General features: G+C 38.6%; 9 protein-coding genes and 2 long non-coding RNA genes across 12 annotated transcripts; 5 read left to right on the forward strand and 6 right to left on the reverse strand.

The window, feature by feature from the left end:
• Positions 1–2,796: 2,796 nt before the first annotated feature.
• Positions 2,797–12,508, reverse strand: LOC134680367 (uncharacterized). The gene is made up of 19 exons (XM_063539493.1): positions 12,326–12,508; positions 11,767–11,888; positions 10,892–10,997; positions 10,291–10,452; positions 9,557–9,781; positions 9,031–9,231; positions 8,423–8,582; positions 8,032–8,181; positions 7,381–7,508; positions 7,053–7,154; positions 6,637–6,758; positions 6,268–6,397; positions 5,626–5,791; positions 5,078–5,195; positions 4,556–4,609; positions 4,226–4,373; positions 3,970–4,047; positions 3,550–3,642; positions 2,797–3,013 (listed from the first exon to the last, which is right to left on the reverse strand). Exons 1-19 carry the CDS (start codon positions 12,467–12,469, stop codon positions 2,807–2,809), a joined length of 2,616 nt encoding a protein of 871 aa, XP_063395563.1. The 5' UTR covers positions 12,470–12,508; the 3' UTR covers positions 2,797–2,806.
• Positions 12,509–12,610: 102 nt separating this feature from the next.
• Positions 12,611–23,717, forward strand: LOC134680568 (epidermal retinol dehydrogenase 2-like). The gene is made up of 6 exons (XM_063539679.1): positions 12,611–12,904; positions 13,274–13,411; positions 14,038–14,229; positions 14,710–14,839; positions 15,392–15,568; positions 23,466–23,717. The coding sequence occupies exons 1-6, from the start codon at positions 12,656–12,658 to the stop codon at positions 23,609–23,611; spliced, it is 1,032 nt and encodes a 343-aa protein (XP_063395749.1). The 5' UTR covers positions 12,611–12,655; the 3' UTR covers positions 23,612–23,717.
• A 551-nt stretch (positions 23,718–24,268) lies between these two features.
• LOC134680321 (zinc finger protein 80-like) lies at positions 24,269–26,161 on the reverse strand. Its single transcript, XM_063539435.1, has 2 exons — positions 25,024–26,161; positions 24,269–24,719 (listed from the first exon to the last, which is right to left on the reverse strand). The coding sequence occupies exons 1-2, from the start codon at positions 26,076–26,078 to the stop codon at positions 24,410–24,412; spliced, it is 1,365 nt and encodes a 454-aa protein (XP_063395505.1). The 5' UTR covers positions 26,079–26,161; the 3' UTR covers positions 24,269–24,409.
• Positions 26,162–26,421: 260 nt separating this feature from the next.
• LOC134680322 (oxysterol-binding protein-related protein 1-like) lies at positions 26,422–50,563 on the forward strand. The gene is made up of 14 exons (XM_063539436.1): positions 26,422–26,458; positions 26,608–26,944; positions 28,737–28,897; positions 29,785–29,982; positions 31,449–31,593; positions 33,939–34,084; positions 34,992–35,207; positions 46,069–46,189; positions 46,849–46,988; positions 47,304–47,414; positions 48,306–48,398; positions 48,658–48,724; positions 49,682–49,801; positions 50,066–50,563. The coding sequence occupies exons 2-14, from the start codon at positions 26,800–26,802 to the stop codon at positions 50,293–50,295; spliced, it is 1,893 nt and encodes a 630-aa protein (XP_063395506.1). The 5' UTR covers positions 26,422–26,458; positions 26,608–26,799; the 3' UTR covers positions 50,296–50,563.
• Positions 50,564–57,145: 6,582 nt separating this feature from the next.
• LOC134680350 (oxysterol-binding protein-related protein 1) lies at positions 57,146–142,495 on the forward strand. Of its 2 annotated transcripts, none has more exons than XM_063539475.1 (10): positions 57,146–57,822; positions 88,267–88,421; positions 132,007–132,227; positions 132,929–133,044; positions 133,714–133,856; positions 134,355–134,555; positions 134,995–135,181; positions 135,435–135,548; positions 135,871–136,085; positions 136,826–142,495. In XM_063539475.1, exons 2-10 carry the CDS (start codon positions 88,387–88,389, stop codon positions 136,932–136,934), a joined length of 1,341 nt encoding a protein of 446 aa, XP_063395545.1. In that variant the 5' UTR covers positions 57,146–57,822; positions 88,267–88,386; the 3' UTR covers positions 136,935–142,495. The 2 variants fall into 2 exon arrangements, with proteins under 2 accessions (XP_063395545.1, XP_063395544.1); XM_063539474.1 differs by having other exon boundaries at positions 57,534–57,617.
• Positions 89,425–91,491, forward strand: LOC134680570 (uncharacterized). The gene is made up of 3 exons (XR_010100474.1): positions 89,425–89,924; positions 90,310–90,437; positions 91,377–91,491. It is a non-coding gene; the product is annotated as an uncharacterized LOC134680570 (long non-coding RNA).
• LOC134680569 (uncharacterized) lies at positions 91,306–92,988 on the reverse strand. Its single transcript, XR_010100473.1, has 3 exons — positions 92,690–92,988; positions 92,368–92,592; positions 91,306–91,528 (listed from the first exon to the last, which is right to left on the reverse strand). It is a non-coding gene; the product is annotated as an uncharacterized LOC134680569 (long non-coding RNA).
• Positions 142,496–142,826: 331 nt separating the features above from the next.
• LOC134680355 (17-beta-hydroxysteroid dehydrogenase 13-like) lies at positions 142,827–175,852 on the reverse strand. Its single transcript, XM_063539480.1, has 8 exons — positions 175,755–175,852; positions 171,467–171,536; positions 152,291–152,450; positions 150,822–150,975; positions 148,111–148,286; positions 147,232–147,417; positions 146,063–146,245; positions 142,827–145,511 (listed from the first exon to the last, which is right to left on the reverse strand). Exons 1-8 carry the CDS (start codon positions 175,810–175,812, stop codon positions 145,437–145,439), a joined length of 1,062 nt encoding a protein of 353 aa, XP_063395550.1. The 5' UTR covers positions 175,813–175,852; the 3' UTR covers positions 142,827–145,436.
• Positions 175,853–181,036: 5,184 nt separating this feature from the next.
• LOC134680571 (calaxin) lies at positions 181,037–194,527 on the forward strand. The gene is made up of 6 exons (XM_063539681.1): positions 181,037–181,234; positions 186,685–186,893; positions 188,584–188,683; positions 192,760–193,019; positions 193,405–193,527; positions 194,415–194,527. Exons 2-6 carry the CDS (start codon positions 186,688–186,690, stop codon positions 194,515–194,517), a joined length of 792 nt encoding a protein of 263 aa, XP_063395751.1. The 5' UTR covers positions 181,037–181,234; positions 186,685–186,687; the 3' UTR covers positions 194,518–194,527.
• Positions 194,528–194,967: 440 nt separating this feature from the next.
• LOC134680572 (17-beta-hydroxysteroid dehydrogenase 13-like) lies at positions 194,968–202,061 on the reverse strand. The gene is made up of 6 exons (XM_063539682.1): positions 201,916–202,061; positions 200,939–201,090; positions 200,435–200,612; positions 198,535–198,720; positions 195,851–196,033; positions 194,968–195,116 (listed from the first exon to the last, which is right to left on the reverse strand). The coding sequence occupies exons 1-6, from the start codon at positions 202,030–202,032 to the stop codon at positions 195,036–195,038; spliced, it is 897 nt and encodes a 298-aa protein (XP_063395752.1). The 5' UTR covers positions 202,033–202,061; the 3' UTR covers positions 194,968–195,035.
• An 8,650-nt stretch (positions 202,062–210,711) lies between these two features.
• Positions 210,712–220,431, reverse strand: LOC134680340 (17-beta-hydroxysteroid dehydrogenase 13-like). Its single transcript, XM_063539456.1, has 7 exons — positions 220,423–220,431; positions 217,638–217,802; positions 215,928–216,079; positions 215,299–215,476; positions 212,751–212,936; positions 211,290–211,472; positions 210,712–210,800 (listed from the first exon to the last, which is right to left on the reverse strand). The coding sequence occupies exons 1-7, from the start codon at positions 220,429–220,431 to the stop codon at positions 210,720–210,722; spliced, it is 954 nt and encodes a 317-aa protein (XP_063395526.1). The 3' UTR covers positions 210,712–210,719.
• Positions 220,432–259,587: the final 39,156 nt, after the last annotated feature.

A 259,587-nucleotide genomic window follows, 5' to 3' on the forward strand; every position in this document is an offset into this window, starting at 1 on the left:
CGTCGATTTTATGTCGATTTAGCTACTAATTTTAGGTAAATGTTACGACCATATAGTTAAAATCACTTGTAAAGTACTATCAATACCATAAGGTTGTGCCGCCATTTTCTTTCATTATAACGAGATGCTAAATATGAAATTGCATAATTTAAGTTGTTATATCTTGAATGGTGCCATCGCACGGTACTTCATTGTGCTAATATTCAAAATAAAACAATATTTTTGATCAAGTCAATACACTCACACACACAAATATTCAATTACAACACTCAATTACAAGCAAATATATGCATTTTGATTTTATAAAATGTTGAAAACTTAAATATTTCAAAAGCCCATCGATAGTTTAGTATGTAAACCTAACATACTGCACGAAAAAATTTTCTGTGCACTAGATTTCATCGTTCTTCATCAGTGTAATCGGCCTAAATTATTTTACATGACTTAGTGGCCGCCATTATCATTGCACAACTTAAAGTTGTTTTCTTGTTAGACATTTTGTTTCTGAGTGAAAATAATATGTAAGCGTAATGTTTGTCTCTTTTTCTCTTCATCGCGTCTCATCTAAATATTGCCTCGCAGAGTAAGTAATTATATGGATAAAAATATGTCGCCATCACGTCTAAAGGTGGTAAAGAATACCAAATTAGTACATTTTCACTACGCGGCACGTCGTGGCGACGTCGAATCCACGTCGGAAACATGACCTAGTGTTGACCTAATGGTTGTAATCACTAATTTACCGTCAATAAATACGTCGCCGGCACGTGCGTTTTTTCCCCATTTATGTCGACTCGACGTGCCCACGACGTCGATTCGACGTGCCTCATTTTGGTCTCCTAAATTGTGCGGCCTAAAATAGGTGCCTTTTTCGGAATATCGACCAAAAATGTTTGCTGGGATCTTTGTCGGAAGCCGGTATTGCTCGAAGTATGACATCTATTTCAATTCATGCTACTTCAGTCAACCTCAGTACTTTTTGTACAAGGACTGACTGAAACAGTATGACACGTTTCCGTGAAAAAAAACGATGGAAATTAATTAGAATTTTCTATGCACTACATCTGTACCTATATCGTATAAATATTGTCACTTTATTCAGCCACACAGAAAAGGACCCCGCAGCAAACATAAGGAAAAAGTGGTTTCAGTTAAATCTCACGAAATTTTAGTATGATGTTTATTTGGCTCTCTATATTATATTTTTCTATGGGCACAACTCTCTCAGAAGTGTACTTTCAGAAATAATCAAGTATATAATTTTCTGTTTACGCGACATGTTTTCTACAATCGATATATTGTTATGACACGCACTGACAGTTATTTACTGACATTATAAGTGTTATAAGGTGCAGCCACCAACTGTCAGGAGGAAAAATTATGTACGTAAAAATGGTTAACAAACACATATTTTGTTAAAAACAATTACATTGATTATTTCTGAAAGTATACTTCTGAGAGAGTTGTGCCCATAAAAAAAATTATCAGGAGAGCCAAAGTAACATCATACAAAAATTTCGTGAGATTTAACTGAAACCACTTTTTCCCTTATGTTTCCCTATGTTTATATTATCATCTCATTCGGAGATACTTAACACGTTTGGGTGATGTAAAACGAATACAATTATAAGACAATTCAATACCTAAAAATAAGTTAGGTAAGTACTTTATTTACATAAGACGAGTACACAAAGAAAAACAATACTTAAACAAGTTAATTAAAAACAAATTAGAACTTGCATGAAAAAACCCAAAAACCTTATAGTCAAATAAAATAATTAACCCAACGCGAATCATTCTCGGTGCACAAGTATACCCAATACGGTCGCAGCTAGGGTTGCCATATGGAAAAATTAAATGTCCTGATAAAAATCCGGATATCACCCTAAAAATCCGGACATTTCTTGTAGCAGTGATTTGGCGTAGGTAGCTTGAACGACGCCCCGGCGGCGCGCTGCTCTCTGTTGACTCGCAGCGTTTCCTCGTTGAATTACGATTAGGGCATGCTCCCGGGAATTCCCGGTTCTCATATTCCCGGGAATTCCCGGGAATTTTATGGTATCAAAAGAACCGGTACTGAAGACTCGGTACCGGTACTTCCCGGTTCTCATCATATGACTAATTATTCCCATTTCAATAGTAGTAATGTTTTAGTACTTTAGCTCGGGACATTATATAACATTTAATAATGGTGCTATGAAAGGGGGACCCATATAACCCGACTAACTAACCTAGTAAAGTAGGCATTCGTGCAGGCAGGCCGTGCCGTCATATAGTGCTGAGTGCATCGACTACGCTACGGCCGTGTGGCTCGGCCCAGGCGGAGGCAATGTGTGCCGGTTAATTTCGTAAAATAGGTTGAAACGCCAATTAAGTCTTTGTTTATAATAAAATAAGTCATTTATTAATTCTTATGCAATTATTATTTATATGAAAATAAGTCATTCATAAAGATTGTACGCTAACAGAAACAATTTCTTAAAAGTAATCAAAAGTTGCCTTGAGAACCGGGAAGAACCGGGAATCCCGGTTCCGGCCATGCCCAGAACCGGGAAATGAAATTCTTGGTACCGGGACCGGTACTGCATGCCCTAATTACGATGTATAACTTTGCACCGCACCAGGAATGACCTGAAGCGGGGATCAAGTCCCCTCTCTTGCAACCGACTCCCGAGCTTTAGGCAGCAATGTGCCTCCAAGCACCAACACCCGGTGGTCTCCACAACGAGTGGAACAAACAAATAGCTACCCAAGCTAGCATAATTTTGGGACATTCAGTTACATCAAGTGGTTTTCCGTTAACATTTTAGCGTCTTTTTAGCGTCTCCGGCTTGCAGAAGCATCCCGTAGCCGCACGCGACGTATAACGGGGCTGCGAGGGATCACACCCGCACACACGTCTCGCGTCCTCCCCCCCTAGCGGCAGCAGCCGTCCCGGTTTCACCATCAGGTCCACCACGTAGTTAGCGCGGAGTAAGCCTGCAGGGTAGTTTCCTTCCTCCATCTTATTTGCCTGAAACATTTATTTGTTAGCCTTCGGTAAATATACATTTATGTCTAGTTGTAGTTTTAAGCATAGGATAGTTTATGTATTGAAGGAATAACAGTGGCTCTATTATACCTCCTTGCGGTACACCCGTAGGATAAATTTAATGTAGACTGACATTTTACTTTATTTGTTATTTAAATAGTTCGGTTCTTTTACAGTACTTATTATATTCCTACTTATATGATTAACACATTCATTACCACTAAGTGCTACGGGTTACGCTCGTATCGCGTAGCCACGGTTTCGCCGTATGTAGCGCGTAGTCGCTACGAACAGTGTACCCGACAGTCGGGTTCTTGGTGTTGAATGTGTTAAATACAACTTAAAAGCAACTGTACTGATGTCTATTACCTCTTCACGCTTAAGTCACTGTACCGAACTACCGAATAAGATTAAATTTGGCAAGCAATTACCTACAGACCTGTAAGTAATTGCTTGCATAGTTCTGGCGGAGACAATGATAGTTTTTATAATCAGAAGTAGCTACTATTGGTAATTACCGGGCCCAGCTCAGGAACAGCGACTTCGCACCAAGCATGCGCGCTGCTTCGCCTGTGTAGCGCACACGGCAAGCCGACGCGGTCAGCCAATACCTGAAATATAACAATATCTTTATTTTAGTACTTGGGTAAAACAACTTTTGTCACTCGTCATAGTTACGGTTGCCTGGGTCACTCTGTATATTCTGGTTTTATGGCACTTAAATTCAAAATCACTTGTCCTCGTACTTTTTAAACGTCAAACCAAATTGCACCCGTCAAAACGGGGTAAGTTAAGTATGCTCATTATCGTAGGCCAAACACGTTTGTCATGACATTACAGTGTAGGCATAAATTAATGCACCATGAAAGTTAGTTACATTTAACTAACATTATACCGAATACAATTATACGACAGTATTGGGTACCGCCTTTACTCACCTTGTATAAAACTGCTCTCTCCAACGCGCCACCGCAGCGGACCCATCCCAGGCCTATCACACAAGAATCCAGTTCATTCTGAAACATAAAACGGCCCTAGAACATAGACAATAATTATATACCCAAGTTACTAAACGGAACAAACGCGCACTTAACACGATTATGTAAACAGGCGAAGGCGCCATGACATTGCTTCTGGCTTGTTCCTTGTTCCATCTCGCATGTACTCCATACAAATATCGTCTTTACCACCTACCATTAAGTCTGATAGGTGCAGGGCCACGGAGGGCATGGTACAGTCCTTCTCTTGGGTTGTTCCACACATCTGCTCCACCACAAATTCGGCTAGCAACTGCGCTCTTTCCTTTAGCGACGTGGAAACATTGTCACATTTTTCTGTATATCTGTATATAAATGATTAAAATAAAAATTGTAAAATACCCTACGCAATATAATGGAAACAGTGCTACGTTGGTGCCACAGACAGACATACACATAGAGCAGTCAAAAATACAGTATACTCCTCATTAAAAGCTTAATTAGGCTTTTAAGCAGTTGGAAAGTAAAAAAAAGATGAGCTTCATACCTCACTTTCTGTGCGTCTTCTATGTTTGTGTCGATATAACGTAGAGATTTTGTTCTGAAATGAAATAGAAACAAAATAAATTATAATTGCATTAGGTATAAAGGATGTTGTGTATGATGGATACCCTACCCAACTGGATTGTACTTGCGAAACACCGGCGCCGGTCCGATCGCTCTATCAAACCAAGCTACGGAAACTTGCCAAACAAGTGCGATTTATTCCATTCCGTCCTTTTGCGAAGTATTTGAGAAGAAGAAGAATGCGAGTAGTACCGCATTACGCCTTATAGAAGGGGTCAATTTTTCCATTGATTTATAAATTTGTAATTAGTGAGTGTGTTAACACCAGTCCATATTTCTGAACTCACGGATCGCCAAACCAGAGCCGCTGCTGCGGAACGTATGATATCATCAGGAAGCGGAGTCCACCGCATTCTCATCGACGTGGTATTCATCATAGACAATAGACTCTATCTTATTGTATTGGAATAACAGAGACGAAGACAATAATTTAAGGACTCACGGATCGCCAAACCAAAGTCGCTGCTGAAGCAGATATTCTCGTAAGTTGATATCATCGGGGGGCGGCAGCCGCATTCTCATCGAGGGGGAAGTCGTAAGAAATAACGATTTACCGCGGGCTGAAAGAATGATGTACCTTATACAATTTATAAATTTAAAAAACATTTATTATCAGGCATATATAAGGATAAGGCACAAAGTCGTTACGATTCTAGATATCGTCAAGTGGGTTAACTGGGGACAGAGGGTTAATTTTGGATATTTTATTGACTATGAACTAATCCAGCTAGTTCATCAGGATTCAAGGATTGTAAAAAGTACACTGCTATCAGCAACGTTCGTATAATTGACGAATTGTCTAGTGTTACCTCGTGTTCTCTAGGAAATATAATTATATTAATTATGGTGGGTATCACTCACTCTAAACGGATTGCCGCGGCATTATGCAGAGAGGAGATCCTGTTTTAGCGTCCAGTGTTTTTATGTCTGCATTATGTTATTTTCAAATAAATGTTTTTCTTTCCATGTTTTACTCAAGTTTGCACTTACACGGATTCCGATGTCCGACATCGATGCCAGAAACGGCCCCGGATTCGGGGACTGGGGGTTGGAACAGGGATATGAACACTGGGTCCTCGTGGGGCGGTGGTTTGTCCTTCAACTGCTGGATGGTGGGAAACGGAGTGGACAGCCGCTTTTGAACGTAGAAGCCTTCCTGCAATTATAATGATCGGTAATTTTTTGTGGTCCTCGTTAGCTGATAGTCTAGTATACGTACAACAGTAGAAATAGGTACCTAAGGGATTTAGGTTCAAATTATAGTACCTATCTCCCTATTATACGCTTTTCTCGTCTTCTGGTCATTTTGAACACCTTGCAGATAACGTGTGTTCAATTGTATTGACAAAACTAGTAAGCCGATTTTAATGAATGACAATCGATTCTACAGTATATTTTATCGCTTTCTAAAAACAGAACAATTCATCGAAGGAACCCTAGTTTTTACGTATCAAAAAGGTACAAAATGAACCCTTACTTAAATAGAAATCAACAAGGATGTCGTATTGTACGTAGTCGTTTATATCAAGCCGTCCAGTATAGGCCAGCTTCTTTCAGCAAAATATCCTATCTACGATATTTAAGGTACTTTCCCTTGATGTTCCATAGTCTTGGGACAGCTTGTATACAGACCTGAGTAAAGTCGTTTATATCCAGTTGTCCAGTATAAGCCAGCTTAGCGGAGGGATGGTGCCGGAAGATTGCCTCCAGGGCGGGCTCCCAGGCACCCACCACGTATCTTGCTAAACGGTTTTCAACCATACTGTAAAGCGAACAGACATTGCTTTTCCGTGTAGGTAATCCTGGAACGACCGACCCTGATATTGACGAGAAGTGCGTTGAAATTTGTAACTATGAAATGTAGCATTGATTAGGCCGTTTCACAAGTCAAAATATCCTACTCGAAGCATTTTCCATGTAAATAATGCAAAATAAAATTAGACGGCCGGCCGCACAGGCTTTACGTTAGTTAGGCACAAAAATGTATATTGGGCAACTTACAAATGCACAGTGCCAAGACGTAGATACACATCCGCTCCTTCATCCGTCACGCTGGCTGTGATGAGAATGCACAACGCGGTGTTAAACCCGACGTGTTTGATGTGCAGATTCGTTGACACCATCTTAGTGCAGTGCTCAGTGTTAGTTGGTACAGTGTAAACTCCGTATAAAGTCACTCAATATAACGATTAACTTCATATAACGTCTACATTTTGTTGGCAATTTCATTACTTTAATATTAAATTTTCTCTTTATAGCGTCAAAAAACGTCAATTCCCTTCAGTGTCACTAATATTGAGTTTGATCATCAGCATCATCATTGATTGTTAATGTCGACAAGCTAAATAATTAGTCCAAATGGTGGCAGACGTTTCAACGGGGCAGATCCCTATCCTATTGAACATATTCAACTGTACCTCCTCGCCCTTGCAGCGGGTGAACAAATCTTTTGCGACTGGCTCGACCATGAGACCAGTTAGCACGTTGCAAGCATTCTTCTTTAAACTGATATCAATGCGCTGAAATAATAAATGGTTATTATACGTTACCTATAGATACTTAACCCATGTGTTTTACATGAAAAGAATGCGTTTTGATCTTCTTGTAAACAAATAAGAGTTCTCTGAAAGTCTAAAAAGTATATGGGTCTGAAAAACTGAGTCGAATCTTAAAGCAAAGGACTCGAGCCTAAACCAATACCTACTCCCTCAGATAAATGAGGATTCGACATGGAATAACGTGTACCTGCAAGATGTTAATCATCTCTTGAAAGAAGTCGACATTGAGCATGGCTTTAATGGCAACGTTGTAAGTCTGGAGATTAATGTAGCACTGCACGACCAGACGCTGTGCTTCTATTGGGTTGTCTTTAACTGAAATACCAGAATATATATAAGCACGTATAATTACTGACATTAAAAATTTAATATAGGCATAATAGGTATTCCTTTCTCATTCGATGCAGGTACCTAGGTATTATGAACAGACGTGAAAGTTACAGAAAGTTCCCATAAACACACAATTCTGACACTTCTGTTAAAGTTCAAAAAAATATAAATTATTTCTGCTTTTGTGAGATGAGAATTATTCATTTTCAAACCGATTAATTTCATTTCTCAATCAAAATGATACTATAAAAATTTATAGAATAGAATATAATTTCATTTAATCAAGCAGGACTTTACAATCTCTTTTGCAACGTCAAAGTGTAGGTACTTTATAAATAATTTAAAATTAAATTATAAAATAAATAAGTAACAGCTTACAATTACAATACTACAAGTATACATATTAACGCTAAAGAGCGTGAGCGTGCGTTTAATTTTATTCTATTTTATAAATCCAAGTCATTTGTATGTCCCATGCACTTGGGTTTGGGGCAGTCTTTGAACTTACACTTTTTGTTAATATTCCTCAGAGCTGCAAACATCTTCGGCTCCACGAGACTGTGTGCCGCTTTCGGGATCTTCAAACAGAGAGCGGCCAGTGCCAGTAGCGCGTTCATTTTGGTGTAGAACCACACCGCTGCGTCGTCGCTTAGTATCGCTGTTGAGGACGAATGTCAACAAAAAGACCAGCTACTAAATTGTAAAATTTATAGTTGAATTATAGTAATAAATTGGAAGCGGTGGTGGCTCAGCCGATCTGACGTCCTACTTTCGATCCGTAGGTCGCGGGTTGAAATCCTGGCTCATTACCAATGAGTTTATTATGATATTTAAAGTACCTACTCAAAGCTAACAAAGACGTTCTTAGTCACTCGAACATTATAAAATTCATGTTTTACCACAAAGGGCCTCGATAATCTGGGTGTCGGCCATGCGCACTGCAGAGTCCCACAGCTTGGTCATGTTGGCGACACCCATCGCCGCATCAGCCAGCAGAGCCACGTTGGATCCGGCGAGTTGTTGGCAGAAGATCAGGTCTGTTCCCGTCTCGTATAGAGCCTGGAGGAGACATACCAGGAGCACTCATTAAGCAAACACGTTAGGTACTAGGCAAACTACGATGTAAGCGCACTTTTTTTCATCTAGCCTAGAACTGCTTATTCTAAAGTTTAAAACTGGTTCCAGAAACATCTGATAAAGAATTCTCAAGCATGAATATTTTCCCAATAGATACCAAGTAATAGGTGAGCAGCAGCTGACGTTAATAAGATTTCATGATACATAACATAGGAAATATCTCATATGGAAATATAATTCTGGAATAAATTAATTTCATTCATTCATTTCATACGCCTCCGGCCTAATACCTATACCTAAGCATTATTAATTGCAAATGACACCGATAGGTTCATAATATCTACGTTTCGTTCTTAGCTTAGATGAAAATTTTGTGGATATTACCTACTGGTTAGACAGGTACGCGTATATTGTAAAGCACGCTACATACGTCTCTGCCGCTAGAAGAGAAGGATATCTTGGTGAGCACAGCCAAGCAGTAGGGCTTCATCGTCAGCGGCGCCGACTCCAAGTATGACAGCAGCCGCAGAACACACCCAGACTGGTATACATGAGACGCGTTCTCTTCGGTTTCGACATAGTTCTTGAGAACGTTTAACACCACCGTGTGAACGTCTTGGAACTCGTGCGACTATTAAAATTATAATTTTCAAGTTTAGTTGGGGTTACTGATGTGCCAGTGGAAGGTTTCTAAGGTTGCGAAATTTCTACATTATGTAGGTACATTTCGGAAGCTTCTTGCTTCTTGAAGCTTATGTTTTTATATGGAGTTTGAAACTTTACGTTTCCAAAATATATTTTTTATGAAATTTTCCAAAAAAATCTGAGAACATTTCCAACTTTTAGGAAAATTACCACAATTTGTAGTAAGCGTAATTTTTTTATAGCTGTGCAAACAAATTATTAATTAGCACAGTTAACAGGGGAAAAATTAAATTTACTTTCGGTTTACTGACCTCTAAAATATCACAAAGATCCAACACCCCCGTGGAAGATCTAAAAGTCTTCTGGACTGCCTCATCATTGTACCGACAGATCAGCTGATCCACCGTCCTAAATGCTACTTTTTGTATGGCCAGGTATTTGCTTTGCATATGTGGTAGGATTGAGGGCCAACTGAATAGGTGGCTCTTGGTTACTTCCGTAGCACAGACCGGGTCGTCTAGTAAGTGGCTGAGAATCTACGAAAAAGTAAGTAACTATATTGAAATGTCACCCTATGCCTATATGAAAATAATAGCGCCCTCTTGACAATGATCATATATTGCCGGTTAGGCTTTAGATAGGAGTGAAGTGTGACTTTTATAACGGATATACCTATAAGGGTTAGCATGATCGAGTTACCATGTTCTGACCTGATAAATAGGTAAGTATGTAAATGTGAGATTGTCAGATGTCATGCCATGCTATATACATGACTAAGGTACCTATAGACTAGTCCCAGGCGTCCCAGCCCTAAGTATACTGTTTTTTCAAGGTAGATTTTATAAATAAATGTATTCTATCTACATTATTTAAGTTTTGTTACCAACACTTATATCTGGGTTACCTATGCCTGATTATTAAACTTAGATTTATTTAACATCACAAGTACGTATCTGCAAGAAATATGATCCTCACACTAACCTCTAAAATTCGAACTTTTCTTGTTATACCTCCCTGAATAATTAGAATTAAATTGAACATACACCTGCAGGCAATTCTTCTGCACATCAGGGTCAAGACTGTTCTTCATCCTCGAGAAAAGGCTGTTCAGGATATTGGCTGACACCAGTTGTTCGCAACCGAGAGGTTCTCTGGTCAGCTCTGATAGAACTAGTGATGCAAATTCTAGGACGAATACATCTTCTATCTGTAAGTTTAGTTAAAAAGAAACGGACTCAATTTTACCTACACAAAAAAAAAATGTCTGCAACAACCTTTGACCAAAATGACCAAATGCCTACCATTAAAGTAATTTTTAGTCTAGCCCACCCACAGCCGATTCAAAGTTCCTATATCCGTATATACGGGCGGCATACCAAGCTGAATAATAATGGAAACTTGATGGACCAGTCAAAACCCGGAGCGAGAATCACTCTCCTTCTCCCTCAAGCACCTGCCTAACTCCAAAAAAGCCTCAGTTTTTGAACATAATTAAGTATAAGGCATGATAACGAGATAATATGTTTCTTCTTCGTTGGTAAAAGGCGGTCGCGTCTGCGCGATAACAAACATGCATAGGTACGAGTGTAAGTAAATACGTTTTGGATCATGCTGAGAATCTGGCTTAGGTTTTTATTGATAGTTACCTTCACCAACATGTATGCAATCTTCCTCAAGTTCTGCGGGTCTACCAGCACTTGTTCCGGGCCGCGCGGCAGTTGGCAGAGCTGCGCTAGAGCTTTTAGTGCGAACCTGGCGCAAACATAGATTCAGAACTTAAGTAATTTATAGGTATTCTGCCAATTTCTAATTTGTATAAATATTAAAATTAAATAAAAATATTAAGTACAGTCAAGGAATTTAAATTCCGACCCATTTCGTACTTTGTCACAGTGACAATCAATATGAAAGCCGCTAGAGACCTCATACGGTTGTCACTGTGACAAAGTACGAAATGGGTCGGAATTTAAATTCCTTGACTGTACCTACCTATATAGGACATTATTACACAAATTGACTAAATCCCACAGTAAGCTCATTAAGCTCAATAAGACTTGTGGTGTGGGTATTTTAACAACGAAATATTAACTAATAGTTATTTATTACTACTAATACATATTGTATTTACTTATTTGTTTAGTGACTTGTTAATTTACTATATTTCTTGTCTCAAATGTAAGAATCTTGTATATTTATAAATCTACCTTTAATGTAAGTAGTTTAGTCATGTAAGCCTGACCTGTCATTTATATTATCAATAAAATATGAGTAGGTATTTATAAATACTTAAATACATAGAATGTAATCGAAAGATTTTTTCCATGTGTGTGGTGACCTTAAGGGTATCTTACGTGGATCTAATTATGAGAAAATTATAGTGGCCACGGCACTCAATAATGAAGAAAATATAGGTAAGAGAAAGTTGTGTGTAAAGATGTAGAACGTAGAAGTTTTACGTATCTTAAAATCATAACTACGTGTTTGGTGGAAGGGTGTGTAGACTAGGAAGAATAAAACGAACCTGCGAATATTTAGCTCACTGTGTTCTACGTGTGGTAAGATGTAGTGGATCGCGTTCAGATTGAATAGCATGTTGCGGTTCTGAATATCTTGAGCAGAGAACTTTGTTATCGCTCGAAGTGTCTGTAAGAAAGAAAATGTAGTTCTGGGATGTTTTAAATTAGATAATGTACCTACAGAAAGACTTTATGTGTTGGTAGGTATTTATTATCATTTTGAAAACTTGAGATGGAGACGGTATTTCCTCGTCTTTTCAAAATGGTCGTTACCAGTTTAAAAATTTCCTATACAATTTATAGTAAAATGTTCGACTTCCGAGAATATTACAAAATTTTTGAAAACACTTCGCAACATGTTACTGCTTGGTTGGTGTTTAGTATACCTAATTAAACCCTGATTGGTTGCCAATATTAGGTAAATAGGTACCTATAGGTATTGTAACATCTGAATGTAGCAATACGGTTGTTAGGTGGATTTTGATCAGAGTGGAAAAACGGATTTCAGTCAAAAAAACTATGAAGATACAGGTAAGCAACTAGGTAACTTAAATTATATATTACCTGACATAGTATCTCCGGTTCAGTAGACTCCAAAAGCAGTATCGAAGTGTGAGCACTCTCCGGTGTTATCGTATACGCATGGAAAGTTGGGTCTTTCTTCTCCGCCGACCGATTTTCTCTTTCCTTTTGCAAAGGCTTTGCCATATCTTTTTTTTGCAAAAATCCGCCTTTAATAAACACAAATTGAATCAGTTGTGTGTCAAAGAGAATATAAACACTATGCTGTGTGTCAAAAGTGACATGGGTTTAAAAAGGTTGCAATTGTATCCGTAATTTTTGAAAAGAAAAATAACTGTCATTATATTCAGTATGCTCACTGTATTTGTTTAGATGTATTTTATCTTTATGGGAAGGAAGAATTTATTAGTGCGTTGCGTAGGCACTGCGGCTAGAAAGTTCAGGGCATTACAGGAGGTCTGGATCCTGCCTTGGTGGGGGAGTAGCAAGTTGGCTTTAGCGCCTCTATGGGCGTTGGATACGTTGGTGTTGGTCGTTAAGTTGTGCTCGACTTGTGCTATGGCGGTGTTTCGGGTATTGGTGCCGCCGGTTATGAAGAGTTTGCACGGGGAAACTATACTGGTTAGTAGACTATACAGTAAGAGCCAAAGCTGCAATGCGTTCATGTACAAAGAGTATTCATATTTCGAGATGGACCAAATGAAAAAAGAAATACCGCTTCTCCCAAGTATCTAAACTTGGTTGGTCTGTGGTAAAAACATAGATAGGGTTCCTATTATGCAAAAATATGCGAAAATAAACATGTTGCGTAAAATTTACATGCTAAGTAAATAACAGCAGTTCATTACTTATGTTCCTCAGAGTTCTTAGAAAATACTGTTAGATTATTCATCGCTTCTTCAACTCATTTTGGGTGAACCTGTGGAAAAACTTCGCCTAGAGTATGTGTTGATGCTCTGCATAAAACCGGCAATGTTTTTAAATTTTTAGATAACAGGCGCCGGTAATGGCCTAGGCAGAGAGCTAGCGATGCAATTCGCTGAACTGGGCGCGACAGTTGTCTGCTGGGATAAGGACGCGAGGCGGAACGACGCTGTGGTCAACGAAATAAGGAGCAAGGATGGCGAGGTAAACTCCGTACCTATACTACCTATCTGAAGGGCTGACCTAACTGAAGGAGTGAACGTGTAGTGTTCTACTCGCGTATATTCAGTCACTACACATGACATTCGGACGGAGCGCAACCACCTCGTGTCGTCTCAACACTTTCTTCTTCCTGTCGTTATTCCGGCAGTTTGCCACGGCTCATGGGAGCCTAATAGGGTCGACTTGATAACTAATCCTAAGAATTGGCGTAGGCACTAGTTATTATTACGAAACCGACAGCCATCTGACATTCCAACCCAGGGGAGAAATAGGCCTCAGGTAATATTAGGTGTCATTCTCAACACTATCAGACTCTTGAATGAATAAGTAATAAGAAAGAAGGGCCTCTGAGTTCTCCGAATCTTATCGCGTGTACTAAAATATGTAGTACCGTACCGATTCGATTGATTTTAGATTTATCCAGAAGCATCCCCAGGTGTAGAATCTATCTACGACCACATTCAGCAAATACAGTCATGTACGAGTAGGTATGGCAGCATTAAATTATCACTGGTCACAATGAGTCACAAGACGGTGCAGAATACTATTGTTTATTTGCTAAAGGTTTTATTAACCTTCATTTAACTTTTGCCTATTTAACCCTCCAGTGCTTCGGCTACACGGTGGATGTGACAGTCCGCGAGCAAGTATTCGCGCTTGCGACCCTGATGCGACGGCAGCTGACCGAGGTATCAATGGTGGTCAGCAACGCCGGTGCCGTGACCGCTGCACCGCTGACTTGTCTCCGGCCTGAGGCTGTGGCCAAGATAGTTGAAGTCAACTTGTTGGCGCATTTCTGGGTAATTATGCTCATACAACAGTAACTATTGTGTAATGCATAGGAACTCGAGATAATAGACACTTAAAAAAGTAAGTAGTCAACTCTTTTGCCCGCGACTTCGTCTACGTAGGTATAGCGCCCGGATAATGCTAATAGCAATTATTCAATTCGCGCATTGCTTACTATAATTATTAGGCAATTCCACCCCACTTTGCACTCTCTTCAGGGATGATTTTAGACATAAAAACTATCCTATGTCCTTCCCCGGGACTCAAACTATCTATACCAAATTTAAACTGAATCGGTTCAGCGGCGAGGTAACAGACAGACACACTTTCGCCTTTATAATATTTGGATTAATCAAGCGTCAGACGCAGGGAACTAAATAGGTAACTAAATACTAGTACCAACTCACGGCATCTGACGGAGGGTTTCGACGGTTATGAGTTATGTTATAAATAAGACACAGTTTAATTTTAGCGAAGTGGTTTCCATGTAGGTGTTCCAAGCTTTCCTGCCGACCATGATCGAGAGACGGCGCGGCCACATCGTAGCGATCAACTCGAGCGCAGGACTCATGCCTTGCGCTGACATGGCGCCGTACTGCGCAGCCAAATTCGGTCTTAGAGGTAACATCGACATAGGCTTAACTTACCACTAGCAATTTTAAATGAAGGTAACTACTTGTCATCGGATAGGGCAGTAGTAGTAGTAAAACATTTTATTGTACAAAAATCATAACAAATTAGGGCTTATGCCATGTGCCGGTATGGCGCCGTAAAAGCCATAGGTATAGATTCATATGAGCCGTACTCTGGGCTTATTCTGTGCTCCAGGTTAACATTGAATTCGATATTATCCATTGTCTTTTGTAGGACTAAAAAATAGACCAGCGAGAATAGCTGGCGCAATATAGCAATAACCACAAGAAGCCTAAGGAATTTTTCAATAGTTTCATCAGTATTTAATCCGACAGCTCTTTGCAAATTTTGTACTTAAATAAAAAGATAATAGAATTTCCCAAAGTCAAACATGGAAACTCGTTTTGTTTCCAGTGAGCTATTAATAAAGCTTCCAAGGAATTTTCCAACTTAGTTTCACAGGCATATAAAGTGGCTAATATATGTGAAAGGTAATATAAGTTCAAATTTAAATACAAACCTAAATACCTACTTCCTCAGGTCTAATGGACTCTATATCGGAAGAGCTCCGCCTGGACGCGTGGACGAAGAATATCCACACCACATCCGTGTATGTGGCGACCATGGCTACAGGAATGTATCCTACCCCTACGCACAGATTCGCCTTTTACTGCCCCGAACTCGCGCCTAAAGACGCGGCTAGAATGATCATTGAAGGTCAGGTTAATCTCAAGTCTGATACTACGTACCTACTATTTTAGAATAGAATAGAATAGAATGTTTTTATTTTAGTGTCACATGTTACATATATATTACAAGCGGTCAAGAATTTAGAAATCATGTCTATAGAACGTCTACCTTGTTCGATATAAGGGCCCCCCCACATCTGGCGTCTTTCGAGCGTCGGCGTCTACAATTCTATGGCCGACGTCGACGCAACGTCGACGCAGCGTCGACGCAACTGCGCAGCGACGTCATTTTCCATAGCGCTGGACCGACGCCGATAGACGCCGACGCTAAAAAACGCCAGATGTGGGGGGGCCCTAAGTTGCATGGAAGATCCCACTGACTGCGCCAGAGAGGTAAGAGTCTGACCAGAGAGTCGTGGCACAAAAAAACGCAGATTTTCAGGATAAGCCGCACCTGGCAATAAAATTACTATGAAATTAAATGACAGCTTGAAACTAACAGCTTATTTGATAGGAAAAAAAGTTGCCATATAAAGTGTAACACTTTAGGGTAGGCACCCAGTGTTATAAACGTCTGAATGTTATTGTAGATAGACACTTTATAGGTTAGAAAAGTAGATGTTTGTTTGGTAAGAATTTGGTGGTTGATATACGTTCTACACGGGTATTAGAGTAGATAGGTCAAGGTCGGAGACCAGTAATGTTGTTTTTAATCTTCACATATACGCTTTTGGCTATATTTAGAGGATAAAACTTACCGGAATGGTAGGTCATCAATCATATATAAATCGTCGCATTTAGCGCATCCATTGTTCGTTCCTGCATTGTGCTGGGACATAAATACCTTGTTTTCTTTGGAGTTTACACATTTCACAATTGAAATACATTTGTAACATGGTTATACTACGTATAAATGGCTTTAACTTGGTAAAACGGGTTGAAACAGTGTTGTTTTCTGTCGTCATAAACATTGACGTCCGTCAATGACAGTTGGTTTGTTGTCTGTGGTTTGGCACAAACAATCAGTCATACATAAAGAGTATTTATGAATAAACATTTAGTATGTGTTCTTTTATATTTTGCAATTCGTAGTTATAAATAATGTCCTTATTTTTAGCTTTCGAAATTAGTAATTCTTTTTATTTTTGGTGACTTCGGTTTTCTGTAAATTGGATCCGGTCAGTTGCGATGTCATTGAATGGGAGGTTTTCCATTCACCACTTTGTCTGTGGCTTTGCTATTTCAATTTCGCTTCATCACTACTATCTTGCGTGACAAGATGTAAGACGTAATTTGTACATCAGGTCGGCAATTAATTCATGGGGTATGTATTTTATTTAAAGATTATATTTCCTAAAACTCGGTTAAATTCGGTGTTCAATGTTTTAATCGTTGATATATTTTGTTCCAGCTTGGCCCAAAATATGATTAACCTAGCTTCCTATGCGCCGGTAATGGCGGCATAACCTTTTCACCTCTTTCAAACCAACTTGGTGAGTTGTCCACACTTTCTAAATATACGGAAGGAAAAGCGAAGTGGTTTATTGTCAATTGCAATTAGCTAATGTCGTGTTTTGGTGTGAATTTCCAGCAATTCCTTGACAAAGATGAGACATCATCTTGTTTCACCGCGTGGGCCTACGTCGCCACGTCTGGTGTCTAATATAAGGGACTCGGCTTAGAAACCGGTAAGGATTTTTTAATCTCATTATTTCCGCAAGCTAAATCGCGCGTTGTCCCAATTAAATATAAATATAACTTTTTATAACATAACCTCTCTAAAACCTAGAACATTCTCTTTGTTTCTAGGGTCCTTTTGGCTAGGCCTGTCCTTTTGGCTAGGCCTGTCCTTTTGGCTAGGCCTGTCCTTTTGGCTAGGCCTGTCCTTTTGGCTAGGCCTACTTCTTGCCTTGGCTTGGCCCTTGGCTTGCCTTCTTGGCTCTTGGCCCTATGGCTTTTGGAAGATCTAGGGTGGTGTCGCACCATGCTAGAGGGGAAGCCGTCTTCTCCACTTAATTTTTGGACTCGAGGTGAAGTGTTCATTCGATAAAACTGTGAGTTAAAAACTTATATTTACATTAGTGACTGTGTTCCTTTGCTGGAAAGGATAAACAATATTTAAGTCTGAATTTCTTTTTAACGTGAACTTTCTACATGGTAAATTCTATTATTAATATGAAACCTGTAATTCTTATGTAGGATTTTGTGTGTATTACAGGCCCAAATATGCCTGAGATGTACTTAAGTTAAATTTAATTAGTAATAGTTACGGTACGTAATTTAAATGTTAAGTCTCGAGGCCGCAGCAGGTCTTATAGTGATGTAAAGTGAATAAAAGTATTTAGTAAATAAATTTGTATTTTCATTTGGATATGTCATACGTTTGATGAGTATAGTATCCTGGCGTCCTACTTTAAATATTTGGATATCTATTCTCACTCCATAGTGGCAGAAACCACGACCCTATCTATGCTCGTAGTTAGCCGTAAGCATTTTTGAATTTTTAAGTAGGTAGATCTTGGGGGTTCTGGACCACTTACCCAGAGCTCACCCTCCCCTATTACAGTGGCGTGCCCAACGTATGGCCTATGGAGTATGACATTTCCAAGTGAAACATTTTAGAAATATTTTAGTATTAAGGTTTTTATATGTAAAGGGAATTGCAAATTGTTGTTTGAAAGTGTTGTTTGTGTTGGAGGTTAAACTTATAAATTTAACCAATTTATAAATAAAGCTATACTTTATACGCTAAATAATTAGCTATACTTAAAGAGATTTTCTCAATATTTTAAAATACTTTAAAAGGGTTAAAATCTAATAAAATTTTAACTTATCTTTAAAATATTATAACTCTATACCTGAAACTGACTTACTTCTGATATTACATATCAATCTCGAAAAATGGATTTCATAAAAGCTGGTTGTAAAATCACCCATTTACATAAAGACGAAATGTCACATGAATTAGCGATTCGCAGACTTCCGGTTAATCCCATCTCACGTAGATCCAGTCTGTGTCAAGCTTTGAAACAGACTGCAGATTTAGCCAAAAAGGGTAGTTTAAAGTTCCCGGACTTGGTAATAAGTAATGAAGCTTCCGAATTAGAACTCTGTCAGCATAAGGTAGAGGAGATAGAGTTAGAAGCAAAAGGAGAATTATCAGCAGCGGCGATCGACAGGCTATCCTCGCGTTGCAAATATCTATTGTGTCGTATTTCACGGTTGCCTCAGGAGACCGAAGCGGTACTTCTGTTGAAAACGTTAATTACTTCTTTATTGGATCGGTTGAATGAGCAAGGCTCTTCTGCGTCGTCTGGTTCGAATGATGATTGTCAATCTCCTAACGAATCTCGTATTGTTAGGGAGATTATTTATGAAACGGTTAAGACTTTTAATATAAATTCTTTAACTTTGAAATTATTCATCGAAAGGGCAAAGAACATGTCATACCTGACTGTCTTTCTCGTATTCATGTCAGTTCTATAAATTCTGTTACTATTCAAGACCCTTGGTATCTTGATATATATAAAAAGGTATCTGAAAAACCTTCTCTCTTTCCCAACTTTAAAATTGAAAATGATAAACTTTTCCGTTACTCTAAGAATATGTATCGTCTGACAGCTCAATTTGACTGGAAGCTGGTACTCCCTTATGAGCACCGAAATGAAATCTTAAATAAGTATCATGATGATCCTACTGCCGGTCATTTTGGCGTGGCTAAAACCCATTCCAAAATAGCGGACTTATATTATTGGCCTACGTTGTTTCAAGACGTGAAAGAATACGTCGAATCTTGTGAAATTTGTAAAACTTATAAACCTGTTAATTTAGCTCGTCCTGGCTTGATGGGTAATCCCCGACGTATATCGTCACCAGGCGAAGCCATATCTTGTGATATTCTTGGTCCCTTTCCTCCGTCTTATTTGAGAAATCAGTATCTTTTTGTATGTGCTGATTATTTCAGTAAGTATGTGACTTTGTTTCCATTACGCAACATAACTGCGAAAGCTATAGTTAAGTGTATGGAAAAAGGGATATTTCTTATACATGGGGTTCCTAAATATATATTCTGCGACAATGGTGTTCAATTTACTTCAAAAGACTTTCGAGACTTAATGTCCAAATATAATGTCCCTCATATTTTCTATAACCCTAGATATCATCCTCAGACGAATCAAACGGAACGAGTGAACCGTGAACTTGTCAGAACTATTGCTTCATACGTGCGTTCTGATCACCGTAACTGGGATAAGAACATATCGGAAATACAATGTGCATTAAATACAGCTCGTCACGAAGTAACTAAAGATACACCGTATTTTCTAACACATGGTCGTCAGATGATTCTAGATGGTTCTCTTTATAATAGTGAAGGTCCTATAGATCAAAACGCGCTCGAATTAGATACCAGCGGTGAGTTTTCTGAAAAACTTAAAGAGCTTAAAACTATATATCAAAAAGTGCGTAACTCGTTGATCGCCTCCCATGAACGTAACGCTAGGTATTACAACATGAGGAAGCGTCACGTAGAACTAGAAGAAGGACAAATCGTTTATAAAAGATGTTTCCCATTGTCAAATGCAGCAAAACATTTCTCCGCTAAATTAGCGCCCCGTTATGACAAGTGTGTCATTCATAAAAAATTAAGTCCTCTTGTATACTCTTTAAAATCCTTAGAAGGAAAACTTCTAGGTAACTTTCATATAAAAGATATTGTACGTCCTGGTGAAGCCGAGCCGTCTTCGTAGCGGTACTCGTCTTTTCACTTGTTGGCTCAATATTTAAATTTGAAATATCCTATATGATACAAAATACTGAACTTACCTACTGAACTGAATGCAGCCTGGCGCAAGCTTGTTTTCATCAGACCGGGTAAGTGTTCCATGTATTTGATTCTATATATATTGGTACCGGATGCATACGGACCAATCTTAATCTTTGATATGTCCTTATAAAGACATAAAACAATAAATAATCTGAATAAACTACAGAAACTTACTTTACTTATAAACCCTTAAGTGGGACTACCCTATAAAACGTTATTAAATCGTGAAACGAGACTACGTTCTCAATAAACTCTGTACTGTGACTAAACTTTTGTTTGTCGTTATAGGAATTGTGTATTGGCTAGATGATGCAGCTCTTTACTTAGTTCCACCTTTGTCGGTGATAGGCAATTTCTTTAATAAAGGGAAAGTTATTTTTCGGGTTGCCGTCTTTGACATCCTCTTCTAGATTTAGGTAAGTATTCACTAGTAATAAGTAGACCCGGATCAAAATTAGTTGTTAGATTTCCTTGGTTGAATTGGCCATTCACCAAGTCATAGATATAAGTTTTGTCATAAGGTTTGTTTTCTTTACAGATTATCTGTGTTCTCGTGGTTAAGTTTGGTAGGTTAAGGTGTAACTTCATATTAGACGTATAAGTTAAAAAAAAAAAAAATTTTATAAAAAAAAATTTTTTTTAACCCAACTAAAGATGAACTGTAACACTTTAGGGTAGGCACCCAGTGTTATAAACGTCTGAATGTTATTGTAGATAGACACTTTATAGGTTAGAAAAGTAGATGTTTGTTTGGTAAGAATTTGGTGGTTGATATACGTTCTACACGGGTATTAGAGTAGATAGGTCAAGGTCGGAGACCAGTAATGTTGTTTTTAATCTTCACATATACGCTTTTGGCTATATTTAGAGGATAAAACTTACCGGAATGGTAGGTCATCAATCATATATAAATCGTCGCATTTAGCGCATCCATTGTTCGTTCCTGCATTGTGCTGGGACATAAATACCTTGTTTTCTTTGGAGTTTACACATTTCACAATTGAAATACATTTGTAACATGGTTATACTACGTATAAATGGCTTTAACTTGGTAAAACGGGTTGAAACAGTGTTGTTTTCTGTCGTCATAAACATTGACGTCCGTCAATGACAGTTGGTTTGTTGTCTGTGGTTTGGCACAAACAATCAGTCATACATAAAGAGTATTTATGAATAAACATTTAGTATGTGTTCTTTTATATTTTGCAATTCGTAGTTATAAATAATGTCCTTATTTTTAGCTTTCGAAATTAGTAATTCTTTTTATTTTTGGTGACTTCGGTTTTCTGTAAATTGGATCCGGTCAGTTGCGATGTCATTGAATGGGAGGTTTTCCATTCACCACTTTGTCTGTGGCTTTGCTATTTCAATTTCGCTTCATCACTACTATCTTGCGTGACAAGATGTAAGACGTAATTTGTACATCAGGTCGGCAATTAATTCATGGGGTATGTATTTTATTTAAAGATTATATTTCCTAAAACTCGGTTAAATTCGGTGTTCAATGTTTTAATCGTTGATATATTTTGTTCCAGCTTGGCCCAAAATATGATTAACCTAGCTTCCTATGCGCCGGTAATGGCGGCATAACCTTTTCACCTCTTTCAAACCAACTTGGTGAGTTGTCCACACTTTCTAAATATACGGAAGGAAAAGCGAAGTGGTTTATTGTCAATTGCAATTAGCTAATGTCGTGTTTTGGTGTGAATTTCCAGCAATTCCTTGACAAAGATGAGACATCATCTTGTTTCACCGCGTGGGCCTACGTCGCCACGTCTGGTGTCTAATATAAGGGACTCGGCTTAGAAACCGGTAAGGATTTTTTAATCTCATTATTTCCGCAAGCTAAATCGCGCGTTGTCCCAATTAAATATAAATATAACTTTTTATAACATAACCTCTCTAAAACCTAGAACATTCTCTTTGTTTCTAGGGTCCTTTTGGCTAGGCCTGTCCTTTTGGCTAGGCCTGTCCTTTTGGCTAGGCCTGTCCTTTTGGCTAGGCCTGTCCTTTTGGCTAGGCCTACTTCTTGCCTTGGCTTGGCCCTTGGCTTGCCTTCTTGGCTCTTGGCCCTATGGCTTTTGGAAGATCTAGGGTGGTGTCGCACCATGCTAGAGGGGAAGCCGTCTTCTCCACTTAATTTTTGGACTCGAGGTGAAGTGTTCATTCGATAAAACTGTGAGTTAAAAACTTATATTTACATTAGTGACTGTGTTCCTTTGCTGGAAAGGATAAACAATATTTAAGTCTGAATTTCTTTTTAACGTGAACTTTCTACATGGTAAATTCTATTATTAATATGAAACCTGTAATTCTTATGTAGGATTTTGTGTGTATTACAGGCCCAAATATGCCTGAGATGTACTTAAGTTAAATTTAATTAGTAATAGTTACGGTACGTAATTTAAATGTTAAGTCTCGAGGCCGCAGCAGGTCTTATAGTGATGTAAAGTGAATAAAAGTATTTAGTAAATAAATTTGTATTTTCATTTGGATATGTCATACGTTTGATGAGTATAGTATCCTGGCGTCCTACTTTAAATATTTGGATATCTATTCTCACTCCATAGTGGCAGAAACCACGACCCTATCTATGCTCGTAGTTAGCCGTAAGCATTTTTGAATTTTTAAGTAGGTAGATCTTGGGGGTTCTGGACCACTTACCCAGAGCTCACCCTCCCCTATTACAAAAGAATTTAAAAAAATAGCTTGTGACACGACGCGCTGGTCAGACTCTAACGCTAACAAATACGAACATAGCTATTTGCTGCAAAATCTATGAAGTCCATATCATCCTAATGTCTGAATCTACTTTCTTACTATAGATATCTATTTCTATGGTTCCTACTAATGTGCGTTTCGGAAAGTTAAAATTTTGGAAAAGAGAAGTTTTAATTTCCGAACATAATTATGAGAAGTTTCCGAAATTTTCTCGCGTAGGTATTCCCAATTTTGGAAATATTTGTATTTGATACCAGGCAGGCATCTTCGCAATAATTAAATCTGGGGCATGTAAGGCCTCGGTGGTTGTGAAACCAATGCCGCTGTATGCGACTATCTACAGAGGTTCAACTGTATCTTAAGCTATTCTGTTTTACAGGGATACGGCAGAACAATCGCATCGTGTGCATACCATCATTCATGAAGACACTGATTGACTTTAACAACCTTATGCCGTACAGGATAAGGATCATTTTCACAGACTTCTTCAACTTTGGCCACAGAGGGTGGTTCTGCTTCTGTTGAATGAGATCTAACCTTACGGGTTTGGACTAAAGTTGTTTTTCCTGTCCGCAGGACGTTAGTGCCGTTTTGCTCTGCGAAAGGTCTCCCCAGATATATCGACGCGGAATCGGCAGCGAAAAAGTCGTCGTTCATCTCGGCTCGCATCGGCCGACGCCTGCTGTTTCGCTCTTATTGCGCAGACATAAAGGTTTTTCCAAACGGCTTTTCCCGATTTCATGCTGATATATCTGGGGAGACCCTAATGGAGCTTCTGGTATATCTGTACTTTAAAAACAATAGCTTTCTATTTAACTCTTTGGCACACAAACCTGTGGATTTACAAACAAAAGACAGGAAGGTCACTATTAATATTAAAGTTGACACCTTTAATATGCTAGCAATAATCACCTATAACACCTCTATAAGTGTTTCTAATTGCATATAAGTTTAGTTACCCTATTAGATGATAGCTATGGTACATGGTAAAAACCTAAATTCACAGTGGAGTTAATGTTTTTATAGATGTGTATATTTAACTAGGCGTTATAGTTAATTTTAATAGGTAATTATTGGTTTATGATTGAATTTAAACAATTAAATATTGTTTTAGGTATTTCAATCTGTTTTATTTATAAACAGTAGTAATTTTTCATAAACTTTTCACGTATTTCATAGCTTGACTTAAAAGGTGCTTACATCACAAGTGAAACTGTCCAGAGGCATTGAGACAATGTGAGAATATTGCATGGACCATCTCCAGATGGATTTCTATACTAAGAGAAATTTGTTTACACAAGAAAACTAGGCATAGATCTGTAATCAAAAGCATAAATGCTTCTCCAACTCACAGCAATAAACATTTTGTCCACATCTCTCACACATTGCCATTTCCCTATGCTGTAATACATGCTCATCCCTCAAACGCACACATGTAAACGTCTCCCCACACAAAGTGCAACTGTAAGTATTTTTATGTAGAATAGCGTGTCGGGCTAAAGATGTATGAGTGCTGAAGCTGCGGCCACAGGATTCACACAGGTGACGGGTGGGTTCTAATTTGGCTGTGTGGCCTAATATGTGTGTGTAGATCTCTTTACGGTTTGATGAGGTGATTCCACAGACTTTGCATCTAAAAAACAAAAAAAAATATAGATGGAGAATTTGAAATTTATTACATTATATAGAATGTAAAATATAAGAAGGGACACCCAGAAAAGTGTCCAAAATGTGACAAATCTAAAATCTAAAATGCTGGTGTATACCAGCACATTGTGTGTTAACTTAGCTTTAAATTCAATGATATATAATATAGATTTCTGCAGGTTATTAAGGTAGCTTTCATACACATACATCCCAGACAAAATAGACCTTTCTGTGGGATAGGGCATCCCATCAAATCAATTATAAATGATAATTCAAGAAAAAATAATAACCTGTACAGAGTTTTATCACTTTTATTATGTTCTTCCAGCTTATGTTTTGATAGTGCATCATCTCCAACAAAGCTGTGCCCACAAACATCACAAGCCCTTTCCTGAGCCTTCATAATATGCGCCCTTGCATGGCGGTACAACTGAAACCTCTCCTTAAAACACTCGCCACATTGCTTACAACGAAAATTACAACCAAGCAATGCCATGTAATCAATATGACAGACTCGGAAATGGTCTGTTAGCAACTCTTCACTTTGGAACCGTTTACCACAAGCACAAGTCAGTGGCATTAAAGTGTTGTGGGTCATTCTATGCTGCAGCATTTTCCTTCTAGAATCACAGAGAAGACCACATTCCAGGCAAGTTCTAATGGCGTTATCACAAATACTTATGTGTTGGGATAGCTTTTGTATTGTATCAAACTTCATTCTACAAGCAAAGCATACATTTCCTTCTATTTTTGTTTCAATTTTCTTTGGACTTTCCTTCATTAATATTTCCTGTACTATTTCTATATCAGAGTCTAGTACATCTACCTCCATGCTTAAGCCAGTTTTAATCTTATCTTTCTTTTTAGGACTAGTGTTTTTCATTGATTTAGCATGTAAGATTTTACTGACTCCATCCATTGAATTTTCATTATTCCTATCCAACATATTCACTATAGATGGTATATCTTCCTTTCCTAAGTTGTGTAAGTACTCCTCTATGTTAGCAGTATTATTTAAAAACTCTAGGAGCGAATCCGAGTTGTATTCAGAGTCAGGTAATGGCTGAATAGGCGTCTTGGTCTCGGTCGATTTTTTTGACTGTTCTTCAGCAGAAGATTCCAACCAGTCTTGTGAGCAGCGTGCATTCAGTTGGAAATTGTAGAATTCACTTAATTGTGAGACACAGGAACCACAAATTTCTTTTGGAAGCGTATCTGTTGCCGAAATAGTCATTGCAAGGCAAGACTTCACGTGGAGATGGATAATAGGATCTTGAAGAATGGATACGTGCTCGGAATCTACATCTAGACATATTCGACAACAATTTTGAAAGTTTTCACTCATTATAAAGCAAAATATGCTACTTAAAAAAAGATAAAATAGGATTTTCAATATTTTTGAATACCAAAACAAAGTTTACAGGTACGAGTAGTCAAATGAAATGTCAAAACATGAAGTTATTGGTATTGCAAGTTCAAAAAAAACATCTTTTATGCGTAACCCGTAACTGACATGACCTTGACCTGTTTTTAGCCCACATATTCATTATGTCTCTTTCTGTAGCACCGCTAGACGTAGAGATAGAAGCAACGGCGAGTTGCCAGCCTTTAGTGTTAATTCACTATAAATTTACGCACTGCAGCATAGAACTGCAGTTTGATAACTAAACGCAAAAATTTCAAATATGTTTCAAATCTGTCAGTTAACTGTCAAATAAATTTAAAGTTGCTAACACACTATCGCACCGCACCAAGGTCATTGTGGGACGCACCCATAAGTAAAAGGGAGAAAGCGATATCTCTTTCTCCCTCTTACTTATGGGTGCGTCCCACAATGACCTTGGTGCGGTGCGATAGTGTGTTAGCAACTTAAGGACGGGCGATCGCACTGCGACGTTATTGCTAATCGAAGTATAAATAAATCTCCACACGGCACACAAACTTAACGCGGCGTTAATAATTAATTTGAGTTGAAAGGCCAGAGTCGTTCAACAGGCTAGGATCGATGGCGTACGCCTTGTTTACTAAATAAACGCGTATTTGCGTCACCTTAGAAAACATCTACCATGGCTACTTCAGATAATAGTGACCCTAAATTGGAAGTGGAGGAGTCTCTGCTGTATTCTGCGAGACATGGTGAGCTGAAGGTAGTCAAGGCATTGCTGGAAGCGAGAAAGGAAGGGAAACTGACCTTGGATATAAATTGCAAAGGTAAGTTTTGTGACATGCATTTTAGCATAACAATGTTTGTGTTTATGGTAAGCGGCTGTGTTGTTTAGGAGTTAGGTACCTTCTCTGGATTGATTAAGATTGAATGAGAGGTAGGGAATGTTTTTGGTGGGAAAGTATGTATTTTTTTTAGACTTGATAAAAGTTGTCATGCATGAATATTTGTAAGATTGTCTGCAAATGAGTTATTTTAAATTTTGCAGGAAAATATGTACGAAAATATGCTTAGATTTTCTATAATTATAGATAACACTAAAAGTTTAGGTAAGATTTTACAAAACAGACGATAACTTAGAAAACAACTTTACTGTATTTATTAGAACTAGTATAAATATTTAAAACTTTCGGTTTTTGAACACATATTAACTGTGTCGAAACATTAGTAGATAAAGGTATGGTAACAAAATAAATTTGGGATCGACCTGTAGTCTGTGAAACAAAAAAACTAGTGTAATATGTTTGACTAGTATGACTAATTTGACAAATATTCAACAACATGACATAACTGTACCATTTAAAAATTTAAGGTCGATATAAAGACCCGTCTTAGTTGCATCACTCAAAAGGCTTACAACAACACAATAATAAATAAAATAAGTTTAAAGAAATCTTTTGACTTCACTTAAGAATAATAACTTACACCTTTTTAATGATACCATACTAGGATAATTCATCAATTACTGCCCACTAGTAACATAATTCGTTTTAAGGTGGGTATAATTAGTGAAACCTTTAATATAGGTGGGTCAGTTTTTAACCAGTGGCCAGTAATTGACGATTTTCCCTACATACATGTGTTTCCGTACATATAATTCATATTATATGTATAAGATTACTGGTTTCTTAGAACAACCTTAGCTTGATGAGTCATTGTGTTTGTATGAACAGAAACGCTCAAAACTTACTCATCTTGAACCTTATGTGTGTGGTATTAAGGTTTAAGGTTCAGTCATCAGTGTGGACTATGGTATGTGTCACAACATTGTTCAGTGACCTAGTATGCAGTATATAATGAATATAATGATCATATTTGCTCATATGGCTTATGGACTGTATCTCATTGACTCTAGTAAAATAAGTACAACTAAATATTTACCTCCTTATTCATAAACATTTACTAAAGTTAGCAAGCCGATAATAATCGTTTGTGACTTTCCATCATACAAATACGTCTGAAAGGGACAAACAATTATTATTATCGGCTTGTCAACTTTAGTAAATGTTTATGAATAAGGGGGTTAGTTTTTATTGAACAATTTCTTCTACTGTTTTCCTTATATCAGTCATTCACCTTTGACTTGACTTTTTTATTTAGATAAGAAAACGTTAGTTGACAATAAACATTAATTGTGTATATTATACAATTATTTTGTAAACAAACATCTGAAACATCCCAGATAATAATAAACAGTATTAAACTATTTCAGCTCATCATATCATAACAAAAGAACAACTACACTCGCAAGCAAAGTAACGGAACTAGTTAACTTGTATCTATTCTTAGAAAACATATATTTTTTCAGTTTTCAACCTGAAACAAAAAAAATGCTCATGCTACAATTTATACTATGTTCTGCATGAAAATAAGAAAAGTTATTGAGCAGAGAAACCGAACATGTTTAATAGACCCAGCACCTACTTTTTGGATTATCCCATTGGTTAACTGGTTGAGAATGCCTTACGGCATTAAATCCGCCATTTGTAACTCCCGTAACCACCCCGCGGGCGCCTCTCCGCTTGCGTCTCGCATGAGTCTCGAACTTTTTTTTTTCAGGCAAAACAAAAAGCAACCTAGGATGGACGCCGCTCATATTGGCGTCATATTTCGCGCACGTGGATGTGGTGGAAGCGTTGCTGGAGGCAGGCGCGGACGTGGACGACGTAAACGAGGCTGGAGACACCGCGCTGCACAAGGCTTCTTTCATAGGGAATGAGGTACCTAAAGTATTTGATGTTGGTTACAACGTGTTGATTCTTCCCAAGAAAGTAATGGACTACCAATAGTGAAGCCCTTTAAGGCTCAGTAGAAAACGCAAAACTTACTGGCTTACCTGCGAGTATTGCTATCATCTTAAAATAGGCATGCAGATGGGGACATTGGGGACCGAATCCCCTGTACGCCACGCTCCTGGTTTCTACAGAAGTTTACCTATAAGATAATAGATTGAAAAAGAATTCACGTTTTTCACGAAAAAATCGAGTGCTCGATATTTTGGGCGAACCAAGTCGTCGCAGACCGAGATTTCCTAGCTAGACGACTGGTTCTAATTGGTATTTTATATTTTTATGAGTAAGTGTTGAAACTTAATTTAATTCTTTAAGTACTTCCACTTATTTTTGTCACTTGTCTTCTTGGTCCCTCTTTCTAGGGCACTCTTTACAACCATGGTTTTGAGTTAAGCCCGCTCATTTCATTATTGACCATCTGCAGAGTAGGTATGTTAAGGCCTGATCGTGTTAGCTCGCGAGCCAACCCGGTATCCATTGCGCGCGGCTGCCTCGCGAGCCAATGTTCGATAGTTTGTCGCGCAATATGGAGACAGGCCTTTACACATTACCTTTACTAATGCTTCAATTTCTTAACAGTCAGAATAACAACAATAAATAGTTGATCGAATCAACGATGTCCAGTATCACATCTTACTCATTCTTTTTACTAGCCTATTAGCCTATTGTGTCCCACAGCTAGGCAAAGGCGTCTCCCCTTGTCTTCCGATGATTCCCGTGGTGCCTTCTCTGGCCAGTTGTTGTTGAGAAAGGTTTCTCATTAAAAGTGGTAAATATAAATAAATATCTTCTCTTCTGTCTTGTCTTCTGTACAGGAACTAGTGATCCTCCTCCTAAAACACAAAGCGGATGTGAACGTCATGAACGGCGAGGGGCGTACGGCCTGTGACGTCTGCAAGACGAGAGACGTTCAGAGACTTTTAGAGGCGGCCCAGCGCTCCGAGCGGCATGAGCGAGAGAGAAAACTCCTGAACGCTGCGAAAGCGGGACAGATAGAGGACATACAAGCGCTGGTAAGATATATTTTTAACTTTTCATGTGACGTCTGCAAGACGAGAGACGTTCAGAGACTTTTAGAGGCGGCCCAGCGCTCTGAGCGGCATGAGCGAGAGAGGAAGCTTCTGAACGCTGCGAAAGCGGGACAGATAGAGGACATACAAGCGCTGGTGAGACATTTTTAACTTTTCATGTGACGTCTGCAAGACGAGAGACGTTCAGAGACTTTTAGAGGCGGCCCAGCGCTCTGACCGGCATGAGCGAGAGAGAAAACTCCTGAACGCTGCGAAAGCGGGACAGATAGAGGACATACAGGCGCTGGTAAGACATATTAAACTTTTCATGTGACGTCTGCGAGACGAGAGACGTTCAGAGACTTTTAGAGGCGGCCCAGCGCTCCGAGCGGCATGAGCGAGAGAGAAAACTCCTGAACGCTGCGAAAGCGGGACAGATAGACGACATTCAAGAGCTGGTAAGATATATTTTTAACTTTTCATGTGACGTCTGCAAGATGAGAGACGTTCAGAGACTTTTAGAGGCGGCCCAGCGCTCTGAGCGGCATGAGCGAGAGAGGAAGCTTCTGAACGCTGCGAAAGCGGGACAGATAGAGGACATACAAGCGCTGGTAAAATATATTTTTAACTTTTCATGTGACGTCTGCAAGACGAGAGACGTTCAGAGACTTTTAGAGGCGTCCCAGCGCTCTGAGCGACATGAGCGAGAGAGGAAGCTTCTGAACGCGGCAAAAGCGGGACAGATAGAGGATATACAAGCGCTGGTAACACATATTTTTAAATTTTCATGTGATGTTTGTATGTATAGACTTTTAGAGGCGGCTCAGCGCTCTGAGCGGCATGAGCAAAAGAGGAAACTCCTGAATGCTGCGAAAGCGGGACAGATAGATGACATACAGGCGCTGCCGGCCTAGCTAAGGTCACAATCGCTATCGCTTCGACAACGAAAACCATTATGTCTCTCTATCACACTTCCATATTAGTGCGACAGTGACAGTTGCGTTTCGATCGCTACATCGGCATCTTGGCTACGCGGCCTGGTAAGATATATTTATAACATTTCATCTGATAATGACGGCCAAGCGATCTGAGCCCAGTTCCGTACCCAAAGGGTAAAACGGGACCCTATTACTAAGACTTCGCTGTCCGTCCGTGCGTTCGTCTGTCCGTCTATCTGTCACCAGGCTGTATCTCACGAACCGTGATACCTAGACAGTTGAAATTTTCACAGATGTATTTCTGTTGCCGCTATAACAACAAATACTAAAAACAGAATAAAATAAAGATTTAAGTGGGGCCCCCATACAGCAAACGTGATTTTTGACCAAAGTTAAGCAACGTCGGGCGTGGTCAGTACTTGGATGGGTGACCGTTTTCTTTTTGCATTTGTTTCCGTTTCTTTTTTCTTTATGGTACGGAACCCTTCGTGCACGAGTCCGACTCGCACTTGCCCGGTTTTTTTTTTGCAGCTAAGCAGTTCCAACCCACCCAACATCAACTGCGTGGACGCACAGGGCAACACCTGCCTGCACTGCGCAGCGTACCGCGGACACGCGCGCCTCGCCGTGCTACTGCTCCAGAATGGGGTGGATACTACTCTCAAAAATAATAGCGGTAAGTTTTCAGGAGCACAAAATACGCTTGTCAACAGTGAACGCATATATTTAGTATGGAAACCGCCTTTAGGAACATTACCGTTCAAATTCTCGGGCCAAATTAGCACACATACAAAATTACGCCTACATTTAAATAAGACGACGCGTTTACAGAGCTTGTAATCAAAGCTGGTAAACAAAATAATAGTCATCTTTTGACACTAATGGTACATATAGCTAAGTGTAGATGAAATGCATATAATGTCAATAACTACCAATCAGCGACATTAATCCGCTAATAACCTTCTTGCTATACGTACTGGCCGCTGAGAGTTTGCGGTTCATATTTGATTAGAATATGACTTGGACAGGGATAGGTTTATGCCATACATTGAAGAACCAGTCAAATAATACACGTATAATAATTTAATGCAGATTAAAAGATAACTAGTTAAAATGTTGTTGTGAAATGACAGACTACCTCAACATAAGTAAATAAATCATTGTTGTATAAATGTATTCCGCTATAATAAGTATTTTGTATAATAAGTATTTTATTATCAATTTGTATGGCAGTGCGAAGTCACATTCAGGTATAGTCTGTCCGTTTTTCTAAGATCGAGTACGCCATTGTAAATGTATGGTAAACTTGATCTTAGAATTCGGACTGGCTATACAGCCTGCAAAATTTACATGGGTAGGTACACGAATCGGGTCAAAAATATTGAATAGGCGGAGTCACAATAAATCCCCACTTTCAGTTCCAATGGAAATATTTTATATGTATATATCCGCTCAAGCAAGTTTGTCAGTAGAAAAAGGTGCAAAATTAAAATTTTGTATGGGACCACACCCGTTCGCGCGCTTACATTTTTTAAATTTGCAGCTCTTTTCTACTGATGGAAATGGCTTGAGAGAGAACCTACATATATGTGACGGTAGAGGGTGGATTCGAATGATCAACATTTTCAGATAATGTGTGTATTTGTACAATTAATTCAGTGGAAGTGTATCTACATATAGAAGACCGGCTATGATTATCTCACGAATTATATCTCATGAATAGAACATATTCTAGATATCTTTCCAGGCATCCACTTAATTTCATGTCTCTCTAATTGGACAGCTTTTTTCCATAATTCTCTGCGAATAGCATCTTGTGAAAATCTGAATGGAAAGTAATGTAAAATGATAATATCAAATTTGATTATTAATTTGAAATAATTAGGTAGTTTTTTACAGCTCCATTTCATGAATTAAAAAAGGAAAATACAAATCTGTAAGAAAGAATTCATTACTACATTTATAATTATATAGAAAATACCTAAACCAAGCACAAGTTAATAAAATAGTCTACTTCATTTGGCATAACACCATCCCTATTATCCTCGCAATTTAAAAAGTCGTATGTTGTTATGAAAGTCGTATGCAGTTATTACGTTTTAGCTTAGCACGGTAGTATTGAAAACAAATCGTTATGTTTATTCCAAATTTTACTGAAGTTATCTGTTTACTACAAGTGAAAAGTGATTCCACTATCCTTGGTATGAACTAAAATAACTTCTGCACCACTTCACGACACATGAAGACATTTTTAATTACAAAAAAACGTTGATTTTATAAATCAATTTAGCCATCCGTCACTGACTGTCATCTCGGACGAACTGAAGTTGCGAATCGAATAGTTTGTAAGCACCGCCTACAATCGAATAGTTTACGTTGGGTCATAACTGAGTGGACAGAATACTTCCATGTATATCAGTTCGCTGCTTGTCAATCATCAATCATCTTTCCAATTGGGAGACGTCCGGTCGGAAGGCCTAGGTACCGATGGACCGACGAGGTCCAGAATGACCTGTGTATAATGAATGAATGGCGTCAGATCGCACAGAAAAGGACCGAAAAGCGAAATCTAGTGTCGGAGGCCAAGATCCACTTCGGGTCGCTGCGCCAGCGATGTATATCATCTTCCTCGCGTTGTCATAGCTCATGGTAGCTGCTTCGCTTGACAACTAAAGCGCTTAGTAGTACTTTATTGATCAAGTTTTGCTTAGTTTGGGCACGGAATAAGTAAAAGTACTTCCGTACAGCAAAGAAACATACAAAACCGAAGTTTGACAGTGATTCACTAACCCTCTCGGCTATTTAGGGTTGTCAAAATTCAAGTCGATATCTTGTTTGTGGTCGTGTTGTACGCGAAGCCGTCAAGTTATGTCAACCACAATAATTGCTCGGAGCAATGCTGAACTGAACGGAGCCGAGAATGCCCAAAAGGATCAGTTTCGCCCCTCTGGTTTGGAGCAAGGTGATCTGTATATGATGGTCCAAAATGATTTATACTTATTTATTTAATTTGTTGTCCAGGTCAACTAGCGATAGACATGGCGAAAGACCAGGAAATGCGTGACGTTCTCAGTGTGCGGCCAGTGCAGAGGTTACAGCGGACCGCAGCGCGATTCGAAGGCCCTTTGCTCAAGAGGTCGCGGTTTCTCGGCTGGAGACCGGTTTGGGTAAGTTATGTTTATTATATTTTGTACTGTATACCACTTAAATGTTCTGCGCTTGCTTAGCTTCTATTTCTTTGCGGTTTGCTTTTCAGGCATCTGAAACTACTACCTAACGAATCTGACCTAACTATATATTGACTTAGTGTGACTATCGAAAATACATTAAATTTTGGGCATAAAAAGCAACTAGGACTTGTTACGGTGTTATAGAACTTATAGTACCTACTAGTATTTTATACAATCGTGATATACCTAATAGAGAGTTTTTCAGTCGAGTACCGTATTTAGGAGACGAAGCTTGCTGAGTTGCCTAAGTAAGGTACGCGATTGAAAAGCTTGATTATATCACTATTGTGTACAATACTTTTTTTACGAGTCAACAAAAATAAAATACTTAGGGTCGGTTGCACCAAACTGTTCGTATCGTTAAAAGAGTTCGCAAAATTTTTATGTATGGGTTTCATAGTAAAGCGCCGGGGCACGCCGGCTGACGTTGTCAGTCTGTCAAATGTGGTTGGTGCAACTGGCCCTTAAACTAGTAGAATAGATACGAGAGCAGCCGCGATACCTTCATACTGGTACGCGCCCCGGCCGCCAGATTGGTCAATGACACCTCGTAACTCATGAGGCCCTGGTACTTGCTCCGCGCTAAATTCAATTTTTAGACAGTTGTTTTCTCGATTTTGGCCACCGTAGCCTATGGAGACTAAAAAGCAACACTAAGTGGTTTTTGTGGTCTATGGATGTTGCTATATTAAGGGTACTACACCTTCCCCGCCGCCCTTAGTCGTGCCACCCCGTCGCCCCCGTACCGCGAAGGCGAGGACTCATTTAAGCGGTCGGTCTATAGGAATTTCATGATCTGGCTGATTTTCAAACGACGACATTTTCAACCTAGTTTCTTTGCAAGGCGGTGCTCCAACGCGGCGTGCTGCTGTACTACGGGTCGCGCGCGGAGGCGGCGCGGGACACGGGGCGGTGGCGCGCGCGCAAGTACCTGGACGGCGCCACCGTCGCCGCGCCCGCCGCCGAGCCCGCGCTGCTGCTGCCCGCCTTCAGCGACGGCGACCAGCACCGCCTCGCCGTGCCGCGCCAGCCCAACCAGGACGTCGCCGCCACCAGGCAGGTCAGCTACACTACCGGGGTGCAAGTACCTGGACGGCGCCACCGTCGCCGCGCCCGCCGCCGAGCCCGCGCTGCTGCTGCCCGCCTTCAGCGACGGCGACCAGCACCGCCTCGCCGTGCCGCGCCAGCCCAACCAGGACGTCGCCGCCACCAGGCAGGTCAGCTACACTACCGGGGTGCAAGTACCTGGACGGCGCCACCGTCGCCGCGCCCGCCGCCGAGCCCGCGCTGCTGCTGCCCGCCTTCAGCGACGGCGACCAGCACCGCCTCGCCGTGCCGCGCCAGCCCAACCAGGACGTCGCCGCCACCAGGCAGGTCAGCTACACTACCGGGGTGCAAGTACCTGGACGGCGCCACCGTCGCCGCGCCCGCCGCCGAGCCCGCGCTGCTGCTGCCCGCCTTCAGCGACGGCGACCAGCACCGCCTCGCCGTGCCGCGCCAGCCCAACCAGGACGTCGCCGCCACCAGGCAGGTCAGCTACACTACCGGGGTGCAAGTACCTGGACGGCGCCACCGTCGCCGCGCCCGCCGCCGAGCCCGCGCTGCTGCTGCCCGCCTTCAGCGACGGCGACCAGCACCGCCTCGCCGTGCCGCGCCAGCCCAACCAGGACGTCGCCGCCACCAGGCAGGTCAGCTACACTACCGGGGTGCAAGTACCTGAATAGAATAGAATAGAATAAAACTTTATTTTATATAATTTAAGTTACAGAGTTATGGCCCGCCAAGTGCAAGCAGTATTATTTTACATATATGTCTTAGGTATTAAAAGATCTAATGTAAAGTAAATGGGGCTCAGTTCAGACATGAACTGGCTCACGCGAAAGCTATGTATACATTTAAATGACAGGGATACGAGGTGGGGCCATTCGCTTGGAGAGTGGTTTTCCTCTTTCGTGTCTACACACATAGTCAATTTCACCAGTACGCAGACCAGGCAACATAGGATTATGGTGGTTCGGCTTATCATATCTGTCCCCGGGTTGCGTAAGACCCGGAATTTGCTGATCCTTTAACTTACGGAGCATGTCTTCATGGAGGTCTCTAGCACGTATGTACCATGGGTCTTCATCAAGCATCTCCCAAATGATTTCTGAACTCGTGTTACGGGGAAAATTAGCAGCTGTTTTCAATGCCATGCGGTATTGTCTCTCTAATTCAGTCAACCTAGATTTACTCACCCTAGGATAGAGTTGAACTATGCCATAATCTATTATTGGTAACAGAGTCGCTTTTATTACTTTTATTTTTGTTTCCAGCGAGACCTTACTATACCATCCTATAATTGGCGCCAGCATACCGCGAACCTGTTTAACCTTTTTAACTGTATTTTTTACATGTTCTTTCATGACTAATCTTTGGTCAAGGTGTACTCCAAGATATTTAATACTCGATTTGATTGGCAAGTTCTCATGTTGGAGGCGTATGGCCCGACTGTATTTTCGTTTGTTAGTAAACATGGCGCAGTCCGTTTTACTGACGTTGCACTTCAAACCCCATTCCTTATAATAGTTGATCACCGTTTTGGCAGCCCATGCTGCACGTCGCGATGCAGTATCTGGACGACAAGCTTCATTGAGAATACATAAATCATCAGCATACTGTGATAACGTTAAGCCAGCTATGTTATTCTTGGGTATATCGCTCACATATAGATTAAATAAGATTGGTCCCAGAATGGAGCCTTGTGGAACCCCATGCGGAACTGGTATTGTTCTTCCGTACAACGTGCGAAGTTTACCACGCACTTCTCGGCCAGAAAGGTAATTCTCAATTAATTTTATTACATTATTTGCCATTCCAGCCTCAAACAGTTTCTTACTTAGCCCCGCGTGATTAATCGAATCAAACGCTTTACTAAGATCAGTCGAGACCATGGCTACGCTGTTTCCCTGAGCCAGAGCGTCGGTAATGACTTTGCCAGTCCGTAAGATTTGGGTACCCGTTCCTTTATTTTTTGTGAAACCATGTTGATATTCTGGAACGAGTTCTAGTCGATTAACTTCAGACAGAATTCGCCTGTACATGATCCTCTCACAGAGTTTACCCATGATACTTAGTAACGTAATCGGACGATACGAAGCAGCCTCGGTATGGGACTTGCCCGGTTTATGCAGAAAAATACAGTCACCTAGCTTCCATCTCTTTGGATAATAGCCCGTGTGTAAAGTATAGTTTATAATGCATGCCAAGCCGTTATGGTACGCTGGACCAGCAAGTTTCAATGCATCTGCCCTTAATTGATCAGGACCTGGCGCTTTCTTGTTTTTGAAGAGGCGAAGAGCTCGTACTACCTCCTCCACGTCAGTACGCGGTAGTGGTTGGTATGGTGTAAATATTTCAGAGTTCTTGTGATCATTATCTATATTCGCTTCCTTAACAACTGCTGTATCGACCAACGTGTTAACTGTATCTTCTTCTGTCAACATTCCTGGCAGGTCAGGAAGACGCTGTGGCTTAACTTTAAGTGAGCGTTGAATTTTCCACATTTTAGAGAAGTTATCAACGGGGCTTTCAATGACGGTATTCCATTGAAGCTCTCGATATTCTTGTAGTGCTCTTTTCAGAATGTTTTTAGCAGTATTGTATATACGACGTAAAATATGTCCTGGTGGTGCATTTTTTGCTTTTAGTTTACTGCGGTTGCGATGTAGTATCATATACTGGATGTTCATCGGTAGTTCTTCTTTCCGGTTTGTCTCTCGCAGAGGTGCCATTTCATCTAATGCCCCAGTCAGTATTTCTTCCATTTTATTGACATATGAGTCAGCTTCAGCATCAGTACTTGGTTCTGGAAGCGGCAGATTAGCTTCAATAATGCTTTGAAATTTGATTCGAGACTCTTTAGATTCAGTAATATTCCGCATGGTTCGTCTAAGTTGGATATGTTCGGACGTTTCTATGTCTACCTCTAATTGCCATGGATAATGATCCGATGAGATAGAATCAAGTTGTTTAGTTCGATAAGTTAATTCCATAGCCTCCTGTGTAACTAGTGCAACATCGAGTATTCCGTCTCCTCGGTGACATGGACGCGATGGTAAGTTGGTATGGACTAGCTTTGCTTCTCTATTGTTAATGGCATGTCGTACTAAGTTGCCAGCCCCCTGTGTTTGAGTATGTCCAAGTTCCTGCATCCTTAAATTCAAATCTCCAACATTAATTGAAGTAGTGTTATCTTCCAGTAATGCGTCCCAATCTGCTCGGATTTGATTAAAGCGTAGATGTGGATTATACAGACCACGTATAATTATACCGCCATTTAATGTTTCCAACCTAATGGCCACACCCTCTATACACCTGTCTACGTCTTCCACTCCTGGGATTACTGTAGTAAGATTCCAGCGAAGACCTTGTTTTATATACATAGCCGTAACAAGATGAGCTGCCCTGGCATCAATGATCTTATTGAAACCCAGTATATTATATTTGCTTTTAGTGAAGTCAATTTTACACTCATTTAATATTAAAATATCCGGTTTATGTTTTAGCGCCAACTGTTTAAGTTCAATATATTTGTTTCGAAGGCCTTGAATATTACAGTGCACAATTCTCAAGCACTGTATTCTTTTTCGAAGCACGTTGGGCAACTTATCCATTAATGAGTTCCAACACAAAATCAAGAATCGTTTCTGCGGGATATCCCTTTGCTTGTAAACTCTTCATGAGATCTTTAGCCTTGGAGAGTAAATCAGATGAAGTATTGACTTTACTTTCTTCCTTTTCGCCAGATTTACTCATGGTATCAGGGTTGTTTGTTATTCCTGCTGTGACTGCTACGTAACTAGCGCCATTCTTTATAACCTTAGAATTGTTTACATAATCACGTTTACGTGGTTGCTGTTTCGTCTGTTGGATATTTTTAGCGAATGCCTGACGCCTGTCCTTTTGTTTTTGGACTTCTAGCTGAAACAATGGGCATTTTGCTTGTCTAGCTGTATGCCCGATTTCGTGACAGTTATAGCAAACATGCCAAACTTCTCCATTTTCTTGTTGTTCTATAGACTCTGGTTGTTGAGGTCTACGGCAGTGAGATTGTACATGGCCAAATTGCCAGCACCTTTTGCACTGAGTTACCGCTGTATCTCGAACTTTATATTTTTCTAATGTTGCCCGTTGACATAAGATATACTTTATGTCTCGAGCCACCCTCATGTCAGTCTCCCCGGGAAAAATGAGAATTAAAGTCGAATTTTTCATAACAATTACTCTTTCTAATTTAAGGCCGTATCTTGTAAGAATATCTGCTTTGATCTCATCCTCTGTATAGCCATCTGCATGGATGCCCTTGGCTACAAGTTTCTTTGCTGGGCGGCGATCGTCCTTGCAGCCGTGCGAGTAATAATTATATTTAATTGGGTTTTCCTGCAGCTTAGAGTCTATCGCCTGATATGCTTCTCTGTTTTTCGGAAAATACGTAATTTTCTTACTCCTTGGGTCTGCTCGTATTTCACAGTTGGTACTTCGAGCCATTTCATTCGCTGACTTCCACTCATTCTTATCAGTGATCCAGTCCTCATATTCACACACAAAGGGAGGGTAACGTTTCGTGCTTTTTTCCTTATCAGTAGTTTGAACAGGCTCAGTCATTTTCGGTGGAGCTGCGGTAGGCACATCATTGTTACTCCACGGATCATCTTTAGGTAGGTTAGTTACAGGACTAGCCAGAGGTAACATACGAGGTTTTCGAACACGGCGTCGCTTGACCGCTCCATTATCACTCAGGACTGAGATAGTATCGTCTAATTCGTAATCGTGTTCATCTTCCGTCAACGGCAGTATAGAGAAAGGGTTACTCGTTTCTAAATTAGCCTTCGGTATAGTGCTCAATCCAGTATTTTTATAAGTCTTTGATTGCGTTTTGTTTTTGTGCGCAATCCTATTGCTAGGCAGTATAGCATCCTTTGTTGTCATATTGGTTTCCATGGTTACCGTCTTAGTAATACCTCTAGAATCATTATATTTTTTCAGATTTTCTTCAGATAATTTCTGTTTTGCATTTTTAAATCTAGCTGATGATGTCCATGGTCCCTCAACTAGATTTTTCGCCATAGGTTTTATGCTGTCGCATCTGAATTCGACGCGGCTCAGTTTTTTACAATAGGTACATGTTATTCTCTCGCGAATAATGAATTCATTTTGTGGAATTACTTGCACAAATAATGGTCCTGAGCACTCACACAGAGGACCCTTGCCTTGTTTAAGTTTATTTATATTGGTTAGGTAGTGTACATACCTAGTTTTCAATACTACGGAGCCGTCCGAGGTTCTTTCCAATTCGCTATGAATAAATATTTTCACAGCACTAACTTGTCCACATACACATTTGTGGTTTTTACACATAGATTGATCGCCAATCCAGTCATAAAAGTTTGATTCTTCAGATGAATTATCACAATAGTAGCACTGCACTACGTCTTGTCCATTTTTGGCACTTATTGGGGCATTGTTTGCCTCAATTCTTTTCATAGGTAGCTTATCGCCCGCTTTACAATCCTTATCGACCTCCATCTTACACTTTTAACAAAAATCTCGCACAGAACCGCAACAATACGCGGCACACGCGATGCACATAGACCTGGCGCTGCCTCACGCAGCCCCGCACGCAGCGGGGCATCAATTGAGTAGCAGCCTCGTATACGCACGTGCGTTCGCCTCGACTGTCAGTGCGCGACTTCAAGTACCTGGACGGCGCCACCGTCGCCGCGCCCGCCGCCGAGCCCGCGCTGCTGCTGCCCGCCTTCAGCGACGGCGACCAGCACCGCCTCGCCGTGCCGCGCCAGCCCAACCAGGACGTCGCCGCCACCAGGCAGGTCAGCTACACTACCGGGGTGCAAGTACCTGGACGGCGCCACCGTCGCCGCGCCCGCCGCCGAGCCCGCGCTGCTGCTGCCCGCCTTCAGCGACGGCGACCAGCACCGCCTCGCCGTGCCGCGCCAGCCCAACCAGGACGTCGCCGCCACCAGGCAGGTCAGCTACACTACCGGGGTGCAAGTACCTGGACGGCGCCACCGTCGCCGCGCCCGCCGCCGAGCCCGCGCTGCTGCTGCCCGCCTTCAGCGACGGCGACCAGCACCGCCTCGCCGTGCCGCGCCAGCCCAACCAGGACGTCGCCGCCACCAGGCAGGTCAGCTACACTACCGGGGTGCAAGTACCTGGACGGCGCCACCGTCGCCGCGCCCGCCGCCGAGCCCGCGCTGCTGCTGCCCGCCTTCAGCGACGGCGACCAGCACCGCCTCGCCGTGCCGCGCCAGCCCAACCAGGACGTCGCCGCCACCAGGCAGGTCAGCTACACTACCGGGGTGCAAGTACCTGGACGGCGCCACCGTCGCCGCGCCCGCCGCCGAGCCCGCGCTGCTGCTGCCCGCCTTCAGCGACGGCGACCAGCACCGCCTCGCCGTGCCGCGCCAGCCCAACCAGGACGTCGCCGCCACCAGGCAGGTCAGCTACACTACCGGGGTGCAAGTACCTGGACGGCGCCACCGTCGCCGCGCCCGCCGCCGAGCCCGCGCTGCTGCTGCCCGCCTTCAGCGACGGCGACCAGCACCGCCTCGCCGTGCCGCGCCAGCCCAACCAGGACGTCGCCGCCACCAGGCAGGTCAGCTACACTACCGGGGTGCAAGTACCTGGACGGCGCCACCGTCGCCGCGCCCGCCGCCGAGCCCGCGCTGCTGCTGCCCGCCTTCAGCGACGGCGACCAGCACCGCCTCGCCGTGCCGCGCCAGCCCAACCAGGACGTCGCCGCCACCAGGCAGGTCAGCTACACTACCGGGGTGCAAGTACCTGGACGGCGCCACCGTCGCCGCGCCCGCCGCCGAGCCCGCGCTGCTGCTGCCCGCCTTCAGCGACGGCGACCAGCACCGCCTCGCCGTGCCGCGCCAGCCCAACCAGGACGTCGCCGCCACCAGGCAGGTCAGCTACACTACCGGGGTGCAAGTACCTGGACGGCGCCACCGTCGCCGCGCCCGCCGCCGAGCCCGCGCTGCTGCTGCCCGCCTTCAGCGACGGCGACCAGCACCGCCTCGCCGTGCCGCGCCAGCCCAACCAGGACGTCGCCGCCACCAGGCAGGTCAGCTACACTACCGGGGTGCAAGTACCTGGACGGCGCCACCGTCGCCGCGCCCGCCGCCGAGCCCGCGCTGCTGCTGCCCGCCTTCAGCGACGGCGACCAGCACCGCCTCGCCGTGCCGCGCCAGCCCAACCAGGACGTCGCCGCCACCAGGCAGGTCAGCTACACTACCGGGGTGCAAGTACCTGGACGGCGCCACCGTCGCCGCGCCCGCCGCCGAGCCCGCGCTGCTGCTGCCCGCCTTCAGCGACGGCGACCAGCACCGCCTCGCCGTGCCGCGCCAGCCCAACCAGGACGTCGCCGCCACCAGGCAGGTCAGCTACACTACCGGGGTGCAAGTACCTGGACGGCGCCACCGTCGCCGCGCCCGCCGCCGAGCCCGCGCTGCTGCTGCCCGCCTTCAGCGACGGCGACCAGCACCGCCTCGCCGTGCCGCGCCAGCCCAACCAGGACGTCGCCGCCACCAGGCAGGTCAGCTACACTACCGGGGTGCAAGTACCTGGACGGCGCCACCGTCGCCGCGCCCGCCGCCGAGCCCGCGCTGCTGCTGCCCGCCTTCAGCGACGGCGACCAGCACCGCCTCGCCGTGCCGCGCCAGCCCAACCAGGACGTCGCCGCCACCAGGCAGGTCAGCTACACTACCGGGGTGCAAGTACCTGGACGGCGCCACCGTCGCCGCGCCCGCCGCCGAGCCCGCGCTGCTGCTGCCCGCCTTCAGCGACGGCGACCAGCACCGCCTCGCCGTGCCGCGCCAGCCCAACCAGGACGTCGCCGCCACCAGGCAGGTCAGCTACACTACCGGGGTGCAAGTACCTGGACGGCGCCACCGTCGCCGCGCCCGCCGCCGAGCCCGCGCTGCTGCTGCCCGCCTTCAGCGACGGCGACCAGCACCGCCTCGCCGTGCCGCGCCAGCCCAACCAGGACGTCGCCGCCACCAGGCAGGTCAGCTACACTACCGGGGTGCAAGTACCTGGACGGCGCCACCGTCGCCGCGCCCGCCGCCGAGCCCGCGCTGCTGCTGCCCGCCTTCAGCGACGGCGACCAGCACCGCCTCGCCGTGCCGCGCCAGCCCAACCAGGACGTCGCCGCCACCAGGCAGGTCAGCTACACTACCGGGGTGCAAGTACCTGGACGGCGCCACCGTCGCCGCGCCCGGGAAAAGTGCGGGAAAATAGGACCATATGTACTGTAAAAGAAATTTCCAGCAGTGTTAAAAAAATAGGCGAACATATTTAAAAAAAACCGGGCAAGTGCGAGTCGGACTCGCGCACGAAGGGTTCCGTAACATAAAGCAAAAAAAAACGGAAAAAATGCAAAAAGAAAACGGTCACCCATCCAAGTACTGACCGCACCCGACGTTGCTTAACTTTGGTCAAAAATCACGTTTGCTGTATGGGAGCCCCACTTAAATCTTTATTTTATTCTGTTTTTAGTATTTGTTGTTATAGCGGCAACAGAAATACATCATCTGTGAAAATTTCAACTGTCTAGCTATCACGGTTCGTGAGATACAGCCTGATGATAGACAGACGGACAGACGGAGGGACGGACAGCGAAGTCTTAGTAATAGGGTCCCGATTTACCCTTTGGGTATGGAACCCTAAAAAAGATCCTGACGAATTGAGAATCTCTTTACTTAATATCTTGATGTCAGGAATTTCAGGTCTATCCTATAATTGTGTAAAGTTCTAGTAATCATCATAATTATTATATTGCAAGAATGAGTCTTTGATCTACCCGCACTGTCAAGCGTTTATTAATGTATTTGTACAGTCAGCAGCAGAAGTCGCTATACACTCGAGGTGCTCAAAGAGAGGTAAACGTTTAAACTGTCAAAGAGTTGTTGACTGTCATGGTAGCATTTACTTGTGAGCGTTCAACATGTCACAAATATCTTAACAGTCGCTATTCATTAATTTCTACACTTACAACAAATCATTAATACCTTAGCTGTCAAAAAACCACTGGTATTTAAGCGCTCAACGTGTCAAATATATCTGAACAATATGGAAAATTAGACGTTTAAAGCATACATGTATGGTCGTATATTGAATGAATAATAGCTATGCTAATTTCAGGTAAAGCGTTTTGACAATCATCGAAAGCAGTACAGTCTTGTCATCACATACATCTATCTCACGTTTTGCCCTTCAACCATTTGACAGGGGCCTGTCAGTCAACTTACTGCAAACTATTTCTTTTATTGAATAGAATCATCAAAACGAATGAGTGACACATAGCGAAAACTAACTGAAGCCGAATTTAGAGCCAATTGTCAAAGCACGTTGTGGTCTTGTTACTAAGGCGTTTGCTTTTCAAAGCAGAGACCGCGGGTTCAAATCTCAGTCGGACGCACCTAGAGATTACAGCTTTTTTTTGGGTTTCATTTCTATTATTAATTTGTGGTTTTATATTAATTTCGCATAACTTTATATGTTTTTTGAAGATATGTCACATGTAGCGTATGTACGACTTTCTAACAGAACGTTGTAGGTTTGAACCCGCAGTGGGCGTTCCTTAGATTACTCCTGTGCGGAATGCCATTTGATGTTTACTGCTAGGTTATACTAACAATAAGTTCAAAGATATACAGTATGTATCAGAACGAAAGGCCAAGAAAGAGACCCATTAATGTTTAGGTCATACTGAACAACTTTTACTATTGGACCAACCCCGAAAATGCGGAAAAATAATTGGAAGTTTCATACATTTTGCTGGTCTGATATTGAAGTTTTCTATGGGAGAGTAATTTTTTTTCCGGGTCCCATAGTAAAAGTTGCTCAGTATGACCTAACAATTAATGGGGTCTCTTTCTTGGCCTTTCGTTCTGATATCTACTGTATATAACTCCGTATACTCTATCCTCTCTGCTAAGTTGTAAAAACTTCGTCATTCCTATGGTCAACAGTTAGCATGTTGCGTAGGTATATGCATGGCAGTGATGGTTTTATCGCATAGGTACATCTATAAAAGAGGAGGCACCGTTCTTGCGGATCATGAGAGTCATAGTTGGATATGCTTAACACCTTTACTGCCCGTGCTCCTCACGTGGGGCCACGGCTAGCCTCTATTACAAAGCCATAAGGTTTATATGTCAGATTGGGACAGTGAACGTGTTAAGTTCCAATTCTATTATTTTCTCCTTCGTTCTTTGATCGATTCGGAGCATCGTATTTTAGTACTATATAGTATATTTTAGTACAATAAGCGGGCTAAATAAATATATTAACATATAATATGCTCTACGATTTGGAAGAACGGCCGCCTATGACAGTTAAAATAAAAAACCGATCATTCTCGTAGAACCTAAATACTTATTTACTGTCTAAGTTTGACACTTGACGATAAAATACTTCTTTAAGAAAGGAGGTGTCAATTCGTAGTAACTACAGTATTTTTTTTAAAGTTAAACAGATAAAATGTTGATGCTTAGTTACCATTGAAATAACAATTGCTTAGGAACTGGTGGCACCCTGGCTGCTGACTTACGTGATTGGCAGTGCGTGTAGGTATTAATGACAGCAGCTTGAATTTGAGTGCTTAGTTACCACTGACTTTGTAACCGTTATTGACATTGTGATTAAATAAGGGTGTATGTGTTAAAGAAAAACTCAGAAGTTAAGATATATGTGACGAACTGAAAGCCTACGCTAAAATGACAACTTAGATGTCCTTATTTTTGTGACGATTAAAGTGTATATGTTTTCTTGGACACCTTGCCCGCTCAGGTATATCTGCTGCTGACTGTATATACCTACATTACAAATAGGTACGTAACTTTTGAATTTTTTTTCAGTCATGGATAACAGCGTTTAACGAGCATATAGCGTATTCCGGGCACTATCTTTGGGCGGGGGCGTCGCCCGACACCGCTAAAGAGGCCACCGAGGATATGGAGGATGAATGCAAACCGTTAGGTTAGTAAACCACATGGTTAGAGGCGCTTAAAAGGTTTTCCTTTATTGTGGAATGTCTTATATCAATAAGCGCCACTTCCACCATGTTACTAACCCGGGGTTAAGCGGTTAAACCGTTAACCCACTGTCAAATTGTACTGGTAACCATGGTAACGCCAGATTTAATCGGTTAACCCCGGGTTAGTGGAATGGTGCAAGTGCGACTAAGTAAATTAATGTAGGTAGCTAAATGTTTATTACTATATAGTTCGTTTTTTTAGCATTAGAAAGAACTCCACAGAAGCAAGCGTACTGTTTTTATCAGGCTCTTTAATTGTTAATAATGATTGAATTATCTAATGTAGCACGGTCAATACATATAATTTACTTCAAATTATTACCGCTAAAAGTGCCGGGTTTGGAACCACAAGCTTACTTCTGCGAAGTTCTTTTTAATGCTAAAAAAACGAACTATAGCCCCTGCCCAGAATTTTGTACAAAAGTGTTAGACACATAAAAAGTATCCTTTGGCCATTAAGAAATTATAAAATTATCTGTGTGCCAAATAATACTCAAATAAATTTAGCAGTTTTGACGTAATAAAGCATTCGAACTATAAAGTTTACGATTTAATAAAGCAGTCGAGATAAATTGTGTTTTACATACGCTACCTTTCCCAGGTTCTATGCAGGACGCCCTGACCGCCGCGACCAATAGCCTCGCCCTACTCGACACGCAACTCCGAGAGTGTGGTGCTATAGTCGCAGCTCTCGATAAATCCGTCAACGTTGGGAATTCGCTGCACCACTCCGCTTACATGGTTAGTTAGATAATAATTTAATAATTATAATTCAGTTTACTGCTGGGCACAGGCCTCCTTTCATGCGCGAGAGGGCTTGGGTAGTTAGATTTTGATGAAATGCCTTTACGGCACACAGTGGCGTAGTGTGAACTAATCTAGCCGTGGGCGAAGTCGCATCTGCGAGGCCCTTTCACTGTGCCCGAAGGGGCCTCGCGCGAGGCCGTTGGCGACGGCCCACTTCGCCCATGCCTAGCTAGGCCACTGACGGTACAGGTCACGTCCATTTTATATAAGGATTATTTTGATTTAAGTAATCGTAATATTTCCCAACAGAGGTTCCAGCACGCGTGCGGCACGGGCGCTGAGGCGCTTAGCTCCTTACGTCACTGCGCTGCGCTCGTCGCTCAAGCGAGAGACGCTGATTCCGCGCGGCTCAATCGAGAGGTAAGAGGTAGCGTCTACCAGGTGTGGCCTGGCTCACTCCGCGATTTCGTCGCTTTGCTACAGGTAGCTAAAAGTACATCCGTTCCGCCCCAATTTTGGGGAAAGCCATAAGCCGCGCGTGGCGCTGTCGCCACCTAGTGGCGATATCTGTGCTGATCGTAACAGACGCGTTTTGTTAGAGTGAGGCTTCTGTACCTAGTATTATTATTTATTCTGTGCGTCTACACAAGAAAAGGCAGGTTTCTCCACTAGATGTTGCTGTGCTGTCTGCTGTGGACGATTTGGACAGTCAAGGTCAAAATATCGATCTGGATCATAGCAGTCCCATGTTTTTATCGCCTATCATCATACCTGTCACGTCCTAAAAGTGACGCATGCTACCGCTTATATGAATAAATCATGAGAAAGATTAATTTTTTCCTCTAGGAGAAGAGCTTTTGTGTTGTTGTGTCCTAGTTTCCCCTCTGGGTTGGAAGCCTAGTTTCCCCTCTGGGTTGGAAGGTCAGATGGCAGTCGCTTTCGTAAAAACTAGTGCCTACGTCAAATCATGGGATTAGTTGTCAAGCGGACCCCAGGCTCCTATGTGAGCTGTGGCAAGATGCCGGGATAAGACGAGGAAGAAGAAGAGAAACTTTGCCCCTCCCGCCCTTGAATTTACTTTCAAATAATGATTTGTTTGTGTGGACCCGGGTATGTCCTTAAACTACGTCCAAGACCACCGGTGGACGGGCAGCAGCGTCCCTCAAATTCGGTGTACTCGACTGCGATCGCCAACCCGCCTGCCAAGCGTGGCGATTATGGCATTCACCCCCCATAACAAGGGGGAGGCCTATGTTTAGCAGTGGACGTCTTATGGCTGAGATGATGATGATGATGAATGATTTGTTGCAGATTGAACGGAACAGGGTATTAGAGGAAGCTCTAGCAGCGTTGGCGAGGACGCACCACGCTCTAGAAATGTCTGTTGCCGAGGAACTCACTAAGGTAAGTACTTACCCCCTTATTCATAAAACTTTACAGGCCTGATTTAGTTAAATTATGTTTTATCCCTTTCTTACAAATACATAAGTCAAAATTACAGATAAAGACAAACTATTCATAGCTAATTCAGGACAAAACCTAACTCGTTTATGAATAACGTCATTAAAATTTACCTTCTTATTTATTAGTTCACGTACTGCTTTTAATTAAAAATATAAGAATACCATTAAAATCCTTCATCTGATATTTTGTTTTGTTGTAGAGCAAACGAAAGAAGAAAACGCCGTCTCAGAATGATTCGAAGGAGAATTTCTTCGACGTCTTTGAAGGTAAGAATCATTTTTAAATATAATGTACGAACCCTCAAATACCTTTGCTAAATGAATAAAATCATATAGATAACAATTTCATCAAAAAATACAGCGTTTTAATCTCCATCTACACCGTATATACACGGTGTAACATGAGCAAACCGAATAATTTAAACCACGCATTTCTGAGATCAAAAGAAGTAAAAAATGTAATATGACTTTAGGTCAATTTCGCCAAAAAAAAAATTTTTTTTTTGTTTTGTTTTTTCAATTTTCGAACGTATTTGTACATAAAAAATAAATGTTATTGGTAAACTTGTCACTTAAAATTGATTTTTAATTTTTTTTTTCGTAGAATCTACTTTTTGCAAAGTGTTACTTGTCACTTTTGACATCTATCAATAAGGATATTTAGACTACGTCCCATAGCAGCAACATCACCATCAAAAAGGCCTTTTACACTATGTAACATTAAAAACTTGTTTTTTTTTTTTAATTAATAATATCTCTGAAACTAGGCGAATATCAAAAAAGTTTATAGGACATTTTTGTCTCTAAATATGATCAGGAATACGCTGTTAAAATTATTCGGTTTACTCATGTTACACCGTGTATTTTGACATGGAACCCAAAAAAGCCTGTTTGGGAATAAGGAAATATCCTTATTATTATTTCGAGTCTGTCTTGTCTCATTGTTGGGAAAGGGCCCAATTTCTCCGCTGACTTCGGTCCAGTGCTGTCTGGCTATTAACCTTTTAATAGCCGTAGACTGATATTGTAAGACTTACAAAATCGGGCTCATTTCGCCTCGGTCTGATAAATAAGCCAAAACTTCGTGTAACTTCGTACCGCCGTAGACACGAGCACGCTTGATGAAAAAATCTATAGCGGTTAAAAGGTTAAATTCAGTCCCTAGTTATCCCTGACGGGGTCTGTCATCCGAGTTCCTTGTTTATAGTGTTTATATTTCTACAGATACGGACGATGATGATGACACCCTAGTGACAGCGGGGCTGTCCAGCCCTCTCGGGGCTTTGAGTCCGTGGAACAGCAGCCCTGATCTCTTGCGACGGACCCCTATAGGTAGTCTTGACGGTAAGCATGTGACAAAATTTAAGAGAACTATTGTGCTTTAGAAAAGATGTATTTTTGGTGATTATTTTTTGACAATTGTTATCTTAGGGCGGTATTCCACCTATCCCGTTTTTTTGTCCAATGTCATTGCGTCTCACTCTCTCATTAAGCAAAATGTGCGACGCAATACACATTGGATAAAGAAATTAGTTAGGTGGAATACCACCCTTAAAAACCGTCGTGGATTTTCGATGTCATTTCTTCATCAAACCCCATTATTCGCAGGAGACGTAACTCCCACAAACGAACAAAATGGCGGCTCGCCTCTATCCAGCTCTCCCACCTCTCTACACACCGCTCTAAGCCCCGCGTCTTCCCGTGGAACCCTCGTCTCCCAGGGTGGCCATGTGTACAGGAACGCGAGGTATCGCAGGAACAAGAATCCCAGGTTAGTACACAGATGTAACCCCACAGGCAAGATGGCAGCACTCTCACCTCTCTATACACCGCTCTAAGCCCCGCGTCGTCCCGTGGAACCCTCGTCTCCCAGGGTGGCCATGTGTACAGGAACGCGAGGTATCGCAGGAACAAGAATCCCAGGTTAGTACACAGATGTAACCCCACAGGCAAGATGGCAGCACTCTCACCTCTCTACACACCGCTCTAAGCCCCGCGTCTTCCCGTGGAACCCTCGTCTCCCAGGGTGGCCATGTGTACAGGAACGCGAGGTATCGCAGGAACAAGAATCCCAGGTTAGTACACAGATGTAACCCCACAGGCAAGATGGCAGCACTCTCACCTCTCTATACACCGCTCTAAGCCCCGCGTCGTCCCGTGGAACCCTCGTCTCCCAGGGTGGCCATGTGTACAGGAACGCGAGGTATCGCAGGAACAAGAATCCCAGGTTAGTACACAGATGTAACCCCACAGGCAAGATGGCAGCACTCTCACCTCTCTATACACCGCTCTAAGCCCCGCGTCTTCCCGTGGAACCCTCGTCTCCCAGGGTGGCCATGTGTACAGGAACGCGAGGTATCGCAGGAACAAGAATCCCAGGTTAGTACACAGATGTAACCCCACAGGCAAGATGGCAGCACTCTCACCTCTCTATACACCGCTCTAAGCCCCGCGTCGTCCCGTGGAACCCTCGTCTCCCAGGGTGGCCATGTGTACAGGAACGCGAGGTATCGCAGGAACAAGAATCCCAGGTTAGTACACAGATGTAACCCCACAGGCAAGATGGCAGCACTCTCACCTCTCTACACACCGCTCTAAGCCCCGCGTCTTCCCGTGGAACCCTCGTCTCCCAGGGTGGCCATGTGTACAGGAACGCGAGGTATCGCAGGAACAAGAATCCCAGGTTAGTACACAGATGTAACCCCACAGGCAAGATGGCAGCACTCTCACCTCTCTATACACCGCTCTAAGCCCCGCGTCGTCCCGTGGAACCCTCGTCTCCCAGGGTGGCCATGTGTACAGGAACGCGAGGTATCGCAGGAACAAGAATCCCAGGTTAGTACACAGATGTAACCCCACAGGCAAGATGGCAGCACTCTCACCTCTCTATACACCGCTCTAAGCCCCGCGTCTTCCCGTGGAACCCTCGTCTCCCAGGGTGGCCATGTGTACAGGAACGCGAGGTATCGCAGGAACAAGAATCCCAGGTTAGTACACAGATGTAACCCCATACTCAAAATGGCGGCACTCACTTCTCTACACCGCGAACCATAGACTAGGAATCCTCTAGACGGACTTTCATGAAACCGATGCTGCCAAAAATACAGAGGTGCGGGGGACGAGGTGAGCCAGTCCCGTGCAGTGATTGGTCCGTCCAAAGACACGGGCGTCACACAAAGACACTTGACACGAAAATGGAGTAAAACTACCGTATATTTATGGCAGAGGAGGGGGTAGCGCTACTATGCTCAGTCTGGACGATGTCTTGTCTGTGCCGCGAACTAATCCCCGCCTCATCTTCTGGTACAGATGTAGTACATAATTGTTTTCCATCATACTTTCTCGGAAACGTTCGTATTTGTCATGCTACTTCAGTCAACCTCAGTATTTTTTGTACCGAGACTGACTGAAATAACAAGACACCTTCGTACGCTTCCGTGAAAATACAATGGAAAATAATTATGCACTACAACTGTACCCTCTTGTGCCAAGGCGGAACGCGAGGTATCACAAAAAAAACCCAAGGTACGTTTTAACCAATGAAAATAGCCGTAAAACTATTTGTGACACTCCACGGGAAAAGGTACCTTATGAGGGTTTCTAGTTTCGGAGATATGAAATGTTTTGTAAAGAGGTGAAAAAATGCTCAATTTTTTTTTATTGTGTGATCTGAAACCTTAATGCGTAACGTTTGTTTACCTGTTTTTGTTTTTGTTATAAGTTAGTTATAAGCCTAGTAATGTCGTCTCAGAGTTTAGTCGAAAAGGTACCTTATGGAAAAAAGATTGAAAATTCCCAAAAAAAACTAGTCAATACGGGAAAAGAAGTTTCGTAGAGAACTGTATTAGCATTCTGCAAAACTAATTTGATAATTTCAGTTCTGGTTGGGGCGCCTAGAAAATATTATAACCGTACATCGACCGACATTACAAATCCAAGTAGCCTGCTATTATACCAAAGTTACTCTCGTCAAGTCTTTCTTAACTAGTATAATCTTCATTTGGTTTGGTCGCATGCAATAAATCAGCCATTGGTTTGCTGAAAAATGCCAATACCCGACGCATTACCCTATGGAATATCTGAGGTCATTGAACCTCAATGCCGCTTGTCTTCAATGGCAACCAAAATATATTATTGATAAGAAATAGACGATTTATACCATCTTTACCCCAAAATATTATTAGTTTATCCTAACTGTTCCATCATCATCATGCCTCATCATGTAACTTAACCACAAGGTACCTTTTCATTACATACAAATTATTGGTCTATTTTAAGATTATTATGACGAAGAACTAATTAAATTTGTGGCAGTTTAATGTAAATTAATATTTTCTATTCATAAAAAATAAACTTCAATGTGATTGATGTTTTGTAGTGATGTATTATTAGATTTATTTCCATAAGGTACCTTTTCGTAAATGTATGGAGCAAATACTGTAATTGTTATGTAAGTTTAAAGTGGCATAAGGGGTTAAATATAGTATTTAGTTGGGGTTTTAGGATTTATTTCATTTGAATGATAGAATTTCTTTCATATGTGCTCAGAAAAATTGATTGTGTGTTACATTAAAAGTAAAAATATTCAATTTTCTGATTTTATATGAAAAAGTCAGAAAATACATTTTCACCTCTAAATCGGTATTGTTTTTTGCTTAAACTGTCTCTCAGTGTCGTTTTCTAATAGATACAATTTAAATCTTGAGAGCTCATTGCAATCAATCGTGAAAATGAAATAAAACTTTATTTTCAAGAGATTGGTTAGTATACACATAAATCAGTCGATATCAAAGGTTTCTATTTGCATTACAGAACAAGTCGCAACATTTTTTTAATCTCAGATATATAAGGTATTATTATTTGTAGTCAACTATGTAACTTACTTCAGGAACATAGTTTTTTAGGCGGCTAAACTTAAAACTTCTCTATCGTAAAGTTGCTCATTTCACAACATTATTTGCAAAAAATCATATCTCTGTAACTACGCAACTTAGAAGGTTGATCTTTTGTGTTATCGATAGCTTATTTATTGTAGATTACTGGGGTATGCATAACTCCATACCCGCCATAAGGTACCTTTGCCCGTGGGACGTCACATTTTTACTTTACGTGACTTCGGGCGAGTCAATGTCGCACTTAACCCGTTTGTTACTTATTGATTCCCCTGATCTGAGACCTGATAGGAAGAAACATATTTTATATAAAAATAGATAATAAACGGACCATGCTCGTTGCCCGTGATCTTGTGGCCTAAATTCAGCTTCGCAAATGAGGAGGTGCTTCCTGCAGGAAGCAAATGAATTGCAGTTCACGCACGATACCGTCGGTGAGTTGTATGTCACGCTGTGGCATAAACGAAAGCTTGAGATTGACACTATGGGTCAATGTCAATAAACAGATAAATACTGCCGTCGGATACTAAAAGGCAGTCTTCTTAAAAACTACCTTAAGACTGCCGTTTAAAAACCGACGGCAGCACTACAGAGCGCTTCCTGTACGCACACACGTTGATGTCGTTAATATCGAACGATGGACACTATTTTTAATCGTCGTTGGCTTGCCGGACAAAATGTATTAGTATTTTCTTGGCATCCTCATACATTATATAATTTATGATATTTTCCCTTCCTGATTTAATTTATTTCTGTGATTATAGTTGTATTAATTTAATTTCTTTAATTTTTGTTTCAGTTCTGATTCTGATTGGTCCCTTTAGTCAGTAATTGAAGGTGTGTAAAAATATAATGGCGTACGGAAGTTTCATTATTCTAGTTTATAGCAGTATAATGGTAAAAAATGCTTTCTAAATATTGAATTCTTTTATGTAGTTATGTACCTACGTAATTATTACTTAGGAACCTGTTTCACTAACTGCTGAATCAATTTCATAACTTTTTACGTTTTAAAACTGGTTTTGATACGACCATGACGATCGTCTTGGTGATTGGCGTCTCTCGCACGACTTTCACTTCATTTGGATGAACCAATCAGAGTGAGCGATGTTCAAGGTCATATCAAAACAATACAATCTTTTTTTGGGCAGTCGTGTAATAAGATTAAAACCCGTACAGATGTAGTGCATAATTATTTTCCTTCATATTTTCACGGAAACGTACGAACGTGTCTTGCTATTTCAATCAGTCTCGGTACAAAACGTGCTGACGTTTTCTGAAGTAGCATGACAAATACGAACGTTTCCGAGAATATACGTAGGAAAACAATTTATGCACTACATTTGTAACAAGTTGTTTAATTCTGATTATGGCTGTAGGTGGCACGTAGGTTTACTGCTAAAATTTATAATTTGTTATTGTTTCGGTTATTTGTTGCAGAGGTTAAGTTAATTTTACTGGTTAATTCACATGTTTTTTGTCATTCTCGCGACAATTTTTGAAAAGTCTAGGTCTCCTTTTTCAAGCACTAACAGTGCGAGTAGCATTTACGACGGTGTCTAAATACAGTGACTAAAAACACTTGAGTTAAACCGTAAAATTAGCTTAATGTTAAGGGACCCACAGATTGCCAATTCGCCGGACGACATCAGCCTGTCAGTTTATCGCAAAAGGTGTCAGTTCCGAACAACTGACAGGCTGATGTCGTCCGTCGAATTGGTAATCTGTGGGCCCCTTTAGTATATCTCACGACAGTTTCAATTCGATTATTTGAGATCTGAATACGTCATCTCAATAAACTTAGATAGTGAAACTTCTTAGCGCTGTCTTAGATAACACAAATACAAAGTATTGTAGTGCACAGTATGTCGAAACACAAATAAACCCAGTATCAGGTTTCTTACAGCAAAAAAGGCATTGATAAATTCTTCTGAACCATTTCTGTTCTTAAAATTGTGAATACGGACTATTAAAATACTATTTTTTTTTATATGTATGAATTATTTTATTGATCCATAATGCTTTAATGTTTTGTCTGTAGTTTATATTATTAAAGGTATTTAATATATCGATAGAATACTTTTAATTTTAGTATTATAAATATTTCAATCTTTCAATCGCGTTTTTGCTGTGAGAAAATATAGTTCCTCGAATTATTCTTAAGTTGACTACAATTTTATTCTATGAAACATTAATTTTCTATTATTAAATCATAATAATTATTTTTATTTATATTCTAATTTTAAAACTTTGTTGTAATTATTTCCTATTTTTTCTGTATTTATCTTGCTTTCAAGATTTGGTTGATGTGTGATGTGTGATGATGCATATGTGATTTGAACAAAATTGTATACGAATGTAGGTAGGTACTATTTTATTTCCAATTTCATATTAACTTATTTTTTTATATTCATTCTATTATAATATCACTAAATTACCAAACAGAACTACAACTATAACAAATACTCGCAAATAAATAGAAACAACTGTACAAACTAGGTAATTTGGAGCGCTGTTTGCGTTAAGTTAGGCGAGCCACGGCCGCCTGTGGTCTACTATACATGATGGTATGTCCAACATTCTGTGTGGTTTAGTATTACACAGCTTTTTTAACCTTTTCACAAGGAAAAGGGGGATAATTGAACGGCATAATAAGCTATGCTCCATTTTTATTTCACAGAAACTAAAATAAAAGTGCCTGACTAATTAAATACTCAATTATCCAGCTTTTGTGCCAATTTTGTTCTGAAATGACTGATTGGTTGTGTTTAATGGGGCAATACTAGCATTTTAGTGTCTGGGATGTAAAAACATGGTTTAAGAAAGCGTAATTATAGTTAATGTATTTTGTTTTGTGATACCTTATATAAAATATCGGAATTTTGGTGAAGTGATCTTGTATTCGAGATGCAGTGATTATCTTTGAAATTTGTATTTATTTGCATTTAATTTTTGATTATACTTTGTAATAACTTTAAAATTTTATTTTATTGAGTTACAAACTGTTTTATTTTGTATTATGTAATTTAAATTTCTCTTAGAATTAAAATGAGTTGCGTAGTCCAGAATTTAAGATTGAAAATTGTGATATTCAGCGATATTGTTTTGGCAACATTTTATTTGATATTGATAATTTAAATAAAAGAAAATCCTATTTAGAAAAAATTGGGACCAAAGGATGAAAATAAAATATATATATAAAATTAGAAAAAAATATGAACAAATACAAAAAATAATATAGAAAGCTACTTGTGATAACTTTATTTGATAATTTACATTGCTTATTGTAAGTACAATTATTGACGCGTATTTAATGATATATTAAATAAATTTCTATTCAATCATTTACTTATTTTAATTTACCTCTATTTACTAACTTGAATTATTTTGAAGTCCTATTTTGTCCTATGTTCCGCGTTCGTCCTTTCGTGATAACACGAAGGGCAAAATAATTTTCTACAGAAAACCAATATACCTCGTCAACGTCCAAGTTCATATTTCTTAATGCGGCCTTTATCACCACGACTAAGTAAACATCTCAATAAAAACTACGCATCAATAGCTAACAATGGACGATTACTACACAGCAATATCGTTAACATCAATACTATTTCATACAATGACTGGTTCAATAGCCCCATAATACCACCGCCGCACATAAAACAGCGATGTATGCTAAACGTAATAAAGTACCGCAATATTAGTTGTCCCACGTTGGGCGCCAATGCCAAGATACAAACAAGCTTTCACATGCCAAGGACTTTAAGTATCTGTAATAAGGTTTCGTCCAATATACCTCGTCAACGTCCAAGTTCATATTTCTTAATGCGGCCTTTATCACCACGACTAAGTAAACATCTCAATAAAAACTACGCATCAATAGCTAACAATGGACGATTACTACACAGCAATATCGTTAACATCAATACTATTTCATACAATGACTGGTTCAATAGCCCCATAATACCACCGCCGCACATAAAACAGCGATGTATGCTAAACGTAATAAAGTACCGCAATATTAGTTGTCCCACGTTGGGCGCCAATGCCAAGATACAAACAAGCTTTCACATGCCAAGGACTTTAAGTATCTGTAATAAGGTTTCGCCTGATCTGTGCGAAAATGTTTTTCATTAGAGCAGTTCGATGCGGCGGGGTTGGGGGGCGTCGCTGAGTCTGCCCGAGCCCGAGCCAGTCAGTTGCGCCGCAGCTTCTGCCGAGAGCGCACGCGTTGACGCGGGGACATTACACATGACATAAGACGGATTGTGAGTGTAGCGGTTACATAATTTGTTTTTGTATCTTTTGATTGGCTGCTTATAATAAGTTCATTCAAATTTCTATTCAATCTATGCTAGAATTAGTAAATGCGATGTATACCACTGGGTATTCTCATACGTATTACGTACTTATCTAGTACCCAGCGGATTGGGATTTTTAGGTTATACCTACCGACCGCTTAGAAACAAATAGGTAATAACTAAGCTAGTGGGCAAAACGCGTCGCGTTAATTGTATTAGTTACTTCTAGAAATTACGATTTTCTAATTATTTCCATGATTAAGGGTAGTATTTTCTGCGCCATATTGTCTTGCGTGTAATACCTATATACTATCTGCCGTATCCTTATTTTGTAAATACCTTCAACTGATATATTTTATTGAATATAACAATGTACTTACCTACAAAAAACAATAAATTTATTTAACATGTGCATTATTTTTACCTAATTAAGTACTTGTTACGTTATTTTGTTATTCCAAATAGTATTTGCTCGTACTTTTAGTTATTTGTAATATGGATTTAGATATCAACCAACTTGAAAAAGGAGGTTTTCGATTCGTCAAGGTGTTTTTTATATTTATGTTATGTTATAATTGTTAAAAAGGAAAGAAAATTTTAACAGAAATTCGCAACTGTAGCCGTGTTTTTTGTTTGTTTTTGACCATTACATGTTATGTTCTACAATATAATAGGTACGAGTATAAATTATTTTCTGGTGTGTTAGTCCATGTAAGCAACTGGGTATATCAATTTCTTCTGTGATCAATGAGACATCAAAGAACACAGAAATGATGTCTACCTATACACGGTGTAACATGAGCAAACCGAATAATTTTAACCACGCAGTTCTGAGATCAAAAGAAGTAAAAAATGTAATATGAGTTTAGGTCAATTTCGCTAAAAAAAAAATTTTTTGTTTTGTTTTTTCAATTTTTTGAACGTATTTGTATTTATTGGTAAACTTGTCAATTAAAATTGATTTTTACATTTTTTTTTTCGTAGAACCTACTTTTTGCAAAGTGTTACTTGTCACTTTTTGACATCTACCAAGAAGGATATTTAGACTACGTCCCATAGCAGCAACATCACCATCAAAAAGGCCTTTTACACTATGTAACAATAAAAACTTGTTTTTTTTTAAAATTAATAATATCTCTGAAACTAGGCGAATATCAAAAAAGTTTATAGGACATTTTTGTCTCTAAATATGATCAGGAATACGCTGTTAAAATTATTCGGTTTACTCATGTTACACCGTGTATATTAGTCTGGAAACTCTCTTTATCAATACACTGATTTAAACGAAACGTCGGAGGTAAATCTTAAAACTTAAATACGCGATTAAGTCCCGTTGTGCAGTTTGATAATCTCTTTATCAATGTCGAGAAAACGTCAGAATCTCCAACTTTTCTTTTCCAAGGCTAGTAACAAATTAGCTTTCAACACCATATCATTCTAAATGCCAAACAACAAAACCTAACGTTCACAACAGAAACTTACCTACAAAAAACAAACTTCCTAAAGGTATTACCTATCATTACTTTCCTCGATGAAATCCCAGAGCTATAAAAGGTAACCAATGAAAGCAGTCTCAACAGGATCCTTCGGTTTCTTTGCTCGTAAAGTTTTACTGCTAACGTGACCGAATGGTCTTAACCATCGCTTTGAGGGTCCTAACGATGTTCGAAATACTGTTTCTTATTTGTTGTTGAAAATTTTTGAATTCAGAGCCCCTATTCGGTATCTATAAAGTTTTCCCGTATATTATACCTCTCTCTTGCTAATTTGCTGTACCTACTTTCCATATTCACGAATTCGAGCGTCTGGCAGTTGTTCATCGGTGTATACTAGAGTAACATTAACTAAAATACCACATATCCATTCGCTTCTGTACTTCGAACGCTTGCGCTTTTTGCCTTTGAAGTTTCCCGGTTCCAGAAAGTGTCAATGGCTAATATACGGGCACAGTAGCGAGCATCCAGCGGCATGCTTGGTAGGACCAAAGACATGTAACTTCGTATAAGATGAATAAAGTCTAAGGAAAAAACGTGTCTCGGAAATCAAGAAAAAGTCATTCTCGGATAGATGCCGCACACACCTTTAGCCTATCCTCGGCTAGATGGCGTGACGACACCGTTTCATATTTAACAATTTTAACACATAGATATTATGAGTGAATGAACATGGATCAAAATGATATAAAAATAATAAAATCATTTATTCATATATATTATAATTTTATACGTTTTCATTTTGAATTTTAGTCGTGTGTCGATAGATGGCAGTAAATGTACTGTGACTACAAAATTTACAATGACAGGACCCCTCTATACTATCTATTCTTTTTGGTAGGACTAAGACATATTATGTGGTACATACTTCGAGCAACACGGAAGGGAGGCGGCATTCGCACTATTTCCCCTCTGCCGAGGTACAAGATTAGCGCGTCAATAAAATCTAGCGCGGGTAATAAAACTAGTTGCACTTGGATTTTTCACTAGACTGAGTCCAGACGCGCGCGTGAACACTGCTGCACAAAAATGCCTGTTTGCTCGGTTTTTTCTTATAAAAAGAGGTCGGGGACATCAAATTTACAAAAAGAAAGTGTTACATTTCACATGTAATATTTTTTTTTACATATCATACGTTTAATTACATTTAAATACAATTATTATATTTTAGTCTCAAGTAATTGTTGGATTTATCGATTTTGCTCGCTCAGTACAAATTGCGGATCGGTCGAGCGACAAATCCGACTTCTCATCTCTCAGAATACAATGACATACTTCAAAGAAAATGTGTTAGTGTGCGTGTTGTGACACTAGTCACTCGTCCGTACACAAAAAGAGATCGAGGTTTGCAAGATTTGTCTTTGACGTGTGTCATTTTCTATGTATTTGTGTCGTCATTACAGAGGGCCTACCGCAAACCACGTTCGACGTGTTGCCTCCCTGTCACACTTACGTATGAATTTACAAGTGCCATAGAGAGGCAACACGTCGAACGTGGTTCGCGGTAGGGCCTTTGATTGGATTTTGTATGTAAGTGTGTGAGAAGTGCGACTGTGTGCACCTTCCCCCCGCGAAAAATGGCAGAATGATTTGTACGGTGAGATATCGCTTGGGCCCCTCCCTTCCGACGTGTCGGAAGCCGGTGTTGCTCGAAGGGTACATATATGTATGAACATCACAAGCCTCTAGTGTCATAGTCAGTTGTTTTGTTGGGTATACACCCACTTGCCAGAATTTCATTTGCCATAATTTCATTTGCCATAATATTCAACAGCCATTATATTGTTTCCCATAATTACATATGCAATACTTATTGTTTACTATATTAGTCACGTGCCAGAAACTTTGTTTCCCATAAAATCAATTTCAATAATATCATTTGTCATCATCATTGTATGCCATAATTATCACTAGCCATAACATATTTTTTTTACAGAAACCAAATGCTACTAGAAAAATGGGTTAGGTTAGGTTTGAACTGCGACCCTTACAGAAAAGTAATGCTACTGGAAAAGTGGGTTAGGTTGGGTTTGAACTGCGACCCTTACAGAAAAGAAATGCTACTGGAAAAGTGGGTTAGGTTAGGTTTGAACTGCGACCCATACAGAAAATAAAAGCTACTAGAAAAGTAGGTTAGGTTAGGTTTGAACTGCGACCCTTACAGAAAAGAAATGCTATCAGAAAAGTGGGTTAGGTTAGGTTTGAATTGCGACCCTTACAGAAACCAAATGCTACTAGAAAAATGGGTTAGGTTAGGTTTGAACTGCGACCCTTACAGAAAAGAAATGCTACTGGAAAAGTGGGTTAGGTTAGGTTAGGTTTGAACTGCGACCCATACAGAAAATAAAAGCTACTAGAAAAGTAGGTTAGGTTAGGTTTGAACTGCGACCCTTACAGAAAAGAAATGCTATCAGAAAAGTGGGTTAGGTTAGGTTTGAATTGCGACCCTTACAGAAAAGAAATACTACTGGAAAAGTGGGTTAGGTGAGGTTAAATATTCTATTAAATAGTATTATTACAATTAATAATATGGACAACAACACGTATGGCACTCGTACGTTCTGGAATCTTATAATCGGGTAAACAAAGAGTATGTCACATGATTTTTATGGTAAACAAACAATTCGGGCAAATGAAATTCGGGCAAATAAAATTCGGTCATATGAGTATTATTTTATATAATTTTCGGTCAAACAATAGACAACCGTTTTGTTGTACCATTCCCTTACCGTCTCTGACTTATTGGTCAACGTGTGCCTTTGATGTCCTTCCATCTCATTTGCGGTCTAAACCCCGCTTTCGTCTGGTTCTCGCTTAAACAAGTCTCAAACAAGATTTATCTGTAGGCAGTGGACAAAAAGTAATCTCATAATGTAAATTGACTGCCACTTTGTAAGGTAGAAATGAGAAAAAATAGGGTGTTTTACGAATAAAATATTAAGAGGGAAACTAATGACGAAATCAAATGGATTCGCAAAATTACTATGTTAAAATGAGGGTACAGAAATGTTGGCGTAACAGAACTTTTAAATTTATGCTGATAAATTATTCGGCACTAAATTGGCCTTACTTTTTTTCAATATTGGCAGCGTAAATTACCCTATCGTTGACACTCCACCAATGGTTCGCCAACCTTATTTTAAGATAGCAGTGTCTAGTGACTTTTTTGCAAATTTATCTCAAATTAGGTGCCAATGATGATTACTTTTCCATGTCAATCAATGGTTGGTTTGTCATAAGTTTGTAGTTTCACAGTGCCTTTTTACTGTAATGCTGTGTCACTCGTCGTCTGAGTAATAAATAGAAATAAGGCTTTGTTTCGTCCGGCTCCATTGATGAGACTGAGAAGGGGGTAAAGTCACTAGAAAATGCGATTGCGACGTAATATAGTGCCATCGAGCGGGTTTTGATATAATTATAGGTACTTCAATTACTCTGAAAATATATTAGGTACATACTACCATCTAATATTTTACATGAGACATGTTTTCGTGTTTTTTTTTTCTAACGAGTCAACTTTACCTTTAAATGATTTAATGATTTTGGCGGTACCTAGTGTGCCCTTTCAAATACATAGTCTAGATACTTGTGAATTTTTAGTGGCGTTTACCCTAGATTGAAACATTATTCTCACAAAATTACTCAATATTAGATAAACTCAAAAAAGGTCCATTACTTTTTCCGCATCAAATACTTATTGAATAGAAGGGATTCGATATGAATTTGAATAATCTCTGGGCTTGGGGTAAATCCGGGTCAGTCCGAAATGTCACGCACCTCATTCCGGCTGTTTCCTGCCTTAAGTATAGAACTGAGAAAATAATGAAGTAGCCTGTATAGGTATCTAACGTTATAAAACACTGTAAACATGACATTAATTGTTGTTTTACAACTGCTATGTGGGATAGAACACCCTCGCAATCCTCTTAAATTTGCCTTAGCTAATTATTTTCCTCATTACACTGACTTACTTGTACTGCCCACGGCTATCGTCGAGCGTGGGCGAGCTAATATGACTGATACTCGTTTCTCGAACGAGATTCTTCAGAACTCGTAAATTATTTAATGTCTTACATTATGTTCGTCGGATTTTATTCTCCATGAAAATACAAGTTCAATCCTGGCCTAACTTGACTGATCGGATGATGTAAACGATTATTATTTATTATTCCCACTGTGTCACAGCTGGGCAAAGACCTCGCCCCTCTTTTTGCACTCATCTCTGTTTAGTGCTATATCTGGGCAGGTTCTCAAAAACGGAGTCCAAGTTATCCCGTCATCGCCGACGAGGTCTGCCGGATCCCCGGTTAGACTCGTGGGGCTCCCACTTTGTGGTTAACTTGGTCCACAATTCGTCCAAATGTATGAACTCGCACTAAACACTAATCAATCTGTAACTGGCCCCAGTAAGGCCAGTTATTTACACTTACCCCGCAGCCAGAATTGCCTGTATTTACCTTATTAAAAACTTTCGGCAATCCAGCAGTCTGATATTTTTGCACGGTTCGTCGTGAGATATAATTGCAGTCGACTGCAGTCTATTAACGAAGTCGATTAAGCGGTTGAAACTGCTCAGTTCACCTCAACTCAACCCGGAGGTTCGCAACTGTTGCTCGCCGCAGCTCGGTTAGTTTACTCTGGCGATTAATCGCTCTGATTGGCTGAGGCAAAGAGAATATTGTCTTTGGCTGTTTACTTAACACTGCTGTTTGATGCATAACTGACTTCTATCTGGAGCTGAACCTATACAAACTTTAGAAACATGATTTCTACTAGCTCCCGTGAGCACAGAAAAAGTAATAGTACATATTATCATACGAGTACAGAATGGCCACCGCCCCGCCCCGACTCGCATTGCCTCGCCCCGCGACTGGCCGCGACATGAATCTGGCGGACTTAATAAGGCATGTCCAGACGTGCCGCGCACACATATAAACGCAAATGAATTTCGATGTATGGCGTGTCCGCCCTGTGCCGTGAGATAAACTTAATTGCTAACTGCTGTCCATTAATCAAGCGGTTGAAACTCCTCTCCTCACAGTTCACTTCAAATTACCCCTGAGAAAGTTCGCTACCTACTGGGGCTCGCGATCAGTTCACATGGCCGATGGCCAAAGGGAGGGGGAGAGGCATAGGTACATTTCGTTAGAAAATTTGTTATCTTGCCTTGGCGACGCCCATGAGTCTATAAAGGAGTCCGCTTTCTGATTTTCTCTTCCACATTTTGCACTTCGGCATCCCTTTTAATGTCCAATGCGTTGCGTCTTCAACGACGTCTACTTTAAGACAGTTAAAAGAGTATACTGCTGAGTGTATTATAACGACAATATTATTTCAAACATCGCTTATACCTTAACCTAACTTTCTTTACATCTTTCTCCGTTACGTGTCGAAAGGTCAAAGTTAAGCGTACGGTTAAAGTGTAATGACTCGATTGCAGCAAACTTAAGTCAGGCGAAGGAAGTTCATTCTGCATTGCAGACATGAAATAAGTAAGTTGCTATCTGAAGCTTTGTAAGCAGTTTGCATTTAAGAGATACTTGCTACAGATGCAAGTTTTCAACTTAGGGGTTGTGCACAAATCACGCGAGGTATTTTCGGCTACTTTTTGACCCCCCCTCCCCGTTGGTGATATTTGGTGAGGTTTTTGGCTACCCCCCCTTTCCCCACGCAACCTCACGTGAATTTTTATGATTTTTTTCATTCGACCTAAGTTTAAGATAAATAGTGTTGTATTTAGAAAATATTGTTTATTTTTCTATTTTCGTTAAATACACTCGTATTTCGAAGTGCAGAGTGAAGATTTATGTTTAACGAAACCGAGAAAAGGTATTTTACTCATGTGGTTCGTTTTTTTTTCTTAGTTTCGTTCACTGTAGAAATACACGTGAGGTTTCCTTATACCCCCCTCCCCCAACGTGATCTATCGTGAGTTTTTCGTGACCCCCCTCCCCCCATCGAACCTCGCGTGATTTGTGCACAAGCCCTTAGTCGAAGTCGCTTGCATCTTCAATCCCTAGAAATTTTCTCGGTACCTACTACAACTTTATTATATTGGCAAATATCTTGTTTTGTGGAATTTCATGTCAATATTTTTTCGAAAGTCACTCGATGGAGATTTCAGTTAAAATTCGTTTTAAAAACGTTTTTTAGTTTACGTAAGTATGTTTATCATTTCATTTTAATCATATTCGTAAAGTGTTCATAATGTTAATTTTATAGTAGTCACACAAACTACTATATAAGATGTATGTACTTATAAGGATAAGGATTATAGATCCCCTTACGGTTTATTTCCAGCTTCGTCAGCAATTGCGCTTAACACTGTTTTGTCAACTCTGCTAAATCAGATACCTACTTATTTAAGTAAATCCTATTTTACGCTAGTGAATGCGAAGCGGTTACGTGGGCTGCTTTGCTAAATGGAATTTACCACAAGTTTAATCATTAATAACTGGTAGACCGAGTTTTGTCTGGAATACATAAAAAATCAAAAATGCGCATTTTCCCAGAGATTTGTTTAGCATGTTAAATACGTACGTACTCTATTGTTTGACAAATTGAATGTTGTTGTATGGTATAGTTATTTGTGTCCATTTTTAATAATAAATATGACATTTTCCACTTTGTACCTATACCATAAAAAACGCACAGAATAAATGTGGCTAATTGGATTTTTTCCTCGGTTGAGAGGACTTGTAGTTAAATGAGTTACGCTACAACTTTCTTAATTTATCACTAATGACCCTTATCTCGTTATATTAAGGTTTACTTTGGACTGTCACCTGATTCATTCGACTCCACAAGCGAATAACAGTTACCTAATTACTAATTATTTTCATACAGTTTCATTTTTGGCACTGTTTGCCTCACTAACAAAATCCTTTCACCGCGGAATGACGGAGCAGTTTGGAACATTGCTAGGGTAGATCGATATAGCTTGTTGACGTGTGGTCACTTTTGTATCGTTTTTTACCCGACTACGGCAACGCAAAAGGAGGGTTATGATTTTGACCGGTATGTATGTGGGTATGTATGTATGTATGTATGTATGTATGTTCATCTGTTCCCTCATAACTTCTAAAGTACTTATTATAATTTAACAAACGATATGTCATTCGAATCGTCTTAATCGTCCGCTGGTTATAGGCTATATGGCGTCACAAAAAAATTAACACTGCGCCCTCTAGAGGTCATAAAGTCACGAACCAAAAAACTAAAATTAAGTAATGATGATGTGTTATACATCATTGGAAAGAGCTCGATTAGCACATTTCAAATATATAAATATTGTTAGCTTTTGCACCCGGCTTTGCTTGCATACGCCAGATAAAACATTAATTTATCGGTTAGGTGATTCGAACTATGAATCTACAAACGCTCTGGATTATATCCGCGTGTTACGCGACTACGGCGATACAAGAAGGTTTTTTTAATGACCTGCAATATTTTTTTTATAACGTGAATAGGTATAGAAGTCTAGATCAGCTAAAAGGTATGAAACAGTCATACAAGAGACGGACGAGGCACGCTGAAGCTGTCCGTACGAAGCTGGCTGTACGCGTTCCAAAGCCGGGCGCCTTCGGCGCCCTCATACTAAAAGTGTCGGGCGTAGCCCGACGTACGCGTTCTAAAGCCGGGCGTCTTCGGCGTCCTCATACTAAAAGAGTCGGGCGTAGCCCGACGTACGCGTTCCAAAGACGGCCGCCATCGGCGCCCTCATACTAAAAGAGTCGGTCGGAGCCCGACGTACGCGTTCCAAAGCCGGGCGCCTTCGGCGCCCTCATACTAAATGTGTCCGGTGTAGCCCGACGTACGCGTTCCAAAGCCGGGCGCCTTCGGCGCCCTCATACTAAAAGAGTCAGGCGGAGTCCGAGGTACGCGTTCCAAGCCGGGCGCCTTCGGCGCCCTCATACTAAAAGTGTCGGGCGTAGCCCGACGTACGCGTTCCAAAGCCGAGCGCCTTCGGCGTCCTCAAACTAAAAGAGTCGGGCGTAGCCCGACGTACGCGTTCGAAAGCCCTCATACTAAAAGAGTCGGGCGTAGCCCGACGTACGCGTTCGAAAGCCGGGCGCCTTCGGCGCCCTCATACTAAAAGAGTCGGGCGTAGCCCGACATACGCGTTCTAAAGCCGGGCGCCTTCGGCGCCCTCATACTAAAAGTGTCGGGCATAGCCCGATGTACGCGTTCCAAAGCCGGGCGCCTTCGGCGCCTTCATAGTAAAAGAGTCAGGCGGAGCCCGACGTACGCGTTCGAAAGCCGGGCGCCTTCGGCGCCCTCATACTAAAAGAGTCGGGCGTAGCCCGACGTACGCGTTCGAAAGCCGGGCGCCTTCGGCGCCCTCATACTAAAAGAGTCGGGCATAGCCCGACATACGCGTTCCAAAGCCGGGCGCCTTCGGCGCCCTCATACTAAAAGTGTCGGGCGTAGCCCGACGTACGCGTTCCAAAGCCGGGCGCCGAAGGCGCCCTCATACTAAAAGAGTCGGGCGGAGCCCGACGTACGCGTTGCAAGGCCGGGCGCCTTCGGCGCCCTCATACTAAAAGTGTCGGGCGTAGCCCGACGTACGCGTTAGGCGCCCTCATACTAAAAGTGTCAAGCTTTGCTGAGCGCCCGACACTTTTAGTATGAGGGCGCCGAAGCGCAAGCGAAGCGAAGCGAAGTAGCCCGACGTACGCGTTAGGCGCCCTCATACTAAAAGTGTCGGGCGCCTTCGGCGCCCTCATACTAAAAGTGTCGGGCGTAGCCCGACGTACGCGTTCTAAAGCCGGGCGTCTTCGGCGTCCTCATACTAAAAGAGTCGGGCGTAGCCCGACGTACGCGTTCCAAAGACGGCCGCCATCGGCGCCCTCATACTAAAAGAGTCGGTCGGAGCCCGACGTACGCGTTCCAAAGCCGGGCGCCTTCGGCGCCCTCATACTAAATGTGTCCGGTGTAGCCCGACGTACGCGTTCCAAAGCCGGGCGCCTTCGGCGCCCTCATACTAAAAGAGTCAGGCGGAGTCCGAGGTACGCGTTCCAAAGCCGGGCGCCTTCGGCGCCCTCATACTAAAAGTGTCGGGCGTAGCCCGACGTACGCGTTCCAAAGCCGAGCGCCTTCGGCGTCCTCATACTAAAAGAGTCGGGCGTAGCCCGACGTACGCGTTCGAAAGCCGGGCGCCTTCGGCGCCCTCATACTAAAAGAGTCGGGCGTAGCCCGACGTACGCGTTCGAAAGCCGGGCGCCTTCGGCGCCCTCATACTAAAAGAGTCGGGCGTAGCCCGACATACGCGTTCTAAAGCCGGGCGCCTTCGGCGCCCTCATACTAAAAGTGTCGGGCGTAGCCCGATGTACGCGTTGCAAGGCCGGGCGCCTTCGGCGCCCTCATACTAAAAGTGTCGGGCGTAGCCCGACGTACGCGTTAGGCGCCCTCATACTAAAAGTGTCGAGCGTAACCCGACGTACGCGTTAGGCGCCCTCATACTAAAAGTGTCGAGCGTAACCCGACGTACGCGTTCCAAAGCCAGGGCGCCGAATCGGTGCCCTCATACTAAAAGTGTCGAGCGTAACCCGACGTACGCGTTCCAAAGACGGCCGCCATCGGCGCCCTCATAGGCACTAAAGGAGTCGGGCGTAGCCCGATATAGGCGGCGCTCTGCGTGTATTTCTGTACTGAGGACGCCCTCGCAAAAGTAATATAAAGTGACTTCAAAAAGTTAGTAACGAAATCATGACCCCAAAATTAATTAAATAAAAAATAAGTTCAAAAACTAAAACCCAACTACTGCAAATCGCGCTCTAAAAAGTATGAAACAAGATAGAATTCTTATCTAAAATTATCAAGCAGGAAATATTATAAATTTAACAATTTTTTATATAAAAATACAACGTAATATAATTTACTATTTTTTTTATATTTACAGAGATTCAGAGGATCGCCGTGGTCGTATGCCACGATTATAAAATTAAGAGTAATGTGGCATACGACCACGGCTATCCTCTGAATCTCTGTAAATATATAAAAAAAATCAGTAAATTATATTACGTTGTATTTTTATATAAAAAAATGGTAAAATTTATAATATTTCCTGCTTGATAATTTTAGATAAGAATTCTATCTTGTTTCATACTTTTTAGAGCGCGATTTGCAGTAGTTGGGTTTTAGTTTTTGAACTTATTTTTTATTTCATAATAGGGTCCCGTTTTACCCTTTGGGTACGGTTATCCGTGGCGCTATCAGTGGCATTCCAGAAAAGTGTTGGGTACATGACATCTTGACATCTTTTAAAGCTATGAAGTCTATGTGTGGTGGTACTAGTGTTCGACATGCTAATGCCCAATAGATGACACCCTGCTGTCACCTCTATTGACAATGACAAGTTTCAAGATGATATGTACTGGGACCGCGTCGAACACCAGTACCACCACCTTATTTGGCATGATACTTAACGCGTGATAATGATAACTTACCTTTAAATTCAACGGTGTTCTGCTAGTAGTGAGGTTCCCGACAAGTAGAGTTTTGTGGAATGCCCTCAGATCTATCGGAGCGGCCACGGTGCTTATAAATATCTGAACATTCACTTTTACGTTTATAATAGAGGCTTTGTTCCGATATTATACTGTACTTTCAGTTTACAAGTCCACAATGTATACGAATAATATATGTATTTTGTAAATGTTAGCGTGTAGATCCTGACATCCTTTAGGCAAATTTAATATCTGTGGTAAACTGCGCGAGTTGGCGCAGTGCCAAGGGATCGATACAGCTTGTTGCAGCCTTATAGAATCCACGTGTTCGGCCTTTCATAAAACTTTTTAAGGAGAAACTAGTACGTTTATTCCTTATTCAAATGGAACTTACTTAAAAATTTATACATGAGACGTTGAGAGATGAAACTTCGCTCTCTCGCTAGTGATGTTGGTTGCATTTGTGTGCAAATAGTTACTTGTAAATGTCAAACGAAACACACTCTCAATAGGTATACATTAACTTAATATAAAATATAGGTAGTTCCATCACGTCTTCTGATTTTATTTGCCGCTTGTAACTTCTTGCCTGGACATAAGTAATTTTCTTAACAAGTCTTGAGGTTTTGTATAACTGCAATATACATAACCTGAATTTTTTATGCTGTATACGTGTATTGCCGAATTTAATATTCGTTATGACTGTGAATCACGTACCGATACGAGTATCTCGCCTACGCCATTTGACACTTACCTATGCAACTCTAAATAGATACCTACCTACATGCTTACGTCACGGTATAACTTCAGTTTAACTCACGTATTTTTAGTCATTGTAAGTGCTAGAAAATCTTAATAATACTGACCCAGTCGCACGAGTGACACTTTTTCTCCGTTAATACACTTTTTCGCTTAAGACATGTTTTATTGTAATTTCATTGAACTGGCAATCAACCCTCGACATCATGTACCTACAGTCGACATCATAGTTTCAAACGAAATCCAGCTCCAATCTCGTTAACTAGGTAAATTGGTTTTCCACCCGAATGCTATTTTTAGCCGCCATATTGTATTCAACGTTTCCCGTCCCGTGATGGCTGTCGGCTGCGTCCGGTGTCAGCAGTCGGCATACCTATACAAATCTGCTCTAGTGGCAATAATACAAGATGTAGTGCATTAGTAGATTGTTAACCAATGGTGGAAAGTGAGCCATTTCACCCGAGATATTTTTAGTTCGAGGGTGAGGTGGTTACTTTTACCCGAGTTAAACACTCTACTTTTCATTTCGACTATGAGGAAAGTCAAACACGAGAAATGTACGTTTATTATTGGTAAGTATATTTCTTTAGAACAAATTAATAACAGATATATAGGTAAACCACATAACTATAAGACACTCGAATCACTTGAAAATGTACACGGCGCCGATTTCAGTCATGCGGAAGCTAAAATGAGAGCTTATAATAAGGCGTATATTGCTGTTAGCCGTTGCTCGAAGTAAAAATAAAAAAATAAATTACTTTCCACCCTAGGGTGGGAAATGCAGTTTTCCACCCGGTTATCAGCTTATGAAAGGTAAACTTTTCGAACAGGAGAGATGAAATAGTACATTGTGTATTAAGGGCGGGAAATAAGAAATTACGAACGAGTGTCAATTTTAAGCCCGACGCGAAGCGAGGGCTTAAAATGTTCACGAGTTCGGAATTTCTTTACCGCCCGTGGCACACACAATGTTTTTCATCACACTTGTAAGGAAAAAAAGGAGAATTAATAAAAACAAACTTCTGTATAAAACACTTTTCCGCCCTAGGGCCCGCAAGCCCTACGTGTAAATAAGTGTTTTTCATCACACTTGCTCGGAAAAGATTTTTTCCGCCCTAGGGCGAAAATTTCAATTTCCCGCCCGCAAGCCCTACGTGTAAATACATCTTTTCCGAGCAAGTGTGATGAAAAATTATTTTCCATCGAATTTTCACGGAAACGTACGAACGTGTCTTGCTATTTCAGTCAATCTCGGTACAAAAAGTACTGAGGTAGACTGTAGTAGCATGACAAAAATATGAGGAAAATACGAAAAGCATGAAAAAGGAAGTACAGTGAGTGGTTAATTGGTTATATCTTGTATTGTAATACACTGATACAAAAGCAAATAGTTTATACAATACAGTAGTATAATACATTGAGATATATCTAATTTCTTTCGCGATAGCCGTACGCCGCGTACTGCTGCACGCCCCTTTAATTGTATTTCAATATTGTGTGTAACCCCATAAAAGATATATAAATAGCTGGTTATAGTCCTGCAGCGCTGGCTATATTTTGAGCCCTAACTTAAAGTAATATTAAAGTCAAATTTTTTTTCGCTTACGAATGCTGTTTTAAGATGTTAATCTTACATTTTGTTTTGTGTCACAGATATTATTTGCTTTTTAAGTTATTTAATAATTTGTGGTAATTATTTTTATTTTGAATTATTTTGGAGAAAAGAATATTCGAGAGAAAACATGTAACTGTGTTGCATTTAGGATACTTTTTTTAATGTGAAAACATAGTTTGTGTCAATTACGTCCATTGCAATCGGATACTATGTCATATTATTCAAAATTACCCAAAAAATAATTAAAGTTAAAAATAATAATTTGGCCAAGCCCGAGATAGCTCGAGGCATTTAGTGTTCCGTACGGCTACCATCAGTTTGGCATTGACATAAACGATATCGTGAACGTAATTTACTTCCTATAGGTATATCTCTTTTGCACTAATATGTCAGTACGAGCGAGATGCATAGAAAGTAAATTACGTTCACGCCCACGGTAGCGTTTATGTCAATGCCAAACTGATGGTAGCCGTACCGCTCGCATCGTTACATTTTACAGAGGTTGTTTGCCTGTTTTTAGGATACCGTATTCAACTACACACACAACAATAGTACAAAGTGTCTTAAGTGCGAAGGCCGAAGGCCGAGCTTTAGCAAAATGTCATCGCTTTAGCACAGAGCAATAGTACAAGCTGTACAAGTGTCTAAATGTGAAGGCCAAAGGCCGACCTCCGCGTAGCCCGAAGGCCCGAATCGTCCAGGATGTCAGTGCTTTAACACAGAACAATAGTACAAGTGTCTAAATGCGAAAGCCGAAGGCCGAGCTCCGCATAGGGCCGAAGGCCCGAAGCGTCCAGGATGTTAGTACTTAAACACAGAACAATAGTATAAGTATCTAAAAAAAAAGCGTCCAGGCTGTCAGTTCTGTGTTTAACCACTGACATCTTGCAGGCTTCGGGCCTTCGGCCCTACGCGGAGCTCGGCCTCCGGCCTTCGCATTTAGACACTTGTATTAATTACCTGTGTTTAGAACTGACCTCCTGGATGCTTCGGGCTTTCGGCCCAATGCGACTTCAGCCTTTGGATCTTGCGACTTAGACACTTGTACTTAAAAATACTTGGAAAAGTTACGGGAGGCGCGCGTCTGCCGGACGCTTCGGATCTTCGAATCGCTCCTTCGGCCTTTGCATTTAGTTAGATTCTTGTACTATTGCTTTGTGTTTGAATACCGAAGTCGAGCATCTCGCGAATGCTTGATGTATTATAATAATTTAGAGTAAGGCCAAGCGCGCACCACGATTTTTTGTCCTGCGATAATTTTGTCGCAGAAATGCAACGTATGTGTTTATATGTTAGGCCAAGCGCGCACCACGACTTTTTGTCGCGCGATAATTTAGTCGCAGAAATGTAACGTATGTGTTTATATGGCAGTGCGCGCATATGCGACAAAAAAATCGCAGCGATTTTAAAATTGTCATTTGTCACATTTTTCCGCGACTGCTCGCGACGCGATTGTCGCAAAGTGAATTGCAGCATACGGAGTTGTATGGCCCCGCGCGCACTGCGATAATAAAATCGCACCCCGGACCTCAGTCGGCATTTCGCTCTCCAAGCATCAACATATCGGAACCTGCTTCTCCAATGGAGTCACAAGATGAGACGCAATAAGATGTTGACCGTTTAATTATAGAAATAGAAGATCACCTTTGTGGTATAAATACTCAAAGACTCGATTGCATATTGTTTCACGACAAGCGACTGGTACGAAATCCATGTCGAGAATGAACAAATCGTCGACTTTTCATCGCAGTGCGCGCAGTGAGTTTTCTGCGATAAATTACAGCGCGATTCTAAAATCGTGTCGCAAAAATTAAAATCGTGGTGCGCGCTTAAGCTTAGTGCGCGCATATGCGACAAAAAAATCGCAGCGATTTTAAAATTGTGATTTGTCACATTTTACCGCGATTGTTCGCGACGCGATTGTCGCAAAGTGAATTGCAGCATGCGGAGTTGTATGGCCCCGCGCGCACTATGATAATAAAATCGCACTCCGGCCGGACCTCAGTCGGCATTTCGCTCTCCAAACCCCAACATCTCGGCACCTGCATCTCCAATGGAGTCTCAAAATGAGACGCTAGATGTTGACCATTTAATTATGGAAATAGACGGGGATCACCTTTGTGTTATAAATGCTCAAAGTCATACAGCAATCGCATATTAAAGACACGTTTCATGACAAGCGACTGGTACGAAATCCATGTTGAGAATGAACAAATCGTCGACTTTTTCATCGCAGTGCGCGCAATGAATTTTCTGCGATATATTACAGCGCGATTCTATAATCGTGTCACAAAAATTAAAATCGTGGTGCGCGCTTGGCCTATAATACCTTAAATGTATACTTACTCCTTCAATTTGAATTTAGAACTCATTATTTTTTTTAATTTGATTTATAGGAACAAAATAACTTTATGAACAAGTGTTAAACAGATTAATCATACAAATTATAAACTAAAATAAACCTAAGAATGAGTAAAACTAACTTAACAAATAAAATATTGCCCCCCACTCTGATTGTCTCCCGGACCAAATGTGCCATAAATACTGGCGGCATTACCCCGCTGAATGGCATAGTGATATGAAAAGTGATATTTGTTGGACAAGGAAAGAACCAGAGCGAGGGTCGCAGGTCGCAGCCCCTATCCCTTAAACGACGCCCTATATCCTTAATAAAGGCTTTGATTTTGTTTCTAGTTCTATGCCATATACAGGGCGTCCCACGGCTATGCCACATGGAGGGAAAGTACCCTAAATATTGCAGATGGAACATTTTACTGAAAGAAGACATTATTTTAATTTAAAAACCAATTTAAACTGCATACATAGATTTTTAAATAATTACATGGTTGAACCGGGAATCGAACCCGCCGCACGAGAAAAAAAATCATCCTGTAGCTTTATCATACCGATCGAAAGGCTTGATCATAAGGATTATTTTTTGCTAAAGAACATAGTGTCAGAAACAAAAGGAAGACCATGAAATTTAACATTTGATGTGAAATTTAGCGAAATAATCAAAAGAGTGCGGCTTTGTATTCAACAGAATGAGACTACCTACATTTTGAGCATTTGATCAATTAAATTGATTAATTTTGAATTAAAAATGTTAAAATTCATGGGCTTCCTTTTATTTCCGACACTATGTTATTTAGCAAAAAATAATCCTTATGATCAAGCCTTTCGATCGGTATGATAAAGCTACAGGATGATTTTTTTTCTCGTGCGGCGGGTTCGATTCCCGGTTCAACCATGTAATTATTTAAAAATCTATGAATGCAGTTTAAATTGTTTTTTAAATTAAGATAATGTCTTCTTTCAGTAAAATGTTCCATCTACAATATTTAGGGTACTTTCCCTCCATGTGGCATAGCCGTGGGACGCCCTGTATATAGTAACAGCACCAGTCATGGGACATTTAAGAGGAAATTTGGAGTATTTATGATATTTCCCTTATATGTACATGTAAATGGTCTACCGCTTAGCGTGTTAAAAGATGAAAGTCCTATCCGTCTTTCATGTTTTACGCGTGTTGTATCAAAGATACTGCAATTAGTTTCCACATATTTAACAAATTAAAACTATGCTTTTTTTCTCCAGTCATGGACACCAAAGCTCCAGTAATGGGCCCCCGGTAATGGACGTGGATCCAGTAATGGGCCCCCTATAATGGACATTGCTCTATCAGTATAAAATATTGAAATGAGGAATAAATTACGGCAAAAAAATCAATTTTTGGTATATGCTTTTATCGCTGAATGTATTTTTCTTTACACAGCCAATTATTATTGTATTAGATCCATCGAGACAATTCTAATATACCCTAACACAATTAGTTAGGGTTTATTGCGATAAAGTTCCCATGGCCACCTCCTGTCTCCATCATCAGATCAGGTCCATGTTATCATAATATTGCATTATCATCCGATTTGCATACTTAATTACGTACTTACACAAAATTTCAACTGAATCGGAAATCGAAAAGTGGCTCAAATTCAGCTACCAAGATTGGACACACACTAACTAACAGGGCAAGTTAAATAGAAGTTTGGGAAAACGATATTAATTTATCCGAAGTCCGAGAATACCTCCTGATTGACATATTTCGTAACTAAATTTTACTTCTGTATTGTTTAAACATGAAATTATGGCATGGCAAGCATCATTCTGTCAATTATCCCATCATAGGAGGTACGCAGTTTTACAGGTCCTATAATGGGATTGGGCCAAATACCACTATTTTATTACATCTGTGGAGTCACAACATAGTGTGTTGTATACCTTATCTCATGGTAAATGCAATTAACAAAACACATTCTAGTTTTCATCAAGTATTTATTAATTAAAATTTAATAAATTAACTCACCTCTCTTAGCGAAGTTGTTAAGAATTCGAAGTGGTATTTTTTTTTCAGTGACACGATAACTTTTGGGTTGACGCCAATTTCTTAAAAAAACAACCAAATTTAATGAAACTTCAGACTGAAACAGCTCTAGGACTCTTATTTATGATAATATACAGCCAGTGTTTATAAACTACTTTTAGATACTTATTTTAGAGGAATTATGTTTTTTTGTCCCATTACTGGTTCCACGTCCATTATAGGGTATACTACTATATAGACTTTAATATTATTTAGAACTGCTAAAAAACAAGATCGGCTTACTTTAAATATTTCGTCAATTTTACCTTTGTTTCTAAAAACTGTGATATTTAACTGTCATATACTATTAATGTCTTCCAAAATTATTTTCTCGTAACAGGACTGAGGGGCTACCGCGAAAACCGAAATTCGCAATTTGCGGGGATCTTTCTCTTTTACTCCAATGAAGGCGTAATTAGAGTGACAGAGAAAAATGCTCGCAATTTGCGAACTTCTATTTTCGCGGTTATAGCCCTGAATCTTGTTGCTCACCGATCCGTTCAAAAATATACATAAGTACTGAGTATATAGATGGTCAAGCAAATGATGTCAGTAAAAAAAGGCGTGAAATTCAAATTTTCTATGAGACGATATCCCTTCGTGCCTACATTTTTCAAATTTGCCGCCTTTTTCTACTGACAAGATCTGCTTGACCAAGTATAATTAATAGATATTATAATTATACAATTCATACAGGAATGTAATGTTACTTAATGAAAAGGAATATTGTGTATATTGTTTCGACGAATCAGATACTCTCAATAAAATCTATACATGAGGCCAAAGCTGTTCATAAATATTAAATGACTTTATTATCTCTATACGCCTTCGCCTTACTAACTCTTTGTGTCCTATTGTGGAAAAAAAAACACAACGACAGTCAAGAACGGAATTCTTAATTTGAATTTTTCAGCTTTTTGAGATGTCTAGTCCATTGGTTGGAAAGCCCGTTCGAAATTGAAACTTATTTGCAATATAATAAGGTCGTATTTTGTAGATCTCTCTCATACTTATAGTAGGCTATTGAGATAAAATTTAATATCCCACAAAAATAAGCAAGCAGAATTAAACTTTGTGTCAAAGACATAAGTCATAAATTTCAATGCCAAAGTTTTAACTAAGGATGTTTCTCGCCTAATATGAATTGACCAGTGTAAGCATCAGTTAGCTAGCCCTAAGCAACCAAAGGTCAAGCTGCAGTTGAAAAACTAATAAAGATAAAGTTAAGCTGATAATTTTCCCGCCGTCTCCATGCTTCTTTAAGTTGGGTATTGACTGGTCAGCTGCCTGTTAGCTATAGTTTTCGCGAAAATCGCCAGGACAGAGGTGAAATTTTTTGTATGAAAACTTGCAACTTTAAATGCATTTTTTGACGAAACTATTGCAGTCTAAAATGAAGTCAAAATCAGTCCATCGACTCAATTTTTTGCAAGCTTTCTAATGGTACCCCACACGATTCTTACAAATGAAAAAAGTTTCAGCCTACCCCTCTCAACCCCCTAAATTTCCCCCTTTAATTAGAAATAAGCAGTTTTGACTTATTTACAATATGAGTGGTGGTAATTGCTATAACTGTTCCAAATTTTAGGTATCTATGTCAAACGGTCTCTGAGAAAAACGTATTTAACTGATTTGCAAGACCGAAGTGATCCCATAAGTGTTCCGTAAACAAAGTTTTGTACGGAACACTAAAAATTGCTTACGTCGCATTTAATCGTGTCAATATGTACATTACATGTTTTTGTGTCTTATTGAGGCACAGCTTTATAAGATTTTTGATAATTTTGTTCTAACAAGCTATTACCATAACAAAAGAATATTAAGGTTACTAGAGTTCACACCTTATTAATATAAAAGGCGGGATAATTAAGAAATATGAATTTGTGTCAGTTTCATCCATTGCATAAACAAATAATACAAAAATAATGTTCGCGTTCATACGACGCTAGCGGGTGGCTCTTAACGGGCAACGCGGGCCGTGCACGGGGAGCGGGCGCGGCGGGCGCGGCGCGACCTTGGCGTGGCGGCGGGTAAGAGCTCGTTCCCACTATGTCGGATGTCGTGGCGATTTTTAATCGTGTGTCGTTGCCGCTGTTCTCACTATGTCGGATGTCGGATCCGGATTTCAATCGGGTGTCGGCGGTACTGTTCCCACTAGTCGTCTGTCGTGCACGATCGCAGCTGGCGTGTATTTTTCGAGTGGGTAGCGAGGCTTAGTACAAGATGAACGTCGACGAAATGTTTGTGGTTTTGTATTATTTGCGAAAGAAACGATTAGAGGCAGTTAAAAAAAGGAGATATTGGGTACACCCAATTCTCAGGGAAAGATTTACCTTAGGAATATTTCAGAATTTGATAGCTGAATTAAGAAGTGATGAAGTGAAATTTTTCAATTATTTTAGAATGTCTATAAGTACACTCTCCTTCCGCGCCAAAATATGTTTGCGCAATGCGAGCGATCGCAACGACGCGGCAGCGACGCGCGGGTGTGTGAGGGGGTGCCGCGCGGGCGGCGCGGGCGAAATCGTTCCGACATCCGACAAAATGTGAACAGCGCTATATTCACTCGTACGCGAGCGAGACACGACACGATTTTTTTCCGGGCTGGGAGGGCTGGCAAAACGCACGACATTTTATGTCGTATCCGACACAAAATCGTTGTCGGACGAGTGTGAACAGCTTCATATAAAATGTTCTGCCAGTGGAACGTACGATTAAAAATCGCCACGACATCCGACATAGTGGGAACGAGCTCTAAGGGCCTCTCTCTAAAAACCACACGTTGCGTACGCAACACATGTTTACTTCGCCTGCGCGCCAAATTAACGCAACTTATGCAAAGTTATACTACTACAAAGAGAACTTATAAATATTGTACAATGTCACCATTTAGCAAAAGAACTGTAAGTAAGTACATCTTATTGCGAGAATTAAGGTCTGTTTATATCTATACACATTACGGTTACGCATCATATACTTGTGACAATGACAGGGAAAAGGTACCACTTGAGTAAAATTTGCTTATTAATACCGTGACTTGAGGTAACTTTCATTCTTTGAAAAAAATATTACTTCTTGAACTTAATTTATATTAATGTTATCAATATTTTGATTTCTATATCTAATATCTAATCAAGTCTAACTTCAATATATCTTAATTACATGGACTAATAAATTTTAATATAATCATTTTTTTTTTCATTATAAATAGCACAAACCAGTCTTTCCATACTTAACATAAATTATGCACATTATTTTTTTAATGTATTTTTTGTTATTAGCATTTTTTATAATAGATATTATTAATTATGTACACGTATTGAGGTTATTTAATGCCTGTTTATTCTGATGTTTTGAATACATTTACCTTAAATAATAATTACCAACACTTTTGATAGTTCAAGCTTCTTGGATAATAATTACCTTTGGGTTCAATTGGCGTAAAGGACATTTTGGCGAAAATGAGTTATATCCACTACCGTAGCCTCAAAGGGCTTAACTGACAAAACGCCAGGATATCTTTCCAGGAGAGCCAAAAATCAGTTTTGTTTTGAGAAAAAAATCAGACCTTTTTTGTTTGTTTGAATTAACTGATGCCTGTATGTGGTTTTTTGAGGTCTTTTAAACTGATTTCTTGAATACAATGCTTATTTACAAAAATAGCATGTCCGTTACGCCAAAAAACACGACTATTTTTAAAAAGGCGTCCCTTACGCCTCTTCTTTAATGTTTATCTTATCAGAAAAAGGGCGTAATGTACTAAAATTAAACTGTTTTAGTACCATTTGGCGTAAATTCAACAATTTCGTTGCAATATTCGCAACTTGCATTTAGGGAACACTATACTTCTAAGTTCTAAGTACTATAATTTACATTTTTTTTCTGAAAAATTATAGAGATGTATGTATTCACTGTGAAGTTTTCCCCATTATTGTTATTTTGGATACTTAAACGTGGAAAAGGTCGTTTTTAAGAAAACAATGTTTTTTTACACACTACAAAAACAATGTTTTTTTTTTATTTGTTTATATTACTTCAAGTATATTAATTAAATTAAATTTGGTAGGTGAGAAGAGATCTCTGCTATAAACAATTGAAAACCGAAGGAGAAACATGTTGAGGCACCTGATACGTCACGATACTTACATAAAGTCTATAATTGAAGGCAGAATAGAAGAACAGAGAGGCAGAAGAAGACCGAGACGTGCATATATTGACCAGGCCAAAGAGAAAATTAATGTAGTGACGTATCAGGAGCTCAAAACAGTGGCAGAGAAAAGAACGGAATGGCGAATACTCCACCGACAAGAGCTAGGCTCTTAAGAACAATGATGATGATGATTACTTCAACAGAATCACTGCTGTCCTACCATTTATCTGTAGGGTGTCCAGTAATTAATGGACAACCTTCTAACCATCGACAGCAACTTCCTGTGAGAATATTTTTAAAAAAACAGAAGGTAAAAATCTTTTCATTTATGTCCTAAGCGATCATTACAGTGAAACAAGGAACCAAAATTAGAAAAGTGCGATTATCTCGAAAACCACGAAATTTTTACTAGACCTATAAGTGCATTTTCTGGACCAGCCTGAGGTGCGTCGATGGTTAGAAGGTTGTCCATTAATTACTGGACACCCTGTATATATTGATATACAACAATTTGTAACAAATTAATTTTACTATAGAAAATATGCGTTATTTCTGTTTGTAATGATAATTGGACTATAAATTTTACTTTTACATACTAAAGTACTATCAAAGATATATTGACTGAGTAAGATGGGTAAAATCTAAGACAATTTCGTGCTTTGAATTTGACAGGTAAACGAGATGGCGTTGTACAGCTCCATACATTTTGCGGTAACTCTGATTGTCAAAAGTTGACGTTTGACAATTAAGCGGCCGCAAAATATATGGCGGAGTACAGCGCCATCTGTTTTGGTTGTCAAACTAAGGGGCACGTTTTTTTCTTAGACTTGACCTCTCTATTACAATATATTCTCTTTGGTACTATTAGGTACAGTAGTAGTTTTGAAATTTCGTATGTCTATTCAGTAAAGGTTATTGAATATGATCGCATATTTATGACATTATATTAGAGTAGAAAAAGGCATGCGGCTAGGCTTAGTAAGCGTAATACGTACTTCTATGGATTTAAATGCAAACGTTATACCTAGACAGTAACTTTCATAAGGTTAATCCTGTAAATTAGGGTTTAAACAAAAAAATATTAATATTACGTCTTAATTCATATTACCAATGACCCAGTCACAAACAAAACTAATAGTTATCAGTTTAACCTTAATTAAACGCCATAATTATCATTTGAATATAGTCATGTTTTATTATTTTTATAAAACTGATGAAAAATTACTAGAGGTGCAAGGGATAGTTGTTTGGCCGGATACCGGATACCGGATATTCGGCCTGACCATCGGCCGAATATCCGGTATCCGGCCGCCGAATATCCGATCAGAGGAACTATACCTACGTTTCGGTTTTTCAGGTGCGCATTCTGCAGGTTTGACCTGTTTCCTAGTAAACGTTCGCGCACACTCATTTCTAGGTTCGAAATGAGTGCGCGTACAAGTCAGTGGAATGATTAAATTGTTTTAAAATAATAAATAAGTACGATTATGACCGTGTCTGTTTCTTAAATCCAATTTTATTACTCCGAAATCAAGCAATGTTACTATCCGGTATCCGGCCGTATAGTAAAATAATGGCCGGATAGGCCAGTACCGGATAGTAACCGGATATCCGGTGCATCTCTAAAAAGTACCCACTAGTTCAGTTTAAATTGTCAAAATTTAGTAACCCTATAAATAAAGCAATGAGCACATGAGCAGGTAATGCAAGTACCTACTTAACAAAAAAATTGACAAGGAAAGTAGGTATAACTAGGTCATCCCACTTAAACACAAAAAAGCAACAATTATAAACCCGAAACTATACATAGTATGGGGGCGCGGGCGTATCTCTTGCACTGAATCTCTCTCGCATAAATATACAATAGTTATACATTTTTTCTTACATTAGTTGTGGGCGTAACGTACATTTAGCACTCAAAAATTTCCGATGCAAAAGGGCGTATCGTACACAAAGTTGGGAGTTACGCCAAAATGTCTCACAACATTTTTTTGAATTGGCAGATACGGCCAAATGCGTTGGAAAACTGTGTTCAAGCATTGATTTTTCATAGGGCTTAACGGACATTTTTTTCAAGTTATCGATACGTTAAATGTACTATTCGATAGAGAAAAAAATACTGAGTATAACAGCATATTCGCAATTTTGTCCCTTACGCCCTTTGAGCCTACGGTAGTCGTTATATACAGTTTTGTTCAGAATTCCAACCGCTTTCGTTCTGTATAGTGAAAAATTTTATATCTCTTAAAAAGTTGCCTTTACGACCCAATTTTTGCACTATGAGCTTGCAAAAACAGCTTATCTCAAGGGGCGTAAATGACCAGTTATAAATTAGAAATTCATAGATATTATCGTTAAGGTTACCGCTAAATATAAATATGGTTGTAAATGACTTACATGTCTTTTGTCGTCCTTTAAGCCCTTCATTTGTCTTGATTATTTTTCATGTCGTATCTCGTATGGTCAATATGGTCGTAAAGGACATATTTTACTATTGACAATTATTATTTTACTTGTCCTTTATGACCCGCCCTAAAATGATTTTACCATAAGTATAGGAAGCGAACAAGGTTGTAAAGAATTTTTCTAAGATCGTTTACTATCACGAATTAGTTTCTAAACTGTAAAATTAAACCAAATAACATGGACTTAGCGGTGTATAATAACAAATAAATAGTTTTCTGGGACCTATATTACTACATTGTAATGTTTGCCCTTAAATTTGAAAGCATTTACGCTAAGAGTTTTTTCGGCAGTTATCTTTGTTCATGGGCGTAAAGGTCTATAATGCCTAATAAATAAACAGTTTTATGGATCCTTTATTACTAAAATGTCAAACATTACATTTCTCTTCAAATTAAAAACTTCAGCTCGGTGGTTTTCAGCAACTATCATCGTTTTACTCGCAGTGGAATTTCTTATAGTATATTATATATATAATTTCTTATATTCTATAATATCGTTGTTTATCGACTAAGCCAATCTGTGTAACAATGTCCTATAAAATCATTCATTCATTCAATTGTTTCATAATCGTTCTAACAGAAAATATTCTGCTCCTCAAAGGAACTTATTTTTATCAATAACTTTTAAAATTTATGAAGTTTTGTATTAAATGTACAGCATCATCATTGTAATTTGCGTTGCTTGCCACGCTTTATAAATCACAAAATTAGCAATACATTGCGTCTTAAAATAATCTTAAAAAGTGTACTAAATATCGAATAAAAGTTATTTTTAAGAGTCGCTGATGTGACATTCTCATTCAAAAGGTAGGGACCACTTTGTCCTTTACCATAAAGACGAAATTTTATTGTATCTTTATACAAATAACCTGTCAGAGAGTCCTTATGGCAAGGATAAAGTGGTACCTTTTGATTGCGAACGTCACGAATGTTGGTCAGTATGAGGAGCCTACATTTTATTTTTAAATATACTTACAACATACCTACTCCCACACTATGAAAAGACTTAATATAATAATTATGCCTCCGAATGAAATAAATACACTGTAATGGCTCCTCTACACGATGGGCCAACGCCGGCCACTCCAAGGGACGCATTTATGCGTTAGAGGGAGCAAGTGGCCGGCGTTGGCCCATCGTGTAGAGGAGCCATAATGTTCATCTAACAAGCACCCTACACGCATAGGTAGCCTTCCCCGCGTACGCCGTTCATGCAAAGTTTTATTTTGCCAAATAGTAAAAAACCGTTGTTGAAAATGACCCAAATTTTGAATGTTGTCTCGATGTGGCATTATAATAATGTAGACGTAAACTTAATAACATGAATTTTTTTTTGTGGCAGATACATGATATTTATAAGAAAAAAAAGATTAAAAATTAAAGCGGTGGATGAATTTGACACACATTTGTTTGAATAACATATCATAATATCCTGTGAAGTACAACACTTCACTTACCGACTATAATTTTATTTTAGGCATTTTAGGTTCACTATTAGGTGTTTATTAAATGTCATTATACCCGTGGATGAAAATGACACAAAATGCGTGTGTATGTCGGAAGCCACTTTGCTTTTACAGGGAAACAAAGAATTTCATCTCGAATATTCTTTTTACCGAATGCTGTTTAAAAAAAGAAATACCTAAATTTCTACCTAAGCAAATACCTAGGATGACACAAATTATTATTATTAGGTTTAGTATGTGGTCTGAAAACTATATGTAAAAAATAGGCAACATTAATAATCTTATAACTTCAAAAGTTATTGCTATCGGACTATTATGTTGAATTCTTGCAAAAGTATGTTCGGTCTGGTCTAGACGTTGAGGGGACCGCGTATTATATCAATATTCTCAATATAGCTTCGGCAATCGAATTTACGATACCCATTACTGTAAATTGAACCAATTTGTAAGAAATTGTACATTATTATAGTGTGAGTGTGTGTAACATACGTTGGCAATTTTTTACTCCGGCGGCATATTACGGTTGCTTTTGTGTACTATGGCTAAAGAAATAATTTGAAAATAATGCGATTTGTTTTAGTAAAATGATTGTAAGTTTAATTTTAATGTCATTTTGTAAGTCTTAAATAAGAAAGATATTCCTTATTTTGTCAAAGTATTTTTGTGCCAAATACATATATACTTAATGCACAAATTATTTTTTTTATTAAGTAATTATAGTAGGTTGGTAGGTGCTTAGGTATATAATTATAGTAATTTCTGTTTATAAAATTTTAGAATCGGGGTGTAGGTTTTTACTAATACCACGGTGGCAAACAACCTAACGATCCACCTGATGGCTTAAGGGGCCCACTGATCAACAGTCCGCCGGACGGTATCGGCCTATCAGTTAGAACAAAATGTTGACAGTTGCGAACAACTGACAGGCCGATACCGTCCGGCGGACTATTAATCAGTGGGCCCCTTTATCGACCTCAGTCTATAGAGAAAATTAAAGACATTTTCGTGGTGGACATTTAAAACAAATTATTTTTCAGTAGTAATGTTTAAACAATAAATTCCTTAATGTATTTAAACCGATATTCATTAGCGACAAGTAAACGGATTTACTAAACATCGTACAACACATTCGTACGTCACCCTGTATAAAAACGCTGGTTAAACTCTAGTTTAAAAGTATAAGCAAGTCGAAAGCGGGACAGAAACTTATTAATTCTAGTGCTACGGAATAGCAACGACTCGTAGAACGTGCTACGTCGTAGACGCTCTACGAGATGCACTTGGGAAATGCTAGCACAGTAAAAACGTAAATGTAGGGCAACTTAGGAACTAACACGGTTAACAAGCAAAGCTAGCGTTTTTTTGCCAATCTAAGAATATCTAACTCAACTCAAGAATAAACACAGAACAAACGAACAAGAATTGATGCATCACTTACCTATATACGGCGCGGTTCGGGAAATGAATTAGAGATTCACTAGATATGAAATAGTAAAGATATGTGACGTTCCACGAAAAAGGGTATCTTATGGCTGCTGGCGCTTACGCTATTACATATTAACGCCGCTCCAATTTTCAGCCGGCGCAATGGTACCTTTGCCGTGGAACGTCACATATCTTTACTATTTCATATCTAGTTAATCTCTAATTCATTTCCCGAATCGCGTCGTTAGAGTTGGACCAAGCTAACTGTGCATGGCATTTGCATAATAACAAAGTGTTGAAATGTCATCATGAATGTCAATTTCTTTAGAAATGACGTCTATAATGAACTTACACACTGTTCTGCCAAACCCGGTGCGGGGTTAGTCCTTCATACAAAATTAGTTCCTATTCTCCTCTCTGGATAAATATCCAAAAATATTTCACATACCTAATATAAATATATTAGGTATGTGAAATATAAATATATTAGGTATGTAAAATATTTCACATACCTAATATAAATATATTAGGTATGTGAAATATTTTTTTTAATACAGTTGCTCAAAAAGTGCTACTTTACGTAGCTGTTTAGCGTGCGGAAAGTTGGTTATCTCGAACTAGTGCTTTTTACTTTTCCATTTTTTTTAAATTTATACTTGTTCCAATTCACGACTACTTATTGATGAGTGTTAATATTCGTTTCCTTTAAACGTCGTAATCAGCATAAAAACCTACCGTTAATGTAAGAATACGAAAAATATTACATATTTCATATTTAATTACTTACCTCTTCATCATTATAACACGTTTATTTTTTAATATTCAATATTGAAAATTCCGTTCTTAATAAGTTGACTGAATGGAACGGAATAGCTGCCAAACGCCCATAGATATAATATACTTAAAGACGACGTCTAACCGAGCTGTCACTGTTACCACTTTTGTTTAGTGTACGATTAACAATGTTTTTCTTATTTTTTCGCAACTGTATTAAAAAACGTCGTTCGATACACGTGCGGAAATGTCATTCTTCACTCGTCCCGAGTCTTGCCGGTCAAGATATCTCGGTACTCGTGAAGTAATGACATACCTTCCGCACTAGCATCGAAATGTACTATTACACAGTTTGATATGTTAATGTTAACCATAGCTATGCTTATGCCCGTACGTTAGATGGTTTTAGATTTTTTAATTATTACAAGGTAAGAAGCTTCGGAAAAGATGCATGGAACTTGATTTTCGCTCCTAACCATAGAATTTAGATGACAAAGAACAACTGTCAATCTTCAAAAGTGTGACCAAAAATGAAATGCAAGTGTGTGCGTAAATTGTCTATGTGAGATCAAAAATAGTGATGTCATGTTACAACATATTAATAATCTGTCGATGTTTGATTGCTTTATCGACTACTTTTTCAAATGTGTTATTTTAAACACTAAAATTCTATGACATTATGACGTATAAATAACACTTGCACTGCGTTTGCCATAAAAATCGTTGCAGACTTATCTAAATGTAACTCTTACTGTGTTGGAAAGTGAAGTTATCATGACACGCTAAACATGAACACCTTCAAAAAAGTATAACAATCGTTATTATTTGAAGTCGGTTATAAAAGATAATATCTTAATGATGTCTTGTGAAGAAATAATTACATAGCTATTAATATACCGACAAGTTATCGATACTGTCATATGAACATTTTGTCAAGCCCTAGCGTAAACTAACAGTTTATGTTTTTACACAAAATATTCTAAATTATTGACTAATATGATAAAATATTAGCACGGAACGGAAGAAAAACTTATAATGAACTGAATAAACCGGCTTCTTACAGTTTTTACGCTGTTAATTTGACAAAATATCGCTATGAAAATTTCGCTCGGAATATCATAAATCCTCTGAAATGAGTATTTGCTTGGATTATTTGGCCCTGTGACACTGCAATCCGGCACACTACAAGACACCATCTTCACTGAATTACTTTATTTAATACTTTTCGTCCTAATCCGTGTATATTTTTCAATTTGAAAATTACCGTGATACGCTCTTGGCCGTCCGCGGCCGTCGTCAAACTCAAAAGTGGTTACGTTTTCTCATTGGTAGTCTGACTCTTTCGCACTCATGGGATGTTCATATACGTGATGGCTTCCTTTTCGCACACTTAAGCTGTCTGTCAAGCGTGAGCGAATCCTAGGTCTATGCTCCTAACACTTATAATAGGTAATAACAAAAATTATATTTAAAAATATTTTCGAAAATAGGGACTAGATTTGTTCTGGAAAGCGGTTGTCCATTGTCCTCCTAAAATCACACTACTCGCTTCTATTCTCACTCAATTTATTCTTTTAAATTATGATTTCTCTCTTTAGAATAAATATGGGAATAAAATAAACACTACACAGACTTTGAAAGACTCGTGTTTTCGTGTGTGTTCGTGAGTGTCCGTGCGAGTGAGACGGCGAGATTCAAGACGGCGGCGTTGGAGTAAGATGGGCGATAATGCTGATGGGCAGTACAAGTACAGGTGAGTGGATAAATTAAATATAGAATAATCCCTTAATTTCTAGAATAAAGTTTGAAAATAAGATCAATATTGTATTTCTATACTTTGAACAAAAATATTGTAATTGGTTGAAAACCGCGTGAAATGAAAACTCCAAATAATGTCGGCGACTTTTGCTCAGCAACAACGATTCCAACGTGTCGGCTGCGATACGTTGTCTTTCTCTAACTATCGCTCCATCGCATTCTGTTGGACCGATATATAGCAAACCTTTGGAGAGGCCTTAAGCACCAAATGGACTTATTCATAGGTTCTGTATGGTTCTGTACCGATATGATGGTCGTTCTTGTCTACGTGACAGCGTGATAAAACAGTGTCCGTCACTTTCTATCGCACGGTGTTAAAAAGTGACAGTTATTTTATCACGTGGATAAATATGGATACGGCCATCCATAATACGCCGGCTGTTTAGTTTGGCCACATTCTATAAAACAATAAACACAAGATCTAGAGACGATATAGAGATGAACTAGATTTACATTAGATATCGACTAGTTGTGACTTGGATATCTAAGTCATAACTTGTCGAAATCGTTTAAGAGGACCTCCAGAATCGCGGAAACGTCAAATTTGACATATTTATCTTACAAATATCTTTAAATTATCCATATCGTAACTTGTTGAGGTCTAGTAGAAGATCTAATTCATTTTCCGAATCGAGCCGACAGTCATTCGACGAAGTCGTCTAGACAGGTGGGTCGCGTGCACCCGAGCTGTACACCTCGCCATTGTTAGTAGCTCGGTATTACTTACAGGGCTAACGTGTAAAAAATAAAACAAAACAGAAGTAGGTATTTGAGATATATTTCATTAGATCGAATAAGAATGTATGCAGATATTCGGCTTAGCGTCACGTCTGAAACGTCAAAGGCGCTTGGAAAGATTACGAGCGTTCCGCCCACACGTCCCGTCCGTGCCAAGTCTGAATCTGATGGCCCTTGACATCAAAGGCCGATACTAACAGCCGTATTCATAAACAGTTAGAGCATTGATCATCAGTTGCTGATAACCGGATGTCACAAAACGTGATTCATAAACACTTTTTAGCGCTAAACAGTTGATCATCTCTTTATTAAATCCTCGGAAAGTTACGGAGCCGAGGACCCTTCTTTATCTGTTTATTATCTGCTATTTTACAAGATGGCGGTCACAAAACAGCTGATTTTGGCAAGAGTCACAAGAGCAAGAGGAAAGAGTACGTTTTGGTTAAAATTCCAAATGTGAATGAAAAACAACTTGAATATGTGCAATTAATTACGTATTAGATATCTGGATATAGTACGAAAATGGCGCGAAACCTAAATATCCCGTTTTTTATAAGTTGTTTATGTGATTTTGTGTATGGTGATTTTCGTTTAACCAAAATATCGATGGCAACAGAATTCTATGATCGCGTAGTCGGAAAAATGCATCATAAACGGAGCTAGTTCCTCCCTCACAGCTATTAGGCGTTTGGAGAAATAGGTAAACCCTCAGATTCACTTAAATCTATGGCGGCCAGCTTCATTGCGCGCCATACAATCGCATTTAATTTTCGAAACCAAGTTTGGCTTGGCAAGTAATATTAGAGCGTTCTATTTATTAATTTAAGATCAGGGTGTTCGCATTTCGCAAACTTAAATTCAATTGAATTTCTGGCGCACATTTATACCTACCTATATAATATTATAGACCCTGTAAGAGTACATCAATCTCGTTCATAGTTTGCTATTGAATAACTTACCATTATACCTAATGAGATCATAATATTTACTACAGTTAACTTGTTTTATAGACATATTTAAACAACTGTGTTTAATAAATATCACAGGTAAGTAGGCACTACTTAAAAGTATCAACTTATTTACAGGTAAAAGAAGTGTGCACTCTGTCAGTCTGATAAAGTAATGAAAAATCTGAAGAAGTCACCGGTATATGCAGTCATTGCATAAGCAGTTTGCTCAATATTGGCTTTGAGCATAACGATTTGGCCTCCAGGTAAAAATATTGCATTAAATTATAGTCACCATCATGTTATCAATAATTAGTTGACGTAAGCTGAACTTCATAGAATGAAAGTTTCATTTATGTCAACTAATTATTCAGTATAGTTATCCAGGTTGGATTCTATACCTACCTGTTCTTGACGCTCAGGTTTCCAGTGCTCCCAAAAATGCACTGTTGGCTATTTGTAACTCCGCTAGTTGCCTGTAGGCTGCAGTGCTTAATATCAGATGGGCAGCACTAAACTTGTCTTGTCATTGTCTGGTATTAAAAAATACCTTTTAATTTTATTCTACATAAGAACCATTAATTACCAATATTATTTTTGAACTTCTTTGAACTAGGTACATAGCATGTACCTATGAATATCTACTTTATAAAAATTGTACACTTTCATTAGAACAATATTGCAAACACATGAAAATCATAAATATGTGCAAAATAGGGTCCTACTTTCCTTTTAGTTTCCTTTTTAGAACTCTCAAAATGATTTGCTATTTATGGAATTTATATGAACATTTATTTTCTAATAATAATCTGGTGTTTTATTTTATGCATGGTATGGTGTGACATAATTTATTTTAAGTACAGGAAACATCCCTATTAGACTGCCATCTGATATGTCTAGATACATTTAAGATTTTATTGCATTGTAATAAGAAAAATGGAATTTTGAGTATTTCAATATAGATACAGTCGCCTCCAATAATATGTTACTCTTCGAAGGCAGCAAAAATGTGACATGCTCTTATGGGCCTTTGTCGTGTAACATATTATTGCAGGTGACTGTACATCATTAATAACAATTGTACAAACCTTAACAAGTCAAAAAATATATTTAAGTAGTAAAATAAAACACCAATTAAATTAGAACAATTTTATTACTTCAACCTAAATCAAGGTTTCCATTTTGATGTTTTTTTTTTCTTTTAGGTTTCTTGCTGATTTCCTGCTGGGACTTGCAGTGTACGGAGTCAGTTACACTTCTCCGACCAATATTCACAGCTGTTCGCAGGCCACAGCTTTTCTTCCAAAGCCTGGAGTTATTCAACAGTAACAGTGGCTAAAGATGGTACTTTCAGGATCTGAAAAGATGCAATAATTTGAATAAAAGTATTTTTGTATTCAACAATTTTCTTTAATTTTTAGCTTATGATGTAGTTATGGTAAACTAAGTATCATTTGAAGCTATAGACAGAGATCAATATGACTTCATTCATTACCTATTAGATACTATAATATGATATCATTGTACATTGACCTTGCAAACTCTCTGGAATAGATGTCCAAACTGTCTGATGAGATATAGATTAGCCAACTTAATTATAACCAACTGTACGCAGAAAACATCTTATTTTTAATCAGCAGGTACACAGTTATTTAAATACTGCCTAATTTGTGAACCATCCTTCCCCGTAGTAAGTAGGTTGGCTAGGTGGCCGAGTATAATAACCATTGCATTGTTCCATGCATAAATAGCATTACAAAATTATTACTAACAAAAGTTGCACCTACAATTAAACTCGCGACACAAAGGCTTGTTACAATAAAACATCACTTGTACATATAATTATCATTTGGTTCCATTGTATGGTTAAGAAATATAATACCTATATTAGGTAGGTATGCATAATTTTAAACAAATACACCAAGCTCCACAAAGCACGGATAGATTTACCAAATTTATAAGTTTTATAACCTTTAAATAATGTCAAAGCTGTCAATGCAAGTGTCATTGTTAACACGTTCAGATACAACATTTTATGTAGTTACCTATGTCTATAATATATTATAAATAGATGGTCATGCCCAAAATTTGAACTGTACCTAGAGTTATCATCAAAATCGCTGCAGACTTTTCTTGGTCTAACTCTAAACACTGCAGGTATGAGGTAAACAAGAAAGTATAGGACATTGTTCATACCTGATTTAGTGAGTTTGAATGGACCTTGGTTTTGTTGACCCGTTGTGAATTTCTGCCGCAACCAGAATAAATTAGTGTGAACTCATGAACCATTATTCAATGGTTCTTCTTGCGGAGGCGACTGGAGGCCTGGTACGGTATCTGGCTTCGACTTCTTCTTTTCGCTAATTATGCACTTCGGCTAGAACCCCACTTCTTTCGACTCCATTCCACATAATATTGAAACTAAAAGCAATAAGAGATAGGTATATCAACATTGCAGTGACCTCATATTATTACTTATTGCTGTATAGGATACTTGTCTGTAAACGTAGTTACTTACCAAGTTTTATAAAATTACCGGCCATGCAGCAATCTTTGTTTATTTTTGTGGCACAGAAGCTATTTTAATATGAGATAATTCCGAAAATTAGTCAAAATAGTAAATCAACTTTTTCATGATATTACGATTGGCCGCTAGTGCTGCTGTCAAACTTTTTTTTTAAATTAATGTTCAGCCATATTTTTGTCTATGATGTGCCAAGATGCCAACATAACGCGTCTAATCTGCTTATTAGTTAAGAAGCCCCTAATAAACGTTTATAAATCATGGTTCTTATCAACGGCTTATTAAGCCTCAACAGTGGATTAGCTAATAAGCTGATCATTCCTCATTTAAGGATTTTTTATGAATACGGCTGTAAATGTTTTCCTTTTTGAATTCGCGCATCGCCCTTTCCAAATTTCATCATACAGGAGGCCGATTTTTTAATTTCGATCGTTCGATTTCGTCACTCGAAAATCGGTGGAAAACGGCGAAATGCAAATTTTTGTAATTCGAGCGATAGAAATTGGGAATCTAGTGATATTGACCACTCGTTTTTAATTATATTAGTAGAATTTAAATGCCTATTAGTGGACATATTATTGAAAGAAATACACGAAATCGAGCGGTCGAATTTCAAAAATCGGCCACCAGATAGTGAATTAAGTCCGATTAAATAAATTGTGATATCGTTAGAGAAAAGTACGTCGACTTTTTTCAAAATCAAAAAAAAAATCAAGAAATATTTATTGTATGGTTCATTTGATTGTATGTTTCGTATTTTTGCATCGTTGTTTGTTTGAATTATTCTATCCTCGGGTTGAGATTTTTAGCAAACGTACATTACCTACACGAACCGTTATAATACTTATAATATATCCTGAACATGAAATGGCTCTCGAAGACTCAAGGGGCTGTCTATCCTGAGTCAGGTATTTCTCTGTACCCTCCTCAACGGTAATTAATTATCTAAACGACATTGACGGCCTGCTTCCAACACTGAGATTCTCGGCGTGAATAAAATATTGTGTTCCTCTCTAGGGGCTAAAGACAAAATTATAGAAGGGATTCATTCATAAGGCTTTAATATTAGTTACCTACTTATTTTTACTGGCCCAAAAGATTAGATTAGATGTTGTAAACATAAGGTGTAGAATGAGCAGATTTTTATGGTGCTGTCGATTTTTTTCCGACACACACACACACGTTTAAAGTATGATTCACGCTAGACCGGGCCGTGTCCCGGCCGCTTACTTTTCTATCACATGACAGGTGATCACGAGATGTTTTCCATAGAAAACGATGCGCTGGAAGCTCCGGCCCAGACACGGCCCGGCTATATAATATGAGTCATCCTTAAGTCAGGTCATTTATCTTCTTCACAGCGTTTATGATAGTACTTATATACCATAAATACATACATACATACATACTTATTTTATATAGGTACGCTTTCGCTTCAGCTTTATGTGACACACATGTCTGTGACATATATAATGGATAGCTGATACTGCACAATAAAACGATGCGTCTGCAGAACGTGTGGGCGTTTGATTTATGAGCAGTGGTATACTGTACTGTGTAACGGCTCGATTCGGGAAATGAATTAGATACTAACTAGATATGAAATAGTAAAGAAATGTAACGTTCCACTGCAAAAGGTACCTTATCGCGACTGGCGCCGCGATGAAATAGTGAATATGAAGTTCCACGGATAAAGGTACCTTATGGCGGCCGGCGCTTACGTCGCATAGCGTTGCAATAATATTGGAGTGGCGTTAATAATATCGTAAGCGCCAACCGCCATATGGTACCTTTAACCGTGGGACGTCACATATCTTTACTATATCGTATCTAGTTAATCTTTAATTCATTTCCCGAATCGCGCCGTAAGTTGCGAGAAAGTACGTAGGTACTGATTTTGGATACTTAATTCTCGTATGTTTGTATAATGGGAATTGAAATTTTCTATTTCCCAAAAAGTTCCAGTGAAATTATCCTTAAATTTAAAGTTTGAATCGGGCAGCGGCCCGATTAAATACTGTTTTAGGAAGACCAGCAAGCCTATTATGGATCGCTTTATCCACATTTATCCACGTGATAAAACAACTGTCACTTTCTAACTCTGCGGGATAGAAAGAGACGGACACCATTTTATCACGCTGTCACGTAGACAAATACGACCTTCATATCCGCACAGCGGGTCTTCCTAAAACAATATTTAATTACCTCTCAGCCTTGGAGAAAAAGTAATCGAATAGAGAGCTCCCTGTAAACGAGTAACAAAGCCTTTGTTATCATTGTTTCTAGGAAAAAGAAACAGTAAATATATTATGATAAAGGCTAGATTTGATTGGTGTGCCATTTACTGATTGCGGAATAATTTCTAATGAGATTGCGTTGAATTTCAATCGTGATCTCATGTTCCTTTATGCTGATGGGTATGTATTCTATTTACATCAAAGACAATCAAGATACCTACCACATTATTATACATTTTAATTTTAGACATAGAGAAAAATTACATAGATCACTAACTTCTTACTACAAAACTCACCAAACCCACCTCACTCACTCCTTCTCACTTCTTGGTACCAAAAATACTATTATTTTCATAGTCTACATCTAGCATCGAGTTGCGAAATTATCAGTCCTGCTACATCTATTGTCAAGTAGCAGTACTGATAATTCCGCTACTCGATACTAGATGCCGACTATGAAAATAATAGTATTTTTGGTGTCAAAACTGATGTATGGAGTGAGCACTCTTGTCTTACTATATATAGTTACTATATTTCTCTATGATTTAGATAAAATTCCAAAGTACTTAGCGATAAATATACCTATAGCTACCTAAATCCACCACATACATATTCCGAGGTTTACTGCCTCGTACTCACATAAAGACGTAACCCAGCTGTATCTACTAGTACAATATACCTTTTGTAGTTAGCACAATTTTATCCAGGCCTGTAAAGATTAAAGCAAAGCCAGCCCTAATCACGACCTTCTAAGTTAATCCACCTAGTGATTTAGTAAGAGCACATAAAGTATGAGAGATATATAGTTATTATAGAAGTACCTGTGTAAAATCTAATCAAATGAAGAAGAGGCGATTGCAGGTACATGTACTTTTAAAAGTAAACTGTATAGATTAATTCCATAGATGTAAGTAAATTGAGGTAGATATGGTACCAGGCGCACGATCGTGAGCCATTAAATAAATATAGGTTCCGGAACCTCTATTTAGTTAGTCGTATGGGTGACGCCAACCTGTCAAGTTGTCAAAATCGTTGGATCAAATTTTAGTTTTGTCAGGGGTGCGAAACTCCTGACTTCGGCCAAACCCGGCTCCGCTCGGCTCAGCATTGCTCCGAGCAATTTTTAGGGTTGGCACCACTTGACTTCCTTTTGCGTGCACGACCACAGATAAGATAATCACTTGATTTTTGACAACACTAAATAGCCGAAAGGGATAGTGCTATATGTTAGAAAGGGATAGCATGATTCGATCCTGAACCGCTGTCAAACTTCGGTTTTGTAGGAAGTTTCCTTTCTGTACGGTAGTACTATTAATTATTCTGTGGTTTTGTCAACTATGAACGTCACCCGTCTACATAAATAAAAGGTCATTGATTAATTCCTTTACGATGCGACGTGTGTACCTAGATATAAAGTATCATAAAATTTATAAAGCACATGAATACATATCCCTCATAAAAATGTAGGTACCTACGTCCATTATTAAAAGAGATCTTATTTTTATTAAGTCACGAAGCGACATGCGAGAATTTTAATGAAACATTTCAAATAAATGCGCAATAAACTAAAACGCTTAGGGATACTATTTGACATATGAATGTATGACAAATAGAGTCCGTAGCTGATGACATTTTGCGGAAAACCTGTCATCCGTAGGTATTAGATTTTTACGAGTATTAAAATTGACCGCTTTATTTTAAAAATACTCGTATTTTCGCCATTTCAAAAGTTGCATATTTATTCTTAGAAAACAAACAATATTATGTAACACGAAATATAGGTACTGAGTTAGACGTTAAAAGCGTATTGTAGGTACTAATTCTATTAGCCACTTAGTAAGCAAAACATTCTGGCCATGAGCGCGACCTTTTCGTTCAGGCGGTGGGGATTATTTCTGTAACAATAACAGAGCCTTGCCGAAATAAGCCGTTTTTGGGCCTTTCGTAAGCGTTAATTCTTTGCTTTCATTCAGGATTGAGGTAAAAATAAAAATGAATGAATTATTCACGTTTGATTTTGGTTTCAACAGAATAACAGCCGTATTTGAACAATGAGATACGTCAAAACGCAAAACGTAATTCAAGACCAATAAATGTAAGACAATGTTGCCACTTTTTACTAGCGCGTCTTGTATTTATGTAAAAATAAGTATATAAAAGTACTTTTTTAAATCGTAGGAGTAAAATTACTAAGAAATAAATTATCTTAGCGTGATTATTTATCAAACCGAATTTACTATTTTACAAACAAATTATTGCAGTGGCAACATTGTCTTACTTTTTTTGGTCTTGAATTACGTTTTGCAGTTTATATATAGATATTGAAACGATATGGATTGGATATGTCAGTGTCAAACAAGTGTCAAAATTGACGTTTCTTCAAACAAAAACGTCACTTTTGACACGTTCTCATTGTTCGAATACGGCTGTATAGTCGCACCAATAAAAGTCTGCAGCGGACTTGATAGCCCACGCAGCGTAAGTGTTATTTATACGTCATAATTTCATAGAAGTTGACGTTTAAAATGACAATGACACTGCACTGCGTGTTGGAAAGTCAATGGCACACTTTATTAATTGACATGCTCGTATAGAGATGTCTTTAGAATATTTTGACTCTGGCAACTTGTGCGCTGTCATTCCTTCTCTTTGCTATCACGGATCGACCGGTAAACATCTCATTAGATTTACTCTCGATATTATAAGTTATTTACTTAATGTTAATGTCCTTATTGACGAATTTACATTTGTGCATTTTGGAAATACACGGAGTGTTAAAGGACGGCGTTGTTTTAGTTCACTATCGCACCACTTCCTCCTGCTGCGTATGCACCCAGTGACAGGCTCTGCTTAACAGGTTAAGATGCCCAGCATACCACGAGAAAAGGAGAAATCGTGATCCATCTAGTAAGTGGCTGTCGATCGAGTGGCAATACCTACAAAATATAACCTCTTACGTCGTCCTACAACGTTAATTCTACATATTTTTGACATAAATTGCCACGATGGCTGTAAATGCCACTAATGTCGTCATGGGCACTCCCGTCATCGAGAAGCTGGACGGGAACAACTATCTAACGTGGAAGTTCGCATTGAAGATGATTTTGATCACGGAAGGATTGTGGGACACAATAGACAGGGAGTCGGACGAGGCTTTGACGGGCACAGATGCCGCGCGCGACCAGCGCGCTTTGGCACGTGTTTGTCTCAACATAAAACCGGCTTTATTTCAATACGTTCGGACTGCGACAACAGCTAAAGAAGCGTGGAAAAACTTGTCAGAAATATTTGAGGACAAAGGGCTGTATCGGCGAGTGTTACTTTTAAGGCAACTACACAGGGTAGATTTTACCGAGCATGCAGACATGGCTACATATATTGAACATGTAATGTCCCTAGTTCACCAACTCGCTGACATCGGCAGGGTGGTCGAAGATAAAGAAGTGGCCGAAATCTTATTAAGTGGCCTTCCGGCAGACTATGACACCTTGGTGAGCAACCTAGAAACGTATTGTATATCTTCTGAAGAGCTGAAAAGCGACCTGGTGCGTACTCGTCTTCTTCAAGAGGCGCAAAGGAAGTCTGCGAACAACGGGAGCTCAACAACAGCATACATTACAAGCAAAATTAAGTGTACATACTGTCACCGAGTCGGTCACATCAAGCCGAAGTGTTTTAAATATAAGAAAGATAGGAAACAAAGGGATTCTTCCAAGTCTGCCACCGCCACTGCAGCTTTCTTCGCCCAGGACCGGACAGATGTCTTCTTGGACTCAGGAGCGTCTTCTCACCTTTCTAATGATCCAAACTTGCTCAGCAATATAAGGGATACAAAGAAGCAATCCATAAGTTTGGCTAACAGCGAGACAATGTCAAGTTCCAAAACTGGAGATCTTAGTGTTGCTTTAAATGGACAGGTGAGAACTTTTAAAAATGTCATGTTAGTTCCCAACTTATCCGCAAATTTACTTTCTGTGTCTAAATTATGTAAAGATGGTCATTCTGTTTTATTTAATAATGATGGGTGTTTTGTTTATGATAGGGGTCATAGTCTCAATAAAGCACCTAGCGACTATATGGCTATAGCTAACTGTGTTAATGGAATCTATAAACTCTCTGGGGATGTGTCTAGGGCTGAGGGATATAATCCTAACAGGAAGCACTCTTTGGACCTGCAACCTAGGCAGGTCGCACCGAGCGCTGCAGTTGCCGTCTCTACCCCGTCTGTGATGGACTTGTGGCATTTTAGACTTGGTCACCTGCACTCAGCTGGGATGTGTAAGTTGAGGGATGCATGTGGTGTGTTGTTTCAGGATAAAAACCTCAAGAACTGTGAAGCATGCATTAAGGGGAAGCTTTCGGCCGAGCTTTTCCCTAAGGCTAGTAACAGTACAACAACGCAACCACTACAGCTGGTGCACACTGACGTCTGCGGACCAATGCCTGAGACGAGCCATGGAGGAGGAAAATATCTGCTCACCTTCACGGATGACTACAGCCGGAAGAGTTTTGCCTACATAATGAAGAACAAATCACAGGTATTTGATTGTTTTAAACATTTTAAAGCTATGGTAGAAAAAGAAAAGAGTTTGCCTATCCTTTGCCTTCGTAGTGATAATGGTGGAGAGTTTACTAGTTCTAAATTTACACAATATTTAAAAGAACATGGTATTATCCACCAGACCACTATTCCCTACTGTTCTGCTCAAAATGGAGTAGCAGAGAGGACTTTTCGCATTATATTTGATAAGGTACGCTGCATGTTACAGCATTCAGGTCTCAGCAAACGATTTTGGGGAGAAGCAGCAATGACTGCTGTATATTTAAAGAATAGATCTCCCACGTCGGCTTTAGCTGGACGTATACCTGAGGAGGTCTGGTCTGGCAAAAAGGTCAACCTTGGACGACACCTCAGGGTTTTTGGCTGTACTGCTTTTTCATTGTTACCTGAACATAAGCGAGATAAATTGGATGCTAAGGCAAAGGAATACATTTTTGTGGGATATTGTGATACATCTAAAGGCTATCGCTTAGCTGATCCTTTGGATCCCACAAAGGTTATTAAATCTCGAAATGTTGCTTTTATTGAGAATAGATTTTACAACCCGTGTACAAACCCCTTTCAAGAACTTTCCACGAGTGATAGCATTTTAACTTATAATGATATTTCTAATGAGATCTGTGATATTGGTAATGTTTCTAGTCAGAATAGTCAAGTAAATTCAAATAATGATAATGAAATCGAAAATAATGAAATTTTAAATGATAATATTTTAATCAATGATAATAATAATGAGAATAATTTGAATTTATCTGACAGAGATTCATCATCATTTTCAGGTGGAGAAACCGATGAGTACTGCACTGGGAGCAGCGACTCCAGCACAGCTGATTCACCAGGTGCCGGCAGCCCACAACCAGTGAGCCTTCCCCCTGTGGCAGCTGAAAGTGATGGAGCGTCTCGTCCTGTGGCCGACGCTACACCACAACGATCGTCTCGCTCCACGCGTAATGTACTCCCTGCGAGGTATTTAGACTATGATTTATCCTTACTCGCTCATGGTCCCTCTCCATCGACTGATGAACCCATTACCTATGAAGAAGCTGTAAGTGGCTCTAATAGCCAGCAATGGCTAGATGCCATGAAAAGTGAGTATGATGCTCTAGTTAAAAACAATGTCTGGGAATTGGTAGATAGGCCCATTGGTAAAAATGTAATAAAATGTAAATGGGTTTATAAAACTAAATATGATGCTTCTGGTAATTTTGATCGTTTTAAAGCAAGATTAGTCGCCAGGGGCTTTACCCAACGGGAAGGCATTGATTATAACGAAACGTTCGCTCCTGTTGTCCGTCACTCGACAATGCGAATTTTATTTTGTATAGCTAATCAGTTAGACTTAAACATTGACCATCTAGATGTGGCAACAGCTTTTCTCAATGCTGACCTTAATGAGACTGTATATATGGAACAGCCTATTGGTTTCAGTGATAATAATAAAAATAAAGTATGTTTGTTAAAGAAAAGCATTTATGGCCTCAAACAGGCAAGTAGAATGTGGAACTGTAAAATACATAGTTTACTTAGTGAGCATAATTTCACTCAATCCAAGTGTGAACCCTGTGTATATGTAAAAAGTAACAAGGATGATTTAGTGATTTTGGCTTTATATGTTGATGACTTTTATGTGTTTTACAGCCAAAACAGTTCGATTAAGCGAAATTTGTTAAACATTTTAGAAAGTAAATTTAATGTTAAAAATTTAGGTCCGCTTAAGAGCTGTTTAGGTATAAATGTGTCTAGGGATAAAGTTAAGGGAACTTTGACTCTAGATCAGAGTGAATATATCAGAAAACTACTTGTACGTTTTGGCATGGAAAATTGTAAGGCCGCAGCCACACCTATGGAAATTAACTGTAAACTTGTAAAATCTGAAAATAATGACTGTTTGCAGGATGATGTTTTTAACTATCGACAACTTTTGGGTTGCTTGATGTATCTGTCTGTATGTACACGGCCAGATATATCATATGCATGTAGCCAACTTAGCCAATTTAACAATTGTTTCGATAGGTCACATTGGTTAGCAGCTAAGCGTATATTGCGTTATTTGGCAGGTACAATTCATTATTCTCTATGTTTTCATAAGAATGAGAATTGGTCTATGTATGCTTATACTGACGCAGACTGGGCCAATGATATTACTGACAGAAAATCCTATACTGGCTATGTCATTAAATTGGGAAATTGTACAGTTAATTGGGAGTCTCGCAAACAAAGGTGTGTCTCTTTGTCATCGTGTGAATCAGAATACCTAGCAATATCTGATGTATGTAAAGATGTATCATTCATTAAGAGTCTTTTGTCTGAGATTTTGCCTAAACAAATTAATTGTATTGTATATAATGACAACCAAAGTGCTCAAAAGCTTTTACAAGCTAAGGAATACTGTCATAAGCGAACGAAACACATCGACATAAGGTACCATTATGTTAAAGATTTAATATCTAAAAATGTAATTAAAGTAGAGTATTTGCCTACAGACAAAATGATTGCCGATGTGTTGACAAAACCTTTAGGTAGAGTTAAGCATAATGAGTTTATCAAAGCTATGAACGTTTGTTAATACTTTCAATAACTAGAGCATATAAAGTAAGTTGTGATTGTACTCTAAATTTATATTAAGTATTTTTATCTGTTGTTTTTTCTTTTGTAAAAAGCTAACAGGTTTATTATTACTACTAGTATATGGTAGAGTCAATATGAATTTGTTTTAAATGTACATTCAATGTTTATTTGTGACATTTAATATGGTAGAGCCAAATTTAGTTGTTTCATGTTAGTTTTCTCTTTGAAATATTTGACTCTACTATGGTTATTATTTAGATAACAGTGTGCCCTTGAGGGGAAGTGTTGGAAAGTCAATGGCACACTTTATTAATTGACATGCTCGTATAGAGATGTCTTTAGAATATTTTGACTCTGGCAACTTGTGCGCTGTCATTCCTTCTCTTTGCTATCACGGATCGACCGGTAAACATCTCATTAGATTTACTCTCGATATTATAAGTTATTTACTTAATATTAATGTCCTTATTGACGAATTTACATTTGTGCATTTTGGAAATACACGGAGTGTTAAAGGACGGCGTTGTTTTAGTTCACTATCGCACCACTTCCTCCTGCTGCGTATGCACCCAGTGACAGGCTCTGCTTAACACTGCGTACTGCGTGGGCTATCAAAATCGCTGCAGACTTTTTACGGTCTGACTCTAATAATAGTACGTGAGATAGGTTATGCACGAGACGAGCAACACTAACCTAGATCGCAACTCGGTCACACTATCTGTTTCTGGTCGGATATTTAAATCCAGACAAAACGGCATGTTATTCCAATCGTAGTCTTTGAGGTAAGTATTTGGAACGGGAGGTCAATTCTGACAGAACGATTTGATAAGATCAGAGTTGAGAGAAGTCATGGTTGTGTCACTTTCGCTCGCACTTATTGGTGCATGTCGATGAACAGTGAGCAAAAAAGAGCAATGAACAAATTAAACAGAAAATATTATAAAATAAAATCTTATAACTTTAAACGAGCAATTATTTACCTCGGAAACGGCTCTAACAATTTCGATGAAATTTGATATATAGTATGCGGGTTATCGGGGATGATAAATCGATCTAACTAGATCTTATCTCTGGGGAAACGCGCATTTTTGAGTTTCTAAATTTTTTCCGAGCAAAGTTCGGTCTCCTAGACATTAATTGAATTATTCGTCGTATCAGGTATACCTTTCATCGTTAGAACCGCCGGTATTATATTTTTAAAGGCTTCTCTTACGGTTCGTCGTGTCTATTTGAATCTTCCCTTTTTGCCGTTGATTTTGTCAGAGTTCTGTGGGTTGTATAATAGGTACTCTTTGGCGACGAAATTAAACAAAAGAAAGAGCTAAATAAGTATAAATGTAGTGCAGACGTTGACTGACATAATGTACCGGTACATCATTAATATCCTTTTGTTCATGGAACGGTAAACTATGGAGATAAAAGGAAAACAACGTTTTCAATATTACGAACAACACTGTAGGCGCGTTACACGAGCGCCCATTTCCTTTTGTCTGGCTTTCATAAAATGGCCGCCATAGCGAGGCTTGTACATTACCATAATGACTTGGCTTATTCACTTTTCTTATGCCAATTTGTTTACTAACGCCGCTTTTAGCTGGCGATTTTTTGATAGTATTAATAGTAACCATAGTAGGTAGATGAAGAATGCAGCTTACAAAATGTTTCAGATATTGAAAGGGCTTAGAGATCCATACCACTTTATAAACAGACTGAAGGTTTAATACCTATAAAACAAAGTTTTGGGAGACAGTCAAAGAAAGGGTTCCTACCTAATCCTGTAATATACTTATCTATGGGTGGTATTAACCATTAAAAGGGACATTCCAATGTTAGACATACTAATAAGAATATATATTCACAGTATATATTCGTGATTTACGTCAAGGTTACGGTTATTTTGTTTTACTGAATGCAGTTTTGAAATAAAGGTTAAAAAGCTTCTTAACACTGGTTGGTTCAACAAAGATTTAAATATTTAGTTTCAGGAATCAATAAGCGTTGAACCTAACCGTAAAACCTACATTTCGTTACGAAGTAAAAGAAAGTCCCAAAATTTTCTGTTTTCACCCGGCAAATTCTATTGTTTTACGGTACTCTAGGAAACTCTTGGGTATTTAGTCTTGAAGAAATTTCAACGTTTTTAATAACACTAAAAACAGATACTTGGCATAAAAGATTCTTATTAAATCATTTAAAGTGCGTTGTCGACGAGTCGCCATTACCATTCCCTGCATATGCAGTTGTGCAGTCTCATGAATACGGTGCAAGCTATTACCGCTGCATTCATTTGAATTAAACATCTATTCGCTATTAGAAATAACAGAATATTACTTAACTGATGTTTCCATGAACGATCGGCACGTTTAACGTAATTCTAGAAAATTTAAATCGGTGATTTAAAAAATGAAGAAGGAAGCATTTTTTATGGACATCTTGGAATTTCAAACAAGGAGAAACTCAACTTTCAAAAGAGCCGATTTTGATTTTATTTTGTAACCCTAATTGCATGTAAAAATACGCAAATAATTTAAACTGGTTAGCACTAATTGACTAGCACGTTATTATTATTATTAGCAAAGTAACACTTTTGTTTTTAATTGCTATGGATTTATATAGGAGGATAGGGGCTACCGCGAAAACAGAAATTCGCAAATTGCGGGGATCTTTCTCTTTTACTCCAATGAAGGCGTAATTAGAGTGACAGAGAAAAATGCCCGCAATTTGCGAACTTCGATTTTCGCGGTTATAGCCCTGTTCTATAAAACGAGGATTAATAAAACAGTTCCAGTAGTGCTATATTATACATACACACGTGTTTAACCAACACATGTAGGTAAAGTAACACGTAGGGGGACGGAAGCGAGCGCTAATCCAGTCATCTGTTACCTCCACAGACTACCATTTATCAATTCTAATATACAGTATGGAAAGATAAGAGAAGTCGGGCCCTGGAGGGAAACTACCTTAAATCCTTAAGCTGGCTAATTTTACTTAAAGGAGACATTCCTTTAATTTTAAAAAGAAACAAAACTGCATTTAAAGATTTTTCTTTCTTTCTTCAATTTGGCTTGTCTAAAAAAATCTTGAGTACTAAATATTATATTTTATACGACAGACCAGTGTAAGACCTAATGTTTCTTGGAGAAATGTTATCATAAACATTAGGTAACTGTATCGACTAGTAGAATAAAATTGCGAGTGTTTATCTTTTGGAATTTTTAGTCGGTTCGAGTCCCGGGCGACGCAAGCGAGTTTTATAAAATGTTTGAATGCAGTTTTGTTTCTTTTTAAAAATAAAGGAGTATCTCCTTTAAGTAAAATGAGCCAGCTTAATGATTTAAGGTAGTTTCCCTCCAGGGCCCGACTTATCTTTCCACACTGTATAGCGTTTACAAAGTTGTTCATAAGACTTCAGACAGTTCTAGCAAGTCATTGTGTCAAGGGGTCCTAACCCCTAAGGGGTCTAAGGGGTAGGGGTGCGAGAGGGACGCATGATACTTTAGACCAGTCAAACAGCCAGACCAGGGCAAACTTTTTATTTGGGGGACCAGATAGTTTAAGAGGGCGTAGAGGAGGGTAAATTTTCAGATTCTGTCAAATTACCCCATTTCACGCACAAACGCAGCTCACGCACACTACCTCAATTTACTGGGACAGGCCAGTGACCCCTAATGTTTTTTTAAAGGTGCTGTCTCGAGTTTAGTGTTAACTACTGACCTCCTTTGAGGAATTAAAACTGTCAAACTTTCCTTTGTGAGAAGACAGAGAAAAAACACTTTTTATATATAGCTTTCCTTGTTTGTTCATGTCATGTCATAGGTATGTGACGTATTAGGTAATTATTTATTTTCGTTGTTGACTTTTGTATTAAGGTAGGTACAAACGGCGACGCTCTTAACTGTCCATCGGTAGACCTTATGCCTTTTGTAATAAGGTTTACGAACTGTCAGTTAACAGTGTGGTGGTGTGCGATGGTAAGTATGCGGTTTGTAGACATAGACCAAATTAAAACTAGGAGTTTTATTATTAAAGATATAAGAAATCGTCTATTTTACCTACTCGAAGTGAACTACTTATATCTAAAATTATCCCTTCATTAGTTATATATAGGTCTTGTAACATATTTTTTACAAGTAAACACGCTTATTATATTTTACTTATAACTAATTTTTAAAGCTCTATTGATAATAAGGCTTTAAAAACATCTAATAGAATGCAGGTACTACGCTTATACTTTTGTAAGCCAGTAAGTGATGCTTACTTAAAACTTATCGGGAAATCAAAAAACTCATAATTACCTATATTAAAATATTTAAATTTACTATTCCATCTCATACGTTCAATAAGGCCCGGGACCGGGCCTTGTCACCTGCACTGACAGAGGGCCTTTTTAGCCCTACATAATATTAAAGAACTGTGTCCCGGATAGTATGGGTTCTGGGCCATGACCATGACGCGTCCCGAAGTAACTTATACAGGGCGTAATCGTTAAGTACAGTAGAAAAGTGCGGGAAGCCATTGAAATCAAAAAACATTGCAATTTTAATCGGGACGAGGGTTTTAAGATCTCATCCACATGGAATCCAGTCGTTAGTAAATGTAAGCGGAAACGAATATCGACAGTCGATAAATCGAATATCGTTAGTGTTGTGTGTCGACAGAGTGACATCCCTAGTGCGCAAAACGTTCAAACTGATAAACAAGACCAAGTGCGGGTAGTTCGAAAAACTCGCGCGGCTAGAAGATGTTGATGTCAACTTGAGCCAGTCTTCTCCGAGACCACGGGGACAACGCCGTCCTCGAAACGTCGGAGGTAAATCTTAAAACTTAAATACGCGATTAAGTCCCGTTGTGCAGTTTGATAACGGATGTATATTATTGTGGACCACTTTTTTATTTAAATAATTAAATTGTAATTCATTTCAAAAAAGGTTATTACAATTAGGGATATAAGTAGATACCTCACCTATCTTATTACAAAGCATTACAAAAATGTCCAAAGGCCAAAGCCACGCTGATAAGCCATAAGACCTTAAAACCTATAAACGACCTCATAAACATAAACGTTCACTGAAAAAAACCAAAGGCATTTCTCATAATTTTATTTCGTTACTGAGTTATCGTTTTGCACCGAATATCAATGAAATAAAAGCACGTTGTTGTTTGATAGATACATTTATATAAACATCGTCACATGAAACCAATATAGGTACTCGTAAAACAGACCACTGCTGGTATTGGCTTTAAATATCGTTCTTTCAACTGATAATATAGCCACAAAAACTCGCTGAGACTGCAGGTCGAGTCTTGATTTCAATTTCTTGATGATATATCATTGAATTAACTTTCAGAGCTCGTGATAGCTCTTAGAATAGCAACAGAACTAGTTGAAACTAAGAATTTTATTGCTGAAATTATGTGAACAACATTGCTCCGTCTTCATAAATAAAATTTTAATAATTTATATTGCTTAGGCTAAAATGTGAAGAATTTTGTTGATAAATTGTTTATCTAATATATTGACATTATGTCATATATGTTTTTAAAATGACGTAACATGAATACCAGCACAATGAAAATTTATTCCAATAAGAAATAACAAATCTTCAAACTTTTTTCATTTTAAGTGAATTAGGAAGAAGCTAATTACACTGATTTGGTTGTATTCATATATTTTATTAAATAATTTGTTATATTTTTTAAGTATTATGACTTGTGAATAAAAAGATGTCGAAATTTTTATGACTCTAGATCTCCGTGTGACGTTATTTATTTACCCTATTTATTTTGAACACAGTTTTTCACTGGTATCATCATTCGTATACGGATATGAATTTCAAACTGTCAAACTGGGAGATCCTGGTACGCGTCCGCTTTGAACCAAGCCCAGCGGGCATCTGATTGAAAGGAGAATTTGACAGATATGGCGGATGTATGGAAATTTTACGAAAGTTTACGTTTACGATTGAATTTCTCTGTAGCCTTTAAGAGGAAAAATAGGAAAAGCCTGATTCGTTGTAGTCCAGTTATCTGGCTTTCGAAATCACTCGATTTTATAGCATGAGCATCGATTTTTTTATACAAATTTTACTAAACGCTGACACTCGTTCATCTCGTTTTAGGTACAACTTTGCATAAGTGTATTTATTATATTGTAAAATATTTCAGATTTTCAAGGGTGATTCGTTGTAAACACACTCTTTGGGATAATAATGACATTTATTATAATTTTTTTTATCAAGAGATGTGAACGTTAGCAACTAAACGGTGACTGCCTTTTTCGCTGATTTTGCTCGATGCAGTCTTAAGAAATTTCAGAGGAGGTCCAAAATTGCAGCTAAAATGCATTTTAATGTTTCTCGGGCCATATACTAATTATTTAGAAGGACCGGCGAAGGCGCCGCTGTATCTACCTATAAGTACCTACCTACCTATAAGTACTTATCCTTGATATCTAAAATAATACGGATTGAACGTTATAACCCTGGCAGTAATGCGGCAATGAATTTCACTAATTTTTAAAACAAATCGACGAAAATTGATTGAAGAATTGATAGAAAACAAAATTTGATTGGTCATAAAAGTTTTATTCGCCAAACAATAATGATATACCTCTTGCACGGCATTATACTATGGGCCCGATTCGGATTTTGAAATAGACATCTATTAGATATCTTTTAGACATCACCAAGATACGATAACGATATGTTTAAGATCCAACCTGTCAAATTTGACATTTGCGCGATTCTGGAGATACTCTTGAACGATTTCCACAGGATGTGACTTAGAGATCCAATTCACATCTAATATATATCTTACTCTATCTAACGTAAAAGTGACATTGGTTGCCCGAATGGCGCTGTAAAAGAGAACTAGTTGATATCTAAACTATAACTAGTTGAGATCTAGTACGTGTCGTCTCTTGTGAATATCTTGAAGTTCGAATACGGTAGTATTTGAAGTTGTCAACATTCGTGTAGTACAGTTTTAGAGCTCTAATCAGACTTCTATAGTTATTCTAGTTCATCGCGTCCGATCAATAGAGTGAAATACAATTGGTTATATCTAGTAGACCGGTTCGTTCGTGGTCTGTGATTGCCCCCGGCAGGGTGACGGTGGGAGGTGGTGGGGAAATTAAATTTGCACACGGCGCGGTCTGTCGGGATTGCGTGGTGTTAATAAAGCCTAATATGGCTACTGATTGACTTTAACGGAAACTAACTCGATTTATACGTACTTTAGATGTATGAAGACGTCTGACTACTTTTATAAAAGCCAAGGGGTGATGCCATTATAGTTGTTCTTACCTATAAACTCATCGTGCAAATATTATATTTACTGAGACCCTAGCAAGCGAAAGATCCCTAAATTAATGAACTACAAGCGAAGCGACTGGGTGAAAAAGTTGAATTTTAGCGTTGCGAGGGTTCCAAGGCAAGGCGCGAGGGTTAAACAAACTTTTCTACCGTATGAAAACAAAAATTTTTCACCACACCAACGCGAGAAAAATACTAACTGGATAACCTAAGAAATCTGATCCAAATAAACGCTACATTTATTGTTTAAAATCATCATCACAGTCATTGTCATCATCATTCAATTATACCAGGCAACTCGATGAAATAAATAACGATAACGATACGATAACGATACGAACGAATAACGATAAATAACTCAAAATATACATTAAAGATTACCAACACCGTCGCATTCTACACGATGATTTTTAATCGGTGATCAGGAACCATTTTTTCTAATTCAGTCATCGATGGCGATCAAGATTCGCATCCCTTAAAATATTAGTACTTAATAAATAATTAAAAGAGCTAAATCAATCTAGTGTCTTAGCCCACAGGGCTGAGTAATAATTATGACGGATCCAACAATTGTGCTAATCCTCCCTACGCTACCCCCTGAGGGCGAGGCTCAACAGAATCTAGATTAATGTTTGCTTCCCGTGCCATCTACCTATGTATAAACGTTGTTAAACGCTTCGTTGAAAGCTTTATTGTCTGTAAAATACAACCAGCAGGTGTATTATGGATAGCTCTATTCACATTAAAATAAGTAGCACGAATCCGACTTTGACACCTTCCTTTATTGGCCGGAGGAAGCACAAAATCGGGAGTTATGATGAACCAGGGAGAACCCTTTGCCCAGCAGTGGGACACTCAAGTACGCTTATAAAAATAGTCCAAATCAGCTAATGACTAAATTTACTAGGGTCAGGCGTGGCTCACTCCGCGATTTCGTCGCTTTGCTACAGGTAGCTAAAAGTAAGTACATCCGTTCGACCCCAATTTTTCGGGTTTGCCATAAGCCGCGCGTGGCGCTGTCGCCACCTAGCGGCCATATCTGTGCTGATCACGACAGACGCGTTTTGTTAGAGAGTGAGTATTCTGTACCTAGTACTATTATTTATTCTGTGCTAGGGTATGGAAAGACCGTAACATAATATCCCGTAAAACTAAAGTCAGACTGGTGCGTGCGTTAGCTTTCTCAATCTTCTACGGCTCCGAATCGTGGACAATAAGGCAGAAAGAAAGAGCGAAAATTAACGCATTTGAAATGTGTGGTGACGCACAGAGGCCTCTTATCTAGACACGCGGTAGCGTGTCCAGCCAAGTTCAAAGAAAAAGGGAATGGCGACGGCTGCGTGCCAACCATAATGGTTCGTGTAATATTTATTACACATACCAACCGTGTGTAATAAATATTACACGAACCATTTCAAGCTATTCTTATCACTGTGACAAAGTTCGGAATAATCAAATTCCTGGACCGTGCTTACATTGAAATGAGAGACTAAAAATACTCGTAGCTTTTAACTAAATCGGAAGAAACACTAAAGGACAGCTGTACTCAGAGATATAACGTAGGAAGACACGATTTATCAAATAAAGAGACTTCATGCCAGCGAGCGTAATAGAATATCTCGAATCCAATATTTCATTGGGTGGCACTTACAAATTCAGCCTCACTTAAATGGCTACTTTGAGAGCAAAAATGTACGCATCTGAGCCTTTCGAAGGTCGGCTTAGGGTTGCCAAACTAAGAGTATGCGGATTCATCCTGGGTAATAATAGCCTTTGGGTAATACCTATGTGCCGTGTGATATAGGAACATTATACTTTGATTTTCTATTTAGTATGGGTAATCAAATATACTGTTACTGTCTGTCCTTCGGGGCCCCCTGAGAATGGGCGCCCTGGGCACGGGCCCCGTGTGCCCTTATGGTAAAGAAGGTACTGCATAATGGTACAAAACAAGGCTCGTCTACTCGTCCCTATCTAATTATTTATATTAACCTATCTAACCCTCCTTTCTATTAACACAACTGAAAAACCGGGCAAGTGCGAGTCGGACTCGCGCACGAAGGGTTCCGTACCATAATGCAAAAAAAAAACAAAAAAAAACGGTCACCCATCCAAGTACTGACCACTCCCGACGTTGCTTAACTTTGGTCAAAACCACGTTTGTTGTATGGGAGCCCCATTTAAATTTTTATTTTATTCTGTTTTTAGTATTTGTTGTTATAGCGGCAACAGAAATACATCATCTGTGAAAATTTCAACTGTCTAGCTATCACGGTTCGTGAGATACAGCCTGGTGACAGACGGACGGATGGACAGCGAAGTCTTAGTAATAGCAAAAAAAAAGAATAGATAGTATAGAGGGGTCCTGTCAAAGTAAATTTTGTAGTCACGGTACATTTACTGCCATCTATCGACACACGATTAAAACTTAAAATAAAATTGAAAATGTATAAATGAATTAAAATATGTTTACGGATATATGATTATTAATTTTTATTGTTCCACAATGACCCATGTTCTTTCACTGATACGTGTTAAAATTGTTAAATATCAAACGGTGCGCCAACGCCATCTAACCGACAATAGGCCAAAGGTATATGGCGCCATCTATTCGAGAGTGACTTTTGCTTGACATCCGAGGCACGTTTTTTTCTTAGACTTTATTTATCTTATACGGAGTTATAATATATCTCTGGTAATAGGGTCCCGTTTTACCCTTTCGGTACGGAACCCTAAAAAGACGGGTTAGATATCGCATACGCGTGATGCTGACACGGCGTACCTAATACTCGTGCTTAATTCCGCTACATACTATTAAGTTTCGAACAACACAATATTCCCAATATCAATGGAAACCAAATCCATCACGAGCCAGTTACATTCCCGTCAAAACAAGCAAACAAAGGCCCTTTGAGTCCCGGGCGATGGGTATGTTTGACAACCCTAGCCTTCCTTATTTCCAAAATGGCGTAACTATTTTATTTTTGCGAGTTAAATAGGTCCTTTGGAAACGTTTTCGGGAATATCGACCGCCCTTGCGACCTTGACACGGCACTTCATCTCTCAGGGCTGTGAAAGGGAATGTATTGAAAAATAATTTGATTTTCTTTTGTATAGCTTTAGTGATAGCTCGCCTAGATTTACGTTCGCGTTAGGCAATTAATTACCTTATGTTATATAGATATAGTGTTATTTTTTGTCTTGTGTGACGCGCAGCTTCTAGGGTATCTATCTGTACCTACTGAACAAAAAACTGAGGAGTAGAATGGGCTTTTTTTGTTTTCAAGTACTTTGAGGTCATCTGAATGAAGTGCTTAGTTTGCTAGCTATAGGCATAGATAATTGCATGTCGTCTAAAATGGTATAATGTGAGCGTAACGTCAATTATAATTAGGTATGTCTCTATTAACTCTTAATGGCCACTTGCACCATTCACTAACCCAGGGTTAACCGGTTAAACCTGGAGTTACCATAGTTACCAGTACAATTAGACATTGGGTAAACGGTTTAACTGGTTAACCCCGGGTTAGCGGGATGGTGGAAGTGGCCCTAAGTCGGTAAAAAAGGGAAGCGAAGGATCTCCCTAATGTTCTTTATGTCTATCTACTTATGTCCGATTTTTCACCGCAAACATAATGTAGCCCTACACATAAAAAGGGCCTATCGTATTCACTAACTCCCGGTTCCTATCGATCCTTCCTGTCGACCTTGACGCATCACATTACTCCAAAGGGAAATGGATTGAAAAACGTTAATTTAATTCTCGGGAATAGCTTTAGATTTAGATTGATGCTGTTATGACGGCTTGTAAATTGAATTTTCTTGTATTATATATACTTAAATTATTTTTCGTAGAACCACGTCAATTCTCGGAATTTGCGGAGTCTAACATAATATAATTATAGGTTTTGCCTCATCATTTTTAAAACGGCGCTTACTTTTTTTGCGTTAATGTATAATAATATGACTTTATAAATCGTAACATTGGACTAGAGTGACTAGTCTAATATCGATAGAACACAAAAGTATACTTATTTACATACAATGCAAGCACAATATTTTTTAATCATGACCATTTTATTTAATGGCGCCCTCTCGTAATAAGGCCTCTAAGCAGATTAAAAAACTAGACCTCCTTAATTACTATAAAACAATAAATATATGTTAATGTTAAACTAGCTTTGGAATATCAGAAATTATCAACCAGTGGACTATGGAAAGCACCTGGAGTGGTCCCTGAACATACCATCAAAACAACACTTTGTTGGCTTTATTTATCTTGGATACTTGACTGCTTCCAAACAGGTCCTTGTAAACAACAAATTTCATCGAGTGACACCTTATCATTGAAAGGTTAAGAACCTATTAGGGTGAGCTCCCAGTACTTTTTTGCTATATAAAGGTAGGTACTTGAGCCTAAGAAGCCCATCGCTTCTTTAATTTTATATTTCTTCTTTTTAGGGTTTCGTAGTCACCTAGAAACCCTTTTTGACAGAATCGTAACACTGAGCATGGCCAGATACTACAGATTATACAAACTTGCAGTTTTGTCTAAGGTACTAGAACTACTCGCTAGTAGTGCTAGTGGGTGAGTGCAAAATTTAAATTCACACCATACATAGTTAAAAAATATGAAATTACAGGAATTCCTGGTTCTCGCCATACAAATTCAGTACCAGCATACCAGCAAACATCCGCCCGTTTACACAATAATGTCCAATAACATGCGTGTAATAGAATGTGACCTATAATACCCTTTCTAGGAAACCCCCCCCCCTTAGGGTAACAGCAGGAATTTTCATTGGCAGGGAACGCGAACGCCGCTGTCGCTGTCCTTGGAGCATGCGACCTTGAAGCAAATTGTTGCTTTAAACATTTAAAACTCGTTAATATCAGTCATGTAACTCATGTTATATTAAAAATGATTTATTCAAGTAACCTATTAGGTATTTACTTACTATACGTATGGAAAACCAAAAAACTCCAATGTGAAGCCACAACTTCGAAGGTTTTTAAAAGTTTCACAACCTTACAAAAAATATACAGTAAAAAAACAATAGGTATTTATGCTTATGCTGCTTATAATATACAGATTGTTTATTGGTAATATTACTAGAATTAGACCAGAGTCTGCAACGATTTTGATAGCATGTACGTAGTGCAAGTGTTATTTTATACGTCAAACTTCTATGAAATTATGTCATATACCTCTATATGTATGCCTATGCTGTCAAAATCGTTGCAGAATTATCTTGATCTAACTCTACAAACTTAAAAAAATATTATAGTCTGTGTAATAATACCCACGAGTCTTTGTCTTTCCGCACAGACTCTAGAGTACAGTCGCCATCAGATATATCGGAGCGGCCAAGGTGCTCACAAATATCTGAGCACGCCTCTATTGTCAGGGCGTTAGAGTGCTTGTTCAGATATTGTGAACACCTTGGCCGCTCCGATATATCTGATGGCGACTGTACCTACCTACATAAACACGTTCCAAATGTTTGAAATCTAGAGATAAACAATTCAGGGTAGGCTTAATACTGTCAAAATATTTACTTAAATAACTAAATACCTACCTACTTTAACTGTTAATAGAAGTTTGGATAGAGTTTAGAACTTTCTCGGCTAAAAGTTTTGTTATAGCATACTGAAGCTCCCACGTAGTTAGTTTGGAACTAAAACTAAAACAAAACTTAACGGCTTTCTCTATAGACGTAGGTTAATTTGCCAGTAACTGGCCACCTGTTAGTAACTGGCCACCCTAAACTAAAAATGAATTCTATTTACCTATTGAAACCTTATACTAAAATGAATTCTGTTTATATAGATGAATAGAATTCATTTTTAGTTTAGAGTGGCCTGTTATTGGGCGGTGGCCAGTTACTGGCGAATTACCCTGTAGATATGTAAAATATGATTCACGTTATACTTTAGAAAGATAAGGTTAAGTGCGTATAATATTTTGGTTAAGTGCGTATTAAATTAAATAGACAATGCTTAATTTGTAAGTAAAATATTTAAGGCACAGGAAGAAAGTGACCAGCGATATTCTCTTGCGTAAGAAACGTATTGTGTAAAATAAATGTACTTATACAGTATGTGTCTGACCATGGAGCTTTAATTCCAGGGCTTGATTTTACTGACTAAACTGAGCTACTTTTACTATGGGACCAACCCAAAAATCGGGGAATTTTTTTTGGCTTTTCCATAGAAAACGTCGACATCTGATCAGCCTAAATGTATGAAAAAGTAAAAAAAAATTCGGGATTTCGGGGTTGGTGCCATAATAAAAGTAGCTCAGTTTAGCGAGTAGAATCGAGTCCTGGGTTTAAAGCCCCATGGTCAGTAACACCCTGTATATCATATACATACAATCAAAATAAGAATATTCAAAATCGGTCCAGCAATGACGGAGATATGCAGTAACAAACATTTAAAAAAATACAACCGAATTGATAACCTCCTTCTTTGAGATTTGGAAGTCGGTTAAAAAGGTATAAGGACCACCGATGATCAAAGAGTGTTGCTGTTGCTGTTTGTATTTTTACCATATCTTTATTACAATAGTCTTTTATAATACCCAAAACCATTGAATGTACCCCGGGCAAGCTGCATCGATCTGTCTCAGTGACCTTGTAGCGTGGTCACCCATGCGTTTTTAATGTAACTACCAAACTTTCTAACTCCCATAAATATAAGTTCGGGTGACCATTAATCCATTTGACAAGTTGTAGATGTAGACTAATTGTGTTTTAATAATTCAGCTGTGAAGCCTAATGGTAACATTCCATTTCTAACCGCAGCTGGACTACCGGCACTGAAAGCGTCGCTGCCATTGTCAATTTCCTTAGTAAAATGAACAATAGTGCAGCTGTCGTTGGATATGGACTGTCGCCTTAAGAGGTGACGAACTATAAAAAACATATTTTTATGCTTATATTTCATTTTTTAAGGGATTTATTTATATTTGTATGTTAGCTTTTTAAGATCGGGCTTTCTAGGTATATGCTGTTGTGGCTTAGCAGGTAACTAAAAATTATAATAAAATCGTTTTGTAAAATCTTAGTAATTATTGGAAGAATAAAATATAATATTGACTTAAGAATAAGATTTCATAAAAATCCAATTTACTAGGTAATTTGATTCAGAGCCTTATATTAGACTTTTTCATTAAAAATTAGATAAACAAAGTCGAACAAATTACTTGAACGCTGTAAGTCTGACGCTACTTTTGATGCTGAGGGTATGTCATCGTCATTTGCTAAATTTATATCAAACAGAGTCGAAATATTTAATTGATCTTTCCTGTGAACATATAAGTTTCGTTTTTTTTATTTATATGAGAGAAGACGCCGATTATGTTTAAAAGTATACTTAAATCCCTTAACTTTGACGATGCCACAGGAAATAAAGTGAACCTAAATCTCTGTATGACATAAAATAAAATGATTCTGCGCTAAATAAACATTTAAGGCTTGGCCACACACAGAGCGCGACGCAGCGCCGCGTCCGCGCCGCGTCCACGCCGCGCGACCGCGGCACATGCTAACAGGTTACCGACGTCAAACAGACTGCGTCCCGCCGGTATCACGCCCCGCTTCTGTCGCGCCCCGCGCCGCGCGGCCCCTTGCGTCCGCGCGGCGCGTGCGCAGCGCTGCGCCGAGCGAACGCGGCGGCCCGCCGCGTCCCGCAAGGTCACATCAGTAGGATCGGACGTTAGGCAGCGAGCGGTGCGCCGCGTTCCCGCGCGGCCGCGCCGCGTTCACGCGCGCCTTGAGGGCGTGTTGAGAGCGTGAGGCCGGCGCGATCGGCGCGCGCCCTGTTTGACCAGGCATCGCGTCGGCATCACGCGGCGCGGACGCGGCGCTGCGTCGCGCTCTGTGTGTGGCCAAGCCTTTAGCTGTCACAATAATTTCCCGTCCCCGCTAAACCTAAACACAAAACATCAAGGTTGACGTATATAAATGATCTTACAGCTTAATATTAATGACAAGATTCTGCAATACATACAAAAATATTTAGCCGTTCGTTTCCTGTTCTCCCGGGACTATCGACCGGTCCCGGTGACCTTGACCGCTTAGTCACCCTACCAGGAGCACGATTCTGATGTAACACATTTATTACGGTTTTATTTTATTTATTACAATCAAAATGAAAAATAAAAACTAAACGTTAAAATTGAAACTAAAATAGAACAAATCTTAAACTAAATTTATAAGTAAAAAATGCTCCCCAGGTGCTTCATGCATTATTGTGCCCAGACAGCGTATTATGGATAGCTTTATCCATCTTTATCCACGTGATAAAATAACTGTCACTTTTTAACACCGTGGGATAGAAAGTAACGGACACCGTTTTATCACGCTGTCACGTAGACAAGAACGACCATCATATCCGTACAGAACAGACATGACCAGAACATGACCTCGAAGCGCACTCGCTGATTGGTGTGAAATTAATTCAAAGTCGAACGTCGTGCGTAAGAAATGCGCGATTAACCAAGGCAATCGTCAAGGTCGTATCAAAACTAGTTCATAACCATTACAAATTCTTAAATCTTAATCCGGCTCTTGAGCTGGCCTATAACCGCGAAAATCGAAGTTCGCAAATTGCGGGAATTTTTCTCTGTCACTCTAATTACGCCTTCATTAGAGTAAAAGAGAAAGATCCCAGCAATTTGCGAATTTCGGTTTTCGCGGTAGCCCCTCAGACTCGTAATCGTAACAAGAAAGAAAGAGAAAAAGAAACACAAATACATTTATTTACGTCAAACCAAACCAGTTAATTACATACAAGACATAGACGAGATGGACGTTAATAAAAAGGCTCAGCCTAATGCTACGGTAAGCCGCAGCGCTGATTTTCAGTGGGGACCTAACTTATAATTACGTAACGTAAAGCTAAGGAATACAGACAATAATTTAATTAAACAGACAACATTTAGAGGAAAAAAATAAATAAACCTAGCAGCATGAATTTAATTTAATTGTTTTACTCGTCTGAATATCAAGAAAAAAACAGTGTATAGTGATTTATGCGCGTACCGATTTATCAACGCAGCTGAATGTTGGCAAAATGATACAATGAAATGTGTCTAATTTTAACCGATGATAAATTGCATATAATTATGTAAAATCTGGAGGCCGTAAATGTAGTTAGCGTCTGGGTCAAACACATTTTAACGAACGTGTAGCGTAAAAATTAGCTGTAAAATTGTCTTAACTTGATGTCTCATAAAGACGCAGACGAGTTAAGCATCATCATCATCATTTCAGCCTATTTACGTCCCACTGCTGAGCACAGGCCTCCTCTCATGCGCGAGAGGGCTTGGGCTATAGTCCCCACGCTAGCCCAAAGCGGATTGGGGACTTCATATACACCTATGAATTTCTTCGCAGATGTATGCAGGTTTCCTCACGATGTTTTCCTTCACCGAAAAGCTAGTGGTAAATATCAAATGATATTTCGTACATAGGTTCCGAAAAACTCATTGGTACGAGCCAGGATTTGAACCCGCGACCTCCGGATTGAAAGTCAGACGTCATATCCACTCGGCCACCACTGCTTGGGCAGTTAAGCATACTATAAAATAACTCATCTGTATTAACCCTTCACATAAATATTTAGCTACCGCGATAGTTTCCCGTGCTCCCGGGACTATCGAGCGGTTTCGACCTTGAACGCTTGGGCACCCTACTGGGGCTGGGGTGCAACAAGTATTGCTTTGCATATCTGTAGGTACCGAGACTATAATTTTCTTTAATATTTGTACCTACATTCTTCAATTATACCTTTGTGACATTATTCAGATTTAGTTTAGAAGGAATAGAGATGTAAGTATTTAAAGTAAATAGGTAGGTACTATTGTGTGTAACGTAATAACAAAAATAAATGAGATATACTATATAATAAATTATAACTATGTAGGTACCTATTTTGATTATGTCTTAAGTAACTGTGTATATTGAAGATAAAGTAATATTAAAGTTTAAAATTCCTAAGTGAAAAACTCCAATCTACTTAAAAATTACTCGCTAAAACTTCCAAAAGTGGAAGTTTCTAAAAGGATTACATTTATCGGAAATGAATTCAGTCCCTTTCCGATGTTATCCTTCACATAGACCCTTTATATAAGTTGAGCGTAGGTACTCGTAGGTACCTATATAGTCATTCATCTTCGTTCCACCCCCTGTATTTTATGACAGCCATCGCAGCTGGTGTTTGACTGTGGGTGACCTTGATGAAGAAGAGGGTAATGGATTTCAAATGGGCATCTATATGTATCCATGTATACCTAAGTTTGTGAAACTGTAGGTTATGTAGGTATTAGTACTTAACACATCTTAGACCGGGAATGACTAAGTGTATTTAATTTAAGCCATATAATCAGTCTTAGCGGTACAGTCTGCAGCAGAAGATTCGAAATATTCTCAGGACAACTTGATAAGGGCTTAAAAGCGTATGTAAACCTCAAAAGCTTAGCTACTTTTGCTGCTGCTGACTACAGATAGTTACCAGTGGTAAAATAGACGTTTTTCGCTGACTGGTTATAAATTCACCTTCATATGTAACCTAAAAAGTAGCACCTCACGACATGCTTATTCATTCAACCAAAAAAAGTATAATTATATAACTCTAAACAACCCAAGTCTTAATAGTAGGTATGTAGGTGTCTAAAGCCTACTTGTTCTTTTCGCCATTTCCTTCGTAAATGAATTCATGAACATTTCATGAATATACTGAGAGTGAATCAAAAACTTTGGTGAATACCTACACAAAGAGCGTAAATATTTATTCTTCTTAACTTCGAGTTGTCGTCCAAATTTGAACAAAATTATAACAACAAATTCTAACAAACATGGTAAGGTAAAGAAAAGATTCAGTAGGAACGTACCTAAACATAACTGAATATATTTTCGCCACTTAAAACTCTTGACCACATAATTAAAATGGAATAAGAGATTCCATATGGAAATAAATGTCTGAAAATGCTCAATTTCTTGCATAGTTTCTATGGTTCATTTGAATAAAAATCGATAATAAAAGTAAAGGTAATAAAATTTAAAATTTATTTCATTCTTGCGCATTCTCAAGTGTTCTAACTAGGTAGTTTTTTTGTTCTTCCTTGGCCCTTGTTTTATCTATTTTGTATATCTCATACATTATACATTAGGTATATATTGTATATATATTAGGGTTATATACTATATAACCCTTTTACGCCTGAATACATTCAACTTTAATTTCAATAAAAAATTACACTATCAAATTTACGTAAAATTTTATTACTTTTGACGTTCCAGTACATATTAAGCGCGAATCGAGATAACTGTAGGTACCGATACCATTACGTAGTTCAGAAACTAAACTTCTGAGAAACTGAACGTTATCAGTCCCCTAAAATAAAAATACATAAATGAAAAGCTCTCAGAGCCCTCAACACTAAAGAGCTATTAACCTAAGTTGTCAGAGGCGTGGCCATGACAGTCAGAACATTCGGAACAAGTACTTGAGAAGGGCGCGATATTCGCGATAAATTGCTTACTTTTGACGTTCCAGCATATTGTAAGCGCGAATCGAGATAATTGTAGGTACCTATACTATTACCTAGTTTAAACTTCTGGGAAACTGAACGTTATCAGTCCCCTAAAATAAAAATACATAAATGAAAAGCTCTCAGAGCCCTCAAGACTAAAGAGCTATTAACCTAAGTTGTCAGAGGCGTGGCCATGACAGTCAGAACATTCGGAACAAGTACTTGAGAAGGGCGCGATATTCGCGATAAATTGCCTGCTTTGTGAGCCGAGACTGGCAGAGAGGCCTCGAAATAGCGTAAATTGGCCAATATTTCCATTTCACACCTGAATTTTCTCAAGAGCATTTAATTGTCTTGAGGTGGAATTAATTGGTGAGAGATAAAACCTACCTACCGACGGTTACAAATTACGAGTACCTACGATTTTAAATTGTTATAGGTGTCTTAACTTTTAGCATAAATGCTAAATGCTTTTTTAGCTTTTAATCAGTTTTTTAATTACTTACTTTCATGTCGAGTTTTTGTTCTAAATTAAGGATGACTCACGTTAGACCGGGCCGGAGCCAGATGCGGCCTACCTACACCGCTGGAGGGTTTTTCTTTAGTACAATGACATCTATTTCAGTTTATAAACTTGCAATAAATGAGTGAGTGAGACATGTAGTTGGTTCGAATCCTCGCTCGTGGCTTTCTCTAACTTGATACACTTATTAAGATATGTTGTTAACACTGTTCTATCGTTTCACTGTTGGTTAAATTAGATCCGTAAGCAAAAATTGGTGGTAAAAGTGAGCTGACTATTTTTGCCAGAAGGCACGTAGCGTAGGTAGGTACGTTTTGGAAATGATTGTTCGGTTAACAAACCCCTCTTTTTCGCTTCTAGTCGCGTTCCGAGCCCGGTTTCACGTCGTGTAGTGGGTTTCACGTCGTATAGTGGGTTTCACGTCGTGTAGTGGGTTTCACGCCGTGTAGTGGGTGGACCATGTAAACTATAGTTTCAGGAACCTACATTAATTATGTGGCTTCACATTGGATTCGGATCCGCACGCTGCTCCGGCGTGTGATTTGTAATTTATAATTTAAGGATGACTCACGTTAGACAAAGCCGTCTCCGACCCGGAGCTTCCGGCGCATCGTTTTCAATGGAAAGCATCACGTGATCGTCTGTCATGTTATAGAAAAGTAAGCGCCGGAAGCTCCGTACGGACACGGCCCGGTCTAACGTGAGTCGTCCTTTATTTGCTAGAATCATGGTTAACATCGAAATATTAATCCAGCACAATTCTGCCGACTTACGGCGTGCAAATTTTACTATATAAATACTTAATTACTAACGTGTGACTGGTGTTATTAGATCTGGTTTTGATACGACCTTAACCACTAATAGCCTTGGTGATTGGCGCGTATCTCACGCACAACTTTCATTTTATCTCGCATTCACTAATTAACGTCAGTGGTATATATGTATAGGTCGTATCAAAATAAGATCAAATCCATAAAAAAATGTTAAGTCAGAATCGGGCACCAGGACTTCGCATCGGCAGTTTTATGTTTGTCGTCTAATGTGGCTGTCTATATACTTTCTTTGTATAATAATTTTTAGCAACGAACACTAGTATTAGATATAGAAAGTTGGTACTTATAATACATAAATTTTCATGCGAAGTTTCATGTATTTCGTTTTAACATTTGAGCGTAACTTAGCCGCTCCCATGTCTTTAAACAATTCGGCTCGTAGCAACTCAGTATTATATCACACGTTATTACCAACTCGTGTCCTATTTAATCTAACTTCATAAACGAGTGAATATAAAACAAAGCCGAGCCAATTAAAAGTAGGCAGCGACGAGATTGGACGCCATCGATTATGGGGGCCACACGACTAGGGTTGGACCAAGCTAACTATGCGTGGTATTTACAATGACAGTGTGGAAATATAGCATTATTGTCAAATTTCTGTGAAAATAGGACGTATATACCGACACTCCCATCACTTTGTAAAAGTAGAATTATTTTAATTAAAAAAGAACACAACTACAATTTTCAAAAAATCCGAATACTTTTGCCGATCAGGGCTGTAACCGCGAAAATCGAAGTTCGCAAATTGTGGGCATTTGGGCTTATTTTTCTGTTACTCTAATGTCTCAAATTACCTACGTGTTCATTGGAGAAAAAGAGAAAGATCCTCGAGTTAGTGAACTATCTCTGTCGTGAACTACGTCTGACGTTTTGGAAAATACTATTAAAAATCCAACCCTAACTCTAAGTTCTATTATTAGCAAAAAACCCTTTTCGCAGACTTCATCTCAACAATATTTTACCCTTAAAAATGAGCTCTACAAAAGAGCATATCTGACCTTGACCCAAATCCGGGGATTAGGCCAAGTGGACCCTCACCATGATATGTGCTTTCTTTCGAATCTATATAAAAGTCCGCCTATACCTAGGACTTTTTCTAGCAATAATGGGGGATTGATAAAATGAAATATCGACATATCTGTTATCGAAACGTAAATACCTCAAGTATAGGCACAATATACGTATAAAATATCTACTAACATTGTTAAACATTAGCTACTGCGGAATAGAAGAAGCTTATGTTCTTTAATACATAAGCCATTTTTATGAATTTTGGGTATACCTACTATACACAATATACGGCATCTGCTGATATATTAAGCATAACTCACGTTAGACCGGGCCGTGTAAAGGCTGGAGCTTCCGGCGCATCGTTTTCTATAGAAAGCATCACGTGATCGCATGTCATGTCATAGAAAAGTAAGCGCCAGAAGTCTAACGTGACGAGTCATCCTTTTATGGCTCCGTCTGTGTCGGGTTTAATATCCTATACCCACAATACATGTATAACTAAAGCCCTTGACCCAACTGAAGTTCCCGGGGTGATCCCGTGGGTTTCAAAGTAATGGACGCCATACGTCACAGGTGTCACGGGATTAAAGCGATTATTTAGGACACGGAAGGATTTATTCACAACACCTTCGTTACATTTAAAGTTTACTTTAACAATTTTCATAGAAATGACTGTGTGCTCGGGAAACTTATCTTCCAATTCGGATTGAACAAATTGTCACAGTTTTACATCTTGTTTTGACTTGTAGGGACGAAAATTCCGGGAAAAATTTTTTCGGGAATTTTACAAACTTTCGATTTTATCAGTTTTTTCCAGTTTTATTTAGATAAATTATATACGTCATACACAATGCCACTGATGGTGATGGGTGATGACGGTGTCGAAGTCAATACAATGCCAGAAACTAACACATTAGACGTGCAACTTTAACCTATCACCTGTTAAGATTTCTAATTATGTATAAGTAATACATGATTACATAATTATGATAAGTAATTCATTTTGTCAATCCTCCGTTATTGCTAGAAATAGTCCTAGGTATCGGAGGAGTTTTAGAGTTTTACGAGACAAAGCACATTGCTAGTGCAAGGGCACTAAGTATTGAATAATACAGAAGTTTAAAAAACTTGGTATTTTTCGGCTCAAATATTTTTTTTCGGAAAAAATGTAACTGAAATTTGTATTGTTGTTTTTTTCGAAAGAAAAAGAAACGAGCCGTTTTGAAATTTTTCCGGGTTTTTTCAACGCTAGCTTTGATACGATCTTGAAGTTTTTGAGATCCCTTTAGGTAATTCTGTTTCGGTTTCGGTGCCGGTCGGTCACTAGGTACTTAATAACTTTTCGGAGAGAGCCGAGTAGTGTCACTAACCCCTCCTTCTTACTTTATTACTTACTTACCTAACCGTAACATAAACACCCTTTAGATTTATCCCTTAAAATATGGCCATGTGATCGTCTAGTTAGTAGTTAGGACCCCTCGAAGCGAACCGCGGTAACCTCAAATTCTTTAATGGGTATCAGCTAAATTTTGGACTCAGATTCTATTTATTATTACCTAGGTTTTATTAACAGCTATTTTTGATAATAAAATAATTAATTATGAAAGTAAGAAATAATTTAAGGAAGATCGAGTTATAAAAATGGAATAATTCAATAAAATTTATTAGTGTAATGTAAATGAAGTTGTACATTTTATATTTAAGTATTGCAGCAAATATGATGACATAAATATAAAAAAATTGTTGTTGGTAAAATCCTGCTACGCCTATTAAGATCCCGGTATAACATAGAAGTAGCACTCCTGAGATAAGCTCATTTACACCCTAGAATTTCAAGAATAATTACAGTTAACTATCAACTTCTAAACGAAGCGTGATTTACTCACACGTGCTACTTCGTATGCCCGATGCAGGTCTGGGAACTCTTAGTCCGATCACAAGATCAATCGGAACACCTACTCTACCAGTTTAGCCAGAAGGGCTTTGACCAACACTTCGTAACTTAAGCGCACCTAGATGATGATGAAAAGAAGTGTCAAAGTATTCATCAGTCATCAAAATTACTTATCTTTTTTATATTCAAAAGCTAGGGATGCTAATCCCTTAGTCCCATTCCCCAAAACTGATAATATAGACAGAATTCCTAGTTTTCTAGATGTATAAACAAAGTACCGAGTTTATTTGCTAACTATTAGTTTAATCTAGGCCGTAATTGAGTATTCACTCAATTATATCCTTTGTACTGCTCCTGCCTGACAAAGGTTCCCTAAAGCAAACCGTTCTTCAATCCCAGAATAGTCTGCGTTCCTAAATCCAGCTGATGTTGTTAATACCTGATTGTATTACTCAGTACCTCGCTTCTACACCAGACAACCAGAAATGAAAATTAGAAATAAATTATTAAAGAAACATTAATTCTTTCCCCATATAAATTAGGAAGATTTAGACAGTTGAACACTTTTACCTTTTATACACACATATTTTAGAATAAAGAAACCATATTTTTAGACCCTAAGGAGAAATATATATCAACCATATCAATTTTATAGACCACAACTAAAAAATAACCTTGACAGACAATAAAAAGTGTGTGATTCTACCCTATTCCTACCCTTTGTCCCTAATCTAGTACATTCAAAGCATAGTTCGTTCTTACCATCGACCCAATGCTTTGTAACATACGCAAGTGTAGTCCCTATGAGAAGCTGTAGAGTTCGGCAGGCGAAACCGATGAAGCAACCTACAGGCCAGTGTATTTGGTTCCCCCTCCTACGCCCGCGGGCATGGTGGTAGGAAGTAAACCGCCCTATTCCGTGTATATAAGTGTATCAGTACCCTAGCACACACACGCACCAATCACGTGGGAAACTCTGCCGCGACTAAGACTAAGTGTAAGATATCAATCACGACAGAAGCTTTTCCCCGCAACCAGCACTAGTATGAACCGGAGCACCGAAATATATAAATAAATTTAATAGGAGACCTAGTCTCAATTACTGCCGACTTCAGTGGGCAGGGATTACTCCCAATGACGCGCACGTGACGTCTCCACATCCATCTAAACAGCTGGACCTTGAGACTAGTGAGATAATTCATCTCTTATGTTGATATAAAAGAGATGCCAAGTCCTCTCAAACTTGGAGCAAAAGACTCCTAATCATCCAATCCTTTGGCACCGTTAGGCGGAGTGAATGCTTAGCTGGACAAACTGTCAGTCCAAACAATGATCTGGCTTTTAAAATAACAAAAATACACTAAAATAACTAAATTAAACTAACTCACAGAATAATGAAATTCCCTCAAACACTGTCATCCATATTTAACATTACGAGAATTTCTTCCCGTAAAACCAAACACAGACACAATTCCAAGCTCGACGACATTGTCCCTGCATAGCATGACGGCACTTAGAACACACAGCGTAAAGAAAACTTCACAATAACTAAAACCCACACAAGGCAGTAAAGAATCTCCACAACAGTCTAAACTTAGCATTACGACGATCAAAATCCCCGCAAAACCAAGCACAGACACAAATTCTAAGTTTAAATTTATCAGGATAATTCCAAGTAAAAACAAACAGAAAAAATTCGCGGAGAAACTTCACCTCCCCGCACTACATTACACCCGAAAACCAGAGTCACTGCTAGTCCGATGGTCGAAGAATGAATGAATCCCCCTACTCTCCGCACCGGCCTTTTATACCTTTTACTATGGCGACATAATGGCGACTCAGTGGCGACTGAACGGCGACATATTGGCGACAAAACGGCGACATATTGGCGACAAATCGGCGACATAATAGCGACATATTGGCGACTTAATAGCGACATATTGGCGACTTAATAGCGACATATTGGCGACTTAACAGCGACATATTGACGACAAAACAGCGACATATTGGCGACAAAACAGCGACAAACCGGCGACTTATTGGCGACATTACCTAGAGAGACCTAATGGCGACATAACGGCGATACAATAGCGACATTAATCAAAACAAAGACATACTGGCGACATATTAGCGACTTAACAGCGACATTTGGGCGAAATTTGGGCGACATAATAGCGACATAACGGCGACTTATTGGCGACAAATCAGCGACATAACGGCGACTTATTGGCGACAAATCAGCGACATAATAGCGACATATTGGCGACTTAATGGCGACAAATCAGCGACATATTGGCGACTTAATGGCGACAAATCAGCGACATATTGGCGACTTAACAGCGACATATTGGCGACAAAACAGCGACAAACCGGCGACTTATTGGCGACATTACCTAGAGAGACCTAATGGCGACATAATGGCGATACAATAGCGACATTAATCAAAACAAAGACATACTGGCGACATATTAGCGACATAACGGCGACTTAACAGCGACATTTGCCGACATAATAGCGACATAACGGCGACTTATTGGCGATATAATAGCGACATAACGGCGACTTAACAGCGACATTTGGGCGACATTTGGGCGACATAATAGCGACATAACGGCGATTTATTGGCGACATAATAGCGACAAATGGGCGACATAATAGCGACATATAAAGATAAACATTATTCCAAAAGTACCAGGATACCAGAACTGCAGAAGAGGTCGTTGCCTCGGACAGGTAACAAGGTTTGATTCAAGAAGAAAGGTCTTAAGTTTCAGGTTGTTTTACTAAACCATATGTCCTAAATTTTAAGGTTCACTTTCGCTTACTTCAGATCAAAAAATCACGTCCCTTTCTCTCTCACAGTTTAGAGGTAGACAGTGTTATTTTCATTGATATTTACGCACACATAGACATTAGCCGTGTATTCCGAGTAGTCCGTTTGAGTAGACTTTAATAAAAAGGGAACGTTCGAATACTCTCCGCGCGCGAATCTTTAAACATTATTTTACTTTGGTATTTTTTTCTAGTTTGTTTATTTCTAAGTTAAAATAAGGATTAATTAAAAAAAAATGCATGTGATAAGTAATAAACCATAGAATTACGTGCATCAAGTTTCAATCGTTAGAATATTAGATGGAACTATGAATGAAATATGCGTCTGAAGAGGACATCAGTACTACAAGGTATTTCTTTTTATTTTTCCGTGTTTTGTAATGAAAAATGAGGCTTATACTAGGCAATAGGCATACGGCTAGTCACAGTAGGTAAGTATAGGTACGCTCGTGCAATTCAGTGAAGCATCACAGCTTGTAGAAAATAAAGTTGCAGTTGCCTTCTAGTTAGTTGCTATGCCGGTTTAAGGTTATACATAATGTAGTCGATCCCGGCTACGACCGAGCTGCACTTGGCCTAATTCCGACCCCCCGATGCTGTTAGGGGTGCCACAATAAATCTGTGTTTGATTCAGCCCATACTTTAACAACTAAGATACATTTTAAATAATATTGAAATTTTCAAACAGCTTGGGCACGGTGATAGATGTCATCTGAATAAAATTTTGCGAGATTTCGGGTTTTAAAGTTGTCAATTGTATAGGTACCGTCACCATCAGATATATTTAGGAGCGGCCATGGTGTTTACAAAATCTGAACGCAATCTAGCGCATTGACAATAGAGGCGTGTTCAGATATTTGTGAGCACCTTGGCAGCTCCGATATATCTGATGGCGACTATACATGGGTGTTTGTTCGTGTGTTCATGTTTAAATCTCTTATAAAAAATCTCAGCTCATACAATTTTAGCATATTTATCTCGTGCCAATCTAAATGATTCATATTTTATTTAATTCCTATTTAGACTTAAAGTGGCGAAAAGGGTTACTAAAAATAAATATTTAAATTGGATTGTTAGTTGACAACCATGTTTTTCATGTATATTGTAGGCACGTTTGCAGCCGTACGAGTAAGTAGCCTTTTGAGTGGAGTGGAGATTTTTCATAACTGCCCGCACATTGCAAAGAGGTGGTATGAAAAATTGCGATAAAATTCTTGGCCGTAAGTTTAATATTGTCTAGCTTAATAAAATAATTTCGTGAGTGGTCAAAAATTTGTGTAAGCTTTAAGGGGCCCATAGATTACCAGTTCGCCGGACGATATCAGCCTGTCAGTTGTTTGGAACTGTCACTTTTTGCGTTTAACTTACAGGCTGATATCGCCCTGCCAACTGGTAATATGTGTGTTTAGGATAATGATACTTCGTCGTCGTATATAATGATACTTGTATACGACTACCTGTCGAATCTACCTTAAAACTTTTTGTAGAGTTATTTTCGTTTCAGTCATGAAGGTCTCCGTGATTGTTGCGCCATTTAGGGTTCTAGCTTAATTGGACATTGCATAGCGTAAGTATTGAACTATCAATTTAGCTAGCTAGACCCTATATGGCTCAACAATCACGGAGCGTGACTGTACCTGGGGGGCGATTTTTGAATTTCGAGCGTTCGATTTCTTCACTCGAAAATCTGTGGAAAACGGTGAAACGCTAATTTTTGAAATACGAGCGATATAAATTCGGAATCCGGAAGATATTATTGAACGAAATACACGAAATCGTGCGGTCGAAATTCAAAAATCGGCCCCCTGAGATCTGACTATTGCACGAATGAGGGAGATTTTCCAACGCCAAGCTACAACGTGAGCTAGACAAGTTGATACGCATTCAAACTCCGCACTTGAAATTCACGTCGCTTCGTTCCCGACTCGTAATGAGGTGAGGGATTCTGTGGACACGGAATTCTAGATATTTGCGGCGGCTTGCGGAATTTGATGCACGTGTATTGCTGACAGAGATGGAATACCTAGTGCAATGAAAATTTGGAGTAGAGTATTGTCAAAGTAAATTAATTATGTAGTCAGTACATTTATTGCCATCTTTTGACACAAATGACTAACACTATTAGAGCGCCATTTGACTTTGATCCTTATTTTTTCACTGCTATGTGTTAAATTTGTTAAATGTCATTAGACGTGCAACTTTAGACAACATCGACAGTAGGCCAAAGGTATAGCCATAAAGGTATAGTGCTAGCGGTTGACTAAAATCAGCTGCAAATGGTGTTAAAGGTATGAAAATCGGCACGATTCATCTTTAGGCCATTTGAATCAATTTGACCCGTAGCACCAAAAAAAAGACACAAACGGAAAGGAGTTATGACGTAATCTTTTTTTGTATGGAAAAAGAAAAAAAAATGTTCAGAAACCTATTGTGTGTGGTATTAAATGAAAGGGCATTTTGAGCCGGTTCTAGAAATATATCACATTATTATATTTCCGTCACTTGCATTCAATTAAAATTAAAATAATTTTCAAAACATACCAAGTTTGGGCTCCTCCAGATACGAAACCGTTCAATTATTTTTTGTAAAATATACCTCAAGTAATACCCAATATCCTCAAATCTAACCCCAAGAAATTAATGTCGAAAATATTTAGTTTTAGTTTTTTTATTTTATTTTTTTAGTATTACGAATTGTGATCTGTCAATCTATCAATGAAACGACCTCCTAGCCTAGTCGATATTGACCCTGCCTATGAAGCAGGAGGTCCCAGGTTCGAATCCTGGTAAGGGCATTTATTTCATATCATCACACAAATAAATGCCCTTACCAGAGCTTGTATATTTGTGTATATGGGCATTTATTTGTGTGATGATGATGATGAACACACAAATAAATGCCCTTACCAGGATTCGAACCTGGGACCTCCTGCTTCATAGGTAGGGTCACTATCGACTAGGCTAGGAGGCCGTTTCATTGATAGATTGATAGATCACAATTAGTAATAATAATAATAAAAAAAATACTAACCCTAAATATTTTTGAAATTAATTTCTTGGGGATAGATATGAGGATATTGGGTATTACTTGAGGTATATTTTACAAAAAATAATTCAACGGTTTCGTATCTGGAGGAGCCCAAACTTGGTATGTTTTGAATATTCTTTTTATTTTAATTGAATGCAAGTGACGGAAATATAATAACGTGATATATTTTTAGAACCGGCTCAAAATTCCCTTTCATTTAATACCACACACGATAGGTTTCTGAACAATTTTTTTTCTTTTTCCATACAAAAAAAAGATTACGTCATAACTCCTTTCCGTTTGTTTTTTGTTTTTGGTGCTACGGGTCAAATTGATTCAAATGGTCTAAAGATTAATCGTGCCGATTTTCATACCTCTAACACCATTTGCAGCTGATTCCCGAATTTCACGGTGTACCGCTATTACTAGTATAGGTAGGCCATTGCTCGTAAAGAGGGCAGTCTTTTGCATTGGCGCCCAACGTGGAACCAATATTTTTATAGCGGCAATATTCTTTCTACCTTTATTATAATTTAACTACTTACATAGTTATAACCTATCATGAAATACATGCAAATCTAGTTACCATGACGAAAATTTTTTTCTTCCCTACAGTAGGTATAAGATTCTTCAAAAAAGAAGTATAATAATTATAGTTTTCGAAATGGTGTGCAATACGCATGTGGTACTTTTAGAGTTGCCGGCGTCCACAGCCGAGCCGTGTGCTTGTTTGCTACAGACATGGTAAGTAATACCTGGGAGACCGAGCTTTGCTCGTAAAAGAAACAAGAACTCAAAAATGCGCGTTTTTCCAGAGACCCAGCCAGATTTATTTTTCGGTCCCGAAAACCCCCATATTCCATTGAAATCGTTAGAGCCGTTTCCGGGATCCCCGAAATATATAAATATACGAGAATTGCTCATTTAAAGGAATAAGATTAAATATTTTTTTCCTTTTGTCCCCAGAACAACACTTCCTGTTGCCCAATTCAGCCGTGGCGACTTCTCCCTGTGGTCGGTCCTGAAGAACTGCGTCGGCAAGGAGCTGTCGAAGATCACCATGCCGGTCGTGTTCAACGAGCCGCTGTCGTTCTTGCAGCGCATGCTGGAGTACCTGGAGTACGCGCACTTGTTGCGCATGGCGTCCGAGCAGACGGACCCGGTGGCGCGCATGGAGTACATCGCAGGTGTGTAATACTGTCCTATGGCTGGAGTACCTGGAGTACGCGCACTTGCTGCGCATGGCGTCCGAGCAGACGGACCCGGTGGCGCGCATGGAGTACATCGCGGGTGAGATATAGCTTAACGTCCTAAGGATGTTATTCCACCTGTCCAATTTCTTGCTCCAATGTCTCTCGTCTCACTCTCTCATTAAGAAAAATGTGAGACGCAAATACACATTAGAAAAAGAAATTGGACAGATGGAATACCATTCTAATGTACTGTAGTGAGTGCAGTGATTCACAGTCTTTCAGTTTGGGTTAATCTTTCGCACTCGTATCTACTTCTCGTCAACATGGTTTCTTATATGATCAATTTTCTGCAGCGTATAGTTCAGCACTATTAGCGCATAATAATGGGTTTAAAAGAGTAGACGCAGAAGTCTTGGCATCCTCCTCGGGTAGATTTAGTACGGTAACAGAGACAGAAGCTGTCGAAGATCAGCGAGCTGATACTGGAATGGAAAACATTTTACAGAAGAGCATAATAATCAATATTCTAACAACAGAAACAAGTAACAAAAGGGCAGTTTAGACCAACGCAATCTCAATCTTTCTCAGATAACTTATTTTCTAGTCATTAGACAGATGACATTATTATTGTGGCATGGATGAAGGATATCAGATTTTTGCCCATTGAATTTTAATGTTATTAACTCCACTTGCAGCATTTGCGGTGAGCGCCCTGGCTTCCAACTGGGAGCGCCTGGGAAAACCCTTCAACCCGCTCCTTGGAGAAACCTACGAACTCGAGCGCCCAGAATTCAGGGCAGTCTGCGAGCAGGTTTGATAATAATTACTTTACTATTTTTATCTGGCTTTAATTTTCTATCACAAAAACAGTAAAAATTCATTGTAGTAAACACTGCACGAGAAACCTAAAGACCAACTAAAAAGGACTTCTACTCTTCGACTCACAAATAGCAATGCACCAAGGAGAAGTTTCCAAACTTGAGAAACTTTCCATACGGAATGTTCTCAGAACTTAAATTTTACGAACCATAAAACTTATTCAGGAAGTCGCTGGACACCGCCGTTATCAATTATTTTAACTGACTGTCTTATTTACGAGTTTATTAAAATAATACTAATAATAATTTTTTGATAATTCTCATAGGGAATGTTCTCATTGGAAATTTAATTTAAATTCTCGCGTAAGTTTCCGGAAATTCCCGAGAATGTTACTGAATTTTTGAGAATGTTCTGCAACTTGCACATTGCTACTCACAATCAAACTCCGATGTTAAACATAGTGATTATTCACTTTGGGCTAATGGAGACGAATCATACTACTCGTATGAATTGTGTCCGCTATATAATTTAATCCGCTGATGATGATGATCCTCAGTCAGAAGAAATGGTTGAAGAATAAAACCTATTTCTATTGTTACTTCTATTTCGTATGCTATAATCAGAACAGACATGTGCTAACAGAATGTTTAAACTATCTTAGGTGTCCCACCATCCCCCAGTGTCTGCGTTCCACGCTGACAGCCCCCACTTCGTGTTCCACGGCTCCGTACACCCCAAGCTCAAGTTCTGTGGCAAGAGCGTCGAGATCCAGCCCAAAGGCCATGTCACAGTTGAGCTGCCGAGGTATGTCTGTAATGATTACGCACCATCACGTTCCATCGCTGAGAACAGGCCTCCTTCTTTATTATACTACAGGGTTTGAGCTAGAGAGAGAACTGTAGCTCAAAACCTAGAAGGCTGTTGTACAATGTCACGTCTAAACAAGTCTTTATCATCTGAAATGATCTAGTTTCCTCGAAATCGTTGATTTTATGAAAGTTGTGTATTACACCGTGCGTATGGTGTATGTATATATGTCGCAGTACGATAGATAAAGCCGTTATATAGTTATAACCCTAGGGATTTAATTATATGTCGCAACATAGTTATACGAAAGCGATTCATTAAATACTATCTTACTAGGAATATAACTATAATACTTATGTTTTTAGTTTACTGATATATGTAGTTATGTTACTGGATTAAGTTTAGTGAAATAATTGTAGGTAGGAGTGCGGTAGTGCGGCGGAGTCGTATATTATACAAGTAGGATCTAAAAACCTGCAATTCATTTTATTTCAGATGGGGCGAGGCTTACACTTGGACTAACGTGAATTGTTGCGTTCACAACGTGATTGTAGGCAAACTGTGGATCGAGCAGTATGGTGCTATGGAAGTCACATGCCATGGTGGTGCAGGGCTCAAGGCGAATCTGGCGTTCAAACCTGCTGGCTTTAACAACAGGGATCTGCACCGGGTCGATGGCTTCATCACTGACCAGAAGTAAGTCCTGAATATAAGAATAGTAGAATTCTGCTAATGTGGATCTTGGGCAAGCTGTGGTGCGATACGAGTACTGCGTCATGGAGGTGATATGCCATGGTGACAAGGGGGTTGGAGGCAAACCTGGCGCTCAATCCTACTGGGTTCAACAACAGGGATAGTCTGCACCGGGTCGATGAACAGGGGTGCAATCTCGGGCTAGCTATAGTTTGAGCAGTAGGTATGGTGCCACGGAGTTGCAAAGCCGAAGGTGAAGCTGCCGTTTACGCTTCATAAATAATTCATTTAATTTGCTTGAAAAGGGTACATCAGTTACAGATGTGAAGATCTTCTCCTAATAACTTTTATAATCAGTATTGGGCTGGAGCCCTTGTTCGTTTCATCACTAACTAAGAAGAATTACTAGAAAGAAAAATGAAATAGACACTTTAATTTTCAGCAAAAAGAAAATCCGCTTCCTCTACGGCAAGTGGACGGAGTTCATCAAGGTCTGCAGCGCGGCCGCGCATGAGCAGTGGGCACGGGAGCAGGAGGCCAGCGCCACACCGGCGCATACGCCGAAGAAAGTGCTGGCTAAGCTCAACAGCTTCAAAGTGGGCGCGCTGCGGTCTATGTCTATTCAGGATGTAAGTTTACTCCTTTAAAACTAGTAGTAGTGACTTAAGGTCAGTTTAAAGACTATATACCTATGATATTACGTATGTGGCTGCTTTGTTCAAGTTTTAGGGTGTGAGCAGCAGCTGTCGCAGCTGTAAATGCCTATCGCTTGACATTGCGTCAATAATTGCTACCCAGAATATTATTCATTAGCATTGGCTGTCCACACAATTCCAAATTTTGATAGTAACACCTATAATTTTAACTAAATATCTGTTTCAGCCTGAAGACCCAGACAATGACGAGGTACCGAAGTCAGACGACACTTATAACATCGACATTCCTGGCTCTACCGCCCTCTGGGAAGCGAGGAGCCGGCCCACCAACAGTGCACAGGTAAAAGACCGTTTTTTCTGACACTTTCAGTCAAAGAGGCATGCTCGCTCAGTGCCATGAATAGAGGAATAAAAGTGAATAGGTTTACGAGAGTAATAATTCTTAATGACAAAGAAGAATACTTGTGAATGCAGGTAGTTATTTCGTAATTTTTTTCGGCGATCTTGTTTTCTTGAGTATTGAACTAATTACCTATCCCAGAAGATCGGAGGAGAAATCGGTAATAAATGTTGTCACCATTAACTTGATTATTGTCCTCATCCATATCTGAATTTATCACAAGTCCATTTCACATCTAACAACTTTTTCTGTCATATTCCAGTATTACCAATTCACTGAATTCGCCATGTCGCTAAACGAGGTTGAGCGAGATATGAAAGGGCAGCTGTGCCCGACGGATAGCCGTCTACGGCCAGACGTCAGGCTTTTGGAGCAGGGAGACATTGATGCCGCTGCTGCCGAGAAGACCCGGCTTGAGGAGAAACAGAGGACAGCCAGGAAAGCGCTAAAGAAATCTCCTGATGGATGGCAACCTAGGTAAGTTAAAATCATTGGATATTAAGTAAAAGATTGATGACCGTGCGTAAAGGACAGTTGCGTCTGTTGAAGCAAGTAGACTTTGATGCTGCAGCTGCTGAGTAGACAAGGCTTGAGGACAGCCAGAAAAGCGCTGAAGAAGTCACCCGATGGCTGGCAACCTAGGTAAGTTAAATAAAGACTGAAACCGTGTGACAGGGGCAGTTGACTGCGTCTGGATAATAGTCTGTTGGAACAAGTAGACATTGATGCTGCACTTACCGAAAAGACCCGGCTTCAAGAGAAGCAGGGAAGAGCCAGGAAAGAAACTGAAGCTAAAATGTTCCGATGACAGGTTTTAGAAAATTCTAAAGTTCTTCTCTTTCTCTCATCTAGAGTAGACTAACTGAGGAAGTACTAGGTTTACAGGAGACCATAAAAACACTGCTGTTTTCTTTGAACGTATGTAATTCTGTATTCCTGGATGTGAGTAAGGTTGCCAGAGTTTCTGAGGGTGCACTATGTTGATGATGAGGGGTCTGCAAATATAAATCCCTACTTAATATTATAAATGCAAAAGTAACTATGTCTGTTTGCCTGTTACCTCTCTACGCTAGAACTTCTGAACCAATTTATATGAAATTTTGGTATGGAGATACTCGTACTTTGAATCCCGAGAAAGGACAAGGATAGTTTTATCAATCATTATCGTCATTCCTCGCAGGCGGAAGAAACATGAAATATTTCATTTGTTATTCCAGGTGGTTCAGTCAAGGCACGAACCCCTACACGAAGCAGGAGGACTGGCTCTACAACGGCGGTTACTGGGACCGCAACTACCAACATCTAAAGGACATCGACATATTCTAAGATCTCATATTAGCAGAATCTACTGTGTGTATCATTTGGTGTATCACCGATGTGTAGACATAGTTTTTTTATGCGTTCGTGCTTAAAAGTGCAGTACTTTCCGTGTAAATTATGTAGGGAGTGCACCCGGTACTGGTTTTCTATACAAATACAGTACTGGAACTGGGAATTCCCGGTTCTCGCCATACAAACTCAGTACCGGGAGCATTCCCTAAAATTATGTAAGCGTCGCTGCTTAATCTACATTGAAGCAATATTCATGTACAAATTGCAACACTCTAACTGTATATCGGTGGACTTTATTACAAAAGTATGGTATGTAATGCTAATGCCTACACATGTTCAGATTTTAAAGGTATGATGTATCCAATCACTGATATGCAGTCGGTATTTCCTAAATTGCGAAATTACCACTTGGAAATATTTAGGAAACTTCGGGAGAAAGGAAGGGATCAGAATTATCCATTTCTAAAATGCTAAAATGAAGGTTTGCTTTGTATTGTATGAAATTGGTAACAATCATAGTTTTAAAATCTTAATACGCTTCCCAAAGACAGCAAAATAAATAGTAATTATCAGATTATGGAAGTAATATTTTCACCATAATTTATGAAATGATCATTTTTATTGCTCCATTTTCATGAATAATTACGTAATGAAACTATGTGAGTGATAAATATTTCTTAAGTAGGTATTTATATTTTCAATTCTACTGCCATTATTCGTTTATTTTATTCCTCCTTAATTGAACTGAAAGCAAGTATACAACATACTAAACCTATTTCAATTTGATTCTTCCTCATTATTTAATAGGTATTTTTTTAAATAGCTGACTAAATTGAATGATCAAATTTCAATATAAACTAGTTTTTATAATTTAGTGATTATATATTAAAACTTGAAGTAGAACTAAAAGCTTAATTATATAATACGATTGAGAATCATTAGAAAATAAAATTTTATGATATAAGTATAAGTACCTAAACATTATTTAGTCTAAAGAGGCGTGTATACACGCATGTATACAAATAGCTATACTTATTTAATTCGTAAACGCAAGAATTATTTACTGTCTGTCTAAAAGAATATAAGGTCAATCGGGACCACAGCCAAAACATCCTCCAGACTGAGCATAGTCGCGTTACCCTCTCTGCCACACATACGGTAATACTCCATGTTCGAGTCGAAAGTGTCTTTGTGTGACGTCCGTATCTTTGAACGGACCAATCACGTCACGGGACTTCGCTCACCTCGTCCCGCGCACCCCCGCATTTTTGGCATCATCGGTTGCATAAAATAATTGCTCTAAGCTCTGTCTAGAGGATTCCTAGTCTATGATCGGGACACGTATCTCGTTTGACTTTATATTTTTACATGGGGTAACTGCGCCTATTTTACGAATTTAAGTTTAGACTTTACATGCTCGTTTTCCTTTACGGGATAAAACGGTCGCGATGGAAGGACCTCTGCCAAGTATTTCATGGAATAGGCGCACTTGTCCCAAGTATAGATAGTTTCATTGATGCTTCACTGTTTCTATTTGGACTGCGTTATGGAATAACGAACTATCGTTATTCCATAACGCAGTCCATTTTAAAGTAATGCAAACATAAAACAAATTCGAGTCAATTATTAAATAATTGTTAGATAAACTGTGGGGTGTAAGGGCATTGCTATGAGTAGGTAGTTGGGTGTCTATTTAAAACTATTAAGTACAATCAGCAACACTCCTAACTGTACATCGGTGGAACTTATTATAAAGGGCATAAGTTCCCCCGATGTACAGTGTGGGCGATGGTACACTATCTCTAGCATTCTAAAGTTGTTCTTACAAATGTTATAATGCGTAGGCATTTTGTTAAATGTAAATATAAAACAAAATGGCGGCGAGATGATCTCACATATGTAGTGTTATATAATAAGCATTTGATGCTACAAGTAATAGATATAAGTTTGTATAGCTATAAGACGTACCATCGTACTAGACGTGGCTTAGGCTGCCTTTCCACTGTAGTGGAGATAATCGGAAATGAGAGGACACGTGTGGGTATCAACTAGAGAGAGCGAAATAAGAAATGTGGATCAGTGGCGGCGCGTCTAGATTGTTCGTAGGCAAGCCGTATCTAAGTTGCCATTCCTTTTCTTCATAAGTTTAAAGAAAATGGCCCAGGAGCCTGAATATCAGATAAGCCGATGGGAATCGAGTTCTATGGACGCTCCGCCACTGATGTGGATTCCCCTCCGTTCCTTCTGCACCTCATTGGAAAGGTACATTTATTAATATGTAATGTATTAACTGGGTGTTTTTTGTTTCAATTTGTATTTTAGTTCAATATATGCTTTACAGTAGCTACATAATTTATATTTTATGAAAAATATTATATTTTTCATAAAATATATTAAAAATACACTATGCTATGCGTCATCGATATGATGACATGCCACCCTTAGTTTTTTTTTCGTTTTACATACAATTTGGTAGGTACTTTTTTACTACCCTACTAATTTCAGTTTTACAATTTATTTATCAATACACATAGGTAGTATTCTTAATTTGATTCGATCCATATCTAATCCAGATTGAATTCATATCCTAAACTTTAAATTTGAATACGCCTGACATAATTATGTAGTGAATTTATAATCCTTCTCCATCGTATTTTCTCTGAAAAGTTCGAATTTGTCATGCTACTTCAGTCAGTCCAGTATGGTCCAGTACAAAAAGTACCAAAGAGAATAGATAGTATAGAACCCCTGTCATAGTAAATTTCGTAGTCACAGTAAATTTACTGCCATCAATCGACACAGGACTAAAACTCAAAATGAAAACGTATAAAATATCAAAAAAAAAAAAAATATATATATATATATATATGAATAAATCATGTTATTATTTTTATACAAGAACATGGGTCGTTCATTCACTGATATCTATGTGTTAAAATTGTTAAATATGAAACGGTGTCGTCACGCCATCTAGGAAAAGAATGGGCCAAAGCTGTGTGCGCCATTTATCCGGGAATGACTTTTTCTTGATTTCCGAGGCACATTTTTTTCCTTAGACTTTATTCATCTTATACGAAGTTACATATGTCTTTGAAAAGTACTAAGGCAGACTTGCAGTAGCATGACAAATTTATACGAACGTTTCCGACAGTGGACGACTAGGACGTACTTTTAGGGCCAGTTGCACCAACCACAATTAACAGACTGATCAACGTCAAGCAGCAGATAACTATGAAACTTTCCATACAATAAAATTCAGCGAACGCTAAAACGGTGACAAACGTTTTGGTGCAACCAACCCTTAGACAGTAAACTGTTTTTTAAAAGCATTTTTTTATTTAAATTAAATAGTTCACCAGAGTTGATTTTGCTAAAAATAGTACGAAAATTATAGGTATTCTCATAGTCTAATAAAACATGGTCTTCTCTTCCTAGAGTGACACAAGCCTACGTCACAGTAACATGGCCGCTATATATAGCGCTATCGCATATTATCATATAGCGCTGTCGCATGATGACGTAGGCTTGTGTCAGTCAGGTGACCTAGAAAAGACGGGAAGAGAGTACCAGGCGGAGTATATTATTATACCATGGGTATTCTAATTGTAAAGGTAGTAACTACCTGAAAATATTATTTTAAGCATAAAGATTGGAAGTAATTGAAATAGTTAGGCGACCCTCCAATAAGAAATTGTATAAATATGGTTGAGGGCATTTAGCTAATTAATTAATTATTTAATAACGAATAAGTACAGTAATACAGTCAAAAGCAATAAAAATGGAACGATTACCAGCATGAGAATAGAATACAAAATATGTCTATTTTCAATGTCTTGCTTTGTTGCTTTACAATTCTTAATTTTAGTTAACTTTGAGACAGTTTTCCTTCAATAAATTCCACTTCAACTTTTCTATCGAAACTATTTCCATAGAAAATTTATAATCTTACTAATTTATTTTTTTACTAATTCATTTCGAATTATTTGTAAACACCAAAACTTGTACTTACTACTTGTCTACTTTACAGTCGCGAGGTACTATATGGAACCCAAAAGCGTATGCTTCTCAAAGTTTTAAATAGTTCGAAGGGTTCCGTATGAACCTACGTGCGCTATTGATATGATGACAAATGTAGCTTTTAAGCATGCAAATATTTAAGGCATTTTATAGGGCAAGAAATTAATGTTTCCTATAAGTACTATAAGTGTTCCAGTGTTAAAGAATTGTCTCAGTTAGAAAAGGCAACTGGTTAAAAAACCAATAATGTGAAATACTCTTCTAGAAATAGATTGTCTCATGTGTATAGCTATGTCCTCAAAGGCAGTAAGTAAGTAAATTTGTAAAGTAGTTATTTGATTATTGTATTAAGAATAGTGAGTTATAAACAAATTCGCTCATTTTCGTTAAACTACATATTATTATTAACTACTACGTAGGGTCTCACGTTGACGTCGTGCGTTTTTTCAGCGTCATATTAATCTACACGAGCAGTTATTTTTCTAAAGCCGCATTTTCATATAACCTCTAGCCGCCCAGACGTCAAAACCTGCCAAGTCAAATGCAATTTTGATTTGTCAAAATACAGATTCAAATTGGAATGGAACCGGAGACCTTTTAATAGGTCTCTGGGCGGTTAGAGGATCGCGTTTTGAGTGTCAAAACAAAATGTTTCCTCTTCCCATTTGCTATTGGAGCAAGTGTTTTCATTAACCGAACGAACGATTGCGAACGGTTTATCGCTCAAAATTTTTCAGAACACAAAGTGAAAACGTAGTTTAAATGATTTATTGATTTCCTTGATAACGGTTCCAATAATTATATCCATAACTTTTTAGGAGCAAGATCAATATCGATATTATCGTCATAATTTTGGCTGCTATGGTAACAGCAACATTTCAGTAGAAGGACCCACGTTAGACCGGGCCGTGTCCGGACCGGAGCCTCCGGTGCATCGTTTTCTAGAGAAAGCATCATACGTGATCAGCGATTGGCGTCAACGGGATAACAAAGCGTGAAGGAATTTTATTGTAAATAATGAAAATAAAATATACGAAGTGTGAATATTTACTTGGCTACTAAGTACTTAGAGCGTGTTTGAAAACGAATAAAAACAATTGGGATTAGGAGAAAAATAATACTTTTAGGATACGTAAACGTTTTCGTTTGTCTAAACATTATCTCACTTTTGAACGCATCACTGCTGAACAGCAAATTAAATTAGTTTTTAGTTTAATTTATTTTCGTTTGTCTTTATTTAATTTAGTTTATATTTATATTTAAGTTTAATTTTTTACTAGCGTTATGTCTCTTTACATTTTTGTTGTTATTAAATAAAATAGTTAAAGTAATCTAAAAAAAATATTGTAGGTAAAATATATAACTAGTCAACTAAGAATAAAATGTTAAGACCAAAGAACGGGTATAGTGACCAAAGAGATGTCGGTTGTAAATGTAGCCAAAATAGGCTTTATCTTAGCTCGTGTAAATGTTCTAGAAAGATGGTTATAAAAATATTCACATGTGTATACCTTGAAATAAATATGATTATTATGGTATTCAATTGTTTTCTTGAACTCGACGAAACCTCTATCATTTTGCCATTATTGTTTTTTTATCTACCAAAAAGTGAGTTAGCGGTGAGCATTTCTTAAACCATTTCTTAATTCATCGTAGACCACTGGGGAATCGCCAATAATCAGTTTTACAAACGTGTTGTAATAAAAACACATCAATCTAACAAAGGGTTCCGCAATAAAGATCATAAGGGTTCCGTCGCTTAGAACGTTTGAGAAACACTGGGCTACAACCAAAATGAATAATAATATTGTATAATATATTATTATTCTAGGCACGTAGGGTCAAGTAAATAAATTAGAAATTAAACAATTTTTAATTTTCTTCTACTTGTATATTAAAATTCCCATTCAAAACTAATATACAAACCCTAACTTATCTATAGATGGTCACGCAAATCTTGTCAGTATAAAAAGGCGCGAAATTAAAATTTTCTGTGAGACGATATCCCTTCGCGCCTACGTTTTTCAAATTTACCGCCTTTTTCTACTGACAAGATCTGCTTGACCAACGTTATTTACAAGTGATTAAAAACAAATATCACTTTAGAAATAAAAAGTAATTTTGTTGAAATAATAAGGCAAGCTAGGACAAAATTGTAAGTAAATAGTTATTTACGATACAAGTGCGAAAAAGAGGAAATTCGAAACGAGTGGCGATAAATTAAAACACGACCGAAGGGAGTGTTTTAAATCGACACGAGTTGCGAATTACCTATTCGCACGTGTATCGTACAACGTTTTACAGTCAATATGGCCCTTTAAACTTTGGACATCGCACGAAAAGTGCTATTTTACGCACTAGTGCGGGAAAATAGGACCATATGTACCTACTGTAAAAATATTTCTATTGTGCGTTTCATCCATTGCGTATCCCATCTTAAGAAAGTTGATAAACCCGTAAAATTGTTACCAAATGGTTCGTTCTTTACTTCCAAAGTTATCCTATTTTATAGAATGTGTAACAAAAATTGTTGGGATCCGTTTAAGGGCATATTCGGTGTCGTGTTCCAATCAGGAAAAAGTAGAAGGAAAATCTAATTAACGCGAAAAATTGGCTTTTTGATGGAATTTTTCTTCTACTTTTTCCTAATCAGAACACGATACCGATATACCCTTAAACGAATTCCCACTATATTTGTTACGCCCTGTATATTTCAAGTCACATGGCACATCATACACATACCCACATAAGTATACTATTATTGCATATATATACTTTGACATATTGCTATGGAATAATATACAAAAATAATTGATTCTTGTGATGATAGTTAATTAATATCTTATTGCTATATATCTACTTATGCCCAAACAAACAATTATAACAATTAATTAGGTACTTACAACCGGGCCATCTAAGGCACTAAATAATATCACTCTTATAACATTTTAAACTCTCGCGTTTTGTACGCATATTTAACTACACAAACGGGTCTACCGCGACATAATTACATTGTTTTTACCTTAAATTCCTATGTTTCAGCTGAGTTGCACCAGCTGTGGTCACGGAAAGACTGGTCAATCTGTGGTCATTGGTCAAACAATGAAATTATATCGCGGTAGACCCGTTTGTGTAATTAAATAAATATCACTCTTATCTTCTTCATGATGTATTCATTATGTTATTTTGTATTTATGATGTATGACTTCCGACAACACAAATTACAGATATACTTATGTGTAGGTACGACGTTTCTAAACATTATAAATACATACATTAATGGACCCATTTCATTATACTAAATGCTATAATGTGATTTGTTTAAGATTCTTAATGTCGGTGGTAGAATTTTTCATTTCATTTTTATGAAAGTGAGACACACAGTGACAGTGAGTGAGAAGAGCCATAAAGCTTCATGTAAAAATTCGAAACAAATACCACATTTCATCACAATTAACCTTTATATCACTAATGTTACACAATTAACTCACTGGTATTTGAAAGTTAGTTAAAAACTTTGCATAGTAATTTATAAGTAACTTATATAGTCTTTCTTTGAAATTATTCCAGAACGTGCTATTTAAAAAAAATCACATCACACATAATATCAGTTAATAATATCCAACCATACGTTATCCTAGAGTTTAACTTAAAATATGGTTCGTGAGAACCCATTATAGTCATGTTTGGTTCTATAAGAATAACGCTCAGATGTATATCGTGCTAAATCGTGCTTATTGTAGCTCTAAGAGTAACCCCGTAAAGTTGCTAATGGTATGTTGCTTTATAAACTGATATAGATGTCATATATAAAAGAAAAAGTAAGGAAGCCCTCCAATACATTACATAGTGAAGGCCAGATATGAACTGGCCACCTCTGGAGGGCTTCGTCACTTTTTCTGTAGGTAATATATGACATCTATATATATGTCAGTTTATACTTAATTATTTATAGTATTTATTTGTGACTACTTAAAAACGCTAATCAAAATATTTGATAAAAATAATTTGATTTGTTACCAAAGTTGATTATGTTGCTTTCTTGAAGAAATTTATGCAAAAAATTAAACATACTCCACCGTAATGGTAGTTTCAAGGCCTTGATATTTAAATAGGTACAATTCTATGGGTCATTGCTTCCTCCTAGAGCTAAAGCAATTGAGGTTTACAGTACCAGTTATCATCTAACGTTGCTATCACGATATTTACGATCCATATTATCAACTCCAACACCAATAGTTTAAACAAATAGTTGATGGCATCATTTATTTGTCTTAGAATGGTATGGTATTCCATCTGTCCAATATTTTGGCCCAATGTCTAAATATTTGCGTCTCACATTTTGTGAGAAAGATATAGAGCATTGAGATAGTGAGGTAATGCACATTGGACAAAGAGGAGTACCTTACTTGAAGTTTATAAATGTATTTGAGCTTGTTAGCTGAAGTCTCATTTAAACTTAATCAACACTTAATTTAATTATTGAGCCTCCAAACCAGAGTCCAAGAAGTCTTTGAGATGAAGTGGGACACATTTAGGCAGCGGTCGTAGGAACTGAAAAAGAAACAAGCATTTATCAAAACTTAAATCAATTTTGTATCAAGCTTAAACGTCTGCGAACGGTGCTATTAAGGTTAGAAACAAATTTAAAGTGGAAAAAATCAGTGTCTTGGGGGGGGACTTGAACCCATGACTACTGGATCGCTTAACCAAGACCTTACCTAATACAGCGAATGTTTCCACCATTTATGAGCCTCAGGACGGCTCTAGCGACATCTACATGGTAATAAAGTAGCTAGGTGAAAATGAAATCGAATATTACCGAGTTAACATAGAATAAGGAGCTAGGAATGGTGATCTCGGTCGAAGATGTTGTTCGCCTTGCATCTTCATCCGGGTACATTTATTGAACCAATGAAAAGCTAAATAAAAGAGTTTACCAAAGTGTTGAAAAACCTGGAGGACGTATAAGCTTGGAATTGCAGGCAATAGTGATCTTTAGCTTAATTGAATCCTGTGCCATCCGCATTTGTAACTGTGGACTCGTAGGCAGACCAGCACTACTGGGCAATAAGTAACTAGGTAATAATGAAATGGAATATTACCGAGTTAACATAGAATAAGGAGCTAGGAATGGTGATTTCGGAGTAATTCCTCCTCACGGCGTCGACGATGTTGTCTGCCGCCTCGTCAGCCGTGACGATCTTCATCAGTGTGGGGAAGCGGATCTTGGGGTTTTTGCACAGGCCCGTGTCCACAATGTATGGGCAGATTACGGTGATTTTGATCTGTGAAAGAGACAAGTTTACTTTTACTACTTATTTATTTCGGAGCCCTCTCTTTCTTCCCCTTTCCACAGAAAAGTCTCCCACCAGTCAGCAAGAAGGTGTCAATTTTCATATTTTCATAGCCTTCTTGATCTACCGTCTAAGCAGAGTGGCGTAGTTGTTTATTATTATCGAGCTTAAAGAATCCTTTATGCTAGAAAAGTCGGAAGTGCTGGTCCAGGCGTCCGGCACTACCTTTTCTACATAGAAAGGATCACGTGATCGCCGATCACCCTACATAGAAAACGAAGTGTCATTCCGCAGCCCAGAGCCAAACCGTTCTAACGTGACTCATCATTTTTAGGGTTCCGTACCCAAAGGGTAAAACGGGACCCTATTACTAACTAAGACTTCGCTGTCCGTCCGTCCGTCCGTCCGTCTGTCACCAGGCTGTATCTCACGAACCGTGATAGCTAGACAGTTGAAATTTTCACAGATGATGTATTTCTGTTGCCGCTATAACAATAAATACTAAAAACAGAATAAAATAAAGATTTAAATGGGGCTCCCATACAACAAACGTGATTTTTGACCAAAGTTAAGCAACGTCGGGAGTGGTCAGTACTTGGATGGGTGACCGTTTCTTTTTTGCTTTTTTTTTGTTTTTTTTTTCATTATGGTACGGAACCCTTCGTGCGCGAGTCCGACTCGCACTTGCCCGGTTTTTTGTTTTCGACAGACATATTACTAAATGTTTTCAAGAATATGGAAAATAATAAAATCTCATTCAACGAGAACTGTTTCCTTTGTGAACTGTCATTGTTTTGGACTAATGCCACGTATGGACAAATAGCCGTTATAATACATAAACCGTAATAACTCCATTATAATCCTTAGAGTCCTCTTACAACTTCTCGTGCACCACCAGACACCAGGTTGAAGAGACCAAGCATGCCAGCTAATGAGAGCACTACATTATGTTTGTTACAATAATGTATCGTACTTACTCCACTATAATCCTTAGAGTCCTCCCTCAACTCCTCATGCAGAGCTTCCATCATGCCTCTAACTGCAAACTTGGACGCGCAGTACGGCACCAAGTTGCGGAGGCCAAGCATGCCAGCCATCGAGGACATGGCTACGATGTGGCCGTGGTTCTTCTCCATCATTGATGGCAGGAAGGTCTGGAGCATCTGGAAGGGCAAGTGTTCAATTTTATAACATATTTCTACAATGAAATGTTCTAATTCAACAATCTGTGTAACTTACTAAAGACGACATAGACAAGAGAAATAGTAGGTAAATATGGATTATGCCGATAAACTACGCCCACTGACTCAGCAGTGCTGAGCCACACACGCCAGCCAGCAAAGTTTGCTTCAAAAATTGTCAAAGCAAGAGCAACCCTCACACGGTTCTGTTCTGCCCCGTAGTTGCTTATTTACTAACATCAAAATGAACTATATAGGTGATGCGCTGACGTGGCCAAAATGCGCTGGAGTAATTAGTAAGAAGATGGGGCTCAGCCGCCTAAGGGCGCACCAGCGAGTGGATAGCTACACTAATTTAAACGTGAGTTAAAATCCAGATAAATTAGTCAGGAGCATCATCATCATCATGAATTCATAACTCTTACCCAGAAGTGCGCCATAACGTTAACCTCCATCATTGTCCTAATGTCCTTCTCGCTGTGCTGCGACAGAGGCTTGCAGGGCATGATCCCGGCGTTGTTGACCAGCATCGTGACGTCACCAACCTCAAGACGCACGCGCTTCGCCAACGCGGACACCGCTTTGCTGTTTGTTACGTCACACCACCACCTTACAACACCTAGACTGTCGTAAGATGCAACCTGACTCTAGGAATATTAAACCATTGTATCTTACCCAGAAGTGCGCCATAACGTTGACTTCCATCATGGTCCTGATGTCCTTCTCGCTGTGCTGCGACAGAGGCTTGCAGGGCATGATCCCGGCGTTGTTGACCAGCATCGTGACGTCACCAACCTCGCGGCGCACGCGCTCCGCCAATGCGGTCACCGCTTTGCTGTCTGTTACGTCACACCACCACCTTACAACACCTAGACTATCGTAAGATGCAACCTGACTCTAGGAATATTTAACCATTGTATCTCTTACCCAGAAGTGCGCCATAACGTTAACTTCCATCATAGTCCTGATGTCCTTCTCGCTGTGCTGCGACAGAGGCTTGCAGGGCATGATCCCGGCGTTGTTGACCAGCATCGTGACGTCACCAACCTCGCGGCGCACGCGCTCTGCCAATGCGGTCACCGCTTTGCTGTCTGTTACGTCACACCTAGAAGACATAAGCTGTGTTTTATATAAAAATAATAAGTTCTATAAGAGTAAAGGTACCTACTTATAAATATAATACATATATTTAAGTAAAAATTGTATATAATAATATATTGTATGTAAATAAATGATTTTTTAAACTGTGCTTAAAAAAAAGTAAAAATTTAAATTAGTTTAAAATTTTGCTCTCCGCGTCCCTCGGCTATAACACTTGCTATTTTAATACTAAAATTTTATTATACTAATGTTGTATACAAGGTATCAATTATAATTAAATAAAAATTAGTTACTAGTGTTTAGATTTTTTTTCGATCGAGCCAACTTTAATCTAAAAGGTTTTGGTTAAAGTGCCCTTGCAAATATAATCTTGATTCCGTGAGATTTTATTTCATGTCATTTAACTTTAAAAAACTCGTAACAATAAATATAAAACCTATAATTTTAGCCCCCTCTTAGTTTCAGTTAATTGCTGTAATTAATAAGACTATTTATCATTCCTACGAACTTGTAATCACAAGTCGCGTAATTATTTTTAAAAAAACGTGTTAAAATTTTATCCTTATTGTATTTAATCACGCGATAAAGAACAATCAGTACAAAAACTAGATTCATGCAAATACAACTACAGATACAGTCAGGATAAAGAGTACTGGATGATACGATTATATGTCTATACTAATATTATAAAGGCGAAAGTACGTCTGTCTGTCTGTTACCTCTTCACGCTTGTGCCGCTGAACCGATTTAAGTAGTTGAAATTTGGTATAGAGATAGTTTGAGTCCCGGTGAAGGACATAGGATAGTTTTTATGTCGGAAGTCATTCCTGAAGAGAGTGCAGGGGGGGAGTGGAATTGAAAGAGAAGTAAGCAATGCGCGAATTGAATGATTGCTATTTGCATTATCCAGGCGCTATACCAACTTTAGCTGCTGTCACTAATTCCACGCAGACAAAGTCCCGGGCAAAAGCTAGTACATACATATATATAGTCTAAAACCCCACTAGGTACAAAGAGGCGTAGGCTAGAATAGAGGCGTATTGTCAAAAAGTTAATTTTGTAGGCACAGTTTTACTGCCATCTTTAGACACAGGGTTAAAACTTTTAGAACGCCATTTGACTTTGATCCTTGATTCCTTGTGATTTCACTGATATGTGTTAGTTAAATATCAAAAGGTGTCGCCATCTACATGAGTATTAAGTAAGTAAGTAATCATTTACTGTCAGATTATGCAATGTCAGTATACAGATGTTACAATATTATTTGATTAGAGAGTGTCACAATCAACCGGTTTACGGTATACAATATATTGCAGGTGCACGACCTGTGTATCATCCTTAAAGCTCGTAAAAATATGAACCATATAAACCAATCATAGGTACTCGTAATTAATGTGTTCACAGTAAGAATTGTACCTATATGTATTATTATGTATATTTACATAAAAACTAGCGACGTAATCTATACTAAATATTGATTAAATGATACTTCCCTGTTAGCACGCTTTGGAGTGTTTGCGAATATGCATACCTAATGGATGTTTGCTGTAGATTTTAACGAGATTCCACATAATCAGTGTTAGAGTATGACTATTGCCAATTATATACATGGTGTCAAATTCAAATGACTATTGGTGGCACCTCGTCACTCTGACGTATGCAAAGTAGCAAAGACATATGTAACTTCGTAAGATGGATAAAGTCCAAGGAAAAAACGTGCCCCGGAAGAAAAAGTCATACCCGGATAGATGGCGCACACAGCTTTGGCCTATGCTCGGCTAGATGGCGTGACGACACCGTTTCTTATTTAACAATTTTAACACATAGATATCAGTGAATGAACGACCCATGTTATTTTATACGTTTTCATTTTGAGTTTTAGTCCTGTCCTGTGTCGATAGATAGCAGTAAATTTACTGTGACTACAATATTTACTATGACAGGACCCCTCTATACTATCTATTCTCTTTGAAAGTAGGTACTACACTGACTTTTGGCTTGTTCCGACTCTAAATACTTACTTACTATACTATACTGCTGTAGCGCAACGACCCGAAGTGGATCTTGGCCCCGGCGTGGTACAAAGCCGTTTTTGTCCAGTCGACGGCGCCGAGTTCGTCTCTCCAGCGGTACCTAGGGCGTCCAGATAGCCTTCAGCCACTTGGTACGCACAGTACGCACTCCAGACTGCCCCCCCCCCCCCATCCCCCATCCGGACTACGTGCCCGTGCCATCGGAGTCTAGCGGACTCTAAATAGTTATATTATTTAATACATTTACAACTTACTCATATCGGTGCGCCTTCCCTCTGTTAGCCTTGATGGCGTCCACGGTTTCCTGGTTGCCGGCGGCATTAATATCTACACACACGATGACTCCTCCCAGCTTCCCGAACCTCAGCGCCACCTCGCGGCCCATGCCGTGGCCGGCGCCTGTGATCTGAAGGACAAGTTATTTAAATAGTTTTTAGCCAAAAAGTCAATTTTTTTAGTAAAAAAATTTTTTATGCATATTTTTTATAGCCGACTGTGCTTTTCTTTCAACAGACAACTAATACTCATCGAGACAATTCTAACAAACCCAAACAATTAGGATGCCTTGTTTTATCACAGAGTTCCTGTGTCCATCGTCAGATCAGCTCGGTGGTACCATAAGGGTCTCCCCAGACATATCGACGCGCATTCGGCAAAATCCAACACCTACGAAAAAGTTTTATGTCCGCGCAATAAGAGAAAAATGCTTGTTGTTATTGTATACCTACTAATCCTACTATAAGTTTTTTTTACATTTTACGAAAAATTTAAATCCTGCCATTGTTATAGAAACATCTTTCAACTTTTGTCTACGTATTGTAGGTACAGTCACCTGCAATAATATGTTACTCTTCGAATGTCGCAAAAATATCTGACACGATCTTATTCGTAGAGCCATAAGAGCGTGTCACATAATTTTGCAGCCTTCGACGAGTAACATATTATTAAAGGTGACTACACCTATTGTTGTTCATATTATGAATTAACATATCCTGGCAAAGGTTCAAAGTCACACAATAATGCAAAACTACATAAATTTGAATGCTAATTAGGTATTTAGACAGGCAGAAGCTATGTCGTGCTTAAGAGATTTATTGTATTTGAAATAAACTCAATTCATAATAATCATGCATGTATTTTGTATATGCATTTCGTTGACAATCATAAGAATGACATTGAATTTAAAATGTTATAAAACCAAAGAGCTAAAAGAAGGCCAGATCACCACATTCGTCCCTCCCCATCCCTGATCACATCTCTTCGATAAGTCGCCGAGGTGGTCTTATGGCCCGTTGACTACGGCGCTGCGTAGGTGAGTTTGCAGGTGTAGGGGTATGATCTGGGTCAGGGGACAGACTTTCGTTGTTTCCTGTTTGAGGTGGAGGGCTCATCAGGGTGGAGTTAGGAGTGGCAGATGAGATTCGCGACGGCCCAGGACTAGAAGTGGCATCGGGCGTACGAAACATATCAGTTGGGGGGGCCAGATCACCACAGTATTATTATCCTTCGGAATTACTTAAATAAAACCCGTAGCCATATTTTCCCAGGTAAATTGTATTTTGTGGAATGATGTATACCTTAATAAAAGATGATTGAAATTTTTTTTAGTTTCGTTGCCACAGCAAATTTGGATGCTAAGTGGCTTTAAAGGGTGCCTAATTTAAGACTTAGTTGCTAATTTAGTGCCAGACTTAAAGTTGCTAATTAAGTGCCAGACTTACCAGAATAACCTCTCCTTCGACACTCTTCGGCACGGGTGGTACGACGAGCTGGTACATGGCGTATATCCATGACACCCACATTTTGACAAGCAGCAGTAATATCTCCAAGGTGGTCACCACACCCTCGTATATTTTTACCGCGATGCCTTGTTCGTCCGTCCTGGAAAGAGGGAAAAGAAATTTAAAACATCAGTTCTTAACCTGAAATAATTATCACTGCAACTGATTTACTCCCAAGCTTAAACTATTTTGAATACGACGTAAAAAATAGTCTAGTATTTTGGATTTTGACGTAAGTAAAATCAGAGGAGTGATAAGACACAATTTGTGCCATTAAACATCACATAAAAGAGTACAGTCGGTACATATTGAAAACTTTAGGAACCACCGATTAGACAGACTGAAAGTCAAAGGCTTTTTTAGTACTAGGTACATACTTCTACCGGTGGCTGTATTTAATTTAAATATAAGAATACCTAAAGAAATGTTTATTTTATAGTTGATTCGAGTCTACGTACAAAATGGTATATAAAATCATACAAAAATAGTATAAAGTTAATATATTTTAATCTAAATATTAAAATATTTTAATCTAAAAGACCTAATCTACCATTTAAATATTCAACATTTATTGCACAAAAGAAAATCTTACGTCGCCATTAGATATATCAAAACGGCCCGGGCCCGGGACTTGGCTTCTGACACACCTCTTTCTACGACAGGTGATCAGTAATAACGCGATGCTTTCTATAGAAAACGAAGCGCTTTGCTTCTACTTTCCTTATGCGAACTGCCAAGGAATGGAATTCCTTGCCGGCGTCTATATTTCCGTGTTCTTATAACCCGGCAACCTTCAAATCAAGAGTGAACAGGCACCTTCTGGGCAAGCTCGCTCCATCGTAGGCCACGTCTACGCCTCGGCTAGTCTGTGGCCATGAGTAAGCCAATTCATAATTAAAAAAAAAAAAAAAAAAACGTGAGTCATCCTTCATCATATTTTCCAAAAAGCCCGTAGTTTTTATTCAACTAGGTACTTACTTGTTTTTTCTCGGTACAATAGTGTTTACTTAGTAGACAATTGTTTGCTTAGCTATTTGGGTTATTCCTAAGTAATCAACGATACTCGATGAACCAGTCAAGTATTTATCAACGATTCGGAAAACCCTTGGGAAATGGCGCGAAGTATATAATAGAAGAAAATGTTAATTGAAATGTTTTCTTTGCGTTACATTTGTTTTTTAGGGTTCCGTAGCCAAATGGCAAAAAACGGAACCCTTATGGATTCGTCATGTCTGTCCGTCTGTCTGTCTGTCCGTGTATGTCACAGCCACTTTTTTCCGGAACTATAAGAACTATACTGTTGAAACTTGGTACGTAGATGTATTTTGTGAACCGCATTAAGATATCCACACAAAAATAGAAAAAAAAACAAAAAATTTTGGGGTTCCCCATACTTAGAACTGAAAACTCAAAAAAATTTTTTTCATCAAACCCATACGTGTATGTATCTATGGATAGGTCTTCAAAAATGATATTGAGTTTTCTAATATCTATTATTTCTAAACTGAATAGTTTGCGCGAGAGACACTTCCAAAGTGGTAAAATGTGTGTCTCCCCCCCCCCCCCTGTAACTTCTAAAATAAGAGAATGATAAAACTAAAAAAAATATGTGATGTACATTACCATGCAAACTTCCACCGAAAATTGGTTTGAACGAGATCTAGTAAGTAGTTTTTTTTAATACGTCATAAATCGTAAACCGCAATTTTATTATGTTACTTGCTGTTGCGGAACCCTTCATGGGCGAGTCTGACTCGCACTTGGCCGCTTTTTTTTATCAGAGATCGTGATATTTCTCCTTACCTTGCTTGACTGGGAACAAACTAGCTTCGTAACCCCGTACTATACTAGACCATCGGCGCGATTCGGGAAATGAATTCTATTCACTAGATAGGTATGAAATAGTAACAATATGTGACGTTCTACGAAAAAAGGTACCTTATGGCGGCCGCAATAATATTGGAGCGTCGTAAATAATAGCGTAACGCCACATGGTACCTTTTGCCGTGGAACGTTACATATTTCATATCTAGTGAATCTCTAATTCATTTCCCGAATAGCGCCGATAGATAAAATCGGTTGTACGAGGATAAGCAGACATCACTTTAGTAATTTTTTCCGACCTTGGTCATAATCACAGATCACTTTCCTGCCAGATGGTGCATGAAAAACAATTGAAGAAGACCAGCTATTTCACCAACGTGACAGGTGCGACGATTCGACAAGTCTCATTGTTGCTGACGTCACAGGCATCCATGGGCTACGGTTATCGCTTACCATCGGGCGGGCCGTATTCCTGTTTGTCACCATCATTGTAGGTATTATTTAAAAAAAACTTTATTATATCGGCAAAAAATAGGTATTTCTCTTGCGATGTTTATGATGATAATGATGACAATTGTCACAAGATTTCAAAGAACTTTAGGTAATTCCTGACAGCAAATGAGTTCTATGTCAGAATTTCGTGACAATTGTCATATTTCTTGTGACAATTGTCATTAGCTTCGCAACATAAGTACTTATTAACTGGCGATATAGTGGAGTTGTTTTTTAATTAACATGTCGGTGGCAAACAACCACACCACCCGTCTGATGGTAAGTTACTGTAGCCTATGGAGGCCTGTGACGTCAGTAACCGTGATGTCGACAATTGTCGGACCTGTCACGTTGGTGAAATAGGGGCCAGGTTTATGTATAATGATGTATGTACATTAACAGTATGTTAGCGTGCTCGCAGCAGCACAATCTGTTGTGCTTACGTTTATGATTCGTATCTAAAAATTGAGTTCTAGAGGTAAACATTGGCTGTTTTATAAGCTACTTAATACTAGCCCAATAGTAAAATTCGTCATAGTAGTTCATTTAACTCCATAGTAATTATTGCGGATTGATTAGTAACAATGATGGAACGCTGGTCAGCATAGCATCTTGTTGTATATGCTTTTGAAGCGTATCGTACTAAAGGATTTTAACTAAGTACTTACCGCTAAGCGTAAATTTTGCATTAATTTTGGAATATGCGTAAAAATGTTGCACTGCTGCACAGTGTAGGTCGATATTTAGAAAATATGATTTCAAAAAATTAAACCCGTATTCATGTACTTTTCTTAAAATAAATAGTTAAGTTTGATCTGTTTTCGTTTTTTTAATAAAAATTTGAAATAGGTAATCTGCCGATCGACACGCTGTATAGCCTGTATGATATACGGTGTCTGTGCGCGGTAGTCCAGGGTCACATGAATAGTGTATCGTATTCAACATGTATTCAACGCATGTCCAAATTATATGCCAACTTCCTCGATGTACTTCTTGACATGTGTTTATACACACAGTGTTTACCTACGGCGGACAACCGAATATCTGACGCGGAACATTGTGCGTACATTAGTGTGGTTTATATTATAGTCTGACAAGAAATGGTAAAAAATTATTGAGGGCACTGTCTAGGTAACTGTCACATTTTTGACGTAAAATACTTAAACATGACAACAATTTAGTATGATTTTTTTAGTTAAGTACATTTTATTTAATTTCTACTGTTTCATGTCGCACTATTCATGTACCTTTTTTAAATAAAAGCGGAAAACATATGTATGTATTCAGGCCCATTCGAACATCTACGTTGATATCACAATTGCATCCAATAGGGTGCTATTTAGTTATCGTGCATTTGTATTGGCAAGGGCGAGACGCACAATAACTAAATAACATGATTCAAATATTTTTCTGATATCAGTGCACGTTCGAATTGGCCTGATTGTATTTTACAAAAAAATAACTCTTTGTTTTTGTTAAAAATGTTATTAAATAAATAATTCCAATAAAAAATGGTCTCTTTGATCTGCAAGATTAATTTGTTGCGAATGTGATGAGAATAAAAAAACCGGACTTTGTTGTTATAGCGGCCACAGAAAAACATCATCTGTGAAAATTTCAACTGTCTATCACGGTTCGTGAGATACAGCCTAGTGATAGACGGACGGACGGACGGACAGCGGAGTCTTAAGTAACAGGGACCCGTTTTACCCTTTGGGTACGGAACCCTAAAAAACAACGGGTTGCACTCCGAGAGTGCCGGCAGAAGTGAACACTCAATGACACTGTAACAGTTTTTTCGATCTGTCCGTCTTACGTCTTACGAATGTTACAGTCACGTGACCTGTCGCGAGTTTAACATTTTTTTTCCCATCACAAAAAGTGCACAGTAAAGAAGTTTTCACTTCAAAAACTAGTTTAATATCGTGCGTCATAAATTATGTCGTTTGAAATAAGGGGGGGGAGGGGTTCTGGACATTGGGTGATGGTAGCATGAAGTAGGATTTTTGGATGACTTTAGCGGGGGGGGGGGGGGGGGGTCAAAAATCGTCAAAAATTGATGACGTAATTTATGGAGGACAGCCCCTAAGTCACATTTGCTCATTTATTTATTCAATACTGTTTTTGCGATTAGTACTCTGTGTCACTGTGTGTGTAATAATTCAGTTCAACTCTCCCGCCGATACCTCTACGTTCTGCCGTTGACGAATGGAATGCTCATCTCATCAGTCACCGTGTATGACTATAATTATAATAATTAGATAGGTATCATTTGCGGTTTTGTATAATCACACCGCAGGGCTCGGCATCACATAACTTTAAATTGCGAATTGAATTCCTCCAGAGATCCGTGTCAACCGTGACATAATATTTAGACAGTTGTTTTTATCTAGGAGTTGGATCGGTCCAAGTGGTCCAACCTTGAGGTTGAGAACCAGTCTTCATTTGAATATTGGAAATGTTATTTATTACCTACTTATTTTTAGACTCCTAATTAGACTTAATACAGGTTCAATAAAGCAACACATTTTCAACACTTGTTTCTGACGGTATAATGGCTCCTCTACACGATGGACCAACGCCGGCCACTCCAAGGGACGCAGCCATGCGGTAGAATGGGATAGGAATATCACTTGCTCCCTCTAACGCATAAATGCGTCCCTTGGAGTGGCCGGCGTTGGCCTATCGTGTAGAGGAGCATTTAGAAGCGAGCGACGAAAGAGCTTGTAAACCGTCTTACCTTATTAATTATTACGTTCAGACCCGCACTCTCAATCAAAGGATAACTCACGCTAGACCGGGCCTGAGCTTCCGGCGCTTCGTTTTCTATGGAAAGCACCACGTGGTCACCGATCAGCCGTCATAGAAAATGACATGTCGGACGCCTCGGCCCGAGCCGGCCCGATCTAGCGTGAGTCATCCTTTAAGTTGTTGTCGATGATTATACGCACGATTGTATATATGCATAGCCATATAGATACTTATACGAGTACCTATAAGTTTAATAAAAACAAGCTTATTGTTCAGGAAGTCATGGTCATGAATCTGCTAGCTACAGTAGGTATAATATAAACGCTTCAATTAACAGTCACATGTGCATAAAACACCTATTAAAGTCGTTGTCACTGTGACGCACGGGCAATTTAAAATTACTGGTCTTGTGCACTGCGCCGCATTATTGTCACGTCATCGTCACCATAGCTCGCCAGAAGCGGAACTCGTATTTTAACATCTGTTAAGTTTAGACTACGACACGATACACAGCACACAGTGTCTCTGTATGAGCACGAGTGTCTCCAATCTGCCTTTATATACACAGACACTAGGTGTATAGTGCGTAGCTTTCAAATAGAGCTCAACGGCTAATCCTATTGTCTATTGTTAAGTAAAACCGCACGTGCTACTTACCTGCAAAAAAGGGTCTTCATTATTCTATTTGGCACCTGAGCGCGGGCTAGTCCAACGCTCAATAAACCAGTGTAGGTGCGCTCTCCGATAACGCGCCTTTGTTACGCATCTCAATGACACATTTTAGACTGGTTCTGTAGCGTTCGACTCGCCGGCACTTAGTAACCTAAGTACGTATTTTTTATGCAGGTGGTTGTGGCACGTGGCACGAGCGGTTTTACTTTTTTTTAGGATTAGCCGTCGAGCTCGATTTGAAAACTACACACTATATACGTATACACTGAGTGTACCGTGTACAGTGTCGTAGTCTAATCGTACCTTTATACCGGGTGTGGCCAGTAAAACGAGCAAGAAATTACATAAACTATAGGCTGTAGTCCTTAAACCTTAAACCGACCAAATGAGTTCAGCGACTTTTAAAAATTGTTAACTTTTAACACATTCATTCCAGAGGACATTTTAGTTTTGTTTCACACTCCACCACTGGTAGAGTTAGATCAAGATAAGTCTGCAACGATTTTGATAGCACACGCAAATCAAGTGTTATTTCTAACGTCAAACTTCTATGAAATTATGATGTAAAATTGTAAAATAACACTTGCACCGCGTATGCTATCAAAATTGCTGCAGTCTTATCTTGGTCTAAATCTAGGTACCTAAACTATGAATGTGGATGCAATAAACAATGGAATCACAATGCGAGTATAGGTAAATGATTGTAATTTTGTACCATTTACCTTATCATTATATTATTCTCCTTTAGGATTATTATATTGTTATTTCAATAATATACGATTACATACAAAATACATTGCGTTATTACGGTAGGCTCGCTTTTATTTACCATCCCAAATGAATGAAATTTGGGTTGGGTTTTAACTGCGTATAATTATGCTTTTGTATAGATACTTATCATAATTGGTTGTTTGAGTAATAGCACAGAATACATAATAGTACTAGGTACAGAAGACTCACTCTCTAACAAAGCGTGTCTGTTACGATCAGGGCAGATATGGCCGCTAGGTGGCGACAGCGCCACGCGCGGCTTATGGCTAGCCACCAAAATTGGTGTGGAACGGATGTACTTTTAGCTACCTGTAGCAAAGCGACGAAATCGCGGAGTGAGCCACGCCTGGTAATAGTAAGTAATTTTCACAGATCAACGAAAGCGCACAGACGACGAACCTACACTGAGAGAAAAGTACAACAAAAACACACATAGAATTACAAAAATAAACTTAATCCGGGGACAAGTAGGGTTAACTAATAGGAACAAATTGACTTTTGCAATTTCTATTAGTTCTTGCAATTTCTATTATCTGTTTGTTGAAATTATATTTGGGATTACTGAGCTGTTTGTAGAAATAAATAAACTTTACAGAAATAGTGAAACGTCCATAATTATTACTCAAACTTCATCTTTTCCCCCAGTACAGGACTGTTTTTAGGGTTCCGTACCCAAAGGGTAAAACGGGACCCTATTACTAAGACTTCGCTGTCCGTCCGTCCGTCTGTCACCAGGCTGTATCTCACGAACCGTGATAGCTAGACAGTTGAAATTTTCACAGATGATGTATTTCTGTTGCCGCTTTAACAACAAATACTAAAAATATAATAAAATAAAGATTTAAGTGGGGCTCCCATACAACAAACGTGATTTTTGACCAAAGTTAAGCAACGTCGGGAGTGGTCAGTACTTGGATGGGTGACCGTTTTTTTTTGCTTTTTTTTTTTGTTTTTTTTTTGCATTATGGTACGGAACCCTTCGTGCGCGAGTCCGACTCGCACTTGCCCGGTTTTTTAATTCCTGGTGATGATTTTTCTCTCAGTGTATCTTTATGGTCTGGGAAAAATAAGTGTAAAAATAGACGATTGTGTTCATTATCTAGACTAAGTAGATTGTAGAAGTCGCGATAACATTATAGAAGCTAGACCAAGAGAAGTCTGCAACGATTATAATTTCGTAGAAATGTGACGTTTAAAATAACACTTGCACTGCGTGTGCTATCAAAATCGTTGCAGATTCTTGGTCTAACTCTAATTATTTGTTGTATAAATAGTAAATTGTGAATTAAAATATGGGCACAAATTAATCAAATATTCTAGGTATAGGTATATTGTAGCGCCACCTATTTAAAGTTTTTTACGGGACAGTTTTGATGCATAGAGATTGTTCTCCTTACCCTCCATAATATTTAATTTCATTAGGCGCCACTTGCACCGTTCCAACCCGGGGATAACCGGTTCAAGCTGGAGTTACCATATGGCTGCTATTACAATTTGATGGCTCCTCTACACGATGGGCCAACGGCCACTCCAAGGGACGCAGCTATGCGGTAGAATGGGATAGCAATATCACTTGCTTACTCTAACGAATAAATGCGTCCCTTGGAGTGGCCGGCGTTGGCCCATCGTGTAGAGGAGCCATAACACAAGGTTTAACGGTTTAACCGCTTATCCCCGGGTAACTAGGATGGTGCAAGTGGGCCTTAATGACAGTAATAATACTAATAATTGTCAAAAACATTTCCACTCCGTATTTACAAACACGCTAGCCGGCATGCAACGTGCAAGTGTGTCAATGCTGAGATTTGCGCAAGAGTTGCCGAAACGAACGGGTTCGGTTCTCGCCCGGTGGCATTGACCTCTGTTCCGGCAGTGGAAGTGTTTATGTTGGCTGCCGAAAGATTTGGCAGAAAATAGGATTACAAACTATTTTTATCTAGTGCAATTTTGGAAACAGAGCAAAAAAGGCTGCACGCTTTATCATAATCAGTGTGAGTTTATGTAGATACTCCTATTTATTTTACTAAAAATAATTTAAAACATAAACAAACAGCTATGACTATGACTCCAGGGAAATAACCACGATCATCATAAACGCAGTTTAGTAATACCTATCCAACTACCAAGGGATAGAGAAGAAACAGTTTTTTATGTTTTTTTTTTTACTTGGAATTGGTTACTTTTACTTTAGTGTAGGGTATCTATTTGAAACAGTTTATAAGCATAGTTTAATATATTTCCAAACAGAGCAACAAATCGAAAAAACGTAGATTTTCGAGGTCCCTCAGGGGTCTAACCAAGGTGTCAATCAAACATCGACAAAAGCCAAGAAAGAAGAATAATTAATCGGGATAACACATGTTATGAAAAGTCACGTGACTATTTCCATGCATTTCGATTGGTGTTTTCTTTTAACGATTGTCATCTTTCAGATTGTCATCTTCAATTTCAGATGTAGGCTTCTTAGAAAAGATCGCTTCTGATTCTGGCCCCGTAGACAACTTGTTAATCGCTAACTCTCCGTAGCGATCGAAACGCAACTGTCACTGTCACACTAATACGCAAGAGTGATAAAGAGACACAAACTGATTCGATGGCGAAGCGCAAGCGATCGTCACCTCGGCTAGGCAGCCTGACTAGTCTAAGAAGTGAGATTATAGTCTCGTAGAACCAACTGAAAGGTATCCCAAAAAGAAAAACATTCTTACCCGAAACATCTATGCAGTCTTCTTCTGCTATTCACAAATGATAAGTTGAACCACATTATCACAATAACTGAAACGAGGTTATTTATTTACGAAATCCTCTTATCTCAAAGTTCAATAAACCTACCTATACATTATAATATAATTACGTAAATTCTCTCTAAACATAATGTTTAAAAACACGTTTTGTTTACAATTTTTAGCTATTTTTTTTTTCATATAGTTCGATTTCCAATTAAGCTTAACTACTTATCGATAAACTAAAGATTATTTATGAAATAAGAAATGAATATGTTACGTTTCCAAGCAAAAGGTACCACTTTATCGGTTACCATAAAGACGAAATTTGCTTGTATCTTAATACGAATAATCTGTCAGAGCGTCATTATTGCTAGCGACAATGTGGCACCTTTTGCTTGAAAACGACACATATTTAGGCGTTGCACGAGACGCTGATTGTGATTACGACACGCATCGTTAGCACGTTGAACTACAGGTTACCTCATATTTACTTATGTACTAAGCTTGCAGCTGGTAACACTAGGAACTGGTGTTAGAAACAAAGTTAATGATGTATAGTTTGTCAAAGGTCTGTCTCATTTCAGTCATAGACAGAGAGAATCATACTATCTTTGTTTACACTAGTATTAGCAACCGGAAAATGATGAGTGTAGTTCTCCTGGTTCTTACTGACTGACAAATTGGTTTTACCAACTGTATTTTATCCTTGTCCAACAGATATCACTGGCCATTCAGCGAGGTAGGTAATGCCGCCAGTATTTTTGGCACATTAGGTCCGGGAGATAATCACAGCGGGTAATGTTGTATTTATTAATCCTTTAGTTTTACTTACTTAGAGTAATTTGCATGTTTTAACTGTTACATATCTATCTGTTATTCATATTTTGTCTTTATACTAAAAGAAATAGTTTTATACAATGAATGTCTACATTCACAGATTTTTTTTTCTTATTTTTTTTTTTATTATGAATGGGCTTACTCATGGCCACAGACTAGCCGAGGCGTAGACGTGGCCTACGATGGAGCGAGCTCGCCCAGAAGGTGCCTGTTCACTCTTGATTTGAAGGTTGCCGGGTTATAAGAACACGGAAATATAGACGCCGGCAAGGAATTCCATTCCTTGGCAGTGCGCATAAGGAAAGTAGAAGCAAAGCGCTTCGTGCGAATTGGTGGAATATCTACCAAGTAAGGATGGAAACCGGCCGTGCGTCTAAAAGTCCGATGGTAGAATGGGGACGGTGGAATAAGCTCGTGTAGCTCTTGGGCACACTCCCCGAAGTGCAACCTGTAGAATACCGACAGGCTGGCGACTTTCCGCCGATGGGCCAAAGACTGAAGCTTAGCCGTTAGCTTCTTGTCGCCAATCATCCTCCTGGCTCTGCGCTCCACTGAGTCCAAAGCGGCGAGTTGGTATTTAGCTGAGCCATCCCATAGGTGGCTGCAATACTCCATACACGACCGGACTTGAGCTTTGTAAAGTGTTAGAAGCTGTCCAGGTCCTATTAATGCTAATATGCATAAAACTTGTGAAATAAGAATTTGTATAATTAATTAAGACTAAACTTGAACCATGAACATTTTGAGTACCTAAAGAAAAACCAAAAATAAAAGTTACATTGAGAGATTACGTATATGTGAAAATTTTAACCAACACAACGTTCTATTAATATACTTAAATCACTTTTCCGAGGTTGCGCCCTTAGTCAAACCTAGCTAAACCGACCCGCCCGCGCGCAGCGGGAGACTTTCACTAATGCGCCGGCGCATGTGCAGTTGCAGTTGCACAATTAGCGGAAACGTTTCGACAATGGCCGTCGTTCTCCGTGCAAACAGTATTTTACTCCGCCGGGTCATAGATTTATAAGGCATAGATCCCTAGTCCGTACACCCCCAGTGAAGCCATTTCAAGTGCGACGTCTCGTCACACTCGTATCGTCGTATTCGAACGGCCGTCGCAGTACTCAAAGTCAAATCGGTGTGTGTACACCTCCAGTCTAAAAATCAAAACTACAGGAAAGATGGTTGTTTGTACAGTGAATGGGTGTCACAACACATCATATAATAAAAACAAACCGCCCGATATTACATTTCACGCGTAAGTACCGAGTTTAAGGTGATATTTTTACATAATCGTAAATACAAAAATCCAAATTTTCGTCAGCCGCCATTTCTTCTAAATGTTGCCAGTGTAGTGAATATTTTTTCCTCCAAATGGGACATGACGTCTACATTCTAAAATAAATACGCTCAATTGAATTTCATTGTATAATTGTAGAAAATTATAATTAAGTTAATTATTTAGGTACTTAGCTTTTTTCTTATTTTTATTATGTGTAATGTTCGTTTCAGTTTTCTGACTGATCTGCTGTCTGCGAGATGGAAGGAAAAAAATTAGACTAAATCGGAATGACGCAATATGGAAACATTGGAAACCGACTAAACACAGTCGAATATGCTCTGTCATATTTAAATGTATTCTTATTATTTTATGCACTTTTATTTTGTTGAATAAAAATAAAATAGTAAAAACTTATCAGCTATTTATTTAAACCTTATTTCACAAAGTACAGAAATGCAATAAATCCCAAAATAAACAAAAAGCTTTTGCTACAAAATCGAATCTACACACTTCCTAATTATTAATAACCAAGTGTGGATGTTGTTAAAAATCCCCTACTTTGAGAGATGTAAATGAATACTGGCAACATATTTTGTATATATGTGTGTGTTTGCTGAGCGTAAAACACGAGCGTCGCACGCACACATCCATCGTGTTTCGGCTTCACTTTTGGCAGGTTCACCGTATGGGGACTATCTGTCTATGCGTTATTAGTTTAAGCGCCGGGTTATATTACCGTAACGATACCCGTCTTCAAATTGGCCGTACGAGTAGAAGAAATAGTAAGAGCAGGCGTGTCTCACTCCGCAATTTCGTCGCTTTGCTACAGGTAGCTAAAAGTACATCCGTTCGGTTCGGCCCCAATTTTGGGGTTTGCCATAAGCCGTGCGTGGCGCTGTCGCCACCTAGCGGCCATATCTGTGCTGATCGTAACAGACGCGTTTTGTTAGAGAGTGATGTCTTCTGTACTTAGTACTATTATTTATTCAGTAGTAAGAGTACCAAGGCCAGGAAATTAGGAGTATGGACTACAAGATAGGTTGTAAGGGGTCGAAAAAAGCGATGACATTTTATTTATTAAATGTAAATTTGTTTACACGAGTTTACAGTTGTTTATACCGCTTTTCTCAATAATGCGTAGAAACAGAAACAAACCTTGAACTATTATAATCACAACCTGAAACTACGGTGTACGGTGCGCCGTCTGACGCGCGCTTAGGTCATTTTACCGGCCTAGGTGGGCAATGTTGTATGAATATCCATTACCAACGCGCCTCATTGCGCCTAATTTAGAGAAATCGTTTTAGTTCTTAACGTTATAATGTGAAGATCTATTAGTCACTCTAAACACGGAATTGTATACTTTTTTACTAAGTTTAATTCAAAAGAATTTGTTTGTATTTCTCGTTGTATATTTATAAAGCGTCCGTCATTGCTTATTTCTTATCAGAGTATAGCGGATGTTTTATAAATACTCGTATAATACAGTCATTATACTATGACGTCGACCATATTACTCTTACTACAGGTTTAGTCAGGGTCAATGGAAATTGCCAAAGATGTAAATGTTAAACAAACATATTTAGCAATATTATTTCGTGCAAGATTTTGAAGGTATACAATACAATACAATACAATACTCTTTATTGCACACCTCACATACACGTAGTTTACAATAAATGGACAATAACATAAACAAAGACAGTAGAGGTAACAACAGGCGGTCTTATCGCTTAAGAGCGATCTCTTCCAGACAACCTTTGGGTATCGGAGACATAAGAATTAGAATATACGGTAGGTGGCGCAAAGAAAAAAATAACTTAACAACACAAAATATTACTATAGATAAACATACTTAAATACGTATAACCATAAACATACATAGACATACATAAAAAGTATATATTAAATAAAGAAACAACAGTGTCAATATTATAAAAATGAAAAACTAAGGTAGGGAAAGGTAGTATTCCTTAAGGTTTGATTTGAAGGAGGTAATAGATTGAGAACGTCTTAACTCGACAGGGAGGGAGTTCCATAGTCGAATGGCCCGAAAAGTAAATGAGCAATTATAGAATTTGGAAGAGGAAGATGGCACAGATAGGAGCAAATTTTGAGAGGATCTAAGAGAATTTACATAAGGGAAACGTTCCTTGAGATAGCGGGGAGTTGCAGGATTAAAAAGTATAGAATAAAGAAAAGATTGTCATAGTCTACAACAAGACCTTGACAGTTTTTATGAATATTGTTCAAATAATTATCTGTACCTAAATTTAGATAAATGTTTTGTGATAACGTATTCCCGTAAACAAAATGTAATCAACTTTAACTATTCAATAGCTGGGAAGCATATAACTCGTGTTAGTTCTATTAGAGACCTAGGTATTACCATGGACTCACAACTTAATTTCAATATTCATATTGACAAAATTTGTAACCGAGCCTATAAAAATCTAGGTATGATACTACGAATGGGTAAACCCTTTAGACGCCCCTGCACTCTTAAAATACTATTTTATTCTTACGTCAGAAGTATTCTTGAGTTCGGGTCTGTAATCTGGTGTCCTCAATACCATGTCCATATTAATCGCCTAGAAAGAATACAAAATGTTTTTTTGAGAGCACTTTGTTACAGAACCGGTACTCCTCTGGAATCATCAGCCAAGTCAGCCAAACATTTCAATATGATTTCCCTTTGTAATAGAAGACTCTTCTTAGACACAATTTTCTTCTTCAAAATCTTAAAAAATGAAATTAATTGTCCAAATTTGCTACAAAATATTATGTTTAATGTACCGCATCGCTCCTTACGTCCTCGTAATTTGTTTTATGTGAGTTTCGCACGAACTAATTATTCTAGACATACTTTTTTCAAACGAGTATCAAAAAACTATAATGAGTATTTCTGTGACATCGATCCATTTATGCACTCTCTTGCAGCTTTAAAAGAACATACGAGATCCAAACTGCTCTTGATAAAATAAATTATGACTATAATTAGTAGGTTGTAGTATTATCAGTTATGTTTTACTTATTTTCTCTTCGCAAAACGCTTTTGTACCTTTTAATGTTTACATTATGAACCTCCAGGTCTGTTCTTATATCTTTTTGTAAGTTATATCTATATTTTTATGTATGACTGTATGTGTTCTGAACAATAAAAAAAAAAAAAAAAAAAAGTATGTGAGAGTTACGACGATGACGGATAGGGATTAAACAGTGCCTACAATTGATTACTAAGTGCATTTAATTGTTAAGTTTAATTGGTCTACACCTCTAAAATATGTCCCATTAATGCCATTATTCATACATTTTCATACAGTAGGTATAATATTTTTGAGTCAAGTTAAAAACGATAGACAATAGACCGAAATCAAATACTTAGGTAGGTACCTATATAACTTATTTTTTGTCTTGCGTTAATAATAATCACTTTTCCTAACGTTGACTTGTATTATAATTATTCTGGATAAACATATTTATTAGGTATTAGGTACCTAAGCATTGTTCTAAATGTAAAGGAAGCGAAATTCATATTTATATTATTTATTATTTTTTCAATAAGGAGCAGGAATACTACCGAATCGAAGTATCTTTTACTTACTTTACATCTATCTTTGTAACTAGCTAACGCAACGTAGAATCCTTCAAACTTATACAGGGTGCTTCCTGTAACAGGAGCAATAAATTAAACTAAAGGCTGTACTCCTCAAACTGATCAACATTTGTTCAGCAACTTTAAAAAATTATGAATTCTTTAGACTTCCTCTTTTTCATACAAAATAAATATTGCCTTCAATGTACGCTGACATCAGTGTGTTTGACGTTGCTTGTCACGCTGTAAACATGACAAAATTTGCAATACATTGCGTCATAGAATAAACTTTAAAGTGTAATAAAAATCAAACCATGAGTTATTTTCAAAAGTTGCTGAACAAATGTTGGTCAGTTTGAGGCGTACAGCCTACAGTTTAATTTATTGCTTCTGTTACAGAAAACACACTGTATATATGACTCCAAAACCCGTTTAACGAGATCATGCCTCACAGTAATCACAGTGAGTACAGCTTTAACATAAATACATTTTATGGCTTTTAACTATGAGCTGCTTGTAATATACTTAATTACTTGCTATTACTTCTTGAGCAGCCATATTTTCTTTAAGACTACATTGTAATATTCATTCGTATGTAAAGGAAATGATGCGTTCAAAGATCATACTAGGTAGGTCATTAGTATATACTTATACAAATTTATTGAGTTACAGTTGAATTACATAGATAAACTACTATATATATACTAAACTTGTTTTTTTTATTATTATGAATAGGCTTACTCATGGCCACAGACTAGCCGAGGCGTAGACGTGGCCTACGATGGAGCGAGCTCGCCCAGAAGGTGCCTGTTCACTCTTGATTTGAAGGTTGCCGGGTTGTATCGTAATGTACTATTAACCTATAAGTAGGTATGTTATTTTATATTTATAGGATAAAAATAGATTAATACTACTTATTAAGTAAAACTTAACTGTTATTAAAAGCATATGATAGGTATTGTTGAAAAACCCTCTCTAAACTATAAGATCCTATGCTTGACAAAAACATAAAAATAGTTGAAATTTAAGTACGACATAACCAATAACCATTGACAGTAATATAGGCAGTCTCTAGATTAATACTAAAGTGTCATATTGCCTATGTTATGGTTCAAAATAATAAATTATGAAATTAATGTTAAATTAGTATAGTCAATCATTATCAAATATATCGGAGCGGCCAAGGTGTTCACAATATCTGAACAAGCACTGAACGCCCTGACAATAGAGGCGTGTTCAGATATTTGTGAGCACCTCGGCCGCTCCAATGTATCTGATGGCGACTGTACCTACCTACCCTATTTTTTTTCCTAAGTATAATGACTCGGAGAATGTACTCGACGCCAAAATTGTCCAAAACTGAATGGCCTTGGGCCTCGAATTCATTGTCACCGGGTCAAGTCGGTCACGTAAAAGGTTAACGGCTGACGCATGCGCGTGCGCCTAAATCGCGCCTGATCGCGACTCGCGAGCCGTTTGCCAAGTGACTGATAATGTGATAATGGAGTTTTTACATTAAACAAAATAATAATTTATTTTGTATTTGATATAATTATTATAAATATAGGTATATAAAAAAATTACTAATAAATATTTTTTCATAATATCTTATCCTTTATCCTAAGTAGGTACCTTTTAGTAATTTTGACATTTGGTTTGTTTTCTAGGAAAGACACACCCCTAATAAACCTATAAATACTTTGTGTTCAATGATGATAACAATCGATACCTTACCTAAAAGTCCTACCTACCCTACCTACCTTAAGTCGAAAATTTAAAGGGCCATATGTGGTACAAAACGATGCACGTGCGAATAAGTAAATCGCAACGAGTGGCGAATCGAAGGGAGTGGAGTGCGTGGAAGAGCATTTCCTATTTTTCGTTTTCGCACTTTACTTGTATCGTACCTACATAACTATTAAACTTGTGACGTACTGCCACATACAGGAATATTCGGATTTCGAGATAACACAAGATCTAGAGACGATTTAGAGATCAACTAGATCTACATTAGACATCGACTTGATGTGACTTGGATATCTAAGTCATAACTTGTCGAAATCGTTCAAGAGGAATCGCGGAGACGTCAAATTTGACATATTTATCTTACAAATATCTTTAAATTATCCATATCGTAACTTGTTGAAGTCTAGTAGAAATCTAATTCATTTTCCGAATCGAGCCGATAAAGGTTAATGGCGGAGACATGCGTGCACGCCTACCCCGCAGCTTCGATCAGCTCTTGCGCCGCCTGCAAATTGACTTATAAATCCATTTCCATTGGACTAGCTAGAAGGCCGAATCAGAGTGTGTAACTGTGTATGCTAATAATATAATAATATGTTTTACGTATTGTGATGACTTTTCTTAGAATGTACGGTTGGTTTTACTTATTGTAACGACCTCTTTAGGGTTCCGTACCCAAAGGGTAAAACGGGACCCTATTACTAAGACTCCGCTGTCCGTCCGTCCGTCCGTCTATCACCAGGCTGTATCTGACGAGCCGTGATAGCTAGACAGTTGAAATTTTCACAGATGATGTATTTCTGTTGCCGCTAAAACAAGAAATACTAAACAGTACGGAACCCTCGGTGGGCGAGTCCGACTCGCAATTGTCCGGTTTTTAATAATAAACTATAATTGGCTCTGTGATTCTATTGTAATTTCTGGATATATATAGCGCTGTTGGTTTTCCATGTACTAAAATAAAATAAAAATAAATAAAATAAATAGTATGTTTGTGTATCGCTGTGCTTAAGGTCAAGACGAAAGTGGTACCCGCGCGTAATTGCCTTTTCATACAAACGTAATCGTCATTTTCCTATTAATTAACATTACTGAAAATATCTTTACACAATTTGTTGCATATCAAACACAGCTATGCCTCTACGTTAGATTTTATTTCAATTTTTAGGGTTCCGTACCCAAAGGGTTAAACGGAACCCTATTAATAAGACTTCGCTGTCCGTCCGTCCGTCCGTCCGTCTGTCACCAGGCTGTATCTCACGAACCGTGATAGCTAGACAGTTGAAATTTTCACAGATGATGTATTTATGTTGCCGCTATAACAACAAATACTAAAAACAGAATAAAATAAAGATTTAAATGGGGCTCCCATACAACAAACGTGATTTTTGATCAAAGTTAAGCAACGTCGGGAGTGGTCAGTACTTGGATGGGTGACCGTTTTTTTTTTGGTTTTTTTTTAATTTTTTTTTGTATTATAGTACGGAACCCTTCGTGCGCGAGTCCGACTCGCACTTGCCCGGTTTTTTAATAACTATTAGAGTTAGGAGCATTCAAAAACTTGTATGAAATCTGTCGCTCGTAATTTATACAATAATCAAAAAATCCAAAAGAGTCAAACGTAGAGGCATAGCTATGATTAATATACATCAATTTAATGTACAAATATTTTTCATAATGTCATGTCAATATCCAGAGAGGAAATGGGGATACATTTGTATGGAGAAGCGACCGGCCGTCACCTTTCCTCTTAATACAACTGTCAAAGAGAAGTTTTTACACCAACCTGTATAAATTTAATAGAATTATACTTATGTAGATTTTAGTTGTATTAGACTGTCTGATTACTTCTCCGAAATCCGGTTGATTGTTTTTTTCGGCCCATCCGATGAATTAATATTATAATAATAATGCCGAGTACCCTTGAACTTTGATAAAATATTTCCATTATTAGAATGTTTTAAAACCTGTTAACCAAAAATAAACATTAATTAGGTACATAGGTTACTTTGGTCCTTCGAACCGGATTGAATTATTATTATATATACATTTGGGATTCTTTCTGAAGCTCGTTAATTTAAATATCAAACAACATATGAAATCTCTGAAAATGAACCACGCCTATATTTTTACAATAAATTGTTTTAATATTTTAATCAGGCTACAGGCTTTTTAATGATGACGTGATACAAGATACAACAATGTTTTAACAATACTTACACGAAACCTAATACTAACAACTAAAACTAAAAACGAAATGTAATAATATCTCTCCAAAGCTACCCGCTTCTGAAATGGACCCTAGAATGCTGGCGGCGTTGCCCCTTTGAACCAACAGACTTAAATCAGGCTACTGTTTATATATTAAAAAAACTCAGTCGAGAGCAAATTGTGGTTATAAAAAGTAAAAGTAAACTTACCATGGCGCCTTGGCAGCTAATCCTTGGACGGTTCCATTTTTAGTGGCTGTGCCTGAAGACATGATGAAATCTGAAAAAAAAAACAACATTATGTATTTTTTATTCACCTTTGTTAATATACCTCTAGTATATTAACACGACATTATAAAAAACCTGTAAAAACCACATGCCAATCACAAACTAATAGTACTTAATTTATTGATTTAATGCTAGCAAAAAGCGTTTTACGTTTATGTAAAAAGGTATACTAAATAGAAACAAACCAAGCACACTTATACATAGTGCCACTTTCTCAATTTGTCACAAAGTTGGTGCAAAGTTAGGTTAGACAGACTTTATTGAATTTAGCTGTCCGCAGATAAATTAGGTACCTATAAAATATGGATGAGTAGTCAAATATCCTTCTCACTGCCTTGCCTTTATTATGTTTGACGTTTTTTAATGACGTCATTAAAATACGTTAAACTAAGGAGCAAATCAAATTCTTATTTTATTAAATATTTTAACTAGCCAATTAAGCCATAGTCACACTCCTATATTATATAAATTACAAACTGAAGTAGATGGCATATACTAAAGAAAAAAAAATTAAAGTAATGTTAAATGATATGATTCCGGTAAAAATAAGTGTAGTTTAATAAAACCCACGTTGACGACTTGGTCGTGACATTCATCATCATCATCATCATCATCATTTCAGCCTATATACGACCCACTGCTGAGCACAGGCCTCCTCTCATGCGCGAGAGGGCTTGGGCTATAGTCCCCACGCTAGCCCAATGCGGATTGGGGACTTCACATACACCTTTGAATTTCTTCGCAGATGTATGCAGGTTTCCTCACGATGTTTTCCTTCACCGAAAAGCTAGTGGTAAATATCAAATGATATTTCGTACATAAGTTCCGAAAAACTCATTGGTACGAGCCGGGATTTGAACCCGCGACCTCCGGATTGAAAGTCGGGCGTCATATCCACTCGGCCACCACTGCTTCGTCGTGACATTACAAGTAAGGTAAGTACCCCTATTAACGAGCCCATTAAAATCGGCACTGATTACCGCGCTATGTACAAAAAAGCGTTTTATAAGAAAGCCTATTGACTTTTTTTAAATTGAAATACACACAAATAAAGCCTTCTCTATGGACTGTCGAATAAGTATAGCACTAGAAAAGAAACACAAAGTAAATAATTCGAAAACCGTAAACTAACTCATCGGGGGCGCAGGATTTGAATGCTCCATAGTAACGCGCAACATCTCAAGTAAGCAAACGCGTATTTTATTCAGTGATTTTCATAGTAATGGTGAATATTAAAGAAAGACTAAGATTTTATATCAATTCTTAATTATGATATTTATGGTTCCCTAATCCTCAATTTGTAAATATTTGCTTACCAATAGTAAAAAACAGGAAATTAAAAACCTCGGTGTTGAGTTCCATTTTTTGGTGTGGTTCCTAATTTCGAGGTGTACCTCGGTAATAGCGGAAACGGTATTTTAAGTTCGAAGGGTCATATATTCATATGTAAATACAGATTTCCTTAACTCTTGATATTATTGAAATATTTAACCATCTATAAAGCTAAATAGCTATTAACGTGGTATGAAATCTATTCAAGAACTCTTAATTTTGACTACAGTTTTAAGCACTTAACTGGAGGTTTCCTTAGAAACCATTATATGAGAGTCTTGTTTAAATATTGATATAAAAACAAAAGCATGGCTGTCAAGTCTGCTATATACAATGTTTTGTAATATTTAGTATCTTCCATTTTGATTGTGTTCAAAATATACGCGATCTTTATTTATTTTTATTACTCGCAAATGAGTTTTACAATAATGTGAATTAAACCGTTTAGCGATGGTAACAAAAGACATCACTCGGTAATAAGATGTATGGGAACCCAATACCGACCCACCTGCAACTTTGATAGGAAATAAATAGGTTTATAATATAATTGTTATAAAACCTATTGTATTATTTTAATTAGAACATATAATACACCAACATACAATCGCAATCCAACGCGACAACGCAGCGAGCGTGATGGGCACCTTTGCGTCGGGGGCAGCCCGGGACGGGTTTCAGTAGGTTGTTTATTTTATACATATTTAGTTTATATTTAAGTTACGTTTCTGATTAATTTAAAATTATGTTTGGATTGTGTGTAGTGTGTACATACTACATAATAGATGCAGTACATCCAAAATTAATTTATTTTAATATTTGATTTCACATATCTTGTATCATTGGATCAATTTGATGTTGATGGGCATTTATTTGCGTGATGAACACAGATATTTGTTCCTAAGTCATATATATTATTATCTAAGTGTAGTTAGTAGGTGTAAGTAGACTCAAAGGAATTCACTTTCATAATTATGTTTTACTAAAAATTCTCTTATTTTTCCTTAAAAGCCAAAAAAAAATTAATTGAATCTTATGATTGGAAATCTGATTAAGTATAATACCTACTATATATTTAACTACTATTGTTAAATGTAAGAACTAAAAATGCGATGGGTTTATTTACCCTCGTAAAAAGGAACCCTTATCCGCGGTATTTGGGTAGCAATTATCAATTACCACGGTAATAGGCGATTTCGACGTTTTAGGTTTAATAATTATTTTTTTCTATATAATTGGCCAAAACAAGTCCAAAAACGAATGAAACATACATTTCGATATACAAACTATCATAAAAAAATATGTCATTGTCCATATAGAGCCAGCTTATGTCTCATTTTTGGCTGTCTTTGTAAAAGTTGCTTAACCCCCTCGTTAATAGGGGTACTTACCTTAAGTAATTAAACTAGTAAGCAGTAAAATAAACAAGACGACTATGATTTGTTTATTTTACTTTATCAAGAGTAGAGCTTAGCAGTTACATTTTTATCGAGCACTTTATACAATTTATACTGTAGGTACTTATCTTTAATGATGAAATAATATCAACAACCACTTTGCACTTTGAGTAGTTATAGTTTATTACTTAAAATATTATCGCATAAATTAGGTAATTACCTTATTTAGAACGTGCGGAATCCTTTTTAATCCTAAAGAAACGAATTATACCTAGGTACATAATACTATTAACACATAACAAAGTTTCCCTCAGTATACTCTTTTACATCGAGTGACTGCTGCACATACTTAGGTATTGCATTTTGGTCAAATGTATGACAAATAGGTAGTGAAAACTTCCCAAAAAACTGTTTAAGAACTGTGTTGTATGTATAAGTTACTCTATGGTGTACAATATGTGCTAGTGCTGCACTCTGGTGGCAGAACATTACAGTCCCCGTATTGAACTGAATACATTTAAGTATCTTAAATGTACTAACATCTAATTACTAAATCGAATAGGTAGCAACAAGATTCCTTGACCCCATAAGGGCAAGCACGCCACGCTCAAACTGCCACAGTAAATAAATACATATTATCGTAACTGGGTCTGTTGATAATGAATGTATTAGCATATTTATTATCACAACTACATTAGAACAGTAAACTAATTAGTGTACATTTCATTGGATAGCTTGACGTACGCGTTTGCGTTAAGTGTATTTTTATGGGATTTTGAGTTTCGAAAACGGACGGTTGGCGCGCTGTTCAAAATCCCATGCAAAAATAGACATAACTCAAACGCGAAAGCCCTCTACTCTATCGAATGAAATTTTCCACTAGGGGTCTGTGAAGTACTTGGTGACAATGATAGATAGTAATTATACCTAAACTTAAACAAGTGATCTATCATCTAAGCTCTGAATTTGATCAATCGGTTCGACAGATTCGAATGTTTTCGTAGCATATCACATTAAATAACAGATTTAGATTTTCCATTAGAGACTTTGTTCTATGTATGTGTCGATAATAAGAACCCTGGCCTGGCCAGCCTTTCGTGTCGGACACACGACTGACGTTTGAATCCACGATTTATGACCACGAATTATAATTTTGCATTTCTTTAAAATATTACAAATTCTAAAATGTATTCTGCAAGTAGGTAGGACTCAAGAGCCCTTTTACAAGTCTATATACATTTACAGGAATATCATATAGGTAGGTAGGTACCTATTTAGTAACATGAGAAATACTTAGCAACATTTATAAATACAACGACCAAAACCTGGGTAAATATTACATTGTAATAATCTTAAAAATAAATACTTAATTACTACAAAATATAACAGAGATGTATATTCTAATATGATACTGAAACCGAAGCTGAGATGTACCTAATGTACTCGTGATTAGTTAATTACCGATTACAATAAAATAAACTTACATTCACGTCGGCACAGTTTCATTTGTTTTCCAATCAATGAAATGTATGATTTAGGCATTTTTGTATGAAAAAAGTTATTTCCAAATGTTTACACACACGTTTCGAATAACACGAGGTCTATGTGGCGAGAAAAGGATAACTGTGGGTAGTAATGAATTTCGCTGACAGCTGCTGTTGATTTTTTTTTTCTATTTTGCTATTCGATATAGGCTAAGATCATAGCTGATACTGCTTTATACTTATGCAATTTTCAAGGATAAGTCAATAGGTTGAATAATATATAAATTTATAATTTATAAATAAGATTTAATATGTATGCGTTTTTTAGAATTTCACTAAGGTGTTATATGACGAATTTTTGATGGTATGGTCAATGTCATTGGAAAATGGCGGCAAATTAAAAAAAAATAGAAACTGCGCTAAGTATTAACCGCACTATTCTCTATTTTATAAGTACCAATAGTTTATTGGTTTTCTCGAGTAGGTATAGTGACAGAATGCTTCACCTGAAATAAACATTAACACCAACAATTTTTCAGTAGGTTGTTGGTAGGTTGATCGCATCTTAGATAGACCATAGAATATTCAGGAACGTTTTACCTCTATAGGTAGGTATACGTGGTATAGGTATATAGGTACGTTTTACCTTCCTTGAATACCGTGTACTTACTGGACTCTACGCTATAATTAATGTCATATTTTAAAATTGGAAGACTTTCTTATTTTAAATTATGTCATTCAACTTGCGCGGGAAATAGCCTGCAGCCTGTCATTTACTTTTCCCCGCCTGGGGCGTGAAAATGTCATGTTTTCCATTCACCTATCATATCATAATATATCACTACGGTGGCTTTGAATGTCAAGAAAATCGATAGTTGACAGCCTTCTTGTACACTTGTACAGTCGCCATCAGATATATCGGAGCGGCCAAGGTGTTCACAATATCTGAACACGCACTCTAACGCCCTGACAATAGAGGCGTGCTCAGATATTTGTGAGCACCTTAGCCGCTCCGATATATCTGATGGCGACTGTACCTATCTATTTAATTTAGTACTACGAGTACTATTATAGGTACGTTCAGCTGCAGCGTTTAATTCAGCTTTTAATTAAATAATTGCGCAATTAAGTTTTTTCTATTTTATTCTTACACTTAATTTCAATTTATTGACATAACACATAATCGAGAATTAATGTGCTCAGTTATATAGGTACCATTATATCGCTATTAAATAAATTAAAATATGAAACAAAAAAATACCATTGGTTACTTTTTTAATGGTTGCTAACACAGATTAAACTCAACTATTTTTATCGGGTCGTAATATATTATCCTTAAGGAATATGCGTATAAATAATCTTGTAGGTGTTGTTTTTATTGTAATTAATTTTAAACAAAACAATCCTCTACAAAGCCAATTTAAAAACCCCAAATACTTACAAAGCGAACGAACCCGAGTTCAAATTAAAAAATGGAACACAAACTTTTTAATTCCGGCGCGTTTTATTTTTAATCGTCTGACACGACCGCGGCGCGCGGGCGGTGCGAGTGACTGAATGTATCAACGGAGTGTGCCGGCGAATTAGGTCGAGCCACATGCTGCAGCTTATCATGAATTGAGATGTTTGCGATATGGAGCTAATAAACTGCAGTCATAATATTTCATCAGTGATTTTTTGAATTTTTTGCGGCAACCAAGCTTCCGTCACTCCAAAGTCACCCTGACCTTGGTCGTAGGGCTAAAGGCTCCTCTTCACGTTGGGCCAACCCCAACGCCATCGAGGGACGCATTTATGCGTTAGAGGGAGCAAGTGATATTGCTATCTCATTCTACCGCATGGCTGCGTCCCTGGTTGGCGTTGGCGTTGGCCCAACGTGAAGAGGAGCCTTAACACTTTGGTCGGCATCGGTATCCTACTACGCGGTCTGTACAATGTACCAATGTCAAGTGGTTGGAAGCCTCGTTACAGACTGTGTCAGTAATAATATATATAATATACCTATAGGTACATATAATATAATACATTTTAAAGTGTAAGTATTTGGTCATATGGTGAGAACAATTAGACCATATGACCCTACTTATTTACTTCTAGCAATGAGTACCTAATTAAATATAGTTAAATATACAGGATGTTTGGTACATCGTTTGCCAAATTAAAACGGCAGATAGCTTGAGTCATTTGCTATCTTCTCATGCCCAATAAACATACCCCGGCCGGCGAGAGCAAAAATGCGTCTGCTCCTAGTGCTTAATTAAATATCGACTATTCTATCGACATATGGATGTCGATAGATTAGTCGACTTTTAATTAAGCACAATTTTTTTTTAAACTGAGCCATTAGTATTTGTTATTTATTTCAACTTGATACCTCCACGCGTTTCTAAGAATAACCCTAAAACAATTTTCTATCAACATAAAATTATTATTATTATAAAGTTATTCACAATAAGTATCAGAATGTGTTGAAGAATTTTAACTTTAAACAATTTAAATAAATTGATATCTGGCAGAGAAGTGGAACTACCTAATACAGAACAAATTCATAATCACTATGAATTATTTCGTTTTGCTCCGATTACTACAGTAGATTTAGAACGGTCCTTTAGTTTAATGAAATGGATTTTATCGGCAAGGCGAAGGAGTTTAAAGTCAGAAAATTTAGAAAAAATGCTAATTGTATATTACGAAAATTACATAAAATACTGAATAAATACAAACACTTGGTTTTAATTTTGTTTACAACAATAATTAATACTTCTGCATATCATAACGGTGGTCCAGTACATCGTGTTGTTTTTATCGACATCGACCAAAATGTGTGTCCTCGCACTATTAAGCTGTCAACGCATTTTTGCTCTCGCCGGCCGGGGTATGCCAATAAAACAAAATTGGCCATGGTTTTTTTTTACTACTACGCAATTAAAAATTTGAAATTTACGAAAAACTGTCATAGAACTGAAAAAAAAATGTGCGCCAGATTAAAAATTTCTAGGCCTGAGAATATAATAATAATAGTTAATGACTCAACCTATCTGCCGTTTTAGTTTGGCAAACGATGTACCAAACAGCCTGTATACATAGTACGTTTTAAGAAACTAAATTAAATATAGATGAGACGGAAATTTATTTATACCTGGCTAACTGAGACCCTGTGTAAGTGGAATACCTCTTTAAGTGAGACTAATTTGCTCGTCCCTTGAGATCCCACTTATCCAGGTTTCACTGTAGTTTTTTTTTCAGAATGTGATCGTTAATTGTGCCAGTTCCATCAGTAGATGCGGCAAATTTAAAAAATGTAGGCGCAAAGGTTTGTCCTCGCACATTCTATACGTTATGCCCGTCAATTTCTGGAATGTAAACAGACTTGTAAACATCAGGTCGATAATTGGCCATCTCGTCGGCCTCGCATAGCGATTGCGCTTTCTAGTACAAGGTTGCGTGCGCGCATGGCGCCGGGACTTTTAGTTGACGTTTGAGCTTATAGGATTTATTATAATCGTATGACATTAACAAACTATATAATCCCTTTAAAATTATAGTCATTGAGCTTTTATTGTACTCTCCGCTGTTTGCCTGTCATCATCATCTCAGCCATAAGACGTGCACTGATGAACATAGGCCTCCCCCTTGGACCTTGCCTGTTGCTTGTTTGCCTGTATTATTTTATTTTTAAGGTTTTACGATTTTCCTCGTCTTATACTTATAGATATTATCAAAGAGAATTTGAAATAGAGAGTTACTGTCATGGTAAATTATGTAGCTACAGTACATTTACTGCCATCTTTCGACAGAAGATTAAAACTGTTAGAACGCCATTTGACTTTAATCATTATTCTTTCACTGATATGTGTTGTTAAATATTAATATTAACGCCATGTACTCGAGAGAAGCCTGAAGGTGATGGCGCCATCACTCGAAAAGATTACACCATACCTTTGGCCTAGAGTGTAGTAGAAGACAATGAATTGACTGGGCCTTAAGAATTAAATGACAGTTTTTTAAAGGGCCCACTGATTAACAGTCCGCCGGACGGAATCGGCGTGACAGTTAGAACAAAATTTTGACAGTTCCGAACAACTGACAGGCCGATACCGTCCGGCGGACTGTTAATAAATGGCCCCTTTAAGGTCATGATTTTGCGTTTAATGACCTCCCTCATCCTCAACCTTTCATTTCCTGAAGCTAAAGTACCTACGTCATGACACAAAATGGTCGCAAAACACGTAACTCACCAGACACTTAATACGGCTAAATGGTTCAAACCTGCGCGACCAGTGGTTCACCTTGCCCGGGCATCTTTCAACACAAGCCCTGACCGTGTAGGTATTCGCTGTGTAACTGTGGCGCCGCCCTGGCGGATTAGGGGCACATTACCTACTTTAATATGACGTTGACAGGGCTGTCAAATAGCATGAATATGTTATTTCAAGATTTTGTTCGTAAAACGTGCGTTATCGGCGTTTGGCACCCCCACCACCTTTTTTCGTACATGTCCAATAGAATCTGCTGTTGGTTATGGGCCACATTTGTACCTATAAATTTAAAAATAGCCGACAAATCTTCAAACGTAAAAAAAAATGGTGTTTAGGTGGGTTTTAAATTTGGTCCAGTCAAACTAATCCTGTACCTATAAAAAACCCCAAAAAATCGGTCGTATGGAGATTATTGACAAAAAGCGTAAGGTATGTAGACAGAATTATCCATGTCACTTTTTAACCTCTTGCAATTTTACTGATAATGAGACAGGTATGAAGCAGTGGTGGCCGAGTGGATATGACGTCTGACTTTCAATCCGGAGGTCGCGGGTTCAAATCCTTGGCTCGTACCAATGAGTTTTTCGGAACTTATGTACGAAATATTATTTGATATTTACCACTTGCTTTTCGGTGAAGGAAAACATCGTGAGGAAACCTGCATATATCTGCAAAGAAATTCAAAGGTGTATGTGAAGTCCCCAATCCGCATTGGGCTAGCGTGGGGACTATAGCCCAAGCCCTCTCGCGCATGAGAGGAGGCCTGTGCTCAGCAGTGGGACGTATATAGGCTGAAATGATGATGATGATGATGAGACAGGTATATATACTAAACAGTTGTTAACACGCTGCAGTAGATAACTATCATAACTCTACAGTAGTATAATTATCTTTGTTTTCATCATGAAAATTAAACATTCATTTTATTATTTCGCAAATCGCCAGAACTCAGTCTGAAGCGAACTACTAGTCGTATCCTTGATTATTTAAGTTACTAAAGTTTATTTTTATCCTGTAAAGAAATAGCTATGAAAAGTATTTTCGTTTATCGACCCCCGTCGACCCATTTTCGCCAAAGTCGCCTCGCGCCCAAAAAATTCGATACCACCGTAACCAAGCAACGACTAAACGTTGTCGATCACCGCTTCCCGGTTATAAATCATAGACCACCATTATACATGTGTATGTGTATTGTGTAGTGACTTGCGTGCATAAATCTATGTAAGTATCGTGGGCATTTAAGGTTAAAACTTGGATGTATGATTGTGGGAGGTTCGCGGCGAAATCAATAGTTTTCGTGGCAACTTCGTCTTTCATTTGTTTCTTCGTTTCAACTTGTATTATTGACAGTGATCGTACATTTTCCAGCATTTTTGGTGCAGCGGAGTGGTGTTAACGGAATTGGTATAAATAATTTCAACCCTAATGATTAATTAGCGTTAATTACGTTAATATTAACCTTAATTTACCATTTCAGTTGAAATTATCTATACCAATTCCGTTAACACCACTCTGCTGCACCAAAAATGCTGGAAAATGTACGATCACTGATTATTGATCAGGTTTTTGACTGTTGTTACTTACACCTACTTTGACTGTTGTTAAAGTATAGAACATACAAAAATATACATATGTAAATATTAAATTCATATGTATTTAATATTTAAGAACTTAGTGACACTTTTTGTATTCCCCCGAGAAAGACTGAATCTGTCTTGATCTCACTGTCGAGTATATAAATTCTACCATCGTAATCGTTCTATATGGCACTGATTTTTACTAAAATAATGACAAAAAAAAATAATGGTGTTGTATAATGGTGTTATAGATAGGTGCTCATTTTGTGAAGTTGGTGTTTTAATTCAAAATTACCTGAGCATGCTAAAGGATCGTAGCTTTACTAGTTATGTAACTTGTTATCTTTTAAGCTTCAAGCCAAACTGTCTGCCCGATTGGTTTTTCGTATAAGCTAGCTTAATAACTTATAGAGGTAGGTAATCGTAATACATAACCAGGCTGTTTCTAAAGCGCCCTGTATGTGGAGCGCAGAATTCGGCCACAGTAGATGAATTCCCGCAGTAAACCGTTTTTTATTCGCCACTCATTTTCCTCCAGTAATTTTCCTCCTTTTTTAGGGTTTCGTAGTCAATAAGGGACCCTAGAAAGGTTACCTATCAATCACCATACGTCTACTCTACACTATCTGTCCGTCAATGGCTCACTCAGTGACCCTTAAGGTGACAGTCCATTTCCAACGAAAGCTGCATTACTGTTCATTTTACTATGGAAATTGACAATAACAGCGACGCGTTCAGTACTAGTAGTGCAGCTGCAGTCAGAAATGGAATGTTACCATTACGGTGACGTTTAGACGCAGCTGCGTTACTGTTGCAGCGTCGGATCGTCGTTGCCGCCGCTGATTCCTTGATTAGATGAAACGAGTGACGCATAGAACGACATAATCGCGGCAGAAATGCGGCAGCTAATGCCACTCATTATATCAATTAGATTGACAAATACAGCGCAGCAACGACGTCTCAACAGTATTGCAGCTGCAGTTGATACAAACGTCACCTTTATCGTAATCAATCAACATTTTATTTGTCATAATACGGTTAACATTAATCAATAATTACAGGTCTCGAATTCTCAATCCATTTTCGTGAAATTTTGAGAGCCGGTTAGATGAATAAATAGATATTTCATCTCTCCTGTTCGGAAAATTTACCTTTCATAAGCTGATAACCGGGTGGAAAATTGCATTTCCCACCCTAGGATGGAAAGTATTTTTTTTTTAATTCAATCAACGTCTAACAGCAACATGCCATATTATAAGCTCTCATATCAGCATCCGCATGACTGAAATTGGCGCCCACATTTTACATTTTCAAGTGATTCGAGTGGCTTATAGTTGCGGTTTAACTATATATCTGTTAATAATTTGTTCTAAAGAATTATACTTACCAATAACAAACCTACATTTCGCGTGTTTAAATTTCCTCATAGTCGAAATGAAAAGTAGAGTGTTTAACTCGGGTAAAAGTAACCATCTCACCCTCGAACTATTGGCGCTCTTGGTTAACAATCTACTATTTTGTTGATTCAGTTTAAAAAAAACAAAATGCCATGGGTCCGTGGTTCGTGAGATCTACTGCTCACAGTGTTTATTAGAGTCAAGTATCTCTCTGCTTCGCCTAAAGGTTGACTGGTAGAGAATGCCTTATGGCATTAAGTCCGCCTTTTGTACTGTAAGGTTTTCTTTTGTGCAATAAAGGTTAAATAAATAAATAAATAAGTATCCCACAGTCGACAACTTGCCACAGCCGTACTGTTCATAATTCCATGCTGTTCCCAAACTAAGCACATGAAATCGCGTGCATTTGCCCTCATTCACATTCCCATGTAAATTCCGCCATGCATGGCCGATAGCATCTTACTCGCTGTAATATACGTTCCGAAGCACAAAAAGAGTCTATTATCAATATGGGACTGTAAAAAGATTTGCCAATTTTAGTACTAGGTATACTAGTTCATCGAAATTGTGGGTAATAGGGACCTATAATTTTTTTTACCTATTTTGATATGTCCTTAGATGTGAAAGTTTGTATATGTTGCAGTCAAAAGTGTGAACTGGTCAAAAGAACTTTTATTTTATTTATTTGTTAGCCTGTTGTGTCCCACTGCTGGGCAAAGGCCTCCCTCTCTTTCTTCCACGCGTCTCGTTCTATGGCAATATTGGGCCAATCTTTCCGAAAGACGTCAAGATCGTGCCGCCACCTCCTTCTAGGTCTGCCGTGACGCCGCACTATGTTTGGTGTCCACTCGGTAGTTTTCTTGGCCCACAAGTCGTTTGGCATACGGCAGATGTGTCCGGCCCAGTCCCATTTAAGCTTGGCGGCTGTCAGGGCTACGTCGGCTACTTTGGTTTTGGAGCGCAAGATGGAATTTCTAATTCTGTCAGTCAATTTGACACCAAGAATACTGAAAAGAACTTTTAACCGACAAAAACAGGCAAAACTGCTTTTGACTGAGCATGTTGGTCAAAAGTAATTTTACCTAAAAATCATACCTATTTCTTTCGTTTTTAGGGCGTAGCAAAAACAAAATAACCCTAAGCTACCTATCTCTGGGAACAGTTTCGTTTTTTGGGCGTAGCAAAAAAAAAATAACCCTAACCTACCTATCTCTGCGAGTACTTTTGACTGATAGTAACAGTCTCAATTACTATTAACCAATGATTTTCAGGTAAAACTACTTTTGACGAACATGCTCAGTCAAAAGCAGTTTTGCCTGTTTTTGTCGGTTAAAAGTTCTTTTGACCAGTTCACACTTTTGACTGCGACATATATAACGCGTTTACGCATAGGATATTTTTTTCGAAATGCAAAATGAAATATCATTGTCTAAAAATATGAAAAGAAGGGTTGAATTGAAAATGCGGTAGGTACCGTACGACGGAGTGGGAAAAGGTAAATACATAATTTAAATTCTAAAAAAATTGTGATAACTTGCTACTGGATAACAAATTACCCCTTTACTCACTACAAAACAAACCTCAATTAGCTATTAATCGTTTGTCTTTATCTATCATTTTGACTTATGTATTTGTATGAAGGGGATACATAAAGTTTTATGATTAAGGGGGTTAGTCAATAACGCCTGTACAAAAATCACCGAGCAATAAATGCCTCATCCGCAACTCCGTACTTCGTGCCGCGATAATAGTAGGCGAATTAGTAAACTCTGACGTTAATAAATTGCTTCAGCTCCTTACAGTTTAAATGCTAGTAAAAGTCCCGCTGAGCACAATATACGTACATAATTACTAGTTAGTATGTAGGTACGTATATTGTGCTCAATAGCTGCCTATGGGCCCGATTCGAATTTTGAAATAGACATCTATTAGATATCTTTTAGACATCACCAAGATACGATAACGATATGTTTAAGATCTACCCTGTCAAATTTGACATTTGCGCGATTCTGGAGATACTCTTGAACGATCTCCACAAGATATGACTCAGAGATCCAATTCACATCTAATAGATATCTTAAGTTATTAGGGGTCATCCATTAATTACATCACACGTTTAGGGGGAGGGAGGGGGTCAATAAAATGTGACATATTGTGACATGGGGGAGGGGGGAGACACAATCTTTGTGACGTTACTTTAACTTCATCAGTAACCGAAAATTTATTTAAATTATTTTATTCGCTGTACATTTAAATAACAAGTTTTTAAAACGATAATCGTTTTTATTCGTTTAATTTTCTTTCCTAAGCAGTTTTGGGTTATAAAATTACTAATATTTATATCGTCAAAAACATTTTGATAAAATATTAATAATACTTAGGTACTTACCTAATTCGATTTGGCGATTTCGTAGAAAAAAATGTGACGTCACACTAGGGGGGGAGGGGTTTGCCAAATGTGACCAAGTGTGACAAGGAGGGGGGGGGGGGTCAAAAACCTAGAAATTCGTGTGACGTAATTAATGGATGACCCCCTAACGTAAAAGTGACATTGGTTGCCCGAATTGCGCTGCAAAAGAGAACTAGTTGATATCTAAACTATAACGTATCTAGAATGGATCTAGTACGTGTCGTCTCTTGTAAATATCTTGAAGTTCGAATAAGGCAGCATTTTTTGTTTGCAAATATGATGACTCACAGCAACACTTTATTTTAATCGAGCATTTCTAAAACACAGACTTAAGTATGGTATTTTTTTTTGTTGCCATTTTTTTAAATGGTTAAAAATAGGGTGCTTATAATCTTGCGTCAGTAACTTCAACTTAATTTCGTATATTCATATATGTGTTCTTAAGAGTTGTTTAAAATTTAATAAATAATAAGTATGTTCTTAAGACCTTATGCATCTCAATGTATGTTATTTTCTCTTTGGAAAGAAAATACGCATGCTTTTCTTTAAAACAACATAATTTCACCTTAATCAAACTTCTTGCACTAAATTAGTGCTTAATTGCTTATACCAACAAGATAATAGATCAAATAGATCACGCAATAACAAAACAGTGTATTATACCTTATGCTCAGGCATTAAGATTCAAAGTCACCTAACAAATTTCCGAGCTGACCGTACCTCGCACCGCCAAGCTCGCTTTACTTAATTATGAAGTTGCTAATCTCCGACGTTTGTCTTCATTATGAACTTTGCATTCTCTACTAACTCCATGGGCTCATGCACGAAGATGGCCTAGTTTGAGCAATATGGAACGGCCTTAAATCCATACATAAACCTACATATCGGATCAATCTGATTTTCCCGCCCTCACGCTTTGTGAAGGGTGGGAACTGCGCCCGGAAACTTTGGAGGCACGTTTGGAAATACTCACGTGACTTTTTTGTAGCATCTGTCATCATTAAGTACATACAATTTATCTTTTAGTTTGGCGTTTGTCAATGTGCGGTTGTCACCTTTTCTAGCCAGGGCGCCTACCGCGAACATCGAAAATTGAACGAAAGTTCAGTTAAAGAGATATTTCTATGTTCGCGGTAGGCCTCTGAATTCACGCACTGCGATTAAATTCTTGCGATTTCAGAACCGCAGAAAGTGTAATTTACGGCATGCTTCATAACGGCACGTACTTGCAAGACTAAAACCGCAAGAAATTATAACAGTAGACAAAAAAGTATATGTTCCTTCCAGAAAATGACAGAAAACAAGCAACTAAGCATGGCCGCGAGCTGCATCGCGCTCCGCGGCGTGAAGATCTTCCTGAACGCAGGCCGAGCCGCGGCGGCTAGGAAGGCTGCTTCACCTCCAGCAGTGAGACGCAAGCCTAAACCACCTGTACCCGGACCTAAGCCACCACAGAAAGTTTTCGATGCTCTGCTTAAGAGCACTAAGCTTAACAAGTATGTAAGTTTTTTCTAAGAATCAGCTGTGTTGCAAGAAAGGCTTCACCTCCAGCAGTCAGACGCAAGCCTAAACCACCTGTGCCTGATAGAGCTAAGCTACCGCAGAAAGTACATATTTGATGCTCTGCCTAAGAGTCGTCTAAGAATCAGCTGTGTTGCAAGAAAGGGTTCAACTTCAGTAGTATGGCGCAAGCCTAAACCGCCCGTGCCTAGAGGTAAGCCACCGTAGAAAGTATTTGTTGTTCTGCCTAAGAGCACTAAGTTTAACAAGAAAGTTTCGTCTAAGAATCAGCTGTGTTGCAAGAAAGGGTTCAACTTCAGTAGTATGGCGCAAGCCTAAACCGCCCGTGCCTAGAGGTAAGCCACCGTAGAAAGTATTTGTTGTTCTGCCTAAGAGCACTAAGTTTAACAAGAAATAAGTTTCTTCTAAGAATCAGCTGTGTTGCAAGAAAGGGTTCACCTTTAGTAGTAAGGCGCAAGCCTAAACCGCCCGTGCCTGGAGGTAAGCCACCGTAGAAAGTATTTGATGATCTGCCTAAGAACACTAAGTTTAACAAGTAAGTAAGTATTAAGCAGTAATCTTATTGAAGGGAAGGCAAGTATCAAATGTAGTTATTTTTCATACTAGAGTAGGTGGCACTGCTACTTCTTCAGATTGTAGACTGATGGCTAGACGTCATTGTTGTTACTCCACGTATTAAAATGCTTTATGACACAGTCCTCTTCTTTCATATTTAGATTTAGCACTAATATGTAGCACTTTTCCCTCGCATTTCAGCACCTCACTTGTAGCGCTTCAGTTGATCGCAGCGACTCGAGCCGGTCGCTCGCGCCATGACTCACCGGAAACTTAAAGAAAAGACGCTCGAAACTTTGCACAAGTGTACGAATTTTAACAAGTAAGTGCACTTTTATATTATGGACATCGCACAGCATGGAATCACGCATATAAGGACAAGGCGGCCAAATCCGTCTGCGAGAAATTCTTCAACAACACGTGTTTTCTTTCTGAAAAAGCTAAATACCTATACAAAAAATAAAAATACTTTTTGAAGTATAATAATGTATTATACAATATAATTTTTTTATACAATCTTTTTAATGTTTCACGATCCTTTTGTGAAATTCTTAGTGTTAAATTTGATATGTATAATAATCCAATTTTATTATGGAATAATATTAACATCAATAAATTGCTCTGATAATTAGATTAAGATTAATAACGATTCATAAGAGCTTGTTGCTAGGCCTACATGAATAAAGTATATTTTGATATTTTTTTTATATATAAACGTAGTCAGTTGTTTTTATTTGCATTCTGTATGTTTTATTCTAAGTAGGTGTTGGGCATTTCTATTTAACGTCGTACCCCCATGCAGCTTGTATTTTACTCTTTCGATCCTAATATTAGGGATAAAAAGTCTGCCCCCAGAATGTCATACAATTTTTATTCATTTTGTTACTTTCATAGGTACGAACCATACTTCTTAACCTTAGAGATGGACAGAGGGCGTCATAAGCCCTCAAGAAATTGCATATACGACCCATATATGATGACTAGAAATAGTATAAAAATGCCCAATTCTAACACAAAATTTTAGGTTCGCAACCAATTCGCAATTTATGCAACGGTTTTAATTCTTCAAAAAGTAGTTCTATATATTTTATTAAGTTTTTTTTAATGCAGGTACGAGTTAGAAGCGCTGTACACGATGTATCGAAACTTAGTAACAGCCGCGCAGTCGGCAGCCCCAGGCGGCATTGGCCAGCCAGCTCCCAAGACCGACGTAAGTTTTAACTATAAATACAGCTGTCTCGGCGCCCAATACGAATTCGTCGCATTTGGCGTGGAGACGCTTGGTTCGTGGGGCAGAGGCGCACAGATGCTCCACAAGGCGCTCGGGAAAAGGCTGAGGGAGGCAACGGGCGACCCCCGCGCGGGTAGCTTTCTCGCGCAGAGAATTGCCATCGCAATCCAGCGCGGGAACGCTGCCTGCGTGTTGGGCACCCTCCCGAAGGCACCAAATTTTGATAGGTATTTTTAATTTTTAGTTTTAGTTATTTTAATCGTAGTTCGTTTTAGTTTTATGTTCCTGTTTATGTCTTTTAGTAATTTAAATTTATATTAATATCCATAATGTTTCTAATATCCCTAGTTCCTTAGTATTTCCTTTGTACAGAAAATATGCTGTAACATAATACTATAAATTATCTAATTTTTTTTTACTTCATTACACAAAATTATGGCATTCTCTATCAGTCAACCATCGGGCTAAACAGAGACATGTAAAAACACTGAATCTGAGTAACGGAATCAAGTGAATACTTAACCAATAAAAACGTTTATCGTTACAAGAAAAACCAAATATGAGACGGCAATTTCCCTATGATCTTATTGCCCTCTATTTAGATGGCGACCTCGATTCTCGCACGCAACCTAGGTCGGAGCTTAGGACTTATAAGCAAAAGCTAGATTATGAGTGGGAATATTTACGGGGAGTGAATCGTGGTATGTAGTTTAATGGCTCCTCTACACAATGGCCCAGCGTCGGCCACTCCAAGGGACGCAGCCATGCGGTAGAATGAGATAGCAATATCACTTGCTCCCTCTAACGCATAAATGCGTCCCTTGGAGTGGGCGGCGCTGGGCCATCGTGTAGAGGAGCCATAACGCTGCATACGCTGTGGGGTGAGCAAACAGGCCGCGCAGCCAAAATGCCAATCGCTTACGCTCCGTAGCGATCGAAACGCAACTGTCACTGTCACGCTAATATGGAAGAGTAATAGAGAGACATAATGCTTTTCGTTATCGAAGCGATAGCGATTGTAACCTTGGCTAGGCCGGCTGGTCTTACCTGCAATTTCTAGAGCTCTCGTACCATATTAAATCTTGGACAAGTGGGATTTAGTTTGGTACGAGACTAGGGGCCCGATTCGGATTTTGAAATAGACATCTATTAGATATCTTTTAGTCATCAGTGTCATCACCAAGGTACGATAACGATATGTTTAAGATTTATCCTGTCAAATTTGATCCAATTCACATCTAATAGATATCTTACTCTATCTAAAGTAAAAGAGACATTGGTTGCCCGAATTGCGCTGCAAAAGAGAACTAGTTGATATCTAAACTATAACGTATCTAGAATGGATCTAGTACGTGTCGTCTCTTGTGAATATCTTGAAGTTCGAATACGGCAGTTGGACTTCATTGCAGATCTGTAGTAAGCCGGAGGACTATTCTAACTTTGAAAATCTTAACTTAATTTGTTATTGATTAGACATTATGCTAGATGATCATATTGAATTCACATACTCCCAGAGAATAGTGCGAGTGAGATGCACTACGAACCATGCCAAATTAATATGAATGTGTATATATACCTAAGGTTTTAATATATATTATACATAATAGGTGTAACAGTCCGTAGTAATAGACCGCACGTGCTAGGAGGACTACGCTACGCATTGAAGCCCCTTTGGCTGAACAAAAACTTTGTGACAATCGTGTGAGGTGACGTAGATCGTTTCAATTAGAACCCCGATCGAGTTCAGAACTCTCTTTTTAAATCGTATCGACTTACATATGTATTTCATTATAATACGGACCAATAAAGTATATAATGGTAGTAATTTCGTTAATGGAACAGCCGTGGTATTTGATTTCAATTTAACCAAATTGGTACTAACCAACCAGCGACCGGATATGTATAGAAGAACGAAGCTATCAGTACATTTTTGACTTCAAAAATCGTACGATATGACTAATACATATCACTGAAAGCTACATGTAGAAATAATGAACCATAAATATAACCCGCCCGCAACTTTGCATACAACCCAATACACTATTTCCCGTTATCATAGACAAAGGAAAGCTTAAATCTCTTTGCCGTTATTAAATAATGGATGGAACGGACCGGATGGAGCCCTCTAGAATACCTCGACGTGTCTTGCTTGGTGCAGTTGCGTATGCTAAAAGGAACGTGGGAAGACCGATGCTGCGCTTTAAAGACTTTGTCAAGCGAGATATGTCTGCATTTAAAATCGACCACCATGCTTGGGAAGCCTTAGCTGAAGACCGTGATGGATGGCGCAAGCGTGTTGTGGAGGGGAGAAGGCTATGCGACCAAGCCTGGTTTAATGCTTTAGATAGCAGAAGGTGTCGCAGGAAGCAAACCGGGACTGGAACCTCGGATGGCATGAGCTTTCTCTGCCAAAAATGTGGGAGGTCGTGCTGCTCACGCATCGGCCTCTACAGCCACCAAACCCGTTGTCTATGCAGGAATGTATAAATCGTCTGCAATAGACGGAAAGGCCTGTGTACAGACAGGAGTGTACAGTCTCGGGGTGTCAATATGGGTTTCGGCCAGGGTGCGGAACGATGGACCCTGTATTTGCCCTGAGGACCCTCATGGAGGGATACAGAGCAAAGAACACGCCTCTACATTTCCTGTTTCTGGACATGGAAAAGGCCTTTGACTGTGTCCCTCGTGAGATGATCTGGTGGGCGCTGCGGTCCAAGGCTGTACCTGAGGCCTATATTGACACTATCCGGGACATGTACCACGATTCTGATTCAATAGTCAGGACCGCTGTTGGTGACACCAACCCCTTCTCTGTCACTGTTGGAGTACATCAGGGCTCTGTGCTCAGCCCGTTTCTGTTTAGCGTGATATTAGAAGCCCTGTCAGCCAGCATCCGAGACTACCATGAGCAGCCACCGTGGCTATTCATGTATGCTGATGATATCGCGCTGACAGACTCTGATAAGGGCCGACTTGTCCAGCGTGTGAACAGATGGAGGGGGTCGCTGGAGAACGGCGGTCTTAAACTAAATGTGGCGAAGACAGAGTACATGGCCTGCAATAGTACAGATCCTCTACCCGTCCGCATAGGCGTGGACATGGTCGAGCGCACGGATCAAGTTAAGTACCTAGGATCTGTACTTAGCACTACCGGGGACATCGACAGCGACGTCAAAGCCCGAATTTCCGCTGCTTGGGTCAAATGGCGGGAGATGACTGGGGTTATTTGTGACCCCAAAATGCCGATTAAGTTGAAGGGACAGGTCTATAAGACCATCATTAGACCTGCCCTTCTGTACGGCAGCGAGACTTGGCCTTTACTAGAGCGGCACAAGCAGGAACTGCGTGTCACGGAAATGAAGATGCTACGGTGGATGTGCGGAGTTTCACGCAAGGATCGCGTCCGAAACGCCCACATTCGGGGTAGTCTTGGCGTCCGTGACATCGCAGACAAACTGCAAGAGTGTCGCCTTCGTTGGTATGGCCACGTCTCGCGCAGACCGGCAAGTTACGTGGGTAACAAATGCCTGGCCATGCCGCCTCCTCCCGGTACGGGAAGAAGAGGCCGGCCCAAGAAGCGATGGCTTGATGTCGTCAAGGAGGACATGCGTGCCAACGGACTCACTACCAGGGATGCCGAAGATCGGGCAAAGTGGTCACGAAGGAGTCGGAAGGCGGACCCCGGGTCCTCGCGCCCCGCGCGGGGGCACAGCCGGGATTGACGCCAGGATGATGATGATGAGACGGAAAGGCCTGTGATGATGATGATATTAAATAAAAGTTGTGCTGGAGCAGATTGGTTGTGGCATCCTCATTCATATCAAAACCAGCCAAGTTATTTAAATAGGGCCCCAGGCGTTTCTATTCCAACACCATAATTTACTACTACTTCAGAAACTTAGCTAAATTAAGTCTTATTGTTAAGAGTGGCCAATTACTATGTAGTGGCCACTGGCCACTACACTATAGATGCAGTCACCCTATATGTACAAACTATATTACCTATAGGTAAATGCACTGTGTTCAGTACACCATTACTAACATTATTTTTACAGGGCATAGACCAGAGCACCTTCCGCGACGTAATGCACAATACTTTCGACCTAGTCACCGAAGAAGCCATCTTGGAGAGAATCTGGGTGACTTGGGAGCGCCCTTCAGGAGGCGAAGGTGCTATAAAATTTGAAGCCTGGGCTAAAGGCTTAAGCCGACTGCTAAGGGGGACTGAGGACGAGAGAAGAATGCACTGCTTCGCGGTTTATGATCTTAATGGGGACGGATGGATTACGAAGGACGAGATGTTTTTACTGTTGAAGTAAGTATATATGGGCTAATTCCTAATTAATTATTAGCTTATATTATATTTATTGTATAAACGTGAAGGTATAACTTAGGTAGATATACAATACATGTTTTGACGAGTATCAAACGTTTTTTCCTTTTGTTTGTTACAAAATGCGACTGCATATTAGAGCTATCCACGCAGACTCTTCTGTCCTCTTGGTTGGAAGGTCATATCATATGGCAGTCGCTTAATTACGTATAGTTTTCTTTTATACTCCGTCGTTGACAAACAAGCATACGTCTACCTGATAGTAAGCAGTCTGCAGACCCTCCGCCCCCTCGTTAAACTGGTATCAAATGATAATTCTTATGTTCGTAAGTTCCGCAAACATTGATATTTGATTTTGATATTTCAGGAATTCACTCTTGAAGCAGCCAGGGGATGAAGACCCGGACGAGGGAGTGAGAGACCTGGTGGAGCTGGTTCTTAAGAAACTGGACGTGGACAGAGACGGCAGGGTGTCATTCGAGGATTACAAGTTAGTTGTCTATTGTCTAATAACTAATAAGTATCTTTGGATAAGGTCTGTTTTTTTATTTTTTTAATACTACGTCAGTGGCAAGTAGTAATAAGCAGTCTCCGTAGCTTATGGACGCCTGCAACTCCATAGATGTCATTTGCGCGTTGCCGACCCTAACACTCTGCACACTCGTTGAGCTCTGGCAATACTCACCAGCAGAATCCGTATGAGTAGGGTATACTATTTGGTTGCGGTTTTCTGTAAGGTGGAGCTTGATTTATGTATCTCTGTATGAAGAGAACAGATATAAAAAGAAAACTGGGAGGATATTGCCGAAAACTCGCTGGGGCCAACTTATAGATACGGAGGCAAAGATCTATATTTCGTTTCTAAGCCAGCAGAGAAACAATTCTTCCATTATCCGCGTGGACTTGACGACACCATCAAGAGTGTTTTTCCAAAAGTCGACGCTCTTAATTTCGGAAACAATCTTGTTTTCCCGACGAATATCAATATGACATATTTAGTTTCCCTTCTGGGCTGAAGCGTCAGCGATAAATACCAGTACATGTAGTAAATCTAAGGTACAGAAGAAATAATAGTACTACCGTACAGAAAGGACACTTCCTACAAACCCGAAGTTTGACAGCGATTCAGAGTCAAATCCCTTTCTAATATATAACACTATCCCTTTCGGCTATTTAGGATGGTCAAAATTCAAGTGATTATCTTATCTGTGGTCGTGCACGCACAAGGAAGTCAAGTGGTGCCAACCCTAATAATTGCTCGGAGCAATCCTGAGCCGAACGGAGCCGAGTTCGACCGAAGTCAGGAGTGTCTCCCCACTGGCTTGGGATCAGGAGCCAACCTAACCGAAGATACAATATTTATGTTATTCTTTTCAGACAAGCTGTGGAACAAGAGCCCCTTCTGCTAGAAGCCTTCGGCCAGTGCCTGCCTTCCAAGCGACATTCCGCTGCCTTTCTTAAAACACTAGTCACTAAGTAAAACAATAATACATATAAGGAATGTATGTACAATTTGTTTTAGAATTGTATTTTCTCAAGCTATAAATATTATTTAAAAATTAACTGGAGTTTAAATAAACCCAATAAGTTAAATATCATTAAGCAGAAAGATTCAGGTTGTCTATGATGATTATGATAAAATATATACTTAGCTTGATATCATTCATTTGTGACTAAGTTCATATCGATGTAATAAATATTAAATTTGCTTATATTAGTTTAATTAGGTTCATTGATTTAACTCATTGAGCCATTGAGTCTTTTAGTCGTGAGTGCTTACGCCAGTTGCGATGAATTTGTGTAGGATTCTAAATGCTGTCATGCAAATTTTTATTTCTAACTAGTTTTTTTAACGTCATTTAAATGAGCAAAATATGTGTAATATTAAGCTTTAAAAGGGATGATTAAATTTAAACATGGGATCATGAAAAACTATAAAAAGCACTTTATTCCAATATCACGTTTTGGGGTAGGTAAAATATAAAAATTATCAACAAATCAGTCGTGAGGCTCCACGGAGGTGCCGAAGAATTTGTTGGTGATTCTGGCAGCGGAAGGTGAGATCAGGCGGGCAAAGAACTGGAAAGAAAACATTATACATGTAAAATAGTTACTAAACTTAATTACATCGAAATTATTTGATAAATTTTATACATGGTGATTCACGAGACGTGATCACCGTCGTATTCAGGTGAAACAACCACACATTTTCCTATTTTTTAACTTTTTGGCGAGGGGAAATTTAATTCTCTACAATCATGGTCACCCTACAAGACCTAATTAATAAACATAAAACCTCTTTAACCGTAATGACAGCATTATGATTACGAAGAAAATAAACTGTCAAACTTGAGTGAGATACCAGTTTTCAAAAGTAACCAGACCGTGATGACATTCAATTTGACACAGAATATCGGTAGTTTAGTATTGTAATTGTAGGGTGACCATGCATGTCGTAAATAAATTAATAACTTTTTTTTTCAACACGACTAGAAAATTAACGTTAACCTCACTAATACTAATACGAAACAGTTGCTTATAATTTACGAAATGCGCAGTGTTAGTCCTGCTCACGTCTCCTGAATCAGCCTGTAAATTACAAGAAGTACAAATGGTGGTGGGATTCATAGTGCTGTGTCAACCAACACGCTTGAGCCAATAAGCGACTGTGTACTTTCGAAGGTATCCTATCAAAACAAACTCCCATGGACTCAGTCCTGCGTGGCCAACTTCCAGGGAGATCTAATTTCCTTTTTTCAGGATCTTGCTTGGATTTGTGTTTGCCTTTTATTCCATCATGAAAGAATACTTACCCTATTACCATAATGCATGCTGTCAGGTAATGTGACTTCATATTTATCCCGCCGTACGGCGTCAATGATCATGTCCGCAGCCTCTCCCGGCTCCACCATTTTCATCAGGTTCTGGAAGCGGATGCTGGGGTTCTTGCATAGACCCGTGTTCACCATGTAGGGGCAGATGGTGGTGAATTTGATCTGAAAGAATTTGAATAGTTGAGTAAACTTTTATAATTGGAAAATATCTGATACAGCACTAACGTAAAGTACACGAAATAGACTGACCCAATAAACGTGTTAATGACAAGTTCAAATAAAATAATATACATAAAATTGTATTAGGTTCTTATAAAAAAAATCTGTGTTTTTCTCTAATGCACCGCACAGTGTTCCGTCTAGAACAAGCTAGGTGGACAAAATTCATTATCAAATTTCCACTAATAAGTAATTAGATTAGATAAATAACATTCTTAAACCCCCAAACCCATCAACAGATCATGCTTAACTTTCTAATTTTATGGGTTATAGGGCGCCGAAGTCAGCTAACGAGGTAAGTACAATCGCACAATTAAATCAGTTGCAATTCTGTGATGCGTTCAACAACATCTCTTTCAAGTAAAACATTATATTGTGGAAAGTTGTAGTGATGGATCTTATAGCTGACGGTAAGCACTTTATATTTTTTAATTTAAACATATTCATATCTCTCGTAATAGTGCCATATATATAGCATTAAAAATGTACTTTAAAAATGTTGAATTTTTTCTTAGTTATCGATCTTTGATAGACTGGGAAACACTTGACAACACTTGACAACAGTCTAGATTTTACATATTATCTACTTCCATTATCCTTCTTTGTGATGGTGTGTATTTAATTTTTCACAAATTTTCACAACATTTTTTTTTTCTTTTTTTTTTTGCAGAACACGTTTTCTCTATTTCAAGGAAGGGGTTTTTGAAGAATGGACAAATAAGGGGAAAAATGACGGAAATTCCCACCTTTATCAGTTTATATTGGTAAAATATGAGTTACGAGATTTCACGAAAGAGTCTGAGAGACGGTTTTAACCCGTTATTCATCAAAACTGAATACCAAGTGGAATAGTGCGTCAAGATTAAAGAAGCAATTTGTGGAAAAGTTTAAAAGTGGTCTGGATGGCCTAAATATAGAATTACGAGTATGTATAACTAGACCAAGTGCATCAACGTCGTCTTAAAATGTTAATCCTGCAGGAAGACCCAAATTAAACTTTAAAAGTTCCTCTTTCAAAACGAAAAAACGCTGAATTCAAGATCTGGTAAAATTACGTAGTGTTTTAACTGCTGCTGAAATCCCGATTGATTCGTGATAGGCAGCAAATAGAACACGGCAAAAATATTAGAGAAAATCCACATAAGCCAACGTAGTCTTGTTCTTACGACAACAGTAGGAACTTCAATGAATTCTAGGCAGCTAAGTGTTAATGAGGCATTACCGTATTATATTGAGTCAAAATCGACAAATACAAACTTATACGCAGACTAAAAAGTGGTCAATGAAGGCTGATCATCATAAATATCCATTCTATCATTATTTGCCCAATGCAATAGGTACATGCGTGTTATATCCTTCAGAAGAACTTCAAAAAACTTACACAAAACAAGGAAAACAATTATTATTCTGATATAACACATGAGTTAGAACAGATTATTGGGTTATGAATAATTAATTTATTATTAATAATAAGTTAAGTTTTAATTATATTTCTATATATTTTTTCTTTTTTTGTATATTTTTAAGTAAATAATTTAAAAAATAATGTATCTAATGAATTGTAAAATTTTGTTTATTAATATGTTAATGAATTATTTGTAAAAAAATATATAATTAATTTAAATACATATTTTATTTTAATTTTTTTACTTTTTTTCATGGTATTTTAAAAATTTTAATAAATTATATTTAATTGAACAATATTAACCAGAATACTACCCAAAAACATAAAAAAATAATTTTGTCCACCTAGCTTGTTCTAGACGAAACACTGTGCACCGCTTGCAATCTACTCTGTTTGCCCTAAGATAGAGAATGCGTCATTTTGTACACTAAGTTTTTTCTTTTGCAATAAAGTATAAATAAATAAAAGTAAAATAAACAAGGAACTTACAGAATCAGAATCAGAATTGTTTATTGCACTCATATTAATATATTAATACATATACAGTTATTGCTCTGGCCCTCGCTTTCATCATGCAACTCATTCTCCAAAGCCTCCATGATCCCTCGAACGGCATACTTGGTGCCATAGTACGGGACCAGGTTCTTGAAGCCCATAAAGCCCCCTCCAGACTATGCGCGTGAATCGCGGGCGAAGCCGCGAACGCGAGTGTGGAGTCTAGTTCGCTGATATGCGAAATCGACTCCAGACTCGCGTTCGCGGCTTCGCGCCGCGATTCGCGCACGAGTGTGGAGCGGGCTTAAGACGAACCATATCCATTAGCCAGTTGTTAATATCAAGTTCCAAACTATACTAATATACTTACATTGCTCTTGCCATCACTTTCATCATGCAACTCATTTTCCAAAGCCACCATGATCCCGCGAACGGCGTACTTGGTCCCATAGTACGGGACCAGGTTCTTGACACCCATAAGACCACGAGCCATAGCCAACTGGCTGATGCCAGTTGTTAATATCAAGTTCAAAACTATACTTACATTGCTCTTGCCCTCGCTTTCATCATGCAACTCATTTTCCAAAGCCTCCATGATCCCGCGAACGGCAAACTTGGTCCCGCAGTACGGGACCAGGTTCTTGAAGCCCATGAGACCGGCCATGGACGACATGGCCACTATGTGCCCGTGGTTGCGCTTCTTCATCGCCGGCAGGAAGGCTTGGATCATCTGGAATAAAATAAAGTAAAATGTTTTTAACTTGTAGAGCAGTACTACCCTCGCTAGGACACCTAGGCCCGAATGTAAAGTAATATAATTTTTAAGAAAAAAAAACCGACTTCTATGGGGCCCGGTGAAAGATTATGGTAGATGGTGCACTATGTAGAAAAGGAGGTAAAACCAGTACCTACTTTCTAGTAGCATTTCGTTTCCGTAAGGGTCGTAGTTATCTAGCCTAACCTAACCCACTTCTCTGATAGCAGTTCGGTTCTGTGAGGATCGCAGTTCGAACCTAATCAAACCCACTTTTCTAGTAGCATTTCGTTTCTGTAAGACTCGCAGTTCTAACCGAACCTAACCCACTTTTGTTCGGTTCTGTGAGGAGCGCAGTTCAAACCTAACCCACTTAACGGCGCATGCGGTGCGGTGTACGGGAGTTTGAGCGGGAGGGGTTTGGCATCATCATACCCACATTTTATGGTAGGTAATCATAGTGGTTTATTTAGTTTAGGTATCATAGTGGTTTTCCGGGTCAAGGTCCGGGTCTCTGAGTCAGAGTCCGGGTCCGAGTCCCGGTCCAAGTCCGGGTCCGGGTCCGAGTCCGGGTCCGAGTCCGGGTCCGAGTCCGGGTCCGAGTCCGGGTCCGAGTCCGAGTCCGAGTCCGGGTCCGAACCGGATCCGGGTATGAGTCCGGGTCCCAGTCCAAGTCAAAATCGAAATTCGAAATCACCAAACATGTACTATGCGTCGTTGAAGAGTTCTGTTCTGATCATCATCAGCAGTTCCACTTCATCAAATGCGACAGTTTTTAATGAAAATGCTTGATTTTCTGATGAAAATACAAAAATCTCTATACGCATGCCTTTAAAATTTGAGGAGTTCCCTCGATTTCTCATGGATCCCATCATCAGAACTCAAGCTTGATAAAATTGTGACTTAAAAACTTAACTTGCTTAACAAACATAACGAAGAGGGCAAATCGCCAAAGGTGAACTATGCGTCGTTGAAGAGTTCCGTTCTGATCATCATCAGCAGTTCCACTTCATCAAATGTCATGTTTTTGAATGTATATGCTTGATTTGTTGATAAAAACACAAAAATGACCATATATATGCCTTTAAGATTTGAGGAGTTCCGTCGATTCCTCATGGATCCCATCATCAGAACTGGATTTTGACAAAAACGGGACCAATCTGTATGCATATACATACAATCAAAAAAATAATTTTCAAAATCGGTCCAGTAATGACGGAGATATGGAGTAACAAACATAAAAAATAAAATAAAAAAAATAAAAAACATACAACCGAATTGATAACCTCCTCCTTTGGGATTTGGAAGTCGGTTAAAAATAAGAGTTAACGAAGTGTCACCGTTTCAACATGGGCAAAAATGCTTTCGTGTGTCCGGTCCTGCTGTTTTTCTCTAGGTACTTACACGTCGCATTCCTCAATCAATTCTCGTTAAATTTTGTGTGCAAGTTTGATAGTTAAGTATATGGATATTTTTGGGCGATTCGTGCCTAGATTTATTTTTTCAAAGTTCCGGATGCGGATTCATGTGGCTTTCGAGGTCTGCAACTCTTGCAACCATTAACATAACGGTCAGAAACTGATGCTCGGTTTAAAAATGGTTTAGTTTAGAGTGTTTTTTTTTAATTATATTTTTAGATTGTTTGCTATTCTAGTACAATCAATCGTTGATTTCTAATCATTCTACATACCCAGAGGTTAGCAGTGATGTTGACATCAATAGTGGAGCGAATCTTCTGTTCTGTCCACTCGAGTATGGGCTTGCTGGGCATGATGCCAGCGTTGTTCACCAGAATGGTGACCTCTCCAACCTCGTTAGTGATTTTCTCGGCAAGACTGAAGACCGCGGCGCGATCTGTTACGTCACATCTGAAATAACAAGATGGATTTTTGGTAGAAAATGCTTATAGCCATTAGCCGACCCCTACTTATTATTAGAGTTCGTTCAAAAAAACTCTGCAGCGATTTTGATAGCCCACGCAGTGCAAGTGTTATTTATATGTCATAATTCCATAGACAATTGATGTTTAAAATAACACTTGCACTGCGTGGGCTATCAAAATCGCTGCAGACTTTTCTTGGTCTAACTCTAAGTAGTTAGGTATATTGTATAGAATCCAGGGCTCTGGTCTTTTGTCTCAAGTCTAGGCTCCCACTATACCTTCATTTACTCGAATTCGCAAAACAGAACTTACTCGTATCCATGCGCTTTCCCTCCATTATCCTTGATCGTCTGAACAGTCTCCTCGTTGCCTTTGGCGTTGATATCCACACACACTACTATGGCGCCCAGCTTGGCGAACCGTAGCGCCATCTCTCGGCCCATCCCGTGACCGGCGCCAGTGATCTGAAAATCAGTCAGAACTAGTTTATCAACTACTGCTTAGTCGGACTCGGAGTCGGAGTCGGACTCGCCCACCGAGGGTTCCGTACTTTTTAGTAGGTATTTGTTGTTACAGCGGCAACAGAAATACATCATCTGTGAAAATTTCAACTGTCTAGCTATCACGGTTCGTGAGATACAGCTTGGTGGCAGACGGACGGACGGACGGACAGCGGAGTCTTAGTAATAGGGTCCCGTTTTACCCTTTGGGTACGGAACACTAAAAAAACACAAAAAAAAATGGCTATTATTGCAGTTCTGTTCTGGTAAGATATAGGTAGGGAATCATTATCTTAAGGATTTTCCCAGTTTTTTGTTTAAAACGGAGTTTTAGGTCAGCTCAGCAATCTCTTCTAAAATTTGGCGTAGGTATGACATTCCAATCTTGTTTTCGCCTTATGAATTATATTTGATATTTTGGTAGGTACACACAGCAACATTTAACTGTCCATCGGTGGACTTGCCTCTTGTAATAAGGTCTACCAATAGACAGTTAACAGAGTGGCCATCACCCACGCCACGTCGGCAAAATATCAAATACCTCCAAATTAAAAGAGATCTAAAAGCATCTCTTAACATCCCGGAAGAACCAACCCAACCAAGTTCCTTCCAAAATGTGTTTTTCATCATCATGGTAACATTCCATTTCTAACCGCAGCTGTACTACCGGTACTGAACGCGTCGCTGTCATTGTCAATTTCCCTAGTAAAATGAACAGTAATGCAGCTGTCGTTGGAAATGGACTGTCACCTTCATGTCCCAGAAAGTAACCTCATTATAGATACTTACAAGAGTGATTTCTCCATGAATATCCTTAGGTTCAAGAGGCACGAACGTCCTGTAGATACAGCGGATGTTTTCCACATTCATCTTGATCAGCGTCCAGATCAGCTCGAGGACTAGCATCGCGACCTCCACGAAGTCGGCCCTGAAAACAGTACACAACTTTACTGACTACTAACATACAAGAAGAACGTAACTTTTTGGTACCGTAAAATGGGGTGAGTAGAGATTCATCATCATCATCTCAGCCATAAGACGTCACTGCTGAACATAGGCCTCCCCCTTATAGGGGCTGAATGCCATAATCGCCACGCTTGGCAGGCGGGTTGGCGATCGCAATCGAGTACACCGAATTTGAGGGACGCTGCTGCCCGTCCACCGGTGGTCTTGGACGTAGTTTAAGGACATACCCTGGTCGGGTTAAGGACATACCCGGGTCGGGTTAAGGACATACCCGGGTCGGAGTAGAGATTACGAGGGCAGTTTGGTTATGACTAGGGTGAGGAGGAACTAACCTAAACTAACCCCGACCATGAACCAAATGGTGCTGTACGGCGTTAGAGCCAGACCAAGCTCCCTTGACAGCGATTTTCATAGCACAGACTGTGCAAGTGTTATTTTAAACGTCATCATTTTATAGAAGTTTGACTCTACATGTTTTATGGACTTTATGTAAAAAATGTCAAACGCCAACTTTTAAGAACGAGAGTTTGGCAGTGCGTTTCTCGTGATTCTCGGTACCTATTAAAACGTAAGCAAATAAAAACAAATGATCAGCAGCAGTACAAGTATGTATGTTACCTAAATTATTTATGCGTTTTATATTGCACTGAGCACGTGAGAGTTGACCTTAGGTAAACAAATATCATTGTCAAAAGTAAAATTGCAAGGTCGACGAGGATTTGTTTTTAATAAGGACTTATGCTAATATCCTTAGAATATATTTAAAAAAAAATGTGTGTTTAAGTATTCAAAAGAATTCTTGACGCTCATATGCTACTGCTGACATAGTAGGTACCACAGTTAGTAGACTGGGGGCGATTTTTTAATTTCTACCGCTCCATTTCTAGTATTTCGTTCAATGATATTTCCACAACTAGGCATTTCAATTCTACTACCGTAAAATGGGGTGAGTTGGGTGAAATTTGACTTTCAAACCTCGATAAAATTTTATTTTTACATGTGAAAAGTGAATGGTGTATATAATAAGTGGATCGGACGTTTGTATTTTAGTTTGTATTTTATTTTGGGTAGTTCCATTTCATAACTTTGACGATAAAGAGGAAAACTCACCTCACCCCGTTGTGCCTCGTATTTGGGGTGAGAGGGTTTTTCATACAAAGGTGATTTTGGAAGATTGTTGGATCGATTTCTTTTGATTATGCGTATAGTATTACTATAGCCCCATTTTAAATTGGAATACATTATTTTTGTAGCAGTAGCCTTAAAATCCCTTCTCACCCCCCTCTCAAAACCTTCTCTCCCCATTCATAACCCAACTCTCCCCGCGAAACCTACTCACCCCGTTTTACGGTACTAAAATTGAATACGAGTGGTCAATACCACTAGTTTCTCAATTTTTGTCGCTTGTAAGGTTGTAGGTATTTCAAGAATAACATTTCGCCGTTTTCCAAAGATTTTCAACGAAATCAAGCGCTCAAAATTTAAACATCAAAAAAAATTTAGAATATTTCCCATAGAAATGAAGAATGTTCTCGAGAAGGGCACAACTTTATCACACTGCCAATGAAATGAAATGAAATGAAAATGAAAAATTTATTGATAACAATTGTTACATTTACATGTAATTTTTTCCATATTACTAGTATTGGTCTAGTAAATAATAGTAGTAGTAATGTGCATATATGTACCTGTAAACATAATCCAAATTATATAAATAAAATTAATCGTTAAAATTTGCAATATATCGAAATTATTATTAACATGAGAATGTAATCTATATCGGCCCGAGCCAATGCTTATTATACCCTTATCTTGGTAAGTATATACATACATACCTTATAAAACAAAGTCCCCCGCCGCGTCTGTATGTTTGTGTGTATGTATGTTCGTGATAAATTCGAAAACTACTGAACGGGTTTTCATGCGGTTTTCACCTATCAATAAAGTGATTCTTGAGGAAAGTTTAGGTGTATAATTTGTTAAGGTTTTGTGTAACCCGAGGGAAGCCGAGGCGGGTCGCTTGTAGGGTGTATTAAAAATATTACGCATAACAAGCGGTGCACAATACAAGTGATTATTTAAGTGTATTTTTGAAAACAATATTCAATAGGTATTGTTCTTTGTTTTGCTTAATTTTGTACCTACTTACAAAGTTACAACATCAAAGAGCACCTAACTCAGTAAGTAGGTATCTTAGAAAAACTTACTATATACATCTACATATGTATTGAGCGTCAAGCAATAATAAATAAATAAGTACTTACATTTTCTTATTTTGTTTAGCCGGTCTAAATACACTACTGTATCTAAGCAATGCTTGTACGATAATACAGATAAACAGAGTTCAAAAAAGATATGCCTTAATGAGCGTCGTGTATGTGCATAGTACAAGCTCCGAATGTTGATTTTGTGTGTTATCGTTTACCGTAATATGTTTGAAAATACATTTCCGATAGTAAATGAAAATATTGTAATTTTGTTTGCCAATGTTTGGTTTCTCCACTCGTTTGATGACGTATATTTCACGGAATAGCACTTAACTTTTTGTTTGCATTATGATTATTTAGAATTAAATCAACATAAGTAATGGATATGGAAGCTGAATTATGGATGTTTTATATTCTACTATTCGATTAATGTGCAGAGGTAGGTTAATTGTGTATATAATGTATATATATAATATAGTAAGGTACATTTCGGGATTTCGGGACTTAATAATACCATCTTCTACATACCTTTCTGATCCCTTAGCATGACTTGCGTTGTGGTACGTGACTATCTACCTACTTGAATGAAATGGCACTTGACATAATGAATTAAAACAAACACAAACAGTCCTCTTTTATCGCATAACTTGATAACTAACAAAGTTGCATTTAGGTCGCCATACCCGAGACTACATTTGTGTTGAAAATTCCTCGATATGATCATACCGTCCATATGCTGTCTCTTTTGGCCTCTCCCCCTCCCCCCCACATCTAGCGTCTTTCGAGCGTCGGCGTCTGGTCAGCGCTATGGAAAATGACGTCGCTGCGTAGTTGCGTCGACGTTGCGTCGAGAAGCGGCCATAGAGTTGTAGACGTCGACGCTCGAAAGACGCTAGATGTGGGGGGGCCCTTAGTCGGACCTATATTAAGTCGCATAGAAATGAAGATGGATGTACATAACTTGTAGATTAGGTAGAAGTAATTATTTACAGTGTATTCCATACCTGCTGATAATATCATACAAAAGTGATAAGTTGATAAGGATTTGATATTTTTAATTAAGTAACAGGAAAATTTCAAAATTTACCGCTTCGGGCAAGATTTATTTGATAATTTTATTGAACAATCTCTGTGTGTGTAGAATTGTAGATGTAGGTACCGCACTGCTGAAGATTAGTGTAGGGTGTAGTGTAGGGTGTATAGTAGGTAGGTAGGTACATCTTTTATCAAAATAAAAGACGCAACACTCAACACAGATGGCGCACATAGGGGTATTTCACTAAAAAAGCTGGCCATTAGTAGAATGTATCGAAACGTAGAATCCCGGGAAAAGGGTAGCCGAACTCCTTAGTCATATAATTCATAGATACTAGAACAATATTTATTTTTCGCTGCGTGTGGTGGGTATTTGTGAAATCGGTGTCATTTAACCGCTCTTACTAAAACACATCTACGAAAGCGGAAATTCGATAATAAATATTACAATTGTTATGCGTTGTTTAGACAACAAATAAGGTGATATTTTAAAATGTCTGTTCGGGAAATGGATTCACCAGGTATGCTTAATTGAATTTGTTTATTATTATTTTCTTACTAAGGGTTATTTACATTTAATATCAAATTTCAGTAAGTACTCTCTTGCACTATGAATTTACGAATTTGACTTGAACTCAAAAGGCCGAAAGTTGTTCTATTGGGCTATATTGGGCTAAATTTGTAGTTCTATTCGACAGGACATTTAATTCTCTAGCAATTTTATTTAAAATTAGGGTGCCCAGAAGTGCCCATTAACGAATTACGAGAATTTTTACACTGAGCGATATTACCAAACAAAGTTTCTTTTTGCGGTCGGAAAAAATAATTTTCTGATTTATCATGGCAGGTCCTTCTGGCGTGAGAGTAGTGACCAGAGAATACATTTTTCGTATGATGAAAGACTGTAACGAACCCCAATTTCTACAAAAACTTGATGCAGTCATGAATAAAATGACCCCAACCGTGCACAAAATTTTACTGCATGGTACTGTTGTAATGAAATATGCCCTTCTCCCTATAGGAAATTTGTCCGAAGAGGCAGCCGAGGCCAGAAATAAGCACTTCCGAGAATTTAGGAAGAGCTTTTCAAGGAAGTTCTCGAGAGAGCAGTGCAATTTGGACGTCTTAAATCGGCTGCTACTTACGTCAGATCAGTTTTAGAGCAGCATTAGGCCTAAGCCTCTAAAATCAGCGAAACCATTTAGCCTTGCTGCTAGGGACATGATGCTTGGCCCAAACATAGACGCAAACGCGATGTCAGATGACTTATCATCAGATTCAACAGGTGAAAGTGATGAAGGGTCGTCTGATTGATCAGATAGTAGCTGTTTATCAAATAATTAAAACTTGAAGAATGTTTTATTCTGCTATTGACCGGTATATAAACGATACAACACTACACCAACCGGCAAATGTATAAAAGTTGTATAAAATAAATTAAAATAGCATATTTGGATTCACACAATAGAACTCCTGATACAAATGTACATAAATCATTTTGGCCAGCTTTTCTAGTGAAATACCCCTATGTGTGGCGTTAAAATAAATCGATTACTAATAACTATTGACAAGAAAAGTTTTCATTGTAGAATAAAAAAAAATATTGTTTATGTTTATAACTTTACACTGAGAGAAAAGTACAACAAAAATACACTTAGAATTACAAAAATAAACTTAATCCGGGGACAAGGAGAGTTTACTAATAGGAACAAATTGACTTTTGCAATTTCTATTAGTTCTTGCAATTTCTATTATCTGTTTGTTGAAATTATATTTGGGATTACTGAGCTGTTTGTAGAAATAAATAAACTTTACAGAAATAGTGAAACGTCCACAATTATTACTAAAACTTAATTTTTTTCCCCAGTACAGAACTGTTTTTAACCGACTTCCAAATCCCAAAGGAGGAGGTTATCAATTCGGTTGTATGTTTTTTATTTATTTTTATTTTTATTTTTTTTATTTTTTATGTTTGTTACTCCATATCTCCGTCATTACTGGACCGATTTTGAAAATTATTTTTTTGATTGTATGTATATGCATACAGATTGGTCCCGTTTTTGTCAAAATCTAGTTCTGATGATGGGATCTATAAGGAATCGACGGAACTCCTCAAATCTTAAAGGCATACATATGATGATTTTTGTGTTTTTATCAACAAATCAAGCATATACATTCAAAAACGTGACATTTGATGAAGTGGAACTGCTGATGATGATCAGAACGGAACTCTTCAACGACGCATAGTTCACCTTTGGCGATTTGTCCTCTTCGTTATGTTTGTTAAGCAAGTTAAGTTTTTAAGCCACAATTTTGTCAAGCTTGAGTTCTGATGATGGGATCCATGAGAAATCGAGGGAACTCCTCAAATTTTAAAGGCATACGTATAGAGATTTTTGTATTTTCATCAGAAAATCAAGCATTTTCATTAAAAACTGTCGCATTTGATGAAGTGGAACTGCTGATGATGATCAGAACGGAACTCTTCAATGACGCATAGTTCACGTTTGGCGATTTGTCCTCTTCGTTATGTTTGTTAAGCAAGTTTAGTTTTTAAGCCACATTTCTGTCAAGCTCGAGTTCTGATGATGGGATCCATAAGGAATCGAGGGAACTCCTCAAATCTTAAAGGCATACGTATAGAATTTTTTGTATTTTCATCATAAAATCAAGCATTTACATTAAAAACTGTCGCATTTGATGAAGTGGAACTGCTGATGATGATCAGAACAGAACTCTTCAACGACGCATAGTACATGTTTGGTGATTTCGAATTTCGATTTTGACTTAGACTGGGACCCGGACTCATACCCGGATCCGGTTTGGACCCGGACTCGGACTCGGACCCGGACCCGGACTCGGACCCGGACTCGGACCCGGACTCGGACCCGGACTCGGACCCGGACCCGGACCCGGACCCGGACCCGGACTTGGACCGGGACTTGGACCCGGACTCTGACTCAGAGACCCAGACCTTGACCCGGAAAACCACTATGATACCTAAACTAAATAAACCACTATGATTACCTACCATAAAATGTGGGTATGATGATGCCAAACCCCTCCCACTCAAACTCCCGTACACCGCACCGCATGCGCCGTTAAGTGGGTTAGGTTAGGTTTGAACTGCGATCCTTACAGAACCGAACAAAAGTGGGTTAGGTTTGGTTAGGACTGCGAGTCTTACAGAAACGAAATGCTACTAGAAAAGTGGGTTTGATTAGGTTCGAACTGCGATCCTCACAGAACCGAACTGCTATCAGAGAAGTGGGTTAGGTTAGGCTAGATAACTACGACCCTTACGGAAACGAAATGCTACTAGAAAGTAGGTACTGGTTTTACCTCCTTTTCTACATAGTGCACCATCTACCATAATCTTTCACCGGGCCCCATAGAAGTCGGTTTTTTTTTTCTTAAAAATTATTTAATTCCTGGTGATGATTTTTCTCTCAGTGTAGGTACCTAAAGAATTCATGTTAATAACTTGAAATTCATGACAAAATTAACACCTGCAGTAGGTACAATTCTGTCACTTTGTCACAAACTTTTGAAATTGGTTAATGTTAGTCCAAGATAACTCTGCAGCTAATTTGATAGCACAGACTATGCAAATGTTATTTTAAATGTCATAATTTCATAGAAGTTCTTAGCCAATCTGTGCTATCAAAATCGCTGCAGAGTTATCTTGGACTAACTATATTTTGTTTCCAAGTTCCTCTTTCGAAATTAATACTTCCATTCATTCGTAAATAAAAACATAAATCCAAAAAATTCACACCTTTTTGGAAACTTCCCGTAACTTGTATACTTTTGTAGTCTGCTCCACACCAATATTGGGATAATAAAAAAAAACTACGAATAACGTAATCAAAACATTTATTGGTTTTACTTAGATCTACTACTTATGTAAATAGAAACAAAGTAGAGTCAGACCATAAAAAGTCTGCAGCGGATTTGATAGCCCACGAAGTGCATGTGTCATTTATACGTCATAATTTCATAGAAGTTTGACGTTTAAAATAACACTTTCACTGCGTGGGCTATCAAATCCGCTGCAGACTATAGTCCGTTTTTTTTAGCATTAGAAAGAACTTTGCAGAAGTAAGCTTGTGGTTCCAAATCAGGCACTTTTAGCGGTAATAATTTGAAGTAAATTATAAGTATTGAACATGCTACATTAGATAATTCAATCATTATTAACAATTAAAGAGCCTGATAAAAACTGCACGCTTGACTGTGGAGTACTTTCTAATGCTAAAAAAAAACCGGGCAAGTGCGAGTCGGACTCGCGCACGAAGGGTTCCGTACCACAATGCAAAAAAAAAAAAACAAAAAAAAAGCAAAAAATAAACGGTCACCCATCCAAGTACTGACCCCTCCCGACGTTGCTTAACTTTGGTCAAAAATCACGTTTGTTGTATGGGAGCCCCATTTAAATCTTTATTTTATTCTGTTTTTAGTATTTGTTGTTATAGCGGTATCAGAAATACATCATCTGTGAAAATTTCAACTGTCTAGCTATCACGGTTCGTGAGATACAGCCTGGTGACAGACGGACGGACGGACGGACGGACAGCGAAGTCTTAGTAATAGGGTCCCGTTTTACCCTTTGGGTACGGAACCCTAAAAAACGAACTATATTCTTGGTCTGACTCTATGTACATGGTTGTTCAAAAGAAGTCTACTCGCATTATGTATAAAATCTCTTTGGTACATAAAACTAGCATAGTTTAAAAATATATATACTTATAAAAACTGTATGGGTATGTAAATACCTACAGATATTTATCATTTCATTTCACTAAATTAGGTACTCTAAATTCTGGTACCTAGGTACTTAAAAGTTAAACTAGCTAGACTAGAAAGTTTCTAACTTTATGGCTCCTCTACACGATGGGCCAACGCCGGCCACTCTAAGGGACGCAGCCATGCGGTATAATGAGATAGCATTATCACTTGCTCCCTCTAACGCAAAAATGCGTCCCTTGGAGTGGCCGGCGTTGGCCCATCGTGTAGAGGAGCCCTTAGAAAATTGCCAATTTATGACGACTGTTATCTGTTTCCATTCTGCCGGCCTAGCCAAGGTCGTCGCTATCGCTTCGACAACGAAAAACATTATGTCTGAGTGATAGAGAGACATAATGCTTTTCGTTGTCGAAGCGATAGCGATAGTAACCTTGGCTAGGCCGGCTGTTTCGTTAAGATATCTAGTAGTCTAGTACTCTTACGTTAGAATAGATCTCGCTAGGCGTTCTAGTCGAGTAAGCTTTGGTTGGCTTTGTTAACTCAAGTTAGTGGAACCGGTTCGCTCTTATGCTTGACTTTCTTCTATATTGTCTTTGGTTACCGATAGTTAATTCATTCCTCTTTTTTGATGTTACTCTTCTAGTCGTGTGGGTTGACGCCAGCGTCTATGAACGAGTTGACGATCTTGACGACAGGGAATGGCACTAACCACATGAAGTACTGAAAAAAAAAACATTATTGTAACGTTTTTCGATAAATTACATTCGCTAGCATTATATGTCGAATCCTCTAGGTCAAGGGTCTCCAAACCCCGGCCCGTGGGCCAAATCCGACTCGCGACACGTTCCAATCCCGCCCGCCGACACCCAAAGCGATTGCCCACTGTCCGGCCCGCGGGAGCCAGGCTCCAGGGGTTCAGCAATCGGTGAGAGTGGAACTGTCACAACAGCAGCAACCAGACCTCCCCCGGCGCAAAACCGACGGTAGCCCGCGCGAAAGTTTCTGAGGCGCTCTAGGTCTAGGCTATGACTGTCCTTACCTGTACGAGGTTAAGCAGGTAACCAGGTTTAGATATATTATCTCTCTTTCTCTTGACGGACAGCATCTTTTCCCGGAGCGTCTGCGATCTTCAGTTTTAATGAACCAGCAAAGCAAGGTTTTGTTCTTCAGAAGGCAACTACTTTCAAAATAGGTTATGACTATCCTTACCCTGACAAGGTAATGCAGGTCCCCAGGTATGGATATTTCTCTAATCTCTCGTCGTACAGCATCCACGATTTTGTCAGCAGCATCAGCAGTCTCTACGGTTTTGATGAGCGCGGGGAAGCGAGACTTCGGCCGGTGGCAGAGACCCGTGTTTACCACGAAGGGGCAGATGGTGGTGAACTTTAACTGGAACACAGAAAAGAGTGTTTAAAACCGAGGTTAATGATACACCAACCACATGACACACGATATGGGAACCACTACTTTGTAGTTTCACAGAATAACATAGACTTTAAGAAAAGAGTGAGTGCTGAGGTGACGAAATATAGAGGAGAATGGAAGAGAAAAACTTGTTATGCCGACACCACATAACGTGGGATAAGCGCAGGAAGAAGAACAACATTAGACTTTATTTTCATTGGCAAGCGCTAAGGTTGGAAAGAGTAACTGAGTATGTCATCTGATAAACAAGATGGATACGTAACAATATAAAAACTCTTGACTTTTTTAAATTTGAACCATGATGGCTTGGACAGCGAACTTGGTGCCACAGTAAGGCACCAGGTAAGGTATGGGCATCATAGACCACACGGCTATGATGTGGTGATAGTTGCGTTAGCATGGTGAGAGGAAAGGTCATGTTACTCATATTTATAGAATAATTGGAATACTTACACCACTGGCATCCCTCGGCTGGCTCTGAAGCTCCAGTGCTAGTGTGTCCATGATGGCTCGGACAGCGAATTTGGAGCCGCAGTAGGGCACCAGGTTGGGTACGGGCATCATAGACCACACGGCTATGATGTGGTGATAGATGCGTTAGCATGGTGAGAAGGAAGGCCATGTTACAAACATAGAATAATTGGAATCTTACACCACTGGCATCCCTCGGCTGGCTCTGAAGCTCCAGTGCTAGTGTGTCCATGATGGCTCGGACAGCGAATTTGGAGCCGCAGTAGGGCACCAGGTTGGGTACGGGCATCATAGACCACACGGCTATGATGTGGTGATAGATGCGTTAGCATGGTGAGAAGGAAGGCCATGTTACAAACATAGAATAATTGGAATCTTACACCACTGGCATCCCTCGGCTGGCTCTGAAGCTCCAGTGCTAGTGTGTCCATGATGGCTCGGACAGCGAATTTGGAGCCGCAGTAGGGCACCAGGTTGGGTACGGGCATCATAGACCACACGGCTATGATGTGGTGATAGATGCGTTAGCATGGTGAGAAGGAAGGCCATGTTACAAACATAGAATAATTGGAATCTTACACCACTGGCATCCCTCGGCTGGCTCTGAAGCTCCAGTGCTAGTGTGTCCATGATGGCTCGGACAGCGAATTTGGAGCCGCAGTAAGTAAGGTACAGGCATCATGGACCACACGGCTATAATGTAACCGTAGTTGCGTTAGCATGGTGAGAAGAAAGGTAATTTTGCACATATAGAATAATTAGAACACATACTCCACTGGCATCCCTCGGCTGGCTCTGAAGCTCCAGTGCTAGTGTGTCCATGATGGCTCGGACAGCGAATTTGGAGCCGCAGTAGGGAACCAGGTTGGGTACGGGCATCATGCCAGCCATAGACGACATGGCTACGATGTGGCCGTAGTTGCGCTCGAGCATAGTGGGGAGGAAGGCTTGGATCATCTGGAAGCATATTCGGGTTGTACTTTAAAAAACGTAGTCATGAATTGGTTAGGTAGGTAAGTTTTGAGGAAAATCGTCTGTCAGCTAAAACCGTATACAAGCTCTTTCTCTTTCTAAAAGGAGCGAAGCTGCTACTTTCTGATAGCATATAAGCGAAGTACGAAGAAGTCTTCCCCAGATTAATCTTAGGTAAGTATATGAAAATTGATGGGGTAGTAGATAATTAGACATACGAAAATAACGAAAGCCAAAATATATCAGTACACATCCAGAATAATTAAGAATTGTAACGTTAGATTAGTCAGGCTGTACCTATATTAATGCTACATGAGCACTAATATTGTCAGAAAACCGACAGTCAACGTGCTTTTCCAATATTACAGTGGTTCCATATTCTTCTCTTGAGATCAGGAAAGACTAAATGTACTTTATATTATTTAGTTTCAGGCTAAACTATTCACTAACTAATCTTAATAGAACTTTGTTAATAGAATTTATCAATCGGGTATTATCTGATTAAAAAACTATCTTCCACAAAAAAAAACAAATTTTCAGTTTTGATTAATGACATTGTATCGTCCTTTATAACTTTGATAACAAGTAATAACTTGATAAGGGCTAGACAAGATATGAACGTCATTTAATAATTAGGTTTACCTACATAATTGCCTTAGTTATTTACCACAGGTCTACTCTCTATGAGAAAGCTATATATTTTAAGAACAATATTAAAAATTCACCCTACCGTTAAATACAATCAGGGCGTAAATTCCAGAAGAAGGACATTAAGAGTAAAACCAGTACCATTATGTAAGTCTGCATTCGCAAAAAGACAATATGAATCACAATCTGCCAGACTTTACAATGCTATAAATAATTATGTATCTATCTATAACCTAACATCAAACAAATGTAAAATTACAGTTACAGAAAAACTGAAATCCTTAACCAATGAAGAAATAGAATCCCTTATTTCTTTTGCAGTATAGATGTATTAATAGTAGAATCACACTCACACACACACACACACACACACACACACACACACACACACACACACACACACACACACACACACACACACGCACACACTTAATAATAATAAAAATGTATATTTTAGCTTAAGTTAGTGTAAGGTCGTTTTTAGATTAGATTACACTAAACTAAATCAAATTTTAAATGTATAACGAATAAATTGTTAGAACAAAAATGTTAGCTGGGAAGAGCGGGGTCTCCTGTCACAGGTATAATTATACTTACTAGGAGACTCCATTAACTGTATTGTTAAAACGAAACCTTTACCTAAATATATAATTTTCATTTCATTTTCATTTACGCAACTGCTTATTTACACATAATTTTCTTATTGTTATTTGCCTATAACCCTTAGACCATCCTTGCCTTGGAGTTGATGTAATAATGTTTTGTTTTTTAATAGCTATGACTGTATATGACTTAGGTTAATCCGTACGTTTTTAAAATTCATCGTAAGGAATACTTATGTTACAAAAAAATATACCTATAGTCAGCAGTGGTGAATTCTATCCGTTATTAAGTATATATTTTAAAACATTATCCTAATTTATTAAGTCCTTTTAATACATGTGTATTTTGGTCGTGTTTATCGATAGTTTTCCTGACTCTGAGTAAAAAAAAATATACCTAAGCGGTAGGTACACTTTTTTCTGACAATGCACATAATTATTCACCTTAGTAAGGCTAAGGTAAGCTTATGTTAAGGTGTGAAATACAACCTTTAACTCGCCCAAATGTTTCCATTGACGTTAATGTCCATGGTGGAGCGCACCTCCTGCTCTGACCACCAGGATTATCACGTCACCGACTTCAGTTGTTACAGGATGCGCTAGCTTGAATACTGCTTCGCGATCTGTGACATCTATGTACCTACTAGTGAAGCAGTGTAGGTTAAGACTCACCCAAATGTTGCCATTGACGTTAATATCCATGGTGGAGCGCACCTCCTGCTCCGACCACCGAAGCAGCAGCTTGCAGGGCATGATGCCCGCGTTGTTCACCAGGATTGTCACGTCACCGACTTCGATTGTTACACGTTGCGCTAGCTTGAATACTGCTTCGCGATCTGTGACATCTATGTACCCTACTAGTGAAGCAGTGTAGGTTAAGACTCACCCAAATGTTGCCATTGACGTTAATGTCCATGGTGGAGCGCACCTCCTGCTCCGACCACCGCAGCAGCGGCTTGCAGGGCATGATGCCCGCGTTGTTCACCAGGATTATCACGTCACCGACTTCAGTTGTTACACGATGCGCTAGCTTGAATACTGCATCGCGGTCTGTGACGTCTGCCCTACTAGTGAAGCAGGCTAGGTTAAGTTCTCACCCAAATGTTCCCATTGACGTTAATATCCATGGTGGAGCGCACCTCCTGCTCCGACCACCGCAGCAGCGGCTTGCAGGGCATGATGCCCGCGTTGTTCACCAGGATTGTCACGTCACCGACTTCGATTGTTACACGTTGCGCTAGCTTGAATACTGCATCGCGGTCTGTGACGTCTGCCCTAGAAGGAATTTATGTTTTTTATGTAATAGTCTTCAACTCCTTCGGCTGATTGTAAACAGTAAATCCACATACAGTGCACATCTAAGCTTACTGTGCCGACGATTTAACTTAGGAGGATAAATAATAATCCTAGAAACATTGTGAGGAAACCGGACTAATCCCAATAAGGTCTAGTTTCCCCTCTGGGTTGGAAGGTCAGATGGCAGTCGCTTTCGTAAAAACTAGTGCCCACGTCGATTCTTGAGATTAGTTGTTAAGCGAACCCAGGCTGCCATTAGCCGTGGCAAAATGCCGGGATAACGCGAGGAAGAATAAGAAGAAAAAAATCCTAGAAAACATTCTATGGTAACTCCCACTGTTGCTGTTAAGTCAGTAGGTGCCGGGTTAGCTTAGATAGACTACCTATCTACAAATATATACAGGTATCTAAGCCAGGTTTCGCAACTTACTCGAATCTGTGAGCAGTGCCCTTAGCTTCCTTGATCAGGTCTACAGTTTCCTGGTTGCCCTCCTTATTAATGTCTACACATACGATGGTAGCTCCCAGCTTGGCGAACCTAATCGCCACTTCGCGGCCCATGCCATGTCCGGCTCCTGTTATCTGTAAAATGAATGGTAGCGTATGTTTTTTTTTAATTGCATTTAAATTTTCAGGTACCTTGGACTGGGAATTATAATTACTCACTTAGTTCGATCATAAAATCTCGAGGAATTTTAAAATTCCACTTAGTTCGACCATCGAACCAAAAGCAAGTAATTCAGTAGGAATAAACATGGGATAAACGCTCTAAAATAAAAAATTGCGCGATATAAATTATTATTTACATTTCCTTGCGCTTTTTCTTTTTCAATAGATATTTTATTGTTTCAGTACCCCAATAAAAAATTACGCGATATAAATTATTATTTACTTTTTCTTGCGCTTTTTCTTTTTCAATACGAGTGTCTCAGTACCTACCCCAATAAAAAAATGCGCGATATAAATTATTATTTACTTTTCCTTGCGCTTTTTAGGGTTCCGTACCCAAAAGGTAAAACGGGACCCTATTACTAAGACTTCGCTGTCCGTCCGTCCGTCCGTCTGTCACCAGGCTGTATCTCACGAACCGTGATAGCTAGACAGTTGAAATTTTCACAGATGATGTATTTCTGTTGCCGCTATAACAACAAATACTAAAAACAGAATAAAATAAAGATTTAAGTGGGGCTCCCATACAGCAAACGTGATTTTTGACCAAAGTTAAGCAACGTCGGGCGTGGTCAGTACTTGGATGGGTGACCGTTTTCTTTTTGCATTTTTTTCAGTTTTTTTTTTTTTGCTTTATGGTACGGAACCCTTCGTGCGCGAGTTGACTCGCACTTGCCCGGTTTTTTCTTTTTCAATTGATATTTTATTGTTTCAGTAAGTACCCCTAGTGTAAATTTCACACGATAGCGTGACGTGACGTAAGCGTTTGCATAAAGTGACATTTTGTCACCATTTTGTATGGGATAATGAGTTTCCAAAACGTTCCGCTTGGCGCGCTGTTCAAAATCCCGTACAAAATGAGACTGAACGCAAACGAGTATGTCCGTTACGCTATGAAATAAAATTAACACTAGAGGTTCCGATAACCTGTAGGTTCATATGTGAAATGTTTATTTAAATATAGGTACCTAAAGTTTGGTGACCCGGAATAAAATGCCTAATGTATGTGATTAAGTATACTATAGTGTGAATAATCTTTGATACGGATACCCTGATGTCTAGCGATAAGTCTGGCGTCAGCTCAAAACAACAAAGTTATCAAAAACAAATAAAGCTATCGTCCGGATTCACAGTTCACTAGCATTACCTATACTGCAGCAATATTGGAACACGACAATACAGTCGCCAGTATAGTAATGCAGTAGTCGCCAGTTGTCGCGCTGCAATACTGCCGGCTGCATCAGCAATCCAAAGGGTCAAAATGAATGTTGCTGCAGTATATTTCTAGGATCTCGGAAACGGCTCTAACGATTTCGATGAAATTTGCTATATGGCGGTTTTCGGGGATGAAAAATAGATTTGTGATCTCTGGGAAAACGTGCATTATTGAGTTTTTATAGGTTTTCCGACCAACACTCGTTCTTCCAGATATTGTGTAGTGTAGGTACCTATAATGGACAATGGTACATACCAGTATAATTTCTCCCGAAACGTCTTTCGGAGCAGGTGGTACAAATGAGAGATAAATGCCTCGAACTAGCTCGAAAATAATCCTTAACAGAGTCGTTATCACCTCGAGCGTCAGTAGCCAGACTGCGATTACTGTTGGCTCCTCTGCCCTGTAAACAAAAGAAAACTAGATATGTAGGTAGACTAATGCATTATATTATGTAGACTCCTTCTCAGCTACTTTGCACCGATTTTGCAGTAACATTTTTTTTGTCTCATTTATTAACTTAAATTACAACTAATCTTAGTGACTACGCTCTACCTACGCATTTCATTAAGTCTCACTATAGTGTGTAAACAAAGAACTTTCCTTGGCAGAATCGAATGGACCTAACTTTGTGATCGTGGGTCGTGATATTTCAAATAAACCACCCAAAAACATATTTTATATTGATGTAGGTGTTCGTAGGTATTAATTAGGTGCACTACACGTTACTAAGATTCGGACCTCGATAAGTTTCCGTGCCAAGTGCTACATCAAGTACTTACAGGGAGCTTACAGGGATATATAAGCTTGTGCAAAGTAAGCGTGGTCAGAGTTTTCTTCCTGATCGCTGCCATTACCTACAAAAATATTTAAAGTGAATTATAGGTAACTTACATGATCTATAGATCCTGCTCAAACTATGTCCAGTGAAAGAATAACACTCAAGTGTTTACTCCACTCTCCTACTTAATTATGATAAAATAATTAGGTACATAATCCTTATCGGTTAATTAGCTGGCCGGAGACGTATTGATGTATGCGAAATCCATATATATAACTTATCCAACATGTCACAACTGTTACAAGAAATAATATTTATAGAAAATACTTATTTTATAAACAAAATTAAAGTTAAAAATGTCGAGATAATTTAAAATTTTAAACATAACGCACACCGATATTTGCTGTAATTAGAATTTAAATAATGTTATGAATATTAAAACATAATAAAAGAATATTAAAACATAATTTATTATTTTACATCATAATAAATTTTGAAGTTTTATTACTAACAGCATAATTGAATAAAGCGCCATCTAAATGTTTCCCCTAAAACTAAACATCGATGCTATTTAAGTCAATGTGTGAAATTGAGAAAAATACAATTTTAATGAAATACCTACAGACATTTTTTTCTATGTCTTGAACAAATTCGAACACCAAATGAGTTAAGTGCGTCTGAAACACTCCTTTTAGCTGTCACCATGGTGACAACTGGCACAACTGTCAACTTGACAGTCCATAAAGTTAACTGCAGCTATTTGCTTTTATTTGCGTGTTTATTTATAAATACGTTAATTTTAATAATAAATAAACAAAGTGCGTGTGTTTACATTGTTAATTGAGCTAACGTTGTTCAAAGAAGTGTAATAACGTGAGAGTTCTGTGACAAACTTTGTGATTGGGGAGTATAGAGACTAGTGTTTTTTGTGTCGGACTTAAGGTGAGTGCATAGTTACCCATTCGTATTTATTTTCCTTTAATTTAATAGGAAACCAGTAAAGCATCTGGGGACGGTACGCCAGCCAACCAATAACATAACTTATTTTTATAAAGAGCTATATGAAAAAACCCTTCTTGGAGTTAATAATACCTTAAATAATACCATTAAAAACTTTATTTTTGTAATGGTGCTCTACGGTACAAATAGGGTTTCTGCTCGAGAATTCCCGAGGCGAGAAATCTCGAGAAATTTGTCCTAAGTCGAGACAGGAAAAAAATATTCAATGCCTCGAGAACTCGAGAAATAAATCTCTTGTGATACGTAAAAAGAAAACACGCGTATAACATATGATGTGTCTATAATGTATTTCTTTAGGTAGTTAAATAAATATGAACAATGTTTTTTTTTACATTTTCAGGTAGGAACCTACTTAAAACATTTATTACCAAACAAATAAAAAACTACTTTGATCCGTCCCCTATCATTCTAGCTTTAACCGATTTTCATGTTTTGAAACTTTTGAACTATCATGATTCATGACATTCATGTAGTGTCTTTTTATTGAAAAACGCTTTAAAATATTTGTGACGTTATCTATGAAAAGGGACCTTATTGTCGATGGCGCTTACGCCATTAATAACGATGCTCCGATATAAATACAATACCGCGCGACGCAGTGCGGCGTAAGCGCCATCGACAATAAGGTCCCTTTTCATAGATAATGCCCCATTTTGTAACGAATTATAGGACCATGTAATAAGTGTAATAACAAATATTACTATTGATAAATCAAATCATCCCGATATATTCCTAATAGCAAAATATTAAAATTTTTGCAGCTTTATAACGTTGAGTAAGTACGAGTAATTAATATTACGTTGTAAAACTTCTGTAAATTTTGTCACGTCGAGTTTTTATTGACTTGAATATTGCTGCCTAGTATAATACCATATTGTGGTTTGTTTACATTTTGTTAAATACCTAAAGATATACACTATAGCATAACACATCGCCTGTGCGCACGCTTGCAGCTATAGTTTTTTTTGTTGTTGTATTTTTGATTATTAAGTGCAATTTATGGTGACTAAAAATGTACCATATGTTTGATATTGATCTCACCTACGATTCCTACGAGTCTGATTTGTAAAAAAGCAAAAAAATTTAAATAACATGGTGTTTATGGAGCTTTCGAAATTTCTCGAGATACTCGAGAAACTCGAGAAATCTTGGTCGAGAATTCCCGTGCCTCGAGAAATTAAAAAGGTCGAGAAACCAGAAACCCTAGGTACAAAGACAAATCCTAGTATTTAATGTTACCTTAGACATTATGTGAATTTTATAAACTTTTTGTTTAGATTTACCAGCCAAAGCACAGCAAAAGCAAAATATTTTGTATGTACTAAAAACTATAGTTCATTTTTTTAGCATTAGAAAGAACTTGCAAGAATGTAAGCGATCTTGACATGTCTTTTAATTGAAAAACGCTTTTTAAAAATCAAAAACTATTACTTATGAAAGCAGAAGAATATAAATGATTCTATTAGATTCATAATTGTTACATATTTGCCGTGACTTATTTTTCAAATGTGTTTTTCAATTAAAAGACACATCAAGATTGTTTACCTTATTTCTAATGCTAAAAAAACGAACTATAGTATGAGACTTAGATATATTTTTATTTATTTATTTAAATTGAGAGTGCAATTTTAACTGTATTGTTGCTACAAAGCCACCTTTTTAGTGATGAGTTTGTGTGATTCTTAAATGCTTTTACCTTCAACACTCTTTTTTCAAAATTTTAATAATAGTCACTTGATACACCCTGTTTTGTTTGGTTTTAGAATATGCGGCAGTTTTAAGTTCTAGTCCGAAGATTTTATCCAATGGTCTTAGAAAAATTTAGAAGAGGAAAAAATTTTCTTTTTGTAACATAATTTAACACCATTTTAATTGATATTGTTGATTATAATAATATAATAATCATGAGTGAAAATTGTCCAGCAAATCCAGCATTTGATTTTATGCTGAATATTTATTTAAATATCTTCTGCTAAATTGACACAAATTAACAGTAGGTAGGGGCAGTTTGGCACCATTCGTACACTTTTTAGATTAAGATTTTTAAAAATGTTGGTTTTAAAGGGAGACTATTCCTTCGGCCATTATGACATAGCAGATACCTTTCGCTACTTATTAAAAAAATTAGAAGTGAGTAAATTTTACAACAAAAGAGCAAATTCAATTTTAGTAGAAGTTGTCAAATGCCCGAATCTACCCCTCAAAAGGGGCAGGTTCGTACATAGGTCGGGGAACATTCAGACAGTGCGAAATAAATATCAAAAATATTTTAATTGCCGTTTTAACATTAATATTGTAATTAACTAAGTGACAAAATCTTCTATCAATAAAAACAAATACCTCTTCTAGGTAAAAAACCATGTAGAGAAAAAACACAACACAGTGTAAACTATACTAATTATTTATCATTTTTAATGTAATTATAATCAGTCAACAAGAGATCAATCTTAGGAACCTTCAGTTATTTGATGCATTAAGCATCTAGTAATCTAGTACAAATATTTTTATATAATTATTGTGTGGGTACCTACCCTAAGTACTAATTACGCGTATGAACGTGCCCCAGATGTAGGCGTACGAACCTTCCCCGAAGGTCAAAAATAAAATATTTTTACCTATACAGAAAGCATGCAGATAAATACGCAAAATGTGTACTTTATTATGAATATGATAGTAATTACTTACCGTTGGATAATAAACTTATGGAATTTGACACTTCACTTAAGCACGGAACATCCGAGAACATCGATAAATAAATTACTTTGGGTGCGTGAAAACACATAACGTCCTCTCGTGTCGCTCGCGGTGGCCGCACTGACGGCTAACTTCGTGTGATACAGGTCGCTACCGGCACCTACTCACACACACAAAGCCGCACAGATACGGTTGTCCTAGTACGCTGTAGTAGTGACTGTACGTAGGTTCCCCGTGTACGAATGGTGCCAAACTGCCCTATAGTGAAAAAATGAAAACTTTTCCATTGTCACAAAATTTAATAAAGAATTATGAAATATTGATTGTTTAATGTGATTTAACTTCTTATGATGACTTTAGTCTTAGGTATCAGGTGATTTGTTTTTGATATTTTATGATCTATAGCAGGGGTCTCGAAACTTTTTTAGCTGAGGGCCATATTGCGCCTCAGAAACATTCGCGGGGGCCACTGTCGGCTTTTGCGCCGGGGGACAGTGTTTGGTTGCTGCTGTTAGGAACAGTTCCACTCTCAATGATTGATGAATCCCTGAAGCCTGGCTCCCGCGGGCCGGACAGTGGGCACTCGCTTTGGGCGTCGGCGGGCTGGATTAGAATGCGTCGCGGGCCGGATTTGGCCCGCGGGCCGGGGTTTGGAGACCCTATAGAAACATGGCTATAGATCTATAGCCATGTTATATAACAAATCTAAAACATAATCTGGCAAAACAATTTGAAAATAGTAGGTGGAAAGGGTCAATCTCCCATGTATGTACAATATTGCTTCCGTTTCTACTCATTAATTTATTTGCCAGACTATATAATTTAATTAATGTGTTAAGAGTTTTTTTTCTTCTTTTAGTGTTTTAGATAATAAGTAATTTCAGTTATTTTAACTTTCAACTGTCAAAGACGTCAACTGATTCGTGTGGTGACAGCCCAATAATTATCAACCTTCGTGCATTCTGACAAGGTTCATAATGACGCGCCGCACTCAATAGGCGTGGCGTTCAAAGGGTTAAGGTTAACATAACCCACCAAGTCAGACAACGCAATGGAGCCATGCTATTATGTCATCGCCCAAATCTAATGTTTAATTTGCATTTGGTTTTTGTAGCTTTTTTTTGTTTTCTAATATTCTTATTTTGTAGTTTCACAGTGCCTTGGTTTTTACTTTAACGCTGTGTCACTTATTTGAGTAATAAAAAAAATAACATAAAAAAATGTTTACTGATATTGTGTAAATTCTAAATTTCATATCTCTGTAATACTTCAGCTACATATATGTGTATCTGCTATAATGATTGATTAGAATATTATCATTATCACCTCAATTATCATTTGTGACGTTCCACAGAAAAAGGTACCTTATGGCGGCCGGCGCTTACGTCGCATAGCGATAGCGCCGCAATAATATTGGAGCGGCGTTAATGATAGCGTAAGCGCCAACCGCCATAAGGTACCCTTACCCGTGGGACGTCACATTTGAATAGGTAAGATGTGAATTAGCAATTTTTTTGTGTAGTAAAACATTCGACAGAGGTCAATTTTCGTACTAACGCGTCTGTAACTTATTGGGATATTTAGGGAATTTTTTCATAAATTTCATAATATTACTGTGCAATTACGGAAACCATCATTTCAAAAAACTACATATATATTCTTTCCTACTGGTTTGCTGTGTGGTCTGGTCTTAAGATAGCTTGTTTTACAATCGTGCCATCCTCATTGTGTTTTTTTTTTCAAACGCCGGTATTTTTCGTAATCGCTGTAATGAGGCATTGTGTTACGCGGCCGTAGGCCACACTGGAGACGCCATTATGTGTAATGTAATCATCTGACCGCATCTGGGTGAAGGCATAATGCGGTGGAAGAGGTGACAATGTTACTAGGTGCCAGTCAAAATTTGTCTGAAGGACCAAAAACAATAAAGGGGTATCCAGACGGGACTGACGAAATCAGTCGATTTGTTCAGGAAAATAATTGGTCAATCTCATCTAGCGTCCACACGTACACAAATTAAATCACCAATTTGCATTCTACTATGAAAATTTGCATTTTTGTGTCCGCACCTGCTGATGTGATCGGGGAATCAAATTGGTATTTCCGCACGGCCCTGTTCGATCGGAGAATTTCATCAGATTGGCGAAAAATTGCCTCGTCTGGATACAACTTAATCAGTGACGAAGCTATGTAAAAAAAAACAAATACTTAAGTGTTTCATTGGATTAAGTATTCATTTAGACCAAAGTAAGAGTTAAAAGTAGATTTCTTAACCTTCTTTTCGACCGGTAGGTTACAGCACGTGTCGCATCGCTGCCTACCAACAGTATCTGATTGCAAGCATCGTTACCATAACAACTAGAGAAGGAGACGGAGCTATGCGCGCGAGGGAGCGCGCTGCTCTAAAGTAACTCCGGATGCGGTAATTGGACTTTTTCTTGAGGATTCACGCGTAATGAGCAGCCTTGAGATCTTGAGTAGGTATTGTACGAGCATAAGTTGACCTTCGATGGATCTTATGTCTTTGGGATAAGGTTTAGGAATGGTTAGTTAACGGCGTGGAAGGTTCAGCTTTATTTCTGTAGTTTACCGCGCGATTGTTTTTGCTGGGTCAATTTGGCAAGTTTGTGGTCACTCCATACAGACGACTTTGACTCTTTCTCCGTGGCTTCTAATCCTAGAGCAAAGATTTTTACAACACAGATTAATATCATCAATATTAAGTGTTACTAGTTTTGAGTTTTTTCTATATATATATATATTTTAAGCGCTAGAGCTCTTCAAACATTGCTAAAACTGCCTATTTGACTACGCCGCTAATGCCGGCTACACACGTAACTATAAATCGTAGCGATTAATCTGTGCAGTCCGATTTGCGCAGTTTTATCTACCGTGTGTATCACAAATCATTACGATTTTTCATAACGTGTGTAGTCGGGGTAAGAGAAGCCCAATATCAATAACCGTAAAAAGCAAAATAGACACATAATATTAGCCTCGAGATTCGTAAGCAAGCGAAAGATTTCAAAACTGAATCTTTATTGAAGAACTATTGACCCGCCCCGGCTTCGCACTCGCACGGGTAAGCCTTATTAAATTACAGACCTTCGTCAAGAATCACTATTGATGACAGGTGAAAACCGCATGAAAATCCTTTCTGTCTTTGAGTTTATCGCGAACGTACAGTATACCTAGACACAAAGATGCAGTGGGGTACTTTGTTATATAAAATCTAGTGATAAAGAGAGCTGAGAGCTGGAGTGGTGAAAATTACTATTATTGTACTGGTAAGATAATATTAGGTTGTCGTTTCTTTCCATTTTCCTTGACACGGATTTTGTATAGGGAATAGGGGTGAATGCGCCCATAATTAAAGGGTAATGTGCCGATAAACAGTTAAGCGGCCGTTAATTTTAAATGTACCGTTTTATTGCAGTTTCTTGCGAAGTTAGATATACACTACCCCTCCCTTGAGACTTTGCCTGAATCGAAATAAGTCGTGGATCCACGTCAGCTTTGGCCGACACCGAGCTCACGGAGATTTATCTCCACGTTATTCGCCCACCGATTTTTAGGATGACCTGCAGGACGGCGTCCAGTTAGTATACTCTTTTGACTGCCCAATCTTCAATTCTTCACCCATCTTTCGAGGTGGCTAAACAGCGGAGACGATGTGCTTTGGTTTCACCTATTTGGCTATGAGTTCTTATTTTTCATTGTTTCGGAATAAGTTACATTATTAACCGTGCCGTGGCCGCTGCAGGGGACCATCGAGTGCGCCGAGTTCTGGCCGAAAGGTGTCGTGTTTCGGAGATTCCGAGGCAAACTGCCGAATCCGACAGTTCCGAGTTCCGACACAACACCAGACTATTCAACGGAACCATGCCGTGCCGTTTTGTCGCCTAAATGGTGTTTAGTTTTCCTAATGGTGTTAGACTAAAATACATGGGTATGTATGTTAGTCTGTATGGTATCTAGACACGCGGCAGCGTGTCAAGCCAAGTTCAAGCAAAGGAACTGGCTAGCCAGCGCCGGCTGTAATATTACACGCACCACTTGGTGCCACTTTTGACCCTTCTATAACTCAAAACCTCTTTAACGTAAGCACATAAAACTACGTGTGTTTAATTATATCCATAAGGACATCTAGAAGCCCTTTCATGATATGTACTACGGCTACATTTCTAAATAAATATATTCGATGAATTATTAGGTAATGCACCCCGGGTTTAACTTTCAGTGTGAACTCGATATGTAACACGAATAATTCGGAAGCTTGCATCCAACTTCGAAGTAGGTCATCGTGTGTGCATATGAACTTACACAATCAAGTTGAGTGCATTTTGAGCTGTTGCCAAATTATTTGTCGATGGCATATTTTACTAGAATAGATGATTTCACTAACGATAGCTAGGCACATCGGAAACTATTTGATATTTGACTATGTAATATTAATATTGTGTATATAATCTTCAATTTGTAGATAAAATACTGTAGCTGTTTTTATTCGATTTGATAATAATCTTAAACCAATGTATATTAAGCCCAACACTCCGTTAGAGGTGTTTTTCTTAAATTATCTTCGCGAAAATTCGAGGTGTATTTATATGTTTTAATTTAGCATCTGTGGTACAAAATGCCGCGGGAAATTTCGACTAATCGAAATATCTTCCATGTTTTACATTATTAACTAGAGTGCCATATAAGTCCAGATAGCGAAAATCATCTTTTACGAGTGCCATATATGTCCAGATAGCGAAAAACATCTTTTACGAGTGCCATATAAGTCCAGATAGCGAAAAACATCTTTTACGAGTGCCATATATGTCCAGATAGCGAAAAACATCTTTTACACTATCTAGTTACTAATGTAAAACATGGAAGATATTCCGATTAGTTGAAATTTCTGCTGTCAAAATTGGCACCTTGTACGTTTTTACTTTATACAAGGAATTAGCCCAAAAGATTTTAGCTTTGTAGGTACCTATTCTTGGTCGTATTAAATTTAGAGACAGTAAATATCACAATATAAGGTTTCCTGAATTCTTTATTGACATAAATCAAAGTGAAGATACTTTCGCATTTCCGATGACAATGCAACAATATGCTAACAATAAGCTGACCTGATGATGCAGTCGGAAGGCAGCCAATGGAACTCTTCGATATGAAAACGTATACACATCGAGTTTAGGCTCATTTGAAAGACCTGGAGAAGTGCTTGATAGACATGCAGGAGAGAAAGTACATCAGTAATAAGTGTAATAAATATATTAAACGGTAACTGGTTCGTTGTAAGCTAGCCGGTAACTCAGGGTTCAAGGACCGCGGCCGACCCTTAGTGCCCGTTCCCGTCCCAGATAAACTAGTATCGCAGCTGCAGGGCCCTAGGCTAGGGCTGCACCGTAGTACCATGGATAGGTCCATGGTCCTATTCAAGCTGAGATAAATAATCTATAACGTTTAAACGATTCACATCCTGAAAACTCAATGTCTAGCGTGATCAAATGGGATGGTGACACGTGTCGGATTATATAACAAATTCTAGTGAAATAGTTAAAATATTATGAATAATTAATTTATCACAATGAATTGGACAAAGAAATACCAAGACCTAAATATTCAAAGTTCGATTCCTTACATTTTATTGAAAAATATGTCTAGCCTATTGAACATTTTTTGCGATTACGAATGTCTAAAGGCAAAGTTAATGTAACGAATAAATACGGCAACGAAAATAGTTATTGGTTTTACAAGGGGGCAAAGTTGTTGTTTAACCGCTCGTGCTCAAATTGATACCCGAGCAAGCGAAATATTCCAAAATTGGACCACGAGCGTAGGGAGTGGTTCGAAAAATGGAATATTGAGCGTTGCGAGGGTTTCAAAGCACGAGGGTTAAACAAAATTTGCCCCCGAGTGAAACACAAAAATGTTCACCACACCAACCCGAAGCAAATATTAAATGTAAAATATCATACAAAATTAAACCAAATCAAATCCAAATGAATGTTATTAAATATTTATCATCCAAAATCATCATTTAAAAGTTAATTCTACCAATAAACTTAAGAAAACAACTCAGAATTTGCATTTGATTACTTTGGCTCACATGTGAATAAAATGGGTCTCTATTGTTTCCCAAATAGTTTTAAGTCATAATGTATTGTTTGTCCGAATTTTCGTTAGTCATAATTGGTTTTTCTCAGAAACGCGTAACTTTTCAGGATTGCCATAAAACAAACCTAACCTAACCTAACCTATCTACAGAACAACCTTACGAAAATCCTGAAAAGATAACGGTTTCAGTTTTATGACTAACGATAATATGACAAACAATACATTATGGCTTAAAACTTTATGGGAAACAAAGGGACCCCGAATAAAATGCAACTTTGCTATCAGTTTTTGAATTGCAAAGTAAGCCTTTCCGAGCTGGTGTGGTGAAAAATAATAATAAAGCGCCTTAGATAAAGAGCACGCACACCTTTAAGGCCGAGCCACACCGGCTGCGTGTGCAGCACGTTGCGTGGCGTGCGCTGCGTGACGTGCGCAGCACCCCTGTCACACCGGGTGACGCGCACGTCACGCAGCGCACGCCACGCAACGTGCTGCACACGCCACGCAGGCGCACGCTGCAGCTCAGTCATGCGTGCAGTAAAATAAAATACTCCTGCGACAGTACCTACATCATGTTATTATAACTCCCGTTGCAAATGGAAGCTGCTCACCTAGTGCCGCCATTGCAATTAGAAGAAAAAAATGTCTCATATTTGAATCGAGATAGTTGAGAGTACATAATATTGTTCACCGACGCAAAATAGTTCACAATACAACAACCTTGTTTTCCAATAGTATCGTTAATACTTAAAATCGATTCTTTCCCACAGGCCAAAATTAATTTTTTTTAAGACGTATTTGTGGTAATCTTTGTGCTATGTTGTAAATATGGGTCTCTATTGTTTCCCAAATAGTTTTAAGTCATAATGTATTGTTTGTCCGAATTTTCGTTAGTCATAATTGATTTTTCTCAGAAACGTGTAACTTTTCAGGATTGACATAAAACAAACCTAACCTAACCTAACGAATCTATAGAATAACCTTAGGAAAATCCTGAAAAGTTAACGGTTTCAGTTTTATGACTAACGATAATATGACAAACAATACATTATGACTTAAAACTTTATGGGAAACAAAGGGACCCCTGTAAATATACATTCATATTAACGAAAGATTTTAATTAGTTTTTCTTTTATCACTGAATCCGTATTAAAAACCAGCACGCGCACCGGCCGAGTTGTAAATAAATACAAGTGGCTGCGCGTGTACACGCACAGCACCTATGCAGCACCGAGCTGTGCGTGTCCGAACCTGCTCGGTTCGCCCTCTCATAGGGAACGCAGTTAAACACAACGTCATCACTGCACGCAACGAAGCGACGTTGCCGCTCCGCTGCGTGGACGCGTAGACCAGCGGTGGAACAAAAATGGGTTTTGATAACATTAAAGTTTTTTCTTTTTTGATATGTTATTGTAAGCATGTTAAATAACATTCATGTAAAAAGTTAGAAAATTCTAAGTGGAGCGTTCGGCCATATTTAAATATTTCAATTTTTGCTAAATAACTATGTAAATATAAAATTAAAGTTACAAAAAACTTTAACATATTCAATAACACTTTAATTTATTCACAATATTCGGTTTTTAGAAATCTGGAACAGCTGCTTTCTGGTGAACGTAAAAACACGAATTATTATGTAAATACAGAATTAGAGTAGCTGATATTGCAAAATTACGATATTACCTATCAACTTAGTATACATGTAAAAAGTTAGAAATGTAGACAATGTGCTTGTCTAGATATTGATTTCTGGTTAAGCAGTATAGCCAATATTGAATTAAAGTTTGTAGAGTTAATACTACACGGTCATAATAAAGATCTTACTTCTCACACAAAAGATTAGAAATATAAAATCACGGCGACACTAAATACTGATACGTAAGTATGCATTCCGAGCTTATATTAAGTTACATTTCAAACGCGCGGCGTTTTCGCGCGCCGCGCTGTGCGCCGGGGCAGGAGGCAGCGATCGACGGTCGCGGGCTAGCGGTTAGCGCGGTGACCTTAAAAATACGCAAAGCGTTTATAAAATTATTATCAATGGTAAACAGTTATTTTACACAGTACACTAATGGAAACTTACCTTTCCTTATTTATTTCTATATGTACTAGGGATTGCCCGCGGTTTCGTTTACGTAGAATTCGTTATCGTGTCAAGTATAGAAATAATAGATACATTTGAAAATTAATTTAGGTGCATTGTCATACAGATAACTACCCTTGTTAAAGTATTCTTCAAATTCAATACACAGGTGTCATTTCAATACAATTTTGCGTAATTTGGCGCTTTTAGATTATAAATGACTAGCGCCATATATTTTTTAAGAGCGATCATCTCCGATAATATTTACTTTATCATAAAATCAATTTCAAACTAACTATATTTATCATTTTAAAGTCAATATTACCAACCAACTGATCCAATTTACCTACGGAAACAACTCAAAATTTGCATCAAATTAAATGCCACTTTTCTTATCCGTTTGGAACAATCAAGAGGGCCTTTACGAGCTGATGTGATGAAAATTTTATTTAACCTTCGTCCCTCGAAACCTTCACTACGCTCAAGGTTCAATTTTACGAACCACTCGCTACGCTCGTGCTTCAATTTTAGAATGTTTGAATTTGTGAATGTACTTCCTGCCTCGCACAGCCAAACTGTGGAATGAACTGTCCGATACGACCTTCAAACCTTAAAAGACCCCCATCTTAAACGCGCGTCGGCAACGCGCTTGCAACCCTTCTGGTGTTGCGGGTGTCCATGGGCGGCGGTAATCGCTAACCACCAGGTGATCCGTCTGCTCGTTTGCCTTCTATTTAATAAAAAAAAATGTTTCGCTTGTTTGGGTATCAATATTAGCACGAGCGGTTAATCAACAACTTTTCCCCTTGTAAAACAAATAAGGTAGGTGAAGTGCAGGCATATGAGGCCCGGCGGGTAACAAGGCCCAGCATTCAAAAATAACAGTTGCTCCCTATTATTCCCAATTATTCTGAATTTGTACTTGTTGCTAAGAAGGCCCACTGTCAGTGCAGGTAAAAAGGTCCAGTCCCGGGCCTTATTGAACGTAAGTATGAGATGAAATATAAGATTAAAATATTTTAAGATAATTTTGAATATTTTTAATCTCTTATTAATATGGTCGATTTGAAGAAACTTCTATAAAATTATGACTTATAAATAACACTTGCACTGCGTGGGCTGTCAAAATTGCTGCAGACTTTTCTTGGTCTAACTCTAATAATTTATCACTTGCTTTATTGACCTAAAGACGTTTATAGAATCAAAAAGTCTAATAACATTGAGGCACTTATACTTTTTAAAGGCAGTAACTATTTACAAGTGACTTTTTTTGTTAATACATAGGTAGGTATTTACGATAGAAGTGCGAAAAATAGATATTTTGCAACGAGTGACAAATTTTAACACACGGCCAAAGGGAGTGTTTTAATGTGCTTATTATAGCACCGGTGTCGTAATGTAGCACCAGATGTACTGTCAAAATTATGTTAAAAGATAATACTTATTTGATACGAATAAATATTTATACTGTAAAAAATTATCCCACCAAACACATTTTCATGTAAATTGTTGCTAAGACGAAACCATAAGACTCGCACTGTCAAAAAGTTGTCAGATCTCTTGTCGAGCCAAGCTTCAAACTCTACAAGCCCTAACTTCACTAACTCTACACCTTAGTCAAAATATGTGGCTTGGCTGTTTCGCTACCGCCACATGGGCATAAGGTGAAAAATTTATTAAATTCATTATTTTTAGGGTTCCGTACCTCAAAAGGAAAAATACTGAACCCTTATAGGATCACTCGTGTGTCTGGCTGTCCGTCTGTCACAGCCTATTTGCTCCGTAACTACTGCACCAATAAGTTGAAATTTGGTATACACATGTAAGTCTATAACCCAAGAACATACATGTAAAGTAAATAATAGAAATTCAAATAAAGGGGTCACTTTTGAGATGAATGATAAATAGAAGAAAAAAACACTATATCTTGTTATATATCAAATTAAGGGGCTCATTGTGAGAACCTCAGATATTTTTTTTAATAATTTTAAAATAAATAGTTTAGAAGTTATTTAAGAAAATACGCAAAAAATGACCATTCCCCCCCCTTATCTCCGAAACTACTGGGTCTAAAATTATGAAAAAAATACACATATTAGCTCTTTTCCTATAGATGCCAGAAAAACCTATTAGAAATGTGCAGTCAAGCGTGAGTCGGACTTAAGTACCTAGTTTTCCGATCCCTACGGGTTTTTTAAAGACATTTTACTCACTTTTCTCTAAAAAAAAAATATATTGTTAAAATTGTGTAATGTACGGAACCCTTGGAACGCGAGTCCGACTCGCATTTGGGCGGTTTTTGTATTATACTTACAATAGTTCTTGTAGAAACGAAACGACCAAGCCACATACTTTTGGTGTAGAGCTAGTAAAGTTAGAGGGCTTGTAGAGTTAGAAGCTTGGCAAGAGATCTGATAACTTTTTGACAGTGGTTTCGTTTGGGCAACATTTTACATCAAAATGTTTTTAGTGGGATGTCACTTCTTTTTGTAAGATGCTTATGACAATCTTCCATGCCCTAATTTAAAGGGTTGGGGGTGATTTACTATTAAAAATCCTGAAATAAGTATCTGGGGGCATCTGTTACACAATGTACTTCTTACTGATTCCCTATATAAACCCTTCACCCCATAAGGGTAAACTTTGGGGTTGAAATCTGCCTTCACCCCGTAAGGGTAAACTTTGAGGTTGAAATCTATTCTATATCCTTCCCCATAACAATACCTATCTACATACCAAATTTCAACTAAATCGGTTCAGCGATTATTGATTCCCCATACAAAATTAAACCCCCTGTTCATCCCCTTAGGGATAAAAAATTAATTTCAAGTTTTTGAATTTATTTGTTGTTTGTGTACTAAAACTATCTTACATACCAAATTTCAGCTTCTTAGAGGACTTCAGGAAGTACCCGGTATTGATGATCATCAAGTGAGTGAGTCAGTGACGAAATCGAAGTTTTTAGATATGAATAAAATCTAAAGTATAAGAGCTATGCAATTGATATGCTTAATAAGTCCGAGAACTTTGTTTATCTGGTATAATCCAACCCCAAGTTATGAGGGTTCCAAAACACGACGAAGCGCTTCGAGAAAAGGTAGATAGTGCCCTTATGCTTTGCTCGTCTGCCGTGCCCCCAGATGTTAAAAGATGATACTACTGTAAGTAATAAAGATTTATGTTTAGTTACCTACTATTTTCGCGTAAACTAGACAATTTTTATATCTTTAGTTATTAAGGCCCAAAATAATTATTTTCACTTATTATAAATAAATCCTCCTATTATGAAGTATCAAATATTGTTATTTGTATATGTATAACTCTTAAGTTAAAAACAATAAAATCTGTTATTACCTACTGTCGAAATGATTATTTTTTGCGGGATTAAGTAATACACTGCTACTGTTCAATAAGGCCCATAATAGGACTTTTAAGGTATATTTTCCAAGAGTATCGTAATATTTTTATAACTATTTTGGTATAATGAAGAAACTTAAATAAATGAGAAACCTATTTGAGTGAGTTTTTCATACTTCATATCCTGTTTATTAAAAAAAACCATTTTAATTTAAGGTGGGCTCTATCTATATAGGCATATACGGCCCACACGGAATATACAATAAGGTAAGTGGCCTCGCTTACCTTATTGTATATTCAGGATGTATACCGTGTAATATTGAGCAGTTGGTTTATAATATACATATTATGATATTGACCTTGAATAGGACAGGACATGACAATAGGAACCAGAAATAGGTATAGTTGGTCAAACCATTTGTCAGTAAATAAAAACAAAAAAACTATATTCATCCTTTTCTTTTGGGTGCTAGTACTAGTGTAAGTCAAAGATAGTATGATGATTCTCTCTGTCTATGTTTGAAATGAGACATTCCTTTGACAAAAAACCATTTTAATTTGACAAAAGACCAAAAAAAACCATTTTAATTTAAGGTGGGCTCTATCTATATAGGCATATACGGCCCACACGGAATATACAATAAGGTAAGTGGCCTCACTTACCTTATTGTATATTCAGGATGTATACCGTGTAATATTGAGCAGTTGGTTTATAATATACATATTATGATATTGACCTTGAATAGGACAGGACATGACAATAGGAATCAGAAATAGGTATAGTTGGTCAAACCATTTGTCAGTAAATAAAAACAAAAAAACTATATTCATCCTTTTCTTTTGGGTGCTAGTACTAGTGTAAGTCAAAGATAGTATGATGATTCTCTCTGTCTATGTTTGAAATGAGACATTCCTTTGACAAACTATGTATAGTAAAAAATAGTTGTGAATATTTTGTACATTTTTATTACAATATTAGTCAAGATAATGAAATATAGCTGGTCAAGCAAATCTTGTCACAAAAAAAGGCGCGAAACACAAATTTTCTATGGGACGATATCCCTTCGCGCCTACATTTTTCAAATTTGCCGCCTCTTTCTACTGCCAAGATCTGATTGACCAGCTGTAGGTATTTTTACGTAATAAGATATTTTAATTTCACGTAATGTCCGCATCTAATTTATATATGTGCACGGTAAACAAACAAATGAATGATAAGAAAAGACAGACAGTGTTACTGAGCGGGAGGTGGGGCGAGGGGCGAAGTATAGGTAGGCTATGATAGGCTCTCGAGCGCCGCGCCGGCGACTGACGAACCAGCGCGACGTATGTATGAATTTCGCGCCTTTTTAACTAGATTTTACTATTACAATGCAAGCTACACGCAGAAATTTCTTACTTTCCATAATATGGCTGCGTATATTATTTTATAGTAATAGACTTATTTTTACAGACTCTAATTCAATATTGGATCTTATAGGACAAAAAACGCATATTAATTCTAGAGCATATATCTTATTCTTCTAGCTTTTTAGCGTGCCTATTAACTTAAAAAATGAGATATGTTGTTGTGGATTTATTAAACTTTAATTCAATATCAACAAAATAATAAGCTAATTTGTAGTTTGACAAAGAAGCACGTTAAAAAAATTTCTAATAATTTTACATTATAAAGCGTCATACATATTATAAACAATGGAACTTAAACATTGCACTTTAATTCAATATTAAAAAATCATTACTAAAAATATATAAATACCTAATTTATATCTAACGCTCGTTCTAACTTTTCATCATATATTGCAAATATGCTTAAAAATATGTCCCATATCAGATAAGTATCACTTTTTCAACTTTAGAATTATCAAAACTTATAGTGCAAAAATCCGGTCCCACTATTGAGCTAGCGTGCACGCAGCACGCAGCCGGTTTGTCTCGTCGGAGCTGCGTTGCGTGCAAGTCACGCGTACGCGCACGTCACGCACACGTCACGCAAGCGGTGTGTCCTCTCTTATGAGTTTTCATATTCTACAACGCAGCGGGACGCGTACGTGCACACGCACGTCACGCACACGCATCCGGTGTGGCCTGGCCTTTAAGGCTTAAACTTTTATTATCTACCTCTAAAACCGAGAAAAAAGGCAGATCAGGGCGCCTTTGTCTCTCCGTTAGGGAATTCCTGACAGAGACCTGAAATATGCAAATCAGTGAAGTAAATTTTTAAAATAATTATAGGTATATTTCTTGATCATTTAATCCATGTTTCACCCCTAGTGTGTTGCATTGCAGACCGCAATCGCCGGTAAACGCCTATACACTTTGCATATGTACTTTATCTAGGTACAGTCACCTGCAATAATATGTTACTCTTCGAAGGCCGCAAAAATATGGGACACGCTTTTATGGCTCTACAAATAAGATCGTGTCAGATATTTTTGCGGCCTTCGTTGCGTAACATATATTGCAGGTGACTGTACTTATTGACCGAAGCGAAGCGAAGGTCTACGTTTTGACTCGGGCGTTTTGCTTTTGTATGTCCGGATGTTCTCCTCTACAGGTCGCAATTCTTAACCGATTCTCGTGAAATTTTGTAACCGAATTCTATGAACCAATAATTTTTTCTTGTCGAGGCATTTTTTGAAAATTTTTCAAAATGGAAAAGTTGTGATAGCTCTCGCTTATACAAATAGTCGTATCGGTATCATAAGAAATTCTTTTTGAGACATGTTTACAGATTAAATGTCAAAAAATTCAGAAAATTTATTTCGCTGGTTTTGGAGGTATTACTCGTAAGATATTTAGTTTTGTATGTCCGGATGTTCTCCTCTACAGGTCGCAATTATTAACCGATTCTCGTGAAATTTTGTAACCAAATTCTATGACTCAATAATTTTTTTTTGTCGACACGGTTTTTGGAAATTTTTCAAAATGGAAGAGTTGTGATAGCTCGCGCTTAAACAAATAGTCGTATCGGTATCATACGAGTGTATTCTTTTTAAGATATGTTTACAGATTAAATGGTCAAAAATTCAGTAATTTTATTTCGCTGGTGTGGAGGTATTAAGATATTTAGTTTTTACTTGAGAATGAGTAGCTATATTTCGTCACCTCATGTAAGAACTATCATGGTGTATTTTGCAAACGTTCGCTTTTTTGTTTGCACGGAAGGTCTGGGTTCGATCCCCGGTAATTATATGCTGGGATATAACTTTTTGTATTTTTTTTACACTTAAATTTCATATCAATTGTTGTTTTTATTTTATTTTTTATTTTATTTACTCAGTTTTAAGCTCTGCTCGCGAGGTCTACAGCTCACAGAGCCACTAGTTTAGATTATTCACACACTAGCCTCTGCTCGCGGCTTTGTCCGTTTTTTAGGTCATCATCTAACATCCAATATCGGATCAGGCAATGTGAAAACCCTCTAGGGGGTTGTCCATAAGATACGTCATCTATTTTTGACCCCCCGCCCCTAAAATCATGCTTCGATCGGTCTGGACCCCCCCACCCCCCCAATTTGAAACGACATAATTTATGAATAGCCCCTAGGGCTGTACATAAGTATGAATGATTTATTATTATCAATAAATTGTCCCAGGTAGCTTCCCCTTCCCAAATTGAGGGCTGTTTACAGACCTCATAATTTATTCATTGCTCGAACTCCTCACTTAGCCAGCTTATAAATTGTCACAGACATAACTCTAAATAGAACACGCAACGTGGGGCAGAACTTTGACTTCGGGTGCATGAAGCCAATGAGATACAAACCGTCACGCTTGAACTTCTTCCAAGACCGTTGGACCAAGGCAGAACAAAACCATGCAAAAAGCACTAGCTTTCCAATCTTCCTAATCCTTTGCGATTTTTAATCCATATGAGAATAAACCAACTGTACCTAATAGTACAATAGCCAAATTATGATTTAAGTCATCCACTTTTTAATGATAATGTGTTATGTGTTACTTCCTAATAAAAAATTGGATCCCTGGCGGTCTAGCATGAGTTGCGTTCTCGCGCGCGAGTCCATACTTGAAGTCGCGCTAGATTAGATGTAGGTGTAGGTATGCAGTCGCGCGCGAGAACACAACTCATGCTAGCAGGCCTGTTATCTTGAAACAAATGAATGATCTGAGTTATAAGTATTATAGAAGTGTCCGTTTTTATTTTCAATTACTAATGTCTAATACAGGTTAACTCACATTTAATGGCGGGTCTAACGCGGATTCGGGTGGGTAGTTGCACATGCACAAATCTCTGTTTTGACATTTTGCTGGGACATCAGTCAGCCGCGACCACGACCAGTGAAACCTGTGTCGAAACGTCGGTAAATCAAGGTAATTGAATAAAATTCGCGTTAGACCCGTCTATAAACGTGAGTTAATATGTGTTCAAAACGCGAAAGTTTAAAATATTATACTGATATAGGTACCTGGCGGTCCAGGATATAATAAAGTTTTCTTATTAATAGCGGTTCCGTTCCGGCGATGCCTACTTCATATATGTCTGTGGAAATTATGCTCCCCGAAGTTCAATAACGCCGCTTATAATACTTGGCAAGATATTTCATTTGACAGCAGGGTTAAATGCTTAAGGGCTTTTAAAATTACGTGATCTAATTACTAATGTCGTTATTCTTCAACTTTATGCTTACCCATTTTAGAAAATTTTATATTCTAAAATTTGGGTGTAAAAATATAGGTGTATAGGTATTATACCGGGTGTGGCCTGTAACATGAGCAAAAAATTGAACTGTAGGCTGTACTCCTCATACTGACAAACATTTGCTCAACAACTTTTAAAAATAACTTGTGGTTTGATTTTTAATACACTTTAAAGTTTATTCTAAGACGCAATGTATTGCGAATTTTTGTTATGTCTAAGGCGTGACAAGCAAAGTCAATCACAATGATATGGCGTAGCGATGGCGTCCATTAAAGACAATATTTATTTTGTATGAAAAATAGGGAGTCTAAATACTTCATAATTTTTAAAAGTTGTTGAACAAAGGTGTCTCCGTTTGAGGGGTACAATCTATGTTTTAATTATTTGCTCGTGTTACAGGCCACACCCGGTATACAAGACAAAAGCCTCATAAGTCATGCCTATTGTGACGAATGACGGACTACGGAATCATACATTACAAAGTAAGGCCCGACATGTTCTAGACCGGTTTTTTAATCAAATAAAAATTGACCAATCTCGAGGCCAAAATGCTCCGGCAGAGGTCATTTCTCACCCAGCTTCTCATGCGATGATATAATAATTCAGTGACAATGCTGTCAGTACGTCGTGAGAAGATGGAGTGATAAGATTGGTCTCAGGGTATTATGTGTTGAGGTGTTGAAAATGGGGTCAAGAAGTCAACTATTGTGTGCTTTTTTCATGTTAACCTGAATATTAAAATGCGAAAATCCGACGTGCATAAGACGCGTTAAAGTATAGGGAATTTGTAGGGTCCCGTTTTTACCCTTTGGGTACGGAACCCTAAAAATGCTCTGAATATGAATTGCAAATATCAACACTCATGAATACAGGCCCAGAAAGAGTAGAATACGGGGAAACAGGCACATGAGCATATAAATACCTATCATCGTTCATCACGCCTCATACATAAGGCGTAGGAGTATATGTTATGAATGGCATTCATTACTGGGGCTTTTGCCGTAAATTGCTATGATGACGAGTTTTGTGAGGGCATTATGAGCCCTAATGAAATAGTGAGTGTTGTCAGGGCTATAACCGCGAAAATCGAAGTTCGCAAATTGCGGGCATTTTTCTATATCACACTTATTTCGCCTTCATTGGGGTAAAAGAGAAAGATCCCCGCAATTTGCTAATTTCGGTTTACGCGGTAGCCCCCCAGAAGTAAATAATACATATAAATACTGAGTCATCCACATGCATGGCCGATCCAGGATTAAACTTGTAGCCAGATGCATCTTCTTTAAAATCAGTCAGGACAGGCTGCTTGTAGAAACCATGTCTAACGAAAACTGTTCTGGTGTGATCTCGGTAGATACAAATTAGAACTCGGCGATGTGTTATCGCAACGCGACGCGTTGCCCCGAGCCCTAATCGGGTTCTATCGGGAGATGCTGGACTTAATACTTGCTTAATATAACGTCATTGTTCTATCATCTTACAAACGCTACTATCTTTTTTTTGATGCAGGGGAAATGCGTTTATGCATTCACCCCCGGGTTGGGGCCGCCCATTGGGGGGTGATATGTGGGACTCGCTCCTCCCGTAACTCCCTCTGCTAGCCAGAGGGAGGGGAGAAGAATACCCACTAAAACCCCTGCAGCGTTTCCGTCTATGCCGTGATCTGCCTGCACCGACCTCAAGTTCGTTAACCGTAGCAAACTTACCAAAGAGCTACCTAAGTATACTTAACTACATATAACTTTTTCATTCTCCTCCAACTTCCAGATGGCTGTGACTTTCGACGAGTTTGCAATGCAACAATTTAGAAGCTTTTGCGAAAGCTCGCTTATCTTAGTTTGGTTGTTGGCTTAGTGTTCGTTGCTTCAGAGCTATAACCGCGAAAATCGAAGTTCGCAAATTGCGGGCATCTTTCTCTGTCACTCTAATTATGCCTTCATTGGAGTTAAGGAGAAAGATCCCCGCAATTAGCGAATTTCGGTTTTCGCGGTAGCCCTTCAGATACTTTTACAAGGGTTTTATAAAGCGCGTTATTATTTCTGAATATGCAAGTTTCTTACCTGTATTTTTCCTGGCGTTACCCCGGCATTTTGCTACGGCTCATGGGAGCCTGGGGTCCGCATGACAACTAATCCCAAGAATTGATAGGCACTATAGTTTTTACGAAAGCAACCTCCAACCCAGAAGGAAAACTAAGGCCTTATTGGGATTAGTCCAGTATAGTATATAGATACCTACTTACCTTATACCGATGTGCCTATTAAAAATATATATGTACGCGTAATAAATCTCTTGATTCCGTGACAGACTCACTCCGTATCGAAGTCAGTTCTATAATTGCATTATTGAAAACGAATTTGTGTTCGACGTACCGTTGAAAATTAACCAGCTATTCATCAAGATTTACCGCGTTGTATCTGACTAACCATTTCATGATTTTTCTACCACCGCTCATCATCCACAGGACGATTATCCTTATCCTGGAAACTAAACTAAATGGTCGAACACTATGTGGTTTCAAAGAAAATTCCCGCCAGATGTGATATGGACTCCTAGCCAAGGATTTCTCAATAGACTAGACACTCTAGACATACTTTATCAAAAAAGGAAGTGTAAGAGTGACATTCCATTTCCAACTGCAGCTGCAATACTGTTCATTTTACTATGGAAATTGACAATGACAACGACGCGTTTCCATAGTAAAATGAACAGTATTGCAGCTGCAGTTGGAAATGGAATGTCACTTTAAGGTTTCTCAACATAGACCATTAACAAGCTCTTTCGTCGCTTCTAACTCTTGCGTTTGTACACATATTCCATTTACAGAAGGTCAGTAGAGCAGAAGGAGCGAAGCTCATCCTTTCTGGATGTGTCTGAGCGAAGTACATATACAAATACAAGAGTTCTTGCCCTATGACGGTCTTTCCAACCAAAACATGTGTATGCCGGTCTTCTCGACATTGAACGTAGTTTTCGTGCATTGGTCACCACTAGATTACAATACTAAGGGCACAGAATAAATAATAGTACTAGGTACAGAAGACTCACTCTCTAACAAAACGCGTCTGTCACGATCAGCACAGATATGGCCGCTAGGCGGCGACAGCGCCACGCGCGCCTTGTGGCAAACCCCAAAATTGGGGTCGAACGGATGTAGTTTTAGCTACCTGTAGCAAAGCGGCGAAATCGCGGAGTGAGCCACGCCTGCTAAGGGTAACAATACAATGTAATAAGTGGTTACGGGTCTGGAGGCCAAGTTATATGGTCGAGGACGCATGTCGAGGCGATACGTTTTGGGAACGAGGCAGGTATTACCAAACTGCGTTGTGTGGCTTTTTGTATCAGTTTTAACATGTTACATTGTTAAAATAGTTCAGTGTGCGCGTCTTTGCGGAAAATGTTAGGATAAATTTAAAGCTTTAAATTATTTTTCATAAATAATTAGGTACTTACACCCACAAAGTTTGTGAATGATTCGAACTGTTCTTGGGTTTATCTCAAAACATTTACAGCCAATTTAAAGCGATGTAAATAACTTTCATAACAATTGACACTGATCCGGCCCACGGTTTCACATCAAACACCGCTTTTGACGTGATAACGTCTTATAAATCGATGAACACCGGTAGCATGCACGAAAAAGTGTCACATTGTGGACAAATCTCCATGGTAACGTTGTCGGCATATCTCCATGGCAAAGTTACGGAATTTTTCCATCAATGTTTTCTTATGTGACGTTATCACGCAAGATTATCACCCGTAAACCGACTTTACAGACAACCATTGTTTTTTTCATTGTTAAAAAACCCTCAAAAATATATAATTTTTGAAATACCCAGCTTAGTCGAAGAACCCACGTAGACGTAGCGGATGTGGCACCGCTGTCCCGCGCGGTACGACGCAGTGTTGGCCGAAACGTTAATGCAATTGAATATTCTTGACACACACACAAATTGAACCGTCAACTGTAACCGTCCGTTACCAATTACGGTTCAATTTGTACTGGTTAATAGTCAATTGCAATTAACGTTCGGCCAACACTGGTACGACGCGCGACGGAGGCGTGGCCTGAAATATAGTATCACGGTGTAGGTAATCCGCCTAGACCAGACAGACGACGTCGCGCCTTCGCCGTTGCGCGCCTTCTTCGTCTAAATGCAGATGTAATTTACTTAATTGTTTTCTTAAGCAATAACACCATAATTGTTTTGCTTTAAGCTGTGTGTAATTGTGGTAAGCGTGTCGAATGGTGAATAATTGATGCTGGTGATTTCTTCCGGCTACCGCCACTAAGTCAAGGTCGTTTATCGAACGCGGACGTTGGTGAATGTACCTACACAATGTTGTTTTTATTCGAACAATAAGTCATGGGCAATATGAATAACACGCTTGGCATTATTAATATTAAGTACCTATATCTACTAGTGCAGTGATAGTGTCGTAGAAGGGATCCTATCTCATCGCATAATTGATTGTCATAATGTAATGTTACGCATAAATCTCTTTTCGCATATTTTTTTCTCCAGCTGAAGCAGAAAGTATTTTCGAAAATATTTTGCATAGGTTGTGTAGAATAGGGTAGGTTAGGTTAGTGTTATAATTTTTCAGAATTGTTAATATTTCCAGTACACGAACAATTATGCGAAATGGGTTTTATGCGTAACATTAGGACAATCAATTATTATGCGATCCAATATGGACCCGTCATAGAAATCCGGAGAAAAACCGGTGCAGTTTTTCTCATTATATCATCATAACATAAGGTATATTGAATTAGCATGCGCATGCGGCCCGCGAACCTCTCAGTTGCGGCCCGCGAGCCTCCCTGGCAATAGTGGCAATCATCATCATCATCAGTCGTTCCCTCAATGCTGAGGATCGTGACATCATGCAATGTGTGAGTGGCAATATCCAGTACAAAATATTGTATGTAATATTGACAAACGACAATGTCTGATTTATTTATTTAAATAAATAAATGTCTGATAAAGTCATAAATAGGTATTAACAAAGCGCGGCCCGCGTCAACTTCGTTAACTACTATATTGCGCTTGGCTGCTAAAAGGTTGCCGACCGCTGACTTAGATTATAAATTAGGACATAGATTTTTTTTTAATTTTTTCACGCGTATAGGTACCAAGTAAAACATAAGTAAGTCAAATCAAATCAAACTCCAATGCAATCCCCATACAAAGTAGGCTGCGGCTGCAACATGCAGTGCACCAATTAATTATGATTAGCACTTATGCAACTTATGAATAATTATGCAAAACTATCCATAATTAGATCGTTAGCAACACGAACCCATAATTACTTGATTACTCTTAGTGTGAGAATATGTTACCTAAACAATGCGGCTGTAAAGGCTGAGAACATGTGTAAAATGTATTTGCAAATGTATCATATACACCGTGTTTTTTTTTATTTCCGTTAATTTCAGGGGTGCATTCTTGAGCTTAAATCAAGTAACTTTCTCAAAGACACCGATATTCTAATTAACTCCATTTCGGAGATAATCATTAATTTATTTTTTTCCTATAAGGCCTCTACAAGCGTGTACACTTGCCTTAGGGCCGGTTTACATATTGATTAGTGTTTGTGTTAGAATGAGTTCATGCATTTGCTACTAGAATTAAGTATGTACAATCTCGGTCGATCGATGTTCGAAATGACATTGATATGTCACAGATTTCAATTGTTTGGTTGAGTTACATGTAATGCCGGTGTTACAACAACGCTATATGCTACATGTAATTGATTTTTAAACTTTTTATTTTTTCAAAAAAAGCAAAAAAACATTTTTTTGAAAATTAACTATGCCATTTAGTTCTCTTAAACGTACTTAACCATACCCCGAAGTTAATGGAATTCAATAAAAACACGGTGTAGAAGAAAATTCAGCAACACAGGTATAAAGTGTATAGTGCTGACTTTGCTTCTATATGTGGCTCAAGTCCTCAACGGTTTACTCCATTGAGGATAAAGCGAGTGTGATAACTTGTAAGACCCCGCGCCTTTGACACGTCAGGAGTTCTTAGCATTTCTGGACACCTTGGTATGCCTGAGAACGCCTGAGAGATGCCTCGGCATTCCCTCGGTTTTCAGGCCGGTTTCGGCCCGCCGGCCGCAGTGTGGAGACATTTAATTTAGGACATCAACAACAACATCTGTACATGTGGGATGCGTTGGGATAAGGGCGCTTGCGCTTCCCTGCATTTGCGGGTCGAAATGTATGGTTTTTAGGGTTCCGTATTCAAAGGGTAAAACGGGACCCTATTACTAAGACTTCGCTGTCCGTCCGTCCGTCCGTCCGTCCGTCCGTCTGTCACCAGGCTGTATCTCACGAACCGTGATAGCTAGACAGTTGAAATTTTCACAGATGATGTATTTCTGTTGCCGCTATAACAACAAATACTAAAAACAGAATAAAATAAAGATTTAAATGGGGCTCCCATACAACAAACGTGATTTTTGACCAAAGTTAAGCAACGTCGGGAGGGGTCAGTACTTGGATGGGTGACCGTTTTCTTTTTGCTTTTTTTTTTTGCATTATGGTACGGAACCCTTCATGCGCGAGTCCGACTCGCACTTGCCCGGTTTTTTAGCTCTCTCGCTAGCTTGCCGCGGGCCATAATTTGGGATTTTCGGGCCGGATTCAGCCCGCCGACAATTTTGAGCAAGACACAACAACATCTGTACCTATGGGGTGCCTTGGGATAAGGGCGCTTGCGTTTCCCATTTGCGAGTCGATATGTATGGTTTTTGGCTCTCTCACTGGTTTTTCTGCGGGCCATAATTTGGGGTTTTTGGGCCAGATTCAGCGCGTAAACAATTTGGAGACATCTAGGACATCAATAACAACTAAAATCAGTTACACAACACACAAAACAAGTATACGCTTGGATCTAACCAGTCCAGTGGGTAACGTTCGAAAAAGCCCGATTGGTAATGGACCGGAACAGAGCCGTAACACAAGTCAATCACTGCCGGATTAACACGATTTCCATTTAATTTACTGTGGTAACTTTGTATTACTGCGTATATGATGAGCCTAGAGCATACTTCATATAAATAATAAAATAAATAGAAAATAGACAGAGGGAGGGAAGCTATTCAATTCAAATATTCCACCGACTGTCCCATACAAACGCATTTTATTTCCTCTGTTGCGACTTTCTTTTCGGCATTTATTTATCTGTGCATTTTTTTGACCATTTGTCAAAGAAAAGGAAACTATACCAAAACTATACCTGCAAATCTTCAGAAAATTCGCTTTTATACGGGACGGGACAAACGGTAGACAATTTCATGGAATGCTCCGTCAGGTATATGATAATATCGTTTTACTTTGCGTTTTCATTCGAATTAAATCCATTCGAAAGTATCGAAATCGATTCGTATGTATCTGAAAAAGTACATACGAGTATGACGAATCGAATGGCGGAATGAAATGGAAAGTATGCGAATCGAGTCAAGGTGTCACGCTAATCTGTTATTGGCGATTTGCGTAAAATGTAACGGTCTTGCAACATGGCCATAAAACAGAGAATTTGTAGTGTCGATTAAATTTTTAATTAAAATGTTCACGTAATCCTGGGTTTATGTAAAAGGGTAATAATTATGATAAATATAGCGTTCATTAGCTGCTCCTTTTATGGTTTTATCACAGCTTACTTTCTTGATTAGACATACTTAACTTTTTAGAGTCGGAATACCTTTTCTTTTCTTTAGGAGGGGAACTGCTTTACTTACGTATAGGTACCACCCGGCGCGGGGACGGGCCGGGATGGTTATGTGGGACTCCCAGTTGTGGGCTAATGAGACCCCAGGTTTACCCACTACAACCCCTCTGTTGCTGCCTCGCTGCTATACGGCGAGATCCCAGGAACGCCGAAGTACTCTTCCGCAACCTCGCCAGAGAGTCAGACTGCCTACTCGGACTTTATTTATTTTATTTATTTATTTATTTAAACTTTATTGCACAAAACATAAAAATAATGTACAAATGGCGAACTTAATGCCTAATGGCATTCTCTACCAGTCAACCATCGGGCCAAACAGAGACATGTAAAAATGGTGCAAGGAGAACAGAGGCATTTATTAGAACATTGGAAAACAACTGAACAACGAACAACTAATAATTCTGATAAACTACATATAGAATACACAAATAAATATACTAGAATATATATAATTAATATACTACTACATATTTCATACATACTCATAATATATAATATATAATGATGGACACTACTCGAACTCTTGTTTCAGCAGATACTTATGTAGCAACCGCTTGAAAGCTAACTTGCTCGGGGCTTGTCTAATATTGAGAGGGAGTGAATTCCAGAGACGACTCGCCTGGACAGCAAAGGAGTTAGTCGTAAACCCAGTGCGGTGAGCAGGAATTGAGAGTTTGAGAACACGAGATGTACGCAGCTCACAGCCGGGACGAGGAGTATCAAACAGGAACTTATTCTTTAGGTATCCAGGAGCAGAAGGCTCAAACAAGATTGAAAATAGAGTACAAAGTATTCTTTACTTAGTTTTTATTTTATTTTTACTAATGAATTTAGAAAATTCAATTCATCTCAATAGTATTTTTAAATGTGTTTGTGATTTCATTCATTTCATTCGCCGCTCTCTAGGTAAATGGCATTCTATAAGTGATGAGACGACGACAAGTGACTGAGAGGTGTGGACATTCCCGACCCCAAATAAATGAGAAAAGGGCAAGTGAATGATGATCCTATTAACGTGGAAACAAGATTGGAACTTACGATAAATGTTTTTGTCCCTCCGATTTAAATTTGTGTATTTGGATTAGGTTGAGTCGGACCAAGCTAACTATGCATGGCATTTGCAATAACTAAGTGTGACTTAGAAAGTATGACGTTTGTAATGACACTCCCTCAATTTGTTATGTTCAAGTCGGTGCAAAGTTATCTTAGACGGATTCTAGTTGATGTATCAGGTGACCAAAAAAGTTCGTGCGGTTTTAGGCGGCGCTCACTATAGAGACATGTTTGAACTTGTTGCGATTCCTAGCGCCCAATATTTAGTGTCAATATAACATGCACGGACTCGTCAGTATATTGATGCGCTCTATTTTGTTAACACGCTGTTCATAAGTAAATTATTTTTGTCTAAAATGTCAGTTAATACTAATGTGATTCGGGCTTGTTTGCTCTACGAATTTAAACTCGGCACCAAGGCTGCAGAGGCATCTCGTAAAATATGTACGGCATTCGGTGAAGATGCAGTATCAGAACGTACTGCACAAAAGTGGTTTAAAAAGTTCTTGTCTGGTGACGAGTCGCTTGAAGATTTACCTCGTTCGGGAAGACCCTCTGTTATTGACAATCAAGAATTACGGGCTGCCATTGAAAACGACACTAAGTTAACTTGCCAGGAACTTTCGCAAATGTTTGGTGTTAGTCATGAAACAATTCGTTTGCACTTACATCAGTTAGGTAAATCTTGGAAGTTAAGTAAATGGGTCCCTCATGAATTATCGGATGAACACAGGTGTCATCGAGTATCAGTTTGTTCAGCATTGCTTTCGCGCTATAAAACTGAGCCGTTTTTGGACAGTCTGCTTACAGCTGATGAAAAATGGATTATGTACAATAATACAAAACGAACCCATCATTGGTTGTCCCCAAACCAACCAGTACCGAAGACGCCAATTCATTGCCGGAAGATTATGCTTTGTGTATGGTGGACTGCTGCTGGTATAGCCCAACAAACAATTAAGCGACACTTAGCACTTATTTTATCACCTAAAGACATAGAACGGCTGTAGAATAGCTACATATTCTAAGCTTACAGGCTCTGGTGACATCAAGGTCTTTAAGAGGTCCATGTATAGCTTTAAGATCCACAGTAGCCGTTTTGGCCGCTACAATGCATCTTAAGCCGCTAGTGTTATAGCTCAAAGTGAATTCTACCACCTTAATATCTATATGAGTAATAAGCAGCAGCAATTTTCACTTAAGGTTCTAAACAGGCGATAAAAAGTCTTTTATAGCTCCGTGTATCATAATCGCTACTTAACTCTCTTGTATCACTTACAGTCGAAAAGAGAAGTTATGAGTCACCATTATCGATCATGTAGTCGCAGACGAGCGTTATTCAATACCTTAGTACATCTTATACTGTTATTAGAGTCTTACTTAGAACCTAAGCCTATAGCGCCATGTTAAGATGACCGATGAATCAATAAGCAAAACAAAAACTATTAATTAGAACGTAAATACTTCATAAAAATCGATACTTTTACTCAATATTGACCTGATGTTAGTATTGTTATATTTAAAACCGGACTTCACGTATATTGAGAAATTTTTCGAAAATTAAATACGGTGGACCACAAATAAAAAAAATATTATATTCAGATAAATATGCAAAGGATCAGAGGCCCATTAAAATTTTGTTAGTAATACATATAGTTTTTGACAGTGTAATTAATTTCGCCATCATAAATCCGCAGATAACTCCTGCATCAAGTGAACTAAAATCATTATTTGCTTTTAATTATCCGCCATTACATTTCACTTCAAGCTGTCACAGACCAAGCTTACGAATAATAATACAAAATAGAAACATCTGCAACCAAAGCAGATAGGGCTAAGGAAAAAATGTGCAATTACCTTCTTGAGTGTTACAAATATTGACTTTAAATGCTAATATACCATCTAAAGCTGAAAGTATCATCTATATGGCCCTACACTACTACTCAAATAGTTAGTATTCGCTTATTTGGCACCCTTTTAAATCCTAAGTACTTAATCAACGCTATTACAACACTACTTTAGCGCTCTTCTACTACAACAGTTTGTAGTCACCTATATGCAACCCATCTAGCTCCTAAAGAATTAATTAACGCTATTGTACCTCCACTATACCGCTCTTATATCTCTTTTTTTATCCGCTAACCCTACTGTAGCACTGTTATAAATCTTATGGTGATAAAATTTGTGCCCAATCCGGGGTTAAAACGGGGTTATAGCCGGCTATAACTCCTATTTTTAGAGTACTAACAACACCTAAAGAGTAAATAGGCGCTTATATAAATCTCTTCTAACCCTTAAATTTAGCGCCTAATGTTAGTTGGGAGTACACTACGAGTTTCTTCCCGAGGGTCAAACTATTACTGCTAAACTCTACTCGATGCAGCTTGAGCAAGTACACAAATCGTTACTTCAGAAGCAGCCTGGACTAGTTAACCGGAATAAAGTAATATTTTTGCAAGATAACGCTAGGCCACACGTTGCCAAGCTCACTCTGGAAAAAATTAATGATTTAAAATGGGAGTTACTACCCCACCCTCCGTATTCTCCGGATATGTCTCCAACGGATTTTCACCTTTTCTTGGCTTTAGATGATCATGTGATAGATAAAAAAATTCGAAATCAAGTTGAGATCGAAGAGGAGGTTGCCATTTTTTTCGCTTCAAAAAATAAAAGCTTTTACAAGGACGGGATGTATAAACTTGTATCTCGTTGGGAAAGAGTTCTAGAATGCGAGGGTGCTTATATAAATGAATAAATTTTTTTATAAATAAATCTACAAGACTTTGATTTTTACCATAAAAACCTCACGAACTTTTTTGGTCACCTGATATTAATCAATTGTTTGTTTTTTTTTTTCAGATTATCATCGTCAGCCGAAACTAACTGTAAGTCCTGACGCACTAAGTTGGATCTCTAACTAAAACTCGAATGGGCCCGTATGAATAAAAATAGGTAGTAAAATCCAAATGTGCTTCGGAAAATTTAAATTATTCCCATTATTAAACTTTTTATTACCTATGGTTTTGATAGTGAAAAGCATTCCATTCCAAAAACACGGCTCAAGGTTGTCTCAAAATAAGATCAAAACCACATTAAATGGTTAAAACATAATTGGCCTCACGTTCCTAGTTTATCGATCGCCTCCCTTGTACCAGTAAAACGATATCCCGGCTTACGGTGTCTGACGGGCATTTAGCTCTATTGTTCGATAATCCACTGAATAGTACACAGTTTATAGATATTATCTAAAACAGTACATTGACTTGTGAAAGTGACTGTAGCCGAGTAGTTTTATGCGAGCGTGGGTAAACGGTAAACAGCTTTTAGACTGGAATCCTGTGCCAGGAAAAGACGTGCGGAAATCAACCAATAGCATTGGTTGTAATCTAGCGGAGCGGAGAAGAGAGCCTTCGCTCAACTCCTCAGTGGAAAGGCAGTCTAAATGAGGTCTAGATACAATAAAAAATTGTACTTGCTTACCGTGAAAAAAAAAATCTTTAGCAATCTATCCCAACAATGCTAAAACCTCCCCTATGGCTTAAAACAGTCATACTTTATAACGCTAACTCTTGAAAAGAGGGTTTTCAAACACCCTACATACACACATTGACATGACAGTTTTTTATAATTTGCGATTTTTTTTAAGTTTTACGGGGTTAAACCTTGTTAAATGCTGCTCCAATATGTGTCCAAAACGGCTCTTCCACACATAATGTATTGAACAGAACTGACAGGTCTCACACTGACTTCTAAGCGGCGTAGAACAATAAAAAATTCAACGTTTTTATGAAGTTAAGATACTGTTTGAACCTATATAATGCAGCTGTGTAACGGTATCGGGTTCCTTTGGCAGGTTCACGTTATAAAGTTCACTTCTAAGTCAGTACCGCCGTTGTACCGTTACAGTAAACAAATCAATGGCGGATAGAGTTCTTAACCACTACCACCAGTTTTGACATTGACAGATACGCTCGCGTCTAAGTAACTTACTTTCTATGCATCTCGGTCGTATTCGCATATTAGTGCAAGCGAGATGTATAGAAAGTAAATTACGTAGACGTTAGTGTATATGTCAGTTATGACACTGTCAGTGACTCATTAAACGGGTAAACAAGATAATGCCTGAGGAGGTAGCGGTTCCAATTTCAACCATATCGCCATTAATAACGTTAAGCACTTCAATATATTACGTAAGTTTCAGAACGTCCTTCATTTGGATTACTTAAATACATAGTAACTTAATCTATGAGGCTTCAGACCCTTGAAACTGCCGACCAAATTAAGAAGCCCTCTCGTCACCTACATTTTCATTAGAATTTTGGGCCTTTTGCTAAAAGGGCCGTGTCAAGTTACGGGGTAATATCCGTTCTGTCACTTGAAAGGTTTTCCTTTGTTTTCACCCAGGCTACTCGTATAATTTCGTCTCCGTAAGCTATATTTGGGCAAGAAACGTGGGGTCGCGGTAGACGGGCAGACTATATGTTGACGAGTCTTACTCTCTCATTGAGCAAAATGTGAGACGCAAATACACTTGGAAAATATTGGACAGATGAAATCACCCTTTGATACACCCTGCTGACAGCGACGACGGGAAAACGGGGGCGTTCGTTTGACTTCCTTTGGACACCTTCGCCTAACGCTACGTCTTACGTAGGCGAACAACGCGCGAACGCGGCGCGGCGCGGCGCGGCGAAATCAATCCTTTGATGCCCATAGAAGTGTCCTACGTAAGCGATCTCGTTGCGAACGCGGTGCGGCGCGATTTGCACGCGAATGTCAGGCGCCGCGCCGCGTTCGCGCGTTGTTCGCCTACGTAAGACGTAGCGTAACGGACCATTTCGAGTTTTAGTTGTGCGATCTGATTTCCGATCTGATGATGTCAAAAGAGACATTCCTTCAACCAAAAAGGAAAAACGTCACGTTTGACACTGACGGATCAGTATCGAATCGGAATCCGGGCTATAACCGCGAAAATCGAAGTTCGCAAATTGCGGGCATTTTTCTCTGTCACTCTAGTTACGCCTTCATTGGAGTAAAAGAGAAAGAACCCCGCAATTTGCGAATTTTGGTTTTCGCGGTAGCGCCTCTGATCGTATAACTAAAACTGGAATTGGCCCATAAGACAGAAGTTTAGTTTAAGTTACAAGGCAAACTTTCATTTCTCTCCGGCACAAAGGTATCTATTCAATTTCGATTGTATTTGCAAAATCATATTTTATTCGATCAAATCTGGAAATCAAAATCTCTCACGATCAAATTCAAATTGTTCACAATCGTGACGTCACGCTATTGTCAGATTACCCAAAACTTTGTACGACCGAATTCTAAAATATGTATACGCGTTCTACCTTATTATAATGGAGTTAGGTGCAAAATACCCCTGGACCCGGGTATGTCCTTAACCCACGTCCAAGACCACCGGTGGACGGGCAGCAGCGTCCCTCAAATTCGGTGTACTCGACTGCGATCGCCAACCCGCCTGCCAAGCGTGGCGATTATGGCATTCACCCCCCAAAAAAGGGGAGGCCTATGTTCAGCAGTGGACGTCTTATGGCTGAGATGATGATGATGATGATGAGATGCAAAATCGTAAATTAAGCCGTACAAGATGGTCAGAGGGCCTACCGCGAACACCGTCGTTCGCAAATAGCATCTTTCTCTGTCACTCTAATTACACTTTAATTGGAGTAAAAAAGAAAGATGCCCGCAATTTACGAACTTCGGTGTTCGCGGTAGGCCTTCAGAAACCGTTTAAGCTCTAATGATTTTTTAATTATTAATTACTCTCCTACCAATATTACAGCCATATTTTACCTTAAGAGGTTGATATAAAGCCCATTTTAGCATAGTCTATTTTGTTTCACTTTTAAGTAGGTTATATTTCGATAGTTTCGAGATTTCGATTTCATTGTTCTTCACGATGATTTTAATGGAATATCAATTTTCACTGGGACAATAGATTCGTTGTAAAGACATTGGTCAGAACTGTTATTAGTCTTGAAAGTAGTTCAGTGGGTTATGGGATAAGTACCTAATTTTAAATAAAGAATTAAATTTTATGGGCCGATATCTGCATTGTTTCCTATTCAGTCTTGTGAGATACGTACATAATAAAATTAGTTACCTACTATAGGATTGGTAAGTACATAATTATATGGAAATTCTATAAAGATTACCTGTTTTATTTTGTTTTTGGGTGTAGACTACCTAAGCACAGCGGGGCTCTGAAGTGGACAATGGCTGGTGGTTTGGCAATATTTTGTCAAAGGTTTTCATATACAGGGTGTTTGGTACATCGTTTGCCAAATTAAAACGGCAGATAGCTCGAGTCATTTGCTATCTTCTCAGGCCTAGAAAGGCAAAAAAGAAAATCTTGTCAGTAGAAATTTTTCTATGAGATGATATCCCTTGCCGCCTACATTTTTCAAATTTTGTCGCCTTTTTCTACTGACAAAATCTGCTTGACCCACTATACACAAGCTTAGGTTTTTCCTGGTCTCTATTAGTGTTCTATGATCTGACTTAAAGGTTACAACGTAAAACCTATACTGGTAGCCTCTGTAAAATACTGCCTACCACATTTGCAATTTTTGAACCGGTTGTAAATATTTCTCTAAGTAGTCGGAACTATTTAACAAAACCATTTTAAATTCAACATCGCAAAGCGAACTAAGTTTTACAGAAAAGACACTTGAAATGTCGGTTTTGTCGGACTTTAAAATGAAATCAATTTGAGTCAAGCCGCGTCCCGTCTGAGACTGTAATTAGTTATTTCAAGGGTAACTGACACAGGAGATCCTTTTTACTTTACTAACAATTATTCATAGTAAAATTACAATTAAGTATGACATATTTGTCTTAATTTTCATTTTGGTACACGCTACAAAAGCGTCAACAGTACTTTTCTAATGAGCCTAAACCACAGACAAAACATCCTCCAGACTGAGCATAGTCGCGCTACCCCCTCTCCCACGCATATGGTAATTTTACTCCATTTTTGAGTCGAAAGTGTCTTTGTGTGACGTCCGTGTCTTTGAACGGACCAATCACGGCACGGGACTTCATTCACCTCGTCCCGCGCACCCCCGCATTTTTGGCATCATCGGTTGCATGAAATAATTGCTCTAAACTCGGTATTCCTAGACTTTGGCCTAAACTCAATGTGGTTGCATTTTATCACAGTGTTTCTAGTTATAAAAAAAGTTTTGTTTATGGCTTTATTAGTAGATTAACACCTCAAGATAGTTACATGCTGCCGTTGTCAATTTCTAAACCTTTTGTGTACTTAGGTACTGATAAATCTTCACGAATCATTCAATTTTAACTCTATTGCGCAAAATTTAAATGTAAAGAATTCCCATTTTCCTTTTCTAAATCTTACTCATAAACACAAAGTCGTCTCTATTACCTACGAATATAGTTCAATTTACGAGAATTTCAAATTGCAAAATGGTATTACAAAATGCAGTTCTGCCTTCAATAATAAAAGATGTGAAATTAATAAGAGAGTCCAGGCAGCTAAGCCTTTTTGCAGAGGCTATTGAAGTCAATATAATTGAAGAAAAAGAATCACGATCAGAAAATGATCGTGATGATGTTATTTAAGAGGAAGGAAAGTCGTCAGTAAGTTTATTGAGGGACATTTATAAAGGGAAAAACTAAATACTTATTGAACAAATGAACACTAACGTAATCTCGCTAAGTAAACTCGTCATCATCATATCAAAAAAATGAAAATAGAATAATTGTAAAGCCTCAAAATTATTAATTGAATTATGTGTCTTAGGACGTTATGAATAAGGATCGTCTTTTTGGTAAATGTAGACGAGCAAATAGACGTCCTATAATAAACACTTAGTGACAGGGTGAAATCCCACGCGGAAATTGAAACTAGATATTTGACAATGATACCTGCCTGTTAACCTTGATAATCTAACACAAAAAAAGACATTCGTATAACCAGATAAAGCCACAAAGAAATCTAATCGAATCTAATCGATGTTTGTAAAGTAGTATGTAATATGTGTGTTTGTGTTTAATAGTCTCCATATTTCACTCCGTGCACTACCTGTTGACTTTTGTTTGAGTTACACATTTCCTGCTACCCAAAGGTTGTCTGGAAGAGATCGCTTTTTAGCGATAAGACCGCCTGTTGTTACCGGGTTCTATTGTAACACTAAAATTTATTTGTAATTTTACATGTATGTAAGATGTATGGTTATTGGTGCAATAAAGAATATTTACTTACTTACTTAAAGGCTCACTAGAACTGCGTAAAATATAGGTACCCTTTTTATTATAATGGTGATTCAGGGTTATCACAGCAGTAAAAATTAGTTAATCAAATCATTTGAAAGGGTTAAAAGAAAAAAAAACAGAAGCGAGACCTTGACTTTGTGATCTCGATATTCATTGTTTAGAGCTAAACAAATAAACGTTTGGTAACAATGTTACAATAAAGCTTGTATGTATAGTTCGTTTTTTTTAGCATTAGAAAGAACTCCACAGAAGCAAGCGTGCAGTTTTTATCAGGCTCTTTAATTGTTAATAATTATTGAATTATCTAATGTAGCATGGTCAATACATACAATTTACTTCAAATTATTATAGCTAAAAGTGCCGGATTTGGAACCACAAGCTTACTTCTGCGAAGTTCTTTCTAATGCTAAAAAAAACGGACTGTAGGTACCTAACTAAATAGATCCAACCATCCCCAAACAAAAGTACTTTAGGTACCAGATAATAATATTAATGATACATACGAAAATGAATGGCCTTACCAAGATTTGAAACTAGGAGCTGCACCTAGCAGGGTCACTACCGACCAGGCCATACACCAATAGTTTAGCTATCTAAGAAGCCAAGGCCCCAAAAAGTCCCCGTCCCAGCCAGTCCCACTCTACAGTGTGTGTATGTCGGCGGCCGATCGTAAGATCAGGCAGATCGTAATGTTCCTGTGTAATGTTTTGACGATAGTCACATTAAACCTATATATAGGCAGGATAGGATCGTTAGGTTGCTTCAGATGCCCGAAGGGCAAACTGCCCAGAAATAGGAGCCCCGCTAGCGGGGCTCCGTCGACTCAGGGAACGAGTCAAAGATTTTCACGTTTCACGATATGCCTGATCTTACGATCGGCCGCCGACATGTATAATTGTATATTGAGTACCAGGTTAATGACATATCACAAACTGTACCCAACATACCTGCAACTAGTACAACTACGGATACTGAGCGAGCGAAACCTTTCGTTAATCGTTCAAGGGGGCTAGCGCGTTGGCCTCACCGCCATTGTCATATCACAGCATCGGGTCATTACCCTTAATTTGGCTTAACTCCAAATTCGAAATCTGTATATTTATCTGTATATTGACTCGCTTCGCCAATAATCTAACATGCTAAGTTTACTTGAACATTATTGAGAGATTATAGTTTTTATAAACTAATTCTTTTATTATTTGCAGTAAACTTTCAGGGCTAGAGAGGAAAGAAATATAAGTACTGTAAAGTTAAGAAAATTTGTCAGAATCAAAAATTTTGCCGTATTTTTTTAACATGACCTTTCTAAGGTGTTATTTAGGTTCCTATATTCCTATATTCGTAACGTACTAGCTATACATCTCGCTCGCACTAATATGCGAAAGCCAGTACGAGCGAGATGCATAGAAAGTAAGTTATAAGTTACGCTCACGCTTGCGAATATGTCAATGTCAAACTGGTGGTAAGTTCACGTTTGATGATACGACATAATTAGACACTAAGGTCAAACAGCGTTCTCGAGCAATATGTCTGCATAAGTGTCAAATAGACATTACCTGTATTGTGTTGATTGATCACCCATTAACAATTGAAGATCGAAAGCGAATTCGGACGTTGACAAGACCGTTTAAAGATAAACTCACGCGCAGCGACATAATTTCACGATCTGTTTCGCGTAAGCACTTTCCAACGCGGCGGACATGAGCGAAAACAATTAAAAGCGTATGGAGAAGAGAAATGGACGTTTATCTTGTTGATCTGAACATGATGATGATGATGGAAAGTTTGATAAGGTTTTTGTAACGACTTTGCTTTTACTTATTCTAATAAAAAGGCTCATTAATTCCGAAGATACTATGTGGAATGGCTGATGACTGCATTGCTTTGTTTCAGCTGAGGTTATAAATATATAGCGTCGGGTGACAAGCAAAAGTCACTAACTAACATCATTGAAATTATTGGACAATAAACCATGTTACAAGTGTAATAAAGTGCATTGTTACTTTAATTTTTTGATAGTCCTTAGTGACTTTTGCTTGTCACCCGACGATAGAGTTATAGACCAAGAAGAGTCTGCAGCGATTTTGATAGCCCACGCAGTACAAGTGTTATTTTAAACGTCAAGCTTCTATGAATTTATGACGTATAAATAACACTTGCACTGCGTGGGCTATCAAAAGCGCTGCAAACTTTTCTTGGTATTACTCTAGACATTCTTCACCTTAATCAGTTGAAAGTAGGTGTAAAAGTGTATGTTACACATACCTAATTTTGACCTTGTCTCTACGAAAGTCCCAACCTACGTTTTTGATGCAGGCAGAAAACGAGCAAACGAATCGCCTGGTGGTAAGCGACTATCGTCGCCCATGGACACCCATGACACCATAGGCGCCCCTTATTTGATGAAAAAGCTCTCCAGTCAAATGTCATATCATATTCCAAAAATATTGTGTCAATTCCATAAAGTGACCCGTAATGATTGCTCTTGATTGTATATGTTATTTTAAACAGAAATATATTTTAAAGTAATTGAGATACAAGCAATAACCCACGCGAGACGGCCATATCTTCCGTTGCAAGTTTCGCGCGACGACCCATATATTTGGTTTCCTTCTAATTTCTTAGATTTACGTCTCCTCTTAATGTTTTAGAAAGCCACCACGAAATGGGTCCCAGATTTAGAATTAGGTAATAGCCTGTCAGCAGGGCAACCGAAGCGTGGCGCAGTTATGTAAAGAGGGTTCTCTAAACAAACGCTGTTATGTAAACATTATAGTTTTAATAACAGGTTATGTGCAAGCGCATGCATAGTTGCATACGCGTACGGCACGATGGGATTATTGTAAGTCTGACCAACACATCGTAGCAATTTTACCTACATATTTAAATAATTATTAAAAGGAATTGAGTTGCTTTTGTTTTGTTTTTTGTTTTTTTCGATTTTAAAACAAAACACATTTAATTCTAATACAGATGTGCATAATTGTTTTCCAACTTATTATCTCGGAGACGTTAGTACCTATTTGTTATGCTACTTCAGTCAACTTAATTTTTGCAACGAGACTGACTGAAATAGCAAGCCATGTTTGAACGTTTCCGTGAAAACACGATGGAAAAAAATTATAGTGCATAATTTTTTCTGCATCTGTACTATTGATTTAGACTGCCAATTTTTCTTTTATGGCAGGCCGCTAGAGCTTGAAGTTCCCTAACAACAAATTGTGACCGAAGATCAATCTTATATTAGTCCAATTTGATACGAGTCCAGTGAGTAGTGAAGTACTTTCAGTCGTCCATGACCTGAATCTCACGTACGACCCGCACTGACCTAGGTTTGAAGTTTTTGCACTAGATTCTCTGTACAAGCTTTGCCCATTTGCAGTTTCGCTTTGAGATCTGGTTCCTGCTTTTACAAATTGGAACCTCATTCAATAAAAACGAAAGGCGCCCTTTTTCTTATAGGTCAGTAAATGAATGCTCAAAAAACGTTGTAGAGGGAAATGCTAGGAACACAATTTTTGACTCCGTAACTTTGTTTAGACTAGTTAGGAGGTGAACATATCAAAAGTCCCCGGCTGTAGCCCCGGTGCTGCGGGGTAGAGGGGGGTAAGAACGTCGAATTTTTCGGTTTTTCATTGATATCTTGGAAACTTTGCATCTTAGCGACATGACTACTAAGACAAACCGAAAGCTCATAAAATTAGTTACAAGTTTTATCTAGTCAAGTTTTTCGATATCTTGAATAGTTTTTGAGATACCCGCTCTTGAAAGTTTATTTAGGGATTTTAATTTTATCTTGATATCTACATCAGTGATGCTGTTAGGCCATGTTTGGTATCATTTTCGTATAAATCGGGGGTCCTGAATTCATTTATGGTATCACATTGACACTATTCCGAAGTAAAACCAAAATTAAAAAATATATATTTTTAAAAATCCCTCTTCACGCTTAAACCGCTGAACCAATTTCGTTGAAATTTTGTATAGAAATAGTTTCAGTCTCGACACAGGACATAGGATGGTTTTTATAACCAAAAGCATCTTTTAAGGATGTGAAAAGTGGGGTGGAAGTTTGTATGAGGAGTCAATAACCGCTGAATCGGTTTAGGTGAAATTTAGGATGGTATACATCTGTGATTTAGATGAAAATGATACCTAACATGACTTCAAACTTTACCTTAAGCAGTATTTACCTCAGGAATTCAGTTTCGTCGACGAAGTTGAATTCCCCCCATACTCCATTTCACAACTTCAAAGGATGATTATTGAGATAAAAAGTATCTTATGTCCTGTCTTGGGACTCGAAATATCTGTATACCAAATTACAATTAAATTGGTTGAGCGGTTTAAGCGTGAAGAGGAATTTAAAAAAAAAAGGTATTTGTTTAAAGTTTATATGTTTTTTCTACGGAATGATGTCAATGTGATACCAAAAATGAA

This window comes from Cydia fagiglandana, chromosome 3 (assembly GCF_963556715.1).
Source record: "Cydia fagiglandana chromosome 3, ilCydFagi1.1, whole genome shotgun sequence".
Lineage (NCBI taxonomy): Eukaryota > Metazoa > Arthropoda > Insecta > Lepidoptera > Tortricidae > Cydia > Cydia fagiglandana.

What these genes read in the sequence shown, in the direction of transcription:
- LOC134680322 (XM_063539436.1), top strand. Translation starts at nt 26,800, where the DNA reads ATGGCTACTTCAGATAATAGTGACCCTAAATTGGAAGTGGAGGAGTCT. An exon ending in TACTCTCAAAAATAATAGCG is followed by an intron (nt 31,594 to 33,938) that starts GTAAGTTTTCAG and finishes TTTGTTGTCCAG; the next exon opens with GTCAACTAGCGATAGACATG. An exon ending in TTTCTTCGACGTCTTTGAAG is followed by an intron (nt 48,725 to 49,681) that starts GTAAGAATCATT and finishes ATATTTCTACAG; the next exon opens with ATACGGACGATGATGATGAC.
- LOC134680568 (XM_063539679.1), top strand. Translation starts at nt 12,656, where the DNA reads ATGTATTTTATCTTTATGGGAAGGAAGAATTTATTAGTGCGTTGCGTA. An exon ending in ACTTGTTGGCGCATTTCTGG is followed by an intron (nt 14,230 to 14,709) that starts GTAATTATGCTC and finishes GTTTCCATGTAG; the next exon opens with GTGTTCCAAGCTTTCCTGCC. An exon ending in AGCCAAATTCGGTCTTAGAG is followed by an intron (nt 14,840 to 15,391) that starts GTAACATCGACA and finishes CTACTTCCTCAG; the next exon opens with GTCTAATGGACTCTATATCG.
- LOC134680571 (XM_063539681.1), top strand. Translation starts at nt 186,688, where the DNA reads ATGACAGAAAACAAGCAACTAAGCATGGCCGCGAGCTGCATCGCGCTC. An exon ending in AAGAGCACTAAGCTTAACAA is followed by an intron (nt 186,894 to 188,583) that starts GTATGTAAGTTT and finishes TTTTTAATGCAG; the next exon opens with GTACGAGTTAGAAGCGCTGT. An exon ending in AGCCAGCTCCCAAGACCGAC is followed by an intron (nt 188,684 to 192,759) that starts GTAAGTTTTAAC and finishes TTATTTTTACAG; the next exon opens with GGCATAGACCAGAGCACCTT.
- LOC134680355 (XM_063539480.1), bottom strand. Translation starts at nt 175,812, where the DNA reads ATGCCTAAATCATACATTTCATTGATTGGAAAACAAATGAAACTGTGC. An exon ending in TTAGCTGCCAAGGCGCCATG is followed by an intron (nt 152,451 to 171,466) that starts GTAAGTTTACTT and finishes CCCTCTTTCCAG; the next exon opens with GACGGACGAACAAGGCATCG. An exon ending in CCTTATTCTATGTTAACTCG is followed by an intron (nt 145,512 to 146,062) that starts GTAATATTCCAT and finishes TTTCTTTTTCAG; the next exon opens with TTCCTACGACCGCTGCCTAA.
- LOC134680367 (XM_063539493.1), bottom strand. Translation starts at nt 12,469, where the DNA reads ATGGCAAAGCCTTTGCAAAAGGAAAGAGAAAATCGGTCGGCGGAGAAG. An exon ending in AGTGAGCTAAATATTCGCAG is followed by an intron (nt 10,998 to 11,766) that starts GTTCGTTTTATT and finishes TGTTTGCGCCAG; the next exon opens with GTTCGCACTAAAAGCTCTAG. An exon ending in TGCACCTATCAGACTTAATG is followed by an intron (nt 4,048 to 4,225) that starts GTAGGTGGTAAA and finishes TTTATGTTTCAG; the next exon opens with AATGAACTGGATTCTTGTGT.
- LOC134680572 (XM_063539682.1), bottom strand. Translation starts at nt 202,032, where the DNA reads ATGCTAGTCCTCGAGCTGATCTGGACGCTGATCAAGATGAATGTGGAA. An exon ending in TTCATGGAGAAATCACTCTT is followed by an intron (nt 201,091 to 201,915) that starts GTAAGTATCTAT and finishes ACTGATTTTCAG; the next exon opens with ATCACTGGCGCCGGTCACGG. An exon ending in GGGAAAGCGCATGGATACGA is followed by an intron (nt 200,613 to 200,938) that starts GTAAGTTCTGTT and finishes TTGTTATTTCAG; the next exon opens with ATGTGACGTAACAGATCGCG.
- LOC134680350 (XM_063539475.1), top strand. Translation starts at nt 88,387, where the DNA reads ATGGGCGATAATGCTGATGGGCAGTACAAGTACAG. An exon ending in TCAGGGCAGTCTGCGAGCAG is followed by an intron (nt 133,045 to 133,713) that starts GTTTGATAATAA and finishes AAACTATCTTAG; the next exon opens with GTGTCCCACCATCCCCCAGT. An exon ending in CCTGATGGATGGCAACCTAG is followed by an intron (nt 136,086 to 136,825) that starts GTAAGTTAAAAT and finishes TTGTTATTCCAG; the next exon opens with GTGGTTCAGTCAAGGCACGA.
- LOC134680340 (XM_063539456.1), bottom strand. An exon ending in GGCACTGCTCACAGATTCGA is followed by an intron (nt 215,477 to 215,927) that starts GTAAGTTGCGAA and finishes AATTCCTTCTAG; the next exon opens with GGCAGACGTCACAGACCGCG. An exon ending in AGCCGAGGGATGCCAGTGGA is followed by an intron (nt 211,473 to 212,750) that starts GTATGTGTTCTA and finishes TCTGTGTTCCAG; the next exon opens with TTAAAGTTCACCACCATCTG.
- LOC134680321 (XM_063539435.1), bottom strand. Translation starts at nt 26,078, where the DNA reads ATGAGTGAAAACTTTCAAAATTGTTGTCGAATATGTCTAGATGTAGAT. An exon ending in AGTGATAAAACTCTGTACAG is followed by an intron (nt 24,720 to 25,023) that starts GTTATTATTTTT and finishes TTTGTTTTTTAG; the next exon opens with ATGCAAAGTCTGTGGAATCA.